This window comes from Gymnoscopelus braueri, assembly GCF_963280865.1.
Source record: "Gymnoscopelus braueri genome assembly, chromosome: 1".
Lineage (NCBI taxonomy): Eukaryota > Metazoa > Chordata > Actinopteri > Myctophiformes > Myctophidae > Gymnoscopelus > Gymnoscopelus braueri.
In genome coordinates, this window is record NC_137603.1 from 27,734,167 (window position 1) to 28,019,995 (window position 285,829).

At 40.8% G+C, this 285,829-nt stretch overlaps 8 protein-coding genes across 17 annotated transcripts; 3 read left to right on the forward strand and 5 right to left on the reverse strand.

Annotated features, from left to right (window-relative positions):
- Nucleotides 1-4,639: 4,639 nt before the first annotated feature.
- On the reverse strand, nucleotides 4,640-139,158 carry sbf2 (SET binding factor 2). 4 transcript variants are annotated; one of them, XM_080439271.1, is made up of 42 exons: nucleotides 138,863-139,158; nucleotides 113,742-113,827; nucleotides 87,462-87,599; nucleotides 83,183-83,308; nucleotides 82,761-82,871; nucleotides 81,457-81,562; nucleotides 75,388-75,520; nucleotides 74,405-74,513; nucleotides 73,933-74,046; nucleotides 73,555-73,632; nucleotides 71,670-71,783; nucleotides 70,323-70,451; nucleotides 68,510-68,608; nucleotides 67,767-67,977; nucleotides 66,195-66,304; nucleotides 64,322-64,471; nucleotides 51,584-51,652; nucleotides 41,230-41,400; nucleotides 39,896-40,167; nucleotides 36,205-36,377; nucleotides 35,775-35,848; nucleotides 32,455-32,650; nucleotides 31,932-32,059; nucleotides 30,551-30,726; nucleotides 29,914-30,047; nucleotides 29,166-29,370; nucleotides 28,361-28,557; nucleotides 26,927-27,067; nucleotides 25,126-25,209; nucleotides 23,609-23,683; nucleotides 22,281-22,459; nucleotides 20,206-20,382; nucleotides 19,364-19,465; nucleotides 15,880-16,065; nucleotides 14,642-14,768; nucleotides 13,710-13,837; nucleotides 11,208-11,432; nucleotides 10,718-10,825; nucleotides 8,988-9,187; nucleotides 8,550-8,637; nucleotides 8,308-8,439; nucleotides 4,640-6,456 (listed from the first exon to the last, which is right to left on the reverse strand). In XM_080439271.1, the coding sequence occupies exons 1-42, from the start codon at nucleotides 138,915-138,917 to the stop codon at nucleotides 6,358-6,360; spliced, it is 5,715 nt and encodes a 1,904-aa protein (XP_080295397.1). In that variant the 5' UTR covers nucleotides 138,918-139,158; the 3' UTR covers nucleotides 4,640-6,357. The 4 variants fall into 4 exon arrangements, with proteins under 4 accessions (XP_080295397.1, XP_080295399.1, XP_080295398.1 ...); XM_080439273.1 differs by lacking the exon at nucleotides 25,126-25,209; XM_080439272.1 differs by lacking the exon at nucleotides 23,609-23,683.
- A 3,055-nt stretch (nucleotides 139,159-142,213) lies between these two features.
- Nucleotides 142,214-145,092, forward strand: adma (adrenomedullin a). Its single transcript, XM_080446538.1, has 4 exons — nucleotides 142,214-142,414; nucleotides 143,026-143,127; nucleotides 143,292-143,417; nucleotides 143,780-145,092. Exons 2-4 carry the CDS (start codon nucleotides 143,033-143,035, stop codon nucleotides 144,084-144,086), a joined length of 528 nt encoding a protein of 175 aa, XP_080302664.1. The 5' UTR covers nucleotides 142,214-142,414; nucleotides 143,026-143,032; the 3' UTR covers nucleotides 144,087-145,092.
- A 5,310-nt stretch (nucleotides 145,093-150,402) lies between these two features.
- ampd3a (adenosine monophosphate deaminase 3a) lies at nucleotides 150,403-164,264 on the forward strand. 3 transcript variants are annotated; one of them, XM_080426454.1, is made up of 15 exons: nucleotides 150,403-150,486; nucleotides 156,760-156,982; nucleotides 157,457-157,637; nucleotides 157,887-158,052; nucleotides 158,588-158,807; nucleotides 159,294-159,423; nucleotides 159,852-160,046; nucleotides 160,620-160,751; nucleotides 160,852-161,015; nucleotides 161,120-161,246; nucleotides 161,518-161,681; nucleotides 162,381-162,501; nucleotides 162,672-162,845; nucleotides 163,639-163,749; nucleotides 163,929-164,264. In XM_080426454.1, exons 1-15 carry the CDS (start codon nucleotides 150,429-150,431, stop codon nucleotides 164,103-164,105), a joined length of 2,343 nt encoding a protein of 780 aa, XP_080282580.1. In that variant the 5' UTR covers nucleotides 150,403-150,428; the 3' UTR covers nucleotides 164,106-164,264. The 3 variants fall into 3 exon arrangements, with proteins under 3 accessions (XP_080282580.1, XP_080282582.1, XP_080282581.1); XM_080426456.1 differs by having other exon boundaries at nucleotides 163,948-164,029; XM_080426455.1 differs by lacking the exon at nucleotides 150,403-150,486 and adding an exon at nucleotides 153,225-153,337.
- Nucleotides 164,265-166,142: 1,878 nt separating this feature from the next.
- Nucleotides 166,143-171,232, reverse strand: lyve1a (lymphatic vessel endothelial hyaluronic receptor 1a). Its single transcript, XM_080428132.1, has 6 exons — nucleotides 171,056-171,232; nucleotides 170,647-170,830; nucleotides 170,336-170,475; nucleotides 168,674-168,940; nucleotides 167,314-167,392; nucleotides 166,143-167,191 (listed from the first exon to the last, which is right to left on the reverse strand). The coding sequence occupies exons 1-6, from the start codon at nucleotides 171,132-171,134 to the stop codon at nucleotides 167,047-167,049; spliced, it is 894 nt and encodes a 297-aa protein (XP_080284258.1). The 5' UTR covers nucleotides 171,135-171,232; the 3' UTR covers nucleotides 166,143-167,046.
- Nucleotides 171,233-172,755: 1,523 nt separating this feature from the next.
- Nucleotides 172,756-204,963, reverse strand: mrvi1 (murine retrovirus integration site 1 homolog). Of its 2 annotated transcripts, XM_080425550.1 has the most exons (21): nucleotides 204,929-204,963; nucleotides 193,411-193,629; nucleotides 191,016-191,122; nucleotides 189,767-189,831; nucleotides 184,839-185,012; nucleotides 183,802-183,879; nucleotides 183,630-183,679; nucleotides 183,456-183,512; nucleotides 182,811-183,347; nucleotides 182,543-182,621; nucleotides 181,890-182,010; nucleotides 181,694-181,724; nucleotides 179,433-179,573; nucleotides 179,005-179,136; nucleotides 177,813-177,966; nucleotides 177,463-177,512; nucleotides 177,166-177,309; nucleotides 176,872-176,933; nucleotides 175,551-175,682; nucleotides 175,181-175,309; nucleotides 172,756-173,711 (listed from the first exon to the last, which is right to left on the reverse strand). In XM_080425550.1, exons 2-21 carry the CDS (start codon nucleotides 193,480-193,482, stop codon nucleotides 173,465-173,467), a joined length of 2,562 nt encoding a protein of 853 aa, XP_080281676.1. In that variant the 5' UTR covers nucleotides 193,483-193,629; nucleotides 204,929-204,963; the 3' UTR covers nucleotides 172,756-173,464. The 2 variants fall into 2 exon arrangements, with proteins under 2 accessions (XP_080281676.1, XP_080281675.1); XM_080425549.1 differs by lacking the exon at nucleotides 204,929-204,963 and having other exon boundaries at nucleotides 183,630-183,676; nucleotides 193,411-193,621.
- A 17,412-nt stretch (nucleotides 204,964-222,375) lies between these two features.
- LOC308088217 (G2 and S phase-expressed protein 1-like) lies at nucleotides 222,376-228,371 on the reverse strand (the record flags this gene model as incomplete). The annotated part of the gene is made up of 11 exons (XM_080432625.1): nucleotides 222,376-222,498; nucleotides 222,876-222,992; nucleotides 223,819-223,995; nucleotides 224,309-224,441; nucleotides 224,631-224,819; nucleotides 224,934-225,003; nucleotides 225,281-225,676; nucleotides 226,149-226,257; nucleotides 227,120-227,780; nucleotides 228,172-228,232; nucleotides 228,353-228,371. The coding sequence occupies 11 exons, from the start codon at nucleotides 228,369-228,371 to the stop codon at nucleotides 222,403-222,405; spliced, it is 2,028 nt and encodes a 675-aa protein (XP_080288751.1). The 3' UTR covers nucleotides 222,376-222,402.
- Nucleotides 228,372-230,416: 2,045 nt separating this feature from the next.
- On the forward strand, nucleotides 230,417-239,712 carry ctr9 (CTR9 homolog, Paf1/RNA polymerase II complex component). Its single transcript, XM_080427472.1, has 23 exons — nucleotides 230,417-230,540; nucleotides 231,821-231,919; nucleotides 232,452-232,691; nucleotides 233,170-233,287; nucleotides 233,452-233,541; nucleotides 233,632-233,888; nucleotides 233,978-234,085; nucleotides 234,163-234,399; nucleotides 234,525-234,743; nucleotides 235,488-235,671; nucleotides 235,778-235,866; nucleotides 236,055-236,240; nucleotides 236,340-236,427; nucleotides 236,536-236,684; nucleotides 236,789-236,905; nucleotides 237,006-237,151; nucleotides 237,511-237,582; nucleotides 237,793-237,928; nucleotides 238,120-238,260; nucleotides 238,359-238,507; nucleotides 238,603-238,666; nucleotides 238,758-238,870; nucleotides 238,954-239,712. The coding sequence occupies exons 1-23, from the start codon at nucleotides 230,496-230,498 to the stop codon at nucleotides 239,381-239,383; spliced, it is 3,477 nt and encodes a 1,158-aa protein (XP_080283598.1). The 5' UTR covers nucleotides 230,417-230,495; the 3' UTR covers nucleotides 239,384-239,712.
- A 1,072-nt stretch (nucleotides 239,713-240,784) lies between these two features.
- Nucleotides 240,785-252,180, reverse strand: eif4g2a (eukaryotic translation initiation factor 4, gamma 2a). Of its 4 annotated transcripts, XM_080440277.1 has the most exons (23): nucleotides 252,012-252,180; nucleotides 250,449-250,556; nucleotides 250,224-250,289; nucleotides 249,354-249,422; nucleotides 248,739-248,867; nucleotides 248,152-248,254; nucleotides 247,666-247,797; nucleotides 247,515-247,581; nucleotides 247,273-247,424; nucleotides 247,080-247,190; nucleotides 246,792-246,974; nucleotides 246,018-246,050; nucleotides 245,807-245,912; nucleotides 245,505-245,671; nucleotides 245,295-245,402; nucleotides 244,719-244,844; nucleotides 244,525-244,626; nucleotides 244,170-244,385; nucleotides 243,752-244,010; nucleotides 242,931-243,135; nucleotides 242,443-242,666; nucleotides 242,196-242,317; nucleotides 240,785-242,036 (listed from the first exon to the last, which is right to left on the reverse strand). In XM_080440277.1, the coding sequence occupies exons 4-23, from the start codon at nucleotides 249,368-249,370 to the stop codon at nucleotides 241,971-241,973; spliced, it is 2,628 nt and encodes an 875-aa protein (XP_080296403.1). In that variant the 5' UTR covers nucleotides 249,371-249,422; nucleotides 250,224-250,289; nucleotides 250,449-250,556; nucleotides 252,012-252,180; the 3' UTR covers nucleotides 240,785-241,970. The 4 variants fall into 4 exon arrangements, with proteins under 4 accessions (XP_080296403.1, XP_080296402.1, XP_080296400.1 ...); XM_080440276.1 differs by lacking the exon at nucleotides 246,018-246,050 and having other exon boundaries at nucleotides 245,807-245,945; XM_080440274.1 differs by having other exon boundaries at nucleotides 245,807-246,050.
- Nucleotides 252,181-285,829: the final 33,649 nt, after the last annotated feature.

The following is a 285,829-nucleotide window of genomic DNA, read 5'->3' on the forward strand; positions in this document are numbered from 1 at the left end:
TGTAGGATAATAATGAATAGTGAGGAGAAGAATTGGTGTGCTCACAGCTGCTGCTCCTCGAGGAGTGTTGCATTATTATTCATTTTCTAGCCAAAAGAGGTGACAGGCATTTTGCCTAGGCACATAATTACTAAACATGACCAGTAGGTGTCGTCATATGCTTGAGTAATTTAAGTAGGGCAGAATCATGCAATGAAGTCACAGGAGCGGGAGCCACTCAGTTACTGGTCCATGCCAGGGCCTCTAATGAGAAAACCTTCTGGTACACATGCAAAGGTATTTTAAATATGTTAGATTACACGTTTCAGTATATAATATGATGGTACATTTATATCATGACATGTCTCTTACCTGTATTTCCTTCACATGAATTAATTCACACATTTAGACATAGGCTACACCGTACCCTCATCCCAACATACTCTGAGGGGTCAGCAGTTCAGACAGACCATCCATATGACCTTCAGGCAGGCTATTGTCTCAAACCAGGCACGGCCTTTATCTTTATTTATCTCCTCCACATCATCAGCCATTTGAGGAGCTACCAGTGCATGCTAGTGGCACCCAGCAGAAAAATGCATACTGTGGAGAGCTACACTACAAAATTGTATGGATCCATTTTTACACTTCAAACTAACATTCATTCAGAATATAATTTTACAGTGTAGTTTAGAGTCTAGGCTCCAAATGTCTGACACTATAGTCTTTAGGGGTCACTGGCAGCCAGTTGGACACTAGCACCCTGCTGTGGAAGGGATCTCCAGGTGCTGCATGCTTTTTTTAATGATGTAAGGCAAATTTATGCTTTATTTAAATATGCTATAGAGACAGGAAACAGGACAGAGAGGGGGAGGGACATGCAAGACAGGTCTCCAGCTAGGTTCGAACTGGGGACATTTTGATTATTTGAGCGACAGTGCACACACGATCTGATCAGTTACCCACGCAAACGTGTTCCCTGGTTTTGACCATGTTTTTTTTATTCTTTCGTATTATTATAGACATGTGTACATTTAGATACTGAATGGTACATTGAAAGATTAATTCAGATCAGGATTGACATGGCCTGTTGATACTAAGATTTTCCTACATCATAGTTTTAGATTAGACCTTTATTTCTCTCTAAAATACGCAGGTTTGTTTGTCGTACACTCACAAAATGGTACAGAGCTTTTATTTCAATATGAGCAAAATATGAAAAGACCAGAAGTACTGCAAGGGAACTTAAAAGTGTCTTGTTACGATAAAGCACAATTGACACATGGTAAGAAAGCATTTCAAAACATCGAAGAGAAGTAACAAAGCCTGTACTGTACACCCCACCTCAGCTACACCCTCTTGTCCTCACCCAAACTATAGAAAAAAAGGAAAATATTGTCTGAAACTAGCAGCTCTAGGCATTTGTCTGTTCTTGTTTTTGGCAACAGGCAAGTACAATTGCATGCTTTGATTTTGTGGGGTAAACAACCACCTTTGTGCCTTATTTGGAAAAAGATAGTAATACTCGATGCAAATAGACAAGTTCAACTCCAGGTCAGTGGGAGATAACAGGCATTCATACACTTGCCTTACTAGCGTCATTGTTTACAGTAAAAGACACCTCTTCAACAGTGGCTTATAGATAACATCTGACAGACAAGGACTGGCCAATTCACTGAGCTCATACTAACCTGGAATGATTGGCCATCATTCAAACCATGCATCTGTGGGCATTGTGTTTGGAGCTTGAATCTGATGGGTGTCTATTAAATAAACAGATTTTTCCTACACAACAGAAGACCGATAGGATCCAGCAGTATGATTCCAAAAGCTTAATGCTAAAACACACGCATGAAAGCAGCTCCTCCTAAAACAAAGATTTGGGATTTTTTTTTACCCAGCATTATTACTTTTCCACATAAATAGATTTGCTGTTCACATTTCTCTCTTCTAAGAACTGTATGTATCCATGGATCTGTAAAGAAATGAGGGCACATTTTCTTAGGGCTATTCTGAATGTTCACTGGTAGTTCTTTTAATAATTATTATCTCCGTGGCTTAATCGCATAAGCCCTGACATTCCAAAAATAATGTCCAAAGATATCTCTGGCTGTCTCACCCTGGCCCCATGTGTCCACAAGAGCCATAATGCCCGTAACGTCCATCTGACCGCTGTCCAATAGATCCTCATCTAAATAGATTTGAAATGGGAACATTCTTTGAGATGGTCTGGTAGTGAGTAAATGTCTGCCAGATGCTTTCTTTCTGGTGGAGATGTCTTCCCACAGTAACCTCCGCACGGTGGACTGGACCCCGGGCTTTAGTATCATGCAACTGAAGTTGAGGTCACATACAATGGAGTACAGGCGGTCACAGACAAAACGTTGTGGTCCAAGGTAAAACCATCTACGGTAGCAACACAGATTAACCGTAACCTAAAGCTTTAAAACAAATGTAGAATCATGCTCTTCATGCAGACAAAATCAAAGAGAGACCACTTGATTTGTGCATTAGTTAATCTCTTAATATGACCCCATGTTCTAAAATGGACGAGTCAAGGCCTTGGGGCATAATACAGTATTTGAATGTTATTTATCATACATGCCCTCAATTTTGGACCGGAACTATAGTGTCTGGTCAGTGAGATCAATGTTGGGAGTCTATTTATTGAATGTTTGAGCAGGTGCACAGTGGGGGGCTTTGGGCCCTCACTGCAGAAGGCCCCTAGCAGTTGTGAATCAGCTCTGTTCAGCATGCCTGTGTCATTCTCACGTTGCCCACATTGCACATGTAGCCAGGAAATGAGAACAGCTACGGGGATTTGGAAGACCAATAAAAAACAGATTTGTTATGGAGGTTTTGCCTGTCGCAAAATAGTGTATTTTTAGGCTGTTATATACATTATTCCAAATTATATTTAGAGCTATTCACATCAATAATGCAACTGTCACTTTTATAGTAAGTGGACTGTACACATGGACACAGGCTACGAACAAGACAAGACTAGAACAAGGCTTATTATATCATGAGTTTACAGTGCTTTCATTGTCTATTAACTCCTCTAGTCAGTGAAACTAACAAAAAAAGAAAAACTTTGGCACATTTTGGTAATACAATGTAGACCTTGGAGAACAACTTTACACTGGTTACTGGTTAGTATATATAACAGGAACCTTGTTGAATATGATCACCATAACACTGTAGTTATGGTGAACCTACATCATCAAGGACTGGTGAGAGAACTAAACCACAAACCCCTTCAGGGACAGATGAGTATAACCTCACCATTCCTAAAAGTCTGGTCAGTGCTGCATTCTGCTGCTTCCTCACTTCATGGGTGTTGGGTACTAATCCCCGGACACCAAGGGAGAGGCTAAATATGGAGAGAACTGCCAGAGAGGGTATGTCCAGATGTTGGCCTGCTGCAGCTCTGCACCTGCTCCTAGTACAAGCCAGCTGGGAGAATGTGCTGAGGAACATGCCCCCACCGCCACCCGCCACGTCTTTGTTCTAGCTCAGGGCTTCGATCTACCCTCCCCTAAGAGACAAGCCTATGACCACATCAGTGCCACTCAGTCCCGCCAACTAGGCGCCACAGGGCCTGTGTTGGGTTTCTTGCACCATCCTTATTCACTGTTGGAAAGCGAGGCATCCACCCTCATCCCCTCTAAGCATGATGTTGTCTCTGAGCATAAGCCAAGTTGTATCCACTTACTTTCATTGAGGAAAGGCCCGTTGATAACGATGAGGTGTCCATACGAGGCCAGCAAACACGGTTATTGCGGATGGCTTAGGTTTTCTTCCTGTATCCTGTAACCCGTTGTAGAAAAATTGTGGTATGCCGTGTGAGCTTGCAACATCCCAGGAAATATCACAATACGAGCTGTGTTATTCAGAACCCACTAATGTGGATCATTGATGCCAAAGTATGTTCTCATCCCAGAACTCTATCATATGTGACATGAAAGACAAAGTGTGTTTCAAATAGAAATGTTTCAATCATGACTTCAGGGGACTTCAACAGGGGGTCCGAGGAGGATCAGAGGGGGGATCAGAGAGGTCGCCAAATGTTTCTGTGATAGAAACATTTGTCTTTCTTATTTTTTCCTAACGCTGTTTTTTCCATGTCTGATAATACACATGAACATGAATCCAACATATTAGCAAAGATATCAAGATAATTTGTAAACAAACATTACATTTAATCACAACACTGATTATATTGCTGTGAAACTAATCTATGAAGCCATCAAAGATGCATTTAAAAGAAAAAACATGTGGAATACTTACAAGCTAGTCTCAAATCTCAACAGACATTGATGAGACAATCAGGCTAAATGTGATGAGCTAGCTTTGAAAGGCTCTTGTCAAGTTGCATGGAAGGCTTTCTCAAGAAGGACAAAAAAAGAACATGTTTTAATATGGAACACAATTTCATACAGTATGTAGTGGGGACCCCTGCTTTGTCTCTCTCTCACCTAAGGGGTCCTTGGTCTGAAAAAAAACCCTGGTCTAAATAGTTCATATTAGACAGCAATTTCCTGACATTTAATTCAGGATCACAATGTATGCTTTTTGACTGTTGATGGGCATATAAGGATGGACAAATAAAACATTCCTGTGATATAATCTGCATGGCAAAATGAGCACAAATTGGAGAGGTTTCAAGCACTTTTGATTTATTTTCAAAAACAAAATTAGTGTCACCACAAACGGTAAAAAGATCGGCCAACACCCAACAGTAACCTTTCTTTTTGCTTTGTTTTATGAAAGTTTATACAATGCACAGAGAACAGAGGAGACAAATATGACCTTCAAACACCAAACATAACTTCCCACTGATAGACTCACTTACAGTAAAAGCCCTTAAAAAGACACAGACCCTGTCTGAACAAAGTACAGTCAACTCCTCTTCATTTTCAAAACAGAAGCATCATTAACAGGGAACAGGCTACTCAGATATTTGGACAAATAGCAAAAAAATGTGTTGGTCACATTACAGTTAGACAAGGTTAGAAAAACATACACGCGTTCAATACATATATAAAATGAAATGTCACACTTATTTACATAAAAAGTCAAGCCATCACACTTGAGTTACACACTTGAGAATGGAGTTACACTTTTAATAAAAAAATAATTTACATAACAAGGAATGAACATGTTATCCATGAGTCATAAACATTCACGATGTTTAAACAAAATAGAGAAAACATCACTTATTTAAATAGAGAACGTCAGGTAACGGTTTTCAACTTTACTGTGCAAAATCTTTTCAATTAATTTGTTTGATAGAGGAAATGTCATATGTACATTATAACGTAATGCCTTTTGCCTTGCTGTCTGCATCTGTTAGAACATCAAAATTCCATAAGGAGTGCATATTATAGAGCTACGGTAAGTGCAAACAAATTGCCTTGTCGTATTGTGCATTAAAATCTCTGAGTTTTTTTTGGCAGATCACACTTTTCCTTAAGCAGCAACAAACTTTCCTCATAGTAAAATATTTGATATAAATTCTATATTTCTTGCTTCTAAAATTGAACCCACAGTTTCGAATGGCCAGTGATATTGCTTTGATCTATTTACAGCTAAAGTAGACTAAACTTGCCTTGGTAGTGCAATCTCCTGACGTAAGCTTATCACATGCTTTTCTTATTGTCTTTTTTTGCCTTTTTCATTTTCCACCCAATTTATTTGTTATGCCACCCGCCCCCCCCCCCCCCCCAAAAATAGTCCCTATCACTGCTGACCCCTACTGGTTGGTCTTGGGGAGGTTGGCATACAACCACATCTCCTCCAATACACATGACATCACAAGTCACCACTTCTTTTCACCTGACAGTGAGGAGGGTGTTGCACATGCTACCCGCCGAACAGGCGCCCAGACCAACTTGTAGGAGTCTCTAATGCAGCGACAGAGATTGCCTCCCCGCCTGGCTTCCCACCTGTGAACACGGTCAATTGTGCTTGTTGGAGTGCCCAGCCAATATCACATCCTTTTTCATTTCCTCAATCAGTTGCCACTGAATGCCAAGGTATGGCAAGCATGGAATAGGCTGTGCTCCATACCTGAGCTGAGCTGACAGCAGAGACTTGAGTGTTCTTCATCTCAAACTAAAGCTGCAAGCCTGCCTGACAGGCTGTAGAATAACAGGCAGAAAGGTATATGAAAGAATGTATGGATGGATGGATGTATACATCCTCCACTACCAGGCACTTTGGTCACCGGTTCACTGTGGTCCCCATATTAATGTCATTTAACAGCTGGGCTGAGTGGAAGTCACGTCTCTGCTCTCGGCTACCTGGCGGCACCACCTAGAGTTACAGTTTTGATGATTTTGGCACACCCTGACCTCAGAATTCAAGGTTCAGAGGTCATGCATCAGAGATGCAGCTCTGGATCTTGTCCAGCCAGACTTGGGCGCTGGGTGCGTCCGAAGCACAGAAGTTGTAAACACGCTTGCTGGTCTTCAGCTGCAGAGACAACATTAAGCGATCATTAGACATAGACTAGAGGAACACAATGACTGACACACATTGTAGAAGCTAGTGAGGGAACAGGAGAGGTACTTTTAGTGGCCTACTTTCAGTGTGCATACAAAGTTTGGCGCCGATCGGTCCAGCTGTTTGCGGGATTGGCTCTGGACATAAAGAGACAAACAAACACCCCCCCCCCACAACACACACACACACACACCCTCTCATAGACGGCTAACCTCTTGCCTACATATAGGGGCGGCAGTGGCTCAGGGGTAGAGTGGCCGGGTAGAGTGAACTGGAAACCGCAAGGTTCCCAGTTCGATCCCGGGCTGGGGGGCTCCCCCAGAGTTAGCGTCGAAGTGTCCTTGAGCAAGACGCTGAACCCCTAATTGCTCCCGATGAGCAGGTTGGTGCCTTGCATGGTTTCCTCCGTCATCGGTGTATGAATGTGTGTGTGTGAATGGGTGAATGTAATGCACAATCTATGTAAAGCGCTTTGGATAAAAGCGCTATATAAATGCACCATTTACCACTTACCATTTTTGCAGATTGAGTCATGCCATAAAAACGACCTACTGTACATGTAGGACAGTCAACTGAGCTCAGAAACCCACTCCTCCCGCCCAACCCTCCCTGCTCATAGGTGCCGCCTCAACCTTTAGGAGTACGTGCAGCGACAAATATCTCCCTCCCTCTAACATGGGGTTCGTATAGACCAGTGGTTCTCAACCAGTGGTCCGGGGACCACCAGTGGTCCTTGAGGAGGTTCCAGGTGGTCCCCAGCTAAATGATGGAGAGTTGGTAACCAAATGGACCCTTATAGAACTCTTCAGAGTTAAATTGTTGTTAAAACATCTGCATTACTTAATTCAAGAATTGTTATTTTGATCAACGTTTGCCTGTTATCTCTCCTATGGTACCAACATCAATACCACATGGAATTGTGGACAAAATCTTATCCGACGATACCAAAATATTCTACATTTTGGGTCCGAGAGGCAAAATCTCATCAGAAGGTGGTCCGTGGCTCAAATACCTATAAATAAATAATGGACCTTGATATGAAAAGGGTTGAAAACCACTGGTATAGACGCTCAAAACACCCTGAAAGCACAGCGGTGGATTCGAACCCCTAGACTCGGTGGGTAGGTAATTTGCCACCCGAGCACCTGTCAGAAATAGACAGATTTTAGATTATATTTAATCATTATTATTTATTTTGCATAGAAAATGATGCACATAATGCACAAGAGGGCACTCGTGGCCAATTGTCAAGAGCAGGCTACAAAACTGCAAATAGTTTATGCTGTTTTGTTTGTCCGGCGTTGAGTCTTTTTTTTTATCTAGATGCGATGTAAATAATCATGTTGCTTGAATGGTGGGGAAGGCTTCTCTGATTTGTAAATGTTATGAGCATGGAATGTGTTGAAGTTGACGTGTCTGCTGCGACCGTGCTCAACATTGTCTCTGTCGGGTGGAAACCTCATCTGTCAAAACGCGCCGTGTTCGAGCTTGCAGATCTGCTACTTTTGTGTGACGTGTGATCAAGAAGGGCTTTAATTTACGAAAAACACAAAAAGTTTAAATATGGAGATAAGAGGTTTCTGCCCGACAGCACATAATCGAGGTTCGATTATTCATTTGACAGCCCTAATTAGGGCTGTCAAATTAGTTCGTAATATGTAGAAGTGTCATACTCAACAAAACGTTTTACTTTCCGTATTACTTGAAAACACGTCAAAACATCAGTTTTGACCACAACTTCTTTCTAACCAAGTATGAATAGGACTTAATATTGACTTTATCCCAGTTCCACAGAGGTAATGGCAAAACAGAGTTACTCACGTCAAAGAAGGCCTTTTCACTGATGTGTTTCGGAGCTCCTATAGTCGGGGCTGTCATCAGCACTGACTCCACCTCGGCCAGATCTATGTGGCCTCTGCAGTTAGTGTCCTCACCGGTGTCATAGTACCTCAGCTGCCCCCACACACACACACACACACACACACACACACACACACAGATTAACGAATCACTTTTACAGCAGAACGTGTTGATTTAGCTAGAGCCTCCTGTAGCCTACTCACCTGGTGTTTTGTGATGTCTAACACGAACCAGCGAGGTTTCCAGGCTTTCAGCAATGCTCCTCGTTTATACAAAATCCCCTCATAAGACCTGAAAAAGTACTTTTTATTAGTTTGTGGCTCTTTATAACCTGGATAGCAAGTGAGTGGCAGTAGAAAATGACAGAGACAGTGACTGAATATATTGTACCTGATGTAACCTCACTGTGTGATTACTGTACATCCACCACACAAAAATGCGGTGATATTTTGCAAATACTTGCAGTAACTTAGATTTATATCATTCTGAGATAAATGTTACCGATAATTTCTTGACGCACAGCACACCCGTGTGGACTGTGTAATCTTCTGAAACTAAATAGGCCCCCTGCGGCAACTAACTACCGTAAGTCAAATTCTAGAACTCCGTGCAGGGATTTATTTTTGGGCCTTTGGACTCACCGGTTCTCCTCGTTTTTAGGCGTGAACTGGTTGTAGAGTGTGGCGGCACGGCGGTTGACACCGTTGGCTGTGGACGTGGTGGGACTTACGTCCTCGGCCAGCCCGCTGTCCGGTAGGTGCGCCATGGAGCGTCTCTGGAACGCTTGCAGAGCAGATGTGGGGATAAGGCCTGAGATGGACACCGCCGACTGCTTACGGAGCTGCAACACACACACACACACACACACACACACACACACACATTAAGACCTGAGGCCGATTCTACAGATGCCTTCTAAATCAGTAGTTCTCACACTTTCAAGATTTTTCTAAAATGTTCAAAAATAGCAGATGTACAAGCTCGCAGTGCGGCACGAAGTGAGCTTGTATATCTACTAATTTTGAATATCCAAAGCAAAAATCTAAAATGACAAATGCTTTGCTGGTTTTAATGGGTTAAGTCTTATATACTTCTTAGTACAATAAATTATCGGGGGGATAACAGATCTACAAGCTCACAAAGACATGTTGTGAGCTTGCAGATCTGATATTTTTGCTTTTTTATTTTAATTTAAAAAGTTTATTTGAAAAGGTATGGAATATGGACTATGGGACTATGGGATTAATTACATTAAAAACAATGAAAACATTTCATGTCAGAAGTTGATTGTTAAAACCCTGAGGAAGACTACTTGTTGGCCGAAGCGTTGGTTATCGCTGTGCGACCTCCAATGGTGGAAGGAGTACTCAGATATTTTACTTCAGTAAAAGTAGCAATACTGCTGTGTAGAAATACTCTGTTACAAGAAAAAGGCCTGTGTTCAAAATGTTACTTGAGTAGAAGTACAAAAGTATTGTCATCAAAATATACTTAAAGTACCGAAAGTAAAAGTACTAATGTTTGAAAATAGCAGAGCTACAAGCTCACAACGCGTTGTGTTGTGAGCTTGTAGATCGCCTATTTTCAAATAGCCTATGTATAAAATATGGCTTAAGTGGTTAATCTATGTTTTATAATATAGTAATTTATACTGTATCTGCAAAGTTACTAGTACCTAAAGTTTTCAAATAATTGTAGTGGAGTAAAAGTACAATATTTGCCTCTGAGATGTAGTGGAGTAGAAGTAAAAGTATTACAAATTGGAAATACTCCAGTAGAGTAAAAATTAACTCAAATTTTTACTTAAGTACAGTACTTAGGTACATGTACTTAGTTACTTTCCACCACTGGCGACCTCCTTCTGGTAAATAGACGTTGATTTATACACTGTGTGCTGCATGTTCCTGCTGTTGAAAACAGGCGAAAATAAATGTGATGTATAACCTATAAAAATGTAATAATGTGGATCTTGGGATCCACACGGGAACGGCGTGGCTCGAATGTGGGTCTCGGACTTTATGTGGCCAGCCTGTGATGTCAATCAACTACGACATATTTATGACATAATGACTCCAAATTTGGGCACGGTTTCAGTCTGATCGGAGCACCTTTGGCTTCCATTATAAAAATAAAAAAGTTCTCTATGTAACTCTATGTAGGAAAAAGAAATGGAGGTACTAAGTTAGCCTACTGGCGCGTGCACACACACACACACACACACACACACACACACACACACACACACACACACACACACACTCTTATAGATGGCTAGCCTCCTGCAGAGCCAGGCCATAAAAACATTGATCTATGTGAGGAGGTATTGTATGATCATCATCATCATCATCATCATCATCATGTCAACACTCACATTTCCCTCTTGCTTGAGGTCTTCCTGAATGCTGACTCGGACTCTCTCCAGAGTGGCCTGCCACCTCTCTGGCGCCTGGCTCAGCTCAGCCTCCAGCTTCTCAATGTCCTGAAAGAATAGGAAAAGAGGCTGTAGTCGAACACAATGGTTTTCAAAGTGGGGCGCTGCGGTACTCAAGGGGGTCACCTGGAGGCCCAGTTTGAAAGAGAAAGGAAAGTAAGGACAAAAAATATATATATGTGTACTGTATAAAAGATAATAACATTACGTGAGCTTGTAGATCGCTGTTTTCTTACTTTTTCTTTTAACTCATTCAATCTGGGAACGCATCTGTGTCATTTTAGATTTTAGCTATAACCATTATTTTATACTTCTGCTATTCAAAAATAGCAGATATACAAGCTCTTGACACAGAAACGTTTGTGAACCCCAGATCGAACCCATACTCACAACACACACACACACACACACACAAGTTTGAGGCACTTACAGCCATCAGCTTGGTAATGGCATCAGGCTGGGCCCGGCTCACACTGCTGTAGCAGGGCCAAACGATCCTCCTCTTGCTGGTAGAGATGGTGTGCGTCTCCTCCACGCTCTCGGAGCGCGCCGTCATCATCCTCCAGTCGTAACAGGGGCCAGTGGACAGGGTCTCGTCCGTGAAGTAGTCCCACTTCGTGAGGCTAGGCACACTGATACAGGGCTTCAGTATTGTCTACGGGACGGAAATTTTTTATTTAGCATCAGATGGTGACAGAGAGTAGTCCATCCTGTAGCACAAATTCACACGTTGGCACGGCCCAGCACAACCACTGGCCTCCGACTGGCTCCACTGGGGTTACTTCAACAACCAGGTGTTGTTGAGGTCGAGGGGGGGGGTGAGTGTCGCTCATTCAAATCCCGGCCAGGTTTTTCTGCCCCGTCGAGTTGATCAAACCGTCAACATTCTAATCATTAATAATAATTTGGTCCCCACTCCTTTGGGGTATTTGTCACTGTATATTTGCATACACGGTGAAATGTGTCCTCTGCATTTAACCCATCGAAAGCATCAGGAGCAGTGGGCGCTACGAGGGTAGCGCCCGGGGAGCGGTTAGGTCTTAACGGTCACAAGCACGCTCCACCACGCTGTGTGGGCCATACGCTGCCCCGTCAAGTAGAATTTTAATTGGCTGACAGAGAAAAGGCGAAGATTATTTATACCATAGTGGTGTAAAATAACAGGCCACATAATGTTTGGGAATGACAACAATACACCCTTGATCCTCTCAACGAGTGCGTTTTTAAGCCAATGGGAAAGCATGTGCCCCACCGGAACTCAGCACTTCTCCGAATACTTAATCACAGCCCAGTCGGGGTCCACAACCACGCAGGCTGTTACTGCTGCCTGATTTATAAATCCCTGGAATATGGGTCACTATCACCAACATTAGAGAGAGCGAGAGAGAGAGAGAGAGAGAGAGAGAGAGAGAGAGAGAGAGAGAGAGAAATGCAGGGTGAACATTCTTCAGACACAGACAACTAGGCACTAGTTCGTTTGGAAATTGGATTGAAGCAAGAGAGATGCTTCCTTTATGACCAGAAAATCCCTTCCAAAACAATAAAAAAATTAAACTTTATTCCAGAGCTCAGACAGAGTACATCTCATGGGTTTGGCATACCTTGGTTACTTTCAACCCAGAAGGTTACCGAGGGGTACCAATTGGAAAGCAGAAAGAAAAGAAAAACAATTGATCATTTCTTTTTTATAATAGAGAATATTTTGACTTTGAATTCAAATTAACTGCCAAAGACGCAGATCTGCGTATTTTTTTTGTTTTTTTCTTGTTTTTTGACCCAAAGACCAAGGAGATATGATTTATCGAAGATTTAAACTCCTATCCACTTCCTTGTTAACTTAAAACTTAAAAATTCTGTATCTCGGCTCCTGCGTACTTTTTTTTTCAATGAAAAATCTCTGGCAGTCTACAGCAAAAAAATCTGAAATAATTCTGGCAGATTAGGTGTTAAATGTGTACGATTATTGTGCCAGTTTAGCCACTTTCAACCTGGCGTCCCTATTTTGGGCATGTCATTATCGATCTAGAAGCATCGCATCGCAACATCGCATTGAGCTTGTAGAACAGCTTCCTCAGTTGTTTTTGTTCTTATTTTTTAAGCTATTTCGCAATAAGGGGGGCTGCAGCCAGAGGCTAGGGCTATTTGGGGGTCTCCGTCATGGAAACGTTTGTGAACCCCTGTATTAACCAACATCAATGATCAACAAAGTGCTGCTCTTCCATCTCTTCAGGCGATGTTATCACTATGAATGTAGTCTGGGAACACATGATTCATCTGGACATCCAGATGAACAGGACAGCTGCTCAGTCTGGATGAAACCATCAGAGAAACAACACCATGATCCCTCATGGGATATGATGTCCATCCATACTTGACTGATGTGTGAGACCACAGCATGACTCCTTGAGATGAGACGCAGCATGTGTTTGCCTTCCTTCCTCCACCAGAAAGGAGGACAGTGAATGATACATGGTATGATAGGCAGGCCTGTCACAATTGTTACATCATCGCATGATCGCAATTATTTGAGATGATCGCAATTAGTTTTTGCATAATCGTCAGAATCGTTTCCAATCATCTGTATAAAATGTATCTGTTGAAAAAGGTTCATACATTTTCAAACACTTTGCAACAATAGCGGAAACAGCAGATCTACAAGCTCACAACACGTCGCGGTGCGACACGATGTCAGCTTATCGATCGGCTATTTCCACTCTTGTTTTAAACATTTTGAATGTATATCATTATTAAATATGGCCTATTTTGGCCATAGTAAATAGTGCATTTTATGTTCCTAGAGCCTAACAGAAATGTTTATTCACGTGTTCCAATGTTCAGTGCCAAAAACACAATTCAATCGTGATTGAAGCGTAATTATTTGTATGACAATCTCATGGTCATGATGGTGACAGGCCTAATGCTAGGAGCTCACCTCCGTCTCTGCAGGGCAGTACAGGTAGTTGAAGAACACAGGGCTTCGTCTGTGCATTCGGTTAATGCTCTCCCAGATGCAGATGCCTTTCCTGGCCTGCTTATCACCTTTGTCCTCAAACAATGTGCCTGACGGAGGGAGGGAGAAGAAAAACACACACAGACGGGAACAGATTTGTAATGAAATATTATTGAAAAGTTGTCTTTGTTTTTTGGATTGTGCTGTCTGTTTGTTCTGTTTTTTTAATACACTTTTTATTGGAATTTTTGTAACATGACAATCACATCAGAGTATAACCAACAACTATAAAATATAAAACAAGAAAAGACAATGACAGATCATTTGGTAAATGTTCCAGATGAGTTCAAATAAAATATATAAAAAAACTGTTACACAAACAGAACAACAACAGACACTCTTGCCCTTATATTCTCCCAGCACAAATCGTGCCCTCTTCCCTTATTCCCTCTGTCACCTTAAACAACAGTATTATGTTACATTTGTCATAAAATATGAGAAATTAGTTTTTATGTTGAATATGTTTGTTGTTTTTCTTGGGACAATGTTGGAAATAAGTTTATTCATGTGGAATGGTTATTGTGAAAAAACATATACCAGCGAATGATTATATCAAAAATAACTTTTGTTTAATTTAAAAAGTTACTGGTATGTGACTGGGGGCATCAAGTGGACACCTTCCATCTCTTACGTTCCACTCACTTGGGTCAAGAACATGCCATTAAATACAGTAGATGAAATGGAATACGGTACTTGTATCCATGATAACACAATCAAATTACTGTAGAGGTTTCTGGCTTCATGTTCATGTGAAAATAACAGGCGCCATCCAGCAAATCAGGACAGAAGATTCACAGAGTTCACTGGATTAATACCAGATGACAGCTAAATGTCAGCACAGTACACTGACTGACCGTGTTCTAGTCGCTCGTAGTCGGAGTCCAGCAGGAAGTTCTTGAAGCGGTTGGAGATGTGGTGATAAGCCAGGAACTTCAGATAGTGCTGATTAAACTCAAATTCCAGAGGATACTGCCCCAGAATCTACAACGACAGAGAGAGAGAGAGAGAGAGAGAGAGTTGGAGGGTCCCCCGTGTTAAGGCTGCACACTTCTCCAGCACATACACTCACAATTACTAACAGAGCGGAACCCATCCTGTCCCACAGGGCCTGGGTCAGTGATATCACCAGTGTCAGACACATTGTGGACAGAGCCAAGCGGACCAGTGTCTCCATTTAACGAGGTACGAGGGCGCCAAGTGGAGAGAAGACCTCAGCGCTCCTCTGAATATACGGAGGCCACCTGGGTCTGTTGGCAAAAACAACAGCTGTTTCGGGGATGAGGCACTTCTATTTTCAGCACTTGTCCGAATCTCCGCTCTCCCCCCTCTTTATAGCCCTCCAGCACATAGGGCCCCCACCAGGCTGCCCTAGCAGCCAAGGCGTAGTACGTTTCAAAAAGACAAATGCAGAAACTATGTGTTGATGTAAGTGCATGGGAGTGGGCCCGCTGGACCCCAGGAGATACAAAACACATTGCATTCTCTAAAGTTAGCATTTCAGAGTGGACTTCAGCTGCACCCAGTATCATTCCAGTAAAAAAAATGACTGATACATTTTTGGTGGCGTGCCGTGTCGCACGCCGAAAACAGCCGATCTACAAGCTCCCAACGTGCTGCGATGTGACATGTTGGGAGCTTGTATATCGGCTATTTTCGCCACACAACACAGGTATGCAACTAAGTATAAATCAGGCTTCAGCCCTCCATCCCCCCACACCCCTATCCTAAAGCATGAAAAAAAATGCTATTTTAACACGTGAAGAAGCACCAAGGGATGCCGGAACATGCTAGCACGTAAAAGTCCTGCACCCCTGACTGGGTTCACGGACCATCTGGGCAACAGCCTTCTGCGCGAAGTCCCTGGCGTGCAACACTGTCTAAATTACTTATCCGATGTGGGGATTGCGAAGTACAAAACTAAACCGAGTGTGTAGATAATGACAGCTGAGTTTCTTCCCTCTACTTTTATGGAGGAATGTGATGAGCTCATGAAGTAGTACTGTAACCACGTTATGTTCTGTGACTTTGCACAATTTTGGGGTTTAAATGCTAAGAGTCTCTAGGGGTGTTTGAGAAGAGTTAAAAGACTCACCTGATGCACACAGTCCAGGAACTGCAGAAAAATGGGTGTGAAGCCACTTCCCTGACTGCTGGGGCTGAGGTTACTGCGCTGGCTGAACTTGTGGCCAAATGACAGCCACTCCTTCTCCAGCAACACCTGAAAACCCTCCAATGTCCTGTAGAATGAATCGCTCAGCAGCTGCACCAAAGACACTACCTGCAAGGGGAGAACAGATCGGAAGCAAAAAAGAGACGGGATGTGATAAATGGGATAATGGTTACAGCTCAAATCTAAAATGACACAGATGCGTTTCCGGATTGAATGGATTAATCAGCTAGCTTGAAACAGTCTCAAACTCTGAACGGACACATGTATTGAAGAGCTACCAATCATCTCATCCCACAATAAGTGCTTTAACCCAAAAGTTGGGGCATTTATTTTTGAACATATCATTGAGAGAATTGCTCCATGCCACAGCAAAGCAAAAGTTGAGGGATGTTTTGTCTTGGTGCATTCTGCTTGGCCTGCATCCACGCCGCTGTCTCCCCCCAGCCAACTAATGAGCCCCGACACGTGTGGAATGAGTGGGAAAAACAGTGCACGTTTTCCCCAGGGGGGGTCAACAAGAACATCCAGCCGTGAGTAGTAGTGAAAAGTCCTGGTATTCACAGCCCCATTCCCCCTAGCACAGAAATAAGCCCCTATATAACTATGAGACCACTACAGATTTAGGAATGGATATAAGATAAGACAGTGTTTTTTTTTTAAAGTGGGGGTCCATGGCCCCCAGGGGGACTGCCAGGTGGCACCAGGGGGGGCCAATTGCAAAGGAGAGGAAAATGAAGAAAGATTTTTTTTTATTTCAAAGGGGCTCAGGAGGTTGAGCGGCAGCCACTTGAGAAATGGACGGTTCCCGGGTTTGATCCCCAGCTCCCCCTGAGTTAGTGTCTTAAGTGTCTTAACCATGCAAGGCAACTGCTCCTTGCCTTGCATGGTTTCCTCCGCCATCGGTGTGTGAATGTGTGAATGTAATGCATTGGAGAAATGCGCTATATAAATGCACCATTTACCGTTTCACCATTCATACGATTATTGTGCCAGTTTAACCCATTCAATCTGGGAACGCCTCAACAAATGTCTTCGAAATCCTAACAGTTTTCTGAAACACTTATGTTGCTACAGTATATCAGTGGTTCTCAAACATTTTCATGTCGCGGACCCCCAAAATGATATGTGTTTGGTCGCCCGGACCCCCATCTCAAAATATTTTGTTCCAGGGACCCCCCCAGAAGCTCAAGATTTGAGTAAAAAAAAATCGCTTAAAACATTTTCAAAGATTTGCACAAATTTTCAAGATTGATCAAAGCGTGGCACTCGGCACCGCGGTATGAGCTTGTATATCTGCTATTTTTGAATAGCCAAAGTATAAATTAATGGTTATAGTTAAAAATCACACCCAGTGTGAAGTGGGCGGTGTGGTCACAGTGGTCATCACAGTGATGGAAGAAGTGATGGAAGAAGTGATGGAAGAAGTGATGGAAGAAACCATAACTTAAGTTATGGTCCTACAGTATTTTATAGGGCTATGCACATGTGTCATGTTTCCCTAGCCAATCACAGTCCTGAATAGACTGTGATTGGCCAATCACGGTGCAGGGTTAGGGGGGTACATGTGTGGCCAATCACAGCGCTGGATTTGGTGTGCAAATATCCAAACCTCACATATAGGGGCGGTTTCACCGCCCAAAAATAATAATGGACTCCTAATTTTTATCCCACGATTTTGTAATTTTTTCACAATTTTTTCACCCAGTGCCAATTGCCTATGTAATCCTGGGCGCTACACTCCCTCTGCCAGCCTCGGGAGAGCCTAGAGCCGAGCTCATGCCTCCTTCAATGCATGAGAGCTAGCAAGCCGCTCCTTATCACCCGACAGGGGGGGAGGTTCCCTGGTTAGACGTAGCGCGTGGAAGGAACACGTTATTCCAGCCAGTTCCTTTCCCCTCCATCAGGCGCCCCCGCTGACCAGGGGGAGGCAGTATAGAGACAGGATTACTGCATGTCTTTGTGAGGGTACCTTCCCTAGTAGACACGGGGAGAACATGTAAACTCCACACAGAGAGGCCCTTTCGCCAACCGCACCTAGGGCATGGGCACTGATGATGCGGAAGAGAGAACACGTTATAGCTCCAATCTAAAATGACACAGACGTGTTCCTGAATTGAATGGGTTAAGTACTTTCAACCTGGTGGCCCTATTTTGGGCATGTCATTTTTTCCCCTTTTTTTCATAATTCATTTTCAATGGGGGGGCCGCAGCCAGATGTTACGGCTGTTTGAGGGACCTTGGCATAGAAAGGTTTGGGAACCCCAGAGATAAGAGATGAAAAGGAATGAGAAAAACAGAGGTAGAGGCTAAAGAAGAAACGCTATACCAACAGCAGAGAGGTTTGCATCCTGTCTGCTGGGTGTCTTTGGGCTACGGGCTGGAGGCATGGAGGTCAAAGCGTATCGTTGCTGTCAGGCAAGAAACCTTGTATCTCTTCACATTTCAACGTATGTTTTTCACAAATTAACGCCCTACCTCGTAGGTAGTCAATATGTAAATATTGAACCGATGAAAAGTATATTAACAAGAGCTTGTGACTAAATAATAGCTACATTGGATTAATTGAAACACAGGTCAAATTGTTTTACATTCCCTGACAAGTAACAGTTTTGGACATACAAGGTTTCCACCTGACACCCGATATGGAGCCCATTTCCCCGCGCTGGCCTGATGTTTGCACTGGTGGGATGAGGCCGCTGCTGGCCCGTGGAGAAGGAGATGCTCCAGTTGGTTAACGTGTGCCTGGCGGAGATGAACCAGCGCCGTTGCTTTTTAAGACAGCAGCCCCCGGGGGCCATTACAGACCCCCGTAAACACGTTTCGAAGGACACACTGTTGCAACACAACACATGCACATTTTTAACAGGTCTGTTGTGGAAAATGTGAGCTCACTGAGCAGAAATGTGACAAAATGCTGAGTGTAGCAGCACGGAGCAACAGAGAATTGACGCGGATAAAAACAGACTTTTGTTTACATGCCTCTAAATCAAAACCACACACTTGCATGGATAAAATCTAAACAAATCAGTGACATACGGTATTATGGTTTGAGAGCAGTTCAGTGGGTTTTTATCAGGCCAGAAAAACGGCCAGTAGTTACTTGAGCCACTGGGTTGACAGGTGTGGCTGATTCACAGATGACCCAGTTCCTGATCAGTGACTAATGCACCATGCTAACTTCCTGTCTGTGCTATTTCAGCTGCCTTGTGCTCAGCCTCTCCTCCTTCTCACATCGTCCCCATCTCTGCTTCTGCTAGATCAGTGGCTCTCAATGTGGGGTCCTCTCAGGGTTCCCTGGGGGGGGGTCCTTCGAAATGGTTCCTTCGAAATGGTCTGTATTTGAAATCACAACGTTTGAGAGCCGCTGTGTAGATGTCTGTATGTGTGTTTGTGTATGTTTGCTCACTTGCGTAGTGATGTCCCAGCCATCCTCAAGGCTGAGCAGAACAGATGAGCCACTGTCCAGGAGCTCCACCAGAATCAGAGACAGCTGCAGAATCTTGTGAAGCTGTGGGAGATCGACATAAACACACGCATGAATGAAAATAAACTTGCACAAGTAGTTTGCTCACTCTGTGGCCTGATCGCTATTATTCTCAAGCCTGACTTAGTTGTGTTGCGGTTGTCGCACACGTTTTGGCGCGTGACACCGGTGCACAACTAAGTGTAACTCCGGCTTCAGGTGACTAGCTACTGTAGCTATTTGAAAGTGCTGATCGAGCTCTGCCTGCTGCCAAAGCAGGGTTTCCCACAGATAACATTGTTCCAATGTCTATGACATGCTGAATGTAAGGACATAGGTTGCAGGAGGGTAATCCGATAACATGATAAGAGCGCCACTGCTCTCCCATCTTTGTGTACATATCCATTTCCCTTGGGAAAACGGGCTGCAGAGTGGATTTACCATGATGTGAAAGTCACACACGGGAAGATGAGAGAGAGAGTGGAGGGCTGGGTCACTCTCACACAATTCTCACCCATTGACTCTCAGGGTCATTGACCAAATTCACACGGCGGGCCATTATGTCATACTCAGGAGAGTGGGGTTTCCCACCCGCCCGCTCAATGTTGGTGCCATAAGACACTAGTGACTAGTGGGACATAGCCATCGGCCTATTATGTCAGAGAAATATATGTGTGTTATTTATGCCCCATTGTACGATAGCGATGCAACTCTGGTTTGAATATCAGTACTTTTTGTGGAACTAGGCATACATTAGGCATTAAGTGACACAGATAGAGTCTCACCTGCTGGATCCATTCAGAGTCCTCCAAGGCTTTGAGGTAGGAGTCTTCTGTGTCTGTGGAGGTGGCGCTGGGACAACAAGCCCTCAGCAGCTTCTTAAAAGCAGCCTTCACCTGCCGTGTGTCTGCAAACTCTACCGGTACTAGTTCACAGTTCACAGAAGAATCCAGTTTTAAGCCCTGTCAAAAATAAAGAGATTTCAATAATAGCAAATTAATCATTTAAAAAATACATAAAAATAATAATAATAATAGGAGTTAATTCATTACTACCCTCCACCTTTTAACATTTTTGCTTGGACTAAGTGAGAGTTTGGATTTTGCACCACAGCCTAAAGGCTTTATCTTGGGATAGCACCTCCTATTGCATGACAACAGTAATAACAAAAACACCTTTTGCTTCCTTCCTTCCTTCCTCCCTCTTTCTATTTCTTCTCTCCATCGTGTTATTGTCCAGATGCTGTGTTGAAGTCTTTGTCCATTTGGTTAAAGCCAATGGAACCACTAACATTTGGAGTAGCTGGGAGGGCATTAGAATACACCACCAGCTTCTTTAAGTATCTGGGATATTCAGAGGGTCAGCAATTCAGTTCATTGTTTACCGTTTTGGGCAGGGTCTGGAAAACACAGTATCTGACACGATCCAGAGTCCTCTAGTCACGTGCAAGGGTATTTTAGGCCAATGACCCCTTGGCTGAGAGAGAGAGATGAAGCAGGGACCCCCACTACATATTGTATAAAATTGTGTTGCAGATTAAACTCTTTCATAGAGTTCATACTATAATTCGCTTCATAGACGTTTGACAGCACTATCATTAGTGTTTTTTGTTTGTTTACACATTCGCTTTTCTATTGATATGTTGGATTCATGTTAATGTGTATTTTCAGAAAACCAACCACTTAAACCCTCAATACATGGTAAACTTGATCTTTGGCTATGTACTTGGTCTGCTCTTTTTTCCCTCTACACCAAACGTCTTCTGCGGCGCGTTGTGAGCTTGTAGATTGGCTATTTTCGGGCTAATGTACCCCCTGTTGAAGACCCATGCTCTGTCTAGTCTATACAGTTAGGTTATGATTTGATAACTGAAACCATTCAGTGGCTAGTTGTGTCCCGTGGATTATTATCCACGGGGGTCATCCTGCAAAAGTTCACTCACCTCCAGATATAAACACTTCACAGAACGCTGTTAGCCAAGTGCAATTAATGTGTGAGACTGGCATTGGTACACAGCATGCAGGACAACGGCTATATTGAATCTTGCACTCTAGGAAGCTGAGTGGCCCTAATCCATGCCAGGAAAATGTACCCAACCGGCTCCCAAAATACGTTATGCCTCATTTACTCAGGTGTTGCCTTTATTTTGGCTGTATTATCGTAAGTTGTAAAATGAGCACTTTGAGAATCAGACAAAGCCAGGATACAGAAAAGAAACATTAAAGTCTGAACTTTTCCCAGAAAGTGAAAGCTTCTTATATGGCTATTAATGACAGAATACCCTCTAACAACACATATTTCTCTTATTACCTTATGTGCTGCAGTTTTTACACAATCTGCTGTTATTATATTATGAGCCCCCAGACATGCAATTCATTGCTTTATTACTTTCCCCTTTTAGCCAAAATAAAATAAATTAATTTGAAAAATAGCACTGAGTGGAGTATTAAATCTAGTACACAAATCTAGAATAAAACTACAGATGAATGTGAATTTAAAGCAAAAAGAATAAACACCTTTATGGGATGGTCATTTACTGTCTGCTGCATTAAGCAATAATGATGGACAGTGCCGAATTCTACTCTTTTTGTATATTTTTGGTCTTTCCACCAGTCCGGCAGTATTCAGAAAATTTAATTAAATGGATATTCCAAAAATTCCATGTGCACGAGAGGAAAGCAGTCTTTATATATAGACGGTATAACATTTACCCATATTTCTTAAGTAGCACGTATCATTCTATCTCTGTATAATTCAATTGGCTGGTAAAACTAGCAAACACAAATGAACAGGAAGTCACTAAATTAATTTATAACACAGAGACCTCCGGTCTCAGATTTCACGCCTGTCTCTCGCTCACCCTCAGATGGGATTTCTCTCCGAAGATGTAGAGGGCTGCCTGCTGTTTGAGGAGCTGAGCCTGCAGACTGCTGCTACCTGCAGGGGGCGCCAGATCCTTCCCGGCAAGCCTGGCACCCACATCTGCTGGTGGATGATGATGGCTGAGCCTGCTGCTAGAGCGCAGGCTGGCCCACACACCTATACACACACACACACACACACACACACACACACGCACACGCACGCACGCAGAGAGAGATCACACACTAGTAGACCTAGCCTGGCTACAAGAATGCCATTGGCTACAAGGTACATTAGTTAAGAACAAGACTTCCAATACACTTAAAGGGATAGTTCACCCGGTCAAGTATTACAATCACATTACTGACCTTTATTAATAATAACTGCTATGGTCTGAAAATAATCCCAGTACACTAAATGTACACACACACACACACACACACACACACACACACACACACACACACGTTACACTTTTGACTTTATAGTAAACCAATCATACACTCTAGGGACTGCCCAACGACAGAAAAATAAATTAAATGGCTACTTGCCATGTTCCTGCAAATCCCATAAAAATACGTATCACACGGTTTGACCATTCTCAAGACATAAAGCTGTATCAATTGAAGCCTATTTTACACAAATCCACATAATATAAACTACTTTCACATTTGTCTCTACTGCAGGCCCAAAATCATTCTCTGTCAATCAGGACTGAGCTGCCAGCAGGCAAACTCCCTCCCTAATCTGGGCTCAGGCAGTTGACTGACCACATGGAGCCCTGCTGAGACAACACATTCACAATGCACACGACCACATCAGAGACACCACTTTGCACTGGGAAAACCACAGCTCCCAGAGGTTACCCACACAGGAAGCCAAGATTAGTAGTATTGCTTGACAAGAGTTGTGTTAAGAGTTTGTAATGTTGTGCCGCTGGACCAGTGCAGGTCAAGGTGAAAAGAAAGAAAAGTACACATGTCGGTTAGTGCAGTGGTTCTCAAACGTTTTAATTTCAAGGCCCCCCCAGTTTGATATGCATTAGATTAAGGCCACGGACGGCCATAACTCTGAGAGAAATGGAACCAAATGCATTTGGTTCCATTTGTACACTGTCGGAGTTACAGACCTGTAAGGGTCCACTTGGTTGCTAACTATCAATCATTTTGCTGGGGACCCCTGGAACCCCCTCAAGGACCCCTCTTTGAGAACCACTGGGTTAGTGAAGAGAGAGAATAATCAAGTCATGATGCTGTGTTATTAACAGGTCTACTGGAAGACTTTCTAGAGGGGAGGGGCATCTAAAAAGAGATAGTTTCACAATACCTTGATTTTGGATTCTCCCCTGAGTGGTAGGTTTTTGGTGTGAGTGATTGAATAGTTTATCCCTGTACCCAAGAACTGGGAGATTATGAGTACCCAGGGAAGAGGAGAAGAAGAGGGAGGGAAGAAAATGAAATAAATCACATCAACATTAGATGGACAGCAGAACAATGGATAAACAGTCCTTCAGAGAGTCTGTGTTAAGGCTCTACTGATTGGGCTAGTCTCACCACCAGCTGTGACTGAAAATAATGACTGTCAATAGCATGCATGAACATGAATATGAACATGCATGACCGGTCATGATTATGACTGATGATGACGATGTGTGAAGAGAAGTATGATGAGCCTTAGTTTACGGTAGAAAACAGGCCGATGACAGTAAGAGCTGGAAGAATCATACTCCCTTAATCCACTAAACACAGTTCCAATGCTGCTCGGCAGTGTTGCAATTCTGTGTGTAACAAATAGGGAGTACAGTCCCTCAGGCACCAACCATTCCAGAGTTATGCATCTTACTATCTTAATCAAGGGTGAAAACAAGAATATAAAAAAAAAACTGCAGAGTCAGCTTTTGAAGAATTTCCTCCCTGACCTCCTATAATAAAGCGACGATGCAGCAACAACATAGAAGCACTGACATATTACCTAGTGCTGATGAGTATATTTCCTTCGCCCGCTTCACATACCAGACCGTGCAGTCATGCTTCATGAGTTATTAGGTTACATTACATCACATCAGGGCCTGTTGTTGATATTTGAGGTTATAGTACAGTACATTCAGACCACTGATTTACCAGGTTGTTAAAAAGATAAGATAAGATTTCTAGGACCCTACTCATCTGCGACCGTGCTGGGGACGGGGGGCACTTGTTTTGTATCACTCAACGTCTTTCAAAACAGGTGGTAACCTATTCTGTCAACCATGGCTTGCCAACTCGGATGGCGCACTCGGCGTGAGCACTCTCTTTGTTGGCACACCTCCCTTCAAGGGTCCTAGAAACGCGCTCCTAAAGGTCATTACACACCAGGAGCAAAGTGAATAAACGATGCGCAAATGTGTCGCGATTATTTCACATCAAACTTTTATTTTGGTGAATACCTCATTCATTCAGGCTGATTTTATTTGCTGTGAAAACCTAGTTTCAAAAAATATTTATGATGCATCGTCGCCTCGTTATAGTCGCGCTCAGTGTGCATAATCATAACACAAACAGTAGTTTAAATTCATGCGAAATAATGGCAAAAAATAAACACTCCCGGTCTGGCATTATATGCAACCTTGCGGTCGCATTTGCAGTCGTAAAACGGCAGTCTCTGGTACTGCAGGAACCTAATATTGATGTGACAATCAGATTTAACTTAAAAACAACCAAACTCCCCGAATTTCATGTTCATAATAAGGGGAGTATGTTGTATTGTACATCTCTATTAGGCAGTGAAAAATGACCTATCGCACTGGTCGAGGCATACAGCATGGTACAGTATGTGTTGCGAAGTAAGTTCAGGACATCACTCACCACCTCTGGTGAAGCTGTTTGAGAATGGGATGTCTAAATGGACAGGAGCCATCTTTGGCATCCTGGAGCTCCTCCTTTCACTCCCTGAAGAACAAATACAAACACAGGACATTATTCCCTTTTTGTTTGAGCTTAACATAAATCAAGGAAGGAGAAAGATGGTTCGGTGATAAAGTGAATGGAAAATTTTGTTTCAAAATTCAATTAAGTCTTTAGGCTCAAACTTGGAAATCTCACACTGTCAACTTTGTTTGAACTTGCACTGACGCTGCAGAGATAAAGGGAATCCTATTTCCAAATTAAGACGACCTCAATCTGATCCCTGCGGTCTTAGATCTGCTTAGAGCTCAGACACGGATGGCATTAATGATGATTCGGATGACTTTTCACCCAGTTCCCACAGGGGTTACATGGGGTTTCAGAATCCTGTTGTAGTTGCACGTCTGTGTCACGCACGAAAAATAGCAGATCTACAAGCTCACAAAGCTTGTAGACTGTGACGCATTGTGAACTTGTAGAGCTACTATGTTCGGTGCGTTAAACGGCATGCAAGTATATTGCAACTCAGGCTTTAGTGCCCTGGTCACACGGATTTAGTGGAGCTCCTGCCAGTGTATTGACGGAATGAGGTGAAGTTTAAGGAGACAAATGAATGGTGGTGTCACCCCAGGAAAACCTCCTTGCTCTTACATAACCTTATATTGTACCACAGTTCCTTCCCAACAACCAACATGCAGGCATCTCACATACACATGAAGACACAGTAGCGGAAGTCTCCCAAAGATAAGCGGCTGAATTCGAGCCAATGACCAGGACAAAATGGTCAACCAAAGACAAATTAGTGTTTAATGGCTATTGCCGCACAAAAATAATTTGGAAATCGCAACAGTCAGGATATTTTTTCGAATCGGAGGAAAAGGCACTCCAAAACAGCCTCGTAACCACTTTCCCCAGCCAAAGAAATCAATCACACCAACTCCGCCAACGATTAATAGGAGATAACCTTGAGGAGTGAGAAAGACAGCTTTTTCTGTGAAAGGAGAAGTCCTGGAACTTGATACCTGATCACTTGAAATCTGCTGCAAAACTCACCATTTTTGAGACTTACCAAATTCTGGTTAATTCAGCGACAATCCTGTACTCATGTGTGTTTTATTGCACCGTGTGTGTGTGTGTGTGTGTGTGTGTGTGTGTGTGTGTGTGTGTGTGTGTGTGTGTGTGTGTGTGTGTGTGTGTGTGTGTGTGTGAGCGGGCACCCGTCTCCTCTTTATAGACTACCAGGCTATTTGAGGCTTAAAAACAGCCTAATTGGGCATACTGTAGCTGCAATCACTTTTTCTACAGCCTCTTAACTACTTAGCCTCAGAAAGGCAACCTACACATTTTGCTTCTCTCATTTGGGTCTAGGCAAAGCTCAATGGGCATCTGCTTGGGTTCTGGGCATCGTCAATGGGCATAGACCAAAACGACATTGCATGTGATTGGATGAGCATGTACTCATGTCTACTTTTCTGTAGCTACAGCATTGCTAAATGTGTGTTTTATTGTACTTTGTTGTGCTCATTTTACCTTCTTTTTACCTTGCGTTTTTAATCTCTTATTTTTACAAAAGCCCTTCAAGGGCCGGGTGTTGCAAATTAGCCTCCGCTATAAGCACTGTGACGCTTGCATCGGATAGCTGATTTCAGTTTGTGTATGTACACTGTATCTGCCCAATCAGATAAACCTTAATAACTTGGAGAATGGACGCAACGGGTCCATTTTACACTCCGAGTAAAGAGTTAAACACTGAGGATTTTACCCGGCGAGAGGCCAATGATGGAACGGTTGGACATGGTGTTGTTGCCATTCGTCTTGAAGTAGATAGGGATGGAGTCCAGGATGGCTTGAAGGTACTTCTCTTGTTCTAGACTGCTGGAAGTCTCTGATGATGAAGCCGGAGCTGAAGATCACAGGGAAATATTGCACAGTAAAAACCTGAGCGTTCATTTAACTCTAAAGGTCCTTACACACCGGGGCGAATTCTTCATGCGAATAAATATGTTTTTTTTTAAACCTTATAAAGTCAATGCAAGCGTCCACATCAGTTTCGCGAAGCGAAAAAGCGTCTTTTAATTATTCGGAACGAGTCAGAATTTTGCGTATCTTCGCATATTCGCCGGTGTGTAAGGACCTTGAGAGTGTACAAATGGAACTAAATGGACCCTTCGTATCAGACACATCCAATATTAACAATTGCTATGGAATCCTTTATGGAAACTAAAATTGTTAATACAGCATACAAAGGTGGTCAAAAGAGTAAACCAGAGAACCAAATTTATGGGCAGAGTTTCCTCTTTTGTCAACCCTCAGGCCCCTCTCTGGGGCCCTGATTCAACCACTTTTTGACTATGCTTGCACCTCCTGGTACTCCAACACCTCAGTGTCACTGAAGACTAAGCTTCAAACCTCCCAAAACAAACTGATTCGGCTACTCCTCGGATTGGGGCCCATGACCCACCTTTCTCCCACCCATTTTGCCAGCCTAGGCTGGCTCAGGGTGGAAGACAGGGTTAAACAACAAAAAATGGGACTGGCCTTCAAAATTGTAAATGCAAATTTGCCCGATATGCCCCCTATTCCCGCATATCTGAGTAAATACCTCCAAAAAGGTTAGCGACACCCACAGTCACAATACCAGAGGGAGCGTTAACAACAATTTGGTACCACCCACCCATAAATCAAACATGGGCAAATTCTCCTTCTACAGCACTGCCACCCAGGATTGGAATAGTCTAACTCCATCCCTCAAAAAATGCAGTTCGCTGGGCTCATTTAAAAGAGCCTTAAAAAAATCACCTTTCAGGAGGCCAAAAGAGGAGGTAGTACCATTTTCCCGTTAGACAGCAGACCCTCCCCCCCCCCTGTTCTTGTACATATTTTTTTTCCCCTCTTTTTTTTTTTTTTTTGTTGTACATAGTGTTATTATTATTATTTTTTTGCTGTTTATTTTGTAATGATATTTGAACTGTGGTGCCACTATATATGCCTATGAATTGAATACCAAGGCCCTCATTGGAAACAAGTCCGCAAGGACTTTTATGAACGGACCTGTTAGACAAAGTATTTTAAATGTAACTGTGCTGTTTTACATTTTTGCCTAATAAAATATTCAATCAATCAATCAAGCATATAATATATACAATGTCATATGCTGCATAACGATAGCTGTTTGTGTATTTGTGTGCATGCACACCTGTTGAGGAGGGATTCTGGGACTTAAACAGTCCCACCATGCTCTTGCCGTGGAAGCCCCCGGAGCGCAGCATCATGGCTTTGCTGCGAGGATGTTTCCAACATACCACAGGCAGACGGTTGTGTCTGTAGCCACGGGACACCTTGTGAAGGCTGCTGTCCTGTACGGCCTGAGGTACCACCAGCAGGCCTGGGTAACTGAGAGAGGAAGTCAAACAATGTATACAGTATATTTAGAGAGACAACGCAGAAAAATGTAAATAAGAAACTGCTGAGTCATTTCGAATGTAGATTCATGGCTGCGATTCGCCTTTGGTGATTTATGTTTATCCCCGGCAGAGTTTCTAAAAACTTTCCACCCGCTTGTTTTTTTTTAAATTCTTCTTTCTTTTACAAATTGCACCGTGTGGATTTAGAGAAAGAAGTGGAGATACAACACAAGACATTTATTTCTCTTTGTTCAAAGACGCGTGAGGAAGTCTCTTTCATGGCAAGCCAGTATAGAGTATATTTTATGTTTAAAACTATGCATAACATGATGAGGTAGAGACTGAGCATGGCCATGCACAATTCACAATGTTTCTGGATTTATGTTTCTCGACATGCAGTAGGGTGTGTTGTTAACTTGTTTGCAACAAAATGAAAACCGACTTGGGTGATTTATGCATGGCTTGAACTATACAGTTTATGAGAGTGTGTGTGTATGTGTGTGTGTGTGTGTGTGTGTGTGTGTGTGTGTGTGTGTGTGTGTGTGTGTGTGTGTGTGTGTGTGTGTGTGTGTGTGTGTGCGTGCATGCGTGGTGTACCTGCGACAGAGGGAATAGAGTCTGTTCACTGCAGTGATTCTGAACTGCTCCCCTGTCTTGGAGCGAGATGAGCTGGCAGTGATCGTGCCCAGGCCCAGGCGCTGGTAGTCTCGGAAACAGGCGCGCTCCACCAGCTGCTCCATGGTGGACTTCTCTGATGATGCCCTCAAGGTACTGCTGAGCGGGGGCTCCCCATCGTCCGATACTGTACAGACGCATTCAGGACATGCACGTTTAGTCCAGTGATTCTCAACCTTTCAAATTTCAAGGACCTCCAGTTGGATATGCATTAGGACCTCCATTCGATACAATCTTTATTTCTGGGCCCAAATCTACACTGTTGATTTAACTCTGAAAGTGTACAAATGGAACCAACTGGACCCACTCTCACTCAAGGACCGTTGGGAGGTCCCCGGACCCCGCGTTGAAAACCATTGGTTTAGTCGATACAGGGTTACAGGGTTTCATCTAGCAACTTGAGTTTAACCTCGGTCATCACTCTTACCCAGATTTGGATATAAAACCCTTTCGCCTGGATCTTCATAAACAGATGATGTTATTGATGTGAACAGTGGCCAAATGACTGACTCACTGCCTGACTCGCACACCCAAGGTGCTTCATAGTTATTTTGTACGGTTTCATTAAACAATGAGTGCACACGGATAATCCGCACACCCAGTAACCCCCCCCCCCCCCCATCAATCTTTGCCACATGGTTGTACGTAGTAAATATGTTGCCGCGCTCACTAGAAATGTCATCGTCATCGTTCCAGGTCATTCTGCTGCCTCTGTCATTCTTCTTCAGTGTGGTCTGACCACTGCGGCCCATGGTGATCTTTCCCGCCTTCTTGGCTCCCGCAACGATGGTCTTGGACAACGTCCTGTAAGGAGGAAAATGTAGCAGACAGAAACATAATTTACCACCGACATTTTCTGCATCACATGGGAGGTTTCTCCCAACCGTTCCAAAAACAGAGACACACTGTTGAGTCATAATGCACAGGAATAGCTCAGAGGACGATATGATTTGCAACCAGAATCAGTCTATGATTAAGTTTACAGGTTAACAGGACAGGACAGGACAGGACGTCATGTGTTGTTCAGTTAGTCCAGAACTCATGGAGTTGAAGATGTCCTGATAAATAACAAGAAAAAATAGAGTCCAAGGGAAAGCACGCACATCCAAAACATAACTTTACAGTGCTGTACAACAATAAATACACTAGGAAGGAAGAAGGGAAGTCTGCAAACTGTAATGTAAGGACAACAAGTTTCAACTCCAGACGGCGTGTGGGGTTTAAATGTTGTCCTAATTAAAGTTGTATCCTGGGAGATACATTACAGTGTGCAGACTTCACTTCTTCTCTCCTGATAAATAACAAACCTGAAGCCAGTATTCCTCTCTTTTTGCTTGGGCACGATTAGCTGGGGGGCCGTCTGTCCTGCGGCAAACGCAAAGGTGCTGAAGATGGATTGTGGGTAGCGAATCCGCTGGAGGTGTTTCCTGAAGACCTCCACCATCTCCGAGCTCACCTCCTCATCGAAAGCCACCTTTATCAGCTACAAAAAGAGATAAAGCGTTACTGTAGAGCGCCGTTGAAAGGAAATTTCAGAAAAATTTTAAGATAAGACAGGTTTGGGTAGCTAGAGGCAGCTACGAAAGACAGCTGAAACAGCAATTCAGTAACAATTAGGATAAGACTAGTTCCGAAAGTAATGTTAGACACAATATTGTGTATGACGTATATGTGCAGAAATGCAGTTCTCTATGTAAGATGAATACGTATAATGGCTTATGTGTCTGAAACAGAATGCAGGAAAGGGGTTAAGCAGTTGTTTGTTTCTCACAGTACATCTTGTCAGTGTGACTTGGGTGGGTGGTAATCGTTCCTTCATTCCCCATCCGTCTGACTCAGCCCCTGCATTCCCTTACTTTCCCCTAAGCCTGCATTTCTGACCTCCATACTCTGCTGTGGTTCTCCAGCAGCTTGCAACAAAAGGCTTTACAAAAGGTTCTGATAATACAGCCCAGATACACAGTAAAATCATCAGTGTTAATATTAACCCAGAGAGTACAAATGGAACCTAATGGAGCATTACTGGTCCATTTGGTTCTATATGTACACTCTCAGTGACCCACACCACATAAACACAGTCATTTGTATCATCTCTGTAGTTAAAAGGATCGGAATGAACCATAAAATGTAATTCATTATGAAAGGCTATTAAAAATAAACATGCTTGGTTTAAAATTCCTTTAGTCCTTTTATTCTTACCATCAAACTTGAATTATGCCAGATGCAGGCTGTTATCTAACACACAAGTGTCATCATGACTTAAAACATTAAATTGTGGAATGTGTATTCTTTGGCCTCATCTTAATTCATTAAATGGCTGAGCTAGCCATTTTGTACAGAGTGAATTAGGACAAGATCATCAGCCTGCATTAATATATGACTATATACAAGATATTCAGATAAACATATTAGATAGCTGATGGGATTATCATCGATCACCATCAATAGATCTAAAATCACCTTGCCATTATCCGAAAGTAAGTTAAGTAAGTAAGCAAGTAACTAACTAAGTAAGTAAGTAGGTCAAAGTGGCTTATAAGCTCCCAGTACTTGGGGGGGGGGGGGGGGGGGGGGGTTGCAACAATATCTCACTGATTGTGCTTGTATAAGTTAGTGACAAATAAAACCTTCTTGATTCTGCTTGATTCTTCATATAGCAGATCAGCATGAGAATGGGCTGCCGTTTACCTGGAAGGATGCAGAGCGAAGCTGCAGGCCTTCTTGCATGTTCTGCTGCAGCTGGTTCTGGATGCTGATCTTCTTCTCCTTGGTCTGGGCGGACACTGGGAAGGCTCTGATCACGGCTTGCTCTCCCACTGGACACACAGGGAAAGAATAGACTCTGGAAACCACAAAGTACTGGAAACACTCCATTGAACAATGCCTTGAAGTCTTTATTGGTATTAACAGTGTAAGTGTCTGTTTAAAGCCAGTCTGCTGGTAGCATCTAGGGGGGAGAGAATCACCTAGTGCTCTGGTTCTCCACTTTCAGTTAACCACTTTAACCATAAATACATCGGCTATTTGAATACAGCAGATCTACAACTCACAACACCTTGCATTGCGACACGTTGTGAGCTTGTAGATCAGCTATTTTCAAAATAATCTTAAAACGTTTGGAAACATTTTAACAACACAAATCTTGTATAGGGGTCCCTGGCACAAAATATTTTCAGATCCTTGACATGAAAAAGGTTTGAGAGCCACTGACCTAGTGGATCATGAGGGGTGCCTTTGAAGATGATACGGTATGTGGTGAGAAAGAGGGCACCCTCTGCTGGCAGGATGTGTGGCCCTCCCAACAGGCCCCCAGTGGCTTCCTCCCTACCATCAGGGTCTAAGACCACCCGCAAGCCCTCAGACACAAACTCCTCCCCCGGCAGCAGCGCTGGACGCAGGATCTTAGGCTGTTGGAGATGAGACAAATTAAGTGGACGGAGAATCTCACTGGGTGGACAAATCTCATACAGTACATACATTTGGAGCATAAAATGACGGCCAAAAAAGGAAATAGTATAAAATTATGGTTAATGCAAAAGTTGTCTGAACCCAAATGGACATCTTGAAATCGCTCAATGTCTGCCCGGCAGTCAAAATACATCACTTTCATCTCATAATATGGACCAATTCAGGAAGAAAGAACCTGCACACTGTCTTACTCAGCAGCCTCAAGTTAAATTCTGTTAATATAGTTGTGTTTAAAAAACTTGAGGCTGCAGGGCAAGAGCAGTGTGCAGGTTCTTCTTCCTGAATGGTCAACTGATATGTTGTCCAACGCACCTGCATATGAGAACGTTTGATGTGTGAATATTTCCTTTGAAAAAAAATCATATAATATGGAACAAAGACAAGCATTCACATTTTGGTGAAGCAAATTTAGCAATTGGAGTAATTTTCTGTTGATCAATTAATCAACTATTCATTTACAAATAGTGCTGTTGCCATGATCTTTTATGGAACATGGCAAACACCCTGGTGTACAACACACTTGCACCAGCATTTCTCACAAACAAAAAAAAATGGAATCAGTGTGATTAACCCATTATACTGCACAACTGCTTGCACTAGTGAAAACTGTTAGAACTCCACACTCCACTCCACACTCCTTAATACTTCCCAAGGTTAATATGAGCATCAAATCGATGTTTCAAATGTTTCTTTTGCACATGCATTCCATAAATTCCATAGGGCTAGACCGCACATGGGAAATGACATCATCAACTTGTGACAGGCATTGCCCCTATTGAGTGAAAGATTGAGTGAAAGATAAAAAAAAAAAAGCAAAACAATGTTTAAGGTGTTTTAATTTTTACATTTTTCTTATAGAGGGCAATTCTAATGTATTAAGGCATATTTGGCTTATTAGCCAGGGATCCTTGTTACATATCAAACTGTTACATTGTGATATTATCAAACATGAATATTTAAAAAAAGGAAATCAATGTATTTCATTCAGTCTGACCAGAAGCAGAGCAGAAACATCCCCACTGGTGATAAGAAGAAAAAGCAGAGACATGGATCCCCCATCCCCAAATAGAACCCAGGTTATATGCACACTGTGCATCATAGAGAAATTGGTCAATCATTGGTTTCCTAAGTATTTCAACAGACGGGCACTTCCTGATATGTGCATCATACAGTATCTGTATAATTAGCCAACTCAGTTTATTAATTCCCAGAACATTCTGTTTAAAAGAAAACAGCTGTTTCAAACTTCCAAGAAGGGTGAGATAAAATGCTATGACCAACAGAAATTATATATTAATATATTATACAGGCCCTTTCATCACATTTTCAAAGGATTCAGCTCAGCATTTCTTAATTGTGTCACATCCAGTATATATTCTCAGAAGTGTTGAGTCTCAGTTTCGATATCTTTTTGGAGCACTGAAAGTTAACCCCTTAACCCTATATACTTTCTCAATAAATAACCAAATTAGCCGATCTACAAGCTCAAAAAGCCTCACATAGTGACGTTGTGACTGTGAGCATAATTATGTAGATCACTCTCTTTTTTTATATGCCCAAAATAAGAATTCCAGGGTTACATAGAGCAGGCCACCTCTAAACTAATCAATTCACACATACATGTATGTTGAAAAAAGATGGAAGCCTGTGTTCTGTGCTATTTCAACTCTCTTCAAGCCTCCAAAGTCAGTAGAGCAAAAGTCAGTTGCACCGTCATTACAAAAAGAACCTGGAGGCATGCTAGGTCAGTCACAACATTCCCCAGCACAGTGAGCGCCTGTCTGGGAGCACTGAGGCCTGGCCAGGAGATAATAAGATTTGAATCTGGCCTTGAATCTGTCCTGTGTGGGACAGTGGGACCAGGACAGAGGAAGTCCCACATCACCTCAACACAGCTTCCAGCTGGGTCTCTTACAAGCAGTGTGTCGCACGGCCATGTGTACACGTGTTCACACACACAGCTGCTAATAGAATCTTGCACGGTGGTTGAGCAGTTAGCACTGTTGCCTCAAGAGCAAGAAGGAGTTTGCATGTTCTCCCCATGTTCACGGAGGGTTCCCTTCAGGTGCTCTGGTTTCTTCCCACACCAAAAGGTGTGCATGGTAAGAAGATACTCCTGCAAGTGAACTGACCTTAGAGAATTGGGCTGCCGACTGCTCCGAATGGTTAGAATGGGTGAATTGCCAATTTGGAGCACATAGATCAATAAAGATTAACTTTATCATTACGGTACTATAATTATGATATCATTACCGTCATTAAGGTTGACACTGTTGTTGTTGTTGTTGTTGATGTTATTATTATTAATATTATCATCATCATCCCCATCACTCAGTTCTATGGCCATAAATACAGAGGAAATGTTGTTTACACTCCACAGCAGTTAACATGCTACTTGCAGCCAGCACACCAGGGAAGCTTAGGCCCCACATCTTAAGTTAGCCTTCATACAGTAGCAAGACCAAAAGCCTGGACAGACTGCTCACCATCACTCCCAGGATGCTCCCACGGCAGTACTGGCATGGTGCTTGTCTGTGTTTGTGTGAGAGTATTTATTAAGATGTTAAATAGGGGGGAGTCAAAAGGCTAAGGGATAAAATATGAAAGTGTGATTGGCTGACAATAATTTAATGACTTAAGGACATGACTGGAGAACAGGAGCTCTTTGCATAAGAGCTACAGTAAAACGCCAGTTAAAACACATCAAAGCGATACTATGAGCCATAAGCTGCACATGTTGCTTTAAACCTGATATTACTGTACACAGATTGAGGTCATTCACATGTCATGTGATTCTGTATAGGCATCAAAAGCTAGGCTACACTTTCAAACTATTGATGCGTTTTAGACAAAAAGAAGGCAGACACATTCCCTGAATTACACATGTGTAATTGTTACTCCAAACCCAGTCTAATCTAATAATGTGGTTGCTATACTTGGTTGCTGATTTATACTTGTCACGCACCAAAATTGGTATTGTGCTGTGAGCTTGTAGATCAGCTATTTTCAGTGTGCGACACTTGCACGCAGTATAGTATAAATCACCCTTAAGGCACTACTCACTTTCTGAATAGGAGGCAGCCTCCTGCTCTCCCTGTGTACAGCCTCCAAAGTTTCCATCTGCATTGCCACGATGCCTGTGGGTTACAAGATAATTACCAAGGTGTCACATCCATACACATGAACACACATACATACACACACAATCGCACATCCATACTGTGCGTGCATGTACAGTACATACGTTTATGTGCACGTCTACTTACGACCACAGCTTATATTTACAGATTTAAAAGGGCAACTCCCATGTCAGGAGTTAATCAGCTCAGGTACTACTATGTGCTTAGAATACACACATCCAATTTTGTATGTGCTTCTTTCGAAAGGAGTTTGAGGTGAAAAGCGTTACCATGCAAAGCTGAGAGAAATAGGACAGTGACAGCTGAGGAATAATGAATTCAGGGCACAGCTTGTGCAACAGTATGAGTACTACCTGGGATCATGCTGTGAAGACTCTTAATGTGATCCTGGGTCACGCCGCTCTCAGTGCACACCTTGTCAATAAAGCGAGCAATGAACCTGACCACGGAGTTGGCCACGTCACTGGTTTCAGAGTCCTCAAACCCGCTTTCTGTGTCAAAGCTCTCTGCCACACTGCCGGCAATGCTGCAGAACACACACAGTCCCACAAGCATTAATTAGTGAATTTGGAGCAGTGAGGTGATTGATAGGCACATGGAGTGTTGTCTCAGTAAGCTGCGTGTTGACAGAGTTGGATGTGAAGATTTATATTACACGGCTTGGCTGAATGCTCGATCCTGATCGCTCAATCACAGCATTCTGCGGTCTGTTATTTCCTGATAACAGCAATGGAAGTGGAAACTTGTAAGCTAATAAGCTTACTTAATGGAGTAATTGTAAGTAGACGTGAAATAAGTGGGGATAATATACAGCTACACGCTGGTCCTGCTCCAGCTGAATGTAGGCTAATCTTAAGAAGGTTTACGTTGCTGCAGTATGCAAACAGAGCCAAACCTAGAATTAAACAGACTATTTATTTTAGCGGAAGCTTTTAAATCAATAAAATCATTTTGTTTTTTTATTTTCTGTCAAATTACTGATTTCTAGTACATAGCTGTGAAATAAACAGGGTAATGAACAGCAAGTCATTATTCTTTACATATTGAATGAGGTCTATGGCTGTTTTATACTCAAGACAAGTATCTGCTGAGAAAAATAACAGATTTTTAAATGAAAAAAACTGTTGGCATGACTCGCGTTTAAGACAGTTTAAGCACTGTGTCTGTGACAATGCCTAAGTAATTCCAGCAGACTGGCACAAGATGCTAGGCTCAATCACTGAAGTGTTCTTGGCCACACATAATGTTTCATACAAGACAATATATTCATATAAAGCAATGAAAGCAACAACATGTCCTGGTCAGAAACCAATTAAGTTCCCAGTCTCTCCTTCCTTTCAACAGATATGGAAACAAAACAAACACTCTCACAGTGTCCCAGGGTAAATGTGTATATTTGGGAATACATTTAGATATTTTGCATGTGAACATTTGGCTGTGAATATTCTGCAAAGCTCTCATGTCCAATATTTCCTGCAGGAGATCCACCGATGAAAGGCTAGTGCTACTGTGGAGCAATAATCACAGATAATCCAGATATGAATCCTTGGCTTCACCACCTCAGTTTCTAAGAAAAGCCCAGATTTGGTTCATTTTACAGAAATCACTTTCACTTCTATTTTCTTTGGTCTCTTGTTGAGTGGAAATTGACTTTGGTCTCTTGTTGAGTGGAAATTGACAACACCCTGCGGGTTTTAAACTTCCAAAGTGAAGTAGTATGTAAGCGTTACTCCAGAGTGTGGTAAGACAGCATAAGCCCACAGAAGACAGAACGGATGTGGAAATGGAAGGAAGTGCTGTGTTGCATTTGGCTATAATCGCACAGAATCATGTACGCTGTGACCAATGCCACATCCACCCACACACCTATCATCGCCTTATTAGGAAGGGACACATACTCCCAAATCAAGAACTTGAGGCTTTCTCCAGATAACGCTGTGATCCTTCTACCTTACAAAACCCGAGTTGGTCACAATGATTTATAACTTGTGAGTTGTGGTTGACTTTTCTGGAATATGAAGTTGTATAAAAAAAGGTGAGGGGGAGAGAGGGGGGGAGGGGGGGGTTTAGCTACCACAACTGAATTCACAAATTCCCAATGTTACAATCACACAGACATTCATTAGGCATTGAGGTCTGAGTGACCAAAACATTATGAATTCATTATTTTAAATGTACAGTAGGGGGCTAATTTTTCAGTATGTGATTGTTTCTCCTTTCTGAAATTGGACAATGTATCTTTTACAAAGCAGCCGTTCTGACAGGTAAACAAAGCTGAAGGTAATGTTAATAGTGAGAGTTACATTTAGGTGTTTCTGAAGTTAACAATGCAGGAGCTGTCCATGGTGGCACACAGTAACATTTACTGTAAATGAAACACACTCACAATTAAACTATGTGCAGACTTGAGACTTGGGAACGCAACTGCTAATTCAATTTTAGAAAAGTAAAACATCAGCTTCTACCAATTTCAGATCAATATCCTAAACCACGGAGCTGAAAAATGCATGACAACAGTAGTTACTGTATACAAGTCCCAGTTCTCCGATTGGTCGTTATGTAATTGTAGGATGCGAGTGCTATACTGTTGGTTGTTTCTGACACAATTGTTGAGACTGTTTGTTTTCTAATTAAAAGCTTCTGTGCTTTACTGACCACACACATGTAGATATGGGTGCTTTACTGACCACACACATGTACTGTACATATGGGTGCTTTACTGACCACACACAGTGCACCAAGTGTATACAGGCTACAGTATGTGCAGCCCAACCTTTCTGGGTCATCAAAGTCCTTTATAACTGTGCCAATGGTCAATGCCAATTGTGCATTTTTATTAAAAAAAAGAAATTTTAGCCCACGATTTTTGTAACCCTTTTTCACCCGGTGCCAATTATCTAAGTGATCCTGGGCGCTACACTCCCCCCGCCAGCCTAGGGAGCCCAGAGCCGAGCTCATGCCTCCTTCAATGCATGAGAGCCAACTGAGCTTCTTGTCACCTGACAGGGGGGAGTTTCCCCGGTTGGACATAGCGCGTGGAAGGAACACGTTATTCCAACCAGTTTCTTTCCCCTCCATCAGGCGCCCCGACTGTCATGGGGGAGGCGGTATAGCGACCAGGATAACTGCATGTTTTTGTGAGGGTATTAACTACCCTAGGAGACACGGGGAGAACATGCAAACTCCACACAGAGTAGGCCCTTTCGCCAAACCCACCTAGGGTATGGGCGCTGATGACGCGGAGGATCCGGGCATGAGGGCATTTCCAACCACAACAGTCTTAATTGTGGATTATAGCAGGATAGGATTATTATAGTAGGATAGGATAGAAGGATGTCGTTTAGACCAGAAACCACCGGGCCGCATACTGGACATGTACCACCGGGCCACAAGGCGGCCGGCAATTCCTAGTTAAGGGATTGTACAAATATGCGCAGGCAACGTTGACATTTTTTCATGCTCACGCTTCTGAAACACTAGCAGGATTATAATTTCAAGCACACCTATCAGAAGGTGTAACCCAATTACCCAGGTAAAGTAACGAGTCACTCGGCAAGTTTAACTATAGTTTTCCACCTGTCCAAAGTAACTTCTGATACAGACAAACTTTTATAATCCTCCTTGATATATAGTAACTCCATATAGGATATATGGAGTTATACCATGTATTTTGGTACGATTGGGTTTCACCCCGTTTAGTACCTGGTATCCTAGTTACATTGCAGCACTTCATTGCCATCCTGGCACTCTAGTTACTTGACCATTTACCCTGTTTGTTGACTAGGGTTCATGCCATTCACTCTGATCTTGCACTCTGGATAAGAGCGTCTGCTAAATGCCTTAAATGTAAGTTGTAATATTGATTGCGTTTCAGATTAAACCTTTTTTTTACTTGGTCTGCTCTTTTTCCCCTCTACACATATACTTTGCCAAAAAATTGCCAATCATATCACACAAAGATTTGGCGGCCCTCCTGTAGTAACTCTGGGGACCCCCTAGGGGTCCCGGACCCCCTGTTGAACACCCGGTTGCCATTATCCTGACCTGTTGGTGACAATGCTATTGCTGCCGCTCTCCCAGTCGGCAACAGGAGCGTTGCGGAGAAGCTTGATCTTGCTAGTATCCAGGGGTACCAGTAGATAGACCATGAGGCTGGCGTAGTGAATGGCCTGGCTGAACACTGTGCTCTCCTCATTCTTCACCAGCTCCAGCTGCTTCTCCTTACTCAGGCCGGGCCATGCACGCAGCTGCTCTGCTGCAAGGTCCATCGCTGTATGCTCTCCATCTCTGCTGGCTGGGAGCAGAGGAGCCTGGTCCTGCAAGAAACATGCACAGTGGCTTAGAGCTGGGCATTTAACCAAATATATTGAAACCGATATTTATAACCTATAACAGACTTACAGTACAGTATAACCGAATAATCGAGAAGCAAAGTATTTTTTTACATATTTTTTTCTTATATATAAACAAATCAACACAAAACTAATCGTTTTTTTTTAAATAATAGACTAAATCGTCTGATTAAAGACTTAACCACTATTTTAAACTTTGTTGGACAATGGTGCCATGCAAAAATAGTGAAAATATCTAACCAATATCTAGCCAATCTACAAGCTCACAAGGTGTCGCAAGACACATAGTGAATTTGTAGATCAGCTATTTTCACTATATATATACTTTTTAATACTCGTTCATTAATCATAATCGAGGCAAATGCGGGCGATGCGAGAGTGCGGATTAGCCAACACCAACTCAGGTGTTTTAGCTCTGCTGTCGCGCCGCAGTGTGTCTGTGTAGGTGGTGCGCCTCTTTCCCTTCCTGGCTGTGCCTTGGGTTGGCTACCACAGTGGCAGTTTGCTTGCCACCAGTTCAGGATGCCTGACGCAGTCACCTCGGAGCTGCGGCGGTCTCCAGAGGACGGATGTGTGGGCTCACGTGTAACAGACATGCCCTGGCAACTGACCAACCACCGTCCCACTGCCTTGTGGGAAAGTCTGGGGAGACAAAAGGCTATGGGAGCACCCCCTGAGAGTTGGAGCTTTCGGAGCTGCGGTGGTCCCCAGAGGTTTGATGCGCAGGGGGCACGGCCCGGGAACTGACCAACCACCGTCCCACTGCCTTGTGGGAAAGTCTGGCAAGATGAAAGGCTATGGGATCACACCCTGAGAGAAAAGACGGGCGAGAGGACCGGCGACCCTCGTCTGTATTTAGCCTCGAAATGGAACTATCGATCGCTACACCCGAAACACAAATTGAGGAAAAGGTTTGCAATAATGGTGATATTGATTTGATGTCATATCACCCAGCCCTACAGTGGGTTGGAGGACAAGGTGAAATGGACAGAGGGAGGGATATAATTGCTGGGTCTTTGCAATTACCTTGATTCTTGCAGTGATGCTCACTTTCTCCACTGCGGCAGTAAGATACAGAGCCCGGATCTGGCTCTGGACTTCGCTGTAGAACGTGGCCTCCCAGAATTGTTGGTTGGTCCAGATGGGATGGTCCTGAACACAGGTGTAGGCAAACTGGTTCACACCGGGGGCCAATTTCTGCAAAGACATGAGAGAAATTGCACAATCAGATCATCAAACAAATACGAGCCTTTTAAAACTACAGCATCTGGGCAACTGGATTTGCTGAGTGTCGCTTCATGAGTATCGGCATTAGAAAGCTCTTTCGGGAATCTTGAAACTCTGGGACAGGACTGCATCGAGTGACACTTACTGTATTAAACCAGTCTGTTAAAATCAGGAAAACAACACAGAGCTGCCAAATGTTTCAAGTGAAGTCAATCATGTCTTTCCGGTCATATGTTTTCAACAAATAACCCAAACGGAGTGCTTCAGGCCACTCCCTCTTTCTCTGTCTGGATGTGTTTTGAAAGGGGACTACCATTTTCTCCCCATTTCGCATTGAAGAGTAAAGCACCTGCTGTCTGCAAAAATAGCTCTCCACATGCCGGTGCTCGGCTAAAGCCATTAAAGCGGCTACAGTACCTACTGTACTGCAAGCTTTCGGAGGAAAACACATAAACAGCCACAGACATAAACACCAAGACAGAAGTGCCAACAATTTATAAATGACCAGCCATGAACACCCATCCACCACCAAGTATACTCCCCTTCTGAAGTAAAATACTCTGTTAGTCTGTTATTAGATTAGCTACTGATTTCTTTCCTTTGAGCCTGACACAATACAACACCACAGTGCTTTCCATTTGGACCTTACAGTTTGAATGATCAGTAGCAAACAAGCTACTGTAATTACTAGAGAATGAAACCAAAACTGCTCTATTTCCCAGCACCCAGAGTCTGCAGAGTCTTACCAGAAGGAAGGTGAATGTACTGTAACAAAGGGGGTCAAGCAAAGATAAACCCTTGGTGTTGGACCGCAGATTTGATCTATATCTACATTCTGAGTCATTCCTAGATAAGATGATAGTTCATGCCTCAGACATTATTCAGCATGTTTTTATACGATTCCGCTGTTTGGCATCCATTCTATGGTCTCTGATATTTATTATGGCATGGATTTCTACAACTAGAGCCTAGAATTGGCTGCAGTCTGAGAGTTTTATTGGGAAATGTACGTAAAACACCTCAAACATCTGCTAAATCAACACAACTGCTATACTATACCATAATACCACCACGAGGGACAACATTATTTCCCTCTTCTTTAGAGGGGGGATTATAGTACTCTAGCACAACTTCCAGAAAAAACAAAGAATCCTACCAGCGGTTTCTGCAGATTGTCATGACTTTTCAAGATGTTTAAGAAAGATTTGTTTTTAGATATAGTGGTAACTTATAGATACAATACTGTATAACTCAATAATTAAAGAATAGTTATTAATATTATGTCATGAATCACAGAGAATGAACATCTAAAAAGGTGACACTTTCCTTTAAAGCCACAACATGTAAACAATTTGGTTTCGAGTTTGTCAAAAAATTCAGCCCTGTTTACAGTACGTGAATGTCTACTTACTGGAATGTTTACAGATAATAGCTCATCTGTAAACATTCAAGTTTACATATTAATACCTTCAATGTCATAAATCCAGTGAATAAAAACATGGCTGAAGTGAACGCCCGCAATCACAGATAGCAGCTTCCAATGAGACCCTTGACCAGGTGGAGGGCAGCAGTGCATCTCTAACTTATCCTGGGTCAGACCCACGCAAAGGAATAACCTCCTTTCCTGTAAACTATTATACAAATCCGCTTTCTAGCCTCCAATCTAAATAGCTTTTACTGTGTAAATAGTTCGCCTCCGATGAACACAAGTACTGTTGGATCTCTGCCTTACAGTATATCATAAAGGAATTAGGGAGTCTGACGTTAATGTTGCCTCATTTAGATAACCCATTTTCTCGACACCGACAGAAATGCTTACATTAGCTATCATCAGAGGAACATAGCGTTCCTCTGATGATACTTGCATTAGTGGGAATCTAGCCATAGAAGCCTTGGTTGACAGGACAAAGACATAAAAACTTTGAAAATATGCTGTAGTGCAGCTCAAGCTGGCAGAGGTCAAGCTAATAGATTAAGATTACTCAGACAGATCTAAAAGACTAGACTGAATGGGGTCCAATGTAAAGAATGGAGGAGTATGAAACATGGTCATAAATAAACTCAGACAAACAAGCAGAGGAACTGGGATAGCAGTGTCACATCTCTCTGAGCGTTTTGCAGCAGATGGACTATGCGTGTGCATGCGTGCACATGTTTTTTTCCATTCTAAATAATCAGCCTCTGATCCTGTTGTTTGCCTTGTGAGATATGTGAAGGGCAAGTTGACCATGGTCAGCTCATCCCCTCATCCCCGTTCTGATAATGGAGTCTGGGCTTTAGCTCAAGAGACTAGAAAGAGATGCATGAAAAGACAGATGGATGAGAAGGAAGATGGAAACAAACAGACAGGGGAACGAAGGGCAAGAGGAAAGGAAAGAGGGAAGGAAAGATGTGGACATCAGGGGAAGGGAGGAGGGAGGGAGAGAAAGCCCTATCAGAGACCAGTATGAAAGTGCGACTGGCCCAGTGGAGAAGAAGAATGCAGGGGTTGAGAGAGGGAGAAAAACAAGCATTGAAACCACAAGGCGAAACAGACAAGAGTGAATGCCTTTCAAGGGTCAAAGGACTGAGGCCAGTGGGCGTCCTTCCTGGGTCATGATCTCAAAGATCAAAACATGATTCCAGGCGATCAACTGCTTTGAACAATGGCTAGTCAAACTGTACAGCATCATGCATGTCATGATCTGTGTCACCAATTGATACGAAAGGAGAGAGAAGGACAGAGAAAATGTATGTCATCAATCATTACTAAAAAAAGATGAGCACATGTGCTGCTTCTTGTATCTACAGGGAAGAGATCCTTATCTGATGTGTCACCATGAGACAAAAATATTATTTATAAGTGTGGAAACAAAAAAACAACAACAAGGAGAAACAAGGAGTCTATGGGGGAACGCCATCCTGACCTGTGCACCATCCATCTTCTTATTTCATACGTTTCTACATGAGTCAGTGAGGAAAACTATTTGTATCCTGAGAATGCAAAAATGTCTCCTTCCAAACAGTGTGTTTACAATGATCACTCCAGTAAAACAAACACGGTGTAAAAACATGTTGAACGCCTATGAATAAACAAGTCCATCATGGCATCAACGCACGATGCACAGTTGACAATAAATGTCCTACAAAGCAAAGTAAACAGACAAAAGCCGAGCACTAGATGTCTCGGAGGTATACAAGGGTCACCCAGTAGATCATTTGCCTCCCCAGGACACAGCGTAAAACAGTTTGACAAGGCAAACTGTCAAATCCCTCCATGCACAAACTGTGGCAGAAAGAATGCTAACAGTGAAGTGTTTTTGGCTGTGTAAGTCATGTGGAATTATACTTGGGCTTTTGACTTGCTGCTGTGTCCAATTTGTGTTTTTCCCCCCGTGAAGCTGATGGACAGGAAAGGCATGGATCTTTGCCCTGGTGATACATTCAAATGGAGCACGAGATGTCAAACACGACACGAAAGGATACAATAACACCAACTCAGACACCGATGACACCTGTTCCTCTCCCGATGAAGTCAGGGCTCACTAGATAATGAATGCCAGAGATACTGTTAGAATAGGCAACAACATGCAAAACTTCTGTCTCTGTAAAAGACACTACAAAGGTTGCATGGGATTTAGGTAAACTTTAGCGAGTGAGGCCAACTGACTATGGCGGTCTAGTCTGGCATGCAAGATATCTCCTGACAAACAGCTCATAGTGATGACAACACCATCAGTTCTTCTCCCCACTGTCTGAAGCATTAGCATATGTCTATCAAATTTGGCATTCCAAACCCCTTGAGAGAGGCCTGTGAAATAGGGAAAAGAACAGATTGAATAAAGAATGTGGGTCATTAGTAATAGCTCTTCAGTTTCAACATTTTCTGTCTCTTTCCAGCATCCTGTCTCTCTGGTTACGTAGATTCTGTGAGCAGGCTGGTGCACTGCATGGGCGCTTCCCACGTTCTGGATCTTAGACTTGGGGGCCATGGGGACGGTAGCACTGTGAGCATGAACCCAGTGCCGGCTTGCCAAACCCTGGCCAAGAAAACCCAAACAAGGACTTGACCAATGTCTGACTCCTACTACTCCTAAGTACTGTTGACACTCTTACATGGGCAGTGGAGGAAAACACTATTTATCCAAAGTTTGGTATGTGACATGTGATAATGTTGTTGACTGCACATACCACAAAATAAATCATAATAATAGTAATAATGATTCTAATCTTGTGGATCTCGGGATCCACATGGGAACGGCATGGCTCCACTGTGGATCTCGGACTTCATGTGGCTAGCCTGTGACGTCAGTTACAGAGAGAGTGTTGTCATCCTGCAATATGATGCTGGGAATCAATGTAGTTTCTGTCATTTTAACCGTCACGAAAATGGACAAAAAAGTCAAAGTCAGGTGTGTGTGCGAGTTGCCTTAGTTGGCTTGTATTTACTTTATGCTACTGTATGTAAATAGTGAAAGCCAAATAGAAATAGCCTAACACTTCCAGGACAGTATGGGGGGGGAACAGACATAGACATAGTCAATAATCCCTCAAACCACTTTACTCCGATTAACTAAGTCTCACTAGTCCATTCTTAACACATGGGGTGCCAAAACCGTATATAAACGGTTTTGCAAAAGGTGCAAATAGTTACGCGGAGTGCCAAAACCGTATTGAAACGGTTTTGGTGTCTTTTTTTTTTTTTTTTTTTTTTTCCACACGGGAGGGGCTGGAGCAGCTCTGGGAGTACCCATTGTGATCCGGAGAAGGATAGGCCAAATGGATCACCGGAAAAAAAAAAAAGGCTCCCCATCCTCTTCCTGTCTATTTTCTTCTTTAATACGTCTGTATCTCCGAATCTGTTTCCGGTGGGGAAAACCGGTCATGCGCGATGCGCGATCCCCCCCCCCCCCCCGTTGTAACTCGCGATGAATTGTTATCGTTCCAGGATGTAGCCAGGGTCATTGCGCTACATGAATGGATGCTTTTAACTTTATATGATTGATGATGTTTTACCATGAGGCACTCTGAGATTCCTTGTGAATGAAAAGTGCATTACAAATAAAATGTATTATTATTATTTACGTGGATTTGCTCGTCGTGGAGTCTAGAGCTTTAAACAGCAAAGCGCAGTCAATGGGGAGAATGCTGGCACCCACGGTAAGTTGTTATTAAAAAATCCCGGCACCCAATGTGTTTTAAGGTAGTTATTGGGAAAACCTTGGAAAGAAAAACATGGAGACTTCCAAAATACCCCCCAAATTGGACAATATGGAAGTGATGGTGTTGATTTAGAAATGCCCTCTTATGTAAGATGATAATAGTTTCCACAAGAAGGACAAACTGGCAAATTGCTGCAAAAACTTGAAAGAAGAAAAACTAATTTAAAAGTTCAAGTTCAATTCAATGTTTTTTGGGGGGAAATTCAAAGAGGAGCCAAGCTTCTTCTCCCCCTACGGCGTCTTCTTCGTAATGGCTGGCCAAAACTCTCACAGTATCTGAGGACAGAGTTGGGTGAAAAACACACTCAGTGATCTAATGCCTCCTTTATCTGGTGCCAGGCATGCAATGACCAGCCTAATTGCATGCACTCACACAGGTCCAAACTCAAGACAGCATAACAATCAGTGCTGTAGGTCACGGTCGAATGCAAATGCTAATAAAAAATTGACTGGCCTCCTGGACATGGCATAGACTGATACCAGCTGTGATATGACAATAATTTGGTAACATAAGCTCTTGATGAGTTGATGATAAATTGAAATCAACTTGTCCAACTAGATAATTTTTTTTATTTTTTTATTTATTTTTTTGGCATTTCTTTATTATGATAGATACAGTACAGTGCGAAGAGAGATCGGAAAAGCAGGAGATAGGTGGGGGATGACATGCAGCAAAGAGCCTCGGGTCTTTTCTGTCTCTAACTCGTGCCAGCTGTGAGAAGGACTTTAGCCTTACTTACTGTATAATTTAGTATGTGCTCTTACTCTGTGATCCACCGGGGTGCCCCTGGCTGATTATTTCCAAACTACTTATGAATGGTTATCTTAATGCATAATGCAAAGCAAACGCAAACCACTCAAAATCAGAGACATGGACACTGGTGCTGAGGCATTTTTTCAAGCTGAAACACTTGTGATCTAACCCAACGCATACTTCAGATGAGTGCACATTCAAGACCTTGGCCAGGACCATAAATAAGTGAGCCAGGATATAATTAAATGCATAACAAACTCAAAATAATGATTTTTCAGTTAAATGCTGGTCTACAGTACTTAATTGGAAAAATGTCCAAATAAGCTTCCCCCTTGTGGGCATTATATACGTTGTATAAGATAGACTGGTATACATTGTGTAACATACCATTAACATTAGGTGTATGACTAATGTATGTATGTGTCACAACACAAGGTGAGGACTAGGACCTTAAGTGCATGAAGTCAGCAACCAAAAAGCAGAACATGACATTATATAAGTTATATACAGTTAAATCTCTCTCTTTTTTTTTTTATCATTCAATGTATTGATTGATCTAGTTTGTCCATGATGGTGACTGTTGAAAAAGTCCTCTTTTCTAACTTTATTGCTGCATGATCTCTGTACACTTTTCTCAGTTGAAAATCTGTTATTTCCAGTGCTGCTAGATGAAGTATAGACCAGGCTTAAGCCAGAAATAGCAGAAAATTATATTCAGAATATCAATACTTCTAATACCTTCCCAGGCTCACAATGGAAAACGGCTCGATAATGGAATGGGAAGGAAAAAAAACGAAAGTTGTCCGAAAGAGTAAACAAACAGTGCCATACGGTAAACAGATACACTGACGAGAGAACTAATAATAACTATAATAATATAGATTGATGAATAAATTGAATTATGAATCTGTTGAGAACCAACAGATTCAGTGTACAAATGGATGTGCAGTACATTCAGATTTGCACAGTGCTTTCTGATCCAAAACACTTGTTGCCGTTTCTGCACTGCAGAACAGTAGGCCTATGATACACATGACAACCCTTTTCCCTGCTGTGTGTTAACTACATTATAGATAAAACGCTCAACTTTACACAATTAAAGATATTCAGTTTGAGCCGTTTATCTTTGTTTTCACCTACTTGAAATGTGAAGGTTACACTAGGACTTAACCTGTTTGCATTTGAACTATATTGGTAGCCTACCTTGAACTTTACACACAAAGAGATAAAAGAATTGGATTCATTCCTCATAATTTATTAGATAACACATGGTATGCAACGTATGAATAATTAAGTCCACACCATAGGGGCATTTATGTAAAAAGCATAGTTTAACTGATGGTTTCATAACACTGGGGGAGCACACTGGAGCCAGCCAGAACTCATGTCAATGACAGACTGACAGCCACAGTTCATTACTTTGACTTCTTTCTGTGTGCCTGAGGTGTAGAAGGTACCGCCAGGATGACAGGAGCATTTCATAAGGTTTGCCTGGAAAACAAAAACAATGTAATTGATCAGTTATGCAGCTTTGCAGCCACCTATTTGTGCAAATTGTAACTTAACAGCAGCAGCTGGACTACAATGTAATTGATTAGTTATGTAGCTTTGCAGCCACCTACAGTATTTGTGCAAATTGTAACCTAACAACAGCAGCTGGACTACATAAGCCACTGTAGTAGCATTAGCATCACCCAGTTACTTTTAGTTAGCGGTGACCACATAACAGTTGTGTGTTTGGATTATAACTTACCAGTATGAAATACCGTGAACAAACACTGAGACCCATGCCATGCACATCTCTTCGTTAACTCGGACATCTGATCTGCATGGTTTTGCTTCCACGATGTGAAGCTGAAAATGTCGGCTGAAGAGGTCGTGAGACAGGGTGGCAGTAGACGGCAACATTGCAGAGAGACATTTCCTTCTTCGTTTTTTAGCGGCGGTAAACATTGCAATGACACTGGACAGAGTAAGTTAGATGCACAGCCATTGCTACGTCGTACTATGTGACATTTGTTTACAACCCGGTATTCCATATATAGGCTTCCTGGGAGTGCAATATTAGTGTCACAGCTACGCCAGCAAACAAAATGGCGAGTCACCGTCCAACTCCTCGGTCCCCTGGACGTATATATATGGATATCTCTGGATCTGTCAGTCCTTCTCCATTTTATGCCCATATATGGTGATCCCTGACGTATATGCCCATATGGGCATGTCCATATATAGACATATCGGTCGGATCGGCGGTTCTGCACAACCGCCAATTCAAACGACTAGACGGCAGGCACGCACTCCCTCGAGTCATTGCCGATGTGTGTGCTGAGTTTGAAGTCGGTCGGTCACATATATATGTGCATGACCATATATGGGCATAGCTGTCTGATCTGTGGCTCTGGACAACCGGATCTCCATATATGCCTATATATGGGCGTAGCGGTCAGTTCGGCGGTTCTGGACGACATCTATCTGACCGACTCACAGTGGTAACCATAACGACCGGAGTTCTAAGTTAGTTGTACCCACATTTATATGGATCTTTACATGATTTGTTTTGCTAGACCCATATGTGGGTGTAGCTGCAGTGGGAACTCTATATGGTTATATCCGAGTCATAGTGAACTCTATATATGCTTATGTCTGAGTCATAATGAACTCTATATGGTTATGTCTGAGTCATAGTGAATTCTATGTATGGTTATGTCTTAGTCATAGTGAACTCTATGGTTATGTCTGAGTAGTGACTGGGTGGTCCACTGGCCTGCTAACCCATTAGCCAATTTTAATATAGGATGCTTCTATTGGTGCGATTACTTTCTTGCCTTATGCCATTGTTGCACTTGCAAATTATTTTAAATGTTCAGTATTTTATTAAATGTTTTTTATACGTCTTGTAAATTGCAACTTTTGTACTGCTGCTACCCTGAACAGGGCTCCCTCGTAAAAGAGATCTTCTATCTCAATTGGACTCACCTGTATAAATAAAGGCATAATTAAAAAATAAAATAAAATGCTGCAGTAATAATGATACATGCAGTCACAGGTGTGTGTTTATAGAGCATTTTACAATGGGACAGATCAATTTCACATTGGAACTGTTTTATAAAAGCCTACATTAGTAAGTAAGTATTAACAACCATTGTCGAACAGCTGACAAATCAAATAAAGAAACAAATATACAAGCACCACTGCTAAATAGTAGAATGTGCCACACAACTGCAATAACAAGTAGACATTTAATTAGACATCATTCACATAATTAACTCATTTTCACTGTGGGTGGGCATAAACAAAAAACAACAAATATATAGCAAACACACAAGAGGATAAGGGGAGGGGCTAGGAAAATACAAGTTGTTTATTTGAGGAAGTTGTGTCAGCCTATCCCATGTGAACTAGATGGGTCACATGGTGGTGGCAGAAAGCTGGCCGGGTCTCAGTCCAGTCTGTCGGGGTATGCTATCAGTACCCAACACAAACCAATGTGGACAGTTGTGTCTGCACCCATAGCAACAAGAAAGCTGTGGGGACATATTTGCGGTGAAGACTGCAGCAACACTGACTCGATCATGCGGGTTGGAAACCACAGACCACAGCAGGTCCTCCAAACTTTGCTGTGAGGTCCAGTTATTTTTTTTTCATTTTTTTTTACATGTGGCCCGGGCGACTGCTTGCATGCTGGTCCAGGTTCAACCAGGGCCAAAAGCTATGTGCCTGCCTCCTCTCCGTGGAATTGCTGTCGCCTCCGAGACTTTCGCTGGCGTATGCATTGACACATGTTATTAACCTCTGCGCAAGTCTGTCCTCAGAGGACATATTGTACTAGCAGGGTTGTTTGGGGTAGGAAGGGGTCTGTGTGGAACAGAGCGGCCCACAAAAAGGCTTGAGGATGCATCCCACAGACAAGTGAAGGCTGCTATTATAAACACCCATCTTTAAGTGTCAGGGTGAATTGTCACACCATTGCTTAGAAAATAAAAACACAGGAGAGACAGAGGCAAAGAGAATCGGAGAGAGAGAGAGAGAGAGAGACAGAGAGACAGAGAGACAGAGAGAGAGAGAGAGAGAGAGAAAATGGGGGAATTGTTGGGTCTCTGGAAGAGCATGGTCTTGACCTGCACTGTAAAGTGTCAGGAGAACTTTTGTCGTGAATTGGTGATATATAAATAAAACTACTTGACTTGAAATTCCTTACCCGGTAAAAAGCTGTGGTCAGGGGCAGCAGTGCAGCAGCCACAGTGAACTCTTCTGAGCTGGAACAGTCCTGCGGGTCAAACAACAGGTGGAAGTGAGCAGGGGTTAACACTTAAGCCCTATTTAAAATAAGCCTAAATAAGCTTCTCTCTTCAGATATAGCAGATCTGATATTTCCGCATCATCGCGTCATTATAATGACATGCCCAACATACGGACGCCAGGTTCAAAGTGGTTAAGACACATGTTGCAGACCTCTGAACGGTGAAGTCTACAGGCTTGCTACACAGCAAAATCCTCAGTGTTAATTCAACTCAGAAAATGTAACTATAAGGGTCCATTTTCACACTGAGCACAAAAGGTTCAGCCCAGAGAATCCAATTATTAACTAGACTCAAGTGGAGACCTTATTTGTCACTGCTGTCAGTCTAAAGTAAACAAAGTATTATTATAATGGCCATTGTATCTATTTTTAAAAGCTGAGTCTCTCTGTTAAGCAGCAGATGAACAATATGACACATGTTGACTATGGACAATTCAATGGGGGGCATTCAATGCAACAGCAGTAAACATAAACTTCCTGTTACATAAAGACGGTTTGCTCTGTTTAACATCAAGCAGTCCTATTGGACATTGCCAGAATCACTCACATCTCCTCCACTCCACTGTTGGGACATATGCTTTCAATAGACTTATATAATCCCTGCCCTGACACAACTGTTGTCCGAATGTTCCAGTTTTGAATTTATTGGAAATTTGAAGTGGATTACCATACTGTACACTGAAGAGAAAAAAACTTTTCCCCCTGACAAATAACTTGTAAAGTGTATAATATGGTCTGACTGACAACGTAATCTGCTTCTACAGTACTTGCAACTTTCACTTTTAAAAGATGGCAAATAAGAGGAAATAATTACGCATCAATAAACTGTAGGGTTGAACACAGTAAGTTGTGGCTAAATATTTAATGTCCTCATAATGTCTTGAAAAGTCCTGAAAATGTATATTAAAGGTTTAATGACATTCACTTTAACACCACATTCAAAGTCTTTGTCCTGGTCCTTCAAAAGTGTACAAAAAGTTTTAAGTGAAAATTCCATTCCAGTGATCAATGGCAGGTGTTTTTCTCTCACATTTCTAAAGCCTTTTCAACTGCAATGAAAAAATAAATCTTTGCCTGCGGGTGTCGCTGGTGAGGGATTTTGCCTGTCAATCATCGCCTCTGCTCCGTCCCCCCCAAAGGAAAGGATAGGGGAGGGGAGGGGCGAGGAGGAGAGTGGGCGGGATTATTCGACAGTGACCTCACTGTCGAAGGGCCAAGCTCAGATTACTTTTCAGCCTAATTATTCAGAAAACCCCAGACCACAGAAAATCCACTGAATGTTTTAAGTTCAGGTTTTTTGGGTGTAATTGAGGTCATAAAACCCCAAATAAAACATTGAAAATAAAAAAAGTGAAAATGAATGTCATGATACCTTTAAGGAAAATGAGTAGTTACATAAAAACCCACAGTTTTTGTGTCCATTGTGAAGCAGACTATCGTATCGACTATCTGAAAAAACGAATTAAACAGACTTCTACTGTTTATTTATTGATTCATTTACACAATATTTCAAAGGGACTTTGAATTTGGGATTGCATGGATTAAAGCAAAATAAAATCTCACAACTGACATATTTTGTATGACCAAGTCTTAATGTGCGATTCGTGAAACATTACGAAAGGAGCCCCCCCCCCCCAACACTAGCGCTGTTTCCTAAACAATTAACACAATATGTAAAGTTATGATGTTTTAGTCATAATTTTGTTCCTGCTGGTGGAACAAACCAGGTGAATAAATCACAGATTGAGGCTTTTAACCTTTGCTTTTATATGAAATATCCGAGACTATTAAGATTTTATGGAAGATGCTTCTGAACATATTGTTTGTTTGACCACTTCAAACCCTCTAATATTAAAACAATAACAGAAAACGCAACATACTTCCACAGAAGACATGCTGGCTTCTATGGAATCCGCGTCGACTGAGAACTTTAACCCATAGGATTGCTTGAGGTCTACTAGACTGTGTTTAGCTGAGCATTCCAGAGAATGTAGGCTAATTGTACATTAAGAACCTTGGAGCAGGAGACATGGGTTCTGACAGACATCACAGAGAACTATGATAATAGGAGAATAGGACAAAAGGACCTGATTTGGACCCAGAAGTACTTCATACACAGGAAATTGGTACTTAACTCTCGTAAGCTTTGTTGGGATTTATTTGTTGAACTCTGTAAATGAGAATGGCTGCCGGAAACTTGATTTAAGACCATGTCAAAACAACAGTGCTGATCCTGATCTGGTGGTGCGCCTCATAACCCCCAGGGGGACCCCATGGCCAGGGAAATATAAATCACATACACGCATGCGCGCACGCGCACACAAAGTTCCTCATTTTCATATTAACACATTGGGTGCCAGAGGTTTATTAAAATATTATACTTTGAGTGCCAGGACTTTTTAAACATTTTGAACCTTTTTCAAGTAGTCACAAAAAAATGTCAGTGATCACCGTCCTCACGGTGATCCCCTCATTACACACATACAGGTCTCGTACAATCGGGGGGAAAAAATTTAAAACATTCGGAAATCCATTCCATAGTTGCAGCCAGTTCAAAAAAGTTAAATTAACATTGTAAAAAAAAAAAGTGCACAGGAGCCGAGATACAGGTTTTTGAAGTCATAAGTTAACCAGGAGGTGGATTGGAGTCTAAATCTTGTAGGAGTGATATTTCCTGTTGCTGTGAAGGAAAAAAAAAAAAAAAATTAAAAAAAAAAAAAAAAAAAAAAAAGTAATTTTTTTTTTTTTTTTTTCAAAAACCGTATATATACGGTTTTGGCACTCAACGTTAGTATGCGCAAAACCGTATATATACGGTTTTGGCACCCAATGTGTTAACTTAATGTCATGTTTTGCTCAAAAGGGCAACTAACAGATTATCCGAGTCTTCAATTTTGGCGGGTGAGATGGGGAAAGGATCGTGACAGGAATGCTGTACTTCCCCATCAGTGGTTGGCTGGGGGGCCTCCCCTGTTCCCCCATCCCTCAAAAAACGCAGGAATGCACAGAGAGCAGCAAATGCAAAACACACGTTCCTCAGTTACACATGAAAGCCTGGCCCCCCATGGACAGAGCGGCATACTTTCTGTTTTATTTTTCTTGTCTCCAGCGCTTTTACAGTTATTTGGGTTGTGGTTAAATGTCCCTGCTTGGAGCGGCATCAACGCATTGTTTACCAGCATCCTTTACAATGCCGCAGGTCACAGGAGTTCATGGAACCCAGTGAAAATAGAACAGCAAGTGGAAGTGAGGAGAAAAAAGAAAAGATCGGTACATTTACGGTTAACAGACCAAGCATTATTCATTACAGAAAGACTACAGTATAAGGTCAGCAGTACTGCTACGTCTGCAGGCCAACATTTGTATTTCACTTGAGCTTAGGCCGTCAACACCGAAAAAGCTGCAGCCCCACTTCAGATGATGGAAAGATACACAGAGTCCTGCTCAGGACCAGGCTTTGACCTGCTATGTGTAAAGAAAATAAAAAAGGCTGATTACACACAGCCATATATCAGCAAGTACATAATTAGGTTTACTTAACCACTTAAACCCTATATACTTAGTTGACCATAGTCTCCCAGGGGTCTATGCTAGGCCCCCTCACACTAAATATCTTCGTTGAAAATAGCTTATCTACAAGATTGTAGATTTGAAATTTTGCACCGAATGTCTGCCTCAGAATAACGATGCCAGGGTTCAGGTGGTTAATGCCACTTCCATTATCATCTGCAAACATTGTGGCTGTTAACTCTCCATTGGCAAATCACAAAACAATAGTTTTGAAGGGCAATGAGTGAAAGAGTGATCACATCTGCACCTTTAAATCTGCAGAGAGTTTTTAAATTTAGTGTAGACAGAGTAGCGTAGAGTTGCTATTCCGGGTGTTTCACCAGCATACACAGTGAAATTATCACAAATGTGAGAACATGAAGCATGAACTCTAGTCAAAGGTAAATAGTCACAAGTAAAGTGCAGAGAAAACACTGTAGTACCTCAAAGAAACTAAGATACCGGGTAAACAATGAACCTAGCATCTGTCTAAACCAGTGTTTCATACTGTATATATATATATATATATATATATATATATTCCACAAAAAAAAAATCAAAACAACTTTTGAAACATCTAAGGAATTCCATAAAACAATTTAGTAGTGAAAGTAGTGAAGTAGTGAAAATAACAGATCTGCAAGCTATAAGTTCTAGTCTGGGTCTGGAGCTAAAAGGTTTGGGAACCACTGGACTAAACAACATGCTATCTAAATAACATAATTAAAATTTTTGGTCAAGAAGGGCAAGAAGAAGTTACACTCTCCGAGTGTAAATTACACTCTCCTAATACTCAGGGTTTTTAGCTGCAGTACTTGACAGAGACGAAGGGATGTGCACCTACAGTATGACTCAGGACCCTAAGCATCCTGGTACAGCTCCAGGCATACGTGCATACCCAAACGTACAGTACATCATGGTGGCGGGGGGTGTGGGGGGGGGTCCATAGGAAAGGGAGTAAAAAGGGGGTAACAACCTCCGGCCCTTCTTTCCCTCCCTTTTTCGCTCTCTCCCTTTTCCCTTGTGATTCATGATGAATAATGCGGCTAGACTTTCTAACAGGCACGTATACAACAAGCAAAACAAAGATCGTGCACACGTGACCGTAAAAAGAACGACACAAGAAAAAGAGGACGTGAGCAAACAGCAGCTTCCTGTGTGTCCTACGCAGCTTAGTGCTTTCCAGGAAAGCTCTGATCAGGACAGCCAGTCAGAGAAAGAGGCATGCATATACGATGCTTTAACGACACTACAGCGGCACCCATTTGTTGGCCGTTAAATTTAATCTGAGTCCGAGCCTAACGCGCAGAGGAATATATCCTACAGCATGCCTCTGTACATACAATGACACGCATTACAAGGGTTCTGTGACAAAAGCATGAAGCGCAAGTGGTGTAAATGTTTGTGTTGTTTATACTGCTTAACATCCATGGCAAATTATCTGTACATGGGAATGACACACAGAACAGCTTCCCAGTGTCTTTGTTACATAAAGGCTGCCTAACAAGGTAACTAAAGCAGACACAGGAAAACGTTCTTTCTCACAGCAAGAGTCGCCCTAATTTATGATATACAGCATCTAACTCTATGGAAGTGTATGTAAGAAGTGAAACTAAAGAACAAACATGTTGCTAGAGAACCCTCGTGTGAACCGGAATGGAGAGGGAGGGACAGAGTGTGGGTGGCTTACATTATTTGGAACTTAACAGTGGCCCACTTTTGAACGAGGCAAGCAGCACAAGGTGCCAAGTATTTCACACTATTTAAGCGTAAACGATCGCCCATACGACTCGTGCAAAAACAGAAAGGGAGTTCTAGATCATGCAGAACTCATGGACTCCATGCCATTCCAAACGCTTCCTGTGAACCCCTCCACCCCCCTCGTAGTAACTGCCATTTGGAGCATGTTTTTGAGCACCATCATGAGGCCCACAGCCATAAGAGAGCAGAACACAGAGGGCCCATAATCCTTTCTGGCAGGAAATGGTTGGGATGCCAGGATACATCCACAGCAGGACTCATTCCCCCACATGGCGTTTTGCGCAACGTTCACTCCAAACCTGCAACAGCTGGGGCACTGACCAGGACATGCACACACAAACAAATACATCCACTAATGACTGGAATATCTTAATGAAGGTCATTGCTGTATACTGTACAGTAGGACACATGACACTGAGTTTTAAGTAACAACTTAACCACATCAACCCTGGCATCCCGATGTTGGGCATGCCATTAAATAACTGCCGGAGGTATTTTCATATTTTTTTAGCCAGTGCCAGAGTTTTTCATTGGAAAAAAAAGGAGTACCCAGGAGCCGAAATATAGACTTTTTAAGTTTTAAGTTAACAAGGAAGTGGATAGGAGTCTAGATCTTCAACTAATCATATCTCCTTGGTCTTTGGGTGAATCACGTAGATCAACACGATTGGCATGTGGCGGCTTTATATCGGTTCGCGTAGATCTACGTGATTGGCAGTGAAATGGTTAAAGGCAAAAATGTACAAAGTTTTTCTTAATAAAAAATAAATTAATACATCGCACATCTCTAAGCTCATGTATCACAGTGCAACGTGTTTTGAGCTTAGATCACCTATTTTTGGTATTTGTTGTAAGATTAAAGGTAGGGTAAGTGATTTTCTTTGGTTAAAATAAGTGTTAAATAGCTCTATATTCTGATAGTACTCATTGCTATAGAGTGTTTGTTCAGTAAAAGGAGTCTCCTTGTCTCTCCAGCTCTTTATAAAACAGAAAATGCATTTTCGTTTCAGTTTCAGTTTCATTTCCAATTTTATCCAATCAGGATAGAGAACTCAATCAGGATATAGATTAAACAAGTGAAATTGGAAGTGATGACACTAAGAAATGAGCAGACAAAATTGGAACTGGAACCCTAAAAATGGGTACTTTCTCCTGATTGGCTGAGATTTTGACACCTACCGAAAAATGTATTTTCTGTTTATCAAAGAGCTGGAGAGACGGGGAGACTCTGAACAAACATTCTATGGCAATGATTACTATCAGAATATAGTGCTTTAACCTTTTAACAAAATACTTTTTGTTTTAACCAAAAAATATCACTTACCCTACCTTTAAGTATCAACTGTATTGCTTAAGTGGTTACAGTATCCCTTATTTTGTATATATGGCGGTGTCAAACTTTTTTTTTAAATAGCTGATGATCTACAATCTCACAACGCATCGTGACATGTTTTCTGCTTGTAGATCCGCTTCACTATTTTTTTACATTTTGGAAAACTTTTGAGCTACATTTTTGCCTACTGTATAATGACAGCCCAAACTAGGGACGACAGGTTGATAGCGGTTTTAAGCAGCTACAAAGGGTTTAGACATGAAAAGTTTTTTTTTGTTCAGCCATAATCTACTTGTATAAGAGCACATCATCATTCTTGAAGCGATACAAGCTATAGCTTATGTAAAAACATATACATATGAAGCAAGTCAGTACCACATGCTTCAAATATCCTCACCTTTGGCCTATTGTACTGACATGCATTTTTGTATTACATACTACTTCCCGTTGCTGTGCTCCCCTGCAAACTTTTGTAAGGCTAATGCTGATTGCTTACAGACAACAGAACTTCTCCTTCCCTGTAGCCACGAGCAGACTTTTCCATAAAAGTTTGTAATTGGCCTCATAATAATGATGTCATTAGGAATGTGAGGGACATGCACGTCTGACATTGTAATGAGGCGTCACGCTGTCATTGTACTATCTAAAGTACATGCAACATTTTTACAGCATAAGTCACTTTGACTTTGATAGGCGCAAAGCGGGATCATTTACTCTCTCTCCCTTTCTCTCTCACACACACACACACACACACACACACAAACACGTACATAATTACTGGCAATGGTGCTCTTTGTATCCTTTTGGGATTTTGATAAGAGTTGGGCGTTGAAAGAGGAGTGATAAAGAATTTGAGAGTAATTTCTGGCATGTAAATTTACTATTTATATCTTTTGACCCATAAGAGACAAATCTCTTGACCTCGACATGGGATCAAGGAACAGAACCAGAAATTAATACCTGGAATCAGTCTTGATGAAATAGGAGAAATTAAGTCAAATATAAATGACAAATATAAATAAGGTTATGAGTATCTCATATTCTGGCTAAGATAACAGCAGTCCATTCCAAATTCACCATGTGTAAAGATATTACTCAAACCCTCCTTTCCAAAGGTCCCAAGATCCCATGGGGTTTGAATGACCTCGCCGAAGAGGTCAAGGTGGCCAAATCACTCATCGATACTCTTCTTTTAACCACCTGGTCTAGTGTCACTATTTGGGTCATGTCATTATAGGCAAAATCTTTCCAAAAACAGCAAACATAGCACATCTGCAAGCTCCCAACACATCGCAATACGACATGTTGTGAGCTTGTAGATCGGCCATTATCGCCATGCGCCACTATTGTCCGACCCGGCGGAGTCTCCGGTAGGAGACTTGCAGAGTCTCCAACCGGATGCATTGTACAGAATCCGCCGGACATCAAATTATTGGCTTAGGAATGCGACAAAAACAAAAAAAATCCCCATGAATTCAAGGCTTCATGGGGTGTGTAATTGATAGAAAATAAGTAATTTTTGGGGTGGACTACCCCTTAAAGTACCTGCCCACCACTGCAGAGTCTAGGGGTTTGAATCCACTGCAGTGCATCTGGGCATGGGGTGAGAATAATTGGCTGCTCTAAAATAAAAACTCATTCACCTTCTCCAAGGGCCATGGCAGTATGATCAACCTGCCTTTCTCAGGATGTGTATTAAAACCAGTTTCAATGAAATGTCCCTGAATAAACCAGGTCAGGACTTCATAGTACACAATGTGCCAGTTTATACAAAGATAAACCATCCCACACTGTGAATCTAATGCCACAGGCCTGATGCGCACACACACACACACACACACACACACACACACACACACACACACACACACACACACACACACACACACACACACACACACACACACACACACACACACACACACACACACACACACACACACACACACACACACACACACACACACACACACACACACACACACACACACACACACACACACACACACGGCTGTTTGTTCTCTGCAGTAATCAACTGTGAAGGTTAATACTCCAGGCATCTCACATGTATTCCCTCATGTCATTCTTAACTGCATTCAGTATTCCCTGTGCAATGTTACTAAAGAAAGAAAGAAAAAAACTCATCCTATGTCCGGCTGTGGAATTGATTCTGTAGCATATCGCTCATCTGTTCCTAGAAAAGCTTACACATGAGGATCTCATTTTCTCAAGTAAAACAACAGACGACAGGCACGCTTGCAGTCTGGCTATCAAATAGCCGCGGCATAATAAGCAATCTAAATGGTATGCATTCGGATTGCATTGTTCCAGTATGTCAGTATTCACCAGAGGGGCCAGGCCGAAACGATGAATATACAGTACATTAATGGTAGTCTGCTTGTCACTCTGGGGCTTTTCAACAGCTGCAACACTAGAGGCAGACTACTGTGGAATCAGCATATTGTCACTGTCGTGTGGAAACCTTGTATGTCCAAAATGGTTACTTTTCAGGAAATGGAAAAAAAGAACCTGTGTTCCAATGGGTCCGATGTAATTATTATTTAGTCAAATGTAGGCTATTTTTGCTACTTTTGTGTGACAAGGTACTGTAGTATGATGAAGTATAGGGCATACATTTACTAGGAGAAAAAAATATGAAATATGGAGATACAAGGTTTCTGCCAGACAGTAACAATATTATTAATCTCTGCTCCTGGACTTGAAGACTTGTGATACAAATTGCAGATGCAGACAGGCAGCATGGCACAGCTTTTTCCCCTTGACACCCCGTCCTTACAGTATGTCTACATCTGGAGGCACTGGAAGATGTAACAAATGGATTTGTCACGTAGACCGTGCATCAGCCAAGGCATCCATCCTGGACTCACCTTCCCTCTGACCAATTTATAAGAGGAGAGAAAATGACAATGTGGAATGGCCTCCAACAGACTCGTACAGGCCAGGTCCAAGCAGATGGCGGGATTCATTGGTTCCCTGGCCTCTATCATTTGCTAAAAAGAATGTCTGGAATCCAAAGTCACTCCATAAAAGCCACGCTCTGAAAGCACGTTTCAAAATCATTAAAAGCCCTGCCAAGGGGCGACACGAGGCAGTAAAACATGAGGAACTACCTCTAGACCTGAGCACAGCTCGTTGAATGAAGCCTCACTTGACACTTTATGAGCTGCAAGCTCTGAAGTGACACGAAACATATCACTTATTTTGGTTTGTCAAAGAGCTGAAGCGCATGAAAAATAAATCCTAACACGAATACTCTTGAAAGCTGTGGAATCCTGGCGCTCAGTTGATCTCAGAGGTCGTTGCACGGAACCCGACTGAGCCTCCGTATTGCAGGATGCTATGTATCGTCTGCTCCATCATACAAAGCATCCTGCAATACGGAGGCTCAGTCTGGTTCAGCGGCATTTCAGCCCAACTGAAAGCCAAAATGCTATGGCTCTCAGGTGGCGGGTCACTCTGTAGAAGATTCCTTCCTAAACAGCTACACTAAACGTACCCTCAGACTGGCTGACAAAATTGCCCTGGACCGTTCTCATGTCCTACATGAGGAGTACCAAGTTGTTCCCTCTAGGAGGCGCTTTATGGTGCCAAGCTGCAAGAAGAATGAAGTACAAGCACTTTTTTGTTCCTCACTCTACGCTGCTCAACCAACAGGAGTGCAGGGAGGTGTTCCTCACTATAGAACACTGCTGCTCAACCCACAGAGTGCAGGGAGGTGTTCCTCACTCTATAACACCGCTGCTCAACCCACAGAGGAGTGCAGGGAGGTGTTCCTCACTCTATAACACCGCTGCTCAACCCACAGAGTGCAGGGAGGTGTTCCTCACTCTATAACACCGCTGCTCAACCCACAGAGGAGAGAAGGGAGGTGTTCCTCACTCTAGAACACCACTGCTCAACCCACAGAGTGCAGGGAGGTGTTCCTCACTCTATAACAAAATATTTTGTATCTTCACATTTTATTTTATAATTTCCATTTCTGATAAGCAGCAAGCTACTGTATATATGCTTTGATTATTTTGATTTATATTAGGACAAATGTACGCGACTGTAAGGACAAAATGGAAGCGGGTAGGGCGGCGTCACATCCGCTTTATCCTCTGATAATTTTCAGAGCTTCCGTGCTCCAGACTGTATGACGGAAGCATTTGAAAATTGTGGGAGCCAACAGCCTGGCTCGCGAGACTACGATAAAGGCAATGGTATCAACAGCCTTGCTGCCTTCGGGGATCCCGACAATGCGCAGGTTGCTCCGCCTGCTTCTATCCTCCATATCATCCAGTCTCTCGTGGAGAGCCTCAACTTCAGCCTTGGAAACAGGTGGGTTGGCTTGGCTTGCAATCAAACTTGTCTGCATCCTCTGATCCTTGATAATATGGTACTTTCCGTCAATGTCGTATAGCTTTGTCTGTCGGAGTAACTTGCCCAACACTGGTTGGTAGTCATGACTTCGAGTTCCCACCTGATGTCGTGTGGAAGCTCCGACTCGTCGTGATACGATCAGATGTTTGTCCTCCAAAGAGGATGACACGATCTCCTACAATGCAACAGCATGTGGAAAACATCCAAGACCTTTCCCCTTGAGCTCAATCTCCTTCCAGGAGAAGGTCTCTGAATTGAATTGATTTCCACAGCTACAGTAGCAGTTGGTCTCTGTGTGAAACACACAGATGTTGTTGTAATGGGTGAGCTGGTGCCCTTGGCCCCCAAATACAAATCTTTGTCCCGATGATGGTGGCTAAGCCATCGTCAGCAGTTAACACCTTTACCGCCGGGCCCGTAGTTCTACGGGCCGTTAAATCCAACGGTTAAGCGCCGAGCCCGTAGTCCTACGGGCTGCGGTCTTTTCGCGCATGCGCGGTCCGGGTGCACTTTCGGAATTTTTTTGATCCACTTCCGTTTCCGGTTTGATGACAGGAAATAGAATTATTTGGGATCCGGTTTCGACGATCACGCCCGCTCCCATTCTACAGACGAAACTGAAACTCAATTCTCTTCCTGTAGTTTTTTCTCCTCGCATTTCACTGTTTAACGTAATCCGCTCTAACTACAGTCATGGAAGTCCGTTTGACATGCGGTCTTCACTGGGAGATACAGGGAGATCTCGCGGATGTAAACAGACCGTTCACGGCTCAATCTTAAGGATTTTAACAAGATCTATGGTGACATGAAAAAAACAAAAAAACAACAAAAACACCTTGGCACTGGTGAGTACATTATGAGATTAACCTCTGGCGGTGGATGTGTTAATGTAGGATTATTTTTTAAAGTAGGCTAAACTACAGTTGAATTGCAGTGGCTTCCTAATGGTACACAGTTCCTCCTTACCCCGAGTGGTGGCGCCGTCTCAATTGTGGGCGTGAAATCGTAGGCGCCCTTGTGTCTCTATGTTACTCATACTGAATGGCCATTTGGCAAAACAAAATATTTGAAATTTGTTTGTCAGAACTATGACATCAATAATATGACATCTGTCTCCCATATTTGCACACACGCAAAGAAATGCACAGGCATATACACAGAGAATACATGGAATTCAATAGATGTAGACAGGCAACACCCTGGTAACGGACTGTTTGTGACGATTTGAGTGCTTGAGGTCTCAAAGCGTAAACATGCAATAGCCTAACTTCTGTATGGTTCTTTAACCAGAACCATGGTAAATTTCTGCCTACCTGCAACAGCTGCCTAATTAAAGCCTAAATGCCTGCATAATCTACTCCAACTTTGATACGTTTTCATACACAAGAAACGTATCTTGGAATATTAATTTATATAGGACTATTAATACTCAAATGAATAAGTACTGCTAGAAATATGCTGCTAGTTCTAGTGTTAACCTATCCTAAATATTACGAGTAGTGGGCAGCCACAGTACAGTGCCCAGGGACCAGGGCAAGGAACAAAGGCAGCTGTATGTTCCTAACACAGAAAGGCCACATCGGGATGTACTGTAATGTAACTTGACCCACCTGCAGGGTACAGTTCATCATGCGGATGGTGTAGTCAAACTGTTGGTGATCCAGTATGGCCCGGTTCTGTTGGACATGTAGCCTCAGCTCCTCCGTCAGACAATGGCGAGCTGCTTTACCTTTCAGGGCCCGCAGTGCAGCTGGCAAGGTCTGTAAAAGACAGAAAGATATTAAGTATAAAGTCAAGTCAAAGTCACATTTTATTATAGCCCAATATCACAAAACATGTCCCCAAAGGGCTGTACAGAAAAACAAGCAATAATAAAACAAAGTACTGCAATGCATATACATACATATAAATGCGTACAAATCACACACATAAAAACAATGTAGGCAATTTAAGATAAAGACAATGAGCTGGGTGACTTTAATTTAGTACTTGGTTCAGACTAGGTGATGTCAAAGGCTGGTGTGAAAAAATGTGTTTTCAGTTTACTCTTGAATGTGTTGACTGAGCTAGACTCTCGGATATGGATAGGGAGATGATTCCAGAGACGATACATATACTGTACATACATATAAATATAATATCCCTAGTTATAAGGACAAACGCATATAGATGAGCATTGCAACATAGGACAGGAAACAATAGGGATGGGAAGTGATAAGATTTACCAATGCCATTAGTGATTCTGCTTATCGCTATGATTTTCCCTTATTGATTCCTGACCAATTTCCAGTGAGGAAAAACAGTAGGCCTACACAGCAGGTTTTCAACTGTTTTCTTATGTCTGAGTCTGAGCACTGTGTCAAAACAGCAGAAATAAAGCATGCATGTAAGCCTAATAACATTCTGAACATGTATAAATTACAATGCTCCTTTCTCCTTTCAGCAGCGTAGACACATCGCGTCGTTGTTTTGCAATGAGCAACTGACAGGAAAAAAAAGGGCACATTGATAAAAGGAATCGATAAGATCAGAGACACACAATGACTTTTCTCTGATTTAACGATTCAGATTCTCTAAAAACTATGTCACGATGGGACACGTTGTGAGCTTGTAGACTGGCCATTTTCACTACTTTTGTGCGACACTCTTGTGTGTAGGGCATCAATTTACAAAAACAACTAAAAGTTGAAATATGGACATACACGGTTTCTGTACAGCAACAATATGGTCTGTGCACTAACCATCTGAGCCACCAGGCACCCCATGAAATTAACACCTCCTACCTTTATTATATACCGCAGTGAAGTTCAGAGAAACATAAAGCAAGTGACGCATCTTTCACCAGTAACAATGGACATGGTTAGAAGTTGTTGGCTTGCTGTATATGGCTAATGGTTTTCACATTGACCATATGACAGTGAAGGGTTTACAGGCTGAAAGGAGATTTACACAGCGCATGCTATGCATTTTTGCATTCGCATAGGGATGCATTGCTTGCATTATATAACTCCCTATTGAGCCAATGGGGTACATAAAGCAACTGGCAGCCGTCCCATTTCACGCACGTTGAATAGTGTGTTCCCATGGGCTCACACACAGGGGGCCAAAACAGAGGGAAATTTAAAAAGGCCTCTTTTTGTTTATGTACTGTAAATGCTATAAGATAATAAAATAAAAACACGAGCAAGAGGAGAATATAATATATCCACTAAGTGCCATTAACCTCAGAGAAATACCATTAACCCTAGAGTTAAAATAATAACGTTGTTTAGTGAAGATAATCACTAGATTATGGGCTTTTAAGTGTCAGCGTTTCATTCCGTCTCTGTGTCGGTGTGCCAGCTGGGACATATTAGGATGCGGAAGGTGCAGAAAGATCTACCACACCAGACGGCCTGCATCATGGGTTTCAGTGTGGAGGATAGATGCTGGCGGGTGCGCAGCCTTTATCAAAGTCATGTGCTGACAGACGCTACGCATTACCTTCTCCGTCTCCAGGGTCTTGTTGTCAAAGATGAAGGAGATGCAGCTCCTCACCACCTCCAGTCGACGAGCGCTGTTAAACACCGAGCCGCACTTACCCCCCAGGGACACTAGAAAGACAATACCAAACAAACAACACTGAGGTATTTACAGTACCACTATGTCAGATACAGAGAGTCAACTGGTTCTAATTTTAACCACTTGAATCCCAGCGTCCATATTCTGGGTGGAAAATTGCCCCCAAAAATAGCACATGTACAAGCTCACACAATCTTGTAGATCGGCAATTTCGGATCGGAGATTTGATGTGTAGATATACATTTTAAAAAAGCCAATTCAGGTCCGGTTTTCTAGAGGGTTTAAGTGGTTAATCTCTCCGGCCTTGTTCACAAAACATAAACTGTACTATACTATTTCAACACATTATAAGGGTCTAGGAACATGACTACATGACTTGTTACACTTGACATTACTGAAGACACTCTTTAACACCTTTACCGCCGGGCCCGTAGTTCTACGGGCCGTTAAATCCAACGGTTAAGCGCCGAGCCCGTAGTCCTACGGGCTGCGGTCTTTTCGCGCATGCGCGGTCCGGGTGCACTTTCGGAATTTTTTTGATCCACTTCCGTTTCCGGTTTGATGACAGGAAATAGAATTATTTGGGATCCGGTTTCGACGATCACGCCCGCTCCCATTCTACAGACGAAACTGAAACTCAATTCTCTTCCTGTAGTTTTTTCTCCTCGCATTTCACTGTTTAACGTAATCCGCTCTAACTACAGTCATGGAAGTCCGTTTGACACGCGGTCTTCACTGGGAGATACAGGGAGATCTCGCGGATGTAAACAGACCGTTCACGGCTCAATCTTAAGGATTTTAACAAGATCTATGGCGACATGAAAAAAACAAAAAAACAACAAAAACACCTTGGCACTGGTGAGTACATTATGAGATTAACCTCTGGCGGTGGATGTGTTAAAAAAGATATCTTACGATTTAAAAGATTTACTAGATTTCCCTGTTTTGTGATAACCACTAAAATTCTTCTTTTAGTTCACCCAAAAAAAATCATATTTTCTATCAATTACACACCCCATGAAGCCTTGAATTCATGGACATTTTTCTAGTTTTTGTCGCATTCCTAAGCCAATAATTTGATCACCGGGTCATCGGTCAATATGGGCGACTCTTTGAGTCTCGTCATCAAATTATTGGCTTAGGAATGCAACAAAAACAAAAAGATCTCCATTCATTCAAGGCTTCATGGTAATTGATAGAAAATAATTTATTCTTTGGGTGAATTACTCCTTTAAGATGAAAAGAAGTCACCATGAATGTTTAAATTTCAAGGGGTTATTTTCCCACTAGACTCTTTTTTCCCCCTTCTTTTTACCCGTTTTTCTCCCCAATTTAGTCGAGCGGGAACATTAGCCAAAAATAGGATAATTTTTTACTGAGAAATTTGGTACAGTCGTAACTCAAGTCCGTTTCTCTAAGACTAGAGGGTTTAAGTGGCTAATCTGTGTCAGCTATGATACAGAGTGACTGTTTGTTACAGTCAGTGTGACGTACCAACTGGTGGCCCAGGAGGCACAACACACTTCTTTTCAGGCCGCGTGCTTGTTGTAGTCAAAGATGTAGAGTATTTGGCCACGCCCTCCTGTATCAACGCCTCCACCTTGGCGTCGTCCAGCAAGGGGAAGGGCACCTGGTGCACCCGTAGGTGGGAACCCTCTGACGGCCGAGGCACTTTCTGGAATGCCATGTGGGGGTTGGGGTTCTCCTATAGGACAAAGCAGCACATGCATTAATACGTTAACATACAGCAAGACACACACACACACACATACACACACACACACGTTATTCTTAGTTGCGCGTCCGGTGTCACTCAATGAACATTTTACGCATTGCATATCTGCTATTTTGGTTGCTTAACACGAGTACGCAACTAAGTATAAATCAGGTATACTGTAACACTAACCCGAACTAACCCCTAAATGTCTAATCCTAACCTTCCTTAAATGTAAGCCCAACTCCAAAAATACTTTTAAACACAAAACAATCATTTCGCATGTGAGGACCAGGAAAAGTGGCTTCACAATGTGTATTTCTCAAATTCTGCTATACTTTGGCCCTCATAAGTATAGTAATACAAGCATGCGGGTACAGAAACACACACACACACACACACACACACACACACACACACACACGCAAGTGAGTAACTAGTTATCCGACACTGTAAGAAATTAGTAGTTGCATTGCGAGGACAATAATAACAACTATATTATAATAGATGGAGCAGATCTTACGTTCTTGTAGAGCTGTTCAGAGAGCTCCCTCATGTGCTTCTGCATCAGGGCAGGGTTCATCTCCTCCTCCTTAAAGCGCTCAGGGTCAAAGGCCACAAGCTACGTGGACACACACACACACACACACACACAATACTGTAAATACAATCTTAAATTAAATAACTGGGCTGTTAGACAATAGAAAGTATTCAATTTGATAATTGAAGAATACAATGTTATAAAAATGTACAGACAAGCTAGGATGCCAAGCATGCAAGTTCAAATGGTACCGGTACGATAACTGTCAATAAATAACCCATTCGGTTAAAAAACATATATCTTTTATTATCTTCTGGGGGCAAGTTTGTTTCTAAATAACAGATACTCATGCTTGGCTGTGCCCCTTTATGCTATTTTTCAGCTTGCTTCATGCTATTGGGCAAGGATAAATGTCACTTTCTTGGTCTGGCAATTCCAGCTGGCAAATTTGACGCACTGGGAGTCAAACCGGAGCCGGAAGTTCAATGGAATGCATTGAAGTCAATAAGAGCCGAGTAGACAAGCGGTTGCGACATTTGTCAAATAATCGGTTATGACTGTGCCATAAGTATGGGCTGTCATCGCGAGAATTGGTTGACAGGCTGTCACAACTATCTAGTGATTGTGTTGACAGCTTTTCATTTCAAATTGAAAATCTGTCTTGAGAGATTAAATAACTGTTAACATACAGTAGAGTTTATTTTCAAGACAAATAGAATAGGGACATTTTAAATCGCAAAATATTCTTTTGATCTCAACTAGGAAAACTGAGTGAATTGAGGGTCAACTAAGCCCATCCATAACCCACTGTGCTACTGGCCTAACCTACGGAAAGGGCCATGAGGTTAATATGGTCCAGCCTTGACGGCAAGTGATAACTTTATCATTGCTGTCGGGCAGAAAGCTTGTATGTTCCTCTCTAAGTTTTTTTCATATAATGCCCTATTTTATACTTAATACTTCACTACTTATGACATTGTCATTAGTAGCGAAAATAGCTGATCTACAGGCTCACAACGTGTCACATTGCGACAAATTGTGAGCTGGTAGATCTGCTATTTTTAAAAATAGAAATCGAAGACTTTTGCCTATAATGACATGCCACACATTGACGCAAGATTGAAAGTGGTTCAATACGTCTGTGGGTTTTATAAATATTGAATGAAAAGTATTAACAAGAGCTTGTGGCTAAATAATAACTACATTGGATCCATTGGAACACAGGTTCTTTTTTTTCCCATTTTCTGAAAAGTAACGGTTTCGGACATACAACGTTTCCGCCTGACAGCGGTGAGTTATGGAATGTTTAACACTGGATGATCTCTCTCTTCGGCTTCCAGCTTAATAAGTCACATGAGCCATTCCCATGACCTATCAGCTCGTTTAATGTGACAAATGTGTAATGCCCAATTTATATTTGGTCGTACGTCTAAAATAGCCCACCTACAAGCTTGCAACGTGTAGTGAACTTGTACTGTAGGTGGCTATTTTTGGCACGTGACAGACACCATCATGCGACGGAGCATAACTTAGGCTTAATGCTGACCTCTTATGATAACAATGCTATGGTAGTTGTCCTTGGAGCTGGCGTTACAGGTGTACTGTATATGTCTATTCTTACTTAATTCCCTTCTTCTGTTAACACATGAGCTGTGAGGAAGTGTTTATTTTTTCCCATTGCGACCCTGACACTCCCTAACACACTCTGACACTCAATTATTGTTCTCTTGTATTGTTCCCAATTTCAAGTCAATAGTAAAAAAAAATTTTAACCAGGCAAAACATAGTCCAGTACCTCATCAAAGAGATCGCAGGCTCGGTAAGGCGGGCCTCTTTCCGAGACGAAGCCAGCAAACGCCATGCCATCCAAAACCTTGGTCAGGAAGTCGTTCTCAATCAGGCCTCGCTGGCCCAAGAAGGCAGTCTGAATATGGTCAGAGGTGATAGGCACACGATTAGAAGGTTTACAGGACCACACAGAGGGAAGCACTCTATAATCACGTTCTCATGGACAATTTGTATTGAAGGTTTAACCCATTAAGACTGGGAACGCATCTGTGTCATTTTTAGATTTCGTTGGCTATTATCTGACATTTTTGAAAAATCTTGACAATTTGTGCAAATCTTTGAATATATATATATTTTTAAAGTGAACATTTTTAACTCTTCTGGGGGTCCCTGGAACAAAATATTTTGAGATGGGGTCCCACGCCAAATACATATCATTTTGTTACAAATGTTTGCTTTAAAAGAGTATATTATATATATTCAAAGATTTGCACAAATCTTCACGATTAAAAAAGAAATAGCAGATCTACAAGCTCATGAGCTTGTATATCTGCTATGTTTTTAATAGCCGAAGAAATCTAAACATGGCACAGATTCTTTCCCGGTCTTAATGGGTTAACAACCCCTGCCATCATCGCCTTTCTAATGTGGGTAAAATAAATATAAATCAGAAAAACTCAAGCCACAGTCCATTTTCCCCGCCAAAATTAGGGATAAGTTCAGCTGCGTTGCACGGAAATGAGATAAATCTAGCAACAAGACGACAACACACAAACAATTTTCAGCGACTTCTTCCTAATTTGTGATTGTTACAGTAAGTCTCTGGTCTATGACTTCAACTGAGAGAGCAGGGCGTTTGTGGATAATCTGAGCCATGTGGGGTACATTGAAAGGGACATGCTGAGGTTACCACGGAGACACCACAGACACGAACAAACACAAACCCCAGTGCAACACAAAAATGTAAACCTAATACATTTCATATGGCCCATGGTCTGAGCTTTGCCCTGGGTAAGAGGACTCTGTCCGAAGCGTAATATCAACAAAAAAACAGATAGCATAATGGTGTAGTCATGCAGTAAGGAAAACACATCAAAATAATATACACACATTAAAAGGTTACATCTGACAGTTCCGCTAATGTAATTCCCTTTGTTCCAGGGCGCTGACTAAGACCTTCTTGGCAAATAGAAAGAACATTGTGTCTGTTTTTAAAAATAACAAAACTGACAGCTTTGCCATTTTTTATGTCATCGTGTTTAAGGCCAAACAAGCCATTTGAAAATGAAGGAAATATGGGTTCATGTGATTCACGAAGGGTTGAGCATGCATAGCACTGGATGGTTTATCTTACCTTGTGAAAGTGAATAACAGGTTCAGAATGGATGCGGATGAGCTGCAGACAAGACCTGTAGCCCTGGAAGAGTTGTGCAAATAGCCTGAGGAATACAGCCCTCACCTCCTTATCCTGGAGAACACACACACACACACACACACACACGTCCAGAATGGCATTTTTACTTAACCCACTGACTCAACCTAACCCTTACCTCAAAATCCCAATCCATAACCCTAAACATAATCTTTAAAATATTTTTGGGGGCTTTTCCCCCCTTAACTCTTTGACTGCCAGAGTATTTTCATAAAGTACTCCCCCATTGGCAGCAATTTTCGTGTTTTTTTTATTTTTATATTTTGAAAATTTTCATGAAAATAATTGATCAGACTGTTTTTTAAAGACGCAGCACAAATCCGCCACTAGAGAGCAGCACATGATAGCTTGATCAGCTCCTTGTGTCACTGTTACCCTTCTTGAGCGATTAGACAGGGAAAACATGAAAACGGATGTGACGTCGTCCCAGATTGTTTTGATCGGCCAAAATTACGATGTGATACACGACGGCGATGACTGATCGTCACCCAGACCATAGATTATAGAAGAGAACCTGTCCGTTTGTCCGTTATACCGTGTGAAAACCCGTTTGTTTACCTATTCTTGACGAAAATGACCGGGGAAAAAAATCAAAAACCGGAAACGGAACCCAGGTCATGAAACCGGATGAAGTAAGTGGAACTCGAGAATAACATTGAATTTTAAGCAGCATAGCGCGATCAGAGATTAAACAATGAACGCGAGTCCAACGCGTCAAAGGCGTGGGTGGATTAAGTAGTAATTGACGCGTTTTCGAGTCAATGGCGTTTATAGAGTTAATTCAGGTCAGTGTAGAGACCAAGAGCAGACAAAGAAGAGCTACTGTACTGTATGTGAAATATGACGGGGTCAGATTCAAACCCAGGTCCTTGCACTCACAATGAGCACTGGCTGGGTGCCACCAGGCACCCGAAAGTGTCCCTAACCTTAACCCCTCACCCTGATGGGCCTCCCACAGCAAGCACCATAACTATAACTATAACTATAAATATATCATTCACCACTGTTGTCGTTATAGCTGTGATGTGGACTCTGGGACCCTCTTGAGTTAGGGAATGATTTTCAAAATGATATATTTATAGTCATAGCTATCGTGCTTGGTGTACAGGGCCCTTCACCCTAAACCTAACCTAAATGCCTTGTCCTAACCCCAACTTAAATATTTTACTATTGGTGAACCTCACTCTAAAAATCTTTCATAACCATACAAATTACGCTTTCCGTCATGGGGAGAAAGATGACCCCACAAGGGCTGGTTTTGGTATTACTACCCTTGAGGAGATACTGGGTCCCCAAAAGGATAGTATTGCACAATCTACACAAATGCACACAAAGAGTTATGAAACATGACATGTTTTTTACCTTTAGGGCAACAAGTTACAGTCAGGAAAAACACTACCCCACCACCTCTCATGTTTTTTAGCTACTCATATGTGTTTAGAGACCATGGTATTTATATGAGGGCATGGGAAGATGTAGTTGTATTTATTATCTCGTATGCTCTTTTACTTAGGTTAGATTAACCATATGGAGGTAAACCAAAGTTAGGTTAACCATATGGAGGTAAACCAGAGTTGGGTTGACCATATGGAGGTAAACCAGAGTTAGGTTAACCATATGGAGGTAAACCAGAGTTGGGTTGACCATATGGACGTAAACCAGAGTTAGGTTAACCATAGAGGTAAACCATATGGACGTAAACCAGAGTTAGGTTAACCATAGAGGTAAACCATACGGAGGTAAAACAGAGTTAGGTTAACCACAGTGTGATAGCAGCACATGTGTATAAAAGGTAATGGTTACTTACCAACAACTTGAGGTTGGAGGGTGCAGTGCGAGGTGGAGGGAATGCATTGTCTGCTATCTGCAGATCAGGGTGCAAAACCTATGAAAATGAAAACATCTCAGGTTGATTTACGCTTTGGTGTGTGTGCTAGCAGACAGACAGACAGACAGACAGACAGACAGACAGACAGACAGATATCCTACTATTCGTTATTAGTTTGGAGAACATTGTATTTTTTTTTAATAGGTGTGTGTATTTTTTTAAAATAGGTGTGTGTGTGTGTGTGTGTGTGTGTGTGTGTGTGTGTGTGTGTGTGTGTGTGTGTGTGTGTGTGTGTGTGTGTGTGTGTGTGTGTGTGTGTGTGTGTGTGTGTGTGTGCGTGCGTATGCGTGTACTTACAATGGATAGGGCAGATTGCGTGTGGTGCTGTAGTGGTTCAGGGAGCGAGGACAGGTGGATACACTCAGGAATCTTTATTGTTCCTCCATCCAAGTCAGCAATAATAACGTCCAACTGGGGAACACACAACCCACTGACATGTCAACCAGTTTGATTTCAATGAGAGGGAGTGCTGTGATATATGAGTAACACGCGGCAGGCCTGATAAGGTTGAACCGAAACCGTCTAAATAAAGATCTTTGTGAAGGGTGGATGAGTGTTTCTGAAACCAATGGGCTCATGGGGCTGAATGATATCTGCCCTGGTCAGTAGAAGGAATGTCTGAACTCTCAAACTCTTGATGGAGTATCACCCCTTTTAGCATATCTAAATACATTGAGAAATGTTTGCAATCTGCGATTTATGGGGTCTGACATAGGGTCTACATGACTAACTGAATGTACTAATATGTACAAATATTATTTGTACTCACCAGGTCCTGGATTTCACTCTGGAACATGGAGTGTACTCCAATGATGAAGGGGGTGGGTGAGCTCAGAACTTCTAGCAACCGTGAAGGCAGAATGGGGATGTACGGGTAACTGTGTTGAGAAGATAGGATGATGAAATAGTGAAAAAAACAGTAATAATAATAGATGTCAAAAAGATAGAAAAAAAAAGAAAGTAAGTTAAGTATTAGCCCAGATCAAAGGGTTGTAAGAGAAAGGGAATTTGAGTGTGAGTCATTTTGAAACTCACATACAAAGCCAACTCAAATATTACACCTGTACTAAGGAGAACAATAACAAAAAAACTACCAGGACTGATTCATACATTCCATAGCAAATACATTTACAAGATCTAGGAATGTAATGTCATCATCCATAATACACTCTACACAGTATGTAGTATGTTGTCATTCAAAACGGAGACAAACTTCCGGTCAGTACGGAGGCATTAGCTGACCCGTTAGTGCGTCAACCACACTAACAGTAACATCCCTGGTCGAGTCTGTCATTCTGCCTACTGTATATACTGTACTTTCTCTTCCTATCTCTCTACACAGACTAAAAATAAGTCAAAATGGCATAACATTTATACACAATAATGGATTCGCACACCTTTTCCTCTTATTGAAAAGTATTCTTGGGAATTAAGTTATAATACATTTTTACCACAATGTGTGTGCTGTTAAGTGGGTACTATAAGTAGATGATGCAAAACACACATAGAACTTGAAAGTACCACAGAGCATAAAGACAATCAGTCTGTGTATGTATTGCAAGGATGTCCTCTTGGATTCATTATGATGTAAAAAATGGTCAAATAAAAAAATAAAAAAAATAAAAACATTCTGTAAACTTGAATTAACACATTAGGCAGACTGTTCATGCATGTATATTAAGTTTGTTAGTTTTAATTAACTAATAATCAGCCTTGTTAGAATCAGTCCATTCCATGGAGTCAAGCACACACCTGTATTTGAGTGGGAACATTAGGGCCTCCAGTGCGCGAGAAGCCTCTCCTAGTCTCTGGTAACTGGTGGAGTGGAACAAAACCTTGTGCTCCGTCAGAACCGCACAAAAAAGACTTAGAACATTCTGGATTCCTGGAGGGAGAAACAACAGAGAATATAATTAATGAGGTATTCGTTGGAATGTGACTGCCTTATTATTCCAGGACCATTTATCAAAAACATACTTTGAGTGGGGGATTTTTGACAATGAAATACAAATTAGAGTAAACAATATTGATTCGTGAACGATGTGCGATGCTTTTCCAAAGCATTTATGTATCCACACCAGCTGCTTGCTTTGCAAATCACTGTACATTGTAAGCATGATGACACTATTACATGGGCATATTATAATAGCAATTAATAAAATATATTTCCAAAATAAAATGTATCTTGGACACTGCATACGTACTGTCTGAACTTTCTGTATGTGAAAACACAAGATAGAATAACAGAGGAAATTACATACGGTATAAATATTATGTCAAATACCAATCTGACAGTCCGGATGAATTCTAAGTTTACAGTTCCTGTTATTGTTTCCTATCGAGCAACTGACAGAGCAATTCGTCACACGTTGAAGTGATAAAGACAGAGGAACACAGGCAAACATATCCGCACCACTGGGGGCGCTGGGTCGGGATCTCTGGATATCTGAGCTAGGTTCTTCAATCAGTGATAAACAGGAAATGGTAACTAAATGTTGGATTCAACAAAATCCTCATGTGTCAATAGAATGCTGGGACAGTCAAAGAAAAAAATTATGTCAACCATCTACTTCATGAAAATGGTCTCAATATTAAGTGACAAAACAAGGCATAAAAACAAAAAACGCAGGGAAAATTAAACACACCAGCTATTACTATCATCAATTACGTATTTTAGACTGTGACCTTGAGCTTTTAAGCTCATGCCTACCAAAAACTCTGCCCACAAATAAAATGTGGGGCCTATTACAGTAGTAATGTACTGTCTTTAAATCACACACACACACACACACACACACACAATCTCAAGTTTCAAAATAGTGAATATGTGGCTACTACTCTGACGAAAATGTTTAGTGCAATACATTTAGCAGTGCAATACCATTCTAAAGTGTTCTCTTTTTTTAAATTCTCTCTGTTTTGACAAATATTGTATTACGTCAAATATAAAAGACAAATGCAAATAAAAGAAAGAAATTCAACACTTATCCTTTAACACATTGACTGCCAATCACGTAGATCTACGCGAACCGCTTTAAAGCCGCCACGTGCCAATCGCGTAGATCTACGTGAAGTGAAAAAAAAAAAAAAAAAAACACACCCAAAGACCAAGGAGATATGATTCGTTGAAGATCTAGACTCCTATCCACCTCCTTGTTAACTTAAAACTTAAAAATGCTGTATTTCGGCTCCTGAGTACTTTTTTTTTTCCAATGAAAAACTCTGGCACTGGCTAAAAAATTATGAAATAATTCTGGCAGTCAATGTGTTAAGCTGCGATATCTATATCTACAGCCCAGCACCTTTGTGTTCTTTCAGGTGTTTGCTTATCTTATGGAAACAACAACATTTCCGAGCCCTAAATAAAGCTCGACAGCCCCAGTCAACAGAAGAGACAAAGGCAGCTAACAACAAACAGCAACACTGTTGACGGTCGCTCCTTCCTTGTTCCCCCGGGGCTTCCTTTCCTTTGCAGCGTGACATGTCTAACACACATTCCTCTTAGATGACTGGGATGACCTGTGGACGCAGCAGGACGATGTGTCGACCTGCCACACGTCTGCTCACCAACCACTACGTCCCGTCACTGAGCCACCAATGACGTAATAGCCGGACGGGACTATGGCTGTCACCATCGTTACATTTGACTTGACAATTAATTGTCATAGAAATAATTGCGAACAACAAATTAATTGTGTTTTTGGCATTGAACATTGGAACATAAAATAATTTAAAATAAAAAGTATATTTCTGTTTATAATTCTGCCTTTTAGGATTTTTTAGCAAAAATTGCACAGGGCAGATATGACAAAATCCTATATTAAAATCGCCTAATGGGTAATGCGGTCGGTCGGTCGGTCGGTCGGTGGATCACTGCGGGCGGCCTTTGGGGGCCCCCATGAGCTCCCCGTCACTATATCCTTATGTAGAGTTCACTATGACTCAGACATAACCACATATAGAGTTCACTATGACTCAGACATAACCATAGAGTTCCCACTGCAGTTACACCCAAATATGCTGTGTAATGCTAACTGTGACAGCATGACATCAGATCAGACCCTAACAAACCGTGTCATCATGACATCAGACTCAAACAAAAGGATCCATATTAAGAGCTCCAAGTCAACCATGACCATATATGGAGTTCCGGGTTGACCATTATGTCCAAATATGAAGTGCATGAAGTCGCTTGCTCTAACCATGGCGATCTAACGTGATCAACCCTAGATGACGTGAAATGCCCCCAATCAAATGCACATGTAGATCAACGTGCACTGATGTCACGTCAAATGCACATACAGAATATGGAGATAAGCATGCACTGATCAGTGAAGTCATACACAACATAAACCAAATGCACATGGAGATCACCATGCACTGATGTCATACACAACAGAAACCGTGTCAAATGCACATATATGGAGATTTTCAACATGTACTGATGTCAGACACAACAATAAATATGTGTATTATTAGATGTGTCGTTTTTGATTCATCCAAAAACATTATGATGATGAACGACACGATTTGCGCATGTGTCCCCGGTGTGCCTCTGATACGCCCATATATGGGTAATGGCATGTCCAAAACTATTACTTTTCAGGATTTAAATTCAAAAATAGCAATGACTCATTTTGAGCTTGTAGATCTGCTATTTTTGATACTTTTGTGTGACACTGTAGTTGTAGTATGATCAAACAATCAAAATAAATAATGTACTATGGCCAAAACAGGTAATATTTATATTATATATTATTTATATTATAATAATTATAATAATATTTTTTAATGTATGAAAATATATTTAAGTTTTTCAACATGGAAAACAATTATGCAAAATAATTGTGATTATCTCAAATAATTTAGATCAGGCGATTATGTCATATCAAATGCGATGGGGATAGATAGGACACAATGCAATATTTCTCCCCAGTACAGTACTGTAGGTGGAATGAATTATTCAACTACCATAACCTGAATGACAGGCATAGGCATAGGCATAGGCATGGTGTGGTCCATCGTTACATGTAGAGTAATTCCAACAGCCGGACAACTATTAATATATATACTGTATATATAACACCACTTGCACCCGAGGCAAGTCTCAGCATTTGTTTTGTACACCACACTGTACTCTGACTCAGTTAGAAATTACTCAATAATATCCATGCTACACAATAAACCATACTGTAAAAACCAATGGACCAGTGAAAAGAGGTATAGGACTCAATAGGAACAAATCTTATATACAGTATGTGTAATCTTATATATATGTTATACTGTAGCATGTTGTGCAACTCATATGCCTGATTGTATACTGTACCTATCAGACAATGCTGAAGGTATTATTTGGAGGAGCTGGCAAGAGGAGATGCAAATGTTTAGGTCAGTTTAACATCTACTGGATTACTGTGGCAGCATATGACTTTTTTCTAGAGCTGCTCTGTTTGATACATTTCATAAAACAAACCCGAGATCTGGAGTCTGGACATGAAACAGACAGATATGGCATTCAAGTGTTTTTTTTTTTTTGCGAAACAATAACAACTTCAATCTCCTATGAAACTTAGATGAGAGAACTGGCCTCTATCAAGAATACTGACGTACATTGTGTGCTGTCTTCGTGACACACTGTATGAATTGTAGAGTCTTATTTGCTTTGTGGACTAGTCCTGGATAACGTGCTAGATTTGAGAACAAAAACAGACTTGTGAAGACTAACACAGACCATGATTGAGGATAATGTCAAGGTGCAGGTCATTTGTTTGGTTCTTGTGTATCCAGATTGGCTACAAACATATGACTTCCACATGACCCTCACATGTGTATTGGTTAAGTACCCCCCATGCGCATGTCAACCAATTTATCCAAACAAACACAGGCGGATGCAAACTATTAGAGAATTCCGGGGTTCGTGGCAGAGGTGAGTGTGTGTGTGTGTGTGTGTGTGTGTGTGTGTGTGTGTGTGTGTGTGTGTGTGTGTGTGTGTACGAACATGTGTGTTAATGCTCTAAAGGAATATAACAATGTGTTCTGAAGTACATTCTTCTAATCAAATGAGGCTAAATAAGGGCCAATTTTCCATTACAAATAAAATCAAGTTTCAGGTGAAAACTGTTTAATTTCACTCTGAACTCAAAGAAACCTGAAATTAGACTCGTGGACAGGGAATAGTATGCACCAATTCCATTGAGAACAAAGGCTTCCTGAACTTTTTACGTCAGACAATTTGGAAATTGTACAGACATGGCAAGGTGCAGCCACTAGACCGTATCGAATCATTATCATCTCGTTGTTTTGTTCCGGGAGGATAAAACTACATTTACAAAAACACTTGTGAAAAAGGCACATTATATTATTCTACTTGACCATCGTATTTGATGAATATATGTAACATGTTGGAAACTATGAAAAAATATGAACATTTCCAATTCACATGAGAGATAATGGGTCTGATTACTGTGGGTAATTGATTCATTAATGCCACGCTACTTTACAAATAGAGGGTGTGATACAGGGGAGAACAAACAAACCTGTGAACCAGAAGCTACAGGTGAAGAGAGAAGAGATCTCCTTGGCGCCAGTATTACGATTTTGGTGATAAAGTTTAAACTAATGAGTAAACTGCAGCCGAAAGTTACGAGCTGTCGAGCCCAGCGGAGAACGGATTGAAGGACCATGCTGCGACGCTGTGGTGATGCCAGCATTGGATTCATGATTGAACGCCGGTCAGCGAGAGGATTTTGACAGAACGCGGTGGGTGAGATAAATCCACGTTTTCTGTTCCGGTGGATTACAAATTTAAGGAGTACCCCGAACTTCAAGTTACTTTTGGACTGTTAGTGCGGAAGATCGTTAAAGTTTCGTTTGGATCTAAGGAACAATAGACTTTCTCGGGAGCGCGTAACATAATAGACGCGGGACTGTCTATTATGTAAAGCGAGTAAGCGACTATCTGCGGTAGCGTTCTACAGTATGTTGTGACTTTGTTCATTGTTTACGTTTGACATTGTGATTTAAGGGGTTACAAAGGACATTGGGAATTGTTTTGGTTGGGAGGGATATTGTGAACGCAGTATTGATTGTTTATTTGTTTGTTTATTTATTTTATTTGTTAGGGAAAGAGACAGGGACAGAATTAAATCCCAAAGTGTATTTTACTTACCATTTGATTTGTCAACTGTATTAATTTGTGGCTTCTATATAAAAAAGCATCAGTTAAAAACCTGCCGATCCCATTGTTTTTTCCTTTTAGTTAACGGTTATCCTTTTAAAGTTAAAAATTATTGGCCCCTCAGCCAAAAGTACACCCTGCGTATGTCACTGATCACATGACCTCAATCAATTATCCAGTTCTAGGCAACATAGATGGGGGGGGACTTTTTTCTTATTTCCACACAACAGCTCTAAGGTGTATTGAAGACATAGTTCAATGTTGAAAATGAGTGGTCTTCCCCTTTAAGTGGTGACGGAATTAGTTTCCAAAGCAGTAGGCGTAGATTTCTAGCAACTACATTGAAATGCTTCAATCACGTGAAATGAAATGATTTAAAATCTACATCTGTTGTGTACTGTATTGAAGTGACAACCTGCAGCACAAAGCTATAATGGAATATACTGTAGGATGTAGGCATTTAATGTCAAATAAACAACATGGCACCACTGACCATTCACGTAGTGGCCATTTTGCCCTTACATCATACTCAGGGGTGGGAGGTTTCTGTAAGAGCAAAATTGCCACTGTGTGAACAATGTTCGATGAGGGTGCAGCCATAAAGTTGCCATGCAGTGTCTATGGACAAAGTCCCATGAACCCACCGAGCTGCTGGAAGAGCAAGGCCACACTCTTGCATGTCACGGGCAGGCTGTCATTCAGAGGGGTCTGGATGAGCTGGCGATCGCCTGCTCCCAGGGAAAACAGCTTCTGTTTATTCAGAAAAGGGAATATATTCATTACATACAAATTAGACGTTTATGATAGATGTCCATGGTCCATTCATGTATACAGGACAGATCAGCACAGAGACAAACACTCATTCATAGAGGACATGCACTGTTGAATGGCCCACAGACGCTGCAGCTGCAGCACTGAATTAGCCTTTTGAACGTGTCTGGTTGAAAACCTCAATTGCATGTTAACCAAAATATAACTGGCAACTGACAACAGCTTCGGCAGTTTCAATTCAAAAATATCTCCATAGTGCGCTCCTGCACGTGCAGAACTGAGCTTTTATTGTGGGTGCTGAGAAATGGTTTGTAGGTCCCAAGGCGTTGTCCCATGGACAATGGCAATGTAATGTGGCCCTTCAAATGAGTGAGAAGCAGAGGGATAAAGGGGGTCTCCAGTCGCATGACTCCTGACACACAGCTCGGGTCAGGAACAGGGTGTGCTGTTGAAGAATGAGCCTGTGGCACTCCTGGGGTTTGTAAATAATGCTTGGTTTAATCTGCTTAAAGTGCTGTTAGACTTTTAGGAGGAGTAATAACTTGTTGGGGAATTGGGATATTGGTCAGAATGGGATCATAATCAAAGACGGAATGCTTTACTCTCAGAGAATGAAATGATTCCATCATTTGAACCAAATGCCGTAATTTCTACCCGAGCAAGGATAGATGTTTTGCAATAGTAGTTTATTATAGTAGTAAATTAAGACTTTTTCCCCATTATGCTAATAATACATTTTACCTGGCATCAGCGCCTCCACTAACTACCACTACCATCCAACCCTGCCCCATCAAACCCCACCTCATCCAACCCAATGCCCCATCCATGAGGTACTTTTGTTCCAAGTAATACAAGCATAAAACTGTCTGCCCATGGCTGAAGATAATCTCTGGCACCATCTAAACAGGACTGGACTTGACTGTAAACACAATCTTTCTTGATCGCTGCACAAAAACAAAACATTCCTCCATCCTCACTTTAGCATGATTTAAAGGGCAATAAAACGTAGCTATCACCTCAGCAAATAAATAAATAAGCACCACGTTGCAGTAGTGCAACAGCAACATTAACCCAATATGACCTCAAAAAGTGTGTAGTCTGTGGCTGCGGGGAGCAGAGTGACGAGGTCAGCCAAGCTGTGGTATTCTGGGAATGCTTTGCTTTCGGAAAACTTTACCTGGGATCCGCCAGCCACAGGGACCAGGAACGTGAAGAGATTGGCCACTAGACCCTCTAAAGGGAAACTGAGGCTGTCGATGTACACCGTGTAGATCAGACCCAAGCAGCCCTAGAAGAAAAACACAGGACATTTCTTTGTTTGCAATTTGGTCAGATATTATGCTGCACGCAGCCATACACAGTAGATAGTCACATAGTAAATCATCCATATTGCAAATATTCCACTTTACAGGTTAACATCTTCTCTACAGTATATTAAGGCTAAAGCACTGACAAGGCCATGTTATGCTCCCCACATTCACAAGCCAATCACCTACAATGCAAACACACATATTCTAATGATGATGAGCCACAAGGTAAAAAAAACAGTCAATTTTACAAATTATATGCAAAATATTTAATATGATGATAGAACATTACTCTGTATATTTCGGGGAAATCCAGCCTGGAGACGAGAATTAGACTTTTTGGTGCAAAGACTTGGGCTGGCTGGATGAGGCCATCCTCTTCTTCTTCCTCATCATCTCCATCAATGGTCTTTGATCCCTGGAATGTTCAAATACAACAGTTCAATAAAGTGCCATGGAATGCAATAAATACCTTCACATGTACTGTACAGCCTGAACGCCGATCTGAACCCCCATGTTTTAATGGCACCTAGAATTAAATTTAAGATACTGTCACTCTTCTTAATTGAATAATAAATATTGTCAAGAATGAAGCTAGAAGAAATAATTAATAATAACTAGACCCATTTGATCCTGCAGGGGAAATTCACCTTTCAGCTTCACCCAGCACAGGGATAGTTCTGGCATTCAACAAACCACTGGATGCTATATTAGCAGATATTTGGTTTTCTTTCAGTTTTGCGCTTGACAGAACTATATTAAAGACCTTTCAATAATACATTTAATCTCAATTAAGGTTTTAAATGGGATCTCGGTCCTGTTGATCAGGGTCCTCCAGGGGTCTATACTTGGTTCCCTCCTTTTTCCCTTTACACCAAATCTCTTTGCCGAAAGAAGCAGATCTACAGTTGCGACGTGTTGTGAGCTTGCAGATCTTCTATTTTTGCCAAATGAACATGACATTTGCCTCAAACGCAGAACATTTCATACAACACGTTCTAACAGGATGACTGAGTTGCTACTACTACAACCACCAACAATTTGCAACAAACCTTTCCCCCATCAGTTCCCTATAAAAACAAGACAAAAATCCCACTGAAGCAGTTCAAAGAGTAAAGAAAATATGATAAAATTAGAGTTCATAACAGGTCTTGGCAACAAAATGAAAATGGGAAAAAACATGGTTTCTTTTGGAATAGATGGTCAAGAGTAAATTACGCCAACAAGAGCTCATGCGATGACAGTTGCTTCCTATCTTGAGTTGGAATACTAACAAAGGCTAAAAACAATAATCTCTGCTAATAATTTTTTAATTTAGAGTCATTCCTTTGATTTAAAGAACAACTTGTTCTATCGTTCACTCAAAGGTGATATCACTTCCAGCCAAAAAGTAATTAGGATGTAGAATAAGGCCATTGACACATCAAATGGAGTGAGAGTGAGGTCATATCCTATCCATCCCCCACACAGACAATGGCCCACAAAAGTAATCATCATCATATGAATTCCCTTGTATTAGGCTTATAATATCCAAAAACCTTGTGATATTAATATACAGAACTCAGAATGGAATGGACAAGCTGGGCACATTTAAGACGTTTTATCTTAAAACAAGATACGATCTGGACATCATGACGTAGGATAGAAGAACAATAGCTCATTGAGACACAATGTAGTTGGTAGAACAGTAGGTATTTTGACCAAGAACTGCTCCACCAAGAAAAACACGCAAAAAAGGTTAGCCGTCAACAGTCTAAATCTGGTTCTCATTGTGTCTGACGTGAATCCATAAAGCCTATCAGAATGGGGAGATACCAGCCACTCATCACTCATTCCAAGCTAAAGCCCTTATCACGAATCTATTATTTTTCCCCAGACAACGAAAACATACCAGAAGTGCTTCAGCATCCTGGGACCCAGGAGCATGGTTTCAAAATATCCCATTCAGATGGGCATCTCATTTCACCATTATTCTTAGGATTTGGTTCAATTATGAGAGAAAATACATTCCTCTATCGCCAGTCTGGCTTCTCTAGGATCCGGTTGGGTAGATAAGCATCCCAGTTTAGAGGGTAAAGATTGTTAAAACATCCTCACGTTTTTAAAGAACTTCATCATCTATCTAGGAAGATCTAGGAATGCATGTTTATTTTGCTGGAAAATGACGTCCAAACCAGCCCAAAGTCTAAACTATAGTCTAAACTCTTAACGGCAGGTTGAAAGGTCTGTTCTTTAACAAAATGGTCACAGTTTTTTTTTTATCCCTAATATCTAATGTGACAATCATCCCATGTTTCCAGCTGAACTGTCCTTTAGCACAGCATTTAACTCTGATCCTCTGTCAATATGCATGGTTTTGGATAGACAAGATTTCTAAACCTACTGTATGCATTGTATCTAGCATCCTTTAGCTCCCAAATTCAAGTTGACCCAAGTTTGTTTAAAAAAAAATAAGAAAAAAAAGGAACAAGACCGGGTCAAATAATGGCTTCCCTGTGGATATCTGACATCATGTTGATGACGCCATATTCACTACATCAATCTACCCAAATATGGAGCCACGGACAGATGGGCAGACAAACACTCTTCTATACGGCTCGCCCCCTATAGCGTTAACAAAAAGACAATACAAAGAACTTTTAATCTAGATGCTAGACACAGGTTTACCTTTCCAGATGTTTGACAACTCACTGTAAGCATATATATTTCCTGACATTTCCATAATTACATTCACATCACCAATCGATCTAGATCTCTCAATAATTACAAATATAGATTTGACCCGCTTAATTAAAGGTTCTAGCAAAATTCATTTCATTTCTCTGGTTAGGCATTTTATGCACATTTTTGTTCCATCTCCACCATGATGTATTCTGTTGTTATCTTCATAAACTAGTACAGTTTTCCCTTTAACTCACACATATTCAAACACTATCCTGCATTTAAGTGGACACAAAATAAACAATAGCTGGTCTGTGAACATCCCTGAAACGTGACAACAAATACAGAGACGTGAAAGAGGAACAATAAGTAGAGAGAATTGTGCAGAGTTGTCTTTTCATTGAGGTTCATGGCTAATTTATACTTCAACGTATGACCGCATTGTTTGCCAAAAAAAAAAGTGATTTTCAATTGGAAAATTTGGCGCAACAGTCAGACAAGAAAGTATAATTTGTGCTGATTGTGGCCTGATTATGTAGCTCTTCCCTCAATGGGCCAGGATGTGAGGAAGACAGAAAATAAACTATGGAGGATTAAATTCTCAAGTGTAGTTAAGCAGCTGAGGGACATCACCAAACACAGGTCTATGAGGAGAACCAGAGACAGTAGTCTATGTTGCACTACCTGCCAATATTGGCTAAACACATCCCAAAGCAGTTAAACCGTGGTCAGTTGTTGATGTGGCGGGTTACTCTGCTTCCAGCTGTGCCTTTGAATCAAAGTAGAAAATACCAGCGGTTGCGCATCCTGGCAAACGGACGACTGTCGTAATTGGTCTGATTCACAAAACATTCTGAAATAATTATTACGATTCTTGATGGGACTCAGAGGCACAAATGTCAAGTGTGAAATTTCCATCAAGTGATTCATCAAGTTCTTTGCAAGAGGTCCGTGAATCACTTGTACAGGTATTGTACAAGTATTTGCACAGGAATTGTCCTCTGAGGCCATTGGTAAACATTGGTAAACATTGGTAAACATTGAAACAATTACTTTGGTCTTCGGCATGCTCATCGCAGAGACCAGACAAAACTTTTGTCAGTGTCAATGAGTTTTGAGAGTTTTGTCAACTTTTGCCCCAATTGCCTGGTTGTGATCAAAATATAAGTCCATCAAATAGTTGTGCTAGAGGGGATGAGATGTCGATGTCAATAGATCAGCGTTTAGCCTTTAGCCTTGAGTTCTGGAATACATCAGACAAAGGACAGACATTCCTAATGGTAAAAACATGTCCCACAGAACACGACAACAACAATACAATTAGATAGATGAGATGGAAACAAAAGAGGAAATAAGAAGGTTGCTCAATCAAAGTACCCCCAATGGTTCCTTGAGCGTTGACGCATGATCAAAGGCACATGCACGAATGGCATTTTGGAAAAGATGATGTGGAATGGATGAGATGCCTATTATAAGAGTCATTTTACTGCTGGTCTACAACAAGATTACCTGGCCTCTCTATTCTTTAGTGTTACTGTCTCATTATTTGTTTTGCGATTAGGGCTAACCTTACCTAACCTCAAAACAAATAATGAGTGGTTGAGGTTAACCTTAGATTTGTTTTATTTTTTAATACAGTATGCACTTTTTAATTTTTTTTCACCTTTTTTAAACTTACCTATAAAATACATATTACAGATTTGACTTTTATCATTTTGCATTTCTGAGCTATTATAAATAATGCAACTAAACTGCTGGTATTATGTAATGATAAAAGCTGAAGGCCACATTGAGGAAAAATACGATTTTCCAGGTACAGATCTAGATTAATAATGAATGAAAACGTTAGTGATATATTCAGCTCATCCTGATGCCTGCATGCACGTACCGGTATGTATTGACAACCTTACCTGTAGATTGACCTCAGCCTCAAAGAACGTGAGACAGGAGCAGTAGTGTCTGTCTGACTCAATATCTGTCAGCACCACGGTGAAGAAAGTGGGTGTCTTCCTCTCTCTGGATAGCCTCCAACCTCCAGGTTGGCAGAACTGCAATGACATAACATCCCATCAGAAGAAATAGAAAGGACAAACATACACAACACAACACAACTAAATAACATAAACGTATAGACAGAGCGACAAAAAGCTGCAAGATGAGCCATGGTCAGTCTCACTAGCGAAATAAGACCGAATGCACTTCTCACACAAATGATAAAATATATCAGTTGGCACCAGGTGGTCCTTGACATGTACCCACTGATAGTTAGGATTATGTGTAATCCTAAACCAGTGGTTCTCAAACTTTTTCACGTCAAGGACCCCCAAATTTATATATATTTGGCCGCGGACCCCGCGACCAAATATATACAATTTTTTATATTTTTCAAAGATTTTCAAAAATAGCCACGGTAACACATTTTGCTGGGGCCCCCCCCTGGAACCCCTCCAAGGACCCCTGGGGGTTCCCCCCTGGAACCCCTCCAAGGACCCCTGGGGGTCCCCAGACCCCACTTTGACAACCACTGCCCTAAACTACTGGCTGAGCCACCAGCCTCCAGTCAAGAACTCAAGGATGCATCAAGAACTCGGAACCCAGGTAACCTCTGTAAACGACTGAATTACTGATGTATGGAGCAGACAGGATATCCTGTGTCAGTGTTTTGGTAAAACTACAGCATCTGCTCATCAGCACAGGAAATGGCCCAGTATATCATGGAAGGTCATCAGCCAAGGTTCCAAGCCACACTACTTAAACTAATTAAGGTGTCTGCTTGTAAAAGGGAACGTCTGGAGCCGTCAGAGGGGATAATGAATGCCTTAATGAAAAGTGCCCTTGTTTATTAGCAAAATACTGGTTCATAAGATAGATTACAAACACAGGCAGTTATGTTCATGGTATCAATTTTAACATTCCATATTAATTCACAGAGAGCTAAATGAGATTGGAGGGGGGAAAAGCCAATTATGATTTCGAGAGAGAGTGAGAAAATGAGAGTGACAGAGGAGAGAAATGGAGAGCAACAGTAGAAGGCATTAGAGTCGAAGAGTGAATTCAGTTTGTATTCTAGAATTTGCAGTGTTTTTGCTGGAGGCTGAACTGCCCTGGCTCTAAAAGTGTTGAATGGTCCTCGGGTATTACACTGGGGAAACTGGACAGATGAATGGAGAGGAGAGACGGGGAAACAGAAAACGATGAACGCGATAGATGGATGGATGGAGAAGCTGAAGTACAAGGTAGAGCAATTAATAAAACAAAAGAGGATTTCATTTTGAATCAAATGATAGCAAAGACTGTTGTGCTGCCTGTGTGAGAGAGGCAACAAGAGAGAGAGAGAGAGAGAGTGGGGGAGATAGATCTACCTGGAGATCTAAGCCAGGATGCCACCATCTTCAACAGATACAATAGATTACAGGAAATGTGTTAAACATGCATTGTGATGAGGCGAGGGGGAGGACATGCATGCTCGGCAAGGACCCAGACAGGACTCAAGGACGGGTGCAGATAACTGCGATCCCGTCTCGAAATATTCCAACTATGTCATTCATCATTGTTGCTAAACACATAAACAGCTTTGGGAGCGCATACCTAGGAAGATGACTGGTGGCGGTGTGTATTGATGTGTGTGTGTGTGTGTGTGTGTGTGTGTGTGTGTGTGTGTGTGTGTGTGTGTGTGTGTGTGTGTGTGTGTGTGTGTGTGTGTGTGTGTGTGTGTGTGTGTGTGTGTGAGAGGGAGAGAGGGGGAGAGAGAGAGAGAGCGTGCAGTGAGTGGACTGTGATGATAAGCAGTGAGCAAGTTGGGGAGGCACCTTGGGAGGGCCCAGCCTTATCTAAATCTAAATTAAATTAATAGCAGATTTTCCCTGAAGACTTTATCTTCACACTAGCCTGTCTGTCTGCAGAGAGCCCATTAGGGGCTAGACATTAAAGATGCTTCACTGAGCCGTGTCTATTTTTCATGGTGTCCGGGTGGCGCAAGGGTAAAGATCTTCTTCTTCAACCGTGGTCAGAGTCAGTGGGTTCGATTCCTCCGTGGTGCCTCCGCGGTGCCGGGGGGCTCCAATGAACACAACTGCCCGTGTTTGAGGGTGGGACGCCAGTAGAGGAGTGCAATCTCTGTCACTGACTGCACTTGCAACTACTACAAGTTGGTTAGGGTGCCTATTCAGCAGGGAGTGGAACTGGGAGGGAAAGCACATTCCTCCACACACGTTACGCCCTCCTGGTGAAACTCCTCATTGTCAGGTGAAAAGAAGGGGCTGGTGACTTCATGTATATTGGAGGAGGGGTTTATGTGAAGTTTTCTTCTACACCCTCCCCTAACAAACAAGTAGGAGGGTGTAGCAGGGATTATATACATGGGGGGAATTGCCAAATACTAAATTGTGGAGAAAAATAAAACAACATGATGAATAAGAATCAAGTTATTGGAGCACTATTTTATCACATACCTAAATCTCAATCAATATTATGAATGCATCCAACATTTAAGCAGAGATCCAACATATTGTACAGTAGCAGTGTTAATGTAGTGTTTATGTGCACAGCAGTGTTTATGTGCACTGTTTGTAAGTTATTACCCAGGCTCAGAGTATACCGTGACCATGGTAACTAACTGCATGTTTGAAAGGTTCAAGATCGTACACTGTGTTCCATTTCTCTGTAGGTTAATCTAAAGTAGGTCATTTCCATATTATGGCTATTGAATTTAACAATGCACAAGTGCAATACCCTGGATCCAGTCACCATGCATCGCAACTATGCCAAATAATGTGTAGTTAAGTGCTTAAGTGATTAAAAAGCTTATTGGAAATGTTTCCCTTTTGAAATACAAGCAATACAGACTACTACAGTACGAGAAATACAGTGGGCTGAGGACAGAAGAGGAGGGGTGAACAGATATAAATACCACAGAGAAAAAAGACTGAGGTCTAGCATCAGGAAGTGGATAAATAACAAACATGGGACAAAAACAACCACATCGAACCAGAGCCAAAGGGCCAGTCAGCCTGTCAAACACAGTTAACTCCATGTGGAAAACTGCACTCTATCAACGTTTTAAAAACATTTCAGGGCAATTCTCCTGTCAGGCACGTGCGACTCCTGCTGTGCTACAACCTGTGCCAGACAATAATGAATGATTGAGGGCTCAGTGCAGGGAATCTGGGCTGGAGTCCAGGTAGGAGCCCATACCAACTGAAAGTACTGTATTAGCTCTACGGTACCAGGGGAAGGCAGTGGCTCAGGAGGTAGAGCGGCTAGGTGTAAACCGGAAGGTTTCCGGTTCGAGCTCCTCCTTGGCTTCACGCCCAAGTGTCCTTGAGCAAGACACTGACTGAACACCCAATGAGCAGGTTGGTGCCTTGCATGACTGCCTCTTCCGTCTGTGCTTTGGATAAAGGCGCAATAGAAATGCTGACCAGTTACCAGGGAGAAGAAGTCCACTGCAGTGCAACAGGTGCAGAGCTTTACACTTTAGACATAAAACACCCCCCCCCCCCACACACACACACACACACATGTGAGCTGATAGGTATACGTGCACTTGCCCACACACACAGACACACGCGCATGCAGCTGAGTCACTGGTCTCAGATTACTAACCAGTCAAGTGACAAAGGAACTTTAATACACATGGGTTGTTCTGATATGTCTGAGAGCTCCTCTTACACCGTGTTGCTGCAACCAAAGCCCACCACATCATATGCACCCCTACAGCATGGTTCACCCCTGTCTAACCCCACCATCCACCCACTCAGCCAGTGACACAGGATCTGCAGGCTGACCTGCTAAGAATCAAAGCATCCGTGCAGCAACCACCACTTCATAAAAAGCCAGAAGCCAATGGGCACAGGCCTGTGTGGGATCAGGTCAAGGTTGTATCAGGGACGGTAGATGAAACAGAGACGTGACAACTTTCAGTTCCTGTATCTGTGTCACGTGGCTGCGGGCCCCCTGCTGCAAGATGTCTGTTTTGCTTGTAGATGGATAGATTCTTTTTTTAATGTTTGAACATTGTTTTATTATCTTTTTACAATGATGACATGCCAAAAAGGTGCCAGGTTTAAAGTGGTTAAACTGGAACAATAATCTTATGAATTGAATTTAAATTAAAATGTATATTCTTTTCCCCCCATTTCCTCTCCTTTCCAATTGGCCCGACTGGCGGACCCCACTTTGAAAACCTGTGCTGTCCTGAGTGTATTAATTCCAATAGGAGAAGAGAACATGAGCACAGATTGAATGACCAATTCTTCCACCTCATACTCACAGAAGGTATCGGATCCATTCTTCACCAGCCACATAGCTTTAGAAAATGTTGACACTTTCAGAGAGATTTCATGAGAATTTTAACTTTGTTTGAGACCTGTCTCTCTGTGTCAGCAACACGCTCTAGTGAGATCTGACAACACACATCACAGGATGTTTGCGAGATGTGACAACAAACAATGTTCACGTGGGGGTGACCGCGGCCACTTTGGAGACTTGATGATTCATGTCATTGGCAAGGCTTAGAACCTTTGGTTGTATCTGCGCACTGTGAGGAAGATTATTGGAGTTCAGTAGACAAACTGATACACACCCTGCACAAACGGAGCAGATTGGGGGCGGTGCTCTGACCCTTCGGCCACTGAACTAAGGGAGGCAGAAAGAGAAGGAGAAAGATGGACCGAGAAGTTTGCACTTCATTATTTAACCACTTACAACTTGGCATCCCTATTTTGGGCAAAACATTCAAAACATTCCAAAAATGCCATAATTGTCTACATTTTCAAAAATAACAAAGATAGTGCAATCACCCTAACAGGCCACGTTTTTTAAAGTCTTTGGCTGTTCCTCTAACCAGAAATTCTTTCAATATTCTTAATCTGCCGAAAGAAGGACTTATATTGTCATAATTTGGTAGTTGGTTAGGGTAGTTTTAGCAGTTATAACGTTCAAATGACAGCGAGAAAAATAAATAAAAGGCATCACTGCACTCACATGCGTCTCCAGCTGTAAAACACACAGAGCCCTTAACCAACTCCTCCCATCTCAACAAAAGTGATTTAAGAGCTTAACTAATAAAAGTCCCGAAAAGGGACAAACTGATCGGAAAACATCCCAACTGGAATGTACGGCGTTCTTTTGCATGGGATCGGTTCAATAAGGGGTTCTCCGAGTTTCTGTTTGTTTATTTCAAAAGCAGAAAATTCCTGGAAACTAACAGAAAACTAGCAGATGATCCGAGTTACATTAAGTGTTCCAACAAAGTGAGAGTGGAAGTGAAAGCATCAAAACATCATCAAAACTTCATCTTAAGAAGGAGCTGATGAAAACAACATCTGCAAAGTGCAAACATCTACTCATCCAGATACCGTAGTGTTTGTGAACTGCAGGCAAAGGCTGTAAAGTAAAGTGATTGGCCATACAGTGTGGTCAGTATAAATACAGCACCAGATGTGTATTACACTACACTGCTGTTATGGTTTGACGTATCACTGTTTCAGGAGGAGAGGCTTGTCAGGAAGAAGAGACAATGAAGGAAAGGGGAGATTGAGGTGTCAGGGGATGGCGAGGAACTAACGTGGGGGGAAGGGTCACTTGCTTCCGTGCTGCCTGGACCGCCCTCCAGCTTTATCAGGTCTGGAAGATGACTAGTGACCACAACATCAAGGGAGGCTCCTCTAGCTTCATGGGTCAGGGCCACAAAAAGATGCAGGCTAGGAACTCTGAACTTGTACACAGACTGATACGCTATTCATATCAAGCCAAGGAGGAAGTCAGGAAAACAGGAGGTGCAGAATGACAAACACAAGCACGCTTGTGTGCGCGCCCCACACACACACACACACACACACACACACACACACACACACACACACACACACACACACACAGGTTATCATGACACGAACAAGAAAACAAACCAGCATGGAAGTGGCCTGACAATACTCATCCGTTACTCTTGTTGTGTAAGGTGCAGTGAGCAAGGACCAGCCACACTGAGATAAATTTCCCTAGTTTTGCATAACAATACGTCTAAATAGCTAAAAGTGGGAGAATTTGTACATTTAAAAGAAGACTTTATGGCGGTCCTTCATATTGGTATGGTATCAGGATTGGTGTCAAAAGGAGTGGGTGTAAGTTTGTTAGCAGAGGTTCTCCCCGCTGTTCTAGGAACTACAGTACATTGAAATCAGATTTCTCCAGACGTAGGTAGGCGGAGATCTCGGCTTGTCTACCTACGCAAGACTAAGGTTCCCTGTCTTCAGTTCATCTCCATCGCACAGCATCGTACTGTATAGAGGTGGGATCTGACCCCCTGACTCCTGTTCCTCGACTCCGCTTCCCTGCTGTCACCAGCATTATCAGTTTTCTTAACTGATCCCTTATGCAATGCAAGGCACATATGGTTCATTTTAGAGACTGATATTTTTAGCTACTCATGGAGGACTGCCATAATTCAATAGATAAACTAGTCAGACAGGGCAGTCACCCAGTCAAAAAAATATATTGTTGTGTAAAATAATATAGAAAATGTAAAGCCCCATGTGTGAAAGAAAGAAATATAAAACCAGGGAAGGACTGTTGCGAAGTACATTCTGTTCAGGCAAACATACAGTAAAGTGTCATTCACTTAAAGCCAAACAGAGTCCAGGGTGAATCTCTGACAGACTCTGTCTGCCCAGCTCCCCACATTCACACAGTCTCCTGGGAAGATTTCTTCACTCGGGGGTGAATACTTGGTTTTATTTTAAAACACAAGATAAATTAACAACATACGGCCAGTTCGCCACATCCAACATATTGCAATGTGAAATGCATGAAAACACAAAATGAAAAGGAGCCTTCGGAGATTTCGACATTCCTTCTCTTAAATCAATCAACTGTCAAATTCATTTTTGGTTCAATTCTGCTAACCCATCCTTTCTACTCTAACTCGGCCTGAACGTATCACATGACCTTGAGTGTCCTCACAGGGGTCCCAAGTCCCAACCATTAGTTTGTGATGCTGGATACTGGACTTTTTATGATTTGGTTTTGTCAAATAAATAGTTTAACAAACACAAAGACAGGCAAGCACAATACAGTGGATTAAAGTTCACAAGTATGGGAAGAATACTCTTGAGTGTAGAAATTCCCTTTACACATTAAGGGTTTTCCTGACACTAGCCAATACCAGATCTAAGGGGTGAGATTCCTATCAATATGAGTTGCACATGTCCATGATGTAAGCTTAAGAATACAAATGCTTCTCATTCTTTCTCAGAAAGAGCAAGGGGTGCTGGCTTTGGGGTGGGGGGTTGAACTTCTTTTTGCAGCCGTACATGTATCTTGTTTATCACAGCCAAACTGAATGGTACATGACCCATTCTAAACCACATCCAAGTTGCAAATCCCCTAATCCCTTATGCCAGAAAGGGATGGTAATCTAATAGAGCTTTGGCACACTTGGAAGACCCATCTAAGTGAAGTTGTCAGTTATCACAAACATTTTGAGGGAATCTTCGGCAGAATTTATATTACGGGACAGAATACTTACTCCCTATTTATACCAATTTGTTTGACATAAACATTTATATACTATATTTATTCCAATATTATAAAAACACACAAACTCTCTTGCTTAATGTGAGATATATATTGAATGGGTATAACTAGAATAAACAAGTGTTAAGCAGCAATAATCTGCTGATAATAAACATACAATTCATCTTTAACTTCATCCAGTAAAACATTCAACTACTTCGTGTTTTTTACCCTGCTTTTCCCTACCCCTCCTGTAGGTTCAAGTGGTTGTTGAATATCACTCACATGCCGGCCATCTTGCTCTTACATCATCATTGGGGTGTCGAGTATGACATAAGATTGTCATCAGTTTCCCAATAGCCCATATTCGCATGGTGGCCATTATGCTCTTATTTTCCTCAGGTTAGTGCTTTTTCCTACATATATCAACTTTATCTTTATACGTTTGATGATAAGTGCTGGTTCTTTCAACACATATTCTCATGCTTCATGTGCATTGTTGATTTGACAAAAGAAAAGGTCACAGAGCATAAAGTACTAAAGTCACTCGCATGCTTTCAAAATATCCTGTCACGTGAACAAGAGCATAGAACAGGTATCACAGCATGATCCGTTTCCAATTTGTTAGTAACCTCAGAGATAGATATGTATCAGTGTCCTTATACAGGTTACAGTCTGGTTTTCATAATCAAGAGTGGGGAAACAGAGCACGCAGGTGTTTCTAACTTCATCTGTAAATCAAAAGCAAACAAAAGACACCTCTAAGCACGTGGAAGCATAGCTTGTGATGAATGGGTGAGCGGAGGATAAACAGCTTTGTCCCGGGCTTGCAGATGAGTACAATGGCTGTCCTACGTCACTCCACTGAGCCCTGGCCTTTACAGTGCAGCGAGAATGGTTGATAATGACCTGGCCCTGGGACAGGTGCTTCCTCCAGAGCCAGAAGCACAGGCTCCAGTAATAGTTTTCCTAGTTACTGACCATCAGGCACCACCCCTCAGCCTCTTTCCAGCCTGCCCACCTCCAACCACAAGCCCTTCTGTTTCTCACCTGACAAAACAGGGGCCTCTCGTTTTATATGAGTTGTTGACAGAGTACAGTGGCCCTTACGAAGCCCCTCAGAGGAGAAATGATGTGAAGTCAAAGCATGCTCTGTGTGAGTGCAGAGCACTTGTACAGTATGTACCGGTACAAACGCAAATGAATGTACTTATGAACACATGTTTTTTAAAGTGGTGCTTTCCACACTCCAAACACAATGGCTGTATATTGCCCCAGGGTTACTGGACTTTGGGTCTTACAGCCAAGTGTCCTGTGTGCCTGAAGCACACAGGACCATGCAGGTCATCGACCCAGGCAGAAGAAGAAGAGAAATCTTCCAGACACAGGCCCAGAGCCAATTCATTTTCCACTTCCACAAGACTAGCTGACACGAATATGTTGAAAATAAGAGCCGAATAGGGCGGCAGAGAATCAGGAAGTAAGTAGTAGGTCAGAGTGGTTTACTGACGGAGCGGAACCAGAAGGTTCACGGTTCAATCCCTGACTTCTCCTGGATTAGTGTTGAAGTGTCCTTGAGTAAGACACGGAACCCTGTGCTTCCCAGGCTCTGTTCAATAGTTGCCCACTGCTCTTCCTAATATTTAGGATGGGTTAAAATTAAATATAGAGCAGAAGTTTTTTTTATAAATATTTTATTAATTTGGCATTACGGCACTGCCTTTCTATCATGTCAATGACTGGGAATGGGATTGTGACACACACACACACACACACACACACACACACACACTACTACTACTGCTGCTACTACTATAGCTATACTATGTTAGCATTTAATCCAGCCCATAATCCCAAGGCTCACCCTATAATTTACTTTAATAGTTTTTTTTAGCTATAGTGAAAGCACAAATGAGAAGGTGTGTTGTGACATTTTGCAGCAAATAGTGTTTGTGAAAATGGCACACTTTTCACAAGGGGATATTTTAAAGGGATATTTCACTTTCAAACATGTTTGGGGTCATTTTAACGTCGGCTTTTGTGTTTCACCACAGACAGTTTTTAAGTCGCTTGATTCAGTATTTAGATATTTGATATTCATTTAATCAGACACGCCCCCTTCCTATACAAACCCATTGTAACTTCGAACAACATTTTAACCATGTTAAACTCAAAACACACGTCCTTGGTCCTGGTGAATGATATTGTTTTTTATAATACATTCAAATAATAATAATGAAAAAAATGATTTAAAAAACACGGCCCCCTTGCGTATTAGAAGGCCAATATCAGTCACCAGAACGAGGGACCGGCAATGTCAATGAGTCTAACATGGTTAAAATGGAGTTTGAAGTTCAATGGGTTTATATAGGAAGGTGGCGTGTCAAGCAACTTAAAAACTGTCTGGGGTGCTCAGAAAAGCCAGAGGACGTTATAATGACCCCAAATATGTTTGAAAGTGAAATATCCCTTTAAATATTTCAAGGTGGTCATAAGTCCTCACCCAGTCACCTCCAGGACAGACAGAGGTGTAAAGACACCATGATTTATGAAGAGACAGTGTCAAAGAGATCAGACTAAAGACATTCCAAAAACATGCGCTATGACGGCATCATTTAGTACAGCAAAGAATCTAAGGTATGTCACCACCAGCTACTGGTCCCAGTGTGAGCACAGCACATGCACCTTTCCACTCATAGATGCTAACAGTGATACTGCTGGGATGGGACTCTTGCAGAAGCCAGCAAGAGAGAGAGGAGCCCATGTGTGGATGGGCTGCTAGCTGTTTAACCCATTCAATCCGGAAACGCATCCGTGTCATTTTAGATTTCTTTGGCTATTCAAAAATAGCAGATCTACAAGCTCATAGCGCAGCACCGAGTGCCGTGCTATGAGCTTGTAGATCTGCTATTTTTGAAAAATCCTGAAAATGTGTGCAAATCTTTGAATTTATATTTTTTTAAGCTAACATTTGTAACTCAAATCTTTGCTTCTGGGGGTCCCTGAAACAAAATATTTTACAAATGTTTGCTTTAAAAAAATATATATTGAAAGACTAATTTCACGATTTCCCCCAAAATAGCAGATCTACAAGCTCATGGCACTCTGTGCCTGTATATCTGCAATTTTTCAATAGCCAAATAAATCTAAAATGACACAGATGCGTCAACGGTCTTAAAAGGGTTAAAAAAAGGGTCAGGAATCAGGGGGCCAAAGCACCACCCTGCTCTGCTTCTTGCTGCTGGCTCTGGTCCACTTCTGGATGCTTTTTTCCTGCAACAGGCTTGTCAAAGAGACGCTCGTCCTTTTGTTTTGTTCGGACTTTCCTTTGAGCTGGGATGAAGAGTTTACAAATCACCTTCCGTGTTAACTCTTACACAGACACCACCAGGAAATAGCTAGAGCCCATGCCAATGCCAGGTTTTTGGGTCCAATGCCAATCCCGATTTTGGAGAGTCCCAGGTGTGATGAGGGAGTAGGACAAAGCATCATTACTGTCTGTACAAAGCAATGAAGATACTGTCGTAACAAATGTATTGGCTCAACAAGGGAGGAGGATTAACAACAGGCTACTAAGACTATATGCTTCCGCTACAAAGAATGTTCTTCCACTTCCACAAAAATGAAAGCGCAAGGCACCATATCATCCTGTGTATTCCCGTTTCCTGGTGAGCTCATGTGCTTTTCAGCATGGCTGCCTGCCTGAAAACTACGGCTCTGTTTCCTGGTGTGTTTAGTTTAACTGGAAAACAGAGCATTGGTTACTCATGTGTGGATCTTCCTGACAAACATATGATCCTATTCTCCCCGTCTAGGACAGCATCCTGATGGAATGCACTGTTTAGTTGTTCTCTCATAGTTTTACAAACATTGTATGAACGACGTGCAGCACAACATGTCAACTCCTGGTCACTCCAGTCACTGTACCAAGTGGTACAATCAGAAAACATTTGTTCCTCAACCTGTGGTTTGGCAAGGACACCAAAACCTCATTAATCAAGGCCACTGATGCGTCTAGATGTGCTTGCATAATACAACACATCTACAGAAGCTTTGTCATCAACTGCTGATGCAAACCTGCAAGGAGAACAAAGGCCAGATGGAAACAACACAGGTAATTATTCTCCTACTTCACCTACGGTAAATGAACTATACTAGGGTACAAATAAAGTACAGTACAGTACAGTACATATAAATACTGTTTCCTAACAGTAAGTGCTGTTAACATTCCCGTTAAGATCTGTTCCTCCTCTTGCGGCAGTCCACTACCCACCAGGCACCAAACCGTTTACACATTTTTGGCATAACTCCAGCATCCTTCCCGGAAGTACAAGCCAACGTTCCTCATTACGACAGGGATTTGTGGAACGTGGCAGTTCAACAAGTCAAAGTTCTAGACAAGAGAAATGACACAAATGATTACAGTCTGGTCAAACCCGGTCAAATTCCTTTGGGGTCTCAGTGGGGGCCCACAGGGCAAAATTAATAAAGCTACATGTATAGTCTATATTTTAGCCTGTAATAGAATTACATGCAGTTTTCTTTTTAGGGAAACTATTACAGTATATTCAAGTTCATGTGGCCTATTAATGGTATTAATACCATCTATAAAATGTTCCACCTGTGCAATTAAAACACTGCTGGCATAAACACTACCAGCTTCTCTTAAAGGAGTAGTTCACCCAAAAAATTACTTATTTTCTATCAATTACACACCCCATGAAGCATTGAATTCAAGGCAATTTTTAGTTTTTGACGCATTCCTGAGCCAATAATTTGATGACCGGGTGTATTCAATGCTTGAATTCAATGCTTCATGGGGTGTGTAACTGATAGAAAATGTGTAATTTTGTGGGTGAACTACTCCTTTAAATTTGCATGTCTGGTCTTAAAAGTATTGCATTGTCAAGTCTTAAAAGTAGAAAATACTGTAGAGTAACAAAAGAGGTACTATAGCCTACTTGTGTGCTGTGTCCTGCTGCTTGCTACGAGTGCTTAAATAATTAGCTGTCTCTGTAGCGAGCATCATGAACCCGTGAAGGGGTGTACGGTGTACGCGTCTCAGAAAATAACAGGCACGAGCGTGCACAGGTGTGCACGTGTGCAGTAGCTCCTTATGTGTAAGCTCAGTTATTATCCTGCACCACATCAGGCACCACACGCCTCCCAGGTGATGGGAGGCGATTTCATTGGACAAAGTTCAGATTTTGTTTGTGCACGCAAGTGGGCAAAATACTGGATACTGGAAATACTGTAATCAAAGTTTAAAGGAAAATATGAAAGTTGAAAGCTACTGTAGCCGGCTAAATATCCCAATCCATGAGTTATATTTGTGCAAAGTTAGGAGACAATTGCAGTATACTGGTGTGACATGAGGAGGGAAACTGATAAATAAACGACACATTACAATTCTTTTTAAAGATAATAAATGAGAATTTCCAAGCTATAATTCTAAAAACATGCACTAGCAAATATAGATACACTTCTTTGGTAACAGGTGCTAGTTTTCTTGTATACATACTGTTGGATAGGTTCACCATTAAAACTACAATTCATATTCAGATTGGAGTTCATCAGGCCACCATAATATGTCAAGCATTGTTTGAGATGCTATTGAGATGAACAAGTTGCCAAGTTAGTCTACTAATTGTTATTGACTTGTTGATAGCTGTTATCAATCATATCTTTAGTTAATACAACAGTAATAGAGCTGCGAGATGACTTCAAATCTATATTACCATTATTTCAAACTTCCCTCGATTACGATTAATGAATGATTATTAAATGAAAAGAAAAATACTGAAACGAAAAGCGATGAGACGCGTTGTGAGCTTATAGATCTGCCATTTTCCCTATTTTTATATGGTACCATTGTACAATAATGGTTAAGTGGTTAGTCAGACTAATCAATTTAGTAAATTATACAAAATCTATTTCGACTGTCAAATTCATTGATATATGAGAAAAAGACAACAAACATTATGAAAAAAAAAAAACGTGCTAGGTAATAAGTCGGTTATTGGTTCTAAATATCGGTTTTGATATTTTTTCGGTTAATTGCCCAGCCCTGTACAGTGCTGTTATTATTCAGTGTAATGCTCAAACCTCACAAGACAAATTCCTTGGATGTGTAAAAATACAGTACCTGCTGGCAATACAAAATGATTCTGATAGAATAAAAAGCAACCTATGCATAGAGACACAGATATAGCCTGTTGCCTGTGGTGACAGGACACAGCTCAAAATAAAACCTACAAATTAAAGTGACAAAAGGTATCTGGCTATTGCTTTAGGAGAGTGGTTTTATGTGCCTGCTTCACATCACAACCCATAATTAGGCTAGTACTGTGGCCTAATTGGGCAGTTGAGACGAGGCAGCCTCGTTCAAATAAAACCTCTTTCAATGTTTCAAGTAAGGCTGCAATGCCCCACTGCGTTCCATGTCCCACGCACCTGAATCAAATTATTCAAAAGCAAAAACAGAGTGTCTGTTTCATTAACCAAAAAATCATAACTGTAAACTTTTGTGTTTTGTGTAAATATTATACATTTTAACATGTTGTGTGGGTAAACAGACAAGCAACAAGTGGTTTCACCATCTGATCCATCTGCTGCCAGAACCTCAGTCCAAAGTGTTCCGTTTAGAAGATTACTATTGCAGACATGCAAAAACAACCTAATGTTAAGGCTAATTTCATTTCATAGTACTAACAAACAAAACTGCTGAACAGTGCATGCAGTACTATATTCCTATCCAGACGAAAAACCTAATGCTAAACTGAGTGATTTTCCACATTTCACAATGGGTGTGCGTTCAGCTGTGAAGGGATGTACAGCACCACCAAATGCTGAAACACAGACTAAAATCATTTGTTGATGCCCGTGCCCCCTGACCAAATATGAGACCCAACACATCCTCCTTATCACTCTGGAAAATATTGAACAACTGGGAGACAAACATGACTATACTCTCCATGCTTGCAGGTTGACTACCGTCCAACTTCTCTCAAACAGCTGCAACAGAGCCCTTAGAAAAAGAATATCTTTCACATTAACTTTTAACCAACTGTTTTTTTTTTAGTACTATCGTAACCTGTAAGTACTATTATGGAAAACAGACACTATTTATTATGGTACGGTATGACATTGATTCAGAAATCTGCAATACATTACAGCACTACAGGAAAAAGTTACAATCTTGCATAGAAAAACAAGTACTATGCTACATTTAAAAACATAGAAGATCTAATTAAATTTGACTAATTACTGTTGCGATGCAATGAGCTTGAAGATCAGCAATTTTAGAAAACCTTTTAAATGTTTTGCCTATAATGACATGCCCAAACGCCAGGTTTAAAGTAAATATCGAGACACATCTGCTGCATAAGTGCCGATGCAGACGTCATTAAAAACAAAATCAAATAATGATATCAGTCTACCTCTATTAAACAGGCAAAAAAGCAACAGTAAAAACAGATAAGCGCTTGGAGGGGAGAATCTCTGTAACACACTTGGTCAGGATGTCAGACTTCGGTCTAGACAAGCTCAGTTCTGGCAGGTCATGCCCACACAGGGCCCATACAGAAGTGCATTAACTACGTGCAGCAACGGAACAAACTGGAGCCAACTTACAGTAATATGTACCCCTTGTTGTTTAATTAGATTGCTTTTTGCACCACTCATGCTCAGTTTCACTAATACTATGCCAGGTTACGACAGATAATCTGAGTAATTGGATGACAAATAAGTAGCCTAATGCTGAAATGACTGTGGTCAGCAGAATTCTGCTGACCACAGTCAGAGGAGTCACACTGACCTAGTGACCTATGCTTGTTGAGAATGTTGCAGTGTTTGGTGGGCCAGGCGAGACCAGGACAGGATTGCTATTGTGTACTGCTGCAGCATCTCGCCCACAGCCACATATAGTCAGTGTCAGGAACAGAGAAAACTCATTTCTTTTGATTATTTTCTTAGCGATTATTACAATCAATCACTTTTTCTGATTAATCACATAATCGAGAGGAACATTTTTAAGACCGTATTTTTTATATCAACAAATTGACACCATTTAAAAAATATATTTTATAATCAAATAAATCAATTAGTCTGATTAACCGGTGTCTTTTATACAAAAATACTATACAAAAATGTACTTAAAGTTGTACAATGCAGGTTCACAAATAACGATTTTTAGCAACCTCTGCTGGTCACTACCGTCACTGCATACAATTTTCCGTATTCCTCGATTACCCAGAATTCCATTTGTTTTCACCGGAAGCCGGAAGCGTTTCAAAAAGCGTTCTTTTAATTGTTTTATACTATCTGCGGATCGTTTCTCTTAGCCAGTGGAGCATTAGTTACCATGAGCTGTGTTTTCTTTTTCTGTAGTTTTTCGATCTTCCAATCCTACATTCTCTTCAAATCAGCGTGAGGTTCCTTTTTGTTATTAGCGCGGTAGTTCCTGGCCAAACAGGAAACCTGTGTGGTAGTTCCTGGCCAAACAGGAAACCGGTGCATTTTCCGGCCGGATGACGTCATTTTCGCGGGAGAGTCTCCCCCGACACCGTTCAATAGAAAATATATAAATAAAAGGCTTTCGGGGGTGAAATTCATGGAGTGGGTGTTGTGAAACATTTGCCACTCACAAAAGATATACAATTTAACTTTAGTTTTTGTTTTAAAGTTACCTAGTATTACTTTAAAGAAAAGACACCGAAAATGACTACCCCAAAATGATTATTTTATTAAAATCAATCATTGTTATAAGCAATAAAAACAGATTAGTTGAATTAACTGTTGCAGCTCTAATTCAAAGCTGCAATTCCCGCTGTTTTAGGTTAAATAACTGCAAACTAATTCTCAGCAAGTCAAGGTCCTGACTCCTGTCAGAATTCCCATAGCATAACGTCAACTTCAAGCTATGAGAACCATGAAAGAAATGTGGGAAGGGGGGACAAGGTCAGACAGTTACAAGCAGTGATGGAAGAAGTACTCAAATGTTTTACTTAAGTAAAAGTATCAATACCCTATTGTAGAAATAGGGTCTGTTACAAGTACAAGTTCGGTATTCAAAATTTACTTGAGCAAAACTACAAAAGTATTGGAATCAAAATGTACTTAAAGGACCAAAAGTAAAATTACTCATTATGCACGTTTTCATATGTATAAAAATCCTTTGAAAATAGCCGATTTACCAGCTCACAACGTGACGCTTTGCGACACGTTGTGAGCTTGTAGATCGGCTATTTTCAAATTGCCAAAGTAGGTCTGAAGTGGTTTTGTAATAATAATCAAAATCTACACAGTAACTAGTAACTACATTTTTCAAATAATTATAATGGAGTAAAAGTACAATATTTGCCTTTGAGATGTAGTAGAGTAGAAGTAAAATGATAGAAAATTAGAAATACTCAAGTAAATTAAAAATACCTAAAAACTTAACTTAAGTACAGTACTTGAGTACATTTACTCAGTTACTTTCCACCACTGGTTACAAGGTATCATAAAGGTCTTTCAATGCTCTGATGCTGCTTTGCCAGCTATTGTCACAATGGTAGACTAGGTAGATCGATAAAAAGTACTAAAATTACAGTAAATGAATCCACGAGCCTAATCACAAGTTCTGAAAGAGACGTTTGGTTTTCCTCCTGCCTAACATGAATGGCAGGAATGAGTGAGGACACACCTTTTGTCTGGAGGCTCCAGACTGACCTTGATGTTCTATGTTGAACTTTAGGACTCATTGGAATGTGTATGACCTCTTGGTCAAAGTTGTCAACTAATACATGCCGCCACACACACACACACACACACACACACACACACACACACACACACACACACACACACACACACACACACACACACACACACACACACACACACACACACACACACACACACACACACACACACACACACACACACACACACACACACACACACACACACACACACACAAAACAGGAAAACTACTCCACAGACAGGTAAAATGGAGCTGAAGCCATTTGATATATTTACTATATACGGTATTATAGAGCCAATACTTAAAATGCTATATTTATATGCACACAGTAGCCGGCTATATGGGGGATTAATTTGGTTCAGGGTGGTGCTTTTGTGTTCGAGTACTTGATATCTGCAGAAATTTTTCAATTAATATACAGATACACAAGACAAGGACTCTGATAATAAAAATAGATCAAGTCTGTTGATGAAGCCATTACAAACAGTTTCTATTAAGATATACAAAGATGCAAGGTTTCATGCCTAGGAGAAGGAGGCATAGAATGCAGAAGGTGGAAATCAGAGGGTGACTTCACTCAAAGCTCACCAAGTATCATCACCGTCTATATTAAAACATGATTCATAAGTTGCTCTTAGTTAGCAATGCTGTTGTTATTATTACTCATCACATGAAACAATGCTTATAATTAAATTAGCATAGTCAAAATGTTACCACAAACAGTCATCCAAGACATTCCTTTGGCCTTTGCATGTTTCATTTATTTTTAAACACACGTAACAAAATCAAATACTCACACACACACACACACCCCCACGCTACATTTAATTATTCTAAGATCTTAATCTATGATTGGTTGAGAGCTCTTTCTACTGAATCATTTTAGAGAAGTGGTTGATTGTCAAAGTGATTCCAGGGGGTCCCAGTAAAATGAGGAGCATTTTAGTCATTTTAACTATATTTTATACTTCAGCTACTCAAAAATAGGCGAGCTACAAGCCTGTGAGCTTGTAGATCAGCTATTTTCAAAACATCTTGAAAAATCATGGAGAAAAAGAAAAAAAACATATCAATTTGGGCGTCCTTGACATGAAAACATTTGAGAACCACTGTTTTAGAGAACCATTTCTAAACTGAATTTAGAAGATCCTGGAAGGTTTCAGCTCAAACAACCTGACAAGCGGTGCTGCTTAAAATAAGTAGAAGGCTTAGTGCTACGCTCTATGCAAGTTTATTAAGTAAAAAACATGACAATTCAAAACATCCAAGTTTTTTACATTTTCTTTTTTGTTGGTGTTTTTTGGGGAGGCTTTATTATTTGATAGTGACAGTTGAGAGAGACAGGAAATGTCTCTCTAAAAAAGGGGACTCGCTGATATTTGGGGTATTTTACTATACGCTGCGTAATTTACGGCCATGTGTTATGTGCCCTAATCACTTGGGATGACCATGTTTTTGCTTTAATGAATGAATTACTTTTAGTTTTTTGCCGCCAAGTGTGGCGCCTCGTTCCTAAACTACGGCAGAATTGAAGGAAGCTAGAGAAGCCAATTCAAATCTTTATTTTGATAGAAACCCAGGTAACATGTCAATCGGGATATGACAGGAAAATACAAGCGACGGAACCCCTATCATCGACTGACCAAATAAATGGGACAGACTTGATTGATGAATCAATTCTTACTGACATACTACAACCTCCAGAACAGCTGTCCATCTATTGGACGAGCACAGCACCGTGCCTTGACCTGTTGGAGGGGACAGGGGGCTGCATATGTAGTACAGACACAAAGTACTGACCTCTCTGCAGACCTGGCCCTTCCGTGGCAGATGAGAGCCGAGCTGGTTCATATAATCTCCACTCGCTTGAAAAAGATTAGAAACACATTTTTCCTTGCACGAGTTGTAAACGCTTTTTCTTGGTGCATTCTTCATCTGTGGTTATTTAGTTTGCTGGGGGCCTGTTGTGACCGCAAAATGCTTTTCGTGCTCAGCTCTGTCCGCCTTTTTTTTCCTCCTCCTGCAGATGTACTCCTTAATGTTTGTAAATGACTCATTGCCCTTGTTCACGGAGTGGGGAAAATCTGCAAATAATAACGGTTTACATACCAGCCGAAAAACAAAGCCAAAATGCAAATTGCTTAGTGGGTCTGTTAAACACTATGGTGTATCTTCATTAAAGCTTCAAAGCTGGAATCCCAATCATTTGGCCCTCAACCAAGGTCTGTCACACACCACATACACAGTCGCATGTAACAGAGTGCAAGAATGGACCAGTGGAGGTCCATTTTTACACACTCACTGAAATGAACTATACTCCAGATAGTGAGCAAGTCAACTTCAGCAACAAGAGGTTTACAAAGCACATACAGTACATTCAAGAGATAAAATTCCAGGTGCTGGACACAAGAAAACATTCACATTTGGAGGTTAATGTGTCACGTGTAAATGTAGAAAATGGATAGAAAATAGAGCACACTGGATCATGCTCCCAAAGTGGATTTATTCGATTACCACCAAGGTGACATTTTGAGCATCTTCCTCAGATAGGTTGCAATCTGAGGGAGAGGCGCTCTAAAGGCGCTCAAAATGTCAACTTGGTGGTAATCGAATAAATAAACTATGGAAGCATGATCCAGTGTGCACTGTGCAGACAATTTTTCTACTTAAACTCCTGCATCAATTGCGGTGACCTGATAGCTGAGTAGTTAGGGCGCAGGCACTCTAAACCTGACAGAGAGTCCCCGGTTTGATTCCAGCCGGACCAATTTTGCTGCATGCTACTCTCTCTCCGTGTTTCCGGTCTCTCTCCAATGTACACTTAGTGTAAAGGCTCAGAAAAAGGCCAAAAACAAGTTCAACCTCACAACAACCCTGCAGTCCTTCAACCTCTGCTTTGCTTTTATGCTCTCTCTTATTGAGCGTTATTCTTATTGCAACACATTTTGCTTAAATCAGTGAAAACAAAGAGGCTGTTTTGCCGCCAAAGGGCACATAAATCCTTATGTTTACTGAGCATAGCGGGACTAATTACATTTTATTAAAATGAGAGCCATCATGCCTCACGCTGTATGAGCATTGGTGTGGGTGGGTTTAGCTCACACTATGAAGATGCTTTAACCACATTAACCCTGGCATCCTTATTTTTACCATGGCATTGTCTGCAAAAAATCTCAAAAATTTTCAAAAATGTTTGTCGAAAATAGCAGGTCTACAAGAGACACATTGTGAACTTGCGGATTGGCTATCAAATAGGCAAAGTATAAAATATGGCTTAAGTACAGTAAGTGGTTAAAGAGGACCCCCTGCAAAGGAGTGGAATACGAAACCACACACTCATTCTCTCCCTCTCTCTGTCACACACGCACACAAACAAGAGACACACAGGTCCTTAAAAACATCTGCAATCACTAAGTTAATAGTTCTGGCTTAACCACGCTCCTTCTATATTTAAACATTGTCACACAAGAGACACACACAGGTCATCAAGAACATCTGCAATCCCTAAGTTAATAGTCCTGACTAAACTAGACCGTTTCTTTATTTAAACATTGTGACACAAGAGACACACACAGGTCATCAAGAACATCTGCAATCACTAAGTTAATAGTCCTGACTAAACTAGACCATTTCTATATTTAACCATTTCGGGATGCTTAAGGCATGACGCTGAGACAATGCTGCTGTAGCTCATCCCTCGGAGACTGCTTGAGACACAACGACCGCTTGTCTGTGCCATAACTCACAAGGCAGCCATGATGGCCACCAACGGACCGGGTGACTCATGCAGGAAGAGGCCTGCACGCTCCACAAACCAACCACCCCTGAAACGATGTCAATCTGGCCTTCAATAACAGCTCGTGTCTCCCCTTTAACGACCTGAACAACAAGGCCTGCACTGCAACAACAGGCCCTTGACGATGTCCAACATCATCACACTTCAGCTGCAGTTGACACAAATTAAAACGTGCAAACAAAAAGCATCAATCCAACCCACATCCGAGGAGAGGCAAATTTGTTTATACGTTGTCGCACAATCCTTTCCACATTTTTGTCCAATCAAATAAATGTGGCGTTCAACCATTTTTTTTTTGTCGTTTGTGTCGGGCAACACTTATATAAGGGTTGTGTAACAAAGTATAAAATGGCCTTCCTTAGTAAATCTTGCAGTACATGACACCACTAGTAGATAAGAGATAGTAGGTCCATTTTTACATGTCTCCATCCATCGTGCATGAAAACATTATGCAACATGTTGGATGTTCGCTGCCCCCTGCACTGGCGTGGTCCATTGGTTTTTAACGTGGGGTCTGGGGATCCCCAGGGGTCCTTGACGATGTTCCAGCCAGGGGGCCCCCAGCTAAATGATTGATAGTAAGAACCAAATGGACATTCATGAGTCTGTAGCTCAGAGTGTACAAACAGAACCAAATGCACCCAGGGCCATGAGGGTTCCATTTTGTACACTCTCAGAGATAAATTAACACATAGGATTTTACAGTGTAGATTGGGGTCCCAGAGATAAAAATCAAATCAAAATGCGGGTCAATGAGGGGCGCTCGGGTGGCGCAGTGGGTGGCGCAGTGTGCCCACCACCACAGAGTCTGGGGGTTCGAATCCACCGTGGTCTATAGTATACGAACACAATTGGCCCGTGTTCTGGGAAGGGAAGCCGGGGCGGGGAGGGTGATATTTGTCACTACACGTAATCCTATGGCCTGGGGCGGCACTTGTCAGCAGGGAGTGTTGGGCGGGAGGAGTAGGACAGAGGCTCTACGTCCTCCCGGTGGGGGCTCCTCACTGGCAGGTGAGTCAGTAGGATATAACAGCAACACACAGAAATGTGTGTGGGGGCCTGGACCGCTACGCCAGCGGTCCAGGCCTACGATCAATGTAGCCTGACAGCGCGTTGCGGGTTCGACATTTGCATTTGCTGCATGTCTCTCTCCATTTCCTGTCAAATAAAAGGCATGAAAATAAATATATATATTTTTTCAATGTGTGTGGGGAGGAAATAATTGGCATAACGAGGGGAGAAAAAGGGGTAAAAAAGCAAAACAAAAAAAGCTACCAAATGAAAGAGGTGAAACACAGCTAGTGGTGGTGATGACCTTCAATCAAAAGGTTTCAGCCAAACAGAGAGCATGAGTACCGAGGAACAGGAGCTACAACTGCTGCGCAGGAAATGGACCAGAGCAACTCAGCTGTCTACCAAGTTTACCAGAACACTTGCAGCCAGGAATTCATTCACTTATTACAGCCAGGAATGTGCATGTCTCTACGAAAACCATCTGCCAACATGGCTGAATCAGTCCTCGCTTTGATTTCTGTAGTGGAAAAACACTGGCTTTTTCACAGTTACTGTGGAAGGCAAACTGGACAATTATAGAAGTGAAACACATCACCAGGTATTGAAGAGAAAAACACGAGATAAATTAGTGTGAATCAATTTGACCTTATTAGTTTGGACTACATGATAATTAAATGTTGAAATAGCACATACTGTAAATAAAAGCAATATGTATTCATTGGATGTTGTTTGTTTGTTTTATTGTTTACAAAACAAACTTAGACAAAACTTCCAAGTGCTCTGCATGAGAGTTGAGTCACTGCTCGTCTCACATCAGCAACCCAGATGTATGCTTTCTTTTAAACGTGCATACAGCTACACAGTAAAATGCTGAGTGTTAAAGGTAGGGTAAGTGATATTTTTTGGTTAAAACAAAAAGGTTTTTGTTAAAAGGTTAAAGCACTATATTCTGATAGTACTCATTGCTATAGACTTAAGTGTTTGTTCAGTAACAGGGGTCTCTCTATCTCTCCAGCTCTTTGATAGACAGAAAATACATTTTCAGGTAGGTGACACCATTTCAGCCAATCAGGAGAGAGTACCCATTTATCAGCTTAATTTTTTTATAGTGTTCCAGTTCCAATTTTGCATGCTCATTTATTTGTGTCATCAATTCCAATTTCACTTGTTTAATCTGTATCCTGTCCGAGTTCTCTGTCCTGATTCGATAAAATTGGTATCCTGACCTGAAAATGCATTTTCTGTTTAATAAAGAGCTGGATAGACATGAGACTCCTGTTACTGAACAATATAGCAATGAGTAGTATCAGAATATAAAGCTATTTAACACTTATTTTAACAAAAGAAAATCACTTACCCTACCTTTAATTTAACTCTGAGATATAGTGTTGAGACCAAATTGACCCGTTAAGTGTATGTTTCCCTGGACATATTCTCCTTATATCCAGGTAAGATCAAATATTGAATGGCTCCATTCTTATTGTTGACCTCCTTGATGTAGGGCTCGGCCTTTTCGGTTTGCATTCCTAAAAAGGAAGAGTCACCACCAGCAGTGGGAATCAGATAGCACCGTGGAGGAGAGAGGAAAATCACAAAGGGAGGTTTTCCCAATTAGTGAAGACGGAAGGGGTTGAAGCTAACTTTTGAATAAACAATCATTATGGATTTGGCTGAAACAGGAAATGCCAAGCTCTGTTCCAAATACTCCAAAGGACAAACATGTGTCCTGGAAATATGGGAAGACACTGGGGGTCTTCAAATCTGTCATCTCATAACAAAGGCATTTCTAGACAAGAGTGTGCAGTTTTCCCCTCATTTAGTATGTCTCACAAAAGAAAATTGCTTATCATCAACAACAGTTGCGATCCGGCAGTTGGCACCATGTAAGGCCAGGCTAGAAGGTCACTCACTAACTAGGAAAATACTGTACAACCTGTACATGCGACACATTAACCTCCAAATATTCCAGAGCCGTTGTCAGATCTCCTGTTATGCACTCTTGTGATGATTGCCGCATTGCTCGACCAACTCATTTCCACTGGTCTTAGATGAAGCCCCCTTTCAGACACTTGCCTCAGCTCAGTCAGACTCCTACTTTTGTACGAGCTTTATGATCTAATGATTTCTTCTACCAGTTATCAAATATTTCAAATTAATCTAAACAAGGCAGATTGTTTTTATTTTAGTTATAATTACGTGTTTTATATCTGTATGACTGTATGAATGAGAATAAAGGTTTCAATCAATAAATGATTCAGTCAAGCAATAAATACTGACAAAAAAGGTCATGTACAGTATGCCTTCTTTATGATGTGCTGACCACAGCTTATAAAAGTATCCTATGTGTAAAAATGATCTAAAATGTATGCCAGGAAAATCTGTGGGAAAAACTAAAAATAATTTTGCAGAAAATTACACATGTTTATCTATCTATAAATAGCAGAAACATCTGTGTGTATGTACATGTATGTGTGTACAGTATGTATGTCTTTCTCGGGCATGGCTCGGGCACCGTCTGACTGAACAAACTCAAACTTGCCGTGTGAAGGGGCGGCCATAGCTGAGTGGTTAGTGAGCCCGCCTAGGGAGCCAGAGGCCCTGGTTGCCCCAGGTTCGATTCCAGGCCAGGTCAGCATATGTGTCGATGAAATGAAATTTGTCCCTGAGCAAGACTCTTAACCCCTAATTGCTCACAGGTTCTCATTGGAAACAAGACCGCAAGGACTTTCATGAACGACCTGTTAAAAGGAATTATCCTTATCGCAGGGTGCAGTGCCGACTGCCGAGTGAGAATTTGATCGGATCAATGGTTTCTGCAAGCCTAATTGGCCAATCGGCTTCGCGGATTGCCCGAGCTTTGAATCACATCCGTGCCGCTCTGCCAACATAAGTGGTAGCGTGTACAATGGATCTCCATTCGCGTATGGCTATGTACGTCATCAACACAACAACATCAGGGATCCCTGTATCTTCATATTTAGTCCATCATTTGTATGGTAGTGGGTACCGCACTGGGTATTCTGACTACAAGTACAACAAGTACAATGAATATTGCATACACAGGTGGGCATTGTTTCCGACTTGCATCGCTCCCAAGTAGGCCGGTGCCCGCAGGTACTGCACTGAATACACTAACAACAGCATGCATTCTCATCAACTTGCAACATTCGCGATTTACATTGTCCCGACCCAGACAGCGTGGTCCGTGGTCTAGTAATAATAAATACATAAGACAAGAACCATCCTTACTTAATCTGCATATGGTCTGTGCACTGAAGTGGCTGAACCATGTCGCTTGGAAACATGTGGCTGTCTCATTGGGTTATGGGAACTAACATTGTTTGTACTGTAAATACAGCTATTTGGCACGTGGCAGAATGCTACTACTCAGTACACCTTTAAAATACTCAAATGTCGCTGACATTTTGGACATACAGTATAGTACTGACCAGTAGTGTGCAGTGCACAATCAAAAAATTAAGTAGGTACAGTACATGTAGGTAAATGTGTGGACGGTTCTTGGCAATTGCAGTTATACTGTACTTTACAGTATATTTAGTAATACTGTACTTTACAGTATAACTTTGCATTTCTGGCATTGCCTCACAACAGTCTGTAGTTGCCATTTTCAACCGAAGCTCCTGAAATGTACATTTAGCAGGCATGTTCACCCTCAGGAGTAAGGGGAATGTGCTGACAGACAATGAGTTGACTTCTTGGCGAGTGTGACAGTATGATTCGAGCTGAAATGTCATGTACTGTAACCATAGTGAGACCCATAATATTTCGACATTCCATGATATGGCCAACAAATGTCTCCATCTGGAATACTGTTCAAAATGACATGATATTCCAGAAATTCCATGGGAATTCCGTCCAAAAGTGACAAACAGATTTAAAGCCAATTAATCTAATATTGGCTAAAATTAGCGACAAGTCAGCATTTTTTAAATTGTCAGCGTTGAGTCTTAACGAATTAGCTACATTTACAGTGATGAATGCCTGTTAACTAGCTACATTTACAGTGATGAATGCCTGTTAACTAGCTACATTTACAGTGATGAATGCCTGTTAACTACTGTAGCTACATTTACAGTGATGAATGGCTGTAATAACACTCACCATCTCAACCCCTTGAGGAAAGGCAGTGCCATCCCAGTCCTTCTTGGGGAAGCGATGAATGATCTTTCCACAACCCTCTCCTGAACCTAGGAGTGAATACAAGACAAAGATCAGTCATAATACATGGGCTTTGCAGGCCAGTATCATCGCATGGAAAGCAATTCAGTGGACACCTGAGAACATCAGCAACCACTCTAAACTTAAGCTACAAACTGACCTCAGACTGTAATCAATGAACAATACATATTCTGTCTCTGCCATTCGCTTTCACACGCCACCATCACAGCCTGTAAAATTGTGGAAGACACGCTCATGCATTAACCACTTAAGCCCTACGGTACATACTGTTGTGCGACAAAGAGTGAAAATAGCCGATCTACAAGCTGCCCTAGTGTGACACGTTGTGAGCTTGTAGATCTGCTATATTCACTATATAGAAAAATCTTCTTACATTTTGAAAAAGAAGAAATAAGAAATTGAAACATTTTGATAGTTTACCCACAATAGGGATGCCTTGGTTCGTGTGGTTAAGTTTAGTGTAGTCTCAAAAGCTAACAATGTGGTCAAATCATTCATGAGTAGAGTGGTTGTAATCAGTGCAAACCATTTATCTTCTTGAGCAGTCCTAATGCAAGTAAAAATGGGGACACTGGGGGAGCACACAAATCATACTCATGTGTGATTTCATGCCTTATATAATATAATATCCTTATATAATATAATATCCCTTCATTCTGTGGTTTGCCACATATGTATTATGTAAGCTGGCAGAGATGAATAGCGCACTGCAGTTTCATAACTTTAAAAAAACACATGTTGCTCTTGTAGGATAGTCTTTAAATGGAGTGGGTGGGTGTGCTGTGCATGTGTATGTTGTTAAAAAGTTAATGAGTGATCAATCGAACGAGCAAGCCAGTCAAGTTTTAGAATAAAACTTGGCTCTCATCGCCTATAGGTTGGTGAACAATAACAGAGGATTGGAAAAATCGGAGAAAGACTAAAGGTTACTAGGGTATTAACAAGTATTTAATAATACAATATTGTAATAGTTGGCATAAAACTAATTATGAAGCTTGGGGTACAATTCAAATTTGAAAGAAACGTTTAGACATGTGGTCTGTGCCTTTTGAATTGTTATTAGAATAACCAATACAAAAATGTGCATGCCTGTATTATAACAAATATAATTGACACAGGCCTATAGTGCTGTTAAATATGTTAAATGACAGTGAAATTTTAATTTGCAAGTGATATCAGCACAAGAAATACTCACCTCGAGGATAAAAAATGGAACTGAAATGCATCAGCAGATGGAATCAGTCATAGCCAATAAATAAATTACAGGGTTGGATTAAATCAAGATGTTTCACAGGGAATGTGGTCAAAGATTAAGTGTGAGATATTGAACCGGGACCACTAACACAAAGCAGATTACAGGAGGCCATTCATTTATTGGCGATCATGATCTACTGAGCTAAAATGGGAGAGTGGAGTCCAACTTGAACCGGGCCTAACATATGAACTTACAAAGGGTCACACTCACTTCCCTCTTCACTGTCAGGTAAAACATCCACTCTGAGTCAAAGTCATACAGTACAGACAATGCAAAGAAACAGCTGGTTACTGCAAGACTGACCAATGTAAGCCGCAACAATTAAATAAACCCCCAAAATGTATGGGGGTAAAAAATACCCCACAAGGCCACATATGGCTGAGTCTTAAAACCTAAATTAGATGTAATAATTCATGTCAACATCTTGTAATGAGTTACAACAAACCCAAAAATGTATTTAAGGAACTATGCTAAGGCAGTCTTAATCAACTGATCTGGAAAGATAATAAACGGAAATGAAATCTAATTAAGAAAGAAGAATTCCTTTCTTCAGCATGCCAAGAACAGTATCTTAAGGACTGTTTTCTCAATATGCAGTTTGTCACACTGTGTTGTGTGGCCACATGATTTCATCTATTTGTTATTTTAAGCTCTCAGTCATGCATTCAGTTACTGTAGGACACTGTTTCTGTTTCATCAGGGCAAGGGGGGGAATGGTGCTATTACAAGAATAAGACCAGAAAACATCAGCCCAAAGTACCACATTAATTTCATCTGGATGCATTTTTTAAATGTATTTCATGACTTTTCATAAATAGATATTTTTGTCATTCTACATTCTTTCATTCTAAACATCCTTTAATCCAGATTTCGTTGAACTGCAGATTGCAGAAAGTTGATAAGGAAAGAAAATAACCTTATATGATTTTAGTGAGAACCTCAGCAGAGTCAGCTAACCTTTCTCATTCTCTTATTTAAAAACAAACACTGAGAAAAAAAAAGTCCAACAAGTCAGTGCTATGCCAAGCGGTATTAGAGGATTCGCTCTCTCAAGTAAAAAACTTGAGAGGTTTTGAGGAAACCACTGATGTATACTTTCGTATGTCAAACTGCTATGTTGGTCAGAGATGAAAAGCCTGTCACTGTTATCGGTTTATAGGTTTTGAGTTAATTATACTTCATCTCACATCCATTTTAAATGACTCATCACAATTTCTTTACTGCTTTAGGTCAAGCCCTAGAAATATAATATAGCTATGAAATCAAATACAATTTTGGTTATTTATTTAATGATAAGTCTGACCTGCTGACATGATCTACCCGAGAGATACTGTATCTTAACTAATTAGGCATAAAGTTAGATTATAATACAACCTAAAGCTACTGTATATATTATTATACTTCACATGGCCTTGAATTCACAGAAATATTCAATAACATTTTAAAACTAATAGTGTCCAATGAGGAATGGAAGTTATGGAAATTATTAATTACACAGTATAATTTATTCTTTGAATGGCTAGGTGAGTCTAGACAGCAGTGAAAAGATGAGCTGCAGAACCACAGCATTTCTGACAACTAAGCTCCCTTGTATCTGGGGAAGAAAAAAAAGAAAGGAAGAAAGATTATCTACTTACTAGGCTAATGGTGTACTTAAAGATGCCCTAGTGTCTGGGCCATACTGTAGGTCAGGTATCATGCAGAGGGGAGACAGAATTACTTAGACAAACAGATGAATTAACTGCTACAGACCACTACACACACACACACACACACACACACACACTTCTCAGCGGGCCGCTACAACCCTCCTGCCCCAAGTGACTCAAGCCTGCTGTCAGCAACTCCATGAATGCTTGACCTCTGTCAAAGAAGGAAGGTAATCAATCTTGATGAGGCTCTGGGGCCTGTGTGTGGGGATGGGAGTCATTTATTTGTTCCATGGGGACTATGTGTGTATTAGTTTGTACAGAACCTGCTGGATAGTATATAATGGTAATGGTGATGTTCACCGACAGTGAATGAACCAGGTCAACAGTATATCTCATGCTGACAAACCGTATCTACACATCTTCACAGCTCCTCTGGCTGAGATCTCATGCTTTGAGTATTCCAGGCTCTAACTTTCAAGCATGACAATAAATGACAGCATTCTTTGCATTCTGCGAGGCTGCATGCTATATTAAAGCAGGCCGCGCTGTCAGATATTAGCCCCATGATAACAATAAACCCCACCATTGGCCATGATAATGCAACCCAGGCCTGAACATGGACATGCTAATTTCAACATCCACTTTCAATAAGAAGAATAAAAGAGAAAAATACAGCCAATTCAGTCAGTCAAAGAAAATTGATGTGTATTCTCATCAAAAGCATAAAACCATGGAACACTGAACCACAGAACTTTTCACATACGATAAAACTGGGTATTCTCTTTATCGACTCCATGTGTTAGGTAGAGCAGAAAAAGTTAAAAGATACAAGTTAACAGTGTTTGAAAAAAAAACTTGTAAAACTTAGAAGCACTGAGCAGATGTCAAACCTATGAAGCCAAACCATAAACAAAACCATTAAGCAATAAGTACTGGGCTGTTTCTCTTGTGGGCCTAAACGAAACAAAAAGAAAACAGGGTTCATTACCCTGCCCGCATGCTAGAGATGGGACATTTAAACGGCTAACCATGTATACAAAGGGAAAAAAATCACTATCTGTTTAGGAAATAAAGAGTAGCAGTGTTGCACGCTCGTTCCATTTTTCACTGGATTTAACCACTTATGCCCCATTGCCAAAATTCTTCATAACAATTTGCCATATTCTATTTCTATTTCTGACAATGTTATAGTTTTCGCCTATATTGCCCAAAATAGGGATGCCAGGGTGAAAGTGGTACACATTAATTAGTTCTATGAGTGCTTCATTCTAAATATGGCATGCACACTGCTTTTTCTACCACAGGCCACAGCACAGTTTAACAGTCTACACCTCAACCATCCTACTCTGTCCAGACTAGCCGTGATAACTTTATCCTCTTGGATTTATTCACTGTATGTATCAAATATCCAGTGTTATTGGCCACCATGGCACCACAAATTCTATAGTATCACTATTTTAAAAGAAATGTTTTAATTGTAATGGAGACAATTTTCGCATATGGACACCAGAGTAAATGTGGTTGAGGGGGAATGGCAGTTAAGTTTCACTTTCCTTTTTTTATGGCTTGTATTCTAAACTAAACAAAAGGCTTTGTTCTGAAACTGTAGTTGATAAAGAAAGACACATTCGAAAACATTACCAGAAGACGGGTGACTGATTCACTTTATTTGGACAATGTTCTCTCCGGAAACATTACGTTTTATTTTTGTGGCATGTCTTTTTATTCTCAATGGCTTGTCTTTTCAATTGAACAGAAGTCGTTGCTCTGAAACCGTAACTGATAAAGACTGATTATTAAGGAAATCACCTCAGTGGAAAACATTTCCAGAATGACAGATGACTGTTTAGCTTTATTTGGATGCTGTTGAACTTGTACTTGAGACGACGATGAGACGACAGCTTTTTTCACTCCATTCAAGTACTGATGGTAGTCGTGCTACATGATACAGATATTCTCTGTACACATTTACAAGCAATCAAATCATGTGTATCTGGCGATGCAAATGGGAATGGCTCCATTGTGGATCTCAGACTTCATACTGTATGTCCTGTCTGTGACATCAGTCATCTATGATATACAGTATGATTCCAAATTTGGTCTCAGCCTGATCACAGTCCTATTGGAATCTCATTATTAAATTAAACATATTTGAAAATTTGTGGAGGTACTTCTTTTGCCAACTAGCAGTTTGAACAACAAATTCAACGCTGATCGGCCCAGCAGTTTGTGAGATAGAGCACCAAAGTCTGACGTCACTATCGCTAGAGGGTGCTGTTCCGCTGGTTTGTGGCTTTATTTTTTGTGTTGAAATCCCCATTGGGGAATCTTAGATCACGTCATACAAGAAAAACACCACCCCGGCGATTCTGTCAGGGGGGTGGCTCTGCATCATTTATGATATTCATTCATATTTGATACAGCCCGTTTCTGGCGAAAGTCTTAAGAACTACTACTTCCGGGTCTGAAATCACTGTCCCTACAGCAACCGCGTTCATGGGAAATGTAGTCTTTGGGTCGTTTGACTAGTTTCTAGCGTTTATTGTGTTACTCTTTGGGTAAATGTGTACATTTCCACTTTCAGTCGATGCTTCATATCCATATGAGTAAAATTGCCGGTGTGGTGTGTTAATTTTCGAACACAGTTCTGATATGAGGCGATCTAAGATTCCCCAATGAGGATTTCAACACAAAAAATAAAGCCACGAACCAGCGGAACAGCGCCCTCTACCGGCAGTGACGTCAGGACTTCAGTGCTCTATTTGCTGTGGATACACACACAGACAGACACACCCTCTTAGTCTTACTAAAGGCGGCTTTCCAGCACAGCTTAACACATTAACTGCCAAAGACGTTTATAAACGTCTTTGGGAATTCAGCTATTGCCTGCCAAAGACGTTTAAAAACGTCCTGAAAAAAAAAAAAAAAAAAAAAAAAATTCTAAAAAGATTCTCTAATTATTTAGTATTGACACTTTCGATATTCCAAACGAATAAGGAGATAACAATTTCCAAAGATTTGCTGCTCCATCCACTTCAATGTTAAAATTCAAACGGACAAACAATTCACATTGTTTTTTGGTTTGAAACTACTGGTTTTGAGCTATTTTCAAACATCAAACAACACATGACAACAAGGTCAAATGACCTCGTTGACATTTGTGAAACCACACCTGAATCTCATCTGTGATTAGAAACCCTCTGGGGATCAATCACACTGGAGAAAAATATTCTGTGGCTATGCGAAAAGGTACCAAAATCGTTCAAAACCCTGGCAGAGGCTACAGACTGTTCTGAAAAAACTCTGGCAGTCAATTTAAGCACAACACTGTCCCGCACAGTCCAGAACCGCACCACATCGCTTCAAAATGTCTTGCGTTTCCATTGCACAAAAGTCCCCCCTCGCAGAATCCCTCACCCCCCCTCCGCCTCCCTCAGGCTACAGAGTTAGCCTAAATGCTAGCGTGCTTCCTCAGAGCTAGTTTGGCTATTAAGTTATTATTTGGCCATGTTCACCCTGACTTTAATCTTCGCTATTGTTGGGAAGACCTGTGTGGTGTCTAAAAACGTTGCCACCACTTATATAAAAAAAACATTAGCGTTCAGTGTCGCACATTCAATATTGCCAGGTTTAGCAGAAAAACAAGCAATCAGGTCTATGAAAACAATCCCAAAAGAAGCGACTATCTACGGCTATTTGGAAATAGCAGATCTACAAACTCACAACGCGTAGCGATGCGACGCATTGTGAGTTTGTGCATCTGCTATTTAAAAAATATATATGTACATAATGTTGGACAAATACATATTAATTTGGGGGTCCTTGACATGAAAATATTTAAGAAAAACTGGTTTCAACAACATATGGAAACAAGCCCCAAATAATCAACTACACTTTAGAAACAAGCAGTGGTGGAAAAAGTACTCAAATGTTTTACTTCAGTAAAAGTATCAATACTGCAATGTAGAAGTACTCTACAAGTGAAAGTCTGGAATTACTTGAGTAAGAGTACAAAAACTATTGGTATCAAAATGTACTTAAGGTACCAAAGGTAAAAGTACGAAGATGTTTGAAAATAGCAGATCTACAATGATGCGACGCGTTGTGAGCTTGTAGATCAGCTATTTTCAAATAGCCTAGGTATAAAATAGGGCTTAAGTGGTTAATGTATGTTTTATAATGTAATCATGTATATCTGAAAAGTAACTAGTAACCAGTAACTAATACGTTTTCAGATAATTGTAGTGGAGTAAAAGTACTACCAATATTTACAAGCAACTTTACAGAAAAATAAGCCCAATGTCGCTTATAATAAGTGGACATGGCAACACTGCTACCGTAGTGTTTACATTTTACAGAGACCTGTGTGGACAGACACAGCTGTGAGCCGACCAATCAGTAGCAGCAGCGTTATACGTCACAGCTTTAGCCCCGCTTAGCTTTGCTCAGACCTACCCAGGACTGCTTTTTAGGCACCAGTTTAGTACCACTTACACACCACTCTACCCACTTCATTGTAGTGGAAACCGAGGCACAAGTGGGCGGTGTGGTGTGGGGTAGGGTGAGGCCATGCATATGGAAAGCCGCCTTTAGAGATGGCTAGACTCCTGCAGAGTCAACGCTGTAAAAAATGCCCATCCCTAATGCATACGTGGATTGGTTTTTTATAAATTGATTGGATTGATCAGTAGGCTGCCCCAGAGTAAGAGACTATTATATTTTGAAATGAAAGGTCAAAATTACAAATTAATCTGTCATATCCACTAGGGGTCACTAGCAGTCATGTGTCATGTGAAAATTATGAATATCTTTTGAAGGGATCACTGGCAACCTTTGCTGCAAAAATCTAAATGGGTATACAACTAGTGGACACCTCTTTAATGTCTGCACAGGGCACAGTTCCCTTTCTGTGTAATATGCTGTCAAGATCAAAGAAAACTTCCCAACTCTGGTATCGGTCCATAGTCACAACTACTTAAAGGGGAGAGCCCACTGATCACATGACCTCAATCAATCATCCTTTTCTAGGCAACATGGGGGGGGGCTTTTTTCTTATTTCCACACAGCTCTAAGGTGTATTAAAGACATAGTTCAATGTTGAAAATGAGTGGTCTTCCCCTTTAAGGCTGGACAATAATGGAAAATTTCAGGAATGCAAGGACTAATGAACAATTATAAGTTCATGACATGATGTATTTAAAAATGGCAAATGCACATTTCATGTTATTACACCATGTTGAGAAATGTTGGTGTCTTGAAGCATTTGTGTGAAAATCCTAAACACATCAGCTAAAAGCCCCTTTGTGTGCCAACTGATGAGTCAATTAAGTCTTATGGGAGAGTAATATCAAACTACGAGCAATTAACTGCTGAAACATATCTTAAAAACACTCGTTATCAAAATGTTTCATATCAAGGTCAAGGACCCTCAATTGATATGTATTAATTAGGCCGTAGACTGAACCCTGGTTTGAAAAGATTTTGAGCTAGGGACCCAAATAAGAAAATATTTGTTAGATTAGATTTAGTACATAATTCTACATATTATGTCTGTCTATTACTGTAGGTGAGGAGATAACAGTGGAACGAATGAAACCTATAAGAGGGAGACAGGAAACCAAGGGCAGAGAGAGGAGAGACATGCTAGGCAAGAGGGGTCAGATTCAAATCCAGGTCCTGGTTACTGTTCCTGATTTAGCGGTCTTAAAGGATGTGTTATTGATGACTGTATGTCACAGACAGGGCATTGGAAAAATACCAATACCAACATTTGTGTTTATAGTGCAGACTGTAATGTGTTTTTGGCTTCCACTTTTCTTGGTGTTCTTCAATGAACTACTTGGATGAAGCCACTTGTTTGCCTTTGATATTATGCCATTACCTGAGTAGGTAAAAGGATGTAAATGGTATATAAATATATAAATATGTTTCTAAAATCCATCACCCCATTTCCGATGTTTAGTGGTATTATTAATCTTAAACTACCCCAAAAATCTAAAAGTTTTTGTGCTGTGTGTAATTTGGAATGGAATTGTACATAATTCCATTCCATGACTGAACAAACACACACACACACACACACACACACGTCACTGTTAAGCAATTCTAGGATAAAAGACAAATGTGTTTGTTCTCTGGAAAATGATGAACAAATATTTGCTCTCGCACACAACAAAAGCAGAAAATCAGTCCAGACAAAGTAGAACAAAATGACTGAATAGGTTAAATATTAGGCTATGCTAAATCAATTGCGTGATTTAGCTTAGCCTCTGAAAGGACCAAAGAGGGATTGTTAATCTTTCTTGATTAGAGCAGATGTTTTTCCTCTTGGGAAACACTCCATCAGTCGCACTGGCTTTGTATTATAGCCGAGCTGTTCTATAAATCAACCAAAAGTTTATTTGACCCTATACGGACAGGCCCCCAGCAGGCTGCCTGCTGCCAGCTGACGCCATAATCCACGTCAGCTCACTTGTTTTTGACCCCAGTGTGTGCACACAGGTGGGAAACTCCAGGAGCAGGTTGGCTGATGCTGCTAACCTCCACTGCTAATCACGATCTGCTCCATCATATGAACTACTACTTTGAACCTGGCATGCGACGGAATTCTTTATAAATAAAAAAATTTAAAAGACCTTTTATGGCGTGGTCTTCATAGATGACTGACGTCACAGACTGGCTACATACGTGGTTAACAGGTGGTTATTTCAACTCCTTATGGCCCATAAGAAATAGTGGAACCTTGTACGTACGTACGTACGTACTCAATGATGCTTCATAGTTACAGTATGGGAAGTGGTTTGACATGCTTCATCACAAAAAAATCCCAAAGCTTTCCACCACTTCCATCCTAGATCTGGACTGGACCGAACGTTCTCTTCACTGAGGGATGATATGCAAAGGATTACACCATGACATTGTTTGCATGGCAAAAGGGTATCAGAGATTAGCAAATTGGTGGTGTCATACATATCCAATTCCAGGAAGAATTCCAGACTCCAAAGGCAGCTGCAGAGGAGGAATAATATTTTGTAGGACTGACATTGCTTAAAAGGTCATGCCCAAATAAAAAAATCACACCCAGTGTGAAGTGGGCGGTGTGGTCATCACAGTGGTCATCATAGTGATGGAAGCTCACTTCCAAAAGAAATGGACTTTTGGAAGTGCATAATCCCATTTATAGGTTATTAATGTCATCATGTGTCTCGCTAGCCAATCACAGTGCTGAATAGAGTCAGCCAATAGAGTCAGCCAATCACAGTACAGGAAAGTGGGCCAAGTGGGCCAATCACAGTGCAGGAAACTAATACTAATGAGGTGTCCCAACCCCCCTTATAGGGGCGGCTACACCGCCCAAAAAGTCAAACATTGCCGCTGCTCATGATCATAAATATGTGGCATCAATTAGCAAGGCAAATAGTGATACTGTATCTTAACATCTAATGGTTTAAACCAGTGATTCTCACAGAAGATTGTCCCTGCATTGAAGATAACAAGAAAAGTGGTCGGTTGCAGACATGTCTTGAGTGTTGATTGCCTGTACATCTCCTTTGGACAAATGGAGATAAGGATCTTTAGAGTTTATACATACAGTACTTCACATGTAACTACAAACTAGTTGACAAGAAGAACGGTAGTATAACCAAGATATTTGTTGAAAAATATGTATTTACTGTACATGCATACTGTAGATTATCAACATCGACCTGCAGTTTGTGTGCTAGGTGGGCGTATTTTCGGCCGAAGTTGGACCTCATAGAAGTGGTTAGGAGGATAAAACTGCCTGCATTACCAAAAGCCACTGTCGCCGTTAGTCACATTCAAGTCAATCCGCGTAAAGTTGTCTTAACCTTTTCATGTAAGAGGCGGGGACTGGGGTGGAAGTAGGTACATATACTTTAGGCTTGCATTCAAATGAAAACACACTGAACTACAGAATTCTTCTGTAGCTCTTTGAATGTTTATTATTTTGTCAATGAAATGAGACTTTGTATCATAATAATTATTCCTGGAGAGTTGCAGCACTGTAGTGTTAACAGTGCAATGTTATGCATTGCTTGGTATTATGGTCTTTACTGGTTAACCTGACATTGGACCAATTTCAAATTCAAAGTTATTAATGTTCCCTTAAGATTGCTTTAAATGGCCTGGGCCGCATAAGGTGACTTATGTTAGGAGTAGGACGAGACTAATTGTCTTTAAATTAACACTGAAAAGGACACGTAAGTAGTAAGGGAAGGCTGTGGCCATAGATTGCACTCATAGCTTGTTCCCCTTTCTCTCAATGAACATATTTACAGAAAGAGAAAACACAAATTGAATGAATGTCAGTCATCTGTATTATCTTCAGTGCAAGGCACCAAATCACAAATATTGTGGGAATCTTATATATCGTCGCTGTCGGGCAGAAACCTGTTTAAACTTTTTATGTTTTTTTCGTCGCATAATTTCACCAGGAGGGCGTAACACGTGCAGAGGAACACGCTGCTCCCTGCTGAACTGGAGCCCAGACCAAAATATAGGAGTCACTAGTAGTGCAGCAACAGAGATCGGCTTCCCCTGCCGGTTTCCCACCCGCAAACACGGTCAATTTTGTTAATTGGAGCATCCAGTCAACCCGGAGAATCGAACCCCGGTCTTAGTAGTGGCCATGGGTACTATACCCCCGCGCGCCACCCATATACGCCCTTGGAAAATTGTATATATTATTTTCTTGCATAGATGAGCCTACATTTCAACATTTGAATTACAAGCCTCCAATTGTCTCTTTAGCTTAATCCTTTTCCTTATCAGGAGAAGTGATCAGGAGGAACAGGGTAATGGCAGCCCACTGGAGTTTCCCTGCCTCATCCAGTTCCAGCTATCACACTCATGCACTCTGCTCTCTCCTGTGGAAAGGAAGGAACTCCTCCATTGTGGTCAGGATGTGTCTCACCACACAGAAAGAAGCCAAACGGGAAACTGCCAAACCTGTATCAGCCAATCAATGGAGGCGGCAAATCCCTATAGTTAAATGAACATTTCCACATCTGCTATGTTGAACCTTTTGAGTCACAATATTAAGCGGGCTGCCTTTATCAACCATAGCCAGCCCACAACAGGGGCAAGACATTTGTATGTTATGGTCTGGTAAATGGTCTGCGTTTATATAGCACTTTTCCATAGTGCTATATAAACACGATACAGGTTTTCAAATGGGGGCTGCCATGGGGTCAAATGGAAGGAGAGAAAATAATAATTGTATGAATTATCGAGCCAGTTGAAAAGAATACTTCACCCAAGAAATGACTTTATTTCTATCGTTTACTCACCAGGTGATGTCATTGACAGAGAGAAAGTTTGCTGTTAAAGATTTCTTGGGTGAAGTATTCCTTTAAAGTGGGTCTAAGTGTTGTTTTTGTTGTTGTTATGTTAAGCAAGTGTTATATAGCTCTATGTTCTGATGGTAATCATTGCTATAGGGTGTTTATTCAGTAACAGGGGTCTCCCTTCTCTCCAGGTCTTCAGTAAACCGACGGACCTTTTAGTCAACAGGAGTCACAGGAGACCCCTGTTATTGAACACTCTATGTCGATGGCAATGATTACTATTAGAATATAGAGCTTTAAAAGGTAGGGTAAGTAAGCAAGTTTTGGGGGGGGTTAAAAAAAAATGTGTTAAAGCTCTATATTCTAATAGTGTTTGTTCAGTAACTGGGGTCTCCAGCTCTTTAATAAACAGAAAATACATTTTCAGGTGGGTTACAACATTTCAGCCAATCAGGACAGAGTACCCATTTATCAGCTTAAATTTTAGTGTTGCAGTTCCAATTGTGTCTGCTTATTGTCTCCGCCAGGCCGAAAGGCATGGCGAGAGAGTATGTTTTACCCCCTGTCCGTCCGTGTGTGTGTCCGTCCGTGTGTCCGTGTGTCCGTCTGTGAACAGCTAATCTCCCGCACCGTTGGCTTGATCGCAGCGAAACTTTGCACACACACTCCCTGGATGCCAATTCAGAACCTCTGGCCCAAATGTTTCACATGGGCCTGTTATAGCGCCACCAGGAGGCCGATTTGTGCAAAACATATTTTCTGACAGTACTCCTTCAGATTTGATCCAAACATCACGCAAATCGGTACACAGTAGCTCTATAGTCATGTGATCAACACGGATCTGTCCGATTTTCCATATTCCATCCTAATTGGTTAAGATTGCCTTCCAAAGTTTGCAGGATTGGTTTGTTTTAAACAAAATGCCTCAAATCATGAACACAGCATACGATTTCCTTGAAATTTCACACGCACATTCCCACTAGGCCGAGGAAGAAATGGCACCCTTTTCACATTGGCCTGTTATAGCGCCACCAGCAGGTCTAATTTAGCAACACACATTTTTGGAACAAAATGCCTCAAATCATGAATGCAAGGTCCGATTGCCGTGAAAGGCCCAAGAAGAAATGGCACCCTTTTCACATTGGCCTATTATAGCGCCACCAGGAGGCCACAATAACCTACCTGACCTGGCGGAGACCTGTGCTCCGAGGAGCACTTTTTTCTAGTTTCTTTGTGTCATCACTTACAATTTCACTTCTTCATCATGTATCCTGTGTGAGTTCTCTCTCCTAATTGGATAAAATTGGTATCTCGACCTGAAAATGCAATTACTGAAAAAACACTCTATATAGCAATGATTACTATTGCAATATGGAGCAATTTAACATTTTAACACTTATTGTCTCCGCCAGGCCGAAAGGCATGGCGAGAAAGTATGTTTTGCACCCTGTTCGTCCGTCCATTTTTCACATGGGCCTGTTATAGCGCCACCAGGAGGCTGATTTGTGCAAAACCCATTTTATGATATTACTCCAACAGATTTTATCCAAACGTCATGCAAATCGGTACACAGTATCTCTATAGTCATGTGATCAACACGGATCTGTCCGATTTCCCATATTCCATCCTCATTGGCTAAGGTTGGCTTCCAAAGTTTGCAGGATTGGTCCGTTTTGAACAAAATGCCTCAAATCATGAACGCAGTGTGCGATTTCTGTGAAATTTCACACTCACATTCCCACTAGGCCAAGGAAGAAATGCCACCCTTTTCACATTGGCCTGTTATAGCGCCACCAGCAGGTCTAATTTAGCAAAACACATTTTTGGAACAAAATGCCTCAAATCATGAATGCAATGTCCGAAATGCCGTGAATGACCTAAGAATAAATGGCACCCTTTTCACATTGGCCTATTATAGCGCCACCAGGAGGCCACAATAACGTGCTCCGAGGAGCACTTTTTCTAGTTTTAACACTTATTTTAACAAAGGAACCAACACGTTTAGTCCTGTCAGTTTGTCCGTCCGTCCGTCCGTCCGTCCGTGAACAGCAAATCTCTGGCACCGTTGGCTTGATCAAAGCGAAACTGTGCACACACACTCCCTGGATGCCAATTCAATCTGCCCCAAATTCTTCACATGGGCCTGTTATAGCGCCACCAGGAGGCCGCTATATGCAAAACATTTTTTTTTGACAGTACTACAGATTTTGAACAAAATGCCTCAAATCATGAACACAGCATGCAATTTGAAATTTTGCACACACATCCTCACTAGGCAGAGGAAGAAATGCCACTTGAATATTTTCAAATTATCCTCATGGTGGCGCTATAACAGGCCGATTCGTGTTTTTACCTATAACTGCACCAATCTGTGTAAAACTTTGTATGCACACTCCCTAGAGGTCAACAAAAAACCATTGCCCTGCATTTTTCACATCTGCCTTTTATAGCGCCACCAGGAGGTCGACTTATGTAAAACACATTATTTTATACTACTCCTTCCAATTTTATCCAAATTTCACGCAAATCGGTACACATGATCTCTATAGTCATGTGATCAAGACGGATGTGTTTGATTTTTCATTTTGACATCTAAAGTTTGCATTATTGGTTTGTTTTGAACAAAATTCCGCAAATCATGAACGCACTGTCCGATTGCGGTCAAACTTTGCACGCACATTCACACTATGTTGAGGAACAAATGCCACCCTTTTAACATTGGCCTGTTATAGCGCCACCAGCAGGTCTAATTTAGCAAAACAAGTGTTTTTAACAAAATTCCTCAAATCATGAATGCAGTCAGGGTCCAATTGTCGTGCAAGGCCTAAGAACAAATGGCACCCTTTTCACATTTGCCTATTATAGCGCCACCAGGAGGCCACAATAGCCTACCTGACCTGGCGGAGACCTTTCTAGTTTCTTAGTGTCATCACTTCCAATTTCACTTGTTTAATCTGTATCCTGATTGAGTTCTCTGTCCTGGTTGGATAAAATTGGAAATGAAACTGAAACTGAAACGAAAATGCATTTTCTGTTTAATAAAGAGGTGGAGAGACAAGGAGACTCCTAATACTGAACAAACACTCTATAGCAATGAGTACTATCAGAATATAGAGCTATTTAACACTTATTTTAATTATTATAATTACCAATATATTATAAATAAAGAAATTATCTATTAGCATCCATACACAAGAATACAAGAACCTTATAATTAAATCTACAGTCACGTATCGGTTGAATGAGCCTGTAATCACATTTAATGATGTATGTCCTCTTAATTACACTGTTAAATTGTCTCAAAACTATGATATAATATAATAGGTGCAACTTCCCTACTCTTTGGTGTCAGTTTAGAACGTCAGTACAACAAAACAACTCTTCATTAGATACTACAAGGTCCTCTTACAGGCTTTGTGTACTTTGGTTCTACTGTAAACAGTATTTGACACAGTTTACAGCTGACAGTAAACTGAGGCAAGACATGGGTGATAACATGCAAAACAAATATGAAAGGTCAGAATGGACAAGGGGACAAGGGGTTCACTTCAAGTTCATGAATCTGAAAATGTAGGTTAAATCTGCTAGAGTAAGGTGCCCAAATGTACATGGGGGGGGGGGGGGGGGGGGAGTTCTCTAGGCTGAATTTACAGATGGATTTATGAAGCCAGATGTGGCTTGTGGGCAGCCTTATTATTAGCCTGTCTTAGCTCAGGACTGCATCAGAAAACTAGAGGAAAGGAAATGTCAACGTTCTTATTTTGACATGAATAACAGCTTGTCTTAAGTTACAACACTGCCTTGGATTTGGTTGTAGCTAAATGTGTGCATAATGGCCTGTCACCAGGGCTGAGTGGTGCTATCAACCACCAGTTTTTAATCGATATTTTTTGGATGACACTGCTATAGCACTATAACACACAACAAACAACAACACATTTTTATGACTATCATTCATGAACACCCGACAACACTTCAGGAAATGTCTCTCAAAACGGAATCAATCAACATTTAATTCCAGGAAGAAAAAAAAAATTCCATTTCAAATTGAGACATCACAATCACAACCATATTTCCTTAATTGAAATTTTGTAACACAGAAAAGAGCTCACCAGTAGCTATGGGTGGTGTGTAATTAATCATTATTATAAAGGTTTCTGGGGCTCTAAAGATGTAGGCATGAATGAGGCAGGATAGGGGAGGTAGGATAGGGTAGGTAGGTAGCCTATAATAAACTTATTTATTTTCCAGGTGATGTCTGTTTTTTTCACTATGTTTACAGTACTCTTCTTCTATGATCTAAATCTGGTCTGATTCTGGGTCCACCACTAACCGTACATTTCGACACCCTAACACGGGGGTTCATATATACTGTACGTGTGTGTGCGTGTTTGTATATATATTAGCCCTCGCTGTGCCGAAATAACAGCAATCGAGTCATCGATATTGATCATCGGCATGTGCGAAAAAGACCGACATAATCAATAATGACTATTTTTTCATTGTTATTGTTTATATTGTTTTGTCTGTTCATTCCCAGAAAAGGAATACTGCTGGGCGCTATTTGTATCAGCAGGAGGACGAGTGAAGAGGAGCGCTTGTTTTAGTTTCAAGCACAGCTCATGCAGGGATTACGTTTAGGCACAGACCAGCAAACACAGACTTGTGCACTGTCCAAGCTGACAAAGCCGAGCGCTCCATTTTCCCTGTGTCAGCCAATCAAAAGCCGCGTCAGTCACTCGTTCTCCTATAGACCATATTCACACGGCGGCCATGTTTCTATGAAGTCAATGAAAGTAGCCACCCCGGGTGGCGGCACTTTCAATGTTAAATTCCAATATGGCCGCCGTGTGAATATGGTCTATGGACACAAGTCTACAAGCTAATGCGATTCCTACTCAAGCTAATGCCTTTCCAGACTGAGAAGCGAAGTGAGAAAGAAATCCGCCGAACGTAGTGAATCAGGCTGGATCCCAGGCTAGTTAGTAGCACCAATAATGTATTCCTTTGTTATTTTTAAGTCATAAAACCATGCAATAAAGTAAGATACTTAAATGTGCAATTGTGCATGCTAGCTGACCCATACTAGAGAGCTAGTTACTTATTTGTCTATGTCTAATAAGGAGAGGCCTGCAAGGCACAGACAAAAATATTATGCAGATCCAGTTGCAAGTGAGTCAGGGCAGAAGAAAAACAAGGCATTGTTGGTTTCACGCTGCGGTCAGCAACAGAATATATATATATATTAGGGCCGGGACTTTATCGCGTTAATTTCAATCAATTAATTACAGAAAAATGATTGTGTTAAAACATCAACGCATTTTAATCGCACCTATTTTTACACCGCGGAACGTTTCTCACTGGACGAGTTTCAGACGGACCGATCATACCAGCGCACCAACCAAGCAACGTGCAGCCAGCACAGTGCATGAAAACATGAATGAATGAACGCCCGCATTAGTCCATGAGCCAGAGCCCCAAAATTGAGCAATGATTATCGAAAGAGTGGGCAAAACCAAACCTATATTAAATTGTTCATAGGGTCAATACGAGTAAATAAATATATGATAACCTTTCCACAGGAGCAGCTTTTTCATGGTTATCACACATTTTGTTATTTTCCCCATACGTACATGACAGGTGAAAAAATTACTACATTTAAAAAAGAGTTATCATAATGAAACTTCCTGAGTTGATTACTTACATGAAGACAATGATTTATCGTATTACAAGTTTTCTGAAATTGTATATTTAAATATACAAATTAGGCATTAGGAAAATATGCCCAAATTTGCATAACTTTCCAGAATCAACATTGGACAAAGCCAGAGTCAACATACCGGTACTTATTTCATTTTGTCAAAGGTCAAAAGGTTTTTAACGAGGGAATATTCAATATCTGGCTCAATTTTGGGGCTCTGGCTCATGGACTAAATGCCTCATTTGCATATTTAAACATACAATTTCAGAAAACTTGTAATACGATAAATCATTGTCTTCATGTAAGTAATCAACTCAGGAAGTTTCATTATGATAACTCTTTTTAAAATTGTCATTTTTTCACCTGTCATGTACGTATGGGGAAAATAACAAAATGTGTGATAACCATGAAAAAGCTGCTCCTGTGGAGAGGTTATCATATATTTATTTACTCGTATTGACCCTATGAACAATTTAATATAGGTTTGGTTTTGCCCACTCTTTCGATAATGAAATCTTGTCTGGCTCATGGACTACATAGCCTGCTTGATAATGCTGGCTGGGCAAATCAGAATCTGTAATGGATGCCCCCCCTACGCGCACGCCCTCCCCGTTTGTCCCGTTTGTCCCGTTCTACGCGCACGCCCTCCCCGTTTGTCCCGTTTAGGGGGGGGGGGGTGGCAGTGCGCTTGGGGGGGGGGGGGGGTGCACGATGCGGTGCGGGTCACATGCACGCGATTATATACAATTAATTAAACTACTATAAAACAACAGTAACAACACACTCTACCAGCCTCCAGTGGTGGAAAATAGCAGATCTACAAGCTCACAATGCATTGCGCTTGTAGATCTGCTATTTTCAAATGGCCGATATAGGGCTTACTGTATGTTTTGTAATAATAATCGAAATCTACAAAGTAACTAGTAACTAAAGTTTTCAAATAATTGTAGTGGAGTAAAAGTACAATATTTGCCTCTGAGATATAGTGAAGTAGAAGTAAAAGTATTAGAAATCGGAAATACTCAAAGTGCAAATACCTCAAAATTGTACTTCAGTACAGTTCTTGAGTACATGTACTGTAGGCCTACTTAAAGACGTATGCCAAAATCCATTTAAAAAAATTGCTTTTCACTGTTCTCAGGTCAAATATTGATATGCAATTCAAATGTGATTAATTGCGATTAATTAATTACAAAGCCTCTAATTAATTAGATAAAAAATGTTAATCGAGTCCCAGCCCATATATATATATATATATATATATATATATATATATATATATATATATATATATATATATATATATATATATATATATATATATATATATATATATATATATATATATATATATATGTGTGTGTGTGTGTGTGTGTGTGTGTGTGTGTGTGTGTGACAGTACGATTGGAAAATCTGTCAGATTGAAAACGGAGCGCTTGTTTTATTCCGCATCGCCGCTCAACTGTTCAACCTGCGAGCCAACGCATCGCTGTCCGCGGCCGGATAAAAAAAAGTAGAATGCCGACCATCCGCCAAGGAATAAAAAATAAACAGCCGTTTATTTCGGCGAGCGACACCGTCGCGTGACGGAGCAGTAAACGGCCTCGAAACGGGAGCTACTACTAGGCGCTAAAGCTAAGCGGGGTCCTGACGGCACAGCTCCCGATAGGCCCCGTCCGCGGACCCCGGCCTCGAGTAGAAAAAAAGACCCGAGCTCCGGCCCCGGGAGCCGAGACGGGAGACGGCCCCGGCCTCTCCCCCCCGCCCTCGGTCTCGAGACGAGAAGAAGAAGAAGAGAGAAAAAAATTAATAAATAGCGTTCGTGTCCCCTCCCGCCCGGGGCGGAGCTGTCAGCCGTGAGCGGAGCGTTCAGGTTGTACCGCGGCGACATCAAAGCCTGCTACCCTCTCCGTCTCGTGCCGAAAACCGAGCGCTCCTTTTTCAATCCGACGGGTTTTCCAATTGTACTGTAACATACATAATATATATACACATATATATATATATATATATATATACACACACACATATATATACATATATTCATACACACATACATATACATTGTATATATAAATATAATACACACACACACATTCTCCTTCCCAAATAACCCCCGGGGTGCCCCCGGCAGTCCCCACTTTGAAAAACTGTGCCATAACAAACATTCACTGAGAATGGCGGACAAGAGCCTACAATAGGTCAAAATTCAACTCAAGGCTAGGAAGCTCAACCTCAACTCATAAAGATCAGCACCAGCTTCAAAAAACACATTTTATGCCAAACTAGCTATTTCACAAAGTAAATCATAGTAGACCACATAAACACCATCAGGATACTGTAAGTTGCCTAAACAAAAACAGCTGACAATAAAACATGAAACTCTTGTTGAAAGAAATGGAAGTTGTTGTTCTGCCTTTTACTTAAAAAAAAAGAAGAAGCGATTTCCTTGTGTGCATGCGTGTTCCAAGCAGGTAAGCACACAAGGCACAAATATTTTTGAGATGTCACAACAAAAAGTTACTAGAGTATTAAAAAAAACTTAAATTCAAATAATCACTATTGGCACATTTAATAAAAATATTGTCTTAAGATTTTTTGAACGTCAAATAACTTCGTTAAATCATCATGTTAAACGCAGCAATGATACCAGTCATGCAGAATTACATGAAGCTGATGAAGAAAATAATACCTCAGATCAAACTGCTGCGTGCTCTGATTCCAAAGAAGAATGGCTAATATGAAATACAGACAGCAACATCACACACTCATCAGGAATCTGCACATGGAAACATTTTACTCTTGTTCATTTGGAATGTTGTGTTTTTCTTTTTTTTATCTTGTTGGTTAGATTCAACGTTTACGTTACATAAGCCATTTCCTGGGCCCAGTCCGGAATTTCAAATCCAGGCCATAAAGTCACACAAAGTCAAGATCGTGTATTCGGGCATTCCACAAGCACTTTGATACAGCGTAATGCTATCCATCCAATAAACTGTTTCAGACGGGGGGGCAGTCGGGTAAATTCCCCTGTTTCACTAAGCAATTTACAATTTATAGTACAACATCAAGCCAGAGCCCCTTGCCAATAAGAAATGCTATCTCACTGCAAAGAAAAAAACTACGCACTGCTTATTCAAGACTGCATCCAAATCCAAGGTTTTGCATTCCAGCCTTAAATCACAGATATCATTTTAAGATTTGGGGATGACATCAGTCCCTCAGGAAACAAACTACAATGGAATTTCTAGTGCCGGAGTTCTCCCGACTGCTGCTGCTGATTATGATGGAAGCCTCACCATCAATGCTTATCAAGATCGTCTGACAAACTGACAGCACAAGGGGCAGTTGATCAGGCAGCTTTTATGTCCGTTTTGTCACCCTGAAAATAATGCTCACCTACACACACATTTGAAGTGCATTTCAATAAATTGCTTTACCCTTTCCTTTTAGAAAAAATCTGAGTCACTATACACAGCAACAAAAGCGATGAGATTATGTTCCAGTCAGCCTGTTCATTGCCAAACATACACTCACAGCAAGAAAATAGCTACTGAAAGAGCAACTAACGTGAAATTAAGACGTAGGTCTATTTTACCAACCGCATAGTGTACAGTGATGCAGTATTATACTTCATAGATATTTTTTTAACTGCACAATGGTGTCACCTATTTTTCAGATCACCTGCTCCTTGCACTTTGACAGTGGTCCTTCCTAAGTACTCTAGCAATGAGAATTGGGTCAGGCTAATCGAAAAGCTGTAGCAGACAGTGCAGGGGACCTGGTTATGACCTTTTCAGTGATCTCTGGTTTGACTTAACAGGCAAGGTGGAGGAAAACACATCTGCTGTCTAGACAGCCTATTGGAAATTGCGCCAATGGCCAGGTTGGCTTTTTTTGTTGCCTTTAGCTAATAACTGATTTAACCGTAAATATAACTTTAATTTAACTCCTGCAACTGTAGCAGACTAGCCCTGCATGCCTGAAGCCCAAGGTCTCCGTTGGCCAGAGGAGATTCACCTATACGGCTGGGCAATATGGACACGATCTGTTTTTTATTTTAATTGTTTATTTTTTTACCAAATTCCTTGATATCAATATTGTAACAATATTGTATTGTGACAATATACTATTTTCAAAAATAGACAATCTACAAGCTGGCAATCACAATGTGTCACGTTGTGAGCTTGTAGATCGGCTATTCTCACAGTTTTTGAAAGAAATGTAAAGTATAAAATGGGGCTTAAGAGATTAAAAACAGGAAAAGACAAGGCATATTACGATATTATGATATACGAAATCCCAGGCGATATCTAATCTCATATCACGATATCGATATAATATTGATTTATTCTGCCCTAGGTAACGGGATCTGAACCCGGGTCTCCCGCGTGGAAAGCCAACATCTTAACCTCTAGCCTAAAAGGGAATTCCCCCTCGGTCGGGGAGATATTAAGCTTTTTGTCATCAGGCAGAGGCTCTGAGCCACTGCTGTTACACCTAGATTCACCTTTGAGTGAGCAGTAGATGTTTTGTTGGGTTTGAATCCAGGAGGACGTTACTCACAATGAACAGTCAAATCAAGCCAGACGTGTTTTCTCCATCATTTTAGAATACAACTTCAATTCCTTTTCGGTTGTTTAGTTATGAGACACTTCTCTGATTCACACACCTCGCTCTCATCCAATGAACCTAAAACCCACTCGTTTATCATGCTACTCATCAATCATCTACCATCAAAATGGAAAGAGGAGAACATTTGTCTCTGAGGATCCTTGGTCATGGAGGAAACATCAAACGATCACAGCATTGTAAATAACAGAACCAGAACATGAAGATTCTGTTCTTGCTAGCTCACTCTGTCTACACATGATGAGACTGCATCCATTTAGACTCTCCTGGTGAAGCCAGGAACATTTTGTCCCTGCTGTCAGCTGGTGCTGGGATGCACAGAGCTGATGGAAGACACTTGTTGTTTACCTATTGTGCAGAAAACCCAATGGTGACTCCAATCAGCTGCTCTCCCTCTGACACATGCCCTGGATGGAAGTTGCTGCATGGGGCCAGGGATGTTTACTGGCCCTCTGTGTAGACCAGACCATTACCTGAATAGCTGGCTTCGTATTCCTACTGTATTTTCAAGGCAGTTTTAAAAAGAAACAACTCAACTTTTACCCTCACCTTCCTTGGCTGTAAATCAGATTACAACAAATTATGTGCAAATTGCCCACTACTGATCACCACTTAATTCCAGTGCAACATGAGAGACCCCAGAAAGCTAGACTTGCAATAATTATTTTCTGTGTAAAGACGCTATAGAGTTGCAATACCAATCCTTGACAGCATTCATTGAAACTGAAAAAGTCGTATCTGATAAGATTGTATTAATCGACGTTAAACTCACCAACATTGCAGCTGTGCGGAAAACTGGGATAATCCTCTTATATCGGTCAAGTTGTTTCATAAAAATCCACCGTAGACATGTTTTGACCTATTTCTGTCAATAGATTTCATACAGGTGATTTTTCCAAGTGTTTGAGTTAGAGGCACTCGTAATAACGCAACGTCCTACGTTATTGAAAACAGGTGGTACGCAGGACCGTTGAGTGATTTCCAACGAGCGCTTCCAAACTCGACCACAATAATCACCTGCACGGTATTTATTGGCACAAAAGTAGCTCATAACATGTCTACGGTGGATATTTATGAAACAAAAACTTTGCAGATAGAAAGAGGATAACCCAAACTTTCCGTACAGCTGCAATGTTGGTGAGTTTAACGTCGTTTAATACAATCAGATAGGACTTTTCTGTTTGGATGTATGGGCTGTCAAGGGTTGGTATTGCAACACTTTGTAGCCAAACCGGGAGCAGTACTGGCAGCGGACATAGGGGGGTTTTCCGGGTTGAATGGGAAACATGGCCACAGGCTGACTAAATAAGCGATTTAAACGGGTAGTTTCGCTCCGGACCTAAAATATTATGCTCCGGACCAAACCTTAAACATCCGTGCGGTTTGGAATCTACCATTAGTTTTGGGATACGATGTATACAAAAGGGTAAACAGCGGAGCCTTGGCGGACGTTCCACCGATTCTGGATGAGAACGACATAGAACCTCATCTCGGAGTTTCTTTATGGAGCTATAGATGCCAGATAGCATCATAGCATCTAAGTTGCTTGCGGCTAGCTTACAGCATTGGTTCTCTTGGGCTGGGGGGCCCCCTGGCACAAAACATTTTCAAGTGGGGGTCCGCGGCCAAATACATATCAAGGGGGTCCCTGACATGAAGTTTGAGAACCACTGGCATACAGATACAGTATGCATGTCAGGAGTTTCCAATCCTGGAACAACTAACTGCAATGGCATCAGAACACAGAGGGTCTGGTTAACCACAAGGACTGCCTTTCTCGCCGCGGTATCCGCCCATCGTCTAAAAGTTCAACACTGTCCCCGGCAAAGAACAAATATAATCCAACGGATCGATGACACATAATACGCCTACACTACGGTTTGTAAAAATAGATCAGTAACAAACAGCAGGGCAGTAACAAAAGCCAGACTCCCGACGGTATGCTCGCCGAGGGAACTCCAAAATAGAACGAGCATGAATGGATCATGAAACGCGGACTACACTAATGCTTGATCAGAAAAGAGATGATTAAAGATGTTGACGTAATAAGGAACAGAATGCAGAATGCTCCTTGTATAAGAAAACTTCCAACTCGCTATGAAACCACATCCCGACAGCAGAGGGAAAACTTGACTGTCAGGGACACAATCAACAGGGACAGGATGTGACAGATTCTGATTGAATCCATGGAAGTTTCAAATGAACCGAGGAATGATCAAAACAAACAAGTAAACAAGGCGTTTGTGATCCAGGTATGTGCTTGATCACTGATCAGACAACACATGCATAGGTGGCATCCATTTAAACAAGGTATTTGAACATAAAGTGTGTGTGTAAGTAATAATCTCCCATCGTAGCTTTGTAGCTAGGCTAGTCGAGCTATAATATGACATCAACACCAGCCCACTGATCGGCCTGGATATAAATCTCATCATTGGAGCTAAAAAAAAATAACTGGAAGTCGTGATCAGCGCACGTTTCATCAAGAAACTTACCAGCTTTTTCATGATCATATCCCACGACCACGAAATAATCAGCCAATCTAGCCATGTTTGCTGTTTTTCCCGAGATTTAGCAACACTATTCAGCATTTTTCCTTCTTCAAAAGCACAGCCATGTTTGACAGGAGGAGTGTGAGTGCGCCTGCGTGCAGGAGCCAGCAGCAACATCCATGGGCGTGGGCCCTACCCGTCTACTTCACTGTGGTCACTCTCTGAGTCTCTGATGTGATATCTTACAGCAGGGCTCTTCAGGCCAAGGACCCCTTAGCTGAGAGAGAGATGAAGGCCATGAAGCAGGGACCCCCACTATATATTATATAAAATTATGCTGCAGAACTTTTTTCATAGATGGCTTCATAGACTTGTTTTACAGCACAGTCATCAATGTTGAATAAATTATTGTTTTTTATTTATTTTTATACATTAGCTTCTCTATTAATTCATGTTAATGTGTAATTATCAGACATTTAACCACTTAAAGCCTCGATACTAAGTTTTAGCTTTTTTCCCTCTACACCAAACCTAAAAAAAAATGCCAAAAATAGCCGATCTACAAGCTCGCAAGGCGTCGCTAATGTTCCCCTCACTCCCCTCAGAATCCTATCACACAAGGATTTGGAGGACCCCCTGTAGTAACTCTGAGGACCCCCTAGGGGTCCCGGACCCCCTGTTGAAGACCCCTGTCTTATAGTATATATTATTATACTCATCAATTGGAAGAGCTTTTGTGTCAATTAACCGAAGAAAACATGTATTTCTTATTTTGTAATACGACAGGCTTCCATCAAAGGTACTGCTGGAATGCAATTCATATTCATTATTATTATTATTATGATACTACACAAGATGCACTAAAACACAATTTCTTAAACATGCCATTTCCCTAAGTTCTTCCCACCACTTGAGATCAACATGGGAAATTAGGGCTGGGCAGTGAAGAATATTAATATCATGATATGAGACAAGATAACGCCTGGGATTTGGGATATTGTAATATCCTGATATGGCATAAGTGGTGTCTTTTCCTGGTTTTAATCACTTGTTGAGACCTATTTTATACTTTAGAAAATATTTAGAAATAGTTAAAATAGCAACTTTACAATCTCATTGTGAGCTTAGATACATTGTTGAAAATCTTTGGAGGAAAAAAAAATATATATATATATATATATGTGTGTGTGTGTATATATATATATATATATATATATATATATATATATATATATATATATATATATATATATATATATATATATATGTATATGTGTATATATATATAGTCACAATATCGATATCGAAGTATTTGATCAAAAATATTGTCATATATGATTTTGTCCATATCACCCAGTCCCATGGGAATGACATGTCTTGATGTGTTTGGGTGAGTGTCTGTGAACCTTATGTTACCTGTACACATACCACAGCTGTGACTGGGCCAGTGTGTGTCAGTCATCCTGTTGATATGCCTCTCATGGGGGGCAAGCGGATGATTTCTATATAAGGAGCCAACGAGCAACAGCAGTTTTCTGTTGTCACGAATTGCACAATCCCTTGTTCTCAGCTGAGAGTACAGGGATTACTTGTCTGCCAGAGGCAATTATCATTACAAAATGCTTACAAAATATTTGCTGTTTATGGCACATGTGTTTCACATTTTTATATTTATCATGTCTCAACATGACATCATGTGAGCACAGAGGTTACTTAAGATATAAATACATTCTGGATGTTTCTAATCAGAGACCCTAGGGACAAAAGAAAGATGTATAGTACTGTATGAATTATAGTGCATAGGTGCCATTCCAATGTTAAATGTTTGATTTTCCTCATCATCACATTTCAGTTTTGATATCATACACATCTCACAAGCTTAGACAGTAAAATCCTCAGTGTGACTCTGAGAGTGTGCAAATGGAACCAAATGGATGCTTACGGGTCCATTTGATTCCATTTGCACACTCTCAGAGTGTACATTCCCAATCCCAGACATAGGCATATACACCCTGGGTAATACACTCTGGGTCAGATGCTTGGATGACCCGTACATGACTGTGGCAAACAAAAAGTTGTTATCCCCAACGTGTTAATCCCGATGGCATCTTGTGTGCATATTTGCCCCCGAGGGCTTGTAATCAACATCTGCCTCATGACCCCCACTGACATCCACATTGTTTTGAGCTGCACACAATTGCCAGTAGGCTACAGTGTGAGAGACGTGTCGAAGCATGACTCCATCTGTATTGGCTTCAGCCTTTACGTATATAAACACATTTGGACGTGAAGTCTTGTAAATTGACTCATGGTATGAAATTTGGGATGAAGTCAAATAAAGCGGGTGAGAGATATCCTCTCAGTCACAGAGGCAGACTTAATGGCTCCGTTGACCCATCAGCACCTAGGAGCTTCCTGTGTGTGCATTCCTGAGGGTTGAAGTGAACTCTTATTAATTATTAGAAGAAAAGTATGAAAGAAATGCTTAAGCCAATATTATTACTACTTCAAGGATTATTGTTCAAGCCCATATTCTGGGGAAAATAAGTCATTATCTTGATGTGTTAATATTATTATTATTTTAATAATTATAATCCCTCACACATTAATGGAATGATTGGCTTGAGGTCAAATATTTGTCTTGATTAAATAGATAAATACATAAAGTTGACCCTTAGGCATAAACGGGACATATACATAACTTTATGTTGACCACATAATATATCACATAATATATCACCCACAATATTTTACACTGATATTAAATGTGATATCTGGCTTTACCTTGCAATGCAAGGTGGATATATGTTGAAATATTGCATAAATTGTGTAGACTTTATCCCAAAATATACTGATTTAATGTACAATGAATGATATTCCCTTGAGCTTGAAGTTAAAATATGTGTACATATCAGTCTTTAATATGTTTTGTGATGGTTTGGTTTCTAGTTCTCTTTTTCACAGAGGCTCGTGGAACGAAGCAGTCACGAAAATCACTGAATCACTGAATCGCTGTTCTTACATACACTATGACAGAACTGGACCTGCTTTGATGAACATATATTTTTATTTCCAATAGATGTTGGAGTAATAGAAATAAAAATGTATTTAGTTAAGTTAAAATTGGTTAATCTCAACTGCAAGGTGCTGTCGAAAAAAATGACACGGAAAATAGGAAAAACAACGTACAAAAGAGACATTTTATCCATCTAGATTATGTTATCTTTATTATTATTATATTACATTTTTTTATTCTCTATTTTAACTTTTGATATTTTACTCTGTGGTATTTTCTTTGTTATAGCAGCGGCAACAACACAATAGTAACACTCTGAATGGGGTGGAGGAACAGGATGAGAGTGTGTGTGTGTCAGTCAATGAGCCCCTCCCACCTCTTGTATAAAGGCTCCCGTCTGGTGTGTAGAGGCTATTAGCAGAGTGTCACAGCTGCCTAACAGCACCAGCAACAATTTCAAGAAACCTGTGGAGTATTCTCTCATTGCGCACGCCACGCCAAGAGCTTTCTCATTCAAGTGATTTTTCAAAGGATTCTAGGTATGTGACTTTCATTTGAAGATATTGTTGCCGTTTGTTGTGTTCCCAGGTGATGGCTTTATCCTTGCTGTTTTGAGGTCAGGGCTCAAGTGTACGGACAAGGACAGGGACAGGTTATCTCCCTTGTTATATAAGGAGTTCAGCTCTTACTGTATAGTACCTTGCGTATGTGTGTGTCAAGAGTGCAGAATTGTCCTCGAGATATATAGAAATATCTGTATAATATATATATTTGTTCATCAGCTTTCCCATTTTTAATTGAACACGACTGAATTAATATTGCATTGTTTTGTTTTGTTACCTGGGTCATATTGAGCTGACTCTAGTTTGGAATACTCGTTGGTAGATAGTGTCCTTTGATATACTGGCCAGTGGCCTGAAGTTTACTTAACCGAGCAAAATCTGACCTCAGTTTGACTTTTTAAATAAATGAATGATAAGTGTAAATAACTTGGCTTTTGGACTCTTGTGCAAGCTTGAGCTAGTTTGACTGGTATGGGTATCGAGGCTTACATGCATGGAATAACAGCAGGCAGTTTAAAAAGTTAGATATTAAAATATATTATAAGTAGATAACTAACCAACCGTTTTTTTTCCTACTCTCTCCACAGAATCAAAATGAAATTGATCCTCCAGTCTGTGCTCTATTGCTGTCTGCTGACCACAGTAGCACATTGTGTGGAACTTGAAATGAGCCCCCAGTTGAAAAGAAGGTGAGCTAAGAAAACTTAATTCATTTGTTGAATGATTTAATTAAACCTCATTGCACACAGTGATCCATATCTTTAACAGATATGTTCAGAAAGAATATCTTTAACAGATATGGATGCATTGATCTGCAATGAATTAATGTCCTTCTCCGCTTCTCTCCATGCAGGTTGAGCATGTGGATGCAGAGCAGATTGAGACGGGGTCTTAACAGCGTGTCTGCAGAGAAGACGGCAGACTCTGCTCAATTTGTCAGACCAGAGGATGTCAAGGATTCCCTGATTCCACATTCCAGGTAAAAGCCCACACCAGACGTTGCTTTTCTCCTTCCTCCCCAGAGAAATAATCATTTAAACTTAAACATGCTTTCAACATGGCTTAAGCTAAAGGTCAATGAAAGTGGTCAAGTCAAGCAGGGACTGCATTTATTTTCTGTCAGAGTTCATTCAACCACATGAACCCTAGCGTCCCTATTCTGGGCTTGTCATACTAAGTGAAAATAGCATATTTACAAGCTTACAACCCATTGCAATGCTTTCTGACCTTGTAAATCTGCTATTTTAATTTGGACGTACAACGAAGTATGTAGGGTTTACACTCTCAGGAACGCATCACATGGATTCATGTCTAATGCCTTTCCTTATTTTTGTCTTCCAGCACTGACATCAGTGTTCGAACCAAGAGATCTACCAAAAACTCTGTCAACCAGTCAAGAAGGCCGGGCTGTTCCCTGGGCACCTGCACCGTGCACGACTTGGCACATCGCCTCCACCAGCTCAACAACAAGCTCAAGATTGGAAGTGCCCCTATTGACAAGATCAGCCCACAGGGATACGGCCGGAGACGTCGTTCTCTTCCAGTGCACGAAGTCACACTGAGGCTAGAGCAGGGCAGGCTGAGGCCTGTGTGGAGGAGCAGGGACTCACAAATCCACAAGCTTGAAGCTCTCCTCAGACGGACATGAGCTGGACTTTGCGAGAGTGGCGATAGGAACAAAAGGGTGGGAGAAGCTCCGACTGAGTGTTGTCGCTGCTCTCTTCTAAGATTCTCCAAATGCCTCAGACTCCTGCCAAGTGTTCTCCAGCACATTTTCTTCTAGGCGTGAGGACTGAGTCAGAGAGAGATTAGCTGCACCGTATCTCTGGAAGCTGGACTCTGCAGCTCAGTGATGTAGAGTGTGCAAACAACTGCAGCTGGTCTACAGACACTGGATGGCACAGCATGAAGCAACAGATGCTGCTCTAATGGCTTGGCAGGGGAAAAGGAACACTGCTAATACTTGGCACAGTGGAGACCCCCACTGGGTGAAAGAGGGGAACTCTCTTCTAACAAACTGGGTCTTAACACACCTCTTCCTCAAGGCTGGGACTTTGATACGTTCTATCCTCTAAAGGATTATACTACCATATTCCATCAAACCATCGATACTGCACTTTTCCTTTTGGACTTAAAGTCAAATAAATCATCAGGAAATCTTAATCAAAATGCCAAAGAGGGAGATATATACTCCAGGAAGCTTCAATCTAAATCACGTTGTTTTGGACACTGTATAAGGGAAAATGCCTTAGATTCTGTGAGATGTGCCAGTCCACAATGGATTGAAATATACTTGAAAATGTTATTGTTTGTATAAACACATGTGCAATCTATATTTGTATGTTTTTATTACAAGTATGTATGTATTTGTATATGTGTACCGTATGTATATCTATTTGTATATACGTTAAAGTATGTGGAATTTCTTTATTTAAATATTATATAGAGGTTACATTAAAATGCTTATGCAGATAGAACTATTTTTGTACAGGAAGAAATATATAAGGGCATTGTAGTTATTTGTCGTTTCCACTATTCTCTTGCAAACGGTGGTAATATGATATCTGTTTTATAGGTATGTTATATAATATATTTGTAAATGTGGTCTATTTTATTATTTGTGTCAAAGCAATACACATTGTCATACAATAAACATTTTGCATACAAAAGCTAATCCTCCTTGTACAGACCTCTTTTGTCCCTGGTTCTGGTAAAGTGAAACTCTCCAGGAAGACATGCATCACCTGGTCTCTGTTAGGTGTATAAGTCTTATACTTTGTCGTACGACTGTGGTCTCATTAGAACCATCCCTCCTCCTCCCATATCCACTGTCCTCTCGTGATACCCCCTAAAGGGCAGATAGGGTGCCAGGCGCATTCCTGCTTGGTTCAGCGCATATTTGTTTGGCTCGCCCCACACCACAGTGCAATCTTAGAACCACGGCAGGAGAGGTTTTAGCTCTCTGTACTCAATGGTAGGTGGTTCGCACATGAGGATGCTGTGAGGGGGGTTCCGGTCTCACATTCCTGAGAGGCACACGGAGATCATCATAAAAACTGACCCAGTAAAGCGCTGATTGTGTCTGTCTGAAATCAGGCTGACCCCAGCGACCAGACAAGATCAAAAGGCTAAGACCTCCCTATTTGACATATTATCACCCCCTCTGTCACATTACTGAATAGTCTAGTAGACATTAATAGGCCAGACACATAAGCAATAAACATGGTAACTTTCGGTCTATTTTATTCATACCATACCTCGTCCAAATGTAAAAATCGGTTTCATTAGATAGAAAAATGTTTGTTTGTTTATTAGTCCCATTAGAATACAATCTCTTTTACAAGAGACGGGCATTGCCAAGAATTGCAGCAATTAACAACACAACCTAACTCATAGAAGAAAAAGAATGATCAAGATAAAGTACATGTTGAAATATACAGTAGAGATGGAGTAGATGCAGGGTGCACACACATACAGACATACATACGCTACATATCAGCGTACCTAAGTAGTAGGAGTAAGATAGCTCAGGCGGTTATTATCGGTGTGTCTTTGATGCAGCGCTCACACCTGTTCATCATCAATGCTATCAATGAGCAAGACTGGTGCACCAAAAAGGCAACCTGCATAGTGCAGTGGGGTCCGGGGACCCCCAGGGGTCCTTGAGGGGGTCCCAGGGAGGCCCAGCAAAATGAGTTAATATAGCATCAAAAACTGTTTATCTGCAAGCTCACAATGTGTCACATCGAGACACGTTGTTGTGAGCTTGTAGACCTGCTATTTTAAAAGAAAATCTTTAAAAAAATTTGAACACTTTATTTCTGAAACATTTTAACAACACATCTTCAATGGGGTAGCTGCCTGGCACAAAAAATTGTCTGATGGGGGTCTGCGGACAAATGCATATTAATTTGGGGGTCCTTGACATGAACATGTTTGAGAACCACTGGCTGATGGATCCACTTATGGTGGATCCATCATATCCCTCCTTTAAAATATAAATCCCTTGGGCACAAAATAAATGTGCTTTCTCTTTAGTCACTGTAATAGTCAGGGATGAGTATCTATAGTATTATAGTAGCAAATTATTCATACATTATATGACTGTATGAGGGGAGAGATTGGGACAAAGATTTATTATACTATTATATGGACTATATTGCCATCTAGTGAGACCTGATGGGTAAAAACAGCAAAACTTTTGGCAGCATCCATTAGGTCCCTGGTTTTCAGCCATGGTTCAGGCCTACTCTTTACCAGCAACAGTGCAGTATAGGAACTGCAAGAAATACATAAAGAATGGTGGAATGATTTGATTTGATTTTTTTAATAATTCAAAATCAATGTGAATTTCTACCATTTAATGGTGTTGTAGGAAAGAAAACTTAAGAATTTGACTTGACTGGTTGGGCTAATTGGTGTTGATCAAAACTGCCAATTTGTGCAGGTTACCACTGAGTTCATCATGTTGTTCACCAGCAGACACTTGTGTCTTTAACAATAAACCTTAAACTCCTCACAAACCCATCAAATGCATCAAAGTTCATGCAAATAACATGTAAAGGTGTGAATTGCCCCTTTTCTCTCAAAATTGTTAAAATATAGCTACCTTCCTACAGTGACTATTGGTCATAATGTTTAATGGCACTGTGGAACAAGTTATGGCACAATGGAACAACTTAGCACTGTATTTTCATCCAATGTGTGGACTTTTATGGATTTTCTTTCTTGGATTATATTTTCAGAGACACTGGAAATGTCTCAATAATGGAAAAACCTGCTGAACAATCCCATCAAGACATTAATTATATGGGGCTCACAAAAAAATGTCTTGTGTCATTTAACATTTGACCGATGCAGATATGCCATCTAGTGGTTAATTTAAAAACATCATATCAGAATCTGAATCAACTTTATTGTCACACCACACGATTACAGGGATTTGTGTAAGCTAAGCTCTCTGCATTTAAGGGTTAGCATAGGGAAGTTCAAGTGATAAAGAGAGGATAAAGAGCAAACGGAACACATAACACAGAACGGATCAAATAACAGGAAGGCACAGTCAAATCAGTCCAATATACAGGTGCATGACAGAAAAATAGCAATGGTTAAATGGCACTACAGAAGGCAGAAACGCTTCATGCTTCTCATGCAAGTAGAAAACATAATCCAGCATATAAAAATAGCAGCAGGTGTATAAAATCAGTTTCATGTGCATGATTAAAGTGATATGGATAAATAAATGAAAAACAGAGCGTCGGGTATAAAATCACATCCAATAGCAGCAGGTATAAAATCACGGTTTCATATGCATGGTTAAAGAAAAACATAGCAATATAAAGCTGTGGGTATTAAATCACCATCTCTTGTGCATGAACTGTAATATAAACATAACTGATAGTGTTAGTGCTGCAGCAGATAGTACAGACATACACATGTGTACTAAGTGATATGTTGTGTGACGACACTGTGTGATCATGCATAGGGAAAAAATGTCAGCACAATAATGGTTCACCGTTTGTTTACATAGTAAGAACATTGACCCAGTCAAAATAGTCAGTATGTGAGTATGTCAGTAAGCAGATCAGCTGCTGACGTAGTAATACTGCACTGTAGCATGAACAAACTCTCAGTGTGTACTGTGGGTCAAGTTCAACCATCAAGCACACTGAGAGCTCATTTAACTCTTGAGAGTCTACAAATGTAACCAAATGGACCTGTAAGATTATATATTTTTTATAAAATACATGTAATCAGAAATGCCCAAATGAATGACATGAGTGTCAGCTGCTATGAAAACCAAACATTAGCAATGAATTTGTGATAAAATGACACATTTGTTCAGTCCAGTCAGGCTATTAACTTTCCCTCTCTCCTCTCTGGGCTGATGCAGTTTTTGTATGAATATGGCACACTCACCCTCAGATAAGTAAGAGGTGCAGTAGATGGACCGTGGAGCTACGAGGAAGGTAGGAGAGGAAAGGACAGAGGAGAGGAGAGGAGAGGAGAGAAACATTGCTCACACTCTAGGTGTTTTCTACCTAATTACTGTAACAAGCGTGGCAAACCCACAGATACAAGTCCGTTCTTTACAGCCAATTCTAAAAGTATACCCTGATAACCTGAGCTGGGAGGATTAGCTTTGTAATCTCACACACATACTGTAGGCTAAATGAGGCACTGTGCTGCCCCTGTTGCATATGGCCATCGCAGCAAATCTAGATCCTCATTTGCAGATCTAATTAATGCACAGTCTGTTCTGAGTGTTTTGATTCTATTTGCCATGCCTTTGCAAACCTACATAAGGATGAATGCAGCTTTGGGTAATAGTTCCCTGTTTGGGGTACCTGGTGGCTCAGCGAGTTTAATGCACAGATCATCCTCCTTGTCTGTTGTGACAACCTGGGTTTGAATCCGACCCCTGTATTGTCTCACATGTGTCCCCTCTCTCTGCCCTTTATTTCCTGTCTCTCTACACTGTCCTATATAACAAAGCATAAAATGGCTAAGTAAATTAATAAATAAAAAGGTCTCTATACAAAAGAGCAACCTCATATCATTCATGGTATGAATTGCCTCATCATTACTACTGGCCAACAATAATGAACTAAAGAAGGAGTAGGTATGCTTACCCTGCACGTGCACTGTATAAGTGGCTCTGGATAAGAGTGTCTGCTAAATGCCTAATCTGTAATGAGAGAAGTAAGGAGCAGCACACATCTGACTGACACCGATGTTTTACATGTGTGTGGAACATGCAATTCCACTGCCAGCAATGTGAAAAGACTGGAGCTTACAATACCATTTAGTAAATGATTAGGCACTGATAGACTATAGCGAACAGATTGCATTTATATGTAGCTTTTATCAGGAGAACTAGCGTCTGCAGCTGCAGTGCTTGTGCTAAGCTGTGGCAATGAGGGAGTTAAGGATGAAGGGACGTGCACTGCAGAGCAGTGAGTGAGATACTGTATCGTGTATTCTGACCATAACAACAGCAGAGCATGACTGAGGCGTTTCTCTGAGGGAACTTCTACACAGTTGATGCACAGACCAGTGGAAACGGAAGAGGTGAGTTATCTGCTGCCATGCAGATTTGGATTTATTTGTCTTTGGCCCTGTGTCTTATTATCCACTGTCGTCTTGTGTTTACACCAGAGGATAACTGTCATAAATATCATCAGTAGCTTTTGCAATACTAATGAAACACAAATGAACCTTCTTACAGTATGTTTTGTTTTATTACGATCATGTCTGCATGAGGGATAACTGATTCATGCCTATCCAGACCTATCCATCAATGTAACAGGGTTGGGGGGGGGTCACTTAAGGACAGTGGCGGAAGAGGTACTTGTAAGTAAGTGTAGCAATACCGCAATATAGAAATATTCTGTTACAATTAAAAGTCCTGTATTCAAAATGTTGCATCAGTAGAAATAACTGGCGTACAAATATATTAGTACCAAACATAATAGTACTCATTGTGCAGAATGGCCCATTTCACAATCATATTATTGGATTGTAATTAGCAAATGGATTTGTTCATTACTTTAATGTTTCAGCTGGCAAATGTGGGACTGATTTTAATTACTTTATGTGCTGCTGGGTAATTTAATCTATAATAATACATCATCATTTATCAGTTCATCTAAATCTGCAGTTATTTATAAGTAATTTGTAACTAAAGCTGTCAAATAATTGTAGTGGAGTAAAGTACAATATTAGCCTCGGAGATGAGGTCAAAGTATAAAGTATCAAATATGGAAATAGTCTGGTAATGTAAAAGTAACTTAAAATTGTACTTAAATACGGAGTATGAGTAAACGTATAATTAGTTACTTTTCACCACTCCATCAGGGAAAGTATCTGGCAAACGTGGTGTCATAGAATCTGTATATAGCTGTGAAGGAACCCTGCTGCTTTGCATTGATGGATGAGTGCACCATTTTGTGTATCTGTACGCCGCCTCAGATCCCGGCTGCTGAGAAAGATGAGACGAGGCGACGTCCCTCTGATAAGGCAGCAGTCAAGTCCTTGCTTGGGAAAGGGTAAGAATCTGTTCTATCCTTCCTCCTCCCATATACATGTCCGTCCCCCCCCCCTCACACACACACACACACACACACGTTCGTCTTAATATTTTTCTAACCGTAACTCTAAAACTCTTTAACATTAAAAAAAGAACATTGTCAAATATTATTCTGGTTTTACTATCCTTGTGGGGAGCACACACACACGCTCGCACGCATGCACCTTTGTCTCCAAAAATACCAGATCTGTTATAAATACACAAGGTGGTAAAGTGTGCTGCATCTTTAGTCAGGCGAATGAAGTGAGTGGCTTTCCATTCAACAGCCTGATAGAGGTGCTGTTGACCTCTCTGTGAGATAGCGGAAGTTAGGATCTCTACCAGCAGTGGTGGAAGAAGTACTCACATTTTGTACTTAAAAGTAGAAGTAGCATATATACAAATAGTAAAAGTGCAAAACTTTCACACTCAAACTTTTTAGAAAATGCGTCACAATGCAATACGTTGTGAGCTTGTGGATCAGCTATTTTCAAATAGCCGAAGTATACAATAGGGCTCAAGTGGTGACGTATGTTTTGAATTAATAATCTGAATCTACAAATAAACTAGTAATTCAAGTTTTCAAATGACTGTAGTGAAGTTAAAAGTACAATATTTGACTCTGAGATGCAGTGGAGTAGAAGTATTAAGTATTAAAATAAAGTACCTCCAAATTGTACTTACGTACAGTACTTGAGTAAATGTACTTAGCTACTTTCCGCCACTGTCTAACAGTGACAGCAGCCTGGTGTCTGAGAGAAAGCAGAGGAGACATGATAATAACAGCAGGCGACAGCTGAGTCTGGGGGGACTGTTTATTCAACACAATTGAAATAATGAATGGCATGAAATGAATGAAAATGTGTATTATTAATTATTATAACTATAATTTATTATTTATTGTAATTATGAAGAATCATATATTGTAAACTGTAAAGTATTAAAATATGTGGGAGATGTGATAAACTCAGTACACACCAAGTACACATGTGCATGGACACATTCATGTACTGTACACAAACACACTTAATATGGTATACTTGCTGGATTTTTCGTATACATATAAAGTACTGTACAACTCGCTCGCGCTTATGCATGAATAACACACACACACACACACACACACACACACACACACACACACACACACACACACACACACACACACACACACACACACACACACACATTCACAAAGCTATTTCCTATTCCACTTCAGTGCTGAGTAGAGTGAATACCATTAAGATGTCTCTCTGTGGTGTTAGTCAATAATGTATTTTGTAGCGCTGCAACACAAAGCCCTCAGCCGTCCGGTCTAATGCTTCTAAAAAGCGGATGCTTTGATCAATAACAGAAGGACTGCTCTAACACACAATGACATTATTTCCCCATCTGCTGTGGCTGGCTGCAGAATCGGGAAGCAATCAATGTGAGGGCTGAATGGCATTACTGTGCTTTAATAATCATTATATGATTACCCTGCCCAGGGGCAGAATGGTTGTAGACAGGCTCAACATGGCAGGTACAAATAGTTGTGAATTGTTAGTGATGGAATATGTGCATATGTACAGTATGTAGGCTTGTGCTTTTGTGTGTGGGATATGATGAAAATATGCACACAATATATGTGTATAGTGTCTATGCTTTATGCTTGGCAATCTGCAGCAGTAGCTTATTGATACCTCGAAATAACTTAATGTAACCACTCAGGATTATGGATTTTGTTATGAATTTAGTAATTCTTAGTTGTAGTCCTAAGAGTATTCCTCTATTAACGGTGGTGAGAGATGATTCAGTTGACGTATTCCTCTGTAATCAAGCAGCAAGCTCAGAGAACACGATGACGCCAGGCAGTATCACATGACAAGTTCTGAAGTTTATAAACACATAGAGAATATACAGGTCACATTACATGACCAGAAGAAGGAACAGAGAGGAAAGGAGTATGAATAAGTACACAATAAAGCAACAGTTGCATCCTTTATCGCTTCTTTTCGCTCTCGCAGATTCCTCTGCTTTCCAGGCTAATCTAAACCCTCCTGGCTGCTGACTGACATTCTAGCCAGGGAATCGCAGTTGCTTGATGTATTTCCAGCAGTAATGTTAAGTGCCTTACCCAAGGTCAGAGAAGAGAGATGTGTGTTTATCATTGAAGAGGCACACAGGGAGTGAGGAGAGTGATAAAGGACCACATACATTACTCTCACAGCATGTTCATGATAATCATCACAGTTGTATAGCTTAAGTTCCTACAGTACTCATTCAAAAGGACCGAAAGGTGGTGATGAGTCTCTCTCCCTGTGTGTGTGTGTGTGTGTGTGTGTGTGTGTGTGTGTGTGTGTGTGTGTGTGTGTGTGTGTGTGTGTGTGTGTGTGTGTGTGTGTGTGTGTGTGTGTGTGTGTGTGTGTGTGTGTGTGTGTGTGTGTGTGTGTGTGTGTGTGTGTGTGTGTGTGCGCGTGCGCGTGCGAGTTGGGGGTGACAGAGAGAGTACTTGTGTAAGCACTTGAGAGAGATGCAAAGGACAGTTGGGCCGGCAGTGGGCTCTTTGTTGACAGCCATTTCTGACATATTCCCAGGATTAGCATCTGTTTACATGATGCCATTGGCTTCTTAAAATAGAAAGAGAGAGGGTCCCTCAAGAAAACAAACCGATGGCTGCATGCCACCACAGGCTCAGATATGAGCCGAGTCTGACCCAGGTCCTTGGACAGAGAGATATACCAACCAGTGAACCTGCACAGACCAGCTGCTTCATTGATCCCAACTGAGGTTCCCTCAGACAATACTTGAGAAGACAGTGCCACCAGACATGGCTGTTAGCAGCCCTGAAGGTAAGAACAGAGAGAAGAGGACGGCATAGGGACATGATGCACAACAACAGACCCAGCACCTGTGAAGGGCAGTTATTTCATATAAAGTCGGGTCAAAGCTCATTGCTACAGAAAAGGTGCCAGGTTTTATTAACCGTGCCCTAGTGTTGTTGTAGAGAAGAGGCCTCTAGAGCCGATAGTTTATAGAGTCCACATAAAGTATACTGTACATTATTTAGTATTGACTGGGAAGCACGGTCACAACTAATAGTTGCTGAGTTTTCGCTATGTCAGCAGTCAGCTGTGTGCTCACATATTTATACATATATTTATACATTATACTATTTGTCTGAGAGGGGGAGAGAGAAGATAATTATTTTAGAGAATGTATTTTGTTGTGTATTGGTGTTGGGGGAGTGACAGTAAATTATTCATATGAACCCATTTCAGGATTACAGTTATATACAGTAGCAACGCATATAGTGTCTTTCCTCCAGCACTATGCTGTTTGTGTTAATGCACTGGGGAACAGCTGTTGTTAGGGTTGTATTGCGTGGTCCGGAATGGTAGACTTCCTAGAAGAGCTTTGGCAGAATGGAATTTTGGCATTAGTCAATCATAGACGACACCAACAAGAGCCTGTCACTGTGGTTGCTACAGCTGAGGTACAATTTCATGGTGCTTTATTGGAATGCCAAAAGAAGCCTGGCTTTGCCAAAAGGTGCATGTTATATTATTGAATAGTAATAACATCTCCTGGGGGAAAAATAATAGTCAGACTCAGACAGTTACTGTCTACACAGTAAAATCCTCAGTGTTCATTTAACTCAGAAGAGTGTACAAATGGAACCAAATGGTACACTAAATTAAAGGACTTTTTTTCTATCGATTAGTCACCCCATGGAGACTTGAATTCATGGAGATTCTTTTTGTTTTTGTCGCATTCCTAAGCCAATCATTTGATGACCGGCTAGCGGTTTCCGCTAGGAGACACAAAGAGTCTCGTTTGTGTCTCCTACCGGAACCACTGCCTACCGGTCCGCTGGTCATCAAATTATTGGCTTAGGAGTGCGACAAAAACAAAAGGATATCCATGAATTCAAGTCTCCATGGGGTGTCTAATCGATAGAAAAAAAGGAATTTTTGGGATGAACTATCCCTTTAAATTAACAGAGGATTTTACTGTGCGCAGAGCCAGTGACCAAATGTTGTTAACATGAGTGAGTACGTGTAGAGACATAGATGGGCTGCTAACTGCTATTTACAGCTGAGCTGACTGTGTTGAGTTTATAGAGTTCATATAATAGAGGATATATTAGGTTGCTGTGACTGGGAAGCAGAGTCACACCTAATGGTTACTGAGTCAGCAATAGGTACATAGAACATGAACAAAAATGCATACGTACATACTTTATACGCATATAAATTATATGCCTAGATAAAGGTGTGTGTGTGTGTGTGTGTGTGTGTGTGTGTGTGTGTGTGTGTGTGTGTGTGTGTGTGTGTGTGTGTGTGTGTGTGTGTGTGTGTGTGTGTGTGTGTGTGTGTGTGTGTGTGTGTGTGTGTGTGTGTGTGTGTGTGTGTGTGTGTGTGTGTGTGTGTGTGTTGTGTTCGTTCTGATGAGGGCTAGGTGGACAGAATGGACAAACCAAATGTTTCAATAATCCAGATTTATTTTCAAAAAGGTTCCAAAAATGTGGTTAAAAAATACAAAACAATAAACTTACATGCTTTCTAGCAAGCAAACAGTCTAGAGAATAAACTGACTGTTAACAGACTGGGTTTAAGGGTAGAGCTCCTCAGCAGCATTGTGCCCATGTTCACTGTCTCGTGCCTGAGACGAGACTGACTCAAATAATCAAACCTGGGTCTCTCCTTAGTGGCACCAACCATCTGTCTTATGGACAGGTTCACCCAATACATTCACCTACATGACTAGTGAAAATCAACAAAGAAAACATTTCCCAAACCTTACAGAAATCATTATCATCCACAAGGTAGGTATTAATCATGTTTTAGCAACACAACTCTTTTCATCCATAATATATATTACACAGAAAAATGCACACTCCCCTGGCAAGTGGTATGTTCCAATTACCATACCCACCCTATAAAAAGAGCACTGTGGTCATGTGTGACTCGATCTTTTCAGATCCTCAGACCAAGGAAGGTTTTGAAAGGAAAAGACGTGCAGTCCGTTCTCTACATATATTATAACTCATGGGTGGCAAACCTCGCACCGGAAGTTTGATGAAATACATTGTAGTGGATGGAACCAGCTGGACCAGCTCATGAATAAACATTATTTATGAACGATTGCGACCTTTGTCATATAATCGGTTCAGGAATATAAAGGAAGACTTGTCACAGGTTGTTTTCTAATCACTTGCTTTTCGATGTGCAAAGCACATGATTTTATTGAGGCATCTAAACAGCGGTATCGTTTCTGTCTCGGAGGTATCACAAGATTTGGCTGCCAGACAGGAAATGGTGGACAGTCTCGCGATACTTTGGCTGTTCAGAAACATACTTTGTGCTCTTTAGATACCTCTACAAAATTATACAGTGTACACATCGAAAAGCAACACAGCAGAAAACACTGTGTGATATGTCTTTTTTTATATTCCGATATTGAACCGATTATATGACAAAGGTCGCAATCGTTCAGAAATAATTCATGAGCTGGTCCAGGCTGCGCATCCACTGCAATGTATTTCATCAAACTTCCGGTGCGAGGTTTGCCACGCACCGGAACCGGACTGCACATCTTTTCCTTTGAAAACCTTCCTTGCCTCAGACCAGAAGAGGATATAGCAAGTATGTGTGTTTGTTTAATGATGACGATGAGCTTTAAACTGTCAAGATGAATAAAGGTGTATGTTTCAACCAACCAATTGTATCTGTGTTGTTTGTAAAATGAAATTAATATGCAATGAATGTTAAAATGTATTTAACTAGGTCAAGATGTAAATACCAACTCCCTGATTACCAATGTAGCTAGCATTGTAGCAAACAAGTGTTTGGTGCTGACCATGAGGCTGTGACAAAAGGTAATGGTAATGGAGATATGTAACAAAAGTCATGGTGAATATATTGCAATAGTAACATATGGGAATAAGTAGTATGATAAGAATGCATATGGTTAACAGAAAATAATATGTTATCATGAGAAATATAATGGAACATGTGAGGCTTTAAAGGTTAAGTGGGAAAGGCAGTCTGTCTTTACCACAGTGTAACATATAACACTATATATAGTGTATATGAATATACAGTATACTATTTATTTATTTACTGTATATAAATAGTTTTTATATATAGTTTTTTATTCATTCATATATTTTGTACATATTTTTTACATAAAAAAAACATACAGTTGGCCAGCAGCTCTCAATTGTGTGCCACGGCTGTCATTTCACTGCACTTTGTGTACATTCTTGCAGACATACCACGTCAGTTTCCTAAGATCACCCTCAGTGAGGCGGATGAGGAGGTGCAGCTCCTAGCCGAGAAGGTCTATGCCACAGCGCTAAAGGAAGAGGACACGAAGGATGCCATGTCCATGTTCACAGTGCCTGAGGACTGTCCCATTGGCCTCCACCAAGCCAAGGAACATGAACTGCTTAAGGAGCTGGCGGAGCAGCAGTCAGAGGAGAGCGCTAAGAGGTAAAACCATGTCTTGGTTCAGGCTGAGAGCATTGAGCAACATTCGTAATCATAAAACCCATTCTCAGTAATCATAGCCTTATGCTTTTGAGTAATCTTACTTTATACTCCATCACACGATGGTGTCTCTTGCCGACAAGAAGAGATCTACAAGCCCACAACGCGTCACATTGCACGTTGTGAGCTTGTAGATCGGCTATTTTCAAATAGCCAACGTTTAAATAGGGCTAATGTATGTTTTGTAATAATAATCCAAATCTACAAAGTAACTAGTAACTAAAGTTTTCTATTTATTGTAGTGGAGTAAAAAGTACATTATTTGACTCTGATATATAGTGAAGTAGATGTAAAAGTAAAACCAATTGGAAATACTCCAGTAAAGTAAAAGTACCTCAAAATTGTACTTCCGCATGTGATGGCACATAAACTGAAGTTAAGAATAAAGAACATAAAATCTCAACGATTAATTTCCAGGAAGCAGAGTTTCAAGATGATCCGTTCCCAGTCGATGTCCTTGCAGATGCCAGTGAACGCAGAGTGGACACGCTCAGTGGCAGCCACTCCTTATCTGTCTCCCAGCTCCACTTGCTCCTCTGTACCAGAAAACTGCCCTGAATACCAGAGAGTCACCATCAGCGGAGATTACTGTGCTGGAGTAAGTAGGCTCTCAGATTGTATTGATGGTTAAGAAGTGATATTGCAATTTGCAAGACCATGCAGGCAATAGAAAAATTACATAGAATAACAGAAACACATAAGAATTTGGTTGTGCACTCCAAAAGGATTAAAACACTAGCATGCTGTACGTCAGTAAAAGAAGCCTTTGTGTGAGCTTTTCCCAATAAGAGATCAAACAAGACCACCATTGTCATGATTGATTACTTTATTCATCACCCGTTTTCAGATCACAGTGGAGGACTACGAACAGGCTGCCAAAAGCCTTCTTAAGGCTCTGTTTATCCGTGAGAAGTATTCCAAACTGGCATATCACAGATTTTGCCGAACCACCTCACAGTTCCTCCGCATTGCTGAGAATAAACCATGGAGGGAAGAGGAGGAGGTTCTACCAGGTATACAACAGTCAACAAGCAACTTTCCCATTCATTAGACCAGTGGTTCTCAACCTGTGGGTCGGGACCCTACATGATTTTTTTTTTGGGGGGGGTGACAATTTAAGGACCTTTAAGACCTTTTTAATACCTAAAAAAATGAAAGAACGAAAGGGGAAAAAATACTATTACTGCATCAAAGGTAATCAACAGACTATACTATAAAAACTGGTCAAACATTGGCCAAATTGTCAAACAATATAAGAAAGAGGCAAACATTTTGAAAATAGCCGATCTACAAGCTCACAACGCCTTGCAACGCGAGGCATTGTGAGCTGGTAGATCGTCTATTTTCACAATATTTATCTTGGGAACCGAGTCAAACAAAATGTAATGCCTCGACCCCTAAAATTCCAAGTGCTTATCAGGGTGGGGGGTCCCCAGTTCAAATATGGTTATTATGGGGCCTGAAATGGTTGAGAACCACTGCATTAGACAGATGCAGAGGGACAGGTAGTGTATTTCATTGAGAATAAACTTGCGTTGTGCCGTACAGATATCTGCCCATGCCCGAGGGAGGGGGAGGATCCCTACAGCATGGAGAACATCCCAGAGAACCTTAGCTACGAACTGAAAATGAAGGACGGAATAGTTTATGTGTATGATGACGCAGAGGATCTGAGAGAGAACCGGCCTCATAGGCTTCCCTACCCAGACCTAGAAACCTTCGCTATAGACCTCAGTCATGTGCTGGCCATGATTGCTGATGGACCCACGTGAGTCACCGTCAAACCAAAGGGACACCCCCTCTACACCAGTGGTTCGGACCCCCATAAGAAAATATTTTTTTGCCAGGGACCCCCATACAAGATTTGTGTTGTTAAAATGTTTAAAAACATTCCCTTTTTTATTTTTAATGTAAAGATAGTTTGAAAATAGCTGGCAAATAACTCGCAAACGCATTGCACCGCGACATGTTGTGAGCTTGTATATTGCCTATTTTGAAATCGCCAAACTAAACGACTAAAATGATAAACTGATTCATATTAACTAATTTTGCTGGGGACCCCTTGGAACAGCCTCAATGATCCCAGGGGGTCCCCAGACCCCACTTTGAGGATCATTGCTTTACACTATTACTATAATACTGTAGTGGGGTTGACTGTTTGGGTGCTGTTGACACTTCATTACACAAGTATTATACAGTAGGTTTAACAAAACAAAATTAATAATCCAATTTCAACCTGATTTGAATTTTGCAGAAAAACCTACTGTCATAGACGACTCAATTTCCTTGGTTCGAAATTCTACCTCCATGAGATGCTCAATGAGATGGCCGAGCTTAGGGAACTGAAAGGTGTGCCTCACAGAGATTTCTACAATGTTAGGAAGGCAAGTAATTTTTCTTACAATATTCTCCATATTTGACTGAATCTGTTACACAATACCTTCATGCTGAGGTATTAAAAAGGGCAAGTAGGTGTGCATATTGATCCACGTGGTTCATTGCCAGATGACCTCGGTGTCCTGGAAATGGCTTGAGACAAGCTCTGAAATGCAATCAGTCTCATCCCTCTATAAAGGAAGTTATGTGCGATAATCAATACATCATCTTGACCTTGATCTTTGTGTTGTGATATGATGATGATGCAGTGTAATGAGTCATTGAGGACAGAGTGACAGTACAGACAAACAGACAGCCTCATTACAATACTTTTGCTATTGCTTTGTGACTCAAATAATTACGAGGAGAAAATAAATATTGTGTAGAATCTGACTTGGCCAGCTGAATGAACATGCATATAATTTCTCTCCCATAGGTGGACACACACATTCACGCAGCAGCCTGCATGTCTCAGAAACACCTACTGACCTTCATCCAGACAACCTGTAAGACGGAGGCAGACCGTGTAGTGTTGGAGAAGGGTGGACAGAGGATGACCCTTAGGCAGGTCTTCCATAACCTCAACATGGACCCCTATGACCTCACTGTGGACTCCCTTGATGTACATGCTGTAAGACACTGTTTATGAACGTACATAGGCCAGTCAATGTCATATTCTACCACGTTTTTATCAAAATACAGTGAAGTATTGAATTAAGCATATCAAGACCTAATAGGATGATGGCATTAAGTGATAACAGACCTGAAGTAACCTAAAAAATATATACTTTTGGTTTGCCTGAATCACATACTGTATGTCAGGCAATCTTTTTTTATGCCTTTTACTAGCCTCTCGTAGCCTCAAGTTAAATGTAACCACACAACGTTTTTGGACACCAATAGCAAAATGTCTGTGCTTACAGCAAAGCTATTTGGCTTCCTCATAATTTTTAATACAAATTGGACTTTAATACAGTCACAATGTATATTTGTTATCTCAAAATCAATAAACAATAAATAAATTAAGTAATTACTTAAATAAATTAAAATACATATTACATATTGGAGGTGCCCTAGAACATGAAAGAACATTTAAAACTATATTTTCCTATGCATATAGCTGTTAGTGGCTGTTACTGTCTGAAAATAATGAATCACATACGTTATTTCATTACAATGTACTGTGCCTGTTCCAATCTTATAGGGGAGACAAACCTTTCATCGTTTTGACAAGTTTAATTCAAAGTATAACCCAGTGGGGGCCAGTGAACTTCGCGAAATCTACCTGAAAACAGACAACTTCATTGATGGAGAGTACTTTGCTCGCATAGTAAAGGTATAAAATCAACATTTATTGCTATATCCACAAACTCTTAACACTGACAAATGCCTCACAGTAACCTAAGTCTTGTACCCTTACTTTATGTGCTTAATAGGAAGTGGCCCATGATCTGGAGGAAAGTAAGTATCAGTACGCAGAGCCTCGTCTGTCAATCTATGGAAGCTCTCCAGACGAGTGGGACAGCCTGTCTAAGTGGTTCATACACCAGAAAGTGCACTCTCCCAACATGCAGTGGATCATTCAAGTACCTAGAATATAGTAAGTGCAGCATATGAGGAGGAATCCACACATTGAGGATTTTGTTGAAATCTGGCACTCTTGCAATTTCCTGATACGCTGACAGTGGATTCCCCCCGTTTCAGTGATATTTTCAAGGCAAAAAAGTTGGTTCCCAACTTTGCCAAGATGCTGGAGAACATATTTCTACCTCTTTTTGAGGCCACAGTCAACCCACAGAAACACAAGGAACTTCATGTTTTCCTCAAATATGTAAGTGAAAATCCTTTTTGAAACTTTCAGTGACCAGGGTTCCCCAGGGTCTGTACTTGACCCCCTCCCTTTCTCCCACTACCCCGAATCTCTTCACCGAAAATAGCCAATATACAAGATCTCAATGTGTCTCATTGCGATGCGTTGTGAGCTTGTAGATTGGCTATTTTCACTGAATGTTCATTATATGCCCAGAAATGGGATGGAAGCGTTCATGTGATTTACAATTTAATAATACTTTAATCATTTAATATTTTACAATTTTCTTCAGGTGACTGGATTTGATAGTGTAGATGATGAATCCAAACATAGTGATCACATGTTCTCCTACAAGAGCCCCAAGCCAGAGCAGTGGACCACAGAAGACAACCCACCCTACAGCTACTACCTCTTCCACATGTATGCAAACATCATGGTCCTCAACAACCTCAGGAAGTACGTGCTGATGTTATCTGTTCTATCATACAGTATGCTACACTGACACAGAGCTCCCTGCTGTGAAATGATGACAGCTATTTGATTCATACAGCTGGTATTGTTATGTGGTCCAGCAACCAGCTCAGCTGGGCCATGGGAATATACAGTAGATATTCATATTTGATGCACAGTTCTAGGCTCCTAGTGAGACATGAAATACTTTAGATGAATCCCAATCCCATTATGTTGACGGATGACAGACCTTTATCTAAAACCCCAACTAAGAGAGCCGTGCAACCTACAGAAGAACTCTGTCCCCTAGTGGCAGAAACTTGAATTCTTTACTTACTTTGAGTAAAGCTGGTACAAATGATAGAATTTCTAACCCAAAGCAGTGCTGTGGTGTTAGGGTGTGTTTTTAAAGCACCCTAACACCATCTATCATAGTCAACCATTAATAGTAATATAGTAAATGGATGTTATATGACAAGGAATAGTTACAACTGGTCATGTATATTAATTTGGTTTGGTTAATTTAGTTGTCATTGCCTTGAGCATAACAAAAATAAAAAAAGACTGGAAAGAAATAAAAGGATTACAGGATCTTATTTATTGGAGAACTACAGCTAATAATACTTACTATACTGTATAAAGCAGCAAGTTCTTTAAAGGTGCCACTACACAAGAGCATGTAAAATGACCTTTTGTGTTCTGCAGAGAGCATGGCATGAGCACCTTCCAGTTCCGTCCACACTGTGGAGAAGCAGGCTCCATTACTCATCTGGTGTCTGCCTTTCTCACAGCTGACAACATCTCACATGGACTCAACTTAAAGAAGGTACCGTAGGCTGCATTCTGCTTCCCCCCCCCCTCCCTCACTAGTAATGATTTGATCCGTAACAATACAATCGTGTGTGTGTGTGTGTGTGTGTGTGTGTGTGTGTGTGTGCGTGTGTGTGCGTGTGTGCGCGTGTGTGCGCGTGTGTGCGCGCGCGCGCGCGTGTGTAGAGCCCTGTGCTGCAGTACCTGTACTACCTGGCTCAGGTGCCAATAGCGATGTCTCCACTGAGCAACAACAGCCTGTTCCTAGAATATTCCAAAAGTCCTCTCCGGGAGTTCCTCCACAAGGGCTTATGTGTGTCCCTGTCCACGGATGACCCTATGCAGTTCCATTACACTAAGGTAAAGACATGCATGCCATATACAGTACACTTAGCCTGGTTCCAGACAAATCTGCCATTGCAAAAAAAAATGCCCTTGGCAGATTAGGTCTGGCCCCTCTCAATAGAGTTTCGATTTCTCTCCCTCCGAAGTTGTGAGGGACCAATCAGGGCCCAGTATGCAAATATGCAGCGGGTTTATCACCAGAGACATTTTTTTTTATTCGCCCCTCGGAAATGCAGGATCCACACAGAGATTCCAGACTAATATCTATACACCGTGATATTAGTCTGGCCACGCCAGGCTAATATACACTGTCAAATACTGAAAAAAAAGATTGTATTTCTTGCCCACCGTTGCATCATGGCAACTACACAACTCAAACCTCTACCAAAGTGGTCTAGCCCTTTAAAGCGTCAATCTGCAAGTTCTACCCAAGATTCAAACCCAAGTCTCCTGCATGGGAGACTACATTTCTTATTGTGCATGTACTTCTTGTCAACCAGTCGGTGTTCTACCATGCAGTGCACAGAGGAAACCTGCACTCAATAAACTCTAGTAGCCTAGTTTAGACCAGGGTTTCCCAAACCCTTTCCATGCCAAGGACCCTCAAATATAGCCATCGCCTCTGGCAGCTGCCGGCTGAAATCTTTTTAACACCCCACCCCCACAATCGCTAAAATAGCTGATCTACAACATCCCAATGTGTGTGAGCCTGCAGATTTTGACAATAATGATATGCCCAAATTAGGGACAACAGGAACAGGTTGAATGTGGTTGAAAAATTCAAATCCTGTGTTTGTCACCACTCTAGGAGCCCCTAATGGAGGAGTATGCCATTGCAGCTCAGCTGTGGAAGCTCAGCACCTGCGACGTGTGTGAGATAGCCAGGAACAGTGTGCTGCAAAGTGGCCTAGCTCACCAGGTACTGAGACCTTTCTCCATCGTTTTATTAGTCATGTTCAGATCTGCTATCACCATGTTATTATAACACTAAAGTAATTTCATTTCAATTTACTGGTCAGAAATGAATTGTAATCTGGACATTTATGGATATGTAAAAAAAACACCGTGCTTTTATACAATTGTATTAATTTTTAACAGGAGAAGAAATACTTCTTAGGCGTGAACTACTTGAAAGATGGACCTGAGGGGAATGACATCCGTCGGACTAACGTAGCGCAGATCCGCATGGGCTATCGGCATGAGACACTGTGCAATGAACTTAGCTTCTTAGCAGATGCAGTGAAGTCTGAAGCTATGAGTGCCCGGAAAGAATAACATGGACGTCACATGAAGACATAATCCAAGCATGATGAGCTTGTAATCAAAACAGTCAGGATACTATGATACTGTGCCTGTGGTAATGCTTGGTTTGTCAAAAGGTTGTCATGGGTTTGTCTGTATAGAAGTCAAACTTAAGAGGACAGCAAAAGAGATACTTGAAAAAAATCTTTATATTAAGACATCTATATGCTGTCAAACAGTGCTCAAATTTAAAAAATAAATACAAGTGGATTTAAAAAAGAACAAACGTTTCAGTCCTTGACTATCATCAGTGCTACTGGAATAAATCTTCTCCAAGAACAAATAGACCAGAGATCCCATACAAGTTGCACCCACCCAGTCAGTCATCTGATGCTTCTAACTGGATGAAACCTACTCACTTTGCTATTTACTGTATCGCAAGCTGAAAACATGTTTTTCAGCTTGCCCAGGGTTAATATCAATCAGCACGTTCTGGTACCCAGCATTGGGTATTATTTCATGGCTGAAATTGATTATTTCTCTCCCTCTCTGTCTCTCTGGGCATAATCATTTTGTGCTGACGTCAGGGATCTCCATATATGGGCATGGGATGTCAGACACAACAGACACCGTTGCCTAACAATGGCAGTTTGTGCATGTCCATATTTAGACATATCTGCGCCTCAGCCTGCCCGTGTTGCAAATGTCTAGACCTATGGGCATATTTACGCGCCCACCACAGACAGACGTCTGCGTGCAGATGCTCAATTTCAACTTGGACTACTTGGGACCCGTCTCTCCAGTTCTTTAGTGAGCCTGGCCCCTGAAAGCGGGAGATCAATTTCATCCAATCAGAGAGAATTTATACAGGATACAGGATGAACAAGTGAAATTGGATGTGATGAAACAAAAAAAACGAGAAGACAAAATAAATTGGAACTGGAACACTATAAAATTGAAGTTTGGTTCATGGAAGAATGGGTAACTTCTTTCTCCTGATTGGATGAAATTGATGACCCACCTGAAAACGCATTTTGTATTTCAATAAGGTTGAAAGCATAACATTTATTCAGATAAAGGTTACACGTTTTGGTGATTAGACTTTATTAAACACATGATGATGAGCATATGATGAAGGAGAGAGACCCCCCTGTAGACTAGACACTGGTGGGGGTGGTGAAGACAAACCCTCCTTCCTGTTTAACACCTGGACAATGGAGACCTCAACATTGTGCAGATGGGGTTATACCACTCTCCATATGTCTCTCTGACTTAACCACACGTTCCTAGCATCCCTATTCTGGGCGGTATAGGCTTCTAAAAAAACTAGGCCTAGTATACTGTAGTGTAGGCTATATGTTTGGTTAGTCCCCTCCCTCTGACAAGAGATTCCACAGCTAAAGCAGGGGTGGGCAATCAGCTCTTTTTGATCTAGTTTACCAGCCAGGAGATCAGATTGCCTATTGAGTTGATGAGAAACAATTATTAACCATTATTGTTTGATGTGCATTTTCTCCATGATAGTGAAAATGTATCTACCTTTATATTCAATTTTTGACTTATTCTATGCTTTCATAATTCTAATTAGCAGCCAATAATATTTTGTTTGGCACTGAGTGATCACGCCAGCCTTGGAAAACGGTTAAGTGAACATATGCCCGAAAAGGTTTCCCACCCCTGAGCTAGAGGTTTTGACGTTATGGTCTTTAATGTTTTTAAACTTCACAAAACCATTTATATAGTTTTTACAACACATTTTAATGTGTAAAAAGGGAAAACATAAAATGGACCTCACATCAAGACAGTTAGCTCTCTATAATCCCCAACATACTGTTTCAGTAGTCATATTGATTAAAAAAGAAAGAAAGAAAAACACACGCACGCACGCACGCACGCACGCACGCGCGCACGCGCACGCGCACACACACACACACATATCATGAAAATATTCGACTAAAGAAACAAAGTAAGGAATGATAACAAAGAGTTTTTTTTCACATCTGGACTTAATGTATAACAGTGCTATGGAGGAAAATGTTGCTTAAAAATGTTAACAGTTACTGTAAGAGTCAGAGTAAATTAAGAGCACATAGTTGCTACATATATTCCGAGTTTTTGTCAGGGTAAATACTAACTACAGCTTTTTAATTTTCATATCAGACACAATGCCATGGATCTCATGGTTTACCTCAGCACACTAATGGGTGGTGTTAAAGTGATGAGAGCTTGTCACAGAGTTTATCACTGACACTGGGATAAAATTATGGGTTTGGTGGTAATGTATAAAGTGTCTCTCCACTACAGTGCCTTATAACAGAGACTTCAGTGAGCTTTCCATAAAAGGCATACTTCTCAATGGGAACTCTGAAATCAGAATGTATAGTAGGCTACAATGCTCATCTTTGAAATTACATGGTCTGCTCTTTTAAAGCCATTTTCTTTTTACACAATTTTTAGAACTTTTTGGATGAAATTACATGAAAAAAAACACAATGTGTAATAATCCTTTATATTAGGCTTCTCTTGAAAGACAGTGTAGAGAGGTGAGCAGAGGAAAAAGAATAGAAAAACACACATGAGCTGTAATTGTTCCGTTTTGTTGTATTGCAAACACTACCATCTAGTGGCTAATATTACCCAGCACAGAGCATCATGCTCATTGAGATTTTTCATGTATCGATTATCTCTTTATATGCACAATTAATGAACATCTAGCATGTACAGTATGCAATAAATACATTTTCCAAACTACATCAAAGTAACACACAATCAAGGACAAACATTTCCACCCTCACAAAATTATTTTCTAACCAGGTCCAGAGTTTGTATTTGTTCAGTGACTTAAGTCTGCATGGTAAAAACATCATGTACATTTTGTTCTGAGAGTGTAAAAAGGATGTAAAAACTCGGACACCTTCAGAGTTAAATGATCAGGAGTTTACGGTGCAGTGGTCAGGCTAATGTTTGTTGTATGTCATTGCTTCTGCACATCAATCTGTACCTCCTCCTGTGTATTTTTCTGTGGATCCTTCACAGTCTTCTTCACACACGTCCACTCTTCTGTCTCAATGTATTCATCCGGCTGTTTCACATCCCAGCTCAGAGAACAGCTCTGGTTCCTATTCAGATGAAGAGAATCAGAGATTATACAAATATTATGATATCATAATTTATCAAATAAACAGTTGTGTAGGACTGGGATTATTATTATTTATTTATTTTAACAACCAAAACCACCCACATCTTCAAATATCCAAGAATGGCTATTGCTGCTACGAGAAGTACAGAGATTGAGGTGATGACCAATGCCTTTGCTGGAGCTGAAACAAAGCAGGGAGGGACATAAATAAATAAATCATTAAACAAACAAACAAACAAACTAGAAAAAGTGCTCCTCGGAGCACAGGTCTCCGCCAGGTCAGGTAGGTTATTGTGGCCTCCTGGTGGCGCTATAATAAGCCAATGTTAAAAGGGGCGGCATTTCTTCTTAGGCCTTGCACGGTAATCGGACACTGCATTCATGATTTGAGGCATTTTGTTCCAAAATGTTTTGCTAAATTAAACCTGCTGGTGGCGCTATAACAGGCCAATGTGAAAAGGGTGGCATTTTTTCCTCGGCCTAGTGGGAATATGTGTGCAAAATTTCACAGAAATCGCACGTTGCGTTCATGATTTGAGGCATTTTGTTCAAACTGACCTATCCAGCAAACTTTGGAAGCCAAAGTTAGCCAATTAGGATGGAATATGAAATATCGGACACTTCCATCTTGATCACATGACTATAGAGATACTGTGTACCGATTTGCGTGATTTTTGGACAGATTCTGAAGGAGTAATAGCAAAACATTTGTTTTACAAAAGTCAGCCTCCTGGTGGCGCTCTAAAAGGCAGATGTGAAAAATGCATGGCAAAGGTTTTTCCTTGGCCTCTAGGAAGAATGCGTGCAAAGTTTCACGCAGATCGGTGCAGTTATAGGTAAAAACGCAAATTGGCCTGTTATAGTGCCACCATGAGGCTGATTTGAACATTTTCAAGTGGCTTCCTCAGTCTAGTGGGAATGTCCGTGCACAATTTCACGGAAATCGCATGCTGCGTAGATGATTTGAGGCATTTCGTTCAAAACAAACCAATCCTGCAAACTTTGGAAGCCAATCTTTAGCCAATCAGGATGGAATATGGAAAATCGGACAGATCTATGTTGATCACATGACTATAGAGATACTGTGTACCGATTTGCGTGATGTTTGGATAAAATCTGTAGGAGTAATATAAAAAAAAATGTTTTGCACAAATCGGCCTCCTGGTGGCGCTATAACAGGCCCATGTGAAAAATGCATGGCAGAGGTTCTGAATTGGCATCCAGGGAGTGTGTGTGCACAGTTTCGCAGCGAGCAGGCCAACGGTGCCGGAGATTAGCTGTTAGCAGACAGATGGACACACGGACACATGGACACACACACACACGGACACACAGGGACACACACACACGGACGGACGGACAACGGGTAAAACATACTCTCTCGCCATGCCTTTCGGCCTGGCGGAGACAACAAACAAACAAACACTGATGATGACGTAAATATGAAGTAAATATCTCATACCTCCAATAGATGCCTGTGAACTGCTCTGTGCCTGAGGTACTTCTGTTTCTGTCTCTGGACTTTCGGAAATAGTCAAATGAAAGGTAGGGGAAGAGAGTGATCCAGGGATGGACCGGGTTGGATGTGGCCAATTGTCTAGACGAGTGTTAAACGTTTTCTGGGGATTAGAGGTTGAGGTTGTAGCCTGGGAAGGAAGTTGTGGGTGCCCCCGATAATTCCTTGTGGTCAAAGGGCTATCGGTTGTGGCATCCTTCAATTGTGTCACATCTATGATAAATACAGTTACATGACAGAATGTTAAGTGTACATCTCAATAACACAATAAATAATGCAATTCAGTATATTTGACATATCTTATTTTGAATGTCACTGTAGCTGTGGGGTGAATCATTTCCTTTTTTACTGAATTGTTGGGGCTTTGTTAAAGGACCTCTGGGACTACACAGGAAGTCACTGTTTTCTCAATTTCCCCCTTTCCTTTCAGGCTCATCTGCTCATACAATGAGTGAAAGTGCTAGGGGGACAGCACTTTCACATTGTAGAATTCTAGGAATTCTAGGAATGCCCAACACAGTTCAGGTTCAATCTAATTAATGCATAACATTTAACATAATACCGTATTTGAATACACTTTTTCTTTAAATTGAATTTCACTAAAATTAAATATCACACAATTTCAATTATATATTAATATAATAATATTGTCACTGTACAGTTTACAGTTTGGTGTCTGGTGGAAAACTTGTATATCCGAAACAGTTACTTTTCAGGAAATATAAAAAAGAACCAGTGTTCCAATGGATCCAATGTAGTTATTTAGTCACAAGCTTTTGTTAATAATTTTAATTGGTTCAATATTTATAAAACCCACAGACAAACTTAACCACTTTCACTTTCAAAATGTAAAAAAAGTTTTGTGTGACACTCTATGACGAGCAAAAACAAAAACAGTTGAAATGTGGAGATACAAGGTTTCTGCCCGACATAAACGATATGTTGCTAGCAGTAAATTTGGATCTTCTAGTTCAGTGTCAATAGTAATAGGCTACTGTAAAATAAACCTCATAACAGTCCAAATGAACACTCCCATTCACTTCCCCATGACATAGTGGTGCACCAACAATTTCCTCTGCTCCTGTCCTGTTTATAACCATCTTCCTTCTTCATCTTGTCTGTTGTATGTCATAACAGGCATGTAATTGGCGATAAGCTGCTTATTTGTGCACAAATTTGTGCCTGAATATTTTGGACTGACTGACAGACTGACCAGCTGAAGGACAGACCGACCAACCAACAGTTTTTAAAAGCTCCATTATCTAACCTTTTTAGTGAATTAAATGTTATTTTGACCAATCTGTATGGTAGAGTATAATTTAACTAACATAACTGAAATGGTTGTATTTCGTCTCCCTGCTCATCTATTGAGTCATTTAGATCATGTGGTACTGTAGGACCACTACTGGATGACCACTACCGGCCTGAAGGTAAAAATTCTATTTCTCTCCTGAGCAAGCTGGCATGCTATATTAGCTCAGTGGTAAACATGTCAGCACTTGTTTCAGGAAGGATATGAATAATACAGAGTGCAGCTTTAAATTACGTTTGTAAGCGGAGTTCCCTTTGATGTGTGATGTGAAAGCATGTGGAAAGAGAACACACTACCTGATTCATTAAAGCAGAACACATCAAATGTTCGAGTGACAGCAGCCCGCCATGGCACCAACCCAGTCCTGCTTTGACCACAGGTTGCACTTGGCTTTATTCGAGGGATGACAGCAAAATGTTCATCAATCCAGCCAAACCTGTAGATGTAGGAAAGTTGTATATTACAAAAATGGACTGTTACAGGCCCATTTGTACACTCTCAGAGACAAATTATACGTTACTGTATACTGCACATCTACTCATAATGATCTTAAGTGCAGTACTTAAGTATTGTACTGTGTGTTCTGCCCTTTTGTATGTGTCCTTACCTGCATGTTTCCAAACCCTGTGTGAGAGACACCAGCACTTGAGCTTTTGAAGCAATTGTCGTGCCTAGGGACTGGCAAACCTCCCTGGCCTCAGAGGCATTGTAGGCATAGTGAGGCTGGTTATAGACATTCACGTGGCTGACCTGGAACACACCAGCAATGCTATGGCCGGCTGCAGGGGTAACTGAAAAATGATCAAATTAATAAATGAATAACTTGTTAAATAATTTGTGAATACAACAACACATTGATTCTTTTTCTAGCACTAGTTTAGCAGTGTGATCAGTACAAACAGAAAAACACTTTCTAAAGCTTTGCAGAGTTGGCTGCAAGGTTTGCATAGATAATTAAAAAAAATACAACCGTCAAAACAACCAAACATACAAATATCAATAAATAAATTCCTTACCCCTGAATGGTCTGTCAATATTTTGATCTGAGGTGGTCAGAGTGATATGCAACACTGAGATAGTCCAAAGCCAGATCATATTGAGTGGAGTAGAGATGGATGAGTGCTGAGGATGACAGGTCTAACAGAGTGTGTGTCTGTGAGTCAAATGAAGAGGTTACATAGGGGTGACTGTAGTCTGTAGGGTGTATGGATTTTGAGATTACCAGCGAGTAAGGGAAAAGGAAGAGGGAAGTACTGTTCGCAGGTCAAATAAAGAGCAATCATATGCTTTAGGAACCATGTCCAAGAATAATGAAGGGAAAAAAAGGAAGGGAGAAAAAAAAGAAAGACAAAAGAAATGTTACAACACAAAGCAATGGAAATCTTGCATTGGGTTTAGGGTTGTTCATAATGTTTTTACACTGTATTCTGACAAAACAGCATAAATATCCAAGAAAAAAAGATTTGATATCTCCCTCACAAAACAGAATTACATTTACACAGAAAAGACATAAGTAAAAACATACAAAATTTGATTATTTTTTTATGTTAACTAAGACTTAACCAAGAATAACTAAATTATTATTATATTGAGTTTTTTCCCTAGTTTTTTCAACAAAAATGCATGCAAAAACACACTAAGAAATCATAGATTGTTTTCCTCATACAACAGTGCTCATACAAGCTCAATACAAAGGTGATTGAAATAATGAAAACATTGGAGTTCATTCATTCTGGAGTCAGTAAATCTTCGTATGTCATTCCCCAATGCTGGAATGGGATATCTAACGCACGCCAAATGATTTCCTCCTCTGGGCATTGCACAGTGATGAACAAACATCTGAACCCCAGCATCCTCTGATGAGCCTTTTGACACACAGCAACATCCCACTTCCATAAAAACACCTCATCAAAACCCCTGCCACGAGGAAATGACGCAAACGGGCAAATGGGCAGCGATGTTTTTGTCAGCTCTGGGCGTCAGTGTGAGTAGGCATTATTTATGACCTACTTAACTGAATCTGAGAGATAATTGAATTATCATTATAATATATTTGTATTGGAATGGCAGTGGGATTACAGTAGACTTTCCTATATTATTGGCTTAACTGACTTAACTGAGCCATCAGAGCTCCCCTGAGGAAACCAATACTCATGATACTCATCACTAAAAGCCATCTGTTTTACCTGATGACAATGATACACAGCATGGTTTCATGCACCTTTATTTAAAGGTGAAGTTGCAGAAAATAAAAACCATACAACACAGGTAGGCACACTTGTGGCTAGGAAGGAAGGTCAAAATTAAGTCATGTGCTGTCTACAGAGTGCTCTCATACATAAAGAAATGTTCAGTGCTGTGAGGACACAAACCAATTAACAACACAAATGAACAACAATCAGCTGCAAAGTATTGCACTTAAGGAACTATTTTGGAATGTGCTTATATCTAAACCGTCTTCAAAAGGTCTGTTCAAATACATAATATAGACATTTTACCAAAGGCACAAAACATTCTCTTAGCCTCTATTTAAATTCCATATGTTAACATTTCTCACAGGCCTTTTCTTTTAATCAGCTGAACCTGAGAAATACACATTAGAGTGTAGATAAATGTACACTTCTATCTATTGCTGCATTTAATAGAAATCCATAGGGACATTCACTCCCTCAAGACAACATTCAGAGTAACAGAACAGGAAAGCATAATGTATGTATCCAATGTAAATAAATATTTATTTAATCACACTATACGTAGAATTGGTCCCTAAACAGAAATTATACACCTCTCCTCATCACCACAGTCTGGCAATATTTCTATCATAGCACTTGATAATGACAAATCCTATTTATTTCAGTGGTTTCTCAACCTTGTGCTATGGACCACTAACATATTTTGAACAATCCTCAAGGACCACCCAACCCACCAATATGTATATATTTAGTTAATAAGGCATAACACAGTCATTTCTATGTTATTATTATTTGAAACAGCTGGTCTAAAAGCTCACAATGTGCCACAGCGCGATGGGTTGTAAGCTTATAGATCTGCTATTTTCAGTATAGTATATCAAGCCCTTAACAGACAATATTTTATTTCAAGCTTTTTCCCCCCACACTATGCCTCGGCTCTCAGTTCAAAAGTTTTCAGAAATTTGATGGACTTATGAAATATTATTAAAAAAAAAAAATTGATACATAAATTACAATGTTGTACAGGGTACAACATTTGATTTTTTTACATTTTCCCATGGACCACCTGTAATTTTGCCATGGATCACCAGTGGTACGGGGACCACTGGTTGAGAAACACTGATAAAAAAAACAAAAAAAACAAACAAACATACATCTTCAAGTAGACGTCGTGCGGTGATATGGAGAAATGAGTATGGGTTGTCTTCAGAGGAACATTGTGTGGAGTCTGTGTTATTCTGTGGTGGGGCTCTTTGGCTGCGTTGCTACATTTAGTCCAAAGATGTTCTTCTTCCCTGGGGCCATAGCTTTTTCTCCTGACATGTCCCCATGGCTATTGGAGTAGTCACTAACGTATGTAAAAACGCTGACAACTAGAAACATGACCAGGAAAAAGCTCAGGGTAATCCAGATAAGTCGGTTCCGCCCGAACATCTTGGGGCAAATTCGGTCAAGGATGAGAAGCACCTCTTCCATCTTACTGTAAAGACAACATAGAGAAGAAAATGGCTTCATTTTCCCACAAATTCACACATTTAAACAGATTGAACTGTAACAGACTGAACAATATTATAGCACCAGTAAAGTAGTGAGCAACATTATTAACTTGCTTTGAGGTGTGCAAGGTTTGTACTCATAGGTTACTGTATAAACATCTATTCACAAATCATCACTGGGGTAATCTTTTCAGGACAATTTCAATGATGTTTCAGAGACAGACAGCAGACAGTCACTGTTCAGTGTCATGGCTGCTAATGGCATGTTAACCCTACAACAAATACATAGAGACAACGTTAAAATTTGTGGTCTAACTTATGGAAAGGTGTTAAGAACTTTACACACAATAACATACTGTACAGTGCAAGTCTCAAAGGCCATCATAATGAAAAGGTCAAGTCATCATCCAAAAACTTACAAGATTTCATTTTCAGTTCAATTTTACAATATTTTATATGGATACTGATCATAAACTCCTCACAACATCCAGGTGTCATAAGAATGTGCACATATTAGAACAGCTATTAACTCTCCACACTATGGTTGTAGCTGAAACTAAAATAGGTGTAGTCCTAATATTTCTGTTCATGAGCAATGTTTATTCTACTTGAGAATGCAATAGGCCTACACTATGAAGGGTGTTACATACGGTAACAAAGTCTTTTTTTTAAATCATAATTTAAAGAATACAATTTAAATTGAAAGCTTAGGCGACAACTCTACAGTTTTTCAACTTGACCTCTTGTACCTGTTCCGGTGAATGTGAGTCATGAAGGATACAATATAATATGGATATTATTTTACCCTGTGATTCCAACATCAACTTTACAAAGTTCCAGAGTGGTGTACGCCGGATGATGTCACTGGCATACAAGCTGAACTACAGAGCTGAACTTCCTTGACTCCACCAGGCCCGGCGCCAGGATGAAATGACTGAGGGGGCAGTTGAAAATTGTGGGGGGGCACACCAGTCGCGCAGCATGCATGCGCGAATTTGCATTGCGCGGATTGTGGCCGTTTCTGGGCGTTTTTTTGTTACTTTATTTCGGTTAGGGTTAGGGTTAGGGTTAGGGTTAGGGTTAGGTTAGGCTTATGTTATTTAATTCTTATTTTTGCCAGATTTTACCGATTTTTTATCAAAAAATTTATTATAAAAAAAAATATTATATATTTTTTTCCCCCCCAAAATAAACTGAGGGGGCACAATTTGAAACTGAGGGGGCCAGGCCCCCTCAGTTTCCTCCTCGCGAGCCTCGCGTAAAAAACCCTGTCTCGAAAAGCGCCTAAAAACGAGCGCTCCGTTTTCAATTTCCCTGGAATGCCAATTTCCCTGTGACATATGTACAGCTAAAGAGACACTATTACATTATATGACACAACAAATATAATTGAGGATACACATAATTTGTTGTATGAGGTATGAAAAATAACAAGCAAATGAATAAAAATCACCTGCTGTTCTTCAGAAGTTTTCCACATTCCTCATCCTTCCTCTCCGATACCAGCAGCTTCTCTTCAGCTTTCTCTTCTTCTTCTTTCACTTCTTGGAGCTCTTTACTTTGTTTAATTCCCTCTTGGTAACTGTGTTTGGGATATTCACATTTAACCAAAGTATGTTGTACATAAATACATTTAAACCACAACAGCAAATATTATATAGGCCTATAATACAGTATGTATGTTGAATTAAATGGACTCATTGAACTCCACATGTATGATAGCACTATAAACTATGATGATTTACTACAATATGGTGTCAACATGCATATACAGGGGGGGGGGGCACATCATTGTAAACAGAGGGGTGGAGAGACAACCTCACCCTTTATTGTAGGCCTCCTCTTCCATCTTTGCCTTGATCTCGGCTCTGATCTCTGCTCTGATCTCGTCCAAGTTGACTGGAGGTTTGGTTGGAGCAGATGGCTCACCTTCCTGCTCTGACGCACCCTTTCCACTGCATTGTTTCAGATAGGAAAGAACAACGCCAATGCCATCAGAAATTATGATTACTGTGAGGACGGCACATTCACATTAGCTGTTCCATCACAACACTGTGGCCTTGTCTTAATGGACCAACTGGAGAATGTGGTTGAATCCAAGTATGTGTGTGGGAGCCATCATCACAGGCAGGGCTTACGTAAAAAACAACAAAACAAAGGCCAAAATGCAAACATGGGAGCTCTTAAAAATGTGATGAGATTTCAGTGGACTGGCACTTTGCACGACTGTTATTGCCTCTCTCCATGTCTCTCGCTCCCAAAAAGCCGCCCTTCCCTTGGCACGGGGAGGTCTTCTAGCACAAATACTCGAGAACTCTACTCAGAATCACCTTATAACAAGGCCATGAATGGAGCCTTGTGCCTGGGCTGTGTCAGACTCTTGCACAAATGTTTAGATTACACCTCAGCATAGCGTATCAATCAGCGGCAGCTGGGCTTTAAACTTGCAGAGTTATTTTCAGCACAACCTTGGATAATGGAGGTGTTACATAAGTTTAGTGTTGTACTATACTGTACTCTCTCTTTATGGTGAAAAAGCCTCTGCTACATATACAGTGTAGTTCTTTTGGGTTTGGTCCCTGGCTAGTATATCCTGGAGGTCATATAAACAATCCAATGTTCCTGATGCAGCAAAAAAAAGTCCTTTTGATAAGGGAGGAGAGTTAAGGCTTGTCTTGGCCCATTGTTCCCCGGCTTGACCTCAGCGCTCAGGCTATAGTACAGTATGCATATGGGCACGTTTGCCTGCATGCATACGTGCAGTCGTGTGTCTGCATGCGTCTGTGTGTATGTGTGTAGAATTGGGGAGATTATTCCACAGCTTTGTTGAATGCTTAATTTTGATCTCTGCAATTTGTGGTCTGTTATTTCTCGATATCCGGCCACTGTTCTCAATAACAGACTGCTGCTCTGTCTCTGTTTACGTTGCTAAGGAAGTAGAAACATACGCTCACAATTATCATCTTTAAATCAATATTTTGTGTCAAATTATGGATTTTGCTCGAACGCAGCTGTGTAATAAACGGGATAAGGTACAGTGAGGCGGTCATTATTGGAAAATAAATCCCTGCAGGGGGAAATAACATTATCCATTACTGTAGCATATAGCAACGATTTTGAGCAAAACAACAGCACAAAGTGTACCATTCTGTTGTTGGTTGTGCAGCCTCTGTGGGAGCATTGCTTTTTGAATCACCAGCTTCGCTCTAATAGAGAGGAAAAAAACAATGAAAAAACATTATTAATAAGAACAATAATATATAATATTAGCTATATTATTAGCGACCTGTGTTAGCGATATTTAGCGCCTTGGAGAAGTTATTATTATGGTGACTTGACCACTTAAGCCTATATAATGACATGCCCAAAATAATAGGTATGGCAAGTTGAAAGTGGTTAACTCTAACAAGACAGAGTGTGTATGCAGAGACATCTTACCAGGACAGGAAGTCCAGCACCAGTTGTGGGTCCAGGGTTTGGGCCTGAGGGGGGGTTGGGTGCTATAACTGGGGTCTGGCCAGGGATGTTCAGGAGGTTAAATTTAGGAACCACTGCAACACTGACCCTGCGTCTGGGCAATGCCTAATAAGGAACAGTGGAGAGAGGGAGAGAATGCAAAAGCGTGAGGATGATAGCATGGAAACGATAGCAATATTTGGCAAATTATGACACTTTTCATTATGAACGATAATTTAAACATAAACATTGACAGGAAACAGTATTTCAAACACTGACCTTTCCCATGGTAAGTGACATTGATCTAGATGGTCGCGGAACTCCATCATCTGTAAAGGAACATGTTAAAGATATTGGTTGTAAGTGTTTATAAGGTTATGAACACAGTCAAATCCACAGTGTTCATTCATTCATTTGAAACTCGACTGCGAAGTACACTCTCAGAGTTAAATGAATACTCAGGATTTTACTGCGCCTACTGATAAAAAACAGGATATTACTAAAAACATCCTCAGGATAAATAAAGGTCAAGGGGAAAAAAGAAGTATGCAGGAACAATTTGTCATGAGAGTTGAGTGAACGTCATTTCCTCTTCATCTGCATGCTGAAAGCATGTGGTGTGGCTTTACCTCCAGTGTCTATGGACCCCCCATAACAGCGATTGGAGTTTTGGTTGGCCAGCTTTTTAAATTCCATCAGTTCGGCGTGGTCCTTTTCGTAAGTCCTCTTCAGGTTCTCCACGTATTGCATCATCACCTCAGTAGCCTTGTTCATACGTTTCTCCTGTTGGACAAAGTGAGGGAAGCAAACCACACATCTTTCAAATAGCCTGTTCTTCCTCACCTTGTAGCAACAAATATACACCATGCAGTCTGCAGCAGAGACTGTCCTGACAATTCACCTTACCAGTCCATCAGAGAGTATTGCTGATGGTGTTCATACAGTAAATGCTTCTATGATCAAGTGGACAACAAAAAAACTAATAACCAATAGTATATAAAGAGCCTGTTTAAATAGCTGTAGAGCTTTGTACTAGAAATGTCTACGGCAAGGAGAAGCTCTCTGCTAGTTTACGTAAGTTTGCTTTGCCAGCGAGGCCAACCATAACATCAAATTAAATCTTTCAAGATATCTTATCTGCTGCAAAACAAACATTCCAATCCCCTCCAACATCACGTAGTAGACCATTAGAAAAGGAGATAGCTTTTAGATGTTATTATTTAGATGCTGCAAGTGCAACAATACTGTATACCAATGTTTTCTGCTTCCATTTAAGTATTATATGCTTAAAGCTGCAATCTGAAAGTTTCATGTCCTACCCAAAATTCAAACCCAGGTGAGACCAAAATTCTACCACTCATCTTAAGACGGAATCCCTGCTTGGCCAGGGGAGATATTGCGCCGTTATGACCTTCATGGCAGTACTATTTGACAAGCAGTAGGCTGTCACCACTGGGTCTCTCCATGTTCAACCCCCCCCCCCTCTCTCTCTCTCATTCCCACAGTTCAGTAGGCGTTCTTTTTAATTCTGTGTTATGCTTGCGCAGATAATGAGTCACACCACCAAACTGAATGCAATAACATTGCAATACGTTCTGAAATGGGCATAAAAGGGACACAGACAGACAGACAGACAGACAGACAGACACTCTGACAAAGGGTACAATGGGTAATGCATAACCGGGTGGGGCTTGCATTTCTAACTTGCATTGTTCCCGACTTGCATCGTTCCCGAGCATCGTTCCCGAGCATCGTTCCCGAGCTCCTGACTTCATTTATTTTTGTAAAATGTTCACAACCTGGATGAGTGCGTTTCTGTACCTGTCTCACTGCTCCAACAATCTCGGCCCTGCTGGACAGACGTATGGCCAGGCGATTCAGCACTGACACCGTCTCTATGAGACGCTGGTAGGACTCTCGTTGCTCCATGCTCTGCCACTGCGGTGCCATCATCTAAAAAGATTTATAGAAACAGCACATTGTATCTTTAGTAACTTTTAATCAGATACATTTTTATTCTGCTGTTGGATAATTCCAGGCAGCCTAAGACTTCAAATCTGATATGGTAGGAGCAAAACATTTAGTAACTGCATTTTTCTCACTTTACAGACAGACATACAGAACAAATGGAGTGTGTTCTTCTTTATCAAAACAAATCCCGGAAATGTATTTGCAGAGGGAAGGCAATGAATCGCACATAATTTCAGCCAAATCGTATCATTTGCAACTTTGCATCCATGAGGACTGACCTTTAGGGAGCCTTTGAACTCCTCCAGTTCCTTCTCTGTATTTTCTTCGGTCAGGTTCCGCTCCCTCTCTGACTGCTTGAGCCGGGTCTCCAAAGTGTAGTTGTCGTTCCGGAACGCCAGTGACAGCTGGACAAATGCATTCTGGTATAGAGGATGTGACTTTGTTATGGCTTTGTTAAATTGTGTCGCACGGCCCTATCGGCACTTGTCCAAAGGGTCGCGCGACAAAGTATAAATCAGCATTAATATAAACTGATGATATGTGTAAATGGAGCTGCACCAGCTCACTGGATACCCGCTATCAGTGGGTCACAGGATTTGATGTTCTACTTTTCTGTTGGTGTACCATAATACAATAACACACCTAATATGCATCAAACCAGTAAAGTGGTTAGTGGTTGTTGCTAGTTGAATAAAGTATATCTGAGATGAGCCTAGTTAAAGGACCATAGCTGCCTTCTTGACATGTGGGTCCTTTTTTATTCTTACATTGATAGTATTTCATTCCTCAAAACCGTTGTTTAATATATACATTTCCATTATTGAGATATATCGGCCTATTCATGTCATGATTTGGCCAATCTGACTCTTAAAACTCAAACATATCGTAACATCTCATAGCATATCTTAAACACCTCGAAATCACATTTACCACACATCATCAAAATGCTATTCTGATGTTCTCTCTTACATTATATTTTGTAATTTAGGTCCATTGTGCCATAAAGGTAAGTCCAATATGCATGTAAAGGCGTAGGACTGGGGGGATTAGCCTATAGGCACTATGGACCTAAATGACAAAATCTAAGTGAGAACACCAACTGTTTAGCTGTTTGATAAAGTACGGTATGGTTTGTGTGATTTCGAGATATCTAAGATATGTTTTGAGAGGCAACAGATTTAATTAACAATCATGAATAGGCTGATTTATCTTGATAACAGAAAATGTTTGTACATTTTCTGGATAAAATTAAATTAGCACACACACACACACACACACACACACACACACACACACACACACACACACACACACACACACACACACACACACACACACACACACACACACACACACACACACACACAGTTTTGAGGAATAGTATCCTATCACAGCAGGAGTGACAAAGGACCCACATACCTCTCAATGCTCTGATGTGACGATCAAAGCCAGCCTGTGGAGCTTTCCAAACTCCGTCCTAACATGCATGGGCCAGGGTTTAGAGGAAATATATGACCTTTGACTGTCCTAATCCAGACATGTCCCTTGGGGACAGCACGAGGCCTGCCAAACAGGCTCAGTCATGTTTGTATTCGTTCCTCAGAGACAGGAAATCACAGACACTCTCATCAGTCCCCATCAGGAACTAAGAGCCCCTTTCCTGTGGACCAAACTCTGCTGAGTGCAGAGGCGTCATTTCAGAAAGAAGTAGAGGGTGGCAGAACACATTTTTTGACATGGGCTAATGAGTTTATGGTTGCAGCATGACAACACGTGTCTGTATAACATGCGTGTCACATGTAGACGTGGATGGATGGGCGTGGGTTTAGGTGAACAATCAACGGACATTATAGCACTGATGACCACATGAAACCTAGCATCCCTATTCTACTATCATCATACTGTAGGTGAACATTTGGTGAAAAAAGGCGGACATTTGGCCAAAACAGCCGATCTATAAGCTCACAACACATCGCAACATGTAGTGTGCTTGCAGATCTGTTATTTTTGGCAACGAGATTTGGTGTAGAGGGGAAAAGGAGGGGGTCAAGTACAGGCCCTTGGGGGACCCCGGCCAATGAAGTATATAGGGTTTAAGTGGATAATCAACAAAAACATTGGTGGAGAAATATGCATAAAAGTACAGAATATTCGGTTAAATATTAATTCTAGATGGTGGCAATTGTCATTCCATGGGACCCCAAATGATGCCCCTGGCTGAGTGCACAGTCAATGTATTTACAACTCTGTAATTAATGACCAAAGTTATATATTTTGTTTATATATAGTTATATACAGTACTGTATGTACATTTACATTTGTATGATTTAATTTACTGTTTCTTAAATCACAGGGTCATATACATTCAAAATATAAAGTAAAACATTATTGATCCTTTTCCATTCTTAAATTAACTCTAGTGATATTCAGGGATGATGTAGTATTCTTTTTTTTAGATTGCCAATGCTTTTATGTCTTAATGCAGTCTGGGCATCCTCTGTTGGTTTCATTAGAATCACACATCAGATACAGTACTAACCTCAACTTCTTTTTCTGTAAGTGGGGGTGCACTGCAAAAAGATCAAAGATTGGTTAGTAGTAGAGTAAGTAGTATACTGTGTCTATTTAAAGACTGTAAAAACAAACCAAGACTGTTCCTGTATGTAAGGAGAATTACGTTTGTGTTTTATTGTCAGATAAAAGTAAACTAAAGTACTTGTTAACTTGTTACACACCAGCCAGGTAGACCCCGGTGAAGTTTGAGTTTCCTCAGCATCACATCCGAGATGTTTGGCATAGCGTCTGATTTCTCCCTAGCCTCTTCAGGGCTGGGAGAGGTTGGAGAGGGCAGCAAACCTGCAGACAGATGGACGGACAATCCATGAACTTTTTTCAGGATTTATAATCCTTTAACATCCCCTACATTTTATTTAACAATCATGCCATCTACTGTTGCAAATTCAAAACAGCAGTTCATTGTCGCATCTCTAATGTACAAGACTGTCCCTGAATGAATAGGGTAGGGGATGATCAGAATAGATTACAGTATGTTTATATATAGCATAGTCTTCCTGAAGCTGAGATAAATTGCACATTGTGGTGACATACTATTTAATGGGGCTCATTTTGTAGTTTGATTTCCAGTTCAGATCAGAATCTACATAGGCTAAGGGCAAAAACATGGAATGTTTCATAAGGCATCCTGTACAGCAAAACAAGCTACAAAATCAGCCAACGGTTTTAAGCTCCTTTAATTGACTATAGTATAAATACCAGTAGCCTATATTCTGTCTATCATACACAGTACAAATCCAAGTATAAAACAGGACGGGTCAAATTTTACACTCTCAGAGTTCATATAACAGGACAAGACACCAAGTCCAACTACCTCTTTCCTGTTCAGTAGTTTCACTTAATTCTGGTAACTTTTCCCCACCGATGCTTTGGTTCCGTATCAGCTTGTGCTCCTGTGTCAGGATTAGGACAGATTGGCAATTTAGAACAGCTGTCATGGTTGAGAGAATGGACAAGAATGAAGAAACAATCATTTCCAACATTGAAATGGGCACAATTTCAAAATTGTACTCCAAATACAGCCAGACAGGGACATAAATTCACTAACATGACAATAAAGGGTCACGTGACCTATAGTATACCTCTCTGAGTTTTGACAGTTTCTGTGTACCAACAGGCTGTGCTGGAAAGTCCTTGTACCCTGAGGACTTGAGTGGACCATCTCTGGGCCTGTCTGAGAAGGAAAAAGTCTCCTCTGTAGTGGGAGGTAAGCCAGGGGCTCCATTCCTGGCATTAAGGGAGCCTACAGTGTCCCAGGAAACAGCTCTCATTAGCGGAGGGAAGGCCCCAATGGTCTTAATCTCGGCTGTACACGGGGCCTGCTGAGTAGGTGGCCGAGAAACAGGCTTGGCCCCGATGGTCTTGATCTCGGCTGTACACGGGGCCTGCTGAGCAGACGGCCGAGGAACAGGCTTGGCCACCCCCGTGGCAGGGGCTTGACTAGGGCTTCGGCCTGGGCCAGCGCCCTCATCTGCTTTATTGACCATTGGAGGACCAGGGCTCTTCTTAGGGACACAGGGGTCACAGTTCTCCTTCTGAACAGCATAGCGGGGTGTTAGGGTGCCAGAAGACACCTTCCTTTTCTCATTAGGCTTCCAGTCCACCAACAGTCTGGGACTCTGAGGGCAGTAAGATAATAACTACCATTACTGATCTGTTTCTGATGGCACCAACAAAGACACATGATTCTAGTGAAAGAAGATCATGGAAGAGCCTACTGTTCTGACCTCTGGTTCCTGGGTCGTGACATCGGGCTGCTCTCTCATGGATGGAACCTCCAGATGCTAGAAGGGTTGACCATAAAAGAGCAAGCATTGAGATGAAAACCGCAAGGCAGAAGGATATTTATTCGGTCGGTTTGTATTGTCTAAGGAATGTATCAATAAAACTTCTCTCCTCACCTGACTGACAGGCTGTGAATTCGCATAAAACACCTCTGAGGGTCCCACTGCTGAAAAGAAACAGAATGAGGACAAATCGTATATCTTTCTGGTACAATGGTAAGAAATTGCAAACTTTTGTGGAATAACGGCTTTGAATTGTGAACAAAATGACGTAGCCTACAGTACATACCAATTTGAGGGGCCAAAGTAATTGAGCTACTTCTTGAAGGCCCTGGAGAGGATGATGGAGTTGGGTTTGGAGTAAGAGCTGTGGACAAAAGACAACATAGTTCACTCTAATCTTGTGTGTAATACTGCTATAAGAGATCTCTCTTAACTTTAAGAGAATACATAGGCATATGCTTTTCTGCATTTTATTTGAGATAGATCAATGTAGAGAGACAGGAATGCAAGGGCAGAGATCGGGATTCAAACCCAGATCCTTGTGCTCCCTCGGAGCATAAGGTCTGTGCAATAACTGGCTGAACCACCAGGCACCCCTAAGACAACACATTATATAAAATAGAGAATTAATTTAGCCAACAGTATTACTGCATTAAATGTTTACATGCGATGGAACAGTTGGAGGAAATTGTCTACCATAGTCTAAAAAAACTAAACAAAAACAAAAAAGCAGTGTCACTCGAGAGCATGATTAAAGGTAGGGTAAGTGATTTGCGTTGGTTAAAATAATTGTTAAATAGCTCTATATTCTGATAGTACTAATTGCTATAGAGTGTTTGTTCAGTAACAGGAGTCTCCTTGTCTTTCCACCTCTTTATTAAACAGAAAATGCATTTTCGTTTCAGTTTCAGTTTCATTTCCAATTTTATCCAACCAGGACAGAGAACTCAATCAGGATACAGATTAAACAAGTGAAATTAGAAGTGATGACACTAAGAAATGAGCAGACAAAATTGGAACTGGAACACTATACAAATTAAGCTTAAAAATTGGTACTTTCTCCTGATTGGCTGAGATTTTGACACCTACCGAAAAAAATATTTTCTGTTTATTAATGAGCTGGAGAGACAGGGAGACATCTGTTACAAAAAAAACACTCTATAGCAATGATTACTATCAGAATATAGTGTTTTAACCTTTTAACAAAATACTTTTTGTTTTAACCAAAAAATATCACTTACCCTACCTTTAAGTTACCTTAAATTTTTAAATAAACACATTTTGTGAGTTTCTGTGTGTCACAGACCACGGTGCATGCAGTACCTGTGGGTGATTCAGAGAGGCTGCTGGTGGATCTGCGACCACGGCGAGTCAGAAAGCGATCGCTGACCTTCTTAGCCTGCTCCAGCAGTTCCAGGTTCTTCTGTCGGTCCTCAGCAGACAGCTGCAGTTCAGGCAGCTGGTCCTTCACCAGGTCAATCACATTACCTGTGTTGTCTAATAGAGTGCACACAAACACATATGGAAAATGAATGTATATAGTTGCGTTTTGTCTTTACATTCACAGGAACACATTTTTGGCTGGACCAGTGGGGCCATACAAAAGACGCACATGTCTTTGACTAACTGACTGACGGACTGACGGACTGACGGACTGACGGACTGACGGACGGACGGACGGACGGACCGACCGACCGACCGACGGAGTGATGCAGTTAAAGCATTGGATGGCCTAACGATGGCCTATCGCAGAGGAATCATCCCTCCAGACTATGGAATATAGTATCCTCAGTTGAGGATGTAGGTTTGTCAGCTTTATGTAGGTTTAGCCACGGTTAGCTCTGATCACAAAAGAACATAGATAGCCTAAATTAGTGATTGCAGAAAATTGCAGCTAAATAGTCTAGTAGTTAGTATTATATTTGCGCTCAATCTGTCATATACATGGACATTATTCACAACTTGTGACAGCGAGGCAGAAATGTGTTTACTGTTTACAGTGCCAAAAATGATGACAACATTCTCCTATCTCTTGACCAAACTCTAATCAGATATCGCAGTTTAGAGTGCTGATGAAGCCTGTGCGAAACTAATATAATACAGCGCTGTCTTGAAACATCCGAACGAGCATGCTAGATTTGAAAATAATATGTTTTCAGTGATTTGATCGGGACATAAATACTTACAGCTTAACGTTATGCCTGACCATGTCACTTGTCAAAAATGACAAATGTTTTGGGCACTTTTCAGTTGATCACCAGATACTTTTGGCAAGGTACGGTATAGTGTGTAATCTGTGTATAGAGTTGAGACTAATCTCTTTTCTCTTTTACTCTGTTAGTTCTATTGTCACACAAACTCATACAGTCAGTTGGAACATGTATATGTCAATACATTACTTTGACTTATTGTTATTTTGTAGGTCTATGGATGTATTCATAATTTTTGTCTCCACCAGGCCAAAAGGCATGGCGAGAGAGTTTGTTTTGCACCCTGTCCGCCCGCCCGTCCGTGGGTGTGTGTCCGTGTGTCCGTCCGTCTGTGAACAGCTAATCTCCCACACCGTTGGCATGATCGCAGCTAAACTGTACACACACACTCCCTGGATGCCAATTCAGAACCTCTGCCCCACATTTTTCACATGGGCCTGTTATAGCGCTCGCTACCAGGAGGCCGCTTTTTGCAACAAAAATTTTTTTTGACACTGTACTCCTACAGATTTTGTCCAAACGTCACGCAAATCGGTACACAGTATCTCTATAGTCATTAAACAAAACGGGTCTTTCAGATTTTTCATATTCCATTTTCATATTCCAATGTGTTCACAGGAACACATTTTTGGCTGGACCAGTGGGGCCATACAATAGACGCACATGTCTTTGACTAACTGACTGACTGACTGACTGACTGACGGACGGACCGACGGAGTGATGCAGTTAAAGCCATTCCAAAGTTTGGAAGCCATTCCAAACTTTGGAATGGCTTCCAAAGTTTGCAGGAGTGCTCCGTTTTGAACAAAATGCCTCAAATCATGAACACAGTATGCAATTTCCGTGAAATTTTGCATGTACATTCCCACTAGGCCGAGGAAGAAATGCCACTTCAAATCAGCCTCATGGTGGCGCTATAACAGGCCGATTAGTGTTTTTACCTATAACTGTACCGATCTGTGTAAAACTTTGTGTGTGCACTCCCTAGAAGCCAAGGAAAAACCATTGCCCGGCATTTTTTTACATCTGCCTTTTATTGCGCCACCAGGAGTCTGACTTATGTAAAACACATTTTTGGATATTACTCCTTCAGATTTGATCAAAATTTCATCTGTTACATTTTTCATATTCCATACTGATTGGCTAAGATTAATATCTAAAGTTTGCAGGAGTGGCCCATTTTGAACAAAATGCCGCAAATCATGAACGCAGCGTCGATTGCGGTAACTTTGCACGCACATTTGTACTACGTTGAGGAAGAAATGCCACCCTTTCCACATTGGCCTTTTATAGCGCCACCAGCAGGTATAATTCAGCAAAACAATTTTTTTGAACAAAATGCCTCAAATCATGACTGCTGTGTCCGATTGCCATCACAGGCCTAAGAGAAATGGCACCCTTTTCACAATGGCCTATTAGAGTGCCACCAGGAGGCCACAATAACCTACCTGACCTGGAGGAGACCTGTGCTCCGAGGAGCACTTTTTCTAGTTTCACCATAATTTCACTGTTGTATGGCAAAGCCCTATCTGGATGGATTATTATTACGTCTGGTCATGTGAAGTTCACTGGTGTAATTCAGTGATTTTGGTACTGCACAGGTCGACATAATAAAAATATTTGTGTGCGGTCTAATCTTGCCAACATTGCTCATACATTTCCTCCCAAATCTTATGGTTTTGTATCGACTGTTAAAATGGACAAAATAAATGACGATTTGTTCTTAGTTAGCATTTAGTATGTAGTTTTTAATTAATCATAGCTTAACCACATCATGTTATATGCTACTTCAGTACACTTTAATAACAAATATTATTAGGACCACTACTGAAAATTCAAGATGAAAATTTTATATCCAGGAATTCACATTATAGATAGTAGGCTATAGATGGGTTTCCCGTTGGTAAACATGAGAGGATGATGCGCGCGCAGTGGAGGGAAGAGCCTGTAGAGGGCGCTATTACCCGCAGCATCTCTGGCCATAGTACATTGATAAAATAAATGGTCTTCACCGGGTTTAATGAAAGTAGATTAAATGATGCAGTTTGTAATATCTTCTTTACTCAATAAAAATGATTTGTCGGAAGTTGGATCTGTCTGTATATAATAGCAGCATTATGCCTATTATGCCTATAATAGCAGCATTATGCCTATCTAAATCCCGAAAATAACAATAGAGTGAATGGCACTTCCGGGTCGTTCTACCTCCCGCATGCGCAGATTGCACACTCTGCTCTGTGATGACGTCGCGCGGAAACCCATCTATACTACCACTGACTCTCCCTCTAACAAATTGCCCACAACTTCACACATTGCCCATACACGCTATATGCTAGGTTTCACCCAGCCTTGGTACCACATATTCTTGTTTTAAATTCATCATATTGGAAGGTCAGTCAAAAAACATATACCGCTTTACAACAGGGTACAAAAACCACAATACATAAAACCGTTACAGACAAATGGCAAAACGATGCAGCAATATTAAAGAGGTGGTGCCATGGTTTTTCTGTTTTTCATGTGTCTATGAGGTTGATAGAACTTCAGTAAGCCCCCTGGTGTTATGGTGTTTTATGTCTTCTCTGACTATTTTGAGTTTCTACCTGGAGGCTGAAACCTTGAGGGTCAAACAGGCCAATAGAAAAACAGCGCTTTAGTGACATAGTAAAAATATACCCTCCCCCTCATTATCAGAACACAACAGGTGTGGGCATGAGGAGGAGGAGGAGGGACTAGGACAGGTGGGTGGTACTAAGGTGGTGGAGGAGGTGCTAAGGTGAGAACCAGGTATACTTAATGAACTGGAGGCGTGTCCACATAAAACATAATTTTAACAATTTCTGTACACTTTTTTGAAAAAAATCTTCCTCCTAGTATAACCATAATACCTGATGATTATGTTTTAGGGGGGGGGGGGGAATCACTGAAAATCACGGCACCCTGTCTTTAACAGATTTATTCATACATTTTTGCGTACACATCTTATTGTGCCGTATATTTGATATTGTTGTTCTGTCATTTTCCTTTTCTTATGATCATCTACTTTGTAACGGCAGTTTGTGGAAGCTTGTACGGAAAAAATATTTTCCCCTACTCTTTCATACCTGTAAACTTGTGATGTGACTTGAAGTTAATTTTGTATTCTTTATAAAGAGAGTTACACCAAGAGGATCAGATCATTCTCTGTTATCTCTTATTTTGGTTGCATCTCTAACATTTAACTATGTTTCCATGGTGAAGAGAGCTCTTGCCAAGGAGTATGCAAGTGAGCCTGTTGATTTCAGACCAGGTGTTTAGTGTTTGGCACAAGAGTCTCATATTTTCTGAACTCAAATAAGACAACACAACATCAATCAAATGTAATACAAGCCGCTGAGGCATCTCAGGTATTAGGGAAGATAGCATATAGTTAAACTGACAGAACACAGCACACAAAGAGTTCCATCATTTAAAGCGCTGTGACACATTTGACCAAACTTAGACATTAAAACGAATGTTTCCTGAACTATGAGTTGTGGTGTTCATGTTGGTCCACACATGATGGGAACACACATGTTATTTTATTGTGCTTAGTATTAAATGAGACTAATCTCTCTTGAATAATGAAGGGGAAGGTGCACAATAAAATCCTCAGTGTTAATTTAACTGTGTGTAAAAAAGTAACCACATTTGGGTCCATGTATTCACTCTCATAGTTAAATATGCTGTGAAATATGCATAGTTAAATAGACTTCTGAAATCTATGTTTTGCTTAACTCGAGGTCAAGATAGACCATTGAAACACGACTGAATTTTTTTTTCAGTGAGCATGTCAGACAGAGCTATTGCAGCGGAACCGAGGGAGATCCGAACAGAACTGCCTCTTTCTGTAGAAGAAGAGCTCCAGAGACTGAGCTGTGCACTAATAAATAGCATAGCTCAGGATAGAATCAATATCGTGCTTATCTAGGGATAATCACAGTTAGAGTATTATGTACCACGTACATGGCTTCATTCATGAATAAAATCAGTGCACTGTCGTTCATAGCTCGATTTACTCACCAACTGTGGTAATGGGTGCTGCAGATGAGGATTTCCTGGCCACGCGACTTCTGGGACTGTGTGGTCTGGGAATGAAACAAGCATGTTACAAAGTGCTTAGAGCAGTCACGTGATTCTCAAACGTTTTCATATTAAGGACCCCTATATTAATATGTATTTGGCCGCGGGTCCCCATCTAAAACATATTTTGTGCCAGAGCTCCCCATAAAACATTCATGTTGTTAAAATGTAACAGAAAAGCTTTTTTTTTTTTTAAATCAAGATTTTTGGAAAATAGGGTTCACATTCACAAATAGCCATTGTGAGCTTGTACATCGGTTATTTTAAAATAGCCGATGCAAACGAGAGAGAGGACAGTGGAACAGTCAGGATGCAAGGAGTAGAGGTGGCGAAGGCGAAGGAGTTTTAAATACCTGGGGTCAACTATCCAAAGTAAAAGGGAGTGTGGAAGAGAGGTGAAGAGGAGAGTACAGGCAGGGTGAAACGGATGGAGGAAAGTGTCAGGAGTTATTTGTGACAGAAGGGTACCAGCAAGAGTGATAAGAAAGATGCATAAAACAGTAGTGAGATCAGCCATGCTGTACGGCTTGGAACCGGTGGCACTGACAAAAAGACAGGCGGAGCTCGAGGTGGAAGAATATAGGATGCTATGATTCTCATTAGGAGTGACAAGGAAGGAACATGATCAGAAATGACTACATTAGAGGGTCAGACCAGGATAGAAGGTTTGTGGATAAAGCAGGAGAGGCAGTGGTGGAAAAAGCACTCAAACGTTTGACTTAAGTAAAAGTATTAATACTGCAATGTAGAAGTACTCTGTTACAAGTAAAAGTCCCCTTACCTGGCAGTCCGGAACTGCCAGGTAAGAGGAGAAGAGGAAGGCCAAAGAGGAGGTTTATGGATGCGGTGAGAGACGACATGCAGGTGGCTGGAGACACAGAGGAAGACGCAGAAAACAGAACCAGATTGAAACGGATGATCCGCTGTGGCGACCCCGAGGCGAAAGAAAAGGAAGAAAAGAAGATTAAGAAATTTAGCTTGGGACCCCCTGGAACCTTCTCAACCCCACTTTGAGAACCACTTGCTTAGAGAATCCCATCTACTATTGTAGTGAGATTCTGTACCTGCTTCAGAAGATGCATGGGATACATACTGTCCATGAGTATTTAAATGGATATGGAAACATATCCATTTAGGATGTATCTAATCCATATTTGATTCTGTGCTCTAAAAATTTAAGAATAAGTACCTGGCCTGCTCTAATGGATGTCCATCTTGTTGCACAATCGTAGCCTGCTGTGGGAACACAATGGTGGGGGCAGTCATGACAACCGCTTGACTCTCTCCCGGTGTGTACTGCAGTTGTAAGAAACGAACAAAGATGTTAGAATGTAATAATACATTAAGAATACTGCAAAACTAGCATTGGTCGAGTAACAGGTGGATATTGTTATGGCAAACCGGAAAAATAAGTAATTCAGGTCTCACGGAAAGTATAACTTTCGATGCGATGCCCTATGATATTATAGTAGATTTTCACCATGCGACCCCATCGTACAATGATTTAAAAAGTGATTTCCTAAGTACATACATCACCAAATGTCCTACTGTATGTTCAGAATGTGCAGACTAGATACCTTTTTGCCTTATTTATTGAAAGTATAGGTATGGTTATACTTGCGATAGGTTGTAGCAGGTTTCAGAGAGATATTTTCTTAAGCTTTTGATACAAGTACAGGTTATAAAGACATCACAATTCATCTCTATCAGTATCAGCTTTATACCATGGCTGCCAGGGACAATAAAAGGAATGAGGTGATGGCAGGTGGAAGGGTAAAAGAAGCCACACACTTAAAGAATGGTGGCTTTGAAAAGCTTTTAGTAGAAGAAGAAATAAACGTGTGGTTCTCTGTAATGGGTTGGTATTCAGTGAAGCACCTATACAGCTCCCTGCCAGTTGGTCTGTGGTACATTCTGGAACAGTTTTCCAAAGACAAATCTTGCTCTGCAAAGTCAAGTTCTGAAATGCTGAAAATCAAACATTTATAAGAAGTAAACAGACTAAGCGTCGAAAAGAAAGTGTGGAAAAATGGGCCAATGTGGCACTTTGTTCTCTTGAGAATCTTTTTTTTGGGAGTGAAAGGGTTGTGCACTGAAGTGTAAATTAGACTTCAGTATCTCAAGGAGGAAAAGAACAAAACAAAGCCACATCCACACTGGAGTAAATGATGATAATGTTCAGTGTACATACAGTTCATCTGCTTAACAAATACTGAGCAATGCTGTCTCACAGGTCTTTGGTCAAAAAAGGATCTCCTGACTTTTGATCTCCTTTCTATTTCTATTTCATAAAATCCTTGTCCATCAAAGAGAAGTATGTAAATAACAGAATAACATCAAACACTAATTCATGGCTGGCTCCTCTAAGAGCTTCTTTTGGATTCGAAACCTAATAAAAGAAATTCCTCTAAGAGTAAAACGACAGAAGGCCACGTTTGCTGGATAATATTTGTGAATGTTTATTCTGTTGGCATATACCCCGTACATTAGGCTACAGAACTTCATTACATTCCACACAGATGTCTTATCTGGCCTGTGTTTATGACCAACTGCAGCTGAAGACAACATTCTCTGGAGAGTAAAGCTTCATTACTCAGTTGGTTAGGTAGCCACCCATTCAAACTCGTACACACACATCTGCGATTTGAGTTTGCTGTCATTCAATGTTAAATCAAACAGAATATTCAGACTGAATTCAGCCAGCTCTACTGAGAATTCCTTACTTTATGGGAGCTGGTTGTTATGATATTGGTTAAATAGAATAATTGGGTTTTCATACTACACCATTATCTTATGTAGATAGTAAGAATAATGGTTATAAAACTGAGTTTAATAGTTTTCATCTCAGCTATACTTACTTAAACAACTCATATTTTCCTTGTTGACCTAAACAACTGATTATACGGGTACATTGAAAAACCAACAACCCAGGGGCTCAGTTTGGTTCATGCTCGTGTTAGGACAATAAGGAAGCAAGGACCCGGGTATTTGGTTGTACTGTCTCTGACTTAGATATAAGTAAGTGCATGAAAGAAAGGAGGGGACTGGGCTCCTTTGGTGTTTTTTTCCTGCACTGCTGTGGTCACTCTTTCTGCTGTTGGATTGTCTGAATAAAACCGTATGCCTTCACCCAGTATGGGTTTTGTTGGTATAATCTTTCCATGACAACAGAAAGGGATTTGTAATAAAGGGGGAAAAGACAAACATCTATTAAAATGTTAATCCTGAACCCTATTATTTAATTATTTTTGGAAAAAGAAAACTCTTGTATCACAATTAGTAAGCCTGGCTTCAGCCACTGAATCGCTAGCCTGCCTTGCCCATTAAAAAATATAATGGAGTAAAACAAAATGTAAATTCAGTGTCAGCCTAACAATTAGTCTTAAAACAGTATGTATAAAATGTGTGAATATCTGCGTTATATGCTTTGCTAACAAGGTAATACACAGTACATCCTCAGTGTTGATTTACCCATGTAGTCACTCCGAGACTCTCAGAGCTAAATGAACACAGAGGTTGTTACAGTGTAGACTCTGGAGTACAGAATATATGATATGAGTGAAAGGTAAGTGTACAGTACTTACTGTAATGGGTGAGCTAGAAGAACTGTCCAACTCTTCAGGGGAATCCTCCTCTTCCTCAGGGAGGGTGGGCATGGCAGGGGGCAATGTGGGACGGGATCGCGTGTGGGGGAAAATAAAGGGTCTCTCAGCACCACAGAGAGGTTCGCAGGACTGCTCCGAGTTGTGGCCTCTCTGGTCAAGAGGAGATCCCACAAATAAGTGTCCCTCCTCTTCTTGACGCTGCAAGCCCACGACAACACACACACACACACACACACACACACACACACACACACACACACACACACACACACACACACACACACACACACACACACACACACACACACACACACACACACACACACACACATACACACACACACACACACACACACACGTTACTAAATTACTTCAAGTATCAAGTATAATAAGCATGCTGTACAGGATGGTTGTTTAAATATCCCTATAAGATTAAGTCAGTTTTACATGTTTGTAGTTGGTCTCTACACGTTATTCTACTAAGAAATGTAAGTGACATTGCTAGCCTCGCGTGGCCAGACAATATCACACGACACACTGCGTGGATAAAGTGCGATGCAATTTTGCAAAGGCAGATTCGTCTGGAACCAGGCTATGACATTGCATGAAGGTCAAAATGCTATTTATCCTCTGCCCAAATATGCTTTCATTTATAGCTCAACAGTAGAATGAGGGACCCGGGTTTGGAATCCCGGGTAGGATATAAAAGTTACGGATTACAACTTTAATACATTTAGGTCAGTCTACTGATCATTCCCTCCACGTTTCATCTGTCCATCAGTTTTCAAGTTATCTTGCTTACAAATAACAACAAACAAAAACATACGTGACCGATTATAATACACTGCCATGCATTTCAGCTGGTAGGGTAAAATATGTTCAAGAGAAAACAGAAACAGCGAGGAAAGAGCCACTGGTACAACCAATCCCCACAGGGGTTGAGTCACTATGGTCATGACTGGTCATGACCATAGTGGTCACAGGAAGTTGGTGGAAGTTTTATTACTTAGCAACAAAAACATCACCACAACAACATCTGCCCTAAAACCAGCATGATTTGTATTCACATTCTGGATTCTGAGAATCCTGAACTAGACTGTGTTTATAAAACATGTTTGGATGATCATTCATTCATTCAGCCAGCCAGCCAGCCAGCCAGCCAGCCAGCCAGCCAGCCAGCCAGCCAGCCAGACAGACAGACAGACAGACAGACAGACAGACAGTGGATACCACAGTACAACAGAGATAAGATGCAATATTCTTCACTAAATAACTATGAAAATTGCAAGAAATTGTTCCTCTAGTCGGTTTTGAGATAAATGACACCCATTTTGGTCACAATCCAGTCAGACCAGGATAGAAGTGGTAGCACTTGAGGGAGTATGGAGGTTTTCAGCAAATGCCAAAGGCAGGATTTTAGAAATTAACCACTTTCAACCTGGCATCCATATTTCTGGGCATGTCATTATGGGCAATTCTTTTCAAAAACATTCCTCAATTAAAAAAAATAATCAAAATGTTACAGTTTACAAGTTTTAAGTTCCAAAATAGTGGAAATAGCGACTCGCAACAGTCCTACACATTTCAGCTGAAGCACATATATGAATGTCTAAGTATTCATTTTATGTGCATTGTACAAGTATGTGCAGGGTCTCAGGTCCTCAGAGAGCATGCACAAACAAATATACTTTCACTTGACAATTTGACAGAGAAATCAAAACATCTACATTCTTCTGCCCTTTTCAATGGACACATAAACATGGATGATTTAGTGGGAAAATTAGCGTGTCCAGCAAGAGCACCCAAAATATCTTATCAGACATGACGTCAGTCAGGTCACTCAGTGACATCGGTCACATTCTCTCATCTCTCTCTCTACCAGGAGTCACTCCAGGCTCCATGGATACATGCAAAACACTTTTGGAGAGGAGGGGGAGCTTTTTAAAGCTGCAATCCGTGACTTTTATGTCCTACCCAGGATTCAAACCTTGGTGTCCAGCATGAGAGACCACATTTCTGCTGCTCATCCGAGAGGCAATCCCTGCTAGCCAGGGGAGATATTGTGCTTAGGAGCTTCAAGCGGTATAAGGCTATTTGTCCAGTAGTGATTCTACCCGAAACCAGGATCTACATTTCTCAATGGAACTGTAAGACCTCCTCCAACCACTGTAGATGTGCTAGTTATATTGTTTTAACATACTCTACCATACAGATTGGTCAAATAATGATTTCACTCATTAAAATAAGTTATGGATTGCAGCTTTAAGTGCTTTTTTGATAAACCCACTAACTACATCAACACATTTTCTTTAAAACATGTACATACATATTATATTGAACTCAAGGGAAGTAGAGAATGCATTGGTAAGAATGATGAATGTAACTGGGAGATAAACCAAGGATTTATTTTACTGGGGATAACAGTGAATTTCTGTCTCAGAAGTGACACTTTTTGTTTTTGTCCATGGAGTAACTATTTGTCTTTTGGAAGTTGATCATCTTTACACATATGATTGTTTTATACAAATTGGACATTTATACAATCTTGAATGGAATTGTATTTTGTTCACTGGAGAGGTAACAAGTAGCATGCACAAGCAGCAACATCAAATGTAACATCATCAATATCTTAAGATTCTGTGTTCCTTCAATCATACATCAGCACTGCTCAACATGCAGTAAGGCCACATATTGCTCAGCCTGGCTATGAGCCTAAATATTGTGTTATTCACATGTATTTTTTCAGCCATACTTCCATCTGGCAGTTCCCATTTCCTTCCAAAAAACCCCAGAGAGGGCTCCAATAAATTATTGAGATGTAAGTGTGCAACATTATAAACACCGACATCTCTGGTGAAGCTCACCGCAGAGAGCAACTCATTTCTGGATGACGATCTTATTCTAAACACATGCAATGTCCTGTAGTATGAAAACAGAATATGATCAATCCCTCCCACACTGTCCTTGGTGTAACAGCAGTATAGTGCAGTGTTTCCCAAACGATGGGTAGGGACCCATTTTTTAGTTAAACGTTTCCTATCATTTCTTAAAATTATTATTTTCAAAAATACGCCCCCTCCCAAAAAAAAGAAAAACATAAACCTTTTTCAAAAGAATTTCATAAATACAAAAATAAAAAATATAAATATAAAAAACCTTTAAGAAATAGTGAAAATAGCCGATCTACAAGCTCACAACGCGTCATGATGTGACGCCTTGTAAGCTTGTAGATGTGGCGGGGTATTTTCACAATTAAAGTGGTTAATTCATAATTTATTTATTAACCCTTCCATTGTGTTAGGGTCTTTTTTGACCCGTTTTCAAGTTTAAATAGGTAAAAAGTACCCTTTACATTTCTTTATTGGAACGAGGCTTCAGGATATCCTCAGAAATAGCCATTTTAACGCAACAAAATTATTTATCATCATTTTAATTAATTCTGATGGTCTAAAAAAAAAGTGACACTTGTGGTGTTAGGGTCCGAAATGACCCGGCAAAGAAGTGTGGCTCAATTCCCCCCCAAATGGTCAATATTCAATGTTTACATGTTTGAGAGTGAGAGAGACTTGTCCTCAATTAGCATTTGCTATCAGGAGTAAAATAAAGTTTGAGTTTATGAAAAATAAATGACTTTTTACCTTCTATGGTATACGGGTCATTTCGGACCCTAACACCACTAGTGTCACTATTTTTAATAATTTTAACATTTTTTTAAAGTTAAAAAACGAAAACAAATATTTTTATTTTTTATTTTTTTTGGAAGTGTGTTTAATTATTAATTATTATTATTAATTATTCTATTATAGCTAGATAACATCCATTGCCTTCATTATAGGAAATTTAATGAGTGAATTTTAACATTTTTATAATAGAAAACGAGATATATTGAAAGATGAAACCCTAGCCCTAACCCAACATAATATTTTAAAAAGTGTTTACATTGATATGAATGCATTACAAGTCAGCTATGAGGTGGGAGAATAAAAATAATGAAAATACTTATTTTTTTAGTATTTTGGGCTGTTTTAAATCACAGGTCAAATTTGACCCGCTAACACCACAAGTGGATGCAGTTTTCTAACACAATGCAAGGGTTAAGTTAGGGTCCCTGGGAGACACCATATGTATCTTTTGGGCGTGAAGCTGAAAAGGTTTGTGAACCCCTGAGCTAGTGGATGAACACAGTATGACGCAGTAGGACTGGGTTGGCATCCTCTGGCACGTGAATGAAAGCTGACAGCTCCATTAATCCAAGAAAGATTTATGTTGGTCATTTCTTGAATGGACATTTTATATTTTTTAAATGGGTATTTATAGTGATCCTCAGGGAGAAATTACTTCTCTGAATTTTGACCCAAAAATGTTTGAGCAGTGTGCAGCGCCATGGGGCACACTGGGAGCAGTTAGGGGTTAAGTGTCTTGCTCAGTGACACTGCAACATGAAGTCAGAGGAGCTGGCGATCGAACCCAGACCCATAGAGAGAGAGCGTTACGATCTCGCCGCAAAGTGGGCCGCTATGGGCTATAAACAAGCCATTGCGGCTTTCCTGGGCAATCCATTTTAGTTGGCCTTGTATTGTAAACTGTACTTCCATGTGCTTTTTCTCTGCAAACTTCTGAATAAAGTATTCAATCAATCAATCAATCCTCATTGAGAACGAGCATTTCCGCATTCCATTCTTACAATGGGAGATATGCTAGTTTCGTCACTCTCATATTAGATCACGCTGATCGAACCGGGGACCTCCCAGCAGTGGTGTAAAGTAACTAAGTACATTTACTCAAGTACTGTAATTGAGTGAACACTGTACAATTTTGAGGTATTCTTTACTTCATGGAGTGTTTCCAATTTTCTGTGCTTTTACTTCTACTCCACTACATCTCAGAGGCAAATATTGTACTTTTACTCCACTACAATTATTTGAAAACTTTAGTTACTGGCTACTTAGTAGATTTGATTATTATCAACATTAAACATTTCAGCCCAATATACATTTCGGCCATTTGAAAATAGCAGATCTACAAGCTCACAATGTGTCGCAATGCGACGCATTGTGAGCTTGTAGATCTGCTATTTTCAAAAGATTTTTATACATTTGAAAACTTGTGAAACGGGACATTCTGCATAATGAGTACTTTCTATTTTTTACCAATACTTTTGCACTTTTACTCAAAAAAGTAACTAACTGACCGATGCCATTTTGGTTACTGATTTGTTACTAGTGATCACTGTCAGCTCTAACAGAAGAAAAGCAATCATGCAATCATTTCATAACCCATACATATACTTACACCTACAGTATAATATCGTTACTGTCGGGTGGAAACCTTGCATGTCCAATACGTTCCTGTTTTTTATATTATATAAAAAAAAAAGTAAAAGGATCCCTGGCTAATAAGCCAAATAAGCCTTAATGCATTATAATTGTCCTCTATAACTAAGATGTAAAATTTAAAACACCTTAAATATTTTATTTATTTTAGAAATAGTTAATCTTTCCCTCATTAGGGGCAATGCCCGTCGCAGGTTGATGATGTCATTTGTCCATTGTATTTATGGAATGCATGTGAAAATAAAAAACAACTTAATACTTCCTACGGTTAATATGAGCATCAAATCAATAGTTTAAATATGTTTTTCATGTACATGCATTCCATAAATTCCATAGGGCTAGACCACACATGGACAATTGACATCGTCAACTTGCGACGGGCATTGCCCCTCTTGAGTAAAATAAGAACTGTTTTTAGAAAATAAAATATCTTAATTATTTTAGTTTAGTTAGGCCTGTAGAGGGCAATTATATTATATTAATGTATTAAGGCATAGATCCTTTTAAAAATAATGAAAATAGACGATCTACAAACTCACAACACGCCACGGGTTGTGAGCTAGTAGATCTACAATTTTTACTACTTTTGTGCGACGCTCTTGTATGATGATAATTTACGGAAAAAACATACAAAGTTGAAATATGGAGATACAAGATTTCTGCCCGACAGCAACGATACACAAATAGCAGCCAAAGGCAGTACTGTCAAAAAGGCCATGATTTGGTCCAGATCCACACTATGCACCCGGCATTAAATAGCAACAAAGCAATACGTTTTCCAATTTTGACCTGGCCATGACCTTCCACGGATCATATCACACTGCCATGTACATTTTACGGCCGATCCGACCTGATATGGCCTGGGTTTTGACCTGGGTTTTGACCTGCCCATGACCTTCCCTGGATCATAACACACCACTATGGAACGTTTCAGCCCAATTCTACCTGGGTTGTGGGCGTGCATAAAAGACACACATACATTATAATTAGTAGTATTAGTATTAGTAGTAGTATCATCGTTATTACTATTCAAAATAATAGAAATACAATCAACAGATGTTTAATTCACATACATGGATTGTAATGTGTGTGATTGTAAAGCGCTATTCATTACTTTAGCAGATTCATGCACTCATGTCTTAATACTAATCACGTAAGTGCAGACAGTGAATTGGGCGATACATTTCAGTTTATTTGCCTTGTCTACACATAAGATTCACATTGAGATTTAGATATGCATGACCTGAATAGCCTCAAAGTGGCCGTACTTCTCTCCCAACACTTTTAGGCACATTCTCTACTCATTGCTCAAACATCATGAATCATGTGATCTTGTTGTCATTTGACTATTTTGGAAAAATACTTTGATACTCTACTGCTAAACTGAATCATGACCTAATCCATCTTGCTGGTTTAGTCTGAGTATGACATTGTGTATGACTCTCTGTCCTGTTGAAATGATGTCACTGAGGTGTTATTGACCTCTCATGGCACTACATTCAGTTAATGCTCATTTCTCATGAAATTATGAACTGCTTCATACCCGCAGTCTTTCCCAAGAGGCCTTTGCATGATTTATGTGCTATATATATAAACCCAGAAGACCTCAGCTTTGAGGTTCTGGTGACCAAATAGATTACATTTATTGCAGAAAATTCTATGTTTGATTTCTTTGTTTGTTTGTTGTCTCCGCCAGGCCGAAAGGCATGGCGAGAGAGTATGTTTTGCACCCCGTCCGTCCGTGTGTCCGTGTGTGTGTCCGTCCGTCCATCTGTCTGTGAACAGCTAATCTCCGGCACCGTTGGCCCGGTCGCTGCGAAACTGTGCACACACACTCCCTGGATGCCAATTCAGAACCTCTGGCCCAAGTGACATGGGCCTGTTATAGCGCCACCAGGAGGCCAATTTGTGCAAAACCCATTTTTTTATATTACTCCTACAGATTTTATCCAAACGTCACGCAAATCGGTACACAGTATCTCTATAGTCATGTGGTCAACAGGGATCTGTCCGATTTCCCATATTCCATCCTCATTGCCTAAGGTTGGCTTCCAAAGTTTACAAGATTGGTCCGTTTTGAACAAAATGCCTCAAATCATGAACGCAGCATGCGATTTCCGTGAAATTGTTCACACACATTCCCACTATGCCAAGGAACAAATGCCACTTCAAAACCTTCAAATCAGCCTCATGGTGGCGCTATAACAGGCCGATTCACGTTTTTACCTATAACTGCACCGATCTGCGTGAAACTTTGCACGCACACTCCCTAAAGGCCAAGGAACAACCTTTGCCCTGCATTTCTCACATCTGCCTTTTAGAGCGCCACCAGGAGGTGGCGCTCTAAAGCAGGTCTAATTTAACATTTTTGGAACAAAATGCCTCAAATCATGAATGCAGTGTCCGATTGCCGTGAAAGGCCTAAAAAGAAATGGCACCCTTTTCACATTGGCCTATTATAGCGCCACCAGGATGCCAAAATAACCTACCTGACCTGGCGGAGACCTGTGCTCCGAGGAGCACTTTTTCTAGTTTAGATGTGTTTCTTTTATCTCACTGTTTAAAGGCAAAGAAAAACATAACTAACTCCAGATGACATTGATTATAGGTCCTCTTTTGTACAACATTACAGAGAATATTGTCATATTTTGTTGTACGTAGCTCCATAAAGGTGCTCTCTGACATACTGTAGCCTAATATGCAAACAAACCCTGCAACCAGCATTTAAACCCACATAGCACAATGTGACATATTTGACCACTTGGCATAGCAGAAGATCGCTTTCAGAGAAAATACAATGAGTGAGAACGTCACATAAATGATGATAAAACATGCATGATGCAGGAGTCTGCTGCAGGACCAAACACTGTTCAAACACTGTTCCCCGGTGCATCATGATCCGGAGATAAATATTGCAGTGCAATTGAATCACTGTAATTATTTCCTGTCAGGGAGTGTGTTTCAGAACATCCATGGCTGCAAGGCTGGACTCACAGGACCCCTCCACTGTCAACCACAGCTGTCCTCCTTGAGTGTGTCTTCTTTACACACTCATGTACATAATGTTTGGATGGATATGCTGTGTGTAAACATGTAGATACTGTGTCTCTTTTTTTGTATTCTTTCTTTTTTTCCTTCCCTTGCCCCCCCCCCTTCTTTCTTTTCTGTCTCTTTCTGGAAACAAATTTAACTCACTGTAACCCCTGTAAACCTGTGATGCGTCAATAAGGATGATTCTGATTCTGATTCTGAAGGAGTTAACTCAGAAGAAAACACATTAAAAGAGGAGACGGGGGTCCCTTATACCGGTCAGGCCCCTAGGGCCCTCAAACATATACAGTGCCTCCCGCCACAGCAATGGCCTCCCTCGCATGAGAAAATGAGCTGAGCCCTCCTCCCTCTTGTCTACCCTGTTACATAAGCCCGCTCCCTAATGCCAGATTTGTTTAAAATTTGGTTGTGTGAAGCACAGAGAGTACGCGGACAACAGAGGAAGTGGTAGGCTACAGAACCATAGTCTGAGATAACAGGATATAGGAGTGTGAGAAAGATAACGATAATAAGCATATGAAAGTATAATTCTGAGGGGTCGATACATTAATCAGTGTCTAGTACAAACATGTAATGGAAATTGGAAAGCTACATTTCAGATTTTACACAGTTAAATCCTCAGTAATAATGATCACTTTGCAACTCAGAGTGGACAAATGATACTTATATGATAATGAACCCTACGGGTCCATTTGTTTACATTTGTTCATTCTCAGAGTTAAATGACAGTAACATTTTACTGCAGCTACAGTAACCACAGCCTACATAATAATTGGTGTAGTTGAACAAAATGTCAACATCCTGTTTTACAGTAATCCAAAAACGTAATTTCAGAGGACGCTGTTCCTTTCAAGTTCAAGGCAAACAACAACACAGTGGATGTTCCCTACAACAGTTAAAAGACAGACAACAACAGTCTCCCAGAGAAACACAAGAGTCCATAATCCTCAGCACTACAAAGGCTTGATGCTGCTGTCAGTTCAACACTTTACAGTCACGTCCACAGAAAACTGATGCAGGCTGCATCACATAAGTTTGCAGAAGTCGGCATAAACATAATCACTAAAATCCCAAAGTTAAAGTATAGCACAGCAGATCCCATCTACCTGCACAGATAGCACAGACCATTTACCTGAGACGTCTACTACTGTTGTAGAAATACCCACTCCACTTGTTGACCTCCTCACTCAAACCAGCTTCCCACCGTCAAACTGTCATTCTCAGACTTTTACGAAGAAAACCCTGCGATCCCCCAGGCTTCTCTCTTCCTCTCCCTTCCCCTCTGTTCCCTGGATTTTTTTTCAGCACCAGCCTCTAGTTCACTCCTGGGAGCTTTGACCATTTAAGGAGAAGGCTCTGTATGCCTCTTTGGGCTGCTGTGGTGTGTGTGTGTGTGTGTGTGTGTGTGTGTGTGTGTGTGTGTGTGTGTGTGTGTGTGTGTGTGTGTGTGTGTGTGTGTGTGTGTGTGTGTGTGTGTGTGTGTGTGTGTGTGTGTGTGTGTGTGTGTGTGTGTGTGTGTGTGTGTGGGGGGGGGGTTGTGTGTGTGTGTGTGTGTGTGTGTGTGTGTGTGTGTGTGTGTGTGTGTGTGTGTGTGTGTGTGTGTGTGTGTGTGTGTGTGTGTGTGTGTGTGTGTGTGTGTGTGTGTGTGTGTTCTCTGAGGCTGCAGCTCCACTGAGCCATGACTGATCATCCTTCAAACCAAGCTGAAACCTGGGGAAAGCTATGTTGTTTTTTCTACTGAGATTATCTACCTTGTTAATCACTGTCAGAGGAGAGATTTGAACAGTGGAGTGTGTGTGTGTGTGTGTGTGTGTGTGTGTGTGTGTGTGTGTGTGTGTGTGTGTGTGTGTGTGTGTGTGTGTGTGTGTGTGTGTGTGTGTGTGTGTGTGTGTGTGTGTGTGTGTGTGTGTGTGTGTGTGTGTGTGTGTGTGTGTGTGTGTGCGCGTGCGAAACAGATTATGAGGGAATAGATAAAGACTGTGTCCATGTCCCCCATGTTTACTCTACTAGCAAATTTTTAATTTATGCTCCATTATACGACGGTCGTGCGCCGCAGATCTACAAGCTCACAACACGTTCCATCTGCAATGCGTTGAGGTTGTGGATCTGCTATTTTCGGTGTGCAACGCCGTCATACAACAAAGTATAAATCGGGCTTAAGGGAGAGACATCCATCCACTTCCTATCACTTGAACATGAAGATTTCTTGTAAACCACACAGTGGTGGACAAAGTACTCAACCCCAGTACTTGAGTCAAAGCATAGATACCCCTGGTCAAATATTACTCAACTACAAGTGAAAGTTGCTCTGTCAAATGTTTTACTTGAGTTTAAGTATAGGAGTACTTGCTTTCAAATACTTATTAAAAAGTACAAATTACAAAGTACATTTAGTTATTAATGTCAACGTAATGCTATATTGAAATTTAACATTTCACAAAATAAGATTATCCAGATTTAAAAGAATATTAGTGAAAACAGGAGATCTACAAGCTCACAACGCATCGTGATGTGACACGTCATGAGCTTGTAGATCTGCTATTTTCACTGTATTTGAAATATAGTTTAAGTGGTTAATTCATAATGTACTTTTTCCCTTCCTAGAAATGTAGTGGAGTCAAAAGTACAATATCTGTCTTGAAATGTAGTTAGTTAGTGAAAGGCTGTATCCAAAGATACAAATACTAAAGTAAAGTACAGATACTTGAGTAAATGTACTTAGTTACTGTCCACCACTGAAACTACGTTGTCAACATCTGCTGTTATTTGCTCAGATTTTCTCAAAATGAAAAAGGCATGGTAATTATTGAACGAGTATATTGAGTCAGTACTCACAAATGTACCATGTAGCTCCTGAGTACGCTTTGAGAATGTGTTATAAATCAATGTGATTAAATGTTACCCAAAGAACAAAATTTGTAATTTATTCACCCATAATTATTACCAGTGAAATTATTTATACATTATCAAATGTTTAACCTTGAAAACAGGGGATATAATTACTGTAGAACCTCCTTAAAAAACAGCACACATGCCTACATTCATAATGGAATCATATTTCTACTTACAGGAGATGTTCTACTGTATTTCTCATCGAATGGAAGGATTCTCACCTTGCTGCTGCCTCTCGATGCGCCACCTGTTGAAAACAGACCACATACTGTACAGTGAAATGGAATTGATTTGCATTTATAACAGGAAAGCCTGTGCAATGCAAATGCAGGGGTGCTGTTAGGGTGCTGTTCTGTAAGGCTGATGCGGGTGCTCTTCATCTGATTGGTTGGTTTGACCGACGTTTCAGGAAGTGCCCTACCGCCCCTGGCACTAATGGCAACAATAACCTGGCAACCATGACTGTAGCTCCAGGTGCTTGGTCCACTGGTTGAAAGTCCAGAGTAAAGCATGATTTATACTTTGTCATACAGTGATGTCTCACGACAAAAATCTAAAAACGCTTAAACTTATTTTCGGGGTGTATGAGAGTTAATTAAGCATAATTGTGACTGTGTCATCTCCTTTGGAGAACTCATGCAAAGTACAGTAATTCAGCAAACACATGAGGTACAATGTCAGTAACCTGCAGATATTATGTACAGTGCCATTAGAGGAATTTGGACAATTTAGGGCTATGAAATGCAATTCCAACAACTATATGAATATTCTATATTAAAATATATTGGCTTAAGGGAGGACCGGCCGGCCGGCGCACCACCTCATCACGCTCATGCCACTATGACTCAGCCATAACCCTATAAGGAGTTCCCAATGCAGCTCCGCCCAAATATGGAGTGTGTTGTTGTCTAACCTAAATGTGTGGTCATGGCATCACGCGCAAACAAACAGTTACTGCTTTTCCTGTTTTACTGTAGATCACGTGGTTGCTACTTCATTTGTTAAACAAAGGTTTTAATAATAGGGCTGATAATAGGGCTTACATAGGAAGAACTTTTTCCCTTAAGTAAACATGGAGGATTATCATCATATAATAATTTTCAACAGCAAGTCTCATCACATAACTATCATCATCAACATCATCATCAGCATCATCATCATAATGTAAACAAGTGCAACTGCAGCAGTGCCAAGTTGGACTCTTAATATAGAGGTTCCTATCATGTGAAATAAACAATGTGACTCTTCCCTGTGATGGCAGTGTTTGAGTTTTTATGTCAGCCTCAGCTGTTTCATTGTAGCAATAACAAAGTGCCAAAACAATTGGGATTCTGCACCCTCAGTCACATATGACAGTACAGTTTCCACGCCTGTGAAGATGGTTTATTATTATTTGTTATTGTTTATGAGTACATGGAAGACTTTGGACATCTAATAAAAATGTCCCTCCTTTAAGCAAATGTTTTCCGTGACCCTCCCTAGCTTAAAGGAACAAACCTCCCCCTGATCAGAACATCTAGTAACATGAACAAAGTTCAAGGTTCACAACCTTGAACCTTGAACATGATTAAGAGTATAAAAAAATACAGAATTGATACAACTGCAAATTTATCAAATCATGTACAGGTATAGCAGCTTTAATCGCTTCTTATGGCTCACCCGAGCATTTATAAATATCGAACCTTCCAAAGAAAATCACGTACCCTCACGTGCCCTCCTGTAATTCTCCATGGACTATTAATAGAAATAGTCTACAGTCCCTAAGGATATTTTCCTCCCAACCTCCTCAGTACACCAGCTGTTTGTAAAAAAATATATAATCTAAATATCTGTTTAATCTATTTTAAACAGCTTCAGGGTAAATACCAATACGAGATGTTATGTTTATGCCACTAAGTAGAAACAGTATTTCTTCAACACTAACATCATACCTTCTGGCAGTGGAGGCTCACTGGTGGACGATGAAGAAACACAGGTGGTAGGTGGAGGGTCACTGGTGGTAGGTGGAGGCTCACTGGTGATAGGTGGAGGCTTACTGGTGGACGATGGAGGCTTACTGGTGGAGGGTGAAGGCTCATTGATGAAGGGTGGACGCTCCCTCGTTGAGGCTGGAGGCTCACTGGCGGAGGATGAAGATTCATCGGTTGATGGTAGAGGAGCACTGCTATCAGCGATCACAGACACTGGACAGAGACTCCTGTCTCCGTCTCTAATGTCTACTTCAGACTCAGCTGGAGAGCCACTGACATCTGATCCAACATCAGTTGATTCTCTGGGACTAGGAGGCTTCAAAGGAATACAGAGAGAGATCATTCATATAGATCAGCTGTCTTCAATATTAATTCAAATCGAGAACAGACAGACTGTGAAAGATTGGGGACTTCCCTTATAAAATATACTATTTTATACCAACCATTTATACTATTAAAATATACTATTTTATAAGGGAATATTATTGCAACGACAATATTACTGCTACAAATACAAGTGTTGGTGTACTAACCACATGAACTCTAGCGTCCCTCCATTGGGCATAATAGGTGAACATTCAGCGAAAATGTCAGACCTACAAGACCTTCTTTTTTTCCCTCATTGGTTAGAAAACAGATTCAGAGCTTGTCTAACATCTATTCTTCACCTAGTTTTATTTAAAGGTAGGGTAAGTGATTTACTTTGGTTGAAATAAGTGTTACATAGGCATAGCTCTATATTCTGATAGTACTCATTGCTATAGAGTGTTTGTTCAGTAAAAGGAGTCTCCCATGTCTCTCCAGCTCTTTATTAAAAAGAAAATGCATTTTCATTGCTCTCCCCTGATTGGCTTAAATGATGTAACCTACCTGAAAATGTATTCATATTCTGTTTACTAAAGAGCTGGAGAGACCCCTGTGACCGAACAAACGCTCTGTAGCAATGATTACTATCAGAATATAGTACTTTAACCTTTTAACAAAAAAATACAAAATGACAAAAAATATCACTTACCCTACCTTTAACTCATTTTTTCATGCATTTTAAAATCCTAAAAACTGATGCAACTCAGTTCAGAGATGTTATAGTTATGGTGATGATCTTTTTCACCAATCAAGCTTACACTACCTAATTAATGTTTGTCATTATCATACAGTAATGGGAAACAAACAAACCTGAAGCTGTTCTTTCAACCTGGCCTCCTGAACGTTCAGCGGCTTGTCTGTGTCCACCGCTTTGCCCAGAGCCTCTGACACTTTCAGAGTCATGTTCTCCATCTTCTCCTTCACCTGACCGACCTGCTTCTCAGTCTGCCTCACCAGTTCAGCTGTCTCCAGGGCACCACTGACCATAGCCTCCATCCTCCTTAAGGTCACAAGGAGTCCATCTGACATCACTGGGGTTTGGCTCTCCTCTGTGGCTGATCGGGCTGCTTTCTCAGTAGGCGGATCTGTGGACACCGCTGCATTCCTGTACTCCTTCGCTACATTCTCCCCTGTCCAGCTTGGTCCATCTCTCACAGTATTGGTCTCCTTGTCACTATGGAGGACTGCCATCCTGCCCTGAGCCGTTTTACACTCAGAAACATCCTGCTGTGAAGTTCTCAAAGCAGCCTGTAGGTGGCAGAGTTGCTCCCTCATATCGCTGATAGTGTGCTCTGCTTGCTTGAGCTTGGCCTGTGTCTCAGCCAAGGCCTGGTTAGTTTGGTTGTCTTCTGATCTCACCTTGGCCTTTGCTCTCTCCAGGCCGAGGGTTCTCTGCCAGTTCTCTACAGCCTTGGCCTCTGGGGTGTGTGTCTGCCGGGTCTGGTTCTGGGTCTGTTCCTCAGTCTGGTTCTGCCTGTGCTCCTGTTCTCTCTCCTCCCACACAGAGTTCTGCAGGTTCAGCTCTCTCAGCCTGAAACCACCACCCCCAATTCATAAACAACTCCCTTACACATTGTTATGTCTGTAGTCACGGAGGGCTCCTAAAACTGCACTTAAGCTTGATGGTTTCTCAGAAGACAGAAGACGCAAAGGACAGTAACTCATATTGGTTGCATAACAGAGATGCCCATAAATTCACTGTCTAACAGAAAAACAAGTCTCTCTTTTTATTAGGCTGGGGTAATTTCACAGAACATATAGTGAATAATGCTAGTGACATCCAATCTATTACCATAACAGGAGAAAGGGAGGTAAAAACTCACATACACTTTGACAAGCTGCTGTTTGATGCTTGCTGCTTGCTCCTGGCTGTGTGGGTAAGGCATCTCCTGTGATTCAACAGAACCAGTACGATACTGTGGGTGAAAATATAGGCATATAATATAGCGTACCTTTACATAATGAGGACATCTGACTGAAAAAACTAAGCAAAAAAAAAAACACAAAACTTTTTTATTATGTTATGTTTATTTTATTTGACATGGAAATCACAATCACATTGGACGAACCAGATGCATTGCAATTTTCAACACCTGTCAACAGGAGGTTTTTCTAAATAGAAACATCTAAAACCCAATCAAGTACAAAAAGCAAATAACTTCAAAATCAGACCCAATATAGTATTAACTTACGTTAACAAAAGTTAAGTCAGAAACTATTCATGTGAGCACGGTTGATTTGATTTCAACCATAATTTGAGTCCTCTGTTAAACACGTCACAATCTGTCTCTAGTTTTAGATCCGTAGGCACAGTTCCAAAGTTTTGCCCGCTTTACTGAGAAGGCAGACTGTCCAAATGAGTTCTCGCACATGGGAACAATACAATCACCATTTGTTGAAGCTTGTGTAGCTGCTCTAGAGCTCTGGCATCTAACAACCAGTCCAGAAAACAGAGGTGAAACATGAGTATATAAACATTTTAAAAACTGTTTGATATTACAAAAAACATTTTCAAAAGTAAAAAGGTTGTTTTCTTAAAATGCCTAATGGTGCCATCTCATAGGTTCCATGATTTTTATCTGTTTGTATATTGATGTTATAGGGTTTAAGACGGTTTGAGAAGCAATATGTTTGTATGCTTAAAATGAATAAGCATCCTCACAGCAAAACCCCTGTGTTAATTTAACTCTGAGAATAGACTCAGATGATGGGTCCACGTGAGGCCATTTTTACCCTCTCATCTTATAGATCGGCTATTTTCGCAATTTTTCGTGCAATTAAGTATAGGGCTTAAGTGGCTAAATTAAGACTGACTGTGCTCTATGTGAGTTTAGGCCTTGGCTGCTCCTCACCCTGTCAGGGCTGTTAGTGTAGAGAAGATGAGCTAGTTCAGCAGATTTGATCTTGTGAAAGATATTCTGCATGCCATCTGTGATAAAGGGTGGAATGCCTAATTCCTCCAGACCACCATGATGTTGCTGCAGACAATAAAGTTAGAACAACGTAAGAACAAGACTATGCAAGCCTAGTTCAGCCGGACCCCTGGATGCAGCTGGCTGGGAAAAATGTCAGAAACTGAAACCAATGGCATCCCACTTATCTGTTCAGATGGAAATTAAGTAATTCTTAAAAGAAAAAATGGATGTGTCATTGCTTCCGCCAGGCCGAAGGCGTGGCCGAGACTATGTTTTGCCCCCAGTCCGTCCCTCTGTGTGTCCATCCGTCTGTGAACAGCTAATCTCCGGTACCGTTGGCCCGATCGACATGAAACTGTGCACATAGAATTATTTGATATTACTCCTACAGATTTTGTCGAAACATCACGGAAATCGGTACACAGTATCTCTATAATCATGTGATCAAGATGGATCTGTCAGATTTTTCAAATCAGCTTCACGGTGGTGCTATAACAGGCCGATTCACATTTTTTACCTAACTGGACTGATCGGCATGAAACTTTGTATGCACACTCCCTAGAGGCCAAGGAAAAAACCTCTGCCCTGCATTTTTTCACATCTGCTTTTTATAGCACCACCAGGAGGCCAATGTCTGCAAAACCTTTTTTTATATACTCCTACAGATTTTGTCCAAACGTCACGCAAATCGGTACACATTGTCTCTATAGTCATGTGATCATAAACATTTATGGAGACAACATGGTAGGAAAAGGGGACTAATTAAACATTGTACCGACACATTAGTGAAACAAATCTGACCAATGACTGCATTCCAGAGCTCTGTCTCCGTTTTGTCAGTTGTAAAAACGTTATGCATACTGAGATGCATACTGTGTATACCTGTATGTGTTGAGTATTTGAGGAAAGAAGAACAAGGAAATGGGATAACTACTGGCTGTTTTCTCAGTGCATGAGGGGGCGATTGTTGCACATGTGTGTTTCAACAATGGGAACTAAGTCAGTGAGAGACATTGACTATTCTAAAACCACTAGACATTGAGCAACTAGTACCTGTTGTATATCCTGAATCTCAGTCTGCAGAGAACGGTAGTTAGGAGGATCAACATTCCTACTAAAGAGACTCTGTGGACTTCTGGAGTGGCTGTGCAACCTGCCAGGAATAAGAAGTAGATCATGATCCCCGGAGTGAACATAGATGAGAAATACAATGAATGAATATAGACGATGATTAAATATACATTTAGGTGGAGAAAGAGTAATAGCAACCATGAAAATGTACAACATTGATGATGTAATAGGAAACAGACAATTTGAAACATTCAAATTAGCGGGTAGAGGATTTTGTCACAAAAATACTCAACTAACTACTTTGAACATAATATAAGCAGTTACTGGTGTAAAGTAAATGGTAATAGCAAATTAATTGCTATATTTCTTTTGGTGTTTGTATAATTGCAGATTTAGAAGTGCCATACCTCAGAAGAATTTGCTGCGAATGTTCTTGTAACCTCTGTAGCTCTGATTGCAGCCCCTTCAATGGCAGAAAGAAATAAATGATACTACAGAATAGTTTAAATACAACCATGGCATAATGTTTTATCAAGAGATAGCAACTAATTAACATGTATTTATAGATTTTCAGGTTACAGCATAGAAACAAACAAACATGCTACTATTCAAATGGATGTAGTTATCAGTGGCAGTCATTACACCAGTTTTATCATTTTAACATGTCAGCAAATTTGATCATTTGATCATGACAAATATATTATAATATTACATACATTGAATATAAATGTTATATATAAAATACATGTTCATATTTCACATTTTAGATAAACATACCTCTATGATGCTGTGATTTTCCACATGAGAGCTCATCATTTTAGCCATAAGAATGTCTCTCTACAAAGATTAGAGATAAGTAAAAGTTGAAAAAATACAGAACATTTATGTTGAGATTTGGAAAATGTAAATGTTACTACCCTAGCAGACAGACCTTTGAGATTTCTCTTTCTTTTAGAGTCAGCATAACAAGAGTATCCTCAAGTTCTGCCTGTGAACATGAAGAGATTTCCCTTCAGTAAGACTTCTCTTAGAGACAGACAGACAGACAGACAGACAGACAGACGTATTTTTATGATTTATGATGATTCTTACCCTCAATTCAGCATTAACCTTCCTCAGTTTGTTGACACTGTCTTCAGAGCATGTTCTTTCAAAGGACAGCTTTTCATTCTGTGGAGATGATGAATGTTTTTTTTTCTTATATATTTTCTCAAAAATTGAAAGATCAAGCATGAGCAAAATCAGAAAGCTACCTTATCTTCAAGAATCCTTACGTGAACTTTCAGGCATTCAAGTTCATTGCTCTAAGAAAAGGAAAACATATTATAATTGGGCAGACATTCCATTTTTGTATGACCTTGCACTTGGAGCCTTGTGTACGGTACCAATCTGGCGCAGCTGGTCTGTGTGCGGTTAGCCCTATCCTGTGCCGCCCTAAAGGATAGGCGGGCCTCCTCGAGGTCCTCTGTTAGAGACCTGGTTCTTGTCATCACTGACCGCTGGGCGCTGCATGGGGGCATCATCAACTAGTCAGAGCTCAGTGTTAAAAAGAGTGCAGAGAGGTCTCAATCTTTCATATATATTGTCTGAAATGTGCAATAAATGTGGTAATTGCCAGACCCAGGGGGTCAGGCCTACATGAGGCTTTGTCGGTCCCCTTTTGCTATCGTTTTCGTCCATATATGGACAAAAACGTTTTCTTACATGTCCCTCTTTTTGATTGGCCAAGCTTAGCGTGACGTAGTTTAGAAACCATTCAGATTTCCGGCCATTCAGATTTCAACCACTAGGGGTCTGGCAGTACCAGGTCCCCTGGTTCCCTTGTTTTATCAACACCAGTAAATGAATACTGACTGCCAAAATAGTGTTTGGCAAAACGCATTAAAAAAATATAAATAATTATTATTATTTGATTTACATTTTTTTGAATTGTAATTCAAATCGTTCATGTTCGTGTATCTCTCCAAAAATGAACCTGTGTTCCAGAGGATCCAATAGATCCAATAGATTATTGAGTCACCAGCTATTTATTGTTAGTACTTTTCATTGTTTAAATATATATTTTCTTAAAACACACAGTAGACTTAAACACTTTCAATCTGCCGTTATTAGGCGAACATTTTCAACGTTTTTCAACCCCGCCCCCCCCCCAAAAAAAAAGCATTGAATCACGATGCATTGTGAGCTTGTAGATCGGCTATTTTCACTACTTCTGATTTACAGCGAATTATAAGACAGGACATTCATTTATGAGAAAAAATAAGTTAAATTAAATTAGGAGATACAAGGTTTGAACAGCTATATGTACTATGACAAGATAAATCAATATTGTAACCATTAAAACCTTATCCTTCTGCAATACCGAGCTATTCACCTGTTCAGCTTGACACGTAACTCACTAATCTCCACAGAGAGCTGGAGGTTGGTGTCTTCACACTGTGCCACTGTTCTTAACAGAATGCTGTTCTGTTCACTCAGCCTGTGGTGGTCATGCTTCAATTCAGCCACAGTGCCCAACAGATTGTTTGCATCGCTGAAGTGAAATAAATAATTAGATGTATGTATAGCATTAATTAACCAGAGAGTGTGGTTGTATATAATTATATGGATTAGGTGAGTGAGAGGGACAATGAGTTGAATAATAACTGACCAGAAGCACTGGCCCCTCTCTGAGATGACAGGTTTGATTTGAGGACTTGAGAAATCCAATCCTGAAAGTAAATCAATATTATGGAGGGAATAGGCCTGGACTCTAACAGATCAATTCCCAAAAGTACACAGCAGAAAGGCCTACCATTTATAGACACTTTGGAAGGGTCTGGCCAAGATACATGATTGTCATCCACATCAGTGCTGGAAAATATGAATAGTCATAAGTCTCTTGCAGATGTAAACTCAACAACTGATAACCTAATGGCAAATATTAATAATATATTCATGGATTAAAACAAAATATGGCTTAGTTATATTTCTAATGTTGAGTAAACTAAGTAGATACTAGACAACATCAAAGATTTAATCCAAAATCCAACTTGAACCACTAAAGCATTTGTGACAAATTCTATATGCACTAATTAAAAAATACTGTATGTCTGTGGATTTATTTTATTCTTTATAGCTGTACTGCTTTTGCCAGTTGCCACACAATAGTAACTTTGTTTAATTGAAATAGACATTTAACAAGAAGGTGTCTCTGACTCCATTGAGCTCTTGATTCAATGACTGACGGTATGTGACATGTAAAGATGGGTTTTAATGTCATACAAAGGATAACACATTTTGGGAAATCAAAATATTATTAATACTCAAAGATGGCCTTCTAATTTGGATTCCCTTTGCTTTGCGTTTGCTTACCTATCCTGGCTACACTGGGAAATCCATTTCCTCATTGTGGAGTGAAATGTTTCCCTGCTCACAATAGGGTCCTGGCAGTCTGGGTCAAGCAAGTGTTGTAGGGCAGTCAACCTGTCTTGCTCTGGACTCTGGCCTGTCATAGTCTGCAGGAAATGCAGGATTGTAGAGGCTAGAACCTCTCCTGATGGCAGATCACAGAAAATTATAGGTAGGTTGCTAACCCTTTTAATACTTAAAAATAATGACAGATGAGGGTGATGATGACGATAATGATGACGACGATGATGTACTGTAAGTGCGGTCAAAAACTTGAGTCTTTTGTACCTGTATTGTTTGTATTACATGAATCATATGTAATATCAAGAAGATGTTGTTCTGAGAATCCATTGGATGTAATATCATCAAGCACCTCCTTTGGCTCAGGGCTGGGTGATCCCCATACTAAATATTTACAAATGCGCAAAGTTTATTTTATGAGTACTGCATGGTTTGAGAATGCATGATCAGCATGGGTTCAAGTCGGCTTATAACATAACTCTGCACGCATTTAACTTGAAGGAATTGTTTGTCCATTAATCAAAAACTTAGTAGATATTATATGCTAGGTAGGTGATTGCATAATATAATTCCCAACATGGCATTTTATGCATCCCTATAACAAGAGAAGAGCAAAGTAAAACCATACTGTAGCTCACCTTCATTGATGTCAGACATTGGGTTTGGTTCTATGGAACTGACACCTGAATCCATGGAGACTTGTGAGGACCTATCACATGTCACTCAAGGCCATAACTCAAACTGCAGGCTACACAAAAGAAGATGCAAAATGTATAATGCATGTATGTAAAGCAAAAGATCAAAGAATGCTGGGAAATCTTCATTAGATGGTTAGAAACAACAGAACTGGTTGAAAATGTGCTAAAGAGGCTGCAGCAGATAACGTTAATGCTTACTACATGTAGCCTATGCAGTGGGATCCTGTCAGTTGGCTGTCTCAGTAGCCCCTGTCATCTTAGAGATCATTTAAAAAAATACATATTGAATCATTCAAAGTCGGCCATCCCACCCAAAAATTCCATTATAAAACAAAATCTCAGACGCCAGATGATAGAGGACAAATAAATTCAAACAAACTCTCAATATACACAGAAGACAGTTTCCAGTTTTCAATTGTACATACAATGAGATTGCAGAAAAGCTATTTACTTTGCCCATGGGTCTATATCCACCTATGAAAAGTGTAACAAATTGTGGTAACATGTTTACATGAAACAAAACTCTTACTTCTCAGTCTTGAGCAGTTCTTCTGTTATGAAAACAGTCCAAAATATTGTCAGATAATATAAAAAAAATCAGGATATAATGTGGTGCCAATCTAGCCCATGCAGTTTACGGTACTGTTATCAGAGGAAGTGCAAAAGATACTCTAAATGAGTATATTACGTGCTTGTTTTCACTTCACATCAAAACCAGCTGACATCCCACCCACACCACACCACTCACCCCCACTCCCTCCATGGTCTCTCCTCTTCTTCCTCCTCCCACTGTTACAAATGAATGCCTCATTTTGTTGTGAACGGTGCAACGTGTCGACAGCTTAGCAAGCGTACCCTTGTGTGATAAAGTATAAAATCTTGTGTGTTTTTAATTAACATTCATCATTTAAACATATCGAACTAGAAATGTGGGCTCCTATAGAGGTTCCTCAACATGCAAATCCCAAAAAAAAAAATAAGCCCTACATTTTGGAAGGCAATTAAACAGTATGGAGTATCAAAAGCTTGAGTCATTGTCACATGACTCAACGTCGGGAAAAATAAATAAATTAATAGACCAGTTGATCGCAATAGTGGGGAGACATTCAAGCCCCCCCCTCCGGTGCCAATGACTCAAATACTGTACTTAAAAGGATCCCTGGCTTAAGCCAAATAATTGTCCTCTATAACTAAAATGTTAAATTAAAAACACCTTAAATATTTTATTTATTTTAGAAATCTTTCACTCAATAGGGGCATTGCCCATCGCAAGTTGATGATGTCATTTTCCCATGTGTGGTCTAGCCCTATGGAATTTATGGAATCCATGTGAAAATAAAAACTTAATATGAGCATCAAATGAATATTTTAAATATGTTTTTTGTGCACATGCATTCCATAAATTCCAAAGGGCTAGACCACACATGGGCAAATTACATCATCAACTTGTGACGGGCATTGCCCCTATTGAGTGAAAGATTAACTATTTCTAAAATAAATACAATATTTAAGGTGTTTTTAATTTTATATTTTAGTTATAGAGGACAATTATAATGTATTAAGATCCTTTAAGTACAATTTTGAGGATTTCTTTTACTTTACGGAGTATTTCCAATTTTCAGTACTTTTACTTCTACTCCACTACATCTCAGCGGCAAATGTTATACTTTCACTCTTTAGATTATTATTACAAAACATTAACCACTTCAGCCCTATATACATTTCTGCCATTTGAAAATAGCCAATCTACAAGCTCACAATGCATCGCATTGCATTGTGAGAGATCTGCTATTTTCAAAAGATTTGTATACATATGAAAACTTGTAAAACAGGACATTCTGCAGAATGAGTACTTTCTACTTCTGGTACTTTAAGTAGGCCTACATCTTGATACCAATTTTGTACTTTTACTTTTATTCTGTGTTGTTCGTATTTGCTAGTCAGCCTGCCTCTTGTGTGTCAGTTTGGTTGAACTTCCTGGGTCCCTCAGGCAGCGCCTGTTTTTGTTTGATGGCTCCTAGTCAAAATTGTAGGTTAATTTCGGAATTGTTTACAGTATTGAGGTCGCCGTGAACCTAATTGCCAAGGAAACAAAGCATGACGACAGCTGACGTGATGACGCAAAGTGTAAACTCTGTTTAAAACTCCAGAACAATATATCTGAAACCACGCTCTAAGCTTTTCCGACGCTTGTAAGATCTCTTCTCTGGAATAAACCCAAATATTATTTTGAATAACAGGTTTCATATGTTTATTGATGTGATTAATTCATATACTGACAGATAGATATGGACCAGTATTTACTAGAGAAAATTAAGCTATCACAATCACATAGTGTCGAGCTAAAACTCAGGAATGCAGATGTAAGCTTTATTGCAAATCATCTTCCATATATTCAACACTACCTACTCTGCTCAAATAACTACACTTCCCAGAGTGCACCAGCAGCAGCAGACTGGCTGCTCGATTAGGAGCACCTGAGAAGAAATGCAGGCTCTTAGTAAAATCAAACAAACCTCAGAGAGAAGAAGCACCAAGTTCCACTCATGCATGGGGTCTTCCGAGGTGGAAAGACTGGTGATGCGAGGTTACATGGGGTCAGTCCAAAGACGCCAATGGTCGGTGAAATGTTTTATATTCATTCATGTTGTTTGCAATGCTGAATGTGCTCATGTTTAACTGCTTAAGTTTAATTTGGTTAAGGTTAAGGAACACATTGCAGCATTGACTTAATTTTGTGTTTGAAAAGTTAAAAGTATAAAATACAAAAGAATAATACAGATTAAATAAAGTAAAACCTTTAATCAAAACTACAAGAAATTTGTTGGCTGGTAGATCAGCTATTTTTCTTTAGATTTGTCTTTATTCCATTTAAAGTGATTGATTAATTTAAAATGTTTAATGTTGACTTTAATAATTTAATGTTGTCTAAGAAAATTTAATTGTTTAAAGACATTCATTGTTTGAAAATACATTTGTTTAAAACAATAGCCCTACTATAATTTGTTGTAAAATGGCAATGTTGTTAACCTTGTTTTCTCTGTCTATGAAGGTTTACAACCTAATTACTGACCAATCAACCGATGAAGCCAACCAATTGGAAAACAAAAAGTTGGGTTGTTGATTGGAGTAGAACAAGAGTAGGACTTGACAGTTGTAAACCACGCGGAGCAGCCTGGACCTGTCCTGAGGATAAATGGCTTCAGATCCAGAGATAAGCTGTTGACGCAGAGGAAGTCAAGATGGATGAGATGTCCTGGGGATGTCGGTCCAGCAGCTGAAAAAGGAGAGGATCACTGCAAAAAGCAGCTTCACCAGACAAGCCAACTTAATTTCAAGAGGAGTAAGCAGCATGCTTCAAGTGGAGTTAAAGGAGGAGTTTACTAAACTTTCAGACCGTTTCAGAAAGATGCTATTAACACATTTCCACCAGAGGGTCATTGCAAAGGGGGAGACAGGCATCCCTATTTTGGGCATGATTGGTGAACTTTTTCAACAATGGCAGATCTACAAGCTCAAAACGCTGAGTGTGAGCTTGTAGGTAGGCTAATTTTGAAAATGTTTTAACATGGCTTAAGTTAAACTGCTGCATATGGAGACCACAACTAAAGTGATTGAGTCCCAACAGGACAATAATCAGGCTTAGACTGAATCCAGTTCTGCCCATAACTTGAACTGAGTGGATTGGATGACCAATCCAGACCTACAGCACCACTTGCTCCTCCCATCATGGGTTCCTACTTCCCAGAACTCTTGTACTACCTAGGCACTGAGCAGGGCATAAATGAGGTTCTGAGAACCTTATCTGAAACCGAGCCATAGCATATGGAAACGAATCCAGAACCTGTTAAATACGTTACATGGTTTGCTTGGTTTCGGTAAACATTTCGGTGGACATCTTATTTTAGACATGGAGGCCGTACTGTGGAACAACTGCAGATTTGGGACCACTGGTTCCTGTAGGAGACTTGAGGAAGAAATGTCAAGTCAGTGGAGAGAATTTTGATGGCATTTGTCAAGACAAAAAGTAAGGGTTTTTATACAGCAGTACATACACACATACATTTTTTTTTTTTTTTTTTTCGCTCCCGTTTTAGGATTATTACGGTAATTTCCGGGTCGCACGGCCCAATTATTAGTTACGTTAATGTTTGGGCTGGGATGCTTTACAGCAGGGGCCTCAGTGCGGCTGCAGAGTTCATGTGCAGGGCTGGGCTGAAACAGTGAAACCCCCCCCCCCCCCGTTGACAAAACGGCCCAGGGAGTAGTGGGCCGGTTCGGACCAAAATGCCAGGGCTGAATTTTGGTCCCAGTCCGGCCCTGACACATACCTGTCTAAACTGCCAGCACTCATCAGTCTCTTTGGTTTCATGATCTTCTGTGAGTGTGGGGATTGAACCACTACAATGGAGAAAAGGCTAAATTGAATCCATCAGGATATTAGTTGGATCTTTGGTGATAAGACCAGCTCCTCCTCTGAGGTTGCCGACTGAACCCGAGCAGGGCTGAAGAGAGGGAGAGGTACAGAGACTTGTAAGAGTCCAAAATAAGAATAATAGAAAGTTGTTAGTCATCATTTTAATGCATGCATTTTCTACTTTAAAACATTTAGTAACTTTTGAAACGTGCTCTACATGAAGTATACCATTAATATTATTTTTTTATTTATGTACAATACCATTCTACCCCTGTGCCCACATTCCACACACACCAATTACCTGAACTATGACAGCCGTGTCAATCACCAGCGTGGATCCCTTGGCCGATCCGACTGAAGGACACGTCATCGGCAGCTAGTGCAAGCGGGACGGAGTTATCCCCGAATTAATGGTAGAGCGGACGCATTCAAAACTGAACACAGACAGAGAGGGACTTGAATGAAAGACGGGGGATAAGCGATCTCACGCCACAGATGCCAAGATGGAAGGCAATGGGCTCGGGCTTGACCGCTTCCGTGAACGAGAAACCCTTTGAGGATCCAGTGGTATGCACATGAGGGGAAACTGACGGCGAGGAACAGCCAGCATAATTCGAGTCTTCACATACGCAGCAGAGGGGTGCCTGGAGTGAGACGGTGACGGAGAGGTGTCCGCAGTGTTGCACCCAACAACCAACCAACGCATGGGCAGGGGTTGTATGTACCGGCCTATGCAACACTTGTCCTTAACACCTGTAAAGACCGTAGCCTCTAGTAGCTGTCTGGAAACCGATCAACTTGTCAAAGTCTTAACCTAACCCCCCCTCCCCTCCTCCTAAAACTGTCTATTGTACATATTTCTTGTTTTTCATACCAGTAACCTGTAAGCTGATTGTATGACGTTCTGCATAGTAGTGTATATTTGTATGTCTTCTTAAATGTCATCAGGATTTGAGTGCACAGGGATCTCATTTTAAATAAGCCAAGTGCTTTTATGAGCCATCCAGTTTAGAGGACCTTGTATTGTGAATTGTACTTCCATGTACTGTTTCCATGTCTTAAATAAAGTATTCAATCAATCAAAACCCTGCTTTGTACTTACATATTTGTGGTGTCAATTGAAGCTGTTCGGAGCTTCCCGGCCTGGCCCTCTACAGTTCCCCCAGTATTTGCACATTGTTTGCACATTGCTAGCATTTGCACTTTACTAGTATTTGCACTTCTATATGGTATTTTTTTTTCAATTCATATGGCATTTTAGTTATAATATAATAATTCCTTTAACAGGTCCGTTCATGAAGTCCTTGCGGTCTTGTTTCCAATGAGGGCCTGTGAGCAATTAGGGGTTAAGAGAATTAGCAGCGCCATTGATTTTCTTTTGCATTTATTTGGCATAGAGGTAAAGGGACAATCTAAATAAATGTATACTTTTTTCAAAGCTGTTTCGGTGTCTGCTCTCTCCTGGGTTAAAAGTGTTGCTCTCCTTACCTAGTACCAAATACGAACATGTGTCCTGTAAGTGTTTTTTACATGGGGACCCATCCCCTCTAACGAAGGTGGCGTAGTCGACAAACTGTCTATCACTTTGCACTTAACGGTGTAATCCAAATTATTGTTGTGAACTCGGTAAGGCATCAAACTTAAGTGCCTTTGAGCGTAACATCACCCCATCACAACGCGTTGAGCTTGTAGCTATCCATTTTCGGTGAATGTATGCCCCAGAATAGGGACGCTAGGGTTCAAGTGGTTAATGTATTCCTATTTTGTAAACAAGACTATATACACAGTTGGTTATAATGCAGTCAAGCTACATAATTATAGACAGTTCATCTGATGAGACTGATCATGACATCACTTTAAAGGCTACTTATCCTGTTACGGCACAAGAGGTTGCTGCATAAAACTGAAAGCTGTTGCGACATTTCAACAGCAGAACTCAACTCTGTAATATGGTCTTCCTAAAATGTGTGTGTATATATATATATATATATATATATAGACTGAAAAATAAGTCTTGTCTTATGTCACAGTTTGATATTCTATTAACATCCTCAAAAGTAAATGTGCTTACTTTGATTAATATTCATTTAAAACTTGTGGTTTTTGGAAATAAGACAAATATTTAGTTTACCTTATGGACTGTCAATGTCTAATGCCAGTTTAGTGACGGCAGCCAGTAGGCCTAAAGTAGCCAGAATATATGTTTTTTATGGCCGTGGCTAATCAGGGACAGCTGGTGTCAGGCTAGGCCTAAAGTGTTCTATGGTTCTCAAAGCAATACAGCAACTTTAGCCTAATGGCTTAGTGTAACGTTATATACAAATGTATAATTAAGTAGTAATAGACAGTTGGCTATTCTGTATCTATGCATAGTATTAACAAATATTCTCTCAACCAGAGGGTTGCAAAAGGGGAGCCAGCCATCAGTGAGCCTTCAACCTGGCACCCCCATTTTGGGTATGATAGGTGAACTTTCTCAACAATGGCAGATCTACAAGCTCACAATGCTCCATGTGAGCTTGTAAATGGGCCAATTTTGAAGGTTTTAATAGATGCTGCATATGGAGACCACAAGTCCCAAAAGGACAATCAGGCTTGGACTGAATCCAGTTCTGCCCATAACTTGAACTGAGTGGATGGTGAACACAATCCATGCACTCATTGTAAGCACAAATGTAAAATAAATTAAAAATGTAGTTTACATGATATGAACTTTAATGAGTTATTTAAAACATTTTCTTAGCAAGGTGATCACAATTAACAAGACAAAATATACTTCCTAATATGCAGTAAATTAAACACTTTAAGATCTGTAGACATGGACATGATTGCTGTAGTTGTATTTGATCAAAAAGAAAAGTTGATAAGGGGAGCCTCATTCACAGCATTCGCCTTCTTGTATTCTGGACTCCATTTGATGAGGGGAGAGGTCAGATCAATTAACTGTTTAGAGAAGTAAAACATTCACATCAGTTACATGCAGTTTGTCAGCCCTAATATGTTAGGCCATAGCCAAAGTTTCCATTTGCATGCAAGACATCTCAAAATGTAATTGTTTGGTTACAATATGACCCGACCCAAATTCTGCTAATTTTTAGCTCCACTAAGATGGCAAGGCTCTTAAGGATGGCAGCATCAGTTTTTTTTAAAAACAGTTTCTGCAGTATTTTGTGGCTGCAATAGATGTTTTAGTGGCAATGTTGACATAAAAACGGCTCTACCTGTATATTTTCGTCTATGATGGAAATATCTTCCAATAGCATATGTACAAATCTAACTATTTAATAATGCCCTCTACTGGAACTAAATTTGTTCCTCACCTGTATCTCACCAGCCTTGTGTGAGACTGTCCTGATGAGGTCTGGAGTATTGGACAAGTCGATGAGGGGTTTATCCTCAGGTTTAAACAAAGAAACCGGGATATCCAACAGCAAAATCTAGGTAAGACATGAAGCAAAAATTTTAAATGGCAACAAAAGACAATTCTACCGACAACAATACTGACGCCATCTCTTATCAAAGTATCAAATAGGGCAACAAAAAAAAAGGGCAGTGTTGTTGCTCTAGCATCTGATTCCACTGTCATCACCTTGGCTTGACCAATCCAGACCAGAACTCAGGGTTCATACTACCTACTGAGCAGGGCCTAAATGAGGTTCTGAGAACCTTATCAGAAACCGAGCCATAGCCTTATGGAAACAAATCCAGAACCTGTGAAATACGTTGCATGGTTTGCTTAGTTCTTGTAATCAAAAGAGCCATTTGTGTGCATCTCCCGAGTATAACTATAACCAATACCTGCTGGGAAAAGCCTTCCTACATTGCCTTCTCTACATTGTTAGAAACCATGTGGACAAACAAGTGCGCTCAGGTGACCCAGGGGTGAAATTCCTGTCCAACAGGGGGGTGCGAAACCAGTTGTGGTTTTAGACGTTGTAAAATGTATGCCCTCTTGTGGCTTATTGCTTTAATAAACCTGGCCCATTTATATGCTGCCAGGGCCATCCCTGTGGTAATAGATTTGCTCTGCCCACTGTATGCCACTCCCCTGATATGATTATTTAAGGTTCACAATCACATTTAAACCAGAGTGTGTTTGGACAGTATGAATAGTTGCTTTGTCTAGGTTTTCAATATGCTCCACGTCCACGATCAACAAAAAAACCTGTCAAGATCGACCGGTCGATCCTAAAGACATGGTTGCCCACCCCTGTTCTACAACATGACTCATACATGTAATGATGTGTCAACAGTATCGGTTACCTCAACACCTTCCTGTGTCTTGGCTCCATGGTCTCCAGAGATCGCTTCCTCAATAGAGAGAAGTTCAATCAGGTTTCCACTTGCCTCAGGCTCCTGGTTCTCTTCAGGGTGCACTTCCAGCTGAGGATCCTGGTTCCCTTCAGGCTGCTCTATAACTTCCTGCGCAACCTCCGGGCTCTGTTGACAGAACTTGTATTAGTTCAAAAAGTCACACTGAAGCACAGTCAGTTTTTCCAGCACTAAAATATGTTCCAATCTAAAAGCCAAACGTATCTTTATGTATAGTATGTGCATAGATATACATAGTATGTATATCGATGCTATACTATGTCACAATGATCATCAATCTAACATGACCCATTATATAATAAATAAAAAGCATCCTGCAAGTTGTTCAAAATTCAAGCACAGTCTTGTAGTAGGAAGCAAAAATAAAATAGTTAAACATTCAAGATTTTTCAGAACCCATTTAAACCCTGCCTTGACTTACCTGCACTTTCTTCATTGCTTCATTCTGCATTTCTGTCTGGAGACCTGCTGGATCAGCATTTTCCAGAGAGAATAGTTGAATCTTTGGTGAGAAGACCAGCTCCTCCTCAGTTGCCGACTCAACCCGAGCAGGGCTGAAGAGGGAGAGGTACAGAGACTTGTAAGAGTCCAAAATCACGCGAGAATAATGCAAGTGGTAAAATAATGCAAAATATATACATTTTCCCCTTTTTTTTTAACCGAACCTGGGTTCCCAGATTGATCCAATACTGATCCAATACTGACGACAACACCCATGCATGAGGCCCAGGTTATCAGCTCACCTTTGGTTACTGGTCTTCCTAGCAGAGATGAACGTGCCAGACCCGGGCAGCCCCTTAGGGGTCATAGCGGGGATACCAGAGATGCTCCGGTTGACAGGGGTCGGGAAGGCCGATGGATGTCTTATTTTAGACATGGAGGGTGTACTGGGGAACAACTGCGGATTTGGGACCACTGGTTCCTGTAGGAGACTTGAGAAAGAAATGTCAAGTCAGTGGAGAGAATTTTTAGGGCATTTAAACATCTAAATGTCATTAGACAAGACAAAAACGAAGGTTTTTATACAGTGGTACATACAAACATACCTGTCCAAACTGCCAGCACTCATCAGTCTCTTTGGCTTCATGTCCTTCAGTGAGTCTGGGGATTGAACCACTACAATGGAGAAAAGGCCCAATTGAAGCCATCATAAGGATCTTAGTTACATAAGTCTAAATAAGTAATGCTAGTACTAACAAACTAACAAAAGCTTGGCTGTTCCTGGTAACTAAAATAAACTTCAGGATATTTTTGTATTTAAACAAATTAGGCTGGTGGTGCAACAGTGAAGAATTTGATATCGCCAAAACATTTCAATATTATCAAAAACCTAGTTCCAATACATATTATTTCTATGACGATGACGTACTGAGTGAAACTGACCAAAACTCACCATCAGGTCGCTTGATTCCTTTCAGCCGAGTACTGGGAGTAGGGGCGACGAAGGCCATGGGTTTGGACCTCTGGCCCAGTTGCTGGGAGTTCACACTAGAGACAGAGGCACGCTTGGCTGGGCTCTGCTGGAATGGGGTGGGGGTACTTGGTACAGCCCTCTTCACAGGTGTGGCCCTGGCAAGTTTGGTCGGGTCCGTCTCAGAAGTCTTCTGGGATTGGACTGAGATGGACCGCCGTGCACCTCTGGCAGTGGGGGCTGGAGGATCAGCAGCTCTGCCAATGAGTGTAGAACGGCGAGTTTTGGGAGCACACGTGTTGGAAAGTCTGCTCATGTTAGTTGGTGCACGGCTGCTGGGACCACTTACGCTTGTGTTCAGAGAAGTGTAGAGTTTTCCTATAATGGTCAAAGCCAAAGAAGATGGATACTGTTGTTGAACACCAGATGGCACCAAAGACAACAGGATGTATATCCCATTTCTCATTAAGAACTAACTTAAGTAGAATTCCTGTGCTGTTCACACCTTGGAGAAATCTGTCATAACTGGATTTATGATAACTCTACTCAAATACCAAAAATGGACAATTTATACATCCATGAGTAAGATGCATGTATAACTCAGTCTAAGAAAACAATCTCAACATTCCTCTAAATACAACTGTCTGCCTGACATTACAGATTTAAACGGGCCCATTACAGATGTATTTAATAGACATAATGTGAGAAATAAGTATACAGTAATAAATAAAACACTGGCCAATTACTGTGTCACATTGTGCACATTTCATTTTAAAAATCAGCCAATACATGATGGCCATTGGTATAAGCCTACTTTCTTTCAATAACATATACAATGGAGAGACCTTACCTTTCCCCGTAGGAGAGTTGAAGCTAGACACAGAGGAGGAAGAGGAGGCATTTCTTCTCCCGTCTACCACCATTGTCTGAAGAGGTGATGCTTTGGACTTCAAACCAACCTGCATGTATAAACATGGTCAGTCTTGACCAACAGTATTAATCAAGCAAGGGGAGGGGGTGGGCTGAGTCCACCAACTGTCCCTGAAGTGATTTTTGCATCTTGGTAGCATGAGCTGTCAAAATTCAATTTACACATTTTATTGCAGTAATTGTAATCTAAAATAACAGTATTTCTTATCCCATGGTCAGTCAGCTATCAACTTGCTTTTTAGACTCCATAGTGCTGATCCAGAATCAGTCGTCGAAAACACCCTGAATCAAACTCCTACCCCTATTAAAGAGTTCTGGTCAGATAGCAAAAGTAACGAGACGACTGTCTGAAAAAATGTCTAAGCTGACATAATTGGAAAATGATGTGAAATCTTGTTTTGGCTAGATGCCATTTAGATAATTCAAGAACTCTGCACTGGGAGAAATATTGCAGCTGGACATCAGGGGGGGGGGTGCATAAATCTAAAATGAGTAAATAAATTGTTTTCCCTTTTGACCAAGCCAGGCAGCATGTAATGGAGGAAAACACTGAGGACACCTGCCGCCGTTTACACATTTATTTATCCAAGTCAAAGTAGCCATGGCTTTTTAGGAAACAGTCAGAGGGCAGTAAGGCGACACATGTCAGCAAGCTCAGAAACAAGGATGACAGCATAATGGCATAGGCTTATGGTAATTGAATACCATCTCCTGCAGTAAAACTTAAGGAAAATACCCATAAATATTAAAGACTCACAAGATGTCAAATAAAAGTAAAACAAATCAAATTTGTTCCTAAATGAGGTGTTTATAGTTTATATAACAAGCGAGCTCTTTTACTAAGTACACCCCTAGTTGGTAGCAAGAAAGACAGACATCACATATTCTTACTTTGCTTGATGGAGCCAGTCTGCAGGCATTTTCTGCAGGCACTGCTCTAGTCTTTGCAGTCTTCAGTGAAGTGGCAGAGGTTGTGGCTGGGACTACAGGCTTGCTGGGGAGAATCCCACTGGTGCCCAGGCCTGCCTTGCTTCGCAGTGCCATCTTGGGCTGCGTCTTAGACCCAGAAGCAGGAGCAGGACTGGAGGTGCGAAGACGTGCCCGAGGAGTGGATTTGACACCCATGCCTGAGCCAACGCTACTGCTACGGCCGCCTTTCAGCAAGCGTTTCTGAATAGCGGGTGGAAGCTGTTTCAAGGGACTGTCCTGTGCACAGAATGTTTCCCTTTTAACGGGGCTGAGAACCTGATTAAATGGCTTTCTGAACATATCCAGTTTGGCCCCAGTGTCCTGCACAAAGTCATCCGTCATATTGCCTTGCCTCTCAGCAGGCTGGTCCTCCTTTAACAGAGTAGCTAGTTGCTGGGCTTCTTTGCACATTCGGTCAAATTCATCTTCAGGGAGAGCACTCCACCTCTGCTCCTCACCCACAGAAGGCCCACTGCTGACACTGTCCTTGGACAGATTTTCCACCCCGACACGGATAACCTTTTCCTTGCCTGTGACTAGACTCACAAACACTTCATCCTCACTTTCTTCATCTTCTCTGGAACTGTAAACATGTGATATACAGTATGCATACCAGTGATTTAGTATGCCTGGGTGACACTGGCAGCAAACGGTCATGTGTTACAATTGATGTAAAGAAAGACCAAAAGTCACACCCCAAACCTGTGGACAGCCAGTCCTTTGGGGAACAAACAAGTTGAAGGCTAAATTTAGGTCTGATAATGATGTACCGAGCATGTTCAAATCATGTATACCCACTTTATTTTCAGCCATCAAGGCTTAGGCTACATTTATTGTCTGTCCGTCTGTATACACAAAAAAACATATGTATTCCATAACACAGGTCATGTTTAAATAAGTCTGATTACGAGGCTAATACGTAGGCAGCAAATATTAAGTTAGTTATACAACAGTTAACATGTGAAAGGACCAACCTGGCAGATGACAGTGAAATGTCAAAGTCAAACTTCTCCTCAGCCAGTGTGTAGGAGTCTTCTGTGGAAAAAAGGTGGTAAGCGTTAACTCAAAGGACACAAAACACACAGACTGCTAAACAAATGTTGTAGGCCTGTTGTATAGTTACAATTTGACACAATGGGATAAATCCAATGTTACCGGCATTAAAGGGATCCATCCTGAGGCAGTGCAATGAACAGATTCAAAAGAGACCTGAATACCTGAATGTTAAGAAAATAACAGTATGTAACATTTTGTAACACCCAGCCCACATCTCTGCTTATTAATGTCAGTTGTGTAAAGAACTAAGTACATTTACTCAAGTACTGTAAGTACAGTTTTGAGGTATTTTTTACTTTACTGGAGTATTTCCAATTTGAAAATAGCCTTACAAGCTAGAGCTGCCAGTTTCAAAAGAGGTCTTTGAAAACTTGTGAAATGAGACAAGTCTGCATAATGAGTAGGCCTACTTTAAGTTCATTTTGATGCCAATACTTTTGTACTTTTACTCAAGTAAATTTTGAATTTCGGCCTTTCACATAACAGTATTTCTACATTGCAATATTGATACTTTTAAGAAAGAAATGTGAATATTTTTTTCCACCACTGATCTTGTTAGGCATCATGCTTAGTACAGCTGCAAGCAGTAAGTGCTACATATGCTAAAACTTTGTTTATGTATCCACCAGGAAGACAACAGTCACACAAACAAAATCACACATGGTTGAATATAAATCGACCTTATTAATAGTCACACAACTTCTAACCTGTCCTCCTGAGGACAGATTATCTTGAATACGTTCACGTTTATTTTAGAATGCAGCCTACCTTGAAACTTCCCAAACAGCAAACACAACAACAACATGAACCTGTTCCACATTTCTTGCTTCTTTATACAAAAGTGTTTCACCATTGGCTGGAATTCTGGAAACATGTGGTTGGCTGATTGGCTGATTGACTGATAGGTACCCACCCACGTACACTTGGACACTTAATTGCCAGTGGTGGAAAAAGTACTCACATTTTTTACACAAGTAAAAGTATCAATACTGCAATGTAGAAATACTCTCTGTTACAAGTAAAAGTCCGGAATTCAAAATTGACTTGAGTAAGACTACAACTACAACATGTACTTAAAGTACCAAAAGTAGAAAGTACTCATATGCAGAATGTCCAATTTCACAAGTTTTCAAATGTCTGTATTATCTGTTTTAAAACATCTTTTGTTTTGTAATAATAATCAAAACCTACAAAGTAACTAGTAACTAAAGTTTTCAATTAATTGTAGTGGAGTAAAAGTACAATAGTTGCCTCTGAGATGTAGTGGAGTAGAAGTAAAAGTACTGAAAATTGGAAATACTGCAATAAAGTAAAAAAATACCTAAATTGTACTTAAGTACAGTACTTGAGTAAATGTACTTAGTTACTTTACACCACTGGTGAACTCTATGACAGACATCCACCAAGTTTTAGCCATAGACAGTAAAAAGAGGGTTTTAGCCCATTTTAGCCGGAGGGTGAGAGGTCACAAACACAGTTTCACTGACTGAATTTAAACATTTTTAACCATATAGACTGTAAAACAAAATACGTTTATAACACAATATAAACAGGTCAGGGCTATGCGGCACCTTGGCTTGCACTGAAACATCCGGACGTATTTCATGAAACACCTCCATGTGTTTCACCCGGACGTATTTGAAGAAACGCCTGTTTGTTTCCCAGCGGAAGTGGCCACAGAGCACGGTCAGCGTTGCCATGTCTGCTTATTATAAGCGACTTTGGGCTTATTCTTCTGTAAAGTTGCTTGTAGTTACGTTTTTTTGGGCTTGTTTCTGTGTAGTTGCTTATTTGGGCTTGCTTCCAAAACATTGTATTATTATTATTCAAACCAGTATTTTCATGTCATGGACCCCCCCAAAAAACATATGTATAAGTATTTATTGTACCCCTAACCCCCATCTGAAAATGTTTTATGCCAGGGGAGCCCTGTACCAGATTTGTGTTAGAATGTTTAAAACAAAGATTTAATGTTTTTTTAAAAAAACAGTACATCAACAAGCTCACAACGCGTCGCATCGTGACCGTTGTGAGCTTGTAGATCTGCTATTTTCAAATAGCCAATACAGTGAAGGTGCTCATGTGGCCTACCCCCGGTAGTCGCTTCTTTTGTGCTCGTTTTCTTTTCTAGACCTGGTTGCTTATTTCTCTCACACAATCTGGCATCCCTGGCAGCACGGTGAAGTCTTGTAGAATAGAAGTGATATAAACAGGACGGCAAGTGGATTTTCCGTCTTACAAGATGTCTCGGGGTTCTATAGAAATCCCTTTACGGGACACAGATGAGGTAAATGTGTATCTACTATATATCTATATTATTGAAAACGCCTTTGTAATGAATATTTGGCAAAGTGTAAAACTTCACGGTTAGCCCCGTTTAGCTAACGTTAGCTAACATTGGCTAGCAAGATATATTGGCATTACAGGTTGTGTGTGTGTGTGTGTGTGTGTGTGTGTGTGTGTGTGTGTGTGTGTGTGTGTGTGTGTGTGTGTGTGTGTGTGTGTGTGTGTGTGTGTGTGTGTGTGTGTGTGTGTGTGTGTGTGTGTGTGTGTGTGTGTGTGTGTGTGTGTGTGTGAGAAAGTATCAATACTGCGATGTTGAAATACTCGGTTACAAATAAAAGTACGGAATTAAAAATGTACTTGAGTTAAAGTACAAAAGTATTGGTATCAAAATGCACTCAAAGTGCCAAAAGTAGAAAGTACTCATTATGCAGAATGTCCCATTTCACAGGTTTCAAATGTATGAAATGTCCAAAAATCGTTTGAAAATAGCAGATCTACAGTAGTACAAGCTTATTGTGAGCTGGTAGATATAGGGCTCAAGTGGGTAGTGTATGTTTTGTAATAATAATAACAATAATACAAAGTAACTAGTAACTAAAGTTTTCAAATAATTGTAGTGGAGTAGAAGTAAAAGTGTTGCAAATTGGAAATACTCCAGTAAAGTAAAAGTACCTCAAAATTGTACTTAAGGACAGTACTTGAGTAAATGTACTTAGTTACTTTACACCATTTCGCATAATGGCTACATTTTTGGATCATGTGAATCCCAGAGAAAACTGTTTGTGAGGGGCTATGACGTGTAGTATTACATGGATTGTCAGATATTCTATTAAACGGAACATGAGAGGGAGTGTGTTATGGCGAATAACAGAACAAACTTGTGATCATAGATACAAACAAACAAACACAAAGCCGCTGGTTTTATTCATCATAACACAACCTCAAGTGTTCTATTGCTATACAACCATTTTATGTATACATACCCGCATCTGATCAGATGTATTATGAATTAATTTAGCTCTATATATATATATATTTTGCTAAGCTACTCCTTACACTTATGGCCCCTGGCCAAACAGATGTACAGTGTGTAATCGCTACTACACATTTGTGGTCCTAATATATATTGCATCTTTCTGTAACTGCAAAATACTAATATTGCATTTATAGATGCATAATGTTGTTGTTGTAGTTGATTTAAATATGTAAGCCCTCTCCAGTAATATGTTTAACAAATTATGCCTCGAGTTAAATTCCTCACTGTTAATCTGTGTCCTGCAGGTTATTGAGCTAGATTTTGATCAACTGCCAGAAGGAGATGAGGTCATCAGTATTCTGAAGCAGGAACATACACAACTGCACATATGGATTGCTTTGGCGGTGAGTGAAATGTACAATACAAAGAGTCATCAAAAATGGTCTTTCATTTCATTTCCCCACAAGAACATTTGAGATCAGCAGCTGCTGCTGGTGGTCCCCAGGTCTTAAGCTTTTACTTAGGGGGGGATCGAGCCTTCTCTGTGGCTGCCCCTAAGCTCTGAAATGAACTCCCCCTCCATGTCAAACTGGCCCCCTCACTCTCTGTTTTTAAAACACGTCTTAAAACACTTTTTTTTATTCCCAAGCTTTTAATCCAGAGTGAGTTTCATTTGTGTTGCTTGAGTTCCTATTTTATGCATATGTGTGTCTTTATTTCTGACATATGATTCTCTCTGGTTTATTGTGTTTCTTGTACTATTATTTGTGTCTCTTTGACATTTTCTGTAAAGCACTTGGGTCAACTCTGTTGTTTTTAAATGTGCTCTATACATAAAGTTGGATTGGATTCATCAACAATATTGTAATTTAATAATCTGCAATAGAAACCTAAAGATAAATAACTCAAGACCTTGCATTGCTGTCTTCCATTCAGCTGGAGTACTACAAGCAGGGGAAGACGGAAGATTTTGTCAAGCTGCTAGAGGCAGCCCGCATCGATGGCAACCTGGATTACAGAGATCATGAAAAAGACCAGATGACCTGCCTCGACACCCTGGCAGCGTACTATGTGCAGCAGGCACGGAAAGAGAAAAACAAAGATGCCAAGAAGGAACTCATCACACAGGCCACTCTGCTGTATACCATGGCAGACAAGATCATCATGTACGATCAGGTAAAAAAAAAACAGCCTGACAAAATATTCGGTTAATGTTGGACTAGGCCTAATCGCATAATCACAATTATTTTGCGTAAGCGTCATAATCGTTTCCATGTTCCATTTTGCAAAAATATCAGAAATAGCAGCAGATCTACAAGCTTACAACACATCACTAAGTGACGTGTTGTAAGTTTGTAGATCAGCTATTTCTGCTAATTCTTTTTCCCAAAGTAAAATGATTAAATATGGCAGTAATTTCTTTGTATATTTAAGTTATTTGTCACATCTGCCCTGTGCAATTTTTAATTAGGACGCCTAAAAGGCAAACAGAAATTAAGTTTTTATTCATACGTTTCAATGTTCAATGTCAAAAACAGAATTAAATTGTTTATTGCAATTATTTGTGTGATAATGAATCGTCAACTTAAATGTGCTATCGTGACAGCCCTATTTGGGACATGAGTCAGTTGATAACAAAATGCGCTTCTTTCAGAATCATTTGTTGGGAAGAGCCTGTTTTTGCCTTCTGGAAGGAGATAAAATGGACCAGGCAGATGCCCAGTTCCACTTTGTTCTGAACCAGTCCACCAATAACATCCCCGCTTTGCTTGGTAAATTTAATATTAAATATTACATACATACATTACCAGGCCAGGCTAAAATATTTCTGTGTTTTTGAGAGCAATGCGCCGAGTTAAATTACTTGCATGTGAACATACTTTGCCAACAAATAGATTCTGATTATGTAACTGATGTACAATGTTTCTTTCTACAGGTAAGGCTTGCATCTCCTTCAATAAAAAAGACTACAGGGGAGCACTGGCTTACTACAAAAAGGCTCTACGCACAAACCCTGGTTGTCCAGGTAAACCAACTACTAATAGCCTTTACAAAGAGAACTAAACCTGTAGTATTCTTGATCTCACCTTACCCACCTTTCTCTGTCATCAACTAGCTGAAGTGAGGCTTGGCATGGGCCACTGTTTCGTCAAGCTCAGTAAACTGGAGAAGGCCCGACTGGCTTTTGGTCGAGCCCTGGAACTCAACTCCAAGTGTGTTGGAGCCCTTGTCGGCCTGGCGGTACTAGAGCTCAACAGTAAGGAACCAGATTCTATTAAGAATGGGGTGCAGCTCCTCTCACGAGCCTACACCATTGACCCCAGCAACCCTATGGTCCTCAACCACCTGGCCAACCACTTCTTCTTCAAAAAGGTAGCCACTACGTAATCTGGTATATCCTTTTTTGCATCAGGACATAATTCTGAGTATTATTCACTCTATTTTTTCTTTGTTATTTCCAGGACTACAGTAAAGTGCAACACTTGGCACTCCATGCATTCCACAACACAGAGGTGGAGGCCATGCAGGCGGAGAGTTGCTACCAGTTGGCCCGTTCCTTTCATGTCCAAGTAAGAGCCAGAGCGACAGGGATCTGTAAAACACTCTCTTTGAACTGGATGTGTGATAAATCGGTTCTCTCTTTTAGGAAGACTATGACCAAGCCTTTCAGTACTACTACCAGGCAACGCAGTTTGCCTCCTCCACCTTTGTGTTGCCGTTCTTCGGTCTGGGACAGATGTATGTGTATCGACGAGACAAGGAGAATGCAGCACAGTGCTTTGAAAAGGTTTTGAAGGCATACCCCAACAACTACGAAACTATGAAAATTCTGGGATCGCTCTATGCTGCATCTGATGATCAAGAAAAACGAGACATTGCCAAAGTATGTACCCTACGCTGTTTGTCCCAGCACAATTGGGGTCACTTCACTGTTCTGTGCATTCTTGTCAGACGCATTCAGTGAACTTGCTAAACGTAGGCATGTACCTTTTTTGTTTTCTTCTCTAGGGCCATCTGAAGAAGGTAACAGAGCAGTACCCAGATGATGTAGAGGCCTGGATTGAGTTGGCTCAGATCCTTGAGCAGACCGATATCCAAGGAGCTCTGTCGGCTTATGGTACAGCTACTCGTATCCTCCAGGAGAAGGTTCAGGCTGATGTGCCCCCTGAGATTCTCAATAACTTGGGGGCTCTCCACTTCAGGCTGGGCAACCTTGGAGAGGCCAAGGTACCTAACTAGTAGCTACCCTGCTAGACAGGAAATGAAGCCCTTGGCTTAGACTCACCAATAGGGCTGCAACTAGAGATTATTCTATCGATTACTTTTTCAATTAATAGAAAAATTGAGAAGCATGTATCAGTGAATCAAAGCAAAAGATTTCTAATAGATTTAAAATAAAATAAAAATAGTCTGAGTCTGATTAACCACTTAACACATATTTTATACTTTGTGTCACACAAAAAATAGTGAACGATTCTGATCTACAAGCTCATGTGTCTTGATGCGACACATGAGCTTGTAGATATATTTTCCAAAATCGCTTATATTATTAAAATTGTTTATTTTCTCATTAAACCCATTAAATCGATTTGTTCCATTAACTGTTGCACTTACTACTCAACAGCTATACCGTAGTGTATACTACCATGTATACCAACCATGTATATTTAAACTCCATAGCAGACAATGCTATAATACTTCTTCCATTCATAGACAGTGAAATTCTTCTTGCTTCTCAACAGCATGCATAACAATAAAATAATAAGACTTCCGGCGGAGGCTGGTAGTGGCTACCACCACAGCTACCGTACATTAAGTCTACATTGCTGTGGGAATCACTGGTAGACTTAACAAACTTCAGTAGTCCTTGGAGTATCGATAATGCTACATGTAACTGAGAACTATTATGAATGCAATGTAAGCCATTTGCAAGCCAGTATTCAAAAGTTGTCATGTTTTGTTCTTGTATAGAAATACTTTCTTGCATCTCTGGAGCGGGCCAAAGCTGAGGGAGAGCATGATGAGCATTACTACAATGCCATCTCTGTGACCACCTCCTACAATCTTGCTCGCCTGTATGAGGCCATGTGTGAATTCCACGAAGCTGAAAAACTTTACAAAAACATCCTGAGAGAACATCCCAACTATGTTGACTGTAAGCTGACTCAACAATGCAAAATTCTGTACAATGAAAAGTATAATTGCAGTAACAAAATCCTTCACATACACATTTATTTTGGCATTGCAACTTTTGTCTTTAGGCTACCTGCGTCTTGGAGCCATGGCTCGTGACAAAGGAAATTTTTATGAAGCTTCTGATTGGTTCAAAGAAGCCCTGCAGATCAACCAGGTATTGTAATCTTCTTTTTTTTCCATCCAAGATTCATCACCCACTGTCACTCAACTACTAATTTAATTTAATTTAATCGAGTAACTTTGCCAAAGTGGGTAGCAAACAGTTGGTGGGTAGACATGATTCCTCACCCTATAGTAGAGTTTATTTTATGTTCTATAACCAGATTGTTCTTTGTTTTAAAGGATCACCCAGATGCTTGGTCCCTGATAGGGAACCTTCATTTGGCCAAGCAGGAGTGGGGGCCAGGTCAAAAGAAGTTCGAGCGCATCCTGAAGCAGCCATCCACTCAGAATGACACCTACTCCATGCTGGCCCTTGGTAATGTGTGGCTACAGACTTTGCACCAGCCCACCAGAGATCGGGAGAAGGTAAATAATTATCTGTAAAAAAAAAAGAAGCTTGAGAGCCCTCGAAGAGTGCTTTTTACATTAACCTTGTATTTATTTTAATATATTTCATTTGTTTAGGAAAAGAGACATCAGGACCGAGCCCTGGCGATATATAAACAGGTCCTGCGAAATGATTCCAAGAACCTTTATGCTGCCAATGGGATAGGTCTGTCAGGCTTTATTTTCTCCTATTCGATGTCTGATATGAGAACTGAAAGCAAGAAAACCCTAGCTTATGTATTGCTGGTGCATTGATAGTTAATGTTCTGTCCAGGTGCTGTCTTGGCCCATAAGGGTTTCTTCAGAGAAGCCCGTGATGTATTTGCCCAGGTGAGGGAGGCCACAGCGGACATCAGTGACGTGTGGCTGAATCTGGCTCACATCTATGTGGAACAAAAACAGTACATTAGTGCTGTTCAGATGGTAAGGAGTGATGAAAATCTTTTCTGGTGCCTTTTTGAAAAACGAGACTTTTTCTTGTTGTCTTTTCTGTACAATGTTGTCAATGTTTTTAATCTGCCCCACAGTACGAGAACTGCCTGAAGAAATTCTACAAGCATCAGAACACAGAGGTTCTACTGTACCTTGCAAGGGCGCTCTTCAAATGTGGTAAACTCCAAGAGTGTAAACAGATGTTACTGAAGGTAAATGGTAAACACACAAGTGTTGTATTTTTGTTCTTCCACAATATATGTGGAAATCTGTAACGGTGTGCCTTGTATTCTTTTTGTTTTTTACAACAAGGCACGTCATGTGGCGCCCAGTGACACAGTGCTGATGTTCAATGTGGCCCTGGTGCTCCAGAGGTTGGCCACTCTGGTGCTGAAAGATGAGAAAAGCAACCTGAAGGCTGTGCTTAGTGCAGTCAAAGAGCTGGAGCTGGCTCACAGGTAACAATGAACCTTTCTCTGCACTTTGTTGTCCCGCTTTTGTCCTCAGCCTGAACATCCTAGGATAGGATAGACTTTATTGTCCCATGGATACATTTGTTATGGACCCATACAGAATATGCTGTTAAAAATACAGTGATAACATAGTGCATACATACAGTACATACAGAGAACCTACACTACAGGATGCCAACAAATTGCATACTTGCCATTGAATGAGACATTGTAGTCGACGTAATAGTGTGCATAAAATACTAAAATGACATGTGTACAGTAATAGTTTAAGCACGCAAAAATACAAGCAGTGTTACAAGAGTTTTGGATCCTGTTTAATCTTGTCCTTACTTGCTTTGTCACAGGTATTTCAGCTATCTCAGTAAGGCTGGAGACAAGATGAGGTTTGACCTCGCACTTGCTGCTTCTGAGGCCAGGTCAGTGTCAATTTAACCTACTAAAATGATGTCATGTGGTCACTTGAAATCCTCCAGCATAACAGACATCCCATCCCCTCCTCCTGCTTAAGACATTAGTCGCCTTAAGGACTACTAGCTATGGGAATTCGTTTTTAAGACTATGTTGAATTGCAGTTGGATGTAGTCTATTTGTGGCATTATGGATGTGTGTGTTGTTTGTGCTTGCAGGCAGTGCTCTGATCTTCTGAGCCAGGCTCAGTACCATGTGGCCCGTGCACGGAAGCAAGATGAGGAGGATAAAGAGCTCCGAGCCAAGCAGGAACAAGAGAGGGACATATTACGCCAGCAGTTCTTGAAAGAACAGGTCTATATGCATTTCACACATAACCTAACAAAGTTAATAACTTGTAAATGTTTTCTACCCTGGATAGGTCTCATGTAGTTTGTTTTCTTCATTATAGTCTGTTTTGCCTATTTGTTTAAAAATAAATAAAAAATCTCACAATAAAATGCTTTCTTCAATTTGGTTCGCTCACCACTCTGAAACCTTGTTAGGAAGAAAAGCGAACCAAGGTGGCCGAGGACCAGAAGAAGCTTCTGGAACAGAGAGCCATGTATGTGGAGAAAACCAAGGGCTTGCTCACATTCGAAGGAGGAATGAAGGAGACCAAAGAAAAGAAGAAAGGAGGTGGTCGTGTGAGTATCGGAGTACAGCTGTCAGTATAGAAACAATGGAGTGAGCTTTAAGTGTTCAGTGTGAAGAATCTTCAATTGTTTTGTTGTTTCCACCCCAGCGTAAGAAAGGAGGGGACTATGATGATTTTGTCAATGATGGCTCTGATGAAGACCTGCCTGTGAGGAAGAGGAGGAGAAAGGCTGGCAGCGGTAGTGAGCAGGAAGAAGGGGAGGATGGAGAGAAGAGGCCACGCAAAAAGGGAAGGAGGTGAGTCTGCAGCAGGATATACAAATCATGTTTTTTTTGTGTGGTCCCGGCAGATCACTGCTGTGCTAAGACTCAAACCTCAACCTGTGTTTCAGCAACAATGAGGGAGGATCGCGACCTAGGAAACGCAATCCTAAAGACCGCAAGAGGATGGAAAAGGTCAGAATTTCTTTAGCTCTTTCGTGAGCTTGTATCTCAAAACACTCCTGTTGACATTAGTCTAAACTTGTTACCTCTTTGTAATTTCTAGGCACAACTGGAACGCCTTCCACCTTCCCTTAAAGGGAAGATCAAGTCTAAGGCCATCATCTCATCTTCTGACTCTTCTTCAGATGAGGATGGGCTGAAAATAGCTGAAGACAGGTACATATGTCATATTTAGTGTATTGAATCAACATTTACTAAAAGACCCAAGACGTTTTACCCATGTTTTTTTTCCCTACTAGAAACCAAAAAGACAGTGGTTCAGGCTCTGAGAATGAGGGTGTCCAGAGGAAGCGCATTGCTTCTGATAGCGATTCTGACGGGGGTCGTAAGCGTTCTGGCAGCGAGGCCGCCAGCCCCCGGCGCTCAGCAGGCTCAGACGACTCTGGGAGTGACCGGCCGGTGAAGAAGAGGAGAGCACGACCGCAGTCTGACTCTGAGCAGTCAGACAACGAGAGCAAGAAGAGCCGCGGCTCTGGATCGGACGAAGATTCTCGGCCTGGCTCACCCGCAGCAGCAGCATCAGGCCGTGGTTCTGAGGTTGGATCGGACAACGAGGGTTCCCCTCGCCGCTCCGACAACGAGGGTTCCCCTCGCCGTTCCGACAATGGCTCAGAAGTAGGGGGTTCAAACAATGAGGCATCCAACCGAGGCTCTGATGATAGCGATTAAGAGTTCAACTCTCAAAAACAATTTCTTCTATGGTAATGATGAATATGAGTTGTAATATCTACATTTGATTTTAATTGTGGATTAAAAAAACAGGAATTTCTTTGTTTACTATATTGGCGTAGCATTTTTAGTTTTATAGCCCATACTATTGTATGTTCACTAGTTAATGGTTCACATTACGCTGTTAAAAAGGTCTTTTCATAGATATGGGACCTTCACCATCTCCTATGTTCATAAGAAGTCAGATTGTTTCAAGTAAAATGCCAGAACGGTGTAAACCCCTATTTTCTATCTCAGAACAGACACTGTAAATAAAAGATGAAAACTAAGGTGTATGTTTTTGGACTTCTATCATTTTCTCATCATACCGTTACTTAACCCATTAAATGGGGAAAGCATGTCATTTCATTACAACCACTTTTATATTTAAAAAATAGCAGATATACATTTTGGGGGTCTTTGAGAATGAAAACGACATTTTAAATGACCCTGAAATCCCTCCTTAATTTACAGGATCTGAGCCATTTTTTCATGACCTCCAAAAATCTGTTCATAGTCAATTATTCCTGCCATAATTTAGCTCTGCTCTTCCCAGTGTTGCAACCAGGGCCGAGCTTGTAAGTTTTACATTGAGGCCAATACGGAGACCGTTCATATGAACCTGTAGTTTTGCCGTTTTATCCCTGCAGGTGTCAAAGAATATTCTCTCAATGAAAGCGGATGGGTTTTTGATAAACTTGACAATTTTCTTACCTTAATAAAATACTATGCCTCCAGGCGCTAGTTTAAAGTCTCCTTTCAATCATCTTGATATGCGTTTTGCTAAATGATGGCCCCATTTATTTTAAATTTGACGAAGTAGGCTAAACTGAGGGACAGGGTGATTTGATTGACAAGCTACACATAGCATTCTGGTTCCTGAACCAGGTGTGGCTTTGTCCATCTCTTTTATACAGTCTATGGTTGCAACTGACCAATCTCAATCACAGCCTCAAGTTTACCAAATATAGAATTAATCTCAGCCTCAAATTCACTAAATGAGCATTGATTATAGGATCTAATTTCAATGCCATAACATCAGAAAGTTACATAGCCAAAAGTGCAGGAACTACGTTTGACACATTCACAGCTTGGTCAAATCAACCATCATGAGTCTGGGGATAAACAATTACCTCATGGATTAACAAAATGTGCCAAAAAACAAAAATGACCTATTTGGCTGGCCAGTTGAAACACTTTGATTCTTTGCGTAGTTACTGCACTTGGCTTTGTAGGGCAGTAGTTGGAACTACATGAAAGTCGCATTTCTCCAGTATCTGCCCCAGGTTACACTCAGGCAGTATTAAGCCATTGTCAGCACATTGTGTGCCGTTGATGCAGTATTGAGATCAAGAAACCAACTCAGTTGTCTGTTATCTTTATTGAAATTGGGCCATAGTGGTACACTTACACATTTCTTAGCACTTACAGTAACACTTAAATATAAAGTTTCATTGTACAGTTTGATAATTTGATGTTTATAATTAAAAACAATAAATATCTAGATTAGACAAATATGGCAAATGGGCTTAAAATTTTCACACAAGGTGGAAAATCTAAGTATCAAAATCAAATTCAGTCCATATCAATTAACTTATGCTTAATAGTATGAGCTGGAAATTGTTAAAAAGAAACAGACAAATCATGGCTAATTGCGAACATGTTGCCAATGAGGAATTCAAGTATCAAAGTTTAACATACAAGCGGAGGTACAGACCGACATGGGGTTGATAAATTAACAAGGCCGCATACTTTCGTTTTCATCTCTTCCAGCACATGTGTCCTACAAGCACTTAAGGACTGAATTGATGTTCCTACAATCAGGGTAAATTATGCAAGTTAACCAGGCTATTGATAAAGACATGCATGAGTCCAGACTCTAGGCATCTTCTTTTGAAATAGGCTGACAGAATTGAACTTCAAGCACATGATGCCCATTTACAAGGAGGTAGAAACAACTAGCCATTAAAGTTATTGTCAGCATGATTACTTTAGGAATATATGCAAGAGCAAATATCCATGGATGAATGTATAAGACTATTGCAACGACTCAAGTATGATGAGCAAAAGTGCATCTCAGCAACACTTCTAATCAGTTAACACAAATACAAGGTAAAGTAGCAGGGACAGGCCCTTTGCAATACGTTTGTAGTGGTACAAAAAGGTTAAGATTTCAAACTGCTACTACTGTATGTGTATAATGATCTTTTCTTTAACACCGTGACCTAGAGCAGAGCAACGAGGGCAACAGAAGAGAAAAAAAAGAGATGTATTGGCTTAACATGGCAAAATAAACCGTAACAATTGTTAGATTACACATCTATATATGGGGAAGGTTATGCATAATTTATGCTCCATCATCAGTTGTCTAAAAATAGCTGATCTACAACATGACGTAGATGTGATGCATTGCATGCATGCAGATCTGCCATTTTCATCACCGTTGTATGACAAAGTATAAATCAGGCGTACGGGTGGAATGGGGCACAAGGAGAAAAAAAAGCTGTCATTAATCTCAGCTTCACACCATAAGGCTTTGGCTGGTTCCTCAATCGGCTTCATCTTCCGACTCCTCTTCTTCAGCTGTCTCCAGCCAGGTGAGCCACTGGTTCACCTGCACCAGAAGAGAACATCATATCCTCAAAATGTAGGTCAATGCATTGTGGGGAAGCATGAAGAAAAAAAGACTATGCATGCAATAAGCCTATAATTGCTGTGTACCTGCTGCCAAACATATAAATCTACTGACTAGGAATGTAAATAAAAAACATACCTGAAATAATGCTTTTCCCTTTCCAGGAAACTCTTGGGTAATATCTTCTTTCCATGCAAGGAAGGCTTCTTCTTCAATTATTTCCATATCATAAAGGTTCACATAGTAGCGCAGTAACATGCCTGGAGGGAGAGACGTAGCAATTAAACCATTGTGAAAGATCAAGGTCCAATACACACAGAACACAGCGTGAACAAATAAATACTTATGTCCAGACTGCTATAGGATTAATTAGCCTTGCACATACCTTTAGGGAAAGCTTTAGAATTGCAGTGGACTTGCAGGGCATAGAGGGCACTGACTTGCAGGTCAGTATGATCGTGCAGGAACTTCTGCATGACTGGTTTGAAAGCCAGCAGCAGCAGCTTCTCTTGATCAAGTTGTTCCTTGGTGGGGGCTGCAAGCTGGTCCGCCTCCTCCTGGTCCACCTCCTCGTTAGCATCTATCTCATATGCAATGTACTGCAGGAAGCTGATGAGAGGGTAAACAATGAGTCTGAAGAACAAAACTAGGGTGCTTGGTTCAGGAACAGAATAGCTCCTTATGGTTTAGGGGTGCAACAATGCATTGTGCACGCCATGTGAGCTTGTAGAGCAGCCATTTAAGTATTTTTACACAACAGTATATACATCTTTGATTTAGTTGATTAAAAATCTATATAAGTTTGATTAAACAAAGAAATAGATAGCAGTTAAAGTACAAGGCAGACGAAATTTGGGACAGAACACATTCTACCTGGTCACAAGGATGTTGACAAAGCCTTTGTCAGTGTGAAGTTTAGGGGAGATGTTGTCTTTGATCCACTTGTAAATGGACTGGGGAGAGGGGTCTGTTTGAATCTGTTTCAGCAGCTCCTTCTCCAGTTTCATCAGAGGGAACAGAAAGCTCAACCCTTTGCCCTCCAAGATCTCCAGCATCTTGTCCTTATTTTGGTCAATTTCTAGGGGAGAGAAGAAAGCAGTCATATTATACCAGCTTGTGCCAAGCTAAACCCCTTGAAAAGTACTTCCATGACTCTTCATCTTTAAAAAAAAAACTGTTAATTACCCCCCAAAAAAATAATTCAATAAGGTGCCTTTCACATCTAAAGCTCACCACTCTTTACAGGCACCAACAAGCCAACACCCAACTGTAAACAACTACTAGGACTTGCCATTGGCTTCAAGGTCGCCAATGAGGAGAAAGTCATGAAAAAGTTACTACTAGCACAGCAACTAAATATAGACCAGCTTGCTCCACAAGCTGTAAAAAACACATGTACAAGAGGCAGAGATACAAAAAATAATGTATAGTGTGTAATGTATAGCTACTGAGATTTTAACTTCACAGGTTATTTTATCCATTATATTGAAACATAAGGCATTGTGACATACCCATGATAAGTGACAGCTCATTGTGACATGCCCATGACGGCTAATGTAAATGTCTCACATTCCATGTCAAATTTGTCCCAGCAGTCTGAGGACCTGGTTTATAAAGTTGTCTACATTGGGATCCCTAATGTTGACAATCTCTACTTGAATCTCACTGTAGTGACTGAGAAGGTTTGGACATACCAGGCAGCATCTTCTGCATGTTGACCTTGCTCTGCTGGAACAGATCAGTCAGCCACTCACGGTCCTTAAGTTTGGCCGTTTGCTGAAGGCAGAGCAGGAACAGAGGGAAATGGGTGCCATTCTCCAGGGGATGGGCCAGCTCCGCAATGCTCACCAGCTCTGCAATGATCGCCCTGGCTGCAAACTGAGCCAAGTAGGACTTCACCAATGGGATATCCACCTCGATCTTCGGACACTGGTCAAGAACACTTAGAAACGCCTATCAAGAAGATGGAATAGTTGTTTTAGTAGTTGCTGTGACAATTAGTTAAACATTTACAGATTGCAGTGCACCCAATTTAATCAAAATCTGCAACACACAAAGAATACTTCATATAATGTTGGCAGGTTAAGAAACAGCCCGACTCCCAAGGCTTACCTGCATGAAGTTTTCACCAGAGGCAAGACCCTCAGTACGCAGAGCATTGATCAAAGTGCTGGCATCTTCCTTGTCTTCATCAGAGCGATCAAGAGAGCAGATCACGATCTTGCTCAACATCTCAGGCAAAAAGTGTTTAGGAGATCTCATGTCCCTCACACCATTGACAGCTTCTTCAACGTTCTTGTTGTTAAGGTAATCTGTCACTATTGTCTCCTAAAAGAATACAGAATATCAAATCCATCTTCTGCATGAGTTAATCTGTCACTATTGTCTCCTAAAAGAATGCAGAATATCAAATGCATCTTCTGCATGAAATAAACTGAAGTGCAAATTCTGAATCTGAAGAACTTACCGTCATTTTAATCAACTCTTCCTTTGTGGGAGGAGGTTTTTTGTTGGTCTTTGGTTTTTCCTGAATAGGAGGGGGGTTGGTTTTCAGACCCAGCTGTGGAGGCTGCCAAAGAGTAGCAAAATTTGTATATTTTAGAGACGGATGAATTCATATCATATGGATTAACGGGTTGTATTTGTTTTCCCAGTCTGTACCTGTCCCAGTGGAGGAGTTTGTGTGCGTTGAGGTTGAGCACTTGGAGGAATCATGGTTGGTATCTGTGGCTGCAACTTTGGCACTTGGTTTTTATTCATAAGGAATGTGGCTGGTCTCAGACTTATCTAGAAGGGTTAAAGCAAGTACATTAAGCTTTTGATGCAAATCAGGAGCCATTGTTTAGGAGTGAATGTCAGTTACAGGAGTCATTCAACTGCATATTCAACATATATGGCCTACAGAAGCAGGGCCTTCAGCCATGTACAAATGTTTTAGCCACGTAAGCCCCATTTTGAAAATAATTGTCCCCCTTTCCTCCAACTTTTTAAAATAGATTATCTATAAACTCACAACACATCAATGCGTTGTGAGCTTGTAGATCTAATTTTGCAAACACGTTTATCAATGACATTCCCAAAATAGGGATGTCAGGGTTAAAGTTGACCAGTGCATACTGGATTACTGTCCAAATGACAGTAAAAAAAAGCAAACCATGCCTTTACATGCTACATTATAAGATACAATGCATAATCACATGGTGATTTAATCTACCGTCAACAGCAACAGTGTTGTACCTCATCAACATTGAGTCCTTTCTTGATGAAACGTGGAGCCATATCCTTGTTTTGAGCCTGTTGCATTACATGATTCTGGTTCTGGTTGTAGAACGGCAGACTCTGTCCCTTTGAAACACATTTTGAAACATTAAAGTGTGCTACGACTGTCGTTTTGTATTCTTAACATCAATCAACTGATGCAACTTTACTTCTTAAAACAGTATTTACTTGATTTGATTTCGTGAAGGATTTGTTGCCTCCCATGTCAAACTGAGACTGGGGGGCAGGGGCAGCGTGTCCACTGTGGCCGTTGAAGAGTGGGTTAATGCGATGACGTCCCATGGTGGGGGAGTAGCGATCCTGAATCACCCCTGGACCTGTGCCAATGCCACATCCTATGGAGCAAAGAAAATTGAGGAAAAAAACGTTAATCACTTTCCATGTACAATAAAGATTCTGTAAGATTCTGTGAAAAGATCAAAAGCACAAATATGGTACATTTTCTGTTACCACCTTGGGAGTCATCTTACCAGGCATTTGTCCAAACATCTCAGCCAACCCGCCAAGAGTTTCCCTGTCAAGTTTGAAACGTTGTTGTAGGAAGGCATTTTCCATAAAGAAGTCAGTTCTCATTCCCTGGGCCATTGGTGGAATAAAAACGCCCAAATCCTGCAAAGTACAATTTTGCATCCATTCAGAAAGACCCTGGGCCATTTGCGCCATTTGCATCCATTCGTTAACCTGGGCCATTGGTGGAATAAAAACACCCAAATCCTGCAAAGTACAAGTTTGCATCCATTCAGAAATACCATAGATGATTGACTTTTCTATTAGTACAACAAAAGCAGTGCTAAACCTATACCAGAGCATAATTTTACATCTAAAATCATGACAAAAAATGCATTTGATGATTTAAGAAATGACTTGACATCATTCTTACACCATGAGGAAGGCTCTTCAGGGTTTCTTAAGTGTATTATATTTCGTGGAAATTTCTTTAAGTGTGCATTGTACAATTTGTGTGATCTAGATGAACGCTCAAGACCGCAAAGATATCTTGCATTTCAGCCTTTATACAGGCCAATCTTGAGCATTTCTTATGGTTTTATTATCCATCTTAACATCCGTATGGGTTCATATTGGGCACAAATTATTTTTGTTTTCACATGTACTACGGGCATTTCCCCCTCAAATTTATGTTGATTGTTGTCATCATTTAACTTGCTGCAACCCTGAAAAAGGCTCCCTTTAGCAGAAAATGTGCGAGGGTAATTTTCCATCTTTGCCGAGCTATATAAAAATAAAGCTTTGCACAACAGGGTGCCTTGGACATTCTTTCAGTTTATCAATCTTACAATAATTTTCCATTTTATAAAGGAGATGCCAAAGTCTCTTTAATAGTGGTCAGTTTACTCAGGCACCATGATGGAAAACCCCCAGGCAGCAAATTCTGACCAATAAGACACTCTTTGGCGAGTCATCTAAATCTTTGACATTATATTTATGTAAACGAACCTTTGATGCATCTTGACGAATCTGGTTAATCGTCTTTGGTCCATTATCAATAAAAGCTTTGCGAGTCACCCAATTGTTCTCTCGCAACTCCACGGTATCCTGCAGCAAGAAACGAATCCTCGCAGGCAAGTCCTTGTTGTTCATTAAGGATCGCATGCGGCCAAAGTACTGATTCATTAAAGACTGGAAAGAGAAAAGAAAAAGGAATTTCCATGAATTTACAAGATTACACCTTTATGCAAACTATGCAGTCTGAATGATTGCCTTAGCCCAACTCTGAATAATTACCTTAGCCTTTTCATGATCAAGCCTAGGCCCCACTGTTCTCATTATCTGACAGAGGCATTCCAAATCCTCCCCCATATCCTTAAGTTGGACTCTCTTCTTCTTTTCCAAAAGCTGGAACAACGGCATTTGTTTTAAGGCATAGGTTAAAACAACAACTTCCAACCTAAAAATGTCAACAGTGCTCTTAACTTACTGTTTTGATGCACTTATGAAGGATAGATTCATGGATAAGATCGTTTTTGCCAAGTTCCCCAATGAATTTGATGTTGCCGAGCATCTTGAACTTGGCAACAACTCGCTGCTCCTCTTCCTGATTGGTGAGAGGGCCATCATGTGCTTCATAGACTGTGGAAAGACAAGTGGAACAACAAGTTTAATCCAAGGAAAAAGTCATATGACTTCTGACACAGTATGAGATGCATCTCATTTACCCACTTTCAACATTTTTGGCGCGGTTCTCAAATTCATCTTGAAGCTTGGAAATCAGAAGTCTCCTGAATGTCTGAAAACAAGAGTACAGTTTCAAGAAAGGGTCTAAAATAGTTGTGATGAGACCTCATTTTTCCACAAATAATGCAATACTTACAGTACTCTGCTTTTGTGGTGCTTGAATGTCTGGTGATGGGCCGTCAAAGTTTGGTGCCTCCTCTGCCAAGCGCAGACATAGCTGAGCGTATAGTGAACTATACTTGGGCTCTTCAAGAGCTTTGTCAACAATCTGAACGAAGGAAAAAAAACACAACTGAACATACAGGTAAACAGTAACACATGAGCATACATGAGCTGGGCTCAAACCACTTTGATATTTAGCCACATGGCGGCTCATACCATTAATACAATTTCTTCTGTTTTTAAACGACTCGTTGACATGCACATGTAATATAAGGAGCACATTCTGGTTTTGACCATGTCCTGTATTTTGACATTGAGCCATATCAGCACAATTTGTGGCCAGATACTCAACGTGTGGGCCTACAATCATTAAGTTTGCACAAAATTAAACTGGTTGTTAGCTCATGATTTGACTGGAATTAAATTAACCCTACTGAGCTACAGTAGCCATTATACTTACCAGCAAGATGACTCCCTTTAAGACCAGTTTTGCATCTACACCCACATTCAGGAGCTCAAGGCATAGCTTGTCAAACTTCTCAGGGGTCAGCTTATTAAGTATGCTTAAGGAGAAAAAAAGATAAAGCTACATTGTTCAAAATAAAACATTAACATTTCATAGGCAATAGGAATTTGTAGAATTATAGTCACTTTATGACCTCTGTCGAGATTCCAAGTGAGCAGAGGTGATATCAAAGGGTGACGTGAAAACGCTGCAGACTACTGATTGGTAAGAGAATCGTCACTACTGTAGCTTGACTTTGTTAGAACAGACGGCGCTACAATGCATGGAAGCTTCTGACAGATTTTTAAACTGACTGAATTGCATGGCCCATTTCTTGCCCAAATGTTATCAGAAACATTCTTTGTTACACTGTACAGGTGAATAGATGTCATTTATTTCCTGGCAGCATTAGCCATATTGTTAACAGTTTAGTTCTCTGCTAATGACCAGCTACATTGACAGTCTTATCGGCAGTGGAAAGCAGCTTTTCGTGGTGTACAGTTAAGAGTAAATCTGGCATTCAGACGATTTTGGAAACATACCCTCTCACTTTTCTGAAGATTGCATCATGTTCTTCTTTTTCATTGGAGGAGGGGACCACCTCTCGTCTAGTGCTTCGAGAAGGTACCCATTTCTGACCGCCAGGTCCTGGGGTAATCCCCAGGAGCTCGCTGCAATGCACAAACAAATATGATCGTTATTAAAGTTTGTTATTCAGTTGAAGCTGGAAACACAATGAGTCATGTGCAATGTTCTCCACAACACGCATAGATACATATATATAATTCTTAGCTTTCCAACATTATTTTTGGACTCCAATCATTCAGAGAATTAGCTCAATCATGTCAACAAATTCTGCCCTTTTCACCTTTAGATTCCACGTAGCAGCCATTTTGCTCTTACAAGAATGACAAAAGAACAAAATGGCCTTCAATTATTGATTGCCTTTATGCTACAAGCAGGCATGGCGCTGTGGCTGGGCCTAATGGGCCCCCCCACCTGGACAACTGACCCACCCTAAATGACTGTTGAGAACATACCTATACCACAGACATCATTCCTATTAGTTAACGACATGGGAAGTGAAAACTTTAAATGGCCCAGCCAAAACTACTTTGGCCCATTACTTTGGCCCTTGCCTGATTTGGACCACCCACCACTTTGGTTTGCCCATCCAAATTGACAATCCTGGCTCCGTTACTGCATTCAAGCCTTGCTGACCAGTCCTGTTTTCAAGGGTGGAGAATAAAAATAAAAAAATAAAATATCGAATCATGTGGATCTTGGCATTTCCACATGGAACTGCATGGCTCCAATGTGGAGCTCGGATTACATGTGGCCAGCCTGTGTCATCAGTCATCTATGACGTCAGTTGTCCATGTATGACTCCGAATTTGGGCAAGGTTTCAGCCCAATCAGAGCCTTATAGTCTTCCATTATAAAATTCAAGTTAAATATTAAAAAGTATAAAGCATGTTTTCTACGATATTAAACCATTCTCATTCAAATTAGGTTAGTCAGGAGTAGGGATGTATCCCTGTATACCTTATGTACCTATTTTATTGCATTCCGACTAGTCTCGTGTCGGCAAACGATCAGAGATCTGCACCTACCGATAACTTTTGGGTAAATCTTAAGTCAACACGGGCTAGAGAATAGCAGAGAACCCCTCTGACAAAACTACAGTAACTGCTCTGAAAACAAATCATGAACATATTAAGTCATATGTCGGACTACAAGCTGACAATGCGTCCGACGCATTATCAGCTTGTAGATTGAATATAATTTTTTTTTAAATCTTCACCAAAAAGTTTAGAACAATTTATAATTGGTTGAACACAAATCTGGTGCATGTTGAAAAATTCAGAGAAATCGTGAAAATCTATATCAGATCTTCTCTTATGGGGTCCCTGGCATAACATATTTTCAGATGGGGGTCCGCAGCCTAATGCATATTAATTTGGGGGTCCTTGACATGAAAATGTCTGAGAACCACTGTTCTAGATGCAATGTTTTTTAAAAAGCACCTGTTGCCGACAGTCTTGGGATAGTGCTGAGATGCACCCAGACCTCCTCCTCCCCCCGCAGAAGCACTGATACAGAAGGGAAAAAGGTGCTTGAGATGTTGGACTTTTCTTTAAACATGCCATTAACTGTATAAAAAAATCCTACCAATAGAATACAATATAATTAACCTCCTTTTGAGTGTGGGATACATGAGTCTCCAATCTAAATTATAATGTGCTAGATACCTTAAACGAGAAGCACCCCCTTCTGCGATCGCACTCTCCACTTTGGCGGCTTGACAAAGAATATCTGAAAAGAATAATGTGAAAGGGATGGGGCAGGAAAAAAGCGATCTGGAAAAAAAGTAAGACATCAAATTTAAAATGGGATAATCATAGATCCTGCCAACTTGTCTGTCTGCAGTTCACAGAACACACTTACTACAAAACCCACTTCTATGGGAGACCTGAGACATTAACACTCCAGAAACACATTGCAATGTATTATTTAGGCTACAATCCGAGACTTATTTTAATTAATAAAACATTTAACCAACCTGTAGGGTAATGTATAATACAATACACACCTACCCATCTAAGCACATCTAAAGCGGTTTCCCATCCTACTCTTCCTCAGTTGAAACATTTTGGCCCTGGTGTCGGGTAGGACATCTACTGTTAATTATGCAGCATATGCACCGCCATCTTTATTGTAGTTCTCCGTCGGGGGGGGGGGGGGCAAGCGAGCGACCATGAATCACGGATTGTATCTTTAATGTGGCTACAAAGCGGAACGGAAGCCAACCGTCGCTAGACATCATGGTCCATCTATGGAGTGATAAAAACGCAGGTGGTTTCCTTTATCGTCGACATCAGTGTTGCCATGTCCGATTATTATAACAGACTTCGGCTTCTTTTTCTGTAAAAATGCTTGTAAAAATTGGTAGTCGCGGTTGTGTTTTTAAGTGTGCCTTCTTATTTAGACTTGCTTCCAAAAAAAATGCCATTTTAACGAGTGGTCTCAAATATTTTAATGATAATGTTGTGGCCAGGGAGCATTTGTGTCGTTAGAATGTTTAAACAAAAAAAAAAATCCACATTTTATTGCAAGAGTTGTAGATCGGCCATTTTCAAATAGCCAATGCTTAACAGGTTTAAAATGCTCATGTGGCCTGAAATTTATTCTTTCAGGGTCGTCTTCCTGGACCTGGCTGCTTATTTCTCACAAAACATGGCAACATTGGTCGACATCTTCCGGCCGACCTAGCTATGGGGCTAGCCTAGCTACCGGCTACATGGTCACATAACATAACTCCTCACATAGGGCCGTTGTTTAATCACCGTTAAACGCAGAGGCTTAACCTGGTGAACCAGCATAAAAACATAGTATTAATATTTAAGAACGGTTCAAGCCCTTTCGTCGTTAACATTCGACCGTTAACAGCAGAGCATGAGAAAGAAAAAAAACCCGTCATGCGTTTAGCTATAGCGTTGCGACACTCCCTTAACTAATTGTTCTGTGTGTAAACCACAATTAAACGTTTAATAACACCACTATATTATATATGTATAGCCATTTTAAGTCTTATTTGCCGAACTGGGACTTCCATCTCACGAAATAAATCGTGTTTGTGGGTTTTTGTCGTGCTAAACTACACCGACTGGGCTAACAGGAAAAAAAAATCTCTGGCCCGTTTTCTTTTGAACAACCAAAGCTAGCTTAATGCTAACCGAACCGGCGGATACTAGCATCCATCCAAAAATCCTGGAGGAAGAACACACACTTCATTATAATAAAACTGTCATTACCTTCACCGAGGGAACGTCAGTGTAGCTGTTGTCTGGCACACAAAAAAAGAAATGGATAAAAATAGAAAAAAGGGATGAGGTGGTTTGGTTAGCCGGTGGGTCAGGATGAAAGCAGAGCTAACGTTGCTAACAGAGAGCAGAGCTATAGCTAACGGCTACACCGGTGAGGAGAAGAAAAGAATGCTGACTGAAGGACTACGTCACCGGGTATTTATATGTGTGGGGGGAGGGGGCGGTGACTCACACACCGCGTCACTTCACCCGAAGATAGCCGATGCAATTCAAAGGGAAAAAAAACAACAACACAAATTAATTAAATTCAAAGGAGCTTTATTGGCATGAGAAAACATACGTTTACATTGCCAAAGCAAGTGTCAAAATATAATAAAAAACAGTTGAAAATGGGGAAAGTATATATACAGTTGGAGGGGGTAAACGGATACAGGATAGGTGGGCATTTCGAGGTAAAATTGCCTATTTTGTCCAAAATGTAAAAAATATATAAATATATTTAGAAAAAATGGTCTTAAGTAATGTTAACATGTGAACATGCACGGTATATAATTATCAGACTTAATAATGCTATCCTTCAACTTCTTGTTTATGCGCCAAAATGACTGGAAATACAGGTTTTGTAGCAATGTGTAGGCAGCAATTGCAGAAATATTCGACCCTGAACTAGCCCCTACGGAACCTCTCCCTCCGCTAAGTAGCTCCGAGATACTTAGCGGAGGGAGAGGTTCCGTAGGGGCTAACCCTGAACATGAGCTTCTAATCATGAATACTTTACTTTACTTAAAAACACACACACACACACACACACACACACATATATATATATGTAGGCCTATATATATACCGTGTAAACAGAGCTCTGTCACACAAGCGTAGACCGGGCTGTCTTCGGGCCAGGGTTGCCAGGTCCGCTTATTATAAGCGACTTTTGGGCTTGTTTTTGTGTAAAGTTGCTTGTTGTAAATATTGGTGGTTGCAGTTTTATGGCCTTGTTTCTAGGGTAGGCTATTTGCTTATTTCGGCTGGCTAGGCTTTAGTATTTGCAGTTTTAAACTGCAACAATGATGAACTTGCACAATTAAGAGTTTCACCCACCTTACTTGTAATGTGATGTGACAATAAAGATTGATTCTGATTCTGCTTATTATTTAAGCCAGTTGTTTTCTCAAATTGTCAAATATTTCCATGTCATGGACTGGACCTCCAAATTAATATGTATTTGTGCCCAATCTTACCCCATCTGAAAATATTTTATGCCAGGGGAGCCCCATACCAGATTTGTGTTTATGTTTCAAAAATCTTCCAAATATTCCACATTTTATTTCAAGTTTCAAAATAGCTGATCTACAACGCATCACAACATGCGACGCGTTGTGAGCTTGTAGATCGGCTCTTTTCAAATAGCCAATGTGCTCAAGTGGCCTGCACTCCTTTTGGTCGCTTCTTTTGGGCTTGTTTTGTTAGAACTGGTTGCTTATTGCTCTCACAAAATCTGGCAACACTGCTTCGGGCGCGCGACACCGTGGGTAGGGTACGACGGAGTGTACATTCGGTATCATGATGCTGCCTGCGCGTCACTTCTCCCCCGATACTGTCTGTCACGTTCATAACAGTAAATCACCTGGCACCTTTTTCCGCCATTCAGTGGTGGAAAAAGATGCATTTTCAAATGGCCGAAATGTATATAAGGCTGATTGGCTGAAGTGGTTAATGTATGTTTTGTAATAATAATCCAAATCTACAAAGTAACTAGTATAAACTAAAGTTTTCAAATAATTGTAGTGGAGTAAAAAGTACAATATTTACCGATGTAGTGGAGTGGAAGTAAAAGTACTGAAAATTGGAAATACTCCAGTAAAGTAAAAAATACCTCAAAAGTACAGTACTGAGTAAATGTACTTTCCACCTCTGCTATCATTTTATTTGAATTATTAAATCTCGTTATCTTGTTCCCAAACTTCCGACTACTTATGTAAAATCAGGAAGTCTGCCTGTAAATTTGAGTTTTGTATTTTATTTTTTTACAAATTAAATTTTCAAGAGATTACAATCTTTTTTTTCTTCTTTTTTTTGGACAAAATACAAACATTACAAATTACATCATTACAGGACGAACAGCAGAATCAAAAATATAGAACTTAAAATTGGAGAAAACAAAATAAAGGAAGACCAAATTAAATAAATATATATATAGACGATACAAAAACATAAATATAGGCCCTACTACTCCACAACAAGACAAAGCCCATGTATACCATGTAACACCCTAATTATTACCATGCAGGATAACAAGAACTCTGTTGTTTTCATGTAATGTGTTTGATTTCTATTTTGAATTGTTGTAGGTCTTGTTTCTTTTTAGTCCATTTGCAACATTTGGGGCTAGAATCAGTTTACCCAGGTAGAACGTTTTGTGGGTCTGCTGTTACAGACCATATATGGCATAATGTAATCACCAGGCAGTAGAGATGTCTCTTTGGAATGCAAATTTGATTGGCTCTTTGACCCCATGACCCACATTCCTAATTCTAAGGATCCATCTGAATTTGAATGACATGGGATAAAAGTAGTAGGCTAAATTAAATGATGAAATGATGAATGAATTAAATTATGGGGGGAAAAAAGAATATATTTTACCTCGCTTCACCAACCCATCTCTCTTCCTCTGCTCAAGGCTGGCTATGGCTTCTTACTATTGTCCTGGTAATTCTGTTGACTCTGACAGCATAATGTCATTAACTCTGTCCTGTTCCTGACCGCCCTCAGTTTGCCAACATTACGTCACAATAGTGTGTAGACGGAAGAGGAGGGCCATTTGACAAAAAAGATGGTACTGTGTTTGTTAAGTATGTATGTGACACCACCATCTGATTGATTTGTCATGTTGAGTCAGTTCCTCCATCTGCCAGTAATGCCTAGCCTACAGTGAAATGGCAGATTGACAACATCACTGTGTGGCTCATATTACACTCTGTACCTGTTATAATATAATAGATAAGTCACTTTCATTCTCAAACTATTTCCACAGACCACAAGATACAAAACATAGGCCAAATCAGTGAATCTATGTACAGCAGGGCCATAACGTTCGCTTTCGCAACACTTTGTTTTGGCACTGTGCATAGTGTCAGGATAGGCCTCGCTACATCTACTCATGTGTTGGTGACATGCTGGCTTCTTTTCTGTTATTCACTGTGCTTGTTATTGTGCCTGCTTCCCTGCTACATCGTTTCACCAAACCCCCCTGGCAAGTCTTTGCATATTAATGCAAGCTGCACCCAACCTATATTCATGTTTATTTACAGTTGCACACTGGCTTTGAAAGGGACAATTACTCCACACTACACTGTTTACTGCTAATCATAAAAGCATGTCTGTGGGGTCTGATTAGTACTGCCATGGCGTAGTCTAGTAGTAGTTTATTGTAGTGTGTATATTGTGATGATTCCCTTCCCGTACACACCCTGCACCTCCACACAACAATACCAATAATGATAATAATAATAATAATGCAGCAACAGCACAGTAAGACGTAGTAACAGAATAGATTGAACTTGAGACAATTAACGCAGCCCATGCAATTAACAAATGAGCATTCTGAACAGCTGAGTGCTGAGGGATTGTGGATATTGTAATGTATCTTTGTATTGTGTTGCTTATAATGCAGAAAAAAGTAATAATAATAATAACTAGAAAATGTGCTCCTCGGAGCACAAGTCTCCGCCAGCAGACCCGTGCTATTTTAATCAAATGTTAGGTGTTCTCAGAGGGACACACACACGCACGGACGGACGGGTGATTTGTACTGGAAGGTACTGTTCCAATCAAGACTGATTGATCCTGTCTTACCTCACTTCAAAAAACATAAATGGCTTTTTGAAGTGACACTATTTATAGGATTTTATTTCGTCATGCGTCCCTCTAGCTAATCAAAGGCATTGGTGTCAACATATTGACACGTGTCACGTGGAGCTTGACCAATGGACGGCGGGACGAAGCGAAAACATACTCTCCGCCTCCGGCGGAGACAATTAAAAAAAAAGAATCTGTAGTGTAAAAATTGCACGTTGATCAAAATCTAGACTCTGAACCACAAGGTCATGGGATCAAATCCTGGCAGTAGCAACACAGCATATGAGCAATCTGGTTCCCTGGGGTATAGAGCATTGTAACAGGTATAGATCATGTGTTTGTTAATGTTGCTACCCTTTAAATCGCCATTAACGTTGCAGTCGGCGCTTATAGTTAAATATTTGAAAAACTACACATTATTTAAAAAACAAAGCATAGGTGTCCACAGTAAGCTGGATGTTTTAATGTTTGAATGGAGTTTCTAAGTGAAAGTATGTAGGTAGGTATGTAGGAGTAGAGTGCTAAAGCTTTGAGGAGAATATAGTCTATAAATAGTGAAGATATAATAGTGTGCTCACTGCTCCTGCAGCGAGCCCACAATACAGACCAAACTAGAAAAAGTGCTCCTCGGAGCACAGGTCTCCGCCAGGCCAGGTACGTTATTCTGGCCTCCTGGTGGCGCTATAATAGGCCAATGTGAAAAGGGTGCCATTTATTCTTAGGTCTTTCACGGCAATCAGACACTGCATTCATGATTTGAGGCATTTTGTTCCAAAAATGTGTTTTGCTAAATTAGACCTGCTGGTGGCGCTATAACAGGCCAATGTGAAAAGGGTGGCATTTCTTCCTCTGCCTAGTGGGAATGTGCGTGTGAAATTTCACGGAAATCGCAAGCTGCGTGTATAGTTTGAGGCTTTTTGTTCAAAACGGACCAATCCTGCAAACTTTGGAAGCCAACCATAGGCAATGAGGATGGAATATGGGAAATCTGACAGATCCGTGTTGATCACATGACTATGACATACTGTGTACCGATTTGCATGACGTTTGGATCCAATCTGTAGGAGTAATGTTTCTGTTGGAGTAAGGAGTAAGGTTTTGCACAAATTGGCCTCCTGGTGGCGCTATAACCCATGTGAAAAAATTGGGGCAGAGGTTCTGAATTGGCATCCAGGGAGTGTGTGTGCACAGTTTCGGAGCAACCTGTGCTAACACACAGACAGGACACACACACGGACGGACGGACGGACGGACGGACAGACGGAGGGTAAAACATACTCTCTCGCCATGCCTTCGGCCTGGCGGAGACAATGATTCCAACAGGGTACACTACTTTTCAGCTCGAATCAGCTGAGGTATAGAACGCAGGGGAGAAATCCGGGGTTAGGAAACTCACTCATGGACGACACCTCAACCCATGGCCATAGACAGGAATAGCTACTCTCAAAAAGGCATTTCATGTTATCTTTAAAAATTGCATATGCATTAATTAACAAGGTCATGTTTTGTGCAATGCCTCCCCTCACTAACCCTAACCTCAGTGAAACAACGCCTTAACCTAACCTCAAGAAACACATAATGTAAACCTAAGAATGCCAAATCATGTTCATCAGTTCAACACATTGTCGGAGACGGGGATCGAACCAGCGACCTTTCGACTCACAGGATGCCTCTCTTCTCATTGAGCTAGAAATAATTATGGCCTCCCTGATAGTGTCTGTTGATATCTATAAGTCTTTCCGTCCATTATGAACCAAGCCTCTGTTTTGCTAACTACTCTAGATCACTGGTTCACAAACCATTTACCAATAAAGACATTTGTTGTCTCCTCGGTACGGAAACTAGTCAAAAAAATCTGAAAAAATGTGCTGATAATCTAAGGGCGGAGCTTACTAGTCAAAGTGATAGATTTGTTCCTCATGAGTCAAGACACATGTGTATAAGCAAGTTTCATGGCTGTCGGCCAAACGTGGCATGACTTGTTATGCCTGTTTAAATTGCTATAGCGCCCCCCTTTGGCCAATTGGAATAAGATTGGTTACAGTGATATTTGGAATGACCCTCTACATTACTGCAAAGTTTCAAAAACATGTGAGTCTGTGTCTATGTGTTAGGGGCAGACGAATCATTTTCATAAAACTGCAATATTCATTGGCTCATAAAAGCTTAAAGACGGGGTGCCGTGATTTTCAGTGATCCCCCCCCCCTAAAACATAATCATCAGGTATATTATGGTTATACTAGGAGGAAGATTTTTTTCAAAAAAGTGTACAGAAATTGTTAAAATTATGTTTTTATGTGGACACGCCTCCAGTTCATTAAGTATACCTGGTTCTCACCTTAGCACCTCCTCCACCACCTTAGCACCACCCACCTGTCCTAGTGCCTCCTCCTCCTCATGCCCACACCTGTTGTGTTATGATAATGAGGGGGAGGGTATATTTTTACTATGTCACTAAAGGGCTGTTTTTCTATTGGCACGTTTGACCCTCAAGGTTTCAGCCTCCAGGTAGAAACTCAAAATAGTCAGAGAAGACATATAACACCATAAAAACACCACCAGGGGGCTTAATGAAGTTCTATCAACCTCATAGACACATGAAAAACAGAAAAAGTGCAAAACCATGGCAGCACCTCTTTAATTCTTTCACTTATGGAAAATCCCCCACTACAGGTCCAAAGTACATGTGTAGACATTTTTATTTATATTGCTCAAACATCCCAGGAGGAGTTTGATTTGAACTGTTTTTCATATAATTCAAAATGGTGGGAGATCTAAAGGTCAGAGGTCAAAAGTCAGACCGCAAAAGTTGTTTGGCATGAGGAGACAAATATGTGTATTGATGTTGTGGCTGTAGGTCAAACAGGGCATGAGTTATACCTGTTCAAAGTTTTGCATTCAATTGATTGCTACAGCACCGCCAATGGTCGTGGCTTTCATGTCACTGATACTTGACATAGCCCTCTCTACCCATAGAGGTATAATATAACTAGAGGGCGGATTGCCCCGCCCCCAGCTATCATTTCAATGAATGTGCTCAGTGGCGTTTTGAAGCACCCGGAAACCTGCCGGAAGTAGAATTATTGGTTTGATTTTGTACATCCATAGAGTTATGAGCATGCGCACTAGTGTCCTTTTTGCGTTCTACGGCAGCCCGCTGCCCGTGTGTCAAGGATTGAACGCGAGATATTTATTAAATACACTCGAGATGCCTATGTATATGTAAATGCATATGTGTTTATGTATAATATGTTTACATATTTATATCTATATATACAAATATCTCTCAGTATGTTTTGCTCGCGCATGTATTTCTCCCCGCCTGCAGTTCCAGCTTTGGCCACTGGGGTGGCAGCTTCAATGTTTCTCAGCAACTCTGGGGGCTTGTCTCTACCATATAGCCAAGTTTCGTAAAAAGTGACTTCACGGTAGATGTAAGAAAGCCCATCAGTGACGCCTAGTGGCCCGACATGGTATCTACCCATTGACAGTCTATTTAGTCAGTGTAGTGTTTGACACACGCAGGAGCAGTTAGACACGACATTCTCTCAGTGTGTTTCTGTTCCCTGTTCTTTGATTCTTGATCTGTGCGTTCATGAAACTATGTGAGTACATTATTTGATGTCCTAAGTGTTAAGATAGTAGTTATATTATATCTGAAACTCTGTATATTACTTTATGTAACTTTATATGCTTAATTGGCAACACCTGTTAATTTGGCTAGTGCTGTTTAGCTCCCCACTGCCTGCAGTTTGTTTGCAAACCCTTTATGGTGTATTTTGTTACTTGTGATGATGACATTGATTTACTTTACAGTTTATCTACTGTGTGTTACTACATTTGGACAGTTTGGTGTTTATATTTGCTACACTGAGTGAGTGTTTATTGTTTGCCTTATGACACTATGCAGATAGTCTGTCATCAGTGAATGCATTGCAGTGAATCATAAACGCATGAGCTCATGTTACTGCTCATGTTACTGCTAATATGTTTTTCTTTATTGTTATTCATTTCAGACCACATACATGTTCACCATTACCGAATAAATCATTGGAAAGAAATCCCTTCTCCAGACTCTGATTCTCTGACCGGAATCTAGTCCATATCCGCCGCCTCAACCAGTATTATTATTTCTAAAGTAACCAGAGGTGTCCCCCTTCGTTACAGTAGAGATAATTCTGCCATTTATGCGTAAAACGGCGGAAGATTAATAAAGGGTAGAGATGCAAAGAGGGTCCAGCGGCCCTACGGCCGTGGCCTCTAAATAATAAAACAAATAGGCCTACAGTATAGGCCTATACATCCACAACTGAAAGCATTCAGATAGACTGGGTAAATGTTATCAACAAAGTAAAACAAGAAAAACAGCCAATGACATTTACATCTTGAAAAAAAAATGCTTTGGACAAAATGTGTGCTGTTTTAATGTTAATCACCATCTAACTCAGCAAGTTAACCTTAGATGTTTTATCCATACACCTGGAGCACAGGTTCATCAGTCAGCAATTATCAAAGAAAATTAATGGATTACGTTTTAAGATTTCAAGTATTTGTTGAGAAGGATGAGGCGGCCACACAACTCTTAGCCACGATGCAAAAGTTTATTGAAAGGTACAGGATACCAACATTTCGACAATAGTCTTCCTCCAGAATCCAGAAGATTTCAAGTATTAAATATAGCTGCAAGCAGCGATAAGCGGGGCCAGGGAATGCAGAAAGAAAAAAGAAAGAAGCAATGATAAGTAATATGCACATAGAAACATAGAAGACTGAACTTGAGAGAAAGAAAACCATGCAATTAACATGAGCATTTTAAACCCTCACTAACCCTAACCTCAGTAAAACTATGCCTACCCCTAACCTCAAGAAATACTATGCGTAAGCCTAAGAATGCCAAATCATGATCTCCTCAACACATCGTCGGGGACATAGTCCGGGCGTTTCGGGCAAAAATTGTGCACTTTACGATAAAAGCATGAAATTTGGCACACAGTTAGGGCATGCCATAAGGAACATTTTTGGCTATAGGGCCATCGCAGATTTGTCCTCTGGTAACCATGGCAGCCATTTTCCAAAATGGCCTCCATCTGCTGTTATTTTACCAATAACTCAGGTGCTAGACCACCTAGGATCTTGATTCTGGTGACTAATCCTACATTTTCAAGGATGAGGAATACAGTGGTACTATTTACAACATGCTACTACCTAACTACATATATCTGGCATTCAGTTAATTAAATAATAGTAAACCCATCAAAATATGTAATGATTTCAAACTGACACGTGAGAGTCAAGAATGCAGTACTTCACTGTTTCTTTTATTAGTAGTAGTATTGCATAATTATTTTCAATGGACTATAAGACACAACAAAGGCAGAGTACTCATGAGTCATAGCCTAATGGCATATAGACCAATTATTTGTTTACCAACATTGAGACTGGACACACAGGTGATTGTTTCACGCAATCAATTCTCAACCTGTTGTTTTGGGGTGCGCTGGTTTCAGCACACCCCAACCCCCTCTTGTGTGTTGGCTAATGAGGCGCGTCCAAGCGAGACCTGATAGAATGGGTTTTATTGCGCGCATACTGGTTCCGCGCATACTGGTTCTTATCAGTGTGACGTCGTCTGTTAAGGGGTCTATTCAATAAAGCCAGATAATCTACACAATGTTAGTTGCACAGTCCACCACAGTAGCAAAGGGCAGTACACTGAAGTGCTGCCTTAACACATCTGCATTGTCCACTGCATCCCTTTTTGCAACCACAGCGGAGGAGTTCCCGACAGGCCAGGCTCGCTTCTGTGTGGTCCAGTGCACTTCCCATCCTCCTGTCAAAATTAGAATCAGCTTTAATGTCAGATCACAGGTTTACAAGTGTAAAGAAGTGGATTAAATTATTTGTATTCACCTGTCTCCTTCCTCTTCCACCCCATTCACCTGGGGATGGGAGTTCAGGGGCTGCAACCATCGCCTGTCCCCAGCAGTGGCCAGCTTGGTAGGCTGCCCTCTTTGTATGTTGAATCAGTGCAGCTCGTGTTGGGGGGAGTCCATCAATTGTTCTGCCCTTCTGGGTGAATAGCTGCTTCCGTGCCTGATTCACTGTTGCCTGCCTGGCCGCTAGTGCGGTCATAGAGCAATACCACAAATCGCCCCAGAGGCTCCATCCAGTCATCTATTTTGTCTGGGGTGGCAGCTAAGGAACTGAAGGCACGTGTGACGTCACCATAGGTTTTCCAGGTCTCCCATGCCGTCTTCTTGCCTCTGCCTCCAAAAGATGACACTGTGTCACATCCAGTAAAGGCATGGAACATGGGTAAGGCTAAGCATCGATCTGGGCCTAATGCCCTTGCCATCTCATGAGCTGCTAAGTTACGGAAACTTTTCCCAGTTCCAAAAGCAACCCACAGCTCAGTCAAGTGGAGGCGTTGGGCTGCCGTTACTGCCAGGACCAGCACATCCGTGTCTACTGTGCGTATTGTCACCTTGCTATACCCTTCCTTCACAGCATCTTCTAGGTGTAATATGACGCGAGTATCAGCCTCCTCATGTACTGTAGTTAGTTAGGTAGTTACTAGCATGTTGTAAATAGTACCACTGTATTCCTCATCCTTGAAAATGTAGGATTAGGGAAGGAGAAAGGAATAATTTGCATTAAAAATGTATATGTGGACGGGGTATTTGCTTCCTTTATACAGTTAAAAAAGAAGTATGGCCTCCCGCAGCGAGATTTTTTTATATACCTACAGATTAGGAGTTATGTGAGAAAACATATTCCTGATTTTGAATCAGCAAGGCCAGACAAATTGGATGGGTGTTTAAGTCATGCAGCTGAGACTAGACGCATCATTTCTTTTTTGTATGACACTTTACATAACATGGCTCCGGTCTCAACTGACTCTATTAAAGCCAACTGGGAGGCGGAATTGGGCGTACAACTGACTGAAGACATCTGGGATAGAAGTATGGAATACATACATACCTGTTCGATTACATTGTTTAATACAATTCCACCATTACACAGGTTACATTACTCAAAAGTAAAATTACACAAAATATTCCCAGACATCTCCCCCCAGTGTGATAAGTGTAAATCAGCAGATGCAACTCTACTGCACAGTTATGCCCTGTGCCCCAACCTACAGAATTTCTGGATAGAGATATTCAGACTATTTTCCAATATACTAGAGGTAGAGATAGATCCAGACCCAGTGTTAGTCATCCTGGGAGTATCAGAAGGGATGAAGAAATTACAACTATCTCAACAACGCCTTCTCTCATAAGGCCTTATCGCTGCAAAAAAATTGATACTCTTATTTTGGAAGAAGAAAGAGGTCCCCACAATCAAACTCTGGCTCAACGAGATGACAGAATCCTTACATTTAGAAAGAATCAGATTTATACTCAAAGACAAACTGAAAGATTTGGAAAAGATTTGGAAGCCTTTAGTCTCCTTTCTTAAAGGTTGAAAGGCTAATCCTTGTGGATGACCCGTGTCGCACGTAATCTGGGGCGGGTCCCTTTGTTTTTTGCTTAAGTTTGAGTGTATTCTTTTCATGTTACCCGTCTATTTTGTGTATATGTCTGTTTGTTTTTGTTTAAAAAAAGGAAGCAATCCATATATATGAACAGAAATGTATAATCTTACCCTGTGCTTCACAATAAAAAAGATTTGAAACGAAAATGTAGGATTAGTCACCAGAATCAAGATCCTAGGTGGTCTAGCACCTGAGTTATTGGTAAAATGACAGCAGGTGGCGGCCATTTTGAAAAATGGCTGCCATGGTTACCACAGGACAAATCTAAATAGTACCACTGTATTCTTCATCCTTGAAACTGTAGGATTAGTCACCAGAATCAAGATCCTAGGTGGTCTAGAACCTGAGTTATTGGTAAAATAACAGCATATGGAGGCCATTTTGGAAAATGGCTGCCATGGTTACCACAGGACAAATCTGCGATGGCCCTATAGCCAAAAATGTTCCTTATGGCATGCCCTAACTGTGTGCCAAATTTCATGCTTTTATCGTAAAGTGCACGATTCCATAAAAATATGTCCCGAAACGCCCGGACTAACAGGGATCGAACCAGTGACCTCCGTACTGATAGGCTGCCTTTCTTCTCATTGAGCTAGAGATATGATAGCCCTATTAGTGTCGGTTGATATATATAAATCTTTCCGTCCCTGATGAACCAAGCCTCTGTTTTGCTAACTACTCTAGATCACTGGTTCCCTAACCATCTACCGATAGAGAAATTGTCTCCTCGGAACAGAAACTAGTGAAAGTAGCCGATCTACAAGCTCACAAAACATTGCTATCTGAAAAGTTGTGAGATTGTAGATCGGCTATTTTCACAATGAAGTATGTCATACAGTATATTGAAAAAACATACTCTCAAATTAGTCAAATAAGCATTTCATGTTATCTTTAACAATTGCACATGTATTCATTGATACAGTCATGTTGTTTGCAGTGCACTTTAAATTAAGGCTTCTCTCTAAGTTCCAGAGAGAAGCCATTGGACCAACAGACCTGAAGTAAGATTGGTTTCAGTGATATTTGGAATGACCCTCTAAATTACTGCAAAGTTTCAAACAAATGTGAGTCTGCATGTATGTGTTAGGGGCAGATGAATAATTGTCATAAAACTGCAATAGTTATATAGTATAGGATTTTTGAGTAATCTGCACGAAACTTTTTACACATGAACTTTGGACCTTTGCCGACAAAAAGTTGCCGGCGGATTTTCCATAAGTGAAAAAATTAAGCTTTTATGAGCCAATTAATGTTTTTCATATAATTAAAAATGGTGGGCGATCTAAAGGTCAGAGGTCAAAAGTCAGAGGGTGAAAGTTGTTCAGCATGAGGAGACGCATATGTGTATCGAAGTTTCATGGCTGTAGGTCAAACGTGAGTTGTACCTGTTCAAAGTTGGCACTTTCAATTGAGTGCTATAGCGCCACCCTTTGACGAATGAGTGTGAGAATTATTTCTTGACAGTTTTTCATGACCATCTACCATATGGCCGAGTTTCGTGAGAATTATTTCTTGATCGTTTTTCATGACCATCTACCATATGGCCGAGTTTCGTAAAAAGCGTATGCACGGTTCAGCCAGAACTGCAAAAAGTTGCAGAAGAAAAAGAAGAATACTGCCAATATCAAGTCGGAGCCTTGGCTCAGTGCCTGAGCCTGGCCCCGTAATATTAGTGAATAATGCCAATAACAAAACGGAGCCTTGCTCAGTGCCTGAGCCTGGCCCCGTAATAAGGCCAATATCAAAACGGAGCCTAGCTCAGTGCCTGAGCCTGGCCCCGTAACAATAATGGAAAGCTGGATAGGCTTACCAGTTGATATCAGTCATTACAGAATATTATGAACTTTTCAGTGAGGACACAAACAGGAAGTGGTCAATTGATTGATTGAATACTACATTAGTTAAAAATGGAAGCATGGAAGTACAGTAACACTTGGGCTAAAAGCATAACACAAAAAAGTCCTGGGGACTTGTTTCCATTGTGGTATTCAATTAATCAACAAAGCATAAAATATTAGCACATTAATACGTGTCATAAAAAAAATACACAGGGAGGAAAAAAAGGAAAAGAATGTTAGGACATTTTTGAAAGAGGCCAGTGAATCACATCCTTTAATGGATGATGTCAATCCCCATTCCCCCAGTCCGGAAAAGTGACAGAGCTGAACGACTACCGTCCAATAGCACTGACTCCGATAGTCATGAAGTGTTTCGAAAGGCTGGTCATGACTATCATAAAGGCCAGCCTCGACGATAATGTGGATCCTTACCAGTTTGCGTATAGGAAGAACCGCTCCACGGATGACGCAATATCATCCGTGGTCCATGTGGCCCTAACTCATCTGGAAACTAGGAATGCATATGTCAGACTCCTCTTCCTGGACTTTAGTTCTGCCTTTAACACCATCATTCCGCAGACTCTGGTGAACAAATTGGCAGTTCTTGGCATACGCCCAGCCCTGTGCAACTGGGTCTTGGACTTTCTTACCAACAGGCCACAGACAGTGAAGATCCACAACAACATCTCCTCTCCCATCACCCTCAACACCGGCTCCCCGCAGGGATGTGTCCTGAGTCCCCTGCTGTATACCCTGCTGACATATGACTGTAAGGCCAGGTACCCAAACAATCATATTGTCAAGTTCGCGGACGACACAGCAGTGGTGGGACTATTCTCTGATAACAACGAAGTGGAGTACAGGCGAGAGGTGGAACATCTGGAGCTTTGGTGTAGAGATAACAACCTCTGCATCAATGTAAAAAAAATTAAGGAGATGATCATGGACTTTAGGAAGAGTGGCCCCACCACCAGCCCTCTCCACATCGGTGGAGATGTTGTCGAGGTGGTCTCTAGCTTCAAGTACCTGGGAGTGCACATTGTCAACAACCTAACCTGGAAGCTCAACTCAGCCTCTCTAATAAAGAAGGCCCACCAGCGGATATATTTCCTGAGGAGATTGAAGCGGGCGGGGCTAGGTACCCCTGTCCTTGGCCCAATGGTCAGCTGCCAACAACTGCACTGAGTTCCCTGACAGAACTTGCTCTGCGCATGTCTGTGCCAAGCGCGACGCTCATTTAGACAGGTATGTGAGCACTGGTCCTCTGAGTATCTTAAATACCAGTCCCATTGATATTTGCTTAACCCTGTTGTCTACCATGAGCCATCCCAAACAAGCAAAGTGAGTTAGTAATAGGTGGTGGATCATGGGCTTGAGGCCAAGTCATGTCTTTATAATCACACACTTAAGTGAACAGTTAACTTATCTTCCAATCCAAACCATTATCAAACTTAGGCTATCGGATTCAGCATCCTATAACTCCTGCAAGACAAATTGCTTCAGAGACAGAACTTCTTAACAAATGAAAGCTGAAAAGGCACTTATAAACATAATCAAATGATGCATATACCTACTGCACTGTGTTAGCCTACAAGCCCTGGAAATCTGATGTAAAATGCTCCTGTTTCACCTGAGCCAGTGTCTTCTATTGGGTGGGTTGGTAGTCTAGTGCAGTGGTTCTCAACACTTTTCAGGCCGCGACCCCCCAAAATTATCATATTTGAACTGGGGACCCCCCAAAATGATCATATTTGAACTGTGGAGTGTGGATCCCCCACCCCGACAAGCACTTGGAATTGTAGGAGTTGAGGCATACATTTAGCTTGACTCGGTTCCTTGGATAAACATTGTGAAAATAGCTGATCTACAAGTTCACAGTTGCAAGGGGTTGTGAGCTTGTAGATCAGTTATTTTCAAAATGTTTGCCTCTTTCTTATATTATTTGACAATTTGGCCAAAGTTAAAACTATACCAGTTTCTATAGTATAGTTTGTTGATTACTGTGCTGCAGCAGTAATGGCCTTTCCTTGAATTGTCACTTTACTGTAATCTGTGGACCCACAGGTTGAGAACCACTGGTCTAGTGGTCTAGCGGTCTTCATGCAAAGCAGGTGGGTATGGTTTCCCTTAAATTGGCGAGGAAATAGGATTTAGTTTAAAAAACTATATATTCTGTACAAATGTGGTTGTAATCACATACTTTATAATTGTAATACAATTACCCAATTCTGGGCATAATACAGTATATTATACTGTACCTGCTCGCATAGAGTAGCTACGGCCATGAAGACAAATCTGTGTCCATTGTGCTGATATGACAACCCTTAAAATACATGAACAGATATACCATGGAAAATTGTAATCTGTGGAAGTCAAATCTATTTAATTGGAAATAATTTCATAATACACTTTATGGTCTGCCGAAAACTATACATTTCCACAATATCTAAAATTCCATTATTTCCAGACATGATGGATGTGTATTAAATGTGTAATGATGCCGTAACATTTAACATATAAATACTGAATGAAAAACAGTGAAATAAATGAAAGACAAAACGTCTGTGTGAATACCTTTTGTACCTTCATTAATGATTAAAGGAGCACTTCACCCATTGTCAACCTATCTTCATTTAATTGGAGAATATTGAAAATGGGTTGAAAATGGGTGAAGTGGTCCTTTAATGATTAATTATGGTAACCAAGGACTGAAAACACTGAAGGCCTTAAGTTTGTTATATTCTGTTGTATGTTAATAGATATACAATTTATATGGACTTTGGGCAATCTGAAGTAATTATATATGTCCTATATAATCGCTGTCGGTGCATGGAAACCATATATGTCCAAAACTGTTATTTTCAGAACCTGTGCTCCAATAGATCTAATGTAGTTATTATTTAGTCAGGTTTAGTCAAGTTGAAACATGGAGATATGAGGTTACTTATAATTACATCATTTATTTTAATGGCTATTTGTTATGGGTATTAAACTATAGCCTATATTAACATGTAGTGTGAACATATTAATTATTGTATTTCTTAATCATAATTGTTGAACAATTGATAATTAAAAATCCTGACGTATCACACACCCAGGAAGATCAGTGTTAGACGGTGATCTATGTTGTTATTTCACTGATAAATGATCATCATAGATAGTGATTCATAGTGATAAGCTCTTTTGTATGATTTAATATGCTATTAAGGTTGCTGTTGTCATTATTGTTTTTGGTCTATTTTGGCAATAACCTTTCACAAACCCATTTGTAATGAAAAACAAATCACTCCTTTTTCATCTACCGGTACATAAAATGTGAATCCCTTGTATGTGTTAACATAATACTCTTTATTTTCAGAAAAGACCAGTAGATGGTGCTACAGTGCTGCCCATGATGATGGTTATTTTTAACCACATTCTGCACAGTTTAGCCTGTGCAGAATGCCTGTACACACACACGCACGCACGCACGCACGCACGCACGCACGCACGCACGCACGCACGCACGCACGCACGCACGCACGCACGCACGCACGCACGCACGCACGCACGCACGCACGCACGCACGCACACACACACACACACACACACACACACACACACACACACACACACACACACACACACACACACACACACACACACACACACACACACACACACACACACACACACACACACACACACACACACTTAATACTTCTAATCACATGAACTCAAACAATATTATACAAAATATTCAGTTGGTCTCATTAGCCAGTAGTACATTTGTGTAATTTTGCACACATACGAAAAAAAACAAAATATTGTGGCTGAATGATTCCAATTAACTTTACTTTAGAGTTCAGTTAATTGCTCCGTGGTCTCTCTAGCACAGAACACAACACCACTTTCTATGGACCCCAAAACACCACACAGCGTTTAAAATATTTAATCCAGTTCCTGACATCTACTGTATCAAAACATACTCTAACCTAATTGTCCAGCGTTATATGCCATTTCATGGACGGGCAGTGCCAACATTCATCCATCAAAATCTAAACAAAACTTGAACTTGACAAAACTTCATCAATCAATCGAATTGATCAGATTAAGAGATAATGTATGTTTGTATTTCTAATTTCTTCCAAAGGTTGGAGGATATGTCTGATGTCCACAAGAAAGTAGGCCTACCAGATTATATGGATGGGATAAACTATGGGGTGGAGTTATAAAGGAAATGTTGTTGGCCCCAACTTTTCTCCATTTTACTGATTAGTAGAAGCCAGATGAATTTAACCAAAGTGCTTCACAAGCATTACATTCTCCCATTCCCACACTGACGGTGGAGGAACATTGCCTAGGTACAAGGCACCAACCTGCTCATCAGGATCAGTTAAGGGTTAAAAGTGTCTTGCTCAAGGACAATTTGACACTATAACCCAGGGGCAACCAGGGATCGAACCAGGAATCTTCAAATTCCCAAGCTGCCACTCTACCAAACGAGCCACTGCCTCCCCCGTACAATATCGCACAGATACTGAGAAGACAAAAAAAAAAGACGTTACAGTATTCATTATGGCACTCAATGTGAAAGTTATGTTAGGGTAGACAAATGTTTCAGTAACCCCTTTATGTTAAGTTTATGTACTCATATTTGACCATGGCAATGATAATTCAAGGTTTTGTCTCGTGGTTATAGAATGCTACGTAGCTTTGTTCTCTCTCTCTCTCTCTCACACAACACACACACACACACACACACACACACACACACACACACACACACACACACACACACACACACACACACACACACACACACACACACACACACACACACACACACACACACACACACACACACACACACACACACACACACACACACACACAGACTTTCAGGAACATGCCTACATGCTCACTAACACTCGAGTGCTATGGTCTCAGAAATGATCCATTAAGGGATAAGGACAGTGGGGAAAAATCTCTTTGGAATGCAAATTTAATTGACTGAACTCTCAGCATAAAGAACATGCATTACATTAAGAACAAAGGTAGCTACTCTGAATTATTCATTTAAAGCCCCTGTTGAATTCACTTTCTCAACCTGCGTAGGTTGTGATGAAAACCCAGTGCATTCCCTTGACTGTCTTTATGACTAACGTTACGGCTGTTTTCCCACAGAAACTCAACTTTAAATCCACACTATCTCTCATTCATTTACAAAGCCAATTTACTCTTTATGGTTCATGTTGTTCATACAGCTGAGCATGTGGAATGAGAACTCATAGCTGATGAATGCATGGGACAGAACTTTGGGCCATGGTCATATTGATTGTGGGTTAAGCATTCACTACACACCCTCTGCATAGATCTGCTGAGGCAGAGCAATGGCGTGATGTCAGATCCCTTAAATTGTGTTGGGCTTGAGGGACTTTCTGAGTCATGGTTGACAAGTAGTTTCTGTGATTTTGATTCTGCTTACACATACAGTAGCCATAGGCAGGGTTCTACCTGGGGGAGTGAGGATTAGGTATTTACAAGTTCTTTTGTAACACATGAGACTGACTAGACTCAAGAACTATGGGTCTATGGGGAGTGGCTAAACGTTTCTGTCTGCAATAAGAACATAAGTGATAGTCAGACCAAGAGATCACATACTGCACTGAACAAACAAATCATTACTTTACAACTTTGCATTTTCTATGATGTATGTTACACCACTATACAAATGTAACATGATGATGATTTCTGTCCCAATAGTCGTGTGACATTTAAGTGTCACCTTTCAGTTGTGATCAGCATAGTTTAGCATAGTGAAACTGACATTATTGGTTCATCATAACATAAGTCATTCAAAAACAGCAAAAAGCAACAAACCACTGCAGTACATTTCAGGTGTGGTGAGGTTTAGCACACTGAAAGTGTAAGTAGAAAGATGCACTCCGTAGAGCGCAGATCTCTGCCAGACATTTCTTCTAAAACAAACTTGTACATTCAAAGTGTTCTCACTTGATTTAGTGATTAAACTTGTATTCCTTGTTGGATTTGGCTCTTTTTTTAGTAAGCAACAGAGGTGTAAAACTCCTGCTGGCATGTGCAGCTGTTGAGCATCAATTCACTTACAGTATGTTGCTTTTGCTGAGATCAGTTCTCTCTCTCTCTCTCTCTCTCTCTCTCTCTCTCTCTCTCTCAACTGATGGCATTTGTCTCATGTGGTGCTGCTTTCTCTCTGTCGATTAGTGTTGAGGAGGGCGGCGTGTGTCGCGATGTATCTGTGTCTGGGGGTGCATGTTCACACGCGTGTACGTCAATGTTACCAGCCCTCGTTATGTGTGCGTGTGTGAGGGGGGGGGGGGGTTGTTTTGGATGCTCTGCGTGTGTGTGTGTGTGTGTGTGTGTGTGTGTGTGTGTGTGTGTGTGTGTGTGTGTGCGTGCCTGCCTGCGTGCGTGCGTGCGTGAGTGCGTCTGAGGAATACAAATCTATATACATGAGAGCTCATGATTAATATTTAATCAGATATTCCGGCCATTTTTGTCTCTTTACCTGGATAACCCTAACCCTAACACTGTAAATCAACTCACGCAACGTCATGTAGCATAGGCTACATGAAACCCTCCCAAAACTTGTAGCATAGTGGACAATGGCAAAATCCCTGGAGCAGATAGTTAAAGTGGCTTGCTCACAGACTTTGAAATTAATGGACACTGACTGTGTCAGGGGACTAACCTGTGACTTTGCAGTTTGGGACTGTTTCCTTGGCCATCAAGACATCCTACAGCCAAAAGATGGCCTAGTGCCTGAGGTGGCTTATTCCCATAACAACATAACTCACTAATCCAGTTGACAATGCGCTGTACACTGCCCTAAGCCATCATTGTGTGACAGACAATTTACTTGGGCCTGGAAAAACAGAAGAGGTGCTCTTTCCTCTGTGAGAAATCAGTCAGTGTAATGGTGCTGTCTGCCTAGGGTGAGCTCTTTTCTGGCACAAACATTCTGTAAGAACGAAGAACAATTGCATTGGGCCACTGAAAGACATCTTCCTTCGACCGTAGGACAAGTAATAAAGTAATTCATCAAAATCATTCAGCAGCAGCGGCAGTACCAGTAAAGCTAGATGTTCCATTCAGAATCTGAACAAGCAAAAGGAGATTTCTGTTTGTTAGAAGTGTACTGAAAGGTTAGGAGCTAGCTATTTGCTAGTCTTGTGTTATGGTTTGACAAAGGCATGGTACAATCAGAAGGAACCTACATCTACCTCACCAAGAGAATTTGGTTTTCATATAGTATACTTTTTGCAACATCTAGCAGCCTATATTTAATAATGGTAGGCCTACTGTAGCGTTTCAGAATCAGAATCAACTTTATTGTCACATCACAGGTTTACAGGTGAAGTGGGTGAAATTAGTTTTTGTGCAAGCTCCACTGTTTTTGTTGTTTTCAGGAAGAGAAAAAGGGGGGGGGGAGGAGAAAAATAAATTAAACCGTAAAAGAAAAATGCCAGGGATAGGCAAAAATCTAAAATATCTACATATAGCATAATCCATCTGGAACAGTATGTACATGATGTTAGACAAGGTGCATAAGGTTAGGCACAAAAGTGGTAGCACGTCGTAGGTCCACAAAGCAGCAGCTATGCATATGAGATTATACAGATTTTTTTTCAAATTTTCTGTAATGTCCTGCCCAAGTTTGTCAGCACCACTAGCGCCCACTGCTCCTTAGGATGGGTTAAATGAAGAAGACAAATTTCACCTACAGTATGTGCAAATGTACTCTGACAAAATACTCCCTTTCCCTAACAAAAGGGGTATACTTTTCAGCCAGTGAAAATAATTTACTGTACTACAACAGAGTGGCTCACAGCTTCTTTCTTTGTGTTTTGTCTTTTGTATCTTACAAGTGATCAAATTGGTAGATTTGTTAAAGAACCAGCCGTCATATGGTGAAAGTCTATCTAGTATGAAATGGCACGAAGACAAACCCTGTGCAAAGTCTCATGTTGTTGCTATATTCTCTTCTAACCAACCATGTGAGACCTCAAAGGGTTTTATTTTGGCAGCCTGATCAAGTTGAGTCATCAGTTTTGGATCTGTAATATTTGCACTGTGACTGTGTTCAGTTCCCATTACAATATTTATTTTCTGGAGAAATATGAAAAGTATGGATCTGCTCAATGTTACTAATTAACCGAACTGCCCATTGTTTTCTATCAGTTTTTCTTTTACCAAAAAAAGAAAAAGAGAAAAGAAAATAGATCTTGGATCATTCATGCTTTATTTTGCTCTAATCATTAGAGTCTATAATGCAATGTCTGTGCTTCTATCTTCGTATTCAGCACTGCTCACTGCTGGTACCTGTATGCCATGTGAGTGAGATATCTGAAAAGTTAGAGCACAACAGGTATGTATTTATGGGAAAGGTGACTCTAACCCCGGGTAGCAAATCGATTAGAGGTATAGTGATTTATATGCTGAATTCTACTTCCCTGGAACAGACTGTGATATGCTCTGTTTCCAACCAATTATATGTTACATCAAAAGCCCCAAACCACTCAGCATGAACTAATCTCTATTGGGGCAGACATTTTCAAAAAGTGATGAGATTTCAGGCCATGAAAACGGTCAAATCATCCCTCTTGCATCCACTCCCCCTGCCTTCTCCCCATTTATGATTTTTTTTTGCCTTGATTGCTTAATATTAATTATCCACACAGCAAAGATTGTAATCCTCAATACTGCTGATACTACCATATGGCAGGATTAAGTGTTGGATTCAATTTGAGAATTTGGTCTCCTAACATTACTGAAGTTATGTTTTCTTACAGCGTTCAATCTCTCACACACACACACGAACGCACGCACGCACGCACGCGCGAGCACGCACGCACGCACGCACACACACACACACACACACACACACACACACACCCCCACACACACACACACACACACACACACACACACACACACACACACACACACACACACACACACACACACCATGCATTCATCTCCAACAGGTTAGATTACGTGCCCTCACCAAAACAACAGTAGGGTGGCTCCAGCCCTTTCACAATTTATGACATAATTGATTTCATTTGCTCAAGAAAAGAATAACAGAAGTTATCTTTTCTTACAGTGCATGCAGTGCAACCAGTTTAGAGAGATTGGACGCATCCATTTTTTGAATGTATACCGGGGCAAGTTAGTGGGATCGCTAAAGCGATCCCACTAACTAATGATCGCTAAAGCGATCCCACTAACTAATGAAGATAACATTAGTGTGATCGCTAAAGCGATCCCACTAACTAATAATAAGTTAAATAAGCAAGTCACACCTCAGTCCATCTTCTATTCTAATAGAGATAACCTTAAATTATATTTTCTCCTATTATTTTCCTCATTGCATCATACCACAGCTCACTGCACTCCCCCTACAGTATGTGTATGTGTATTGAAATATATTGACATTGATAGCTGACTCCACAGGGCACCGGGCCGAGTTTTGTTCCTGGAGTGTGCTACATATGCTGACAAATGTCATCCACTATAGGCTCAGACAGGGACAGATCCCATCGGAGTGTTGTGGCAAGGTGAGGGATCAGGTGAGCAGCTGTGGGACCAGCTCCAGTCAAGCGCTAAGGTAATGTGACTGTGGTTTCCACCGTCTGCTCAGGAATTGTCATTGAGCTCCTGTCTGTTTGCATTGTCCCCAAGGATGGTCACTGCAGTGCAGTCTGTGTAGGGACAGACTGTGGCCTTGCCTGCTATTGCTGACTGTCAGAACAGATGAGAATCACAGAGGCCCTCTCTGAAACCTAGGTTCAAATGCATTGTAACACTAATCAGTTGTTTACATGCATGATATCACTACAAGAGAATTGTTTGCCACTGCTCAGCAAGCTCACACCAAGCTACAAATTTGTTTTTATTTCAAAGTCTAATGTTATTATTCAAGACACTCTTGATGAAGGTCCAGAGGGACCAAAACGTCTGTCAATTTGAATACAAACTCATGCTGCTGAGCAAGAGCGTGTGTGTGTGGGATTTTTGTTCATGAAATACTTTTTTCCATGATTGCTTCAGTTGTCACTATCCAACGCACCTGCGTGGATGTGCAAATATTTCCTTTTCAAAATGTATTTTGGCTGCCTTTGGATAAAATGCAAGTCACAGTATACATGGATGTGAAATAAATCTCAAAACATGCTCCAAAATTGATTTTTTTTTTTCTCCCTTTGAGTTGCATCTCCCACATCTTCAACTCAAACTGCATACTTTGATTTTCACTATTAGCTTGCTATGTCAATCTATATGAAGACAAATTAATTGAAGTGAACATCACCTGTTGAAAAAACATTTTTTTTTCCTTCCAGTGCTTTGAGATTTATTTTTTCCTTCTCCCTAATGAAATATTGCATGTTGATAAGCTATTGTTATATATCGTTATAGTTCTGCAATTGTGTTATTGTGTTATAATTTGTCATGGGGAACACATGGGGGATTTGTGTGTTATTGTGACTAATATAGTTGTTAACATGGTTACTTGAACATCAACATGAAACATAAACGTCTTCGTTGCTGTGCCCTCACATGCCCTCAAATAAGGATAATGCATACAGCCCATACTATGTGTTAGCATCCGGGCTTCAACTGCCCCTCCTACATCAGACAGGCAGAGTGGGGAGATGATAATGTGGGCAGCGAAGAGAAAGTACACCGGGTATCTACAGTCTCTCCCTGCCAGTCACAGGTAGATGCTAGAAAGACAGAGGAAAGGCCAATGCTCCCAGTCTAGCTACTGCCGGTGTAGAGAAAGGGTAGCCTCGCGTGGCCAGACAATATCACACGACACACTGCGTGGATATTAGTCTGGTCCCTATCAACGTTAGATTTTTTTCCAAGGGGCGGTTACAAAAAGATCCAAACGGACTCTATTGGTTAGACCTAAACCAATCAGAGCAGTGCTTCCTTGTTCACGAACTAATCAGAGCAGTGCTTCCTTGTACGTCATTGCTCCAAATAAGGTGATAAGCCCGCCCACATTTGGATACTGGGCCCTGGTTGGCTCTACACCACTGCGGAGGGAGAGAAGTGGAATCTCTATGGAGGGGGGCCAGACCTAATCTGCCGAGGGCTAAAGTGCGATGCGATTTTGCAAAGGCAGATTCGGCTGGAACCAGGCTAGAGAAAGGGGGCACATAACACATCCCTTGAGCCCTCCCACTCCGCTGGTGTTAAACTATAAAACGAGGACATTCCGAGGGCCTGTCATGGACTCACAGACAATAGCCCTCGAACGTCACAGTGGAAAGAGAGCAATTATATTGAATCTTAGCGAGGACTGTACACAGAACAAGCTGGTTCAGCATGAGATCAACACCAAGATGCACATCCCATTTGTCTTTGTCCATATTTTGCCATTATCAGAAAAGGCAGCCACAGAGCAGAAAATGCAAGCGATGGCAGTAGTGGGGATAATCAAACCCTACTTCCAAGAAATATATATACTCCCGCACACACTTGTCTCTACCTCAATAATTAATTCATATTTCTGTCACATAGGGACCTTCATCAGGATAAAAAACACAGGTGATATGGATCCCTTTTAAACATCACCAAACTGATGTGATTGGATAATTGAGACTCAACCAATTCCATCTCCATTGGCTGATGAATCGACAACATGGCAACACCATGGCACCTCTCCTAATCAAATATAATCAAACACTCACTTATTTCCTAGGTCACTCTCGTCATCCTGGTGTGCAAAAAGGACACTACTTGAAGGTTCTGCAAAGAATCTTGTGCTCTTGTGCATCGACAATGGCACTTTGGGTTCTCCAACACTCCAACGACTTTGGGCCCACTTCTATTGGCCGAACTGGACTTCGGAATGACGTCAATTTGTAGTTATATCCCCCCCCCCCCCAAAAAAAGGTTTGGATGTCGGAAGGAGTATATTGCTCTTTAGTTGGCTGATAAGGGATTTCCCAGCATGCCTTGGGGTGTGTCTGTGTTCGTTATTGTCAAATTTTCCATGGTGAATGTGTAGGGGGATTCATGTGTTGATCAATGGCGTTAGTTTATTTTCATGTATCATGTAACCATTTAGTGTGTGTGTGTGTGTGTGCGTGTGTGTGTGCGTGCGTGTGTGCGTGCATGCGTGAGTGTGTGAGAAGACGATACGGGTAGTTGTGAGGAGGTGCCCCCCCCCTTTCCAACTCATTCTCTTGGAAGTGAATGAGTTGAAGTTTTTGTGTGCCACAATTAAAAGAGTGTTCCTATCATAAGAAGTTGCTGTGCATTATTTAAACCACAAAGCCAGCAATGATAGAAAACAGTCCCTTTTCTAAAACCCTTTCAACTTGTTCTCCCAATGTTCCAGCTCCAGTGGACTACCCAGGCCAATATTTGGGGGGCCATAGCTGAATGGGTAGAGACTCCACCTGGGGAACCAAAGTTTCTAGGTTCTATTCCCGGCCCCCGCAATATGTCAAGGTGTCCCTGAGCAAGACGCTTAACCCCCAACTGCTCCCCAAGGCACTGCCCCTGTAGCACCCACTGATACCTAGGGCGCTATTAAGGAAGTCTTAGTTAATAGTCTTACTACTTAATTTAAGATGTGGAGGTGTGACCAATACCATTTTGCTATTATGGGTGCGGTAATCTGTGCACTTTACCAAGGTGCTATGCAGTAAAGCGGCCCTGAATTAGTCATGACCAAAACCGAAGGTATTGAAGTAAATTTAAGAGGAAGGGGCGGAGAATGTTGCAGAGATCAAAGGATTCAGCAGCAGTCATTCTGATAATGAAAGCTGTAAAGACTTTTGTTTTATTTTATTTCATTGGATTAATGAAGGAATAAACCTTTGAGATGCCACTTAGAGTGGAACAGGAGTCTTTCAGATCGGATGGATTGAAATGGGATGAGTAGTTCTATCCATACGTGCATAATAGTGCGCTCTCACTGGCCGATGTTTCCTTTTTGCTTGATATCGTTTGATGGAGAAACAATGAAAATAGACCCTTCACAGATTATAGAGAACTTTAAATTATAACAATCGGTTTAGAATTGACAAAGTTTTGGTTTATTTAAATGTGAGTGCTCTTTGGCTGCCTATATATGTACATCCATGGTCTCTGCGCCTGTCCTGGGCCGATTTGCTTTTCGCTTGATATAATTTGATGGAGAGACAATAAAATCATGATCCATACACCTAATTAAAATAGACACTTCACAGATTATAGAGATCTTAAATTATAACGATCGGTTCAGAATTGAATGAGCACGGATTAGTTAAACTGCTGGTGTCTTTACAACCAAACATTTATTTTTGCACTTGGTCTGACCACGTCTTAGTGGTATGCGGTGAGTCTTTTTAAGTCAAGGTGCAAAATAGCAGATACCGCATTAATTGCGCCCTTAATTAACATATGAACACTCCCCCATGTCTAAAATATGCTGGCGAGTCTTATTCCTTAAGTGTTTGCGTTCAGCGCAACTTGCATAATAGGGGTTGCGAATAAAATGGTGGCGTTATCACCAAATTACCGCCTAAGACGTGGATTTAAGACGTGCATAATAGGGCCCCTAGGGTGATACTTATGGGTTATATGCAGATCTCACTTAGCTACCTGTATTATGCAAATATACACATTTGCATAATACAAAGGAGTGCGGAACAAATTATTCTCTACCCACCATCTTCAATAAACGTGACACCCAGAGCCACAATGAAATGTATACACTTACTACATCCATACAGTGAATTGGCTTTCTCTCCAAACACCTTTTTTCTTTTCTGCTGCCACTAAATTTAAAAGGATCTATTTTCACAATACCTCTGTTTTTGGGCGGTGAAACCGCCCCTATAAGTGAGATTTGGAAAAATGTACAAATATCTTGGGCAGTGAAACCGGCCCTAAAAGTGAGGTTTGGAAATTTGTACAATTATCCTGCGCTGTGATTGGCCAATCACAATCTATTCAGGACTGTGATTGGCCAGTGTCACATGACACATGTGCATAGCCCTATATAAGCAACCATAACTTCACAAAAACCATAAATTGGTTTTTGTGAAGTTATGGTTTCGTCCATCATAAAGAGTGTTTCAATAAATGTATTTATCTTTTGTACATGATTGGTTGACTCCATTCAGTATTGTGATTAGCTAGCAAGACACCGCCCACTTCACACAGGGTGTGATTTTTATATTCATTAAGCTCTTCTCTAGTGGTAACAATGAGATATTTTGCCTTGAAATTAGACAGATGCCTGCAAACTCTCACAAGAATGTTTAAATGCACTGTTGTGGGAGAATAATCGATGTCTTGCCCAGCTTCTAACCAGCATGTTTCTTGCAGGGCTCATTTGAAATTCGATGAGAACCATTCCTTTTTACTCACTGACATAATGTAGGATTACATGCTATGAATTATCCTCTGCAGTCAATACTTTAACAAATACATTGAGCTTGAAGAAAGACAAGATACGCGTGCACAAAAGCTTTATGCTCCCCTTCCTCTGTCAGCTCAATTTGCTTTGGCCATTGTCCATCGACTTTACTTCTGCGGCATTAAGACTGATAGACACTAAAGTTGCATTCAAATGATATCGTGGAGGACGTAGTAGTGGAAAATGGATAGATTTGGACCTTGCTCTTTCAATGGTCTGTCTCCAAATAATTGACAATGAAAGACAAAATATTTGAAACAGTTTGTCCTTTCAGAAACACATTTGTTGTACAGCAGTTTCCTCTAGTTTCTTGACAAATAAGTCACTTATCTCTAGTCATTATAGATCAATTTAACTTGAAAAAAAAGAAAAAGAAAGAAAAGAAAAGAGACAAAAAAGACATTGCAATTACCAGCACATTTGTGTGGTGAGAAGTGAACAGAGAGCAAGTAATAATATTCACACAGTTGAATTGAGTATGCCATTGGGAGTAAAATGACTCAATGCTGGAGCAGGCTGGAGCCTGAGATCAATGCTATTGTGTTTGCTACACAATGCTTCTATTGTTGAATGCAAGGTTTTGTGTTATATTTGAGCTATCAAGTAAATAGTCCAGCGTCTGACTCAGTCTTTCTTTTGAGTTCAATCAGTCCAACACACATTGTTTGACAGGATGGAGGTCGTTCCCAGGCGTTGTGTTATGCTGTTGGAGTGAAATGTCACTGAGCTGTCACACCCCTGGCAGTGACCTGATACTCTGGATGTTACATACCTGCAGACACACAGGTGCTGCGGGCAGACACAGGGCTGCATGGTGCCGATCTCACTGACCAGAGACAGCTAGGGGGTTCGGGAGAGGGCTAACTGAAAGGGAATAAAAAGAACTAGTCACATCTCATAGCATCTGAGAGAGCAAGAGGTAAAAAGGTAAATCCTGAATTTGGACAGAAATTTCTGTCGGCTGTAGTTGCAAGTCATCAATTTGCGTTTTTTGGTTATTCTATTTCGGTTTTAGGGTTAGGGTTAGGTTAGGGTTATTTAATTCTTATTCTTGCCTGATTTTACCGATTTATTATCAAAAAATGTATTATACAAAAAAAATAAAAATAATAATAATTGCAAAATTGATTGGGTGGGCCAGCTTTCTATGTGGGTGGGCCGCGGCCCACCCCAGCCCACCCGTGGCTACGCCCGATGGGAGGTCCGGCCGGCGGGCGTGCCGGTCGGACCTATGACTCACACATAACCTTGTCACTATGACCCAGACATATCCATAGAGGCTGGCCGGTGGTCCGTCAGTATGACTCAGACATAACCCTGTCACATGCCCATATATGGGCATATACTGATGACATCAGGGATCTCCATACATGGGCATGTCGGGCGGATCGGTGGTGCGACGTAGGTGTGAGGTCCGCATATGGCCCGAACTCTAGATGTGTGTAAACATCTGTCTCCAGCTATATCTGTCAGTCCTGATTTGGTTTTGTTCAAATACAGTAGTACATTACTGTAAATGCATATTGTTCAGAATGCAGTGACGGACCGTACGTTTGCCACTGATTGTGTTGCATTTCAATCCAAGTTGATGTTGGTGTCTGACACAATCTTGCATTCTCAACATCATCTGATAACGCAAATTAATGAACAATACATATCAATGTAATGTAAATACACCGGATTTAGCAAAGATGCTAATTTACATCCGCAGTCCCCACAAAAAAATAAGTAAAAACAAGCAGACAATAGAGTACATTACATTACATTACACAGGGAAAACAGAGCATAATACATAAATACAAAAACTGAGGTACGAAACAGGTACAGAAGGTGCAAAGTATATCTATTTACACACCGGGGGCGATTTTTTCATGCGAATAATACGTTTTTTTAAAAACCTTATAAAGTCAATGCAAGCTTCCATGGAGCGAAAAAGCGAAGCGAAAAAAGCGTCTTTTAATTATTCGGAACGAGTCAGAATTTTGCGTATATTCGCATAATCGCCGGTGTGTAAGGACCTTAAAGGTCCTTACACACCGGGGCGAATTCTTCATGCGAATAAATACGTTTTTTTTTAAAACCTTATAAAGTCAATGCAAGCGTCCACATCAGTTTCGCGAAGCGAAAAAGCGTCTTTTAATTATTCGGAACGAGTCCGAATTTTGCGTATATTCGCATATTCGCCGGTGTGTAAGGACCTTAAGACAACATTTTATTTTTACTTGGCTCATATATTACTATTGCACTAAGAACATTGCAGCGTTTTAGAGGGCAATGATTATTTATATACTAAAGTGAATTGTGTGTAAAATGCAGTATTACTTTCAATTAGTACAGGATACGCTGTCAAATAAAGTGCAGGATTGATTGCAGGGACACTTTGACAGGTATACTGTGGAGGTCGCCGGACCGTTGACCTTCAGATTACCTGCAGGCCTCGTCCATGCAGATTCAGACGGTAGGGAATATGCTTATGTCATGAAAATCGAATAACCATTTATAACCAGCTTTTATTACTCAAGCTCAATACAGTTTTCTTATGCTGACCATGAAACTGGCAATTTACGAAACCCATCTTAGAAAACCAAAACCTGTGCAGTGCTGCATATTGTACCTATCTGTGAAATGATGCCACATAAAAAAATAATAAAAAAAAACGTCTCCTGGCGAATGAGACCAAGGGTCAGCACTGTGTGTTGTTGGGGGCTACGTCAGTTTACTTTAGATGCAGTGTGCTCTGTGTGGTAAAGGAAGTGAATTCTCGCTAACTGCAGCTATCACTGGTCTACGAGGGCGATAATGATCTAAGAACTAAGACACATGAGAGCTGGATCAAAATGTATGATGAATTTCAGCATATACATCACATTGTAGCCATTTAAATCACAAAGTAGTGTATTGTGCTGTGCATCGTTTCTATATGTGGATGTTCGTGTTTGTGCATTTCAATTTGTTCCTACCCCCATGTGCTCGGGTGTCTATACAGTATATTTCATTTTACATACTGTAGCACAAACATGGCTTCTAAATGTCTCTATTCTTTCCGTAACATTGGTGGCATATCAAACACATTCAGCATCTGTTGTAATCTGCTGCCTATCTTGTTACAGTGAAAGAACAGCACAGACGCTCAGCACTAATGGCTCTGTGTTGCATGCTGCTCTGATCAATTGTGTTCTGTGAGGATAGGAGAGTGAGAGGCATATTAAAAGACTGACTGCTGAGATGTCTGGTGCCTCAGCCAGTTAGTGCACAGACCATATGCTCCTTGTGAGCATTAGGGCTGCCGCCTGGGTTCAAATCCGACTGCGTCTTTCTCTATGCCCTTGGATTCCTGTATCCCTACATTGAAAAAAGGACACACACACACACACACACACACACACACACACACACACACACACTGATACAAACCCGCTTAAATGAGCTCACTGGAGACTAATTGACACAGCTTTCCGAATTGATGATTTCAAAAATACAAATCATTTACCGGTAGTCTAACAATTGAAATATATTCAAATTGATGTGTCTGATTGAACTGTTCAAAATATAACACACCAATGATTGACAGCTTATTTTTCGTAATAATAAAGACTTCTGATTAAATCTCTGTGCACAAAAAGCTACTCATCGCAGTTTGAGCTCAAATCTGCAGGTTCACCTTTGCATCACTTTTCATCTATTCACCTCTCTTCGTTGCTGTGTCGTCCCAATTGGACACCTCCACAAGGATGTGCTGACAAATGTATTCCTGACATGTTTCCATTCACTTTCCATCACAGTAAACCTTAGCTCAGCTGTATGAAAACAGGAGCTTGGGTGGTTTGCGGACCTACCATTCATCGCTGGGGAAATCCAATCCAGACTGAGATTCTTTAATGCGAAGCCAGAGCCGCTCTGTGCTCCATATGACTAAAGTAATAGATTCCCTTGTTGGAGTCAATCTTATCGGCTGTCCAAGGAAATGTATCAACCCTGTTAGTCCGATGGACGACCTCCTGACCACCTCCCTATATAAAATTATTTTTTTTACTAAATTAGCTTATTGTTTATTGCTGATTCACAAGTAAGACATTAATTGTTACCCAGAGGCATCATTAAAGTAACCTGGATCCAGTCCTATGATGATGATTTGCAAACTTTTAAATTTGGAGTCTCATGTGACTGTAATATATCTGGGACAGATGTACCAGATGTTTCCTTGCAGCCTATTAATCTAAGTCAAGAATTCATCTTTCAGTTATTTGATATTTGAAGGCTTGATTTAGATTGTTCCTGTCTCATCCTACTATAAATGTGCGGAATCTCTGTATGTCTGTGCATCTGTAGTTTACGTATCTCGAGAACCGTCTGATGCACAGCTTATATGTGTGATGTCCTGGAAGCCTTTGGGCACACTAAAAAGGATGTTGGCCAATATATAATTTGATTGCTCAAAACCAATATTGCACTGTGTACATACAAGGTATCTGTGATATCACATCCAGACTTGAAGCAACCCTATCCCACTCCGTATTGCTATTATATTGCTATTTCCCTTATCTTATTATCTTTAGCTTTATTATTGTTATGTTGTTATGTTGATGTTACAGAATATAGCAGACCGTAGTACCACACTTGCATTTAGCTGCTCGTACCTGCATGAGTGACAAATAAACCTTCTTGATTGGTATAAAAAAAAGTTTTCAAATGGAATGCTTTTTGTCTTTATTTGTCATCTGAACAATCATGACAACTATATAACAATTCCTGTAGTGCCACAGATGGTACCAATCTTTTCAGCTGCAAACTTTTCAGCAACTTTTGCAAATGGTAACATATTATGTAATAGTTAACATATTATTACATATTATTATTATTATTATACATATATTATTTTAAAGGACCATACTGGTGTCAATACATGTCAATATCTATTTACAGCTTCAGCCATATAGCACAGCCAATTTTAAACCATTTAAAAAAAATTACACTTAAATTTGACCATACTTATCTGAGTCAATGTTGAGTCAATGTTGAGTCAATTTTGGATAAACATCATTGCGCTGTTAATGAGTCAAGGACATCTGAATCTCAAGGACTTGTTTTCAAGGTGTATTAGAATGCAGCAATAGCAGCCCTGGATAATATACACATAATCAAAAAAGGCTGTAGCAGATTCCATTTCTGTCTGTCTTTTGCTCTTAATTGAAATGTTCTGTGAACTGAAAGGCTTAAAATTGATAGTGGCAGAATTCATTTTAATTCAATTTGCACGACAGCTTTCCTGCCATAAGGGCGGTGTAAACAAATGCAACATAGATTGTTGGAGCTCTGTTGAGCTGACTTCTCCACATCAGTGCTGAGCCCAGGATGCCTCGGTACTCTTGACCACACTGTTGGTTGACCAACAGTGTGGTCAAGAGTAATAAGTAGGCCTTATTGAGTGCAGCACAAATACAAAATACTAAAGAAAAAATAGCACAGCACATATGCCCACCTTTAGATACAATAAATAAAGTAAAATAAATACACAATTAACTACAAATAAAATAACATTAAAATGTAAAAAATAAAAGTAAGAAAGCTATATGTTTTAGCCCAAGCAAGATTTATTTTTAGCCATTGCTGGGTAGAGCAGGCAGTGTATGTTTTTGACTTAAAAGAGGTTGGGTTGGTTAATATAATCTGGGAGGTTATTCCAGGTGTCCTAAGGGTCCCAAGCATGTCTGAAATGTATAGTATTTGGGCCCAGAACCACAGAGCGAATCTCTGAATGACTGGTATCCCGTGTAAGGATTTTAGAACTGGTGTAATGTGGTCGTCATTTCCTAGTTCGTTCCTTCGTCAGGACTGGAGTTACCAAAGAGCTTTTTTTTATTATCCTGTGAACAGGCTATTGCAATAATCCAATCTATCAGAAACAAAGCAAGGCACGTAAAGCATTACTAGGTCTTGCTTGGACAATATTCCTCTAACTCTATAGCATCTTTTTAATTTGATAGTAAGCTGATGAAATTACAGATTCGATATGACTGTTAAAACCTAAATCTGAGTGAGTCCAGAACAATGGCAAGATCTCAAGCAAGCTTGACTCTTATAGTTAGGAGAGATAGGGACTCGACATTCTGACTTTCTTTCTGTGGTCCA

Bases quoted from the DNA above. Each gene is read 5' to 3' on its own strand.
- sbf2 (XM_080439271.1), bottom strand. From the start codon at position 138,917: ATGGCTAGATTGGCTGATTATTTCGTGGTCGTGGGATATGATCATGAA. The intron at 83,309-87,461 runs GTAAGGTTGTCA...TGAACATTCCAG, and splicing joins AGGCTGAGGTCAATCTACAG to GGATCAAAGACCATTGATGG. The intron at 29,371-29,913 runs GTGAGCGCGGCA...GCGTCTGTACAG, and splicing joins CGATGACGATGACATTTCTA to TATCGGACGATGGGGAGCCC.
- adma (XM_080446538.1), top strand. From the start codon at position 143,033: ATGAAATTGATCCTCCAGTCTGTGCTCTATTGCTGTCTGCTGACCACA. The intron at 143,128-143,291 runs GTGAGCTAAGAA...CTCTCCATGCAG, and splicing joins AGCCCCCAGTTGAAAAGAAG to GTTGAGCATGTGGATGCAGA. The intron at 143,418-143,779 runs GTAAAAGCCCAC...TTTGTCTTCCAG, and splicing joins TCCCTGATTCCACATTCCAG to CACTGACATCAGTGTTCGAA.
- ampd3a (XM_080426454.1), top strand. From the start codon at position 150,429: ATGAGACGAGGCGACGTCCCTCTGATAAGGCAGCAGTCAAGTCCTTGC. The intron at 158,053-158,587 runs GTATACAACAGT...TGTGCCGTACAG, and splicing joins AGAGGAGGAGGTTCTACCAG to ATATCTGCCCATGCCCGAGG. The intron at 160,047-160,619 runs GTAAGACACTGT...CCAATCTTATAG, and splicing joins ACTCCCTTGATGTACATGCT to GGGAGACAAACCTTTCATCG.
- lyve1a (XM_080428132.1), bottom strand. From the start codon at position 171,134: ATGATCTGGCTTTGGACTATCTCAGTGTTGCATATCACTCTGACCACC. The intron at 167,393-168,673 runs GTATGAGATATT...GCTTTGTTTCAG, and splicing joins TTCACAGGCATCTATTGGAG to CTCCAGCAAAGGCATTGGTC. The intron at 167,192-167,313 runs GTGGGTGGTTTT...TCATCTGAATAG, and splicing joins ATTCTTGGATATTTGAAGAT to GAACCAGAGCTGTTCTCTGA.
- mrvi1 (XM_080425550.1), bottom strand. From the start codon at position 193,482: ATGCCCACCCTCCCTGAGGAAGAGGAGGATTCCCCTGAAGAGTTGGAC. The intron at 189,832-191,015 runs GTACTTATTCTT...TTTCATTCCCAG, and splicing joins CATCCATTAGAGCAGGCCAG to ACCACACAGTCCCAGAAGTC. The intron at 183,513-183,629 runs GTGAGGAGAGAA...CAACCCTTCTAG, and splicing joins ATTCACAGCCTGTCAGTCAG to CATCTGGAGGTTCCATCCAT.
- ctr9 (XM_080427472.1), top strand. From the start codon at position 230,496: ATGTCTCGGGGTTCTATAGAAATCCCTTTACGGGACACAGATGAG. The intron at 234,400-234,524 runs GTATGTACCCTA...TTTCTTCTCTAG, and splicing joins AAAAACGAGACATTGCCAAA to GGCCATCTGAAGAAGGTAAC. The intron at 235,672-235,777 runs GTAAGCTGACTC...TTTTGTCTTTAG, and splicing joins ACATCCCAACTATGTTGACT to GCTACCTGCGTCTTGGAGCC.
- eif4g2a (XM_080440275.1), bottom strand. The intron at 247,425-247,514 runs GTGGGTAAATGA...GTCTTTCCACAG, and splicing joins CCGCGCCAAAAATGTTGAAA to TCTATGAAGCACATGATGGC. The intron at 246,975-247,079 runs GTAATTATTCAG...TTCTCTTTCCAG, and splicing joins TTGATCATGAAAAGGCTAAG to TCTTTAATGAATCAGTACTT.